This window comes from Hetaerina americana, unplaced genomic scaffold (genome assembly GCF_022747635.1).
Source record: "Hetaerina americana unplaced genomic scaffold, ioHetAmer1.1.p SCAF_3, whole genome shotgun sequence".
Lineage (NCBI taxonomy): Eukaryota > Metazoa > Arthropoda > Insecta > Odonata > Calopterygidae > Hetaerina > Hetaerina americana.
Genome location: NW_027286874.1, coordinates 26,704,499 through 26,992,856, shown reverse-complemented (window position 1 = coordinate 26,992,856; position 288,358 = coordinate 26,704,499). Strand labels below are relative to the sequence as shown.

General features: G+C 38.4%; 1 non-coding gene across 1 annotated transcript; it reads right to left on the bottom strand.

Annotated features, from left to right (window-relative positions):
- Positions 1–270,604: 270,604 nt before the first annotated feature.
- TRNAV-GAC (transfer RNA valine (anticodon GAC)) lies at positions 270,605–270,680 on the bottom strand. The gene has a single exon. It is a non-coding gene; the product is annotated as a tRNA-Val (tRNA).
- Between the last annotated feature and the right edge of the window lie 17,678 nt (positions 270,681–288,358).

The following is a 288,358-nucleotide window of genomic DNA, read 5'->3' as shown; positions in this document are numbered from 1 at the left end:
ACGTTTGTAGATATTACAGTTTTACCCGCAGTGTTTTCAAGAATATGAAAAATTCGAGAGGCATTTCAACATGCATTCAATTTTTTGACAAAAGAATATGACTTAGTAATTGAACCATATGTAAATAAGGAAAATATAATTTGAGTTAATAACATTTTTGCATCACTATCCGAAGTGCTACCATTAGTTCATCCATATCTAATGTAATTTTGGTTATTATTTCATTGTTTCACCTAGAGGAGATTAAAAAAATGGAAACCATATTAGGAATGTGATTTGAAATTGTTATATGTATTTAATTTTAGAGCTGGATTAAATGCTATTTTTAAATTTGTTACTATGCCGCATGAGGGAGCACATTGAGGTAAATAATTTTTCAGTTTTATGGAAGTTTTCGTTGATTTTAAATTTAATAATTTTGGAGTCTTAGCTTTGGTCAATGGAGTTAATGTATTATGGTACAAAACACGTTACAGGATATCTGTTGTTAAAGAAGATGCAAATAGAATGGAGAAATATCTAAAAGCAGTTCCTTGAAGGATAGAGTAAAGATATTAGTTGAAAATTATAATTAGAAGTAAAAAGTAAAATTTTTCTATGCCATTTGTCAGATTGTATGTTACTGATAACATTTTATAAATAGAAGTTGTCAGTGGTACAAGTATCATGTATAGTACTAAGAGAATCATTATCGAGTTTATTAAACAATCTTTAATCTTTAACTTTCCAAGTATCAGAAGCATGTCTGAAAATGATAAATAGCGAAAGTCTAAGAGCTACCTAATTTAGTGATATATTACCTTTTAGTAGACTTATATGATTCTTCTGGCCCATAAAATAGTGACTGGCAAGGCTTTTTCTTTTAATTTACTAGAAGAAGTTACAATTGACCGTTTAATTTTATCATGCAAAAAATGAAAAAATGCGCTTAAAACAATGAGCTATTTGACTTGTGGAATCCGAATTATCGAAGATGTTTTTTTGGAAAATAATTAAACCTACACAAGCTAACATTCTGAATTAAAACAAGGGGGTAAAACAAAAATATTAATTCCTTTCTGTATCAAATTCAAAATTTCCTCTTGGTTTAAATTCGGAAGTTAACCAGCAACGAGAGAAATGTTTCTGAAATGACACGAATTAAGTTATTGTCCACAAATAATGAGCTGGCAAAGGAATTTATCATGCAACCTTCCAGTAGGAGGCCACACTAATACTTACGATTGTGATATTTGATTTTCTGAGTTTAATTTTTACGTCATGATAGAGATATTGAGATATTTTTAAGATTTGAGATTTGAGATATTTTCTGCAATAAAATTATTTAAAATTTGACATGATTACGAAATAATGTTATGAAATAATTCATGGAGGATGAAAATTTTGAAGAATAATGGCAAGAGTGGAGCAGATCAACTCCTCTTCTATAGAAATATTTGTGAAGCATTCTTTGTTTTCGTATCACCATTTAATCATCTCAATATACTATTCAACTTTCGCAGTTTTCCTAAATTTAGCTAACCATATTCGCGGCTACGGTTTTGAATGTTAAAAACTAACATTTACCAGTAACATGCAGAATTCCTGCTCCTCTATTTAAGAGACACCAATTCTCAATAGGACTCTTCTCCCTGTGTTTAATTAACTTATGTGCCAATATCTGTTTTTGCAAATTTTAATATAAATGCTTTATACGCTGCACATGCGTTACAAATTACCATATTTGTACACAAAAAAGTACTGCGGAAGGAATTTCCGTGTCCATTTGAAATCCACTTCTAGCAATGAGACTCTTTTGGGTAGTGTATCAGCTGTGCAAAGTTAGGGATTTGTGTTACCTATGAATAAAACCTGTGAATTTCATCCCAGCAGCCTCCTTGTTTCTCTCCTGGCTGAGTAGCTTATCGTCAACTAGATCGGTTCCCCGTTTCGCCCATTGAAAATTCTGCCGCGCGGCGACGACGGGGAGTTCCGTTGGCGGGCGGACGGCCGGCTTCCTCCGCGGCCCCTCTTAACCCGCGCTCCCCTCCTCGATCAATCCTCACCCCATAACAAACAACTCGGAATTCCGATCAGTTTGGATTCTGCAGGCCCTTATTAGTAGACGGCCGAGGGCTTCCCCGATTCTTATCGGTGGAGAGCGCTTCTTCCCTGCTCCGCTGCAGATGGCAGAATTCCTCTAGTCCGGGCACATCTTTAGAGATGCTTGTGCATTCTCATTTCAAAACAAAACGGCCATCCCAGATACCTATCCCAATTGGTATATGGCGTAGAGAGAGAAGTCGGAAGTGCCAGTTCCCTTCGCTTTAGTACAAGCTGTTGGTTACTCTTCTACCGTTTTTTTCGCAGGAACAACGCACTCCAAGAGGAATCTCAAATTGCCCCTCCGGTATTTTTCCAATTTGTTATCTGTGCCCAGCTTCTTTTCCCACGCGTCGGACCTCCCGCGCTCATCTATAACAGCCTGGCCACCATTATGTAACTCTCACCCCATCGTGATGCATGGATTTACTACAGGAGGGGATAAGGAGGATCTTTTTCGGACGGTGTGCGGCGAGGTCCTTAAGTGGTGAGAACAAGCATTTTGCATTAGGGAAAAATTCGAAACATGCGTTAGATCACTTTCGGTAAGTATAGGTTGAATGTTTATCCTTCTGATTTTTTGGTCCTTTTTCGACGCTCTTTTTTTCTATTTTTTACCATCCGGAGTGGGAGAACGAGAGAGTGGGCGGGGGGGGGGGGGTGGCGAGGTGGAAGGAGGAGAGAGGATAGTTTACGATCAAGGTTTTACTTAAATGAAGTGAATCAGGACCTTAGAAAGTGGCTGCGTTGTTCACTGTCCTGTAGGTAGATATATTTTCCCTCTTGCTGCTCTCAAAATGCCCCAAATAATCGGTTGATCTCAAGTAACCGAGGACGAGGAGGTGTTTATCAAATTTTTCTTGCTCGTGTGACTAAGTAATAAATTTGTGAAATCTCGTTCTTGAAAGAAACTTGGCTGTTCAACGTTTGGTAGTGAAGAAGTATTGGAAACATGATTGGGATTGAGTAAGTTATTCTCGGGTGAGAGATCCGTGGTAAGTGAAACGCCCGGTTCTTAATTTAGTTTTGAAAACTTAGAATTTTATCAAGTGAACTGCTTGATCCCTAATTAAAAGGTTTCCAATTGATAAATCTTGCTAATGTTTTATTCAAGTTGAATAATATGACTGAACAAAGCTCTTCGTTGAATATGACAATGTTAAACTTCCACTGGATTATTCTACGTTGGCCTATTTAAGTTACATGATACCGTTTAAAATAATTGTAAGCACTCCAAAACTGTAAATGAATGACATCAAACATCTCTGTTCCCAATTAGTTGGGACTCATTCATGCTGGGCTCAGTTGATTCAGGTCGAATGGTCGCACGCTTACTCTTCAGGCGCATATAGTATGCCAAGGATCGTAAGGCAGCAGCACTCGTAGCAATTCATTTCAGTATCATTATTTCACTGCGTAAGTATCTCATATAAGATAGCCACGCGAAAAGACGGATCTCGTCTCTAAAATTTCCCTGCATTAACAATCGAATGCTGTTTTGGATAATTTACGAAATAATATCCATAACCAAGCGGCTTCATGAATTTTTTTCATGCGCAAAACTCTTCACTTTAAGTTCATGCTTTTAAGCATAGAGACGAGATTTAAATGATATCACAGCACTCATAGGATTTTCTTGAAGTTTGGCAGTTTCAAAAATAAAAGAGACCCCGTAAATCTCATGTATTCATCAACTATTAATTCAAATGTGGCCTATTCTACGATATTGAACAGTGAGGGGATGGATTAAACGAAATAATGAAATTGAATTATTTATTATGAAGGCAAGAGTAACGACCCACAGCTTAAAGTTAAACTTCAAGTAATATTGCTTGGGTGGAGTACTATAGTTATGGTGTGGTAAATTATGAAAAGCGACATTACATCAGTTAAAATGGACATTATTGAATTAAGTAATTTGGACAAAGCCACGTACTTTGTCGTCGGACGTACTCTCTGGGAACTCTCATAAGACATATACAATACAAGAACATGCAGACCTGTTTTAAAGGAATTTGGCTTGATGAGATGAGTTATAGAAAATTTGATGATTATCAAGTCAAGGAGAGGTGACTTATTATGTTGATAAATTTCAGAAAACTCCGCTAACATTTTGGAGTTATTGGAGATTTCATGGCGAGATTTTATAAAGTTTGAAAAAGAAAAACTCTATTTGCGGAAAGTAGTTATGAAAAGAATTTTCTGACTGCGTAATTGGAGAAATTAGGAACGACTGCCATTTCCCTTAAGACACAAAGACGTCACTAATATTTTAAAAAGGCACTGTCATTTACCTGCGACAATTTTTATCATCAAATAATGCAACCCGTATCAAGCCAGAAATAGACACTACCGTTGATATATCTAATAGGGACTCTTTTTATACGGCCTCACAATTTGCGATCACAACAAAACAAAGGATGTACCTGCAAAAGATTTTGTCGTTAAATCATATTTTCACCTGCCACGCTGTCCAAATACTATCTCTCACACTGCTTATTGAAAGCTCTACGGGTATAACGCGGATGTAAAGAGACTTGAAGTTAGTGGTTAATGCATCAGTCACTTATTCCTAAAGTCCTTATTCTACCTGTAAACGTAGCACTAATTCACCCACAATCGCAGTATCACGTATGTAGAAGGTGCCCTAAAAAGTGAAGAAAGGACACTTCGTGCTGGTGTTTGTTTTTTTTATGAAATTGTGATATGAAAATCGCGCATTCCATGCAGAAGACCTATAGGAGTATTAGGTGGGCGTCTGATCATTGGGCGAAGAAGACAAGTACAGGCATGCATAAATTATAATTTATATTTGTAATTGATTAAAAATTGTAACACAATGAAACTCAAATCTTATTTCTGCAATATTAGTTAGTGTTGTCAGGAAATTATGGCGCGCATTTTGCGTAAACATGTATTTGTATTTGTTCCAATGATTGAATTTTTAGCGAATGATTAAAGCTTTATGACTACCAGAACCGTAGTGGGTAAGTTGGATTGTAGAGCTAGTGGGCTGTAATATTATTATTAAACGAATTTGAAGGCACTGAATAAATTCATGATTAATATGAAACAGTTTCATCGAAAATATAAAATAATACCTTATTCTTTCTGCGGAGGTTAGGAAAAAAAGAATTAAAATATTTCTAACATTGCTTTGGTGCTCAGAGGAAATATGGTCCGAGGTGAATAGTTGGGATGAGGAATTCTATTAGAAATTAGACAGCAGAGCAATAAATAACTATCACCATTCAAGATACAATGTGATATCTGTAGTAATATACGAGATTGTAATAATATATAGTAAAATCATCCGAGTACTTCAGTGATTTATTTTGCTGATGATATGACCTTAAGTCAGAACATTATATGGACTAAACCATGTGTTTCATTACTGTTGAAGACATGACTGTATTTTTCGTTATAATTATATTGACTTTGAATATTTTTCTGGGAACCTTTGTGCCAGGATCATTTAAAATAAATGTAGCCATTTTCGGCTCAAGATCCTCTTCTGTGGCTCGAATATGTAATATTTTCTTAATAACCTTGGAATTTTCAAAGGGAGAAATGATTAAATCAACGAAAAAGCCCAAAGAATTTGGTGTACATTTGCAGAGCTTGGATATTTTGGTTCTATTTCGTTGTTCCAATGTTCAGAAGGTTGTTTCTTGTCCATTGCATCATGGATCATGGATTGCATCATCAGATCAATGACTAAATAATGTATCCTGCATAAAATGTAATAACAATAAAACATGGAACAACGCAGCAGAGCCCAAAAATCCAAAATCTGCTATTTAAATTATGGGAAAGACTTCTACAGAAACTTGTTGTAACGTTTTACTATTTGGGTAGACACATGCATGAATGGACAAAAACTTTGATTGGTCCAAAATAACGTACAGTAGACATGGCGCTGTATTTAAATTTTAAATATATTTACGATCGCAATTTAAAATAATATAAGTAGAAAACCTGCAAAATCCTTTCAACTGCCATCTTCTGTTACGGTGTGGTAAGAATTGCTTTTTCATTGGTCGTGCATTCAATACCAGCAATGTTATTTATTCTTCGTATAGGACAAGGGTGTTTTTTGTTCTCCCTTTTTGTATGCAATGAATTCACCATATTCTGCGATAGAACATAATTTGCACAACCAAGAAAACATTATTCGAAATCACTTAAAATGCTGCAAATAAAAAAAACACCTTTTTTGTATTTTACTGCGTGAGAATTCTCTGCTCATATGGAGATATGAACTAATTAATCCTTTGATTCGATTTTCGCGCATTTTATGATTTGAATTAATTTTACCTATGGTACATTCCACCACAAGAATTAATTTAGCAGGATAAATGAGGCTATCATTATTCTTTTTAAAATTTTCACCATATCATTCCGCATTTTTGTTTTAGTTTTACTTAATAGATTCATTGGTTTTATACCTACTAGTAAGTCTTGAAACTGGTCCAGTTTTTTATTTTAGCCTCCTAAGATATAAAGGCAGAGCAGAAAAATGTGTCATATGTTTTGAACATTCAAAACCCGGGTTATCTTCATTATTCAAGTACTTCTTAAGCATACATGAAATTCCGTTGCAAATCTAGTGATTCCTTTGTTTTTCCTCCTTTCCATTCCTATTCAGCCACCATAGGTAATAAAGATTTGAAATATATCCGAATTAACCAATGAAAATAAGTTTAGTTAATGTTTTAAGAACAACTATCAAGTCCTCATGCCGCGGCGGAACACTACCTTTATCATTCCTGCGATTTTATTTACACTCCTTCTCTCTCTCCCCAATCGTTCCATCCCTTACTATTCCTCTATGGACTTCGCTAAATCTATTTGGATAGAGACCCACTTGGTCATGTCTCTTCGGTCCATCTCCCCTTACTCCTCGATATTCCTCAAGTACGCATCTCACGTACTTATGCCTTGAATAGATGCATTCCGGACGGAAGCCTGAATACCCGAGGGGGGGTCGTGCTTGACTGTGTCCCGGAGTAAGGAAACAGAATGGGGAGGCTACTTTTACGATGGTATGGGTTTTGGATTTTCTGGAAAGTGTGAAGGGATTTTGGAACGATCGCCATTGAGCGGACGCCGTCTAAGTGTAAATTTGAGCGGTAGAAGGTGGCGAGTTCTCCCTGAATGAAATGGCGGTGGGAAGATGTGAGCTGAAGTATATTTCCCTATTGAGAATTCGTCGGTATAGGCTTGGCTGGCTGAACCTCGATTCTATTGGTGTGAAGTTGGTAGATCTTGTGCTCTCTGTGTGACCCAATCTCACTCACCTTATCAGTATGTGTAGTGGCTTAGTTTAAAGGTGGACTAGAATCATTTATGTTGGGAATTATACTACAAGATACCGAATACTAATAAGAAGACAGTTACACCAAGAAATTTTATTCCACACCACCGACTTATGTTTCGACAAATTTTTTTACCATCGGGTGAGACAGAAGTGACACTATTTTTTGACGCCTACGTTGTGGATGCGGAGTGAAAAATCTTGGTGGTCTTCATATCATTCCTCGGTAAGGAAAAGTTCCATCAAGTAAATCCTGACATAGTTATATCAAAGATGTTTTCATACCAAATCAAGACAATAAATTTGTTTTTCATGAAGTTAATAATTGACCTAGCGATTTACTGTTCAATCGTTATAATTTTTTTATGGATCCTAGCTAGACTTTGTTAAAAACTAGATGTTATTAAATTTCAACACTTTCGCCCATTATCTTCGGGTTAACGGCTTAAAATAATTGAATTTGAAGAGATAGAAAGTAGGAAATGATGCATTTATTGACTCACAACACAGACTGTAGAACACGCGTGACCTTTTTTTCGTCGCAGAGTTGTTGATTAAGCCATGCGTCATTGAAATTTCTCGCATTGTAACTAATTCGCTAAGGGAGCCATTCTGAATTTTTAATAAAGAGCGTGATTGACGACCTCTGAGCCAAAGTTCGCAACTTTTTTATTCTTAAAATGTTGCATTTATTACGCCAAATCTCGAGCGATGTTTCCTTTACCTACACGCGATCCCGACCATCTTGATTTTTTCCTTGCACGAACTCAAAAAGATAATGGGGTAATGGCCCTTCAAACCCACGGGGCTGCTCGGCAAAGAGTTTCCTAATGGTGGGAATTGGTGTTCTTCGACCCTGGATGGATGAAGTGAGCGTATCGCTAAACAATAACGTGTGCTGTCAGAATTGAGGGGAGGAGGGAGTGGTGGATATAGAGAATAGAATGAGTGAGGGAATGAGTGTAGGAGGGGTTAAGGATAGGGGAAAGGAATTCCAAGGGGACTGTGGTAGGGGTGTGAGGGTAAGGGGCGAGTTAGAGAGAGGGGAATGAAGGGTCGAGGAATGGGTACTATAATGCGGCGTGCGGTTACGCTGGGCGGGCAACGACAGAATGGGGTAGACTGTTAAGTGGGAACCCCAAGGGTAGCAAGGGCTCTTTTTGTAGGAAGGGGATGAAAGGACTTTGAAGCGGCCCGAGGGGGAGTGGTGGGGGGTATAGACGGGGTGCAGTAAGAAAGGGTAGGCGGTGATGTGAAGGTTTAGAGGAGGGAATGAGGAAGAAAGATCTTTGCGCAGCCCGTCCTTCAGAGTGGTTATTCGCAACTCCCGTGTTGCTTAGAAACCCCACGCAGGATTTTATAATGCGATTATCGATAACCCTTGTGAATAGCCAAACCATTATTTGACTAGCCTCATATTGTAATTGCTAATAGAATTTTATTTTCTCCATCGTCGAAATGATGATCAGCATTGCCATGCGCATTGTGAAATAAGTAAACGGCGCTGATATACAACGCTAATTTCAGTGTAGTTTCGGATCTCCGGCTGAACATTGTTTGACTTTGCATATCCAAGACGTTTCCGATTTATAATATTAATATTTACTCTGAAGTGCATATTAAATGTCCCCGTCATCTTGTATGCTACATGGACTACTACTACTCTAATACTCTTCAGAATCTGATTCTGAAGACGACAGCCGTGCTGTCGAAACGTAAAATAACAAATTGTGAGTGTCCTTTCTTTGTCTCTATATTCTAAAAATCTACATCTGTGTTTTTATATATTTGTATGTATATATATATATATATATATATATATATATATATATATATATGTCTGTGGGTCGCGGTAGTCCAGTGGGTAGAGCGTTGGACTGCTGACCGGAGGGTCCCAGGTTCGATTCCCGGGTAAGGAATACTCTGGGCACCTGCAGCTCCACCCAAGCTATGTAATTTTTCGGGTACCAGGTCTTCCTGGGAAACCATAACCGGCACAGGGAAAGGAACTGGCCCCCCTACCCTGATGTATGAATTTCACACGCCGTATAGGGCTTAGTACTGGGTGAACTCTACCATCACCTACTAAACCGACCTTCGGGTTGATTACTGTGTTTGGACTTGGATACTGGACTACCGCGACCCACACACACACACACACACACATAATATATATATATATATATATATACACACATATATATATATATATATATATATATATATATATATATATATATATATATATATATATAGGGGAAGGTGGCTTCTGCACCATGAGAACACTCCTGCTCACACATCGTTACTTGTGTGAATTTTTGGCCAAAAAAACACACAAATAAATAAATATATAAATAAATAAATATATATATATTTATATATACATATACATATATGTATATATATATATATATATATATATATATATATATATATATATATATATATACATATATGTATATGTATATATAAATATATATATATATTTATTTATATATTTATTTATTTATTAGTGTGTTTTTTTGGCCAAAAATTCACACAAGTAACGATGTGTGAGCAGGAGTGTTCTCATGGTGCAGAAGCCACCTTTTGTTCTTCCACAAATCCGGGCGTTTGTGGCGGATTGGTACGCGCGAATTGCACATAACTTGCAGGCTATATTCATCATTTACCGTTCCACCCTGTGGCTAGAACTCATGATGCACTATGCCCCTGTAATCGAAGAAAACTGCAAACAAAACTTTCACATTCGACCGAACATGGCGCACTTTTTTCGGTATTGGCTCGTGCTGCAGCTTCCATTGGGATGATTGAGCTTTAGTTTCCACGTCATAACCATAAACCCATGATTCATCACCAGTTATGACCCTCTGGAGCAAATTTGGGTCGTCGCGGTGAGAGTCCAACACCTCATTAGCAATGTTAATGCGGTGCTATTTTTGGTCGCAGTTTAGCAATTTTGGTACGAATTTCGCGGCGACCCGTGTCATACCCAAATCATTGGTAAAAATCGAATGGTACGAGCCAATCGATATGCTTAGGTCCTCAGCAATTTCTCTAACGGTGATTTGGCGATTAGCCAATACTATTATCTTCACTTCATCAATGTTTTCGTCTGTTGTTGACGTGCTCAGTCGTCCGGCACGCTCTTCGTCATTCACATCTTCTCGACCCTCTGAGATCATTTTGTACCACCAATAAGTGTTGCTTCGGTCCAAGGTAGCTTCTTCATATGCCACAGTCAGCATTCGGAATGCACTAGCGCATTTAATTTGGTTTTTTACGCAAAATTTGATACAGATTCATTGATCCATTTTTTGGAACAGGCAAAATTCGAAGACAAGCCAAAATACGTCCAAGCAAAACAGCTGTCAGTAATTAACTGAATATTCAAAATGGTCGAACTTTTCGGCATAAGTGAGAGATATAAGTACCAACATAATGCCACAAAAAATTGAAAATTAAATATACGAACAATTCGAAATTTGCGAAACTTTTTGAACAGACATCGTATATGAGCACCCACTGAAAAGTCTATTAAAAGCCTACGGTAGTAATGGAAAGATAAAATAGATAAATATGAAAAATAGATGGAGTAGTAACAAGGTAATATTATAGTGCACCCAAAGTGGTCATAGGTAAGGCTCCCTTAAAGTTAACGGCTATTTTGTAATTCAAAAGTCTAATAAAACTCCCGCGTCAGAAGGTAGTACTTTCGTAGTCTGGTGGTTAGAAAAACATTGAAAAATATTTTCTATGTATGACATAGCGTATGCATATCTTGTTGATACATTCCAAAATTACCAAATATTACTCAAGAAACTTTCTATGCTTATAATTCTCTAACAGCTGACCCTCTAGACATTAATACTCAGCCAGTTTATTTCCGTCAATCAATTTCGACCCTCTGTGTACGTCATGAGCGATGCTTGATTTATAGCTCAGTGGAAATTGAATCGGTGGGACTTGGAGGCGTCGTGTGGCGGACGGACGAAAAAGGACAGGGGGGATTAGAGTTCCATATGCCCCCGCATATCTTCCCCTATAATCTAAGACCAAGCTGAATGCGGGAGGAGGAGGGGAGAAATCCGTTGTTCGAATGTTATGGGAGACGCTGGGCGGAGGGCTGGTTGAAAGGGGGGAGGCCTTGGCCGATCAGGAATTTTGCAGGGTTGGAGTTTACGATGGGGACGAGGGCATAGGGTGCAAACGTTGAGTGGAGAAGAATGGGGTGAGGATGCGAGGAACGCCCGGCTAATCCTTTCAGGAGAATCACCTCTCTTTCACATTCGATGGTCGAAGGTAAGGAAACTAATTTTTAAAACTTACTATTCAGCTAATATACTACTGATGCAGCAAGACTTTTTTGCGCCCGAACGATTCAATTATTTTCACTCTTCATGCTTAAGGATTTTTTTTAAGCTTTAATGAATGCATCTACGTAGATGGATGACAATTATTAAAGATATTGACGATGGCAATTAGGTTACGATTGCTTACATGTGGAATTTTTCTATTCCTTGCGCCACGGCTACTTCTTTGATACTTCGTAATCAGAAACAGGGCACTCTATTGGGCTCTAAATGAACTCTTTGGAAATTTTCATTGGAGTCGAGGACGACGAGAGGAAATCTTCCCTCCATATCAAATGGGGAGCTACTGCCAATGAATTAGCGGTTACAATTTCTTTTCAAGTGAGGTTTCTTTAGTGCTGCACCTTATACGTACGTTACCAATAAAGTCATATATTTATGATGAAAGCTCCAAGACGTAATTTAGGAAGAAATGTCATGGTAGTATTTAGGGGAAGCGACCGACAGCTGAGTGGGAAGCCAGTACGATAGCCACCGTACCATTTCGATCATCCCATGGAAGACATTCTCCACCGATTCTAGTCTTCTGTATTTCATTGATTTGCTTATTCCTTGGTCCACAAATTGTATGCCTTGATAGCCTTATAGCGTGGTACTCACCAGATTGATTTGCTTGAGTGCAAATATTAATTATTTTTCATTTATAACGGGTGCCTTCATTTGAGATTTCACCATTCTGAAAAATAATCTTGGTTAGAAACGTTTCCAAAATATGGAAACGTTTGTTTGCAGTATGTATGGCATGGTATTATGCATGTGTACCATTTTATCTTCAATTGAACTCACTATTCTTGAAATTTGTTGTCTCCGGCGTAACTTAATGGAATTTGCATAATATATTGAAATTAAATGAAATTATTGGATTTGTAATTCCTAACTTTATTTAAAAACGCGACTCAGGTTTTGATGTTCAACGTCGAAACTTGGGTCGAAGACCTAATGATGTTTGATTTGACGTAAAATGTAATGTCAGATGTAATGATGTGAGATTTGACGTCAAATACTGGGTCGTGTTTTGCCTTACGTGTGTGGAATTACAAAGCCAATAATTTCATTTAATTTCAATCATTATTTTTTGTATAAATAAGATGTATAGTCTGACCCATTGAATAGGAAACATAGTTTCCGAGTTTCACTCCCCTTAAAACTATTCGCTGGAGAAGTGAGAAATCCGACTTTTATTGGTAAAGCTTTTGTTAAGACAAGATGGAGAAAAACGATCACTGCTTTAATTTTTCTTTACTTATACTATTTGGCAGATTCGTTTATTAAGAGAAGTAGTTTAATCATGTATTTGAGGAAGAATTATATTCGGAATCTTAATGTTTGTCATGGGCTTTGAAGAACTTGACGGTAACAGAACTTACAAAGATATTTTCTATGGGAATACAAACCAATGAAAACCACGGAAGAAAACAGTATCCACGCATTATAGGGAAGATTGGAAGTTTGCTCCCATAGCTCACATATGGTTGGTTGACAATGACACATCCTGGTAGACTAAAAGCTGGTAGAACATATGCTGGCAGCAGAGTGATATTAAAAATAAAGCTCTAACTATTCTGTTGCGATTAGGATAATATTTGGGATTAGCGAAACAAAGACAAGGTCAGCATTAAATCTAAAAAAATACGCAAAAGAGAACTTATTTAGAAAAACAAATGGGGGAGACGGAATTATATTTAAAGTCGGCGGGATCGAATTTAGTTAATTAATTATCTGATTATTTAATGTGCCACTTTTACCTCCATTCTACTATGGTTTTGGTTTCGCCCAAGACTTGACTTCATTAAGCGACTTAACTCTGAGAAAATGGTTTGGAAGAGAAGGGGAATAGTTAATATTGCGCATTTTTTGCTATGTTTGGACTGGTTATTAGGTATTTAGGATGCATCGAGAAGGGTGTAATATCATCTAGATTACCAAAGATCCTTTTGATTTGCAAAAAATGTTTGAGAGAAAAGTAAGCGTTTCAGAGTTCAAAAAAGGAGTGGAGAAAGTCTTTTAAAAATTTATTCTTTTTCAATTCGTAAAAATTCGGTTTTGTCCAATATTTGGCAAAGTAACGAACATTAATTTTTTAAATAATTTGTAATATTAAATGGTTTACTTTAACTCTGAAATGAAATCTGCTTCGTGTTTCAATTATAATTAGCTTAATCGATATCCGCGTCAGTCGTCTTTAGTTTCTCTGTATTACCCAAAAAGGGGTACTCTTTGGTTTCTAGGTCTAAACACTCATGGAAAATCTAAAGTTTTCTCTCTTTATCACATTTTTCAGAGGCTGAAGAATCTAAGGTCTAAAGAACACTCTTGCTGGAGAGATACTCAAAACTAGGACCTTTTTTATGTAGGTGCGTGTACTACAGGATGGACTTAAAACGATTCTTAGCACAAAGAGGCAATAAATTATGCATTTCTGTTGTTATTATTTATGAAAATATGAAATTTATACGAATTTTTAACCAAACAGTAATTTAATAGCATATAGTAACTTAGTAACTAAATAATACGAAAGTTGGGCGAATACTTAACTTACGATTGCTACGTATGACTTGAGAATTTTCATTTGTCCCACCACCGAGCGTCTTGGGAATCTTTAGTTGTTTTTTTCTAGATTTTATTTTGACTTTCACAAGTCCGATTGTTATCCTAGATTTTGTTTGTGATGGCAAGATTTACAGATTTTCATTTGTGGCATAATATAATATGATTCCGATCACGATATATGCCTAACATTTACTATGAAACCATGCTTTTCAGTCAACGGCCACCATCACATTTGAAACTCCTTCCGTCGCGTCGCTGGAAGTCAATGACCGATTACAAGTTTTCCAGGGTCAATTGTCCTTTCCTCTTTACCTTCCAAAAATAATCTATTCCGGTGTTTGGGAGCCACTTCACGTTCATTCCCAAATCGTTCCGTGGGCCTGCATCATAATCACAACCCTTCTAATTCGCCTTCATTATTTGGAGACGAAAAGGCTAAATGCGAACCCCTCATTGGCTCTTGGTTATACTACCACCACGGGACTAAGGGGGCTGTACGGTATAAAGGGTGCCGATACCTTCCCCGTTTGGTGTGAATTCTGAGCGAGTGGGGGTTACGGGAGAAACTAGGCACATGGGAGTAGGGAGTTATCGTCAATGGAGCGGGGCTGTGGGAGCACAGCGGTTGGTTTTTTTTTAATAATGGATCTGTTAGCATCACGTGGCGATCCGCAGTCTTCCTTGTCGGCACCCCTGACAAGTGCGTGTTAGCGTTCTATTGATGCAATGGTTGCGCATGATTGGTGATATGGGATTCTGTTAACTCGGACGGTCCTTTCGCTTATAGTGCGCTTGCTAGTCTACCGACTGCGGACGAAGTGCAATTCAAATATTTTTGAAGCGGGGCTATACACTGTTTTAAATCCGTTTGCACTTAACATTCTAGTCCTTGCGGTTCTATTGACAAATTTTGCCGGTGTTTTTTATAACTCAGAATAATAGATTAACATACATACGAGGGCGGTTCAATAAGTACCCGTGTTAGAAGTGAAGAAACCATTTTTTCAAAAGCATTTTTTTTTATAAATTTTCAACATAGTCCCCTTTTAGACAGATACACTTCTTCCAACGTTCCGACCATTTTTTAACCCCTCCAAAAAATAGGATTTATCGAGCTCTCCAAAATACGCCTCTGTCTCCGCGATAACTTCCTTGTTTGAGCTAAATTTTTTTCCCGCGAGTCATTTCTTCATGATAGGGAAAAGAAAAAGTCGCAGGGAGCCAGATCGGGTGAATACGGGGGGTGCGTCAGCAATTCATAACGTATTTCATGCAGTTTGGCGGCCAGTTCGAAGTTGACAGCCGAATCAGCTTGTTGTCCACCATGAGCAATCGCGGCACCCATTGGGCCGACGGTTTTTTCATCGCCAACTTATCGTGTAAAATATTAATTGCCGACACATCGACGGCCTCTGCTACTTCGCGCACTTTCGTCCGTCGATCAGCGAGAATCGTGGTGTGGACTTAATGAATGATTTCCTCGGTAACCACGTCTGCTGGTCGTCCTGGTCGCTCCTCATCAAAAACAGATGTTCACCCACATTTAAATTCGTTGAACCAATATCTAACTGTGGTCATAGATGGTGAAGTGTCCCCATAAACAGCATCCAACTTTGCTTTTATCTCCTCGCATTTCTTCCCATCCAAAAACAAAAAGCGAATTACCGAACGATACTGCTCTTTTTCCTTCTTAGCGAAAATCACGAAACACGTCTTACTCGAATGGCTGCCAAATCCAAACTAACATTTAAATCAGTCTGAAATTTGTTTCACCGTCGTTTAAAAGATGGCAGCACACGATGATAATATAAACTTCCCTCAGGAACGCCCTTTGTCGTCAAACTCGGGTACTTATTGAACCACCCGCGTACGTAGGGGGAATTACGATATGGGATATATCAAAAAGATGTGGGATGTTTTCGCTGTCCCACTACATCCAACACATGATTTACGGATTTTATATTATTTATTGTTACTCCATTTTATTATATTGACAATGCTATAATTTTTGGGGCACAATTTCTCGAGTAGGATGCATTCGTAATATGAAAAATTGCGTTGAATCCATTGAAAATATTTTTCTTTGGGTTATAAAATGTTGTGTTGGTCACATGGATAGGACTACTACAAAGTTTGGGAATGTACGTATACACTTAGTAGATGAAATTCATGAAAAATAACACTGTGAACACAAAATAAACACACTTCAAGAAATACTGAGCCAAACACTTTATTGAAAATAAATAGAAATAAGGATTAAACCATAGTAATAAATGAAGAAAAATGAACTATTAAGACAAATGTAAAAGTAAATAAAAAAGATGAGGAAAAAACCACAGCATTAAGCTATTATGGTAATTAATGAATTCATAAAACCCGTACCTTTCTGAAATAAAAAAGTAATAGTGGATTCAAAACAAGATTTTCAAAATAAGAAGAGGCTAATGTTAAATTGCTATCATTATAGAGGATATATATAAAAATATTTTGAAAACCTTTGGAGCGCTCTGACTTATGGATGCAAGACCTGGATATAGGGAAACAAGAAAAGAAGACCGGAAGCAGCAGAAATGTGGTTTTGGCGAAAGCTGACTCGAACATGTCGGATTGACAAGAGAAGGATTCAAGAAACTCGGAAAGAAATTAAGAAGGCAGAGAACTATTGAAGACAGCAGCAAAAAGAAGAATGAAACTCTTTTGATACATTTTAAGACACGACAGCTTTCTCAAGAAAATTTCTGAAGGCAAGTTCTTTGGAAAAAGATAAAGGGAGTAATCGAGAATGGCCTACATAAATAAATTGATCACTAAGATGAAGTACGCTTCGCATGCTGATGTGAAGAGGCTCGTGGAAGAGATTAAAGGAAAATATGGCAGCAGGGAATTAGGGGGATCTTTAGAAATAAAGCAAAGGACGACGTTATTCATAACGAGTAGTGATAAAAAATACTGTTTCAGCTCAGTTCGTTTAGCTCCAAACTTGCACGATCATCACGATTTCGAGCCATGTTTTACAGAAGATTTTTAATAATAATTCAGTGATTATAAACTTAGCTTTAGGATTATATTTTCAAAACTACATTAATTACTGATTAGAATGTAATATATCCAGTTTGCGAGCGATTTAGATGCCGCTTACGTACGATGCTGACTGCAGGTCGCCGGCATTTTGACAAAGTAATTCTGTAATTGAAATAAATGTAAAAAAAATATGATTAACATAGTACTTGAGTGTTTACAATGAATGTGTTAGATCTTTATCGTCATTTATTTTTAGAAAATGGTATTCATGTGTTATAACTAAGCAGTAGGTATTTTCTCTTTATTTATAATTTGTTTTCATAACGCCTCCAAGATTATGGACCCAAAGCACTAAAAGTAAACATTGCGTTTGTTGAGTTAACCAAAAAGGAAGAATTATTGATCAATTCGTTTTAAATTTTAAGCAACTAGAAAAGAGTGTCACATTATTATAGGATAGTCTGAGATGGGAGCTATTCGAAGTACGAAGATTACATGAAGGATAAAAGAGGGTGATATATTTTTTATACTGTGTAAATGTCTGAATTTGTGTTATGTCCAGAATTTATATTTGATCTATTATCCTGCCTAAAATCTGAAGATAATCTTGGTGCAAAGTTTTTGATTCGTAGGAATATAGCTAATCATTGCTCTTTTCGCTGTCTTGCTAGGTAAAGCGAAAGAGTCTGTCGCACAAAACATATCCAATATCTCACGCACAGCTAAAGATCACTACTGAAGAAAAAGTAAAAGAAAACAATCAAACGATTCAAAAATGAGATGATACTTACCTTCTCATACATTTGATCATCAAATCGTAAATTCATCAAAAATTATAATGACCCGGTGGTTTGAAGGGTAAATTGTGAATGCAGATACTGGAGTAACTGAAGAGTATTTGCCCATTTCATAATGTAGGAGAATATCTCGTTTGTCATTTAAATGGCTTGACTAATTGAAGGAACATATACCACAATAGACAGAGTTAATTCGCATTCGGCCACGTTTAAATCTTACAGACCCTAATATTCTCCAAAGTACTAAATAATGAAATACTTATGCACCACGCAACATCTCTTTGCGCAACCGACCTGATGATAAAACTCTTTCTCTTCCCATCCCAACCTGTGAATACTCATTTTCCCTGAAGCGGAGGCGACAGGGAGAAGGAGCGGCACTCCTGGGGTGTGTGCTCGTGTTTGTGTGTGGCGCTTTTTTTAGGGCAAAGATGTCCTGGATGTGGGATCATGCGGCACATTGAATAGGTTCAGGTTTTGGGAGACGGGGAAGAGGGGATGTGGGTGCGGTGCGTGCGTATGTTTGCTTTACTTTTCTGCTCCGTGCAGCACGTCGCATTATCGTCTGACACAGTGTATGTGCACTGGGGACTAGCATGCTTTGGGCGAGGGGTGGATGTACGGGAGGGGACGAGGAAAAGAGAGGGAAAAAGGGATAGTGAGGCAATCGGGTTTTGGGGAGTGGGCATTCTGTAGCTGTCGCTTTATTCCTGGATGAGGGGAAGCAGTTTTACAGGGCCAGGACGACGGAAGGTAGAGGCGATAAAAGAGGGATTGGCCATGGGGGTGAGAAGGGGAGGTTAGAAGGGTATGAGCAAGGGCTTGTGCAGTGTGCGTGTTTGTGTGAGTGCATGGATAGTGACGAAAGGGGAGAGGCGAACGTTGTTTTGATTGGTTTATGCCCGTAAGGAGAGATTTTCGTGGATAGAATTTGGCATCAAAAGGAGGGAAAAGGTTTTCGTAGTCTCAGACAACCAAGGGTGCTGTTTTTTTTCTTTCGCTAGGGGAGAATCATCGAAAGTTTTTTGGTGAGAGAAAGGGTGGGACGAGGATAGGGGTGGGAAAATGGTGGGGTAGTTGGACATAGAGAGGACTTATGGGATTAGGCAAGAGTCCGGAGGAGATAAGAATGGAGCACATAGGAGATAATCTCTTTACACTCGTTTGGAGCATCAAAGTGGAAGGTGGGAAAGGGCGAAGGAAAGAAAATTCAGTGACTGGAGATGCGATGTCGCCTGTGTAAAAGGATTTAAGAGTAGTGAGATATTACGAGTAAAGTTTTTGAGGGAATAAGTAAAAGTTTAAGCTTAGATTTTGAAAAACTATTCACGATAGCCATTTTGTTTGAAGTTTCCAGCCATTGTTATTTTCCTTTCCCTTGTAACTCGATAAGTAATTCAAGTTTTTAAATTTATCTTTACCTAATAATTTCTTAGCTTATGTTATGTTCATTTTCAAACATTGGTATACATTTTTTGAATAAGCTTTTTTTATTTGATTCCATGTATGATTTCTAGAAAAAGATAAAACTATTCTTCATGCTTCGAATTCGACATAGCTTATTTTCCATACATCTTTATACAACACAATTAATACACTGCTATAGGTACTTTTCAGTGGTTTATATTCACTTAATGTTTCACCGATAATGTGATTTAGGTCGCATACATAAATAATTCCCAGGCAATGCCTTTTATTTGACTTTGATGCTTTCATATTATCCGTTCAGGCATCCTGTTGAGAATAATATATTCTTTTAGAATTTTGAAGCTTAAAACTTGATTATTTTTCTCTTAAAGGAAACTTTTTTGGAAAATCCAGGGACGGATGTAAAGCGACAAACAAAGTCGAAATCCTCAATATAACACGCGCATGAATTTTTAGCCGTCAGCTGTGACTGCATGGAAAGGATTTAATACTTGGTGTCCGACGAGCTCAAGGGAATATCTGACAGGCAGGAGCAGCCGTCTTAGAAGGCAGAGGAGAGAAATGAGGCGTTCGGAAGGGAAAGGCGTCAGAAAAGTGAAATGCGAGGTGCGTGGCACGAAAGAGTGAACAAGGAATGAAGGGTGAAAAGGGACGAGAGATGGGGGAGGTGGTAGAAACAGTTTGATCATTAATATTTCTCATAATTGGGCCAAGAAGGAAATTAAGCATTCTAATTGCTTACTTAAGGACTGAGAAAATGACAAATTTCTAACCGAAAATGTTTTTTTTATAAATCCGATTTCCAGTCTAATTGAATATCTGAATCCAGCGTCGCTGTTTTTTTACTTCTATGCATAAATTGAGCTATTGGCTTAATGTAATCGTCTAATATATGACGATATTTAACACCATTAACAAAACATTGTTTACAGTCATAGCTACCTATTTGATATAATATCTTAATATTCAGATTTCAACCCTAATTTTCTTCTGTGACATTTTCCAAAAAGTTACTTTTCCTTGTGACAAGACTTCTTTTCTGTCATGAACGAGCCTCATTGTTTCACAGTTCATAATGGAAGGTGAATGAAATTTTATAAATAATTAATGAGCTCGAATGGATATACTATGTCCGAATTAAAGTTATGGAATATTATTTTTCAAATATTTTAAGCGCGAAGAAATAAATTAAGGAAATGAAAAATGCAGTGTGAAATAGAAGTTTGTGTTTTAGGAGAAAAAGCTAATAATGCATCATTTAAAGCAGAGATAAACACGGTAGCGTCTCAAAAAAGGGAGAGATGAGACGTTGCAGGAGTGAAGGGCTGGGATGTGGGAAGGGAGTTTGCAGGCGGTGGGCGCTCGAGGGATGGGGTGAGGATAGGCGGGCGGATGTTGGAGACATCAACTCTTTATTGGACAGGCGTTGACAGCTCCGAGCAATTGTCTGGACCCGTCTGTGATGGGCGTGTTTTTCTTATGCCTCATTTGCCTTTTGCTGCAGTGTTTTGTCGTATTTTCTTGAAGAGCGTCGCCCGACTGCTTTATTTTTGTTCTTCCATTTGTCCGTTATTTCTCTTGGGGCCATAGCATATTTTACTTCCTTGTGCGCCTGATGTAATGAATTACTGTATGGTTTCAACTTAACAAGTTTAGTGTTTATGTGGGCTGTATATTTGTGGTACTTCTGAGGAAAACGGGAGTAATTTCCGGAGAAAAATATATGACTAAATGAAATTAGATTTCTTGCATTTGTTATTGCTCTAGAATATAAATGATGAATGATTCGTTATCTGAATTAGCCATATCATATAATTTAAATTTTTATATTGATAAATCATTTTATTACTATAAGGCAATCATAAAAATGTTATAGGTTTTTGATTTCCAAAATTTAATACGTGAGTTGAAGCTTATAACTCCTATGATTCTTTTATACAAGCTTTCAATACAGATGCAACAAAACATTTTACTTTTGTTTTATCTATTGAAAGACTTTTCTTGTGAAGATTTAATATCATTTGGAGGAAATTTCCTTCCGGTATTTTTTACGATGTTGATTCTACGACGACTTCATGTGAATCGTGACATGAGCATATATTTAAACAAATAGTCAGGATTTCCTCTTTTAAATTGAAAGAAGCCGAGTATTTTATGCTGGTAATTATATTCTTATGTAGTCTAATTTGATTGATTATTAGCATTTATTATTTAAAATGAATTTGATATTAGCAAATAATTTCTGCGTAACCACCTATTGGTTTATGATTGCATTGTATGCTCTCCGAGCTTGTTGGCCAACGAAGGTTTGAAGTTTAAATTTTTAGAAACTAACGTATATGTGACGCGTAGTAGGTGGTTCAACTTAATTTTCTATGCTGTGAATGATACTCCTTTTGTATTAGAAAATTATGTCGTCTCCTGGCTTAAATCTCTCTACGTCTCTGGGGTTTCTTAGACAAAGGGGGAAATATAAATATTCTCCAAACTTCTCCATTGTGGTAGGCCGGGCGTATTTCCCCATTCAGTGAGATTGAAATTAATTCTGAATAAGCACCTCCATTCCGATATATTGTCTCCCGACGAAATTCACTCCACCCTCCCTTCTGCCATCTCCCTTTTTTGCCTTCCCCAACAGTTCTCACCCTCTCCTCACCCGTCTCTCAAACCCCCTTCCTAACGCCCTCACCATACCTCCTTCTCCCCAAAGGAAACGGACCTTTATCATGGAAAATGTTCATCCTGAGAAGTGAAAGGGATTTCTGATTAACACTTTTCCTCTGCTTTTCCGAACGAAAGGTTGGGGAAAGAGAGTGAGTGAGCCGGTGTTGTGAGAAGATAGGCTGAGTATAAGCCAGGACGATTCGATGGCACACTTGTATTTGAAAGACGAGCTCCGCTCTGCCTCAACGGAGTTACGACGTAAATTCATCCGGGTTTTTCCTAATTTTGGTAAACTCCCACTCTTCTGGCAGAGGGATAAACCAGGGCGAGGGGCGGGGAGAGGGCGAAAGGAATTGAGTTGAGAGAGGTTTTGGGGAGGAGTGAGTGAAATCCATTGAGGGTATAAAAATAATGAAACAAAGGGGAGGGAAGGAATGTCGGGTTGCCTGAAAAAGGGGAAGGAGAGGGTGGGGGAGGTTGCCGAAATGGACGGTGGGATGAAATTGAAACGGAAGAATAAGATTGAAAGCCAGAGGATGTAGAGGAAGAGAGGGCGAGGTAGATAATGCGATCAAAAGGAAGAAGGGAGAGAGAATGAGGAAATAGAAGTTGATGAGGACAGTATGAAAATGAAGGGATGAGTAACGGGGGTGGAGTAACTCGAGGACAGGGGGAAGAGGGTACCGATCTGATAAATAGGGCAGTGTTGAGGTTTATCATTAGGATGGTAGATGTGAAGACCAAAAGGGTTAAAGGCCAACTGTAAAGTTTACTTAAAAGTAAAATCTGATTGGAATGAAGAGGTTAGGTATTAAATGAAAACCACAAATAGGGAATGACGGCGAAAAAATGTGGTTTTGAGGAAGAAGGTATGGAGCATTCATATTCACCATTAGGAATGGAGCATACATATTCAACATTGAGTCTACAGTTCTCTCTTGTGAGATCGAGGAGTGAGATTCATCTCACAGACTTGTAAGCCCCTGACGGTGGCAAAAAATTATTTAATTGAAGTCCTTTTGCCTTACGAACGCCACTGCGGTGTGATAGACCAGGAGGGATTTTATTACTCTAGGGAAATGAAAAAAGGGGTTTTTCTCCCTCTCCTGTTTCATCGCATTTTTATATTTTTTAATTAATTTGGCTGAACAATGTTTTAAGTCGATGGAATGTCCCCTTCCTCGCATTGTCCCCTCAAAGCTGATATGTCTTTCTGCCTCTCTCCCTACTCCTTCGTCCTTCAAGTTGAGTGCTTATGAAGTTTTTCTCCTTCCCGGGGTCTGAAATTAATGATTTAAAAAGCATTAGAAGAACGCGGTCAGTTGATGGATACTGCGCGGATCGTGGGCGAAAAAAAATAATTCCTGAAAGTGTCGTGTTACAAAAAGAAAAAAATCTTTAAGAAAATTTTTCCTCTACAATCTTTGTTTTATAAGTTATCATATTACTTAAACGTTATCTTTTATGTGGAACTTACAGTCGCTTAGCTATGCTTCCCAAAGAATAATATTACTATAAACTGATTAAATATTTACCTAATTTAATAATTTTACCATCAAATTTCATGATATAGGGATGACCAAATTAGTTTATTAAAAATAATTATTTTTGGATCACTAATTCGTCTCATTTCTAGGAATATCCTTAAAATATGGTTTTTAATGTTTCCGTAAAAATTAATATGTTATACAAGCCTCTTCCAAAAAATTATTGTAAAATAATTAATAAGTTATTGTATGAAAAAATCTTTTCGATTGCACTCTGCAAGTCTTTGGATACTGATGACCAATTCTGTGTCATGTACATTTTTCAGGGCCGTTCATATTGGGAAATGAGTCGAATAATGCGGTGGTATATTGCCTATTTTTCACTAATGGCCTTCAATAAACAGAGAAATGGAGCTTAGTGACGGCATTGAGGTGGGATAAGCTCAACGTTGTTTACTCGCGGAGAGTCGTCAGGCGAAGGAAATGGAGATAAAGTAAGGAGCGAATTTCAATCTTCTCGCAAAAAAGAACTCCCATCCACTCCCTCTCTCGAGTGCCAAACACAGGTCATCCGCAAGAAAGGCAAATAATTGGACACAAAAAAACAGAGGAGACAATTTCGGGAAGGGAGTAGCGGGAGTGACGAGATAAGGGTAAACAGCGAAAGGAGGCAGTATTGGAGAGGGTGGGAGGCGACGACGTGAGGAGAAGGGATAGCAAAAGAGTGGGCTCGTTCCGAGGGGGGGGGGTGGCGGGGGATGGGAAGTGATGGGAGGGGATCGGCCAGCCAGGAGACTTCACCCTGGAAAAGGCCCCAAAGTTAATTAAATTCCGTCCGAATTAGAGCTTTTAGCGGCGAAATTGAGGAAGAAAGGAATTGGGTGGGCTTGAGAGGGAGAAAATAGGCGGTGTGGCGAGATGGGGGCAGGGATGGGTCTGCTGGCGGTGGGAGGGATTTGCTTTGCTAAAGTAGCAAGAGAGAAAAGGGTGTGTGAGAGAGAGAGAAGAGTTGGAGGTAGGAGTAAGCATGGTAATGGCGGTTGTATGACAAAGGAAGAAGGGTTGAAAAGAAAAGATAGCTTATAGAGAGGAAGTGAGGAATAAGAGTAGGTCAGGCTGCGGCGGAGATTGAGAAGTTCGACTACCTACAGTCTTAATTAGGGCTAGCTTTAGGACTCAAGTTAGAGTCGTCGATTGGAAGAGCATACGAAAACATTCCTCTGTTCAAAATGCACGGAAAACTGGAAACCTGGATTTGTGATTTGTAATGTTGTCAATCCACTTATTGAAATATATTGCATTTTAAAATGAAAAAAATACGTAATTATCCTCAAGAATTTAAATGAGTTTGGGGCTTGATCACATTTCTAATATAATTTTAATGCAAACGGAGAACAATTTATCGATTGATGTGAACTGTTTCAAATATCATTTGGAGACCTTTTCAGATTTAAATGATATGAGAAGTAAACCACTGATCGCGTAGAGAATATCGTTTTGAGACTTATTTACTCCTACTCTTAATATTAATAAAGGCTTGTTATTTTTGTACTTTTAATTTATTTTCCAATTCATTCATATTATAAACGTAGGCTGCTTATGAAACTTATGCATCCATCTCTCAAGCTAACTTCTTCATTCTCGAATCTTACTGCACTGCAATTCTTAATTTCTCCGTTTGTCTCTGTTGACTTCTCCAATTCCATTTTTCTTAAAATGGAAATAAATAGTTGATTATTGGACAGTTGGCGTCATCACCAAGGTAATGGTGATATGACAATTAATAAAAAGAAAGTACCCTAGTAGAAAAGTGTAAATGAGAACTAAGTCTAAATTATTTGTTTATATAATAAAATTAAAACTGATTCCCTCTATTTCGTTTTAGTCATCCAAATCGCCAAAACTTTGATTTTGAAGTGTACTCAAATTTTTATTTGTTGGTTTTAGTGTATTGAGCCATGTTCAGATTATCGTTTTAAAGTTGTTAAGTTTTTCTCGCTACTTAATCAAATTTATCTTTTCCCTTTTCTGTCTTCTCAGCACAATTTCTGGATGAAATTACATTTTGAGCAATTGGAAAAGGAGTTTCGTAAAATTTATTGGGCCTGCAAACCTAACTGAGCATGGTACTAAATATTTAATGAAACTGGGAAGGTATACGACCATCGAACAGTTAACGTGATTTATCACCGCACTTAATTAAAAATATCTGTCAAACAATGATATAATTTACATTCAGTTGATTTTATCATATTTATTTCTATTAGTCCGTGTGAATTAGTCTTTTTCTACTTTTCCTATATAAGCCATACAAAGCAATCGGGCATAAAATCCCTAGAAGGCTCATTTAAAAAATGGTTGTATTCTTCACAGGAGTTAGTTTCAGCTTTTAGACATTCGTTGCGGAGATTATTTCCTCATTCGTGCATCAATAATTGACGCCGAATTTCCTCGTAAAGGACGTTTATAGGGAATATTTTATTCCTTAAACACCTTATTGAAAGAAAATGTCTGGATTATTTCATAATATTTCAATACGCTTTTGTCGATTAAGAATAATCACTCATCCAGCGTCGGGGCCACTTATGAAAACCAAATTGTCTTTTTATTTCATCTTCCTATTATATTCTAATACATCTGTGTCACTAGTTCCTTCTATAATTTATATTATTCTCTTTTCTTTCATTTATAGATTTTATAGTTCTCCGATTCACATATTTATTATTACATTTTGCCTAACATAAATTAATTAAATGCACCGATATGGAATTGTATGACTTAGAATACGTAAATTTTTACGGAAGTTTTTTGGAGTGCTTTCTTGATTATGGATTTCATTTTAGTAGTCATAGTACCAGACGAATTATCTATTTATAATTTATTTCCTTCAATATTCGACTTTATTATACACGCAGAAAATATTAATGGTGGAAAAAAGAGATTTCATGGTGTTTTAGAGCAACTAATATGCTAAATAAATAAAGCAATAGCCATGATTGCTTGTACTTGTAGTTCTAATTAAGGAAAACAAATGTGCTTCTGTGGTGGCATCTAAATGGACAACTATATTAGGCAGCAATCTAATAATAGGGATGGGCAATCGGATTTCAAGCTATGATAATAAGGTATTTTCTGAAGTTTATCTTTATTACATTTAATTTTTTCCGACTCCTCAACAGTCTTCCCTCCCATACGGCGTGGTATCTAATTTAAATGACAGTTTCAGAAAACAGTAACATTACCCAAAAGATATTTATTATTGAAAAAGATGCCATAAATTATTCATCTAAGGAGAATAAACATTTATTAGTATCAACTTGTTTTGGGTGAGGTACGTTTTCCGAGTGGCAAAACTACTCGCTTTGATGGTTCACACTTCGTTAAATTATTAAAATTGCTGTAGTAACCAAACCCTATCACAAAGAAGACAAGTGTGATGGAGAAATAAATAAGAAAAAAGTGATAGCCATTAGCAAGCCGTAATGTAATGAATGATGGAGAGTTAAGGTTTAAAACGAGCATAAAGTCACCCTACAGCAATTGTGAAACAACTCCCTCAGACTAATTAATGCGCGCACGGTGCTTTGAGAAACCGGCACTCAGTCAATGAGGTTTGCACCTCTGGTCGTCTTAATATGATCTTAACACTTGTGGTTCAATGTGCTGCAAAGAAGGAGCGTCTAAGGGAAAGTCGGGAAAGATTTTTTTCCATTGCTAGAGTAGAAGAGAGTTACGAGGAGATAAGGTTTCTTTGGTGAAAATATAGGTTTGAAAGAGAGAGAGAGAGAGAGAACATGAAGTATATGGAGGAAGAGCGTGACGCGGGGAATTTCAACGTTTTCCGCGCATAATTAGAATCACGAGCCGAGGGAAAAGGAAAACCTGATTAATATGAAATTTATGATTGGATAGGAAGAGACCTCGGGCGATGCATGGCAGGTTGGGAGGGGGACTAGATGATGATGGGCGTGAGCGAAGATTATATGGAGCGGCAGGGGGTTTTTAGATATTGTGTTTCTCTTCCCCTCACACCCCTCGCTCGCTCCTTAGCCAAGCGGGAGGGAAGACGTAGTAGGATGTGGTGCGATGAAGAGGGTTGAGGAGGAGGGGGGAAGGAGAAGGAAGGGAGGGACGAGTTGAAGTGGGTGGGTGAGCTGTTGTTTGGAATGAGCTGATCCACATGCTGTGTGGAACTTTTCCTCGAGATGGATGCGAAACACGTAATCTTGCGGAGTGGGTGGGAGGAAGGTGGTGTAGAAGGCGATGATATGACGCAGGGGGAGAGGAGGGAGAGAAGAACGAAGAAGAAATAAGGAGAAATATAGCACGGGGTGAGAATATGAGTTTGAGAGGGTTGCGGGGCGAAGAGAGGGGGTTCAAAGGGGGGAAGGAAGGCAGTTAAGCGCGGAGGATTGTTGCGCTCAATAGGGTGAACTCACAAACTTCTTCCTCTTGAGTTCTTAACGACAGAGTTATTGGGTGGAGGAAAAGGGGTGGAGAATTAGCAATGGGGGAATGGCGGACACAGGGTGGGGGTAGTGCACGTGCTGCGGGTGGGGGAAGTGGTGGCGGGGGGGGGAGGCGAGTTAGGGGGCACTGGAGGATGGGCGACAGGTGCGCGGGCATGGCAAATTGGTAATGCGATAGCAGGTCGGGAAATATCTGCAGGAAGGGCCGCGATAACATTTTTCTGTTAATAGCGTTTCATGCGGTATGTGCACGACGCGATTCTCAACTTAACATTAAGACATTTCCTCATTTTCTGTGGTGACAGCGCTTTCCTGGTGGATGTTTTCAACAGGAAAATTGGCGATTTTTATCGAAGTTCATTTAAATAATCTTGCTTTTGTGAATTTTCGAACAAGAGAGAAGGTTCATCAGAATTTAACGCTTTCCATTCTGCGAGATTCTGATAGCCCTCATGGTAGGGGACCTTGAGTAATTTTGTGGGGCTAAGGAATATTTTCACTGAATGTTTAATGTAAAATTAACGATATTTTATTAGCAATGATTTAAGTTCCTTGAATGTTTACAGACTCCGCTATAATAACTATATTTTGAATGCTAATGACAACTACGTCTTGTCCAATGAAGACATTTAAAAGTACTGTCGCTGCATCAGTTTCGATAAGGTTCGAAACTGATGCAGTATTAATGGGATAATTGAAACATCACTGGGCCAGAATAGTGAATGGTGTGAATCAATAATTTTCTTATTGAAGATTCTCGCAAATGGCTGTGTATAAATATTGATTTGAGAATATGAGATCGTTATTATGCAATGGTTTAGTCTTCTAAAGTCATTGGTACTATTTACGATTGACAGAAAATATAGGAAAGTTACGAAGATAAAGGAAAACTCAGTACCGGTATCATCCTAGTTGCCGTAATGGGCTTAAATTATAGCAGCACATCCAACGGTCGGATTACTTAACTTTCACGGTTTCCCACGTGGTGGTTATCTTGACAACCGGTCCTACTGTTAAATTTATAATTTTAGGGAGTCGAGTAGGTGTCTATGTGATTCATATGACGATAATTTCAATGCACTAAATCACAATACATATTTTATTTGAGTTTTATTGTTTGAGTATTTACCCTATTGTAATACTCCTGCAGAAATTTGGGAGAATGAGCAATCGAGACGAGTATTGGAATATCTTTGCATAGGTGGATATTTTCGCGTCTTTTTCGAGGAAAAATTGGTTATTGTTTTAGTTGGAGCAAAGAATCTCAAGATGTTTTTGCTTCAACATTCAGTCTCCCAAGCGGTGTAGACTAGGTAGCGAAGGGGAGAGAGATGTGGGAGGTGGAGATGGAGAGTGGAGGTGGGAGGTTGTATGTGGAAACATTCTAAAAAGATCCTTTCGGCTGCGAAATGCGAATTCCAAAGTTTTGGGAATGAGGGACGATGACTGAGGAATAATTTGGTCTTTAGAAGGGACGTGGCAGAAGAAGTCTTTGAGGAGATGGAGGGAGAGGGGAGAGCAAAGAGGAAAGAAGGGAGGAACTGCCTCTACCGAGCAAGGCGCTGGGGGGGTGGGTGGGCGGAGAGGGAAAGGGTGCGAGGGGAAGAGCACAACTTGGTACTTATGGAAGGAACAAGTGCCCGGGGAAGTTCCCATAACATAAACGTCCTCCGTTCTTATTTCAATTATATAATCTCAGCAGCCAACCCCCTTGGTCCCCTACTCTCCTTCAAAATCTTCTCCCTTTCTCTCCACCCTTCCTTCAACCTTTCCAACCCCCCCACCCCAAAACCTTTCTCTCCATCGGATTCGAAGGAGTTGTCCTTCCCGTAGACTTTCCTCCCCCCAACCCCTTCTCTGGTTTTCTTCCCTTTTTACCCCTACCTCTTCATTCTGCTGGGTCCTCTCCCTCTCTCAACTCCCAATGTCCCCATTCCACACCTCCTGGAAACGAAAAAGCACTTTGTCTACTCTCCCCCATCCAGCTCACAGCACCCTGAGACGTGAGAATATTCGCGCTTCGCAATAACACGGGAGTGTGGGAGGCGGGGAGATGGCTATGGGGAGAGGGAGATAGAGGGATGGGTGTAGGGAGGGGCTAAAGCGAGTGAAACCCAGATGGGGGAGGTAAGGAGATAGGGTGTGAAGTCCTTTGGATTCGGGAGAAGGGGCACGAGGGAGGAGAATTGGAAGGGGCGGCGAGGGAAGAGTTTTACCCTTGAGGGATGAGAAAGAGAGAGAGAGATTTGCGTAAATCGAGGAATGGGTGTGATTTTCGGGAGGAGGGAGGCGGACTAACAGGAGACAAAAAGAAGCTTTGCTCCAAGTTTTTGGGTTGAATCATTTAAAACGTTTACTTTTTTCTTTCCGTCACTTCCATGCAACGGTTTTTATTATGACAAAAATTTCATAAATTCCATTATATTTGTATCGTATCCATTAATTAAGGCGGTGTGAATAGCAGCAAGAAATTTGGCATTTTATAACTTATAATTTATATGTAGTCGGTTATAGTAGTAAGCACTATTTTTACTTTTGATAATCCGTATTTGTGTATCTAAACCTAACTTCATATAGTTTATTTTCATGTGGAGAGATGGACGTCGTTTTCCTTAAAAAATAACGGCACACGTGTTTATTCATGTAACAAGTAGTAAAGTCACACAGATTTCTTACTTTTAGTATTTTTTACAATCGCCATAGTACATTTTGCAACCTTTTATAAAGCAGTATTAATACGAAGGCTATGATATGGAGAAATGTGGATTCTAAGTTTTTGAATCGAAACAGAGACTGCTAATTTCGTTTCTAGTTGAAAGTCAGTTTGCTCTATGTATTAGGCCAAAATTTATTTTAAATAACACTAGTCATTTTTGTTTTAAAATTGTAATACGTACACATCTGCTGAATGGTATCCAGAATAATGCCGAAGTATTTATAATAGTTATCGAGGCGTGAATAATATAACTGAAAATATTCTTGTGGATTCTTATGAACTCTTGTGGATCATATTGTTACAACTAAGTAAAAATTATTTACAGTGAGGAATAATTTGCTTATAAACATGATTTTAATCAGCAGGCATTTTCCCATGCGTATTTTTTTAGTGCCTTCACGTTATATTTCTAGATGTTAGCTGTAATACTCAAACAAAAGTCCTCTCTCAAAAGGTACAAAAGTCTAGGGTTGAACTAATCAACCCATTTACCAACTTTATTATGATGTGCTCATTGAATGAAACCTCTTCAGTTTTATCGGTAGTAATTCAATCGAAAGCAAAGGAAAATCCCGAAGCAATTTTATCCCTAACATGATTGAAAGATGACTATTGAAAGATGTTTCTTTTATCCACGCAATTTCCAGTAAAACTAATTCCCTCAGAGCTTTCGGTATTTTAAAATTTTTTGGCGTTAAATAATGGGTGCATTACAAGGGTGCGTTAAATAATGGATTGACCTTTGTATTTGGAAGCAGGCCCTTAAAAATCCAAGTTTTGTGAAAAAGCGAAGTCTTGCCACCATTACTCGGAGGAGCAACCGAGGGGGGGGGGCAGTTAGTGATAGAAGTTACGGGGAGAAGACGAGATTTCGCCTGGAAGAGGCGTTGGTGAGATGCAAGAAAGGTGAAAAGAAAGTGGGAAACAAAGAAATGATGGACGGAACCAAGGGGCACGCACGTGTGGAGCCATGAAAATTCCACTAGAAAAAAATCAAGTGGAAGGAAATGTAAAAAGAAATTGTGGAGGTGGCGAGAGGTTTGGAGAGGAGAATTGTCTGGAGAAAGATAGTGATGAGGGATCACTAAAGAAAAGTCTCTAGTTTGAGACATAATCCAATTCGAAGTGTTTGACGCGTGTGCCTTGGGAAAATGTTTAGTTTTTAGCTTTGATAATCATGTAGAAATGACAACCCTAGGCGCGCGTCAATTGGAGTTCATCCATAAATTTTTATTTGGCTACCTACTGATATCCCTTTTTCCTATCTTTATTTATGATTTGCCGATTTACATTTCCATTCGAAATTTATTTCTATCGTTTTCTTATAGGGGAGGAAGGGCAGGAGGAAAGAGAATCGGAAGGGTTGGCTGGTAAATCTTCCTCAATCAGAAATTCACTCGTCTATGAAAGTTTTAATCAATATGCAAGGGACAAGGTGGCGATCAATAGCATTATTAGATACTAGAAAGCAACAGAAAGTGGGTTGAGACGGAACACGAGACTTGTCAGGCAAAAGTAAAAGAAAACAGCCACAGCAAGGGAATTGTGTGAGACCGGCTTGATGAAGTTACTCTAGTTTCGGTTGCATGGACCTTTTTGAAATAAATTTTCCCTTTTGTTTGGCACGATTTTAGATGTTGGAATGGGGTGTTTGCAAAAAGGAACCACGCCCTCTTGCCAAGGAAAATAATCGACTAACCATTCATGGAAAGGTAAGGAATATTTTTTCCGATCGTAAGCAATGACCGAAGGGAGAGACCTTTTAATTTTGGTTAAGCGACTGGAAAATCGTCACTCCCATCTCTTCTTTTCTGTATTCCCCTCCAACAGTTTTACTCCTCGATTTTTCATACAAGAAATGTCGACTAGAGGTTGGATCTGATTTCTTTGAGCGATGCATTCGATTGGAATATATTTATGAGAAGGAAGGGCGCGTGTTAAGACTCTCTTCTTTTACTCTATTGACGAACATTCGCTTCTCTCCAGACTTTGCAGTGGAGGGGCAGGGTCTGAGGAAGCGGAGGTGGAGGCTCAGGGCGGCCGTCAAGAAAAAATATGGAAGAAGTAAGCATGGGAGTGAGATGACTTGAATTGTCGAAGATGCATGGGTGGGAGGAAGGGGGCAGCGATGGGATAGGATGGATATTTTTGTGAATAAAAATGCAGAGAGAATGGAAAAAAAGATAATGGGACTGATAAGGGAGAGGAGGGAAAGGGGAGGTTCAGGCAAAGGGGCGAACCTATAAGTCCCTGACGAGGAGAAGGAGAAGAAGACAGGAAAGGGGAGGGTGGGAGTTTGTTGGGGCGGTTCTTGGCGGCGAAGGGGAGGGTAGGATTGTGGAGGCGGATAACCGAAGAATGACGACGAAGAAGGAAATATTGCGGTGAGATGTCAGAGAAAGGAATGGTTTCGACGATGGTGGGATGGGAAATATGTGGGAGGAGCCTGGATGGAAAATAAGAGACAGGGGAAAAGGAGAGGGAGGGAAGTTTGAGAGGCGATAGGGAGCGGAGGAGAGTGTGGTGAGGGGGGTAGGAAGGACGAAAGGTTGGGGTATGTTTCACTGGTAGATCAATGAGGGCGAAAACAATGAAGGTGGTACGGAAACACTGGAACCACGGTAGACATGGATGAGACTGAAAGAACTGTGTGGAGGCGTTGTAAGGGTGATGCCAATGCGCTGCGAGGGAATGAATCTTATGAGGGGAGAAGATAGGCAGAGTTGGCGTTTTGGGAGGGGGGCTATCAGAAGGGAAGGGAGGAAAAGAGGGTGTGGGGAGGAACAATGATGAAAGGTCAGGGAAGAAGGCGAGGGGCCGAGAAACCGAAAAGGAGTGTTTTGGAGCCTCTTTTCTCTGGTCGCGTGATAAGACCGCGTTGAGACGGATGGGGAAAGACTGAGTAAGGGGGCGAAAAGGACATAAGGGGCAAAGGGAGGAGGAATAGGGTCGTGGAACATGGGAGGGTGCATGAACGTGAGGAGATGGCAGAAAGAGAGAGAATAGGAATTGATCGCGCGGCTCTTTTGGGAAGAAGGCGAAAGCTTTCGATGTTTCATTCTGGCAGCAAAAATCCCATTTATACACTCCCGCAACAGCATGTATAACTAAACTCCATTCCGAATGTCTGTAAACCAAATAGAAAGATTGTTTTCGCATGATCAAATTCCATGGACGATCTCACTGGCAGAAATCCAAGAAAATCCAAAGAAAACTTCGTAGAAGCCCTTCATTATGAGGAGTAAATAAACTTCATGTCAATCCACGATGGAAATTATATCCCGATCATTCATGATCAAAGACTCTGATAGTGTGTTTTAGGGCTTATAATTGAAAAAATAAAAATGCCTCAATGATGCATGGGAAATTGCGTAGAGAGCATATACTTATGCATATATGATGTGAATGATCAAAATAATGGATCAACGGAGATATCACTCATAGAAAGAAAAATATTTAAATACTGCTTTTTATTTTTTCTTTTCGAGTATAAAATTCCAAATTCTTCTCTAAAAGAAAAATTTGTTGCATTTTGGTCGGGCAACAAACCTTCATTTCTTAATTATTAACACCTTCATATTTTCGTGAAGGCTGAAGAATAAAATGAACTATTAAAAACCATGATTCTGTGTACCCAGGAGAGATAAAAACCATAAACATAGTAATCAACCCAAAGGTCGGTTTGGCACGTAATGGTATAGTTCACCCAGTACTAAGCCCGACGGCGTGTGAAATTCACACATGGAAGGGGGGCAGTTCCTTTCCCTGTGCTGGCTATGGTTTCCCAAGAATATTTGGTAGCCGAAAAACCACATAGCTTGGGTGGAGTTGCAGGTGCCCTGAGTGGCTTGCCCGGAAATCGAACCCGGGCCTTCCGGGCAGTAGTCTAACGCTCGATCCCTGGACTACCGTGACCCACTAATGGCCCAAAATAATGCAAAGAGATTTAAAGTTCTACTCAGTCTATTAATAGCATTAAGTGGTTGCAAAAACTAAGAGAGCTCAGTTTATCCATTTATTTCATGAATTTTTCTCTTGCTAAATCGTTCCTACTAGAAAGGTTTAGCTATTTTTCGGAATTTTCTAATACTTCAGTATTAACATTACGTATATATTTTTAATTAAAATATGAAATTGATGCATGCACAATTATCACGTACAGAAATACAGCTTAAAAAGTTGAAATGAGCAAGCTGAAGGTAGCATTACGGTCATTGTTGGTCTATGTATAAACGAAGAATACAAATGCAATGAATCTCCTGAAAACATATTTAAAATTTGTCCATAATTATATTTTATGTCGGGAACTAACGTAATATTTTCTCCAGTGCAATACAGGTAAGCACTACGACGTAGTAATAACCGAAATAGCGAACTGCTTCATTGAAGATTAGGTTCTATTTTCTAAGCGCAGTTTACTATTCCAATAAAAGAAAGTTAGGAGAAAAATCTTTCGTTTTGCCTTTGGTATTTCAAGATTTTTTCATGTTTTTGTGCCTGTTTCATTTAGCTTAGTATAATTATTTCTCTTTTGAATCCGAGTATTGAATTTATTTTGGTTCTATTGACGATCAGGTACTTAGAGTGTTCTAATGAAACCGGTTCTACTGGGTCATTTCTAAAAGGCATTTGTTTGACTACATAAGATAACTTTCATTTATTGCTTCTGTCTTTGAATTACTCAGAAATATCTAAGACTATTGAATTAATATATTTTAGTATGCTTAATGGATTCATATATAATTATTACTTCGATTTTACGACTTATGACGTCATGTGGGAATGTAGTCGAGTATATTGTTATTTAATTGAATGCTTCTAGATAACCATTAAGAAAGATTTACGGCTTCGTATTTCCGATATTTCTCATCTTTTTTCCATTAAATGGTATTCTATTTACGGGAGTCATTTATCCCGAGTCAAAGAAGTCCATGCATCAATGTCTAAATGAGAAAGGGATGATATTCAGGCAGAGGCCGCGATTGCTGCGGGTGTGTTTAGCCGTAGCCAGGAGGATACTTCGGGATCGGGTTGGAGATGGACGGCTGCCAAGTTGGACGAATGGCATTAAAAGTATAGGTCACAATCTCGACCGTACTGAGATCTCTGTGCTTAGGGAGGATTTGGTACAAGGTGTCTGTGATGGACAAGCCCTTATATCTCCCATATTACAGCTCCTGGTAGTCTGGTCACCCTTACTTTTACTTATCCGAATGTAATGAATGAAGATAGACAACTCTTAAAGTAACACCACTTTTTTGTACTATATATAGTTCGTCTTTTTAAAAACTGAGAAATAAAGGAACTTGGACCATCTATGTTGATAAAGACTAATGCCGTGTGTGCCTTAAGACACCAATAAAGGCAGTACAATAAAATATAGATGTATAGTTGCATTGTTTTTCCTTAGTTAATGCTTGCGTTGCAAAATAACCATGCTAGTAGGAGAATACAAAGCAAATAAATAACACTGAGGGATAATTTTGCTACTGCGAATAATCTCATTTTCAAACTTATAAAAATAAAAGAGGTCGGTGCAAACAAATGTGGTGCAATATTTCTTTTTTTGAGTGCGTTAGAAGACAAAATATTTCCTTCGAACAAATATGGATCAAAGGTGACTTGATAAGAGATACGTCCATACCATTCAAACTATCATTTACCCCAAGTGATTTAAATTTCTTCTGATGGAATTAAGTTGCTCCAGTTCAAGCCTAATAAAAATACGCACTCTTTTATTGTTTTGGCATCTTTTAAACGAATTTACTTCGTCATAAGCCACATAATGTGTGGATATCAAATAAAAGGGTGGAATGTCATTTCCCTTCCCCGATTCACCGGTGACCTCCCTGATAAAGGTGCCACCGGGAAAAATACACTGATTAGGTTTATATGAATGCTTTTCAAAGACGTCCAGATTTCATCCCGGGACCCTTCACTCAGTTTCCGAACCTACTGGACTACCACACCTACGATAAAGATGCATTTACTTTTATTTACATTATATTTCGGATCAAGGTAATTACCATCATATTCACAGACTTGAATTTAGTGAATTATAGTTATATAATGTTAAAATAGTACCTGCAGGGATTGTTTAAGTCAAAAATGTGCGAGGGTATTTTGAAAGGTCCTCAAAATCACCACTAGTTTCCTCAAAATCACCACCACCACTTGTCAGTGCTAGCGTAGCGAGTTTCCTGCGTAGTACTAGGCAAACCTATTTGGGTAAACACCTAACCCGTCTGTGCTCTAGGAAGAGATCTGTGGTGTGGACTATACGCAAACAATATTTAAATTTTTAATCAGTAATTACTACAGTTTTGAAAATATAATCCTAAAACTAAGTTTATAATCGCAGATATAACATTGAAAACCTTCCGTAAAAAACGTGGTTAAATATCGTGATGATTGTTCGCAGTTTAATCTACTGAGCTGAAACAGTGTTTTTGGTGGGTAATCGTTATTAAAAACAGCGTAATTTTAGTTATTTTCAATGATCCCCCTCATTCCGTGCTGCCACATCTCCCTTTAATCTCATCTATGAGCCTCTTCAAATCAGCATACAAATCGTCCTTCACCTTACTGACTATTTTTATGTTGACCATTCCGTGGTATTTAGCCCTCTTTGTGCCAAGACCTTTCCTTCAGGAATTTTCTTGAGCTAACTGTGGTGTCTTGAAATATGTCAAAGGAACTTCATTCTTCTTTTAACTGCTGCCTTTGTTTTCTGCCTTCTTACGCGAATGTTGAAATTTTCATGATTTTTTCAATGATGGGGCATTTTTCGTTTATATCTACACCATATAAGGCCTTATAACAAAATAAAACGAAGTGATTGCGCTATTTGCAGCTATCTCTTGTGAAGCTGCAAAGAGCCGATTGAAAAAAGAAAGTTTGGCAATTTTTGTTGTTAATATCTGATAAAACGCGTCAAGTAACGTTTGCATCCCAACCTTTTTTGAAATTCATTCTAAGCAAAATAATTCTCCTTTCAATAGCTGAAGAGAGAGAGAGTGCATATGCTTTGTGATGAAACTTCATTATTCAGCGACACATATTTCAAATAATCACCAAGAGTCGGTCTGAATATCTAAACAAAAAACTCACCGTACCAATTGAGTTGAAGGCTTGTATAGGAATGAAAGTTTAGAAGAAGATATATTTCAATCAGAAAGAAATAAAAAGCTTAAGTCCGCGGAATTTTAAGTGCCAAAGAAGGAATTAATCCTAGAATAGCACCTAGAATAATGTTTTGAATATTCTTATTAACTGATCTGGATATTAATATGCATAGTATTAACTTCAAATGAAAGTAAATTACTTATTTGACTTGTAAATTACTTTGATAGATATTGATTAAATTCTGCCAAAGATTTGTTTTCATAATCAACCATTTTTATCAATGAGATGCGGAACAGTTCTTGAACTTTTTAGATGTATCCAAAAATATTTATTTATCTTCCCTTTCAGTTTGTATATTAAGATACAGTAGATACTAGATAAATATGCCTCGAGGAAAACATTTATCACAATAGCCATCTGTGTAATTATATCAAGAAGGTTGATATCATTCCACAGATTGAAATTTGATTAACCTGTGTTATAACCTGATACATGGATATATCAAATTCGTTTTTATGAAGTCATACCAACTTTAAATCGTACTTACATATTTATTAAATGGTAATGTAATTTGTAGCATTTAATAATTTTCATTCATATTAATTTAGAAAATAGGAAGTCTGATTTCCAAATTATCCACGACAGAACTTCTGATTTACGTTATTTCGCAACTTTTTTGGCAAAAATGTTCCGAACAAGACTTTTTAGCGATGAGATAAAGTATCATCTGACTCAAATTCTTCATGAGCGCGGACACAATGAAATTATGTTTAGAAGAAGGCACAAAAGAAAAAAAGTTGTGTTTGAGTCATACCTGTGTATATAATTACGTCAACATTAGTATTCTGATGATTTTTTGGGCTTCTTTCAATTCCAAAGGGTGGAAGGATATACGTCTATTTGAAACCTTTACATAATTACGTAACTGCACTATAAGTATCTAATGTAATATTGGGATGAAATCGCTGGTCTGAAGAATATGAGGTCCATTATCGCTTATTTTTTAACCTACATTCCAAGAAAAAGCGTGAGAGCCATGAGGCTGGTTGTCGAAATGCAATTATGCGGGGTTCTGATTGAGGTAGTGAGATTTTCAGTTGATAAGCCTGCAGCCAGTCACACACCTAAATTACTGCAGTATTTGCTGAGAGATGGAAAGGTTTTCAGGCCTGAAGGCATCGTAAGAAATCGAGAGTAATGAAATTCTCTAATTATAGGAAGAAAAAACAAAATATTACACTTTTAGGTGAAACTATAAAACTCAAGTAAGGAGAAGCGCTAGAAAGCAACATTTATGGAAATAAATTAGCAAATATTCCATTAGAAGAATAATCTCATTAAAAACGGAAGCATTTGCTAAAACTTCGATTTTTAGAAACGGGAAATTAAACATCGTTTTAGAAAGAAATAGAAATTAAACACAGACTGAGACAATCTGAGCAGAGACGTAAAGAAAGATTTGATAACGATTTTCAATAGTATAAAGCGCTGCATTGTATGGTACCAATAAACTTCTCCTACCTCCGTAGATTAGCTTTCTCTTTGCATATTGTCTCCAAAGTGTTGTATAATGTTTACATATTTGAATCAAGTTCGTTTTAGAAGCAGTGACACTGTCGCGTGTTGCACTAAGCCGTTTTTGAGGGAAATACGAACACGTGTGCACAACCTCTGCTTACATTTTCCGAAAATTACCCTAACCCATCATCGTCCTCGGGAACGGTCACCAAGGCACGGAATTGGTTGTTTGGGCCAAGAGGCGTTAGGCAAGTATTGGGGGAGAGGAATTATCACAGCTGGGAGCCTCACCCGTGGGGCCTGTTGTGGTGCAGGCAAACACCACTGTCATGAGATCTGGCAGCTCACAATGGACTGTGAGCTTAGAGATGGCTATCGCGATAGTATGAGAGGTCCCCGATGACTTCTGGTTAATGGAATCTGCAGCGATGGTAAAAGTTGAGCCAACAAAGAGTTTCGCATCATGAGAAGCTAGGGGTTGGCCGGACCAAAGCAGGTTTCGAGCTACTTTCTAGAGATAAAGGAAATCGGATCATAAACGCAAATCCTTTCCGATTCAAAGATATGTACTGATGGGTGGCGTTTCTTGAAATGTGTTCCTGATCTTATCCCTGGATTTCGACTCCTGTGTAATCCAACTTTTGGGGGCTAAGCACTGGCGTAGAGATTATTTAGATACCCCCAAGTTAATATTGCTACAGTTAATTTGCATTCTGGATTATTTTGAGCGCATTTTTGAAAATTTCACTTAGTCTGAGCACCGTTACATAAGACGCAGTGATTAGGTGGAGTTCAAAATTTACGATTTGTGCGCGCAATTTTCTTTAAGCGCTTTATTTGAATATAATAAAGTAATAAACAAATTACACACCAGAAATAGCGATAGCCTGATTTCAGTGGTAAAATAAATCACCGTGCAGATAATTACATTTTAGTAATGCAATATTAGTTAAAAATCTGTAAATTTGGTGCAATATTGACATTTGATGTTAAAAATTAACATTATAACATTGAAAATCTTTCATGGCGAATATGGTTGAACAACCTTTTCTCAGGTGTAATAGTGATGGGGTAATTCAGTTTTTGAAATGCTCTTGAACCCGAGATTATCTTGATGTCATCAATTAATTGCTTTGTTTGCTGCTGCGGATTATCTCTTCAACCACCACCTTTTTTCTCTTTCGTATTGTCTAGTCTCTTTCGTGTCTTCTTTTCCTCTTTACTCGAAAAATATATTCTAAGGCCCAATTGATCGTAAATGACATGCAAGGAATGAAATTTAGGGCTGTAAAATATACGACCCGGAAGCTTTCTTCTTTATAATGAACTTTCGTTTTCAGTCTCATTGAAAGGCTATAAAATGCAACGCTTTTATCCCATAATCAAGTTTAAAGGCTGATTTTCTTTGATATAATAGTAAAAGTTGTAATAATGCTATTAGAGGTCATATATTGAATTAAAATTCTCATTCAGTTGGTGTAAACAATTACATCTCTTGAAAATTATCATTTTCAGAAGAATCACTACTGAGAACTTTACTAACAAATCTGGGTTTTCGATACGTAATACATTTTTTTGACGAAGTCACTTCGAGGAATGAATTATCAGGACCCTTTGCAATACTTCAAAACCATAGCAACATCAGCAGGGGCATTATATTCATGCGTGCGTGTGTGCGTGCCAGAGGGATAGGTTGCGGAAAGAGCCATAAGAACTATATACAACGAGGGCACATGATGATGATGATGAAGCCGCTGCTTTTGTCCGTGTATACATTCTCGTCATCGGATCTCCCGTTACCGAAACCCATGCTTCCTCACTCCCCTCTCGCTAACACTTATCTAGTCTCCCAGTCAGACCCTCGCCCTCCTCCTCAGCTGCATTCTCACCCTGCCCTCACTCGTAACATATCCTCCCCATCCATCTTTCGGGAAACCCCGCACCCCATATCTTATATAGAGACTCTCCCGCCCTTCTGCTCACGCTACCCGCCTCCCCCCTATCACGCCATTATTCTCTCCCGCCAATCCCTAGACGCCCCACTATCACCCAACGATCGCGGTGCCTTCCAATATGGTAGGCACATTGGGGGGATCATACTGACTCCCATGTTGCTTTCTTCTTTTGATTCCATTCACCCCCACGAACACCCTCGACCCATCCTGATCCCCTAGAGCTCTTTTGAGAGTATGGTAAAAGTCAAGTCTATTTGGTCTGATTCCGGTTGGGGTGAGTTTTGGTGGTCCGCTAGTGCTGTGTTTTCACGTCCTCTTACTCTTCTCTTATGCATTTGCCTCAAGATCTTTCTATTCCGGTTCTATCCCTTTTCCTCGTGGTGAGGTGCCCCCTGACCTCCTGGCCTTAGTGCCTGTACTGAGTTTTTGCGCGATCACGCCCGTATCCTTCCCTCTCATATACAGGTAAAAGCTTCCGATTCCATCAGGCTTACTTAGACCTCTCTTGTTTCTTTGCACCGATGTAACCTTTCAGCCATCAAACGGTCTCCTTCCCACTCACTCATTTAAAGATTTTCCGTTGCCGCGTATATCCCTGCTATCTTTCTCCCACATGGTCTCTCCCAGTCGTCCCTGCTCTCCAATCCCCTCACTCTTTCCCTACCCCGCCGTTTTCCCTTGGGATACTCCATGGGATTCAACCCTCTCGCCTCCTACGTCCCATCCCGTCCGTCATCCCCCGTCTGTGCCTGCCGAGTGGTGGCCAAGAGGGTTCCCGAGGGCTCCCGAGTGCGAGGACTGGCCGGGAATGGGGTATGATAGTTTTCATGATGCCACATGACGATAAGACCAAGAGGGCGTGTGCGCGCTTGTGTACATCTCACTCCCTCTCCTCACATCTGCATCCCTATCACTGGCGATGGGCCAGTCTGATAGCGGTTCTCTCCCTCCCCCATTCGGGTATGTTTATTGGGACGATATGAAGGCGGTTACACTAACCCCAAGGAACGAGATTTATTTCCAATTAACGGGAGTGTTTGCGGTGTTGGATGGTATTAAGAGCAGAAACGCATGAGCGAAGTGATTTTTTAGAGGATCTCAGATCATAAAGCAAATCAATTCCTTTCCACTGTCGAATCTTGCAATGATTTATGCCATCAGTTACTTTTGCTCTTTTTTCTTCTTAGTTAACATAAACCGACTCGAATATTATATTATAATAGCCTTACATTGAAATACGTTTATTATGTGGGATTCCAGTAGTAGTTTTAGGGGAGGCGACCGACAGCTAAGGTCATTTGCGTCATTAGGGATGGATGGGAAAGAAGGAAGGGTGTCCGGTGTCGGTATTAGCCTACTCATAACGAAAGGCGTCTAGGGGTCCGCAGTTTAACGTCCCATCCAATGGACGGCGTACTCACTGAAAATGCTCTCCACAAAGCTTCTCAAGTAGGGATCGGGATACCTCTGAAAATATCTGCCGTCTCCAGGATTCAAACCCGGGCCCTCTAGGTGGGAAGTCAGTATGTTATTCACCTCACCATCCTAATCCCGGAGGGATTCTGATTTTCGTACATCCCTAGATTCTCGAGATAAAATTTCTTGGGATACTTTTGAATGTGAATTTATATCTTAGGACCGAAAATACAGTGAGTAATTATGAAAACATCCCTCCGCAGTAGCTGTGCTATTGCCGGTAAATATTTAGGTTCTTTGTGCATACAAATTAAACTTCGTTTGACTTACGTTTAATTTGCATTCATAATTGCAATTGTGCACAAGGAAAACCTATATTAATATATTGTAAAATTATGTATTTGACATTTGAGGGAAACAAAGATGATTCCTGAAAGTTGGCGTTGCCAGTGTTAATGGATTTTGAAAGCGTCAATCCACGTTTTGATTATTTTTCGCCAATTTTCTTTGCCTAGTACTATGCTATTAAATACTCCATATTTACGCGGAATAAGTGAGTGGTATGGATAAAATAATGGTCTGTTGAGAATACATTCATCCCCAAAAATGGGAATAATTTCCTTTTTGGTCTCTTCTCCGCATAATGCCCTTGTTTTTGTGTAAATTTATTTATTTATTTAGCTTTAGTCCGAAAACAGCACTCTGGCCTTTACGTCGGACTATTAACAAAGAATAACAATGGAGACGATTACAAACACCCAAGCCCTAAGTGGAAGAAAACCACCCAGGCGGGAATCGAACCCGCGACCCATGGATTGGCAGACGAGGACGTTACCCCGCCGCCACCGAGACCTATCGTCTCTTGGCCTCGTGTAACTTTATTTGTTTTTCCCTATTCAGAATGTAGTCTTAAACAAACATGTACTTGATAGCTGTAGAGCTCTCGTGGGTTGGAATGTGGGATAAGAAAAAACCCTAAAATTATATATTTCAGTTTATTTCAATTTAATGATACTTTATGTAGGTTTTACTTTTTATTTTCCAATATTATCGCCGAAGCATGTGAATAAATCTTTTGATGGACTGGTATCTTTTTGCCACGAAAATCAGCATTTAAAAGGCAGCGTAGTGATGAGTTGATGTTTCCGAATTAAAATTTTGGCTATATTTATATTATGGTCTATTTTAAAACTAAGAAATATATCAATGACTTTAGGTACTTTTGAGCACTGGTTTTGTTTAGTTATCATTATATTATTTCAAAAATACGCACATGAAATATTCTTTATGAGCATGGTACACCTTTTTTATAGGGCTTTCACGTATTCATTTAGTTAAATCACGAAGATATTAAGTGGAAGCAATTACTATGTTTAGTATTAATATTGTCATTATGATTCAAGCTGCATTTCTTCTGCATATTTGAAAGAGAGGAAAAATTCTTACGCATTAATGGCCATACGATCGAGGAATTGCTGTCAAGCTGGAAGCCAATAAAATTGTGTCGGATTCATCTGCCAACTATTTGATGACGCACGTATTCATGTTCAAAACCATTGAAATTCTCACTGGAAATTAGCTTCTTCTCGACGAATGTGAAAACGTGCTTTCGAAGAGTGCTTTGTCGCACTTTTTAAAATAAACTCCATAATGCTTCAAAGAGTGCAAAATGTTTTTAAAAAAGTTAGCTAAAAAAGCTCCTTATGTGCATGAGATTTTTAAACGCCATAAATGTGTATGTATGTATACACACCACTGGCAGACAACACGTATTTAGCGCCGTGTACTTGATACTCTCTTCAGGGCGAATCTTACGTGACCGGCATTCAGTATTCGCGCGGCCGAAGTCTGTGAAAGTGCCTCAGGATGTCTGGGATAACATATATCATCCTCTCCCTCTCATAAAACACCCTCGTTTGACACCACCACGAGGATTTATCACTAAATATGAACGAATCGAAAAGGGATTTATGATGAGTTTTTCTCCAAGAAAGAATTGATTTAAGCTTTCGCATCACGCTCCGTAGCGTGACAAAGGCGGATGTCACCAGTAGCGCATATATGTCCGCGTGCGTATGTTTAAGTAACTTTAAGTGTGGGGTCATGTGGATGCTTATGGGAATATATCGAATGGCTACCACGGAGCGTGGGAAAATCAAACGGATCTTCGTTTACCCCCAGTGGTATGCATTATCCGTTAAATTATTGCAGGGGAAAGAAGGTGCACATCAGCTGGCAACTGCAAGCATATGGTCAACTTCTTGAACGCCTTTTAATTATACTCTGCAACTTTAATGGTGTTATTATTTATCGACTCTGGTATGACAAGTAACCGGCCGTTTGATCTTGCAGTGCTAGACTTGCTAAATTGGTAGTTATAAATCATAGCATTTGAAAATGTATGATAGAATTTAAAAATAGATGCATATTATGAATACTTTTATAATTAATAAGGATATTAAAATGAAATTAATTCTTTAGGTAGACATCTAATTAAGATATTTTGATTTAATTTTACCCAAAGTGATTTATCTAGTTGACATAATTTGATTTTATTAGCTCATAAGTTGTGAATATGGAGAGCGTTTAGAGTGAATTCGAGTGTAATATTTCTAATCTTGTCACAATTTTGATAGAGTACGGTTAAGATGTACTTTTCTCTAAATGCAATTGAAGAAACAATCTGGCGGCTATATTTAGTTGAAAATCGAGCAAATTGCAAACTCTAAGGGAGGTAAAGAGCACATGATGACTGGAATGACGAAGACTTCAATTTCATGGAATAGGGTGAGTGGTATTTGAGTCCCGTAATGGCCACTTTCCGTCCATAAGTGCTGCCATTCGAGTTTCTAAGGATCCGGATGGTCTTCAATGAATCCGCGGAGTGTAGGAATTCACTGGTGGTTTCTTTGGCGTGTTGGATATTTGACGTTATAGGATATAGAAAAACTATAACGGGTGAGAGGTTCAGTTATCATTTATGAAAAAAATAATTTTAATACCATTTCCCACGAAGAAACATATAATAATAATAATATCGTTTTATATTTGAAACTAATCCGACAAATTTAGAGGTATCCACTCACCTTACGATAGATAATTTTAATCTGCATATAATGCTGAGGTAAAAGGTATTAACAATTAGTGTCAGGGATACAAGTTTTATTAAATTTGATTTTTATTAAAATCAAAATGATTCCATACCCGGGTGGGGCTTGGACCCCGATTGCCCCCTGTTAGATCCGCAGCTTTTTGCGTGGTGTCATGGTTTTGTGCCTTTCAGCGCCTAAATACGTCTATCCCACAATTCGGGCAGTGGCCCTAGTGATCATTCGAAGCAGAGTCCCTTCCATCGGCCACCCGTCTCTTCCTCCACCGCAAGGGAATCGTGGAGACCCGTGTTCGGGCACATTTTCACTCCTAAAACGCGCGGGGAAAAATATGAAATTCGGCCGTGATGAGTCGAGGGGCCGCCTTGCTCGGAGGAGGAATATGTAACGGGAAGGGAAGGAGGGGAGAGAGGAGGAGCGGGAAGGGCGAAGATGATGGGGGAAGGTAGACGGGGGGAGAAGGGGCGTGGAGAAACAAACGATCTCGAGGCGGCGGCGCGGCCGCCCGCCGCTTAGTCGGCGCGTGGCGAGGGAGGGGAAGAGGGATGAGACCGCAAAGGAACGAAATGATGGACGGTAATGGCTACCGCAGATCGCTCACAATGGGCGAGAGAGTGGCCGCCGTGGATGGGGAGGGTAGTAAATCATCCGACTGACTCAAGGAGGAAGAGAGAGGAGGTCCATCCATCCCCTCTCACCCTCCATAGCCCTCAAAAAGGACTCGGGCCCCTCCCACCGCCCTTATTAGCTCTCACCCTCACATTTCTTCCCATAACTGCACCTCACCCTTCTCTTTACCCGTGCCGCTTCTGCTGCTGCTCTCTGCTGGACCCAGTAATTAACTGCCCCCGGGGCCGAGCCGCGTGGAAAAAAACGATCGCACAAGCTTTCGCATATTCAACTCTTTACTCTCCACTCTCCCCACCAACCCTCTTTTCTTTATCCCTCCTCATTTGCTGCTCCCTCACGACGTCTTCATCCTCCTCCTCCCACAGCCTCCCCCGAGAGCCTTCCTACCCCGGAAAGAAAGGACGTGAGGGCACTTTATTCCACCTCGCCCTTCCGCTGGATTCTCGCCGCACTACAGAGGGGAGTGGAGATAGGGGTAGATAGAGATAGATAGAGAGAGAGAGAGGAAAGGCCGAGGGTGGTTAAGAAGAGATATGGATGTATGCGGAGCTTTTAAACAGGAAGGAAGGAAGGAGGAGATTCATGGAGGAAACAAAGCAATGTGTGGCGTGGGTGGCCGGATGCGTGGGCATCCGTTTAGGGGATGGCTTCGACGAGGAATGAATTTGGTTTCGGGAGAAAGACGTCTACGAAAGAGGGAAGAAGGGAGGAGAGGGAAAGTACACGATTCAGTTCGAGCGATTAGCCGATGGGCCTCATATCCCCACGACTACCGTCCTTTTTCCCTTTCACAGATAATAAGGCATCCAGATAGCAAGGAGAGCGTTTTTCAGAGTATACGACTGCTTTTATCCGTTCCTTAATGCTGCTGATGGTTAATGGGTAGCTTTCCCTTTGTTTTTTGTCTCATGTATCACGCTTCGCTGTTTCTCTTCTCTGCCTTAATATAGGGCTGGCGTGATATGACGTCACTCGTAAAATGCGATACCGGAAGGCAGCCGTGAAAGCAATGTGCTAGCAGACGAACGAAAGGCAGCGAAATATCGGCTGTTTGAAAAGGGACGCTTTCATAATTTGGCGCCGGAATGCGGAGACAGTATGCTCGAGTTTATGCCCTTTTTGTCTGTCTGTAATTCAAAAGCACATATGAACTTGATAAAAATCCTAGAGAATTTTGTATGCTGGGAATCTTCTTCCTTTGTATAAATTATAAGAGAATCATATCATTAGTATATCATTAGATATCAGGCTCTTGAGCATTATACCTACCGAAGCAGAGGTCCGCTTCGAAGTATTAGACAATCATTGATTATCATGGTAGCCTGTTCTTTGGAAGATTATGAATACTGATGGAACAGTAATACAAACATTTTGCTGCATATTTTTTTAAGGAGACGACCGTTGTCCATTGCTGATGGTTAGCGTATTGGAGGATAATATATTTCTTACATCAATGAAGCTTTGCCGTCTCTTAGAAGTTGGATTAATGGAAACATTTTTAAATTATCCTTTGATGTACTAGTGCAAATGTGCGAGAAAAATAGCGTTTTCAGTCTTCGAGGACCATTGGATTATGTAGGTATATTAGAAAATAACTTATCATATCTCGTTGCCTTAAATGGAATGGTGCCGGTGTACCTTACCGAGTGCTGCTATTCTCTCATTTTATACCAGATTGACAGGTCATTTCAGCGGAATCCTACCTCCTCGGTGGATATAGAGTTTATATTCAGAATGCGTCCACAACGCTAACGGTATCGTGGCCGATTACACTATGAGAGTGAAAACCAAATATTGTGTAACAGATAATTAGTGAGTAACAGTTCTGCTAATGTATCTTTGCTAATTACTAATGTGAATTCAAGATTCAATTGGCAAATTACTGTATTTCCAATGAAAAAAAATACTTGCAAGATATTACAAAATCGCTTCCAAGTGAGCTTCAAATGATGGCAACTTCGTCTTTTTCAGATGATAACAGATTTTACTTGGTTTCTTACTCTTTAATCGAGATTAGATTGTAAGCAGTCTCAGAGAATCGCGACGGTGGCTCAGGGGAAGGGGACGGCATCGAGACTTTTTTCCTGAAACGGATAGGTGTTGAATATGAGGGAAGGAGAATGCGCAACTGTAGTTTTTCGGAGAGGGTTCATGTCGAAAAGGGGAGGGGGCGGCATCGGGGCGGACGCGAGGGAGCAGCAGCGCGTGTGTTACGTATGGGAGGGAGTGGTTGGGGGGTTGGACCGATGGGAGGAGCGGGAGGGGAGTGGAGAGGAGAGTGGAAGAGGAGGAGGATAGGAAGAAAAGGTGTAGCGAAACTGATGGAAACGTGTTGCATGCATTGTACCCTCGGAAACCCCTGGCGTTACAATTCCCAAGACGTCGCTGACGGCTGTGTGTTGGGGGTCGGGGAGAGTGCGGTTGCGAGGCTCGAGTGGGGAGGAGGAGATTTTCTTTTTGGAGGAAGGGGCGGTCGGAGTGAAGCGAGGGCGTGTGTGTGAGGAGGCTGAGAGTGGGACTCCGGTAGTGACACGGTTCTTCCACTTCGGCTCACTTCCTCGCGACTCTCGCCCCTTTCCCTTTCTGAAACACGCTCGCAGCATCCTTCTTTCATGCTCCTCCCCCTTACCCTCGCTCTCACTTGTCTTGCGACCCGTGTCTCGGGGCAATCGGTACTTCCCTTTCTCTCTTTGAGAGGTGTTCTAATTTTATATTTCCCCTTCTTCCTAAGATCCCTTCCGAAAAGGAGAAAGGAGGCGTACAGCGTTCGGTGGTGCAGTGTAGGGGGGAACTGGGAGAATAGGTTCGAGAATAATTTCATGTGCACATCAATGGTTAACATAGCTGTTGGAGGGCACACTATATTTTTTGAAACGGATATTGGATGTCTCTTATCGTTAGTAGAAGAATTAAGATCTGGTGTGTTTCAATCGAGCACCTTTCTGGCTAACTTTAATATAATGCATATTATTGTTCCCAAAAATCATATAAAATAAACCATTTCGTATACATGAATTACCTAGCTTTTGGTCAAATAGTATTATTTTATGAGACTATGGCCTGTTCTACGCGTCTGCCCAATCTTCATTTCTATTGGAGTGATAAACAAGAAACCTTATGCTAAGCAATGCGTCCTCAGCGCGTCTAGGAATGATGTTTTAAAGGAATACGTATCACTTTTCCCTTTATTTGTTAATTTGATTCATGTTGGTGGTTGAAAGCATTATTTTTACCCATCCAATCTCTTCCAACCCAAACCTAAAATGTTCACAAAGATTGAGCGAATCCTCAATATGCAAATTATACCGTTACTGGTTACGAAGTTAGTTGGTGAAATCATTATAAAGTTAGTGGAATTCAAATAAATAATTACACTTGATCTTAATTAAACTGAAAATTAATACTCAAACTACTCCTGTCGTACCTACCTTCGAGCACTTGGAAGATGAAAATATAAATTTTAATTTCACTTCCGTAAGTTTTCAAAGTGTCTGTTGCTTGTATTGATAAAATTAAATATTGATTGATTGCTTGTATTCATAAAAATGTGGTTTAGTGAAAAATATTTTCAGTGATGGACAATGAAATAATGAAACATGTCTTTTTATGCACACATAGGAAATAATGTGATTAAATATAATCTCATCCTCCAAAGGACGTCTTTGCTTCCTGGAAGAGGAAAGTTTATGGCGTGTAGTAGAACGTCGCGGGATGCTCGTTTACGTATTATTTAGTAATCACCCCGTCGAGAGGATAGTCTAGCGGAGGTAAAAGCCGGATCTTTTGAAATAATTTTATGAAATCATGAATTCTATTTATATTTAGATGAATTAAGTTTTGCGACTGAGGAAGATTTAGAAATTTAATTTATGATGCATACGTTCTCTTTTTGAGTGTTTTCCTGGAAATACGGCGGATAATATTACATGTATAGATAACGTTGAAGCCTGTCTCTTAATTATATGATTTTGGGCTAGATTCTTAAATATTCATGATGCGTTAATTTTAAAACATAAAAATAATGTTTCACGGGTTATTATAGTTTTTTGTATGTACCCATCAAAAATCAAACCAGCTATGATAACATCTATTAGTTTTATATTTTTAAAAATATTTTATAAATGTTGCGTAAGGGCTTTTATGGGAATTAAGCTGAATATTTGTTTTGATGGAAAAAATGGGTCTAGTGTCAATGGAATTCCTTGACTCGTGCGAGATTTTTTTCGGATGCGCTACTCTTTCAATGCTATATTTTTTCCAGGCTTCATTTCAGTAATTCTTTTTAGGATGAAATGGCATCCGATACTCATGTGGTTTAGAATGACAATTAATGCGTAAAAAATGATAAAAAAATATTATACTTCCTCATCCTGGTATTGCAAACCTATTTGGACACCCGCACGACGGTTTTATTTTGATATTTAAAATTTATCGTGTGCATTTTATTTCAAATACGTACCCACGCAAGATGCATAAAAAGCAGGCGTCTATAGTTGTTCTCTAGATACATTTTTAGCAAATCTCTTTTAGAAAAGACAGTTTCCTAGTTCTAGAAGCTGTCTCACTATAAGATATGAAATAAGAGATCAGAGGTAAGATGTAATGTCATGTGCGGAATACAATAATTAGCATTGCAATATAAAATATAAAAATTAATCATCAATAACTACTCTATATAAGTTCTGTATATTATACAATTATTGCAATACTAATTATTAGAATACACACATGACATTTCTTTCATAACATGGTTGATTTGAGTAACAATAGTAAAGCAATTCATAGGTTCGGGTAATATTTGCAACAGTAGAAGACTAGCGTTCATCATGGCTATCGAGTTCAGAACTGTACTTTATGACTACTACATTGGCCTGAGGGCATATGCAGAAGTTTGCTGCTTCTGAAATTTTGTTTTATGGAAACATTTGTTTTATTTAGTAGTGGGAACGAAGAGTTTAGCTAATAATAATAATAAATCGGATAATTGGAAGCGGAATATTTTGTTAAGCTAATGTAAAATTGTAAATTTTATTCGTTTCTTTCTCTTACTTTACAATCATACCTTGCTGACGTTTGAAGTTATTCAAGAGTGTAGGAGGACTCAGGTCTGTGATATACAAACTAGATATCAATAAAAACCAAAGGTGGTACTACAATACTTATTAACTAGTAGACTTGCTTATTAGATGATACGATACTCGTAGAATAGACCACCTCGTAATACAGGTGTATGTTCCTGTATGTTCAAAGGTGTGTGATATTGTACAATTAGATAAGTGGAGGATTTCCTTAAGTCATTTTCAAGGTGGAATCAGGCACAAACAAAATAATAAAATATTGGCTTTTGCAAATGGTGTCCACCACCACAAAGGAAATTTAAATTCGAGATCTTATGGTGGTGGCGGAAGCGCTTAGCTACATGAGCTCGAATTTCAGGTATTTTAGAATCAAATGAAAATATTTAGAGACATTCTGTTTTATCCTCCAGAAAATAATAATTATTCACTAAAATTGACCCCAATTACTATGCCTGCTCTCAATGCATTAGCTACGTTTGGACTTCATACCAAAGCATGTGATGAGTTCTCTCCGTAGATTTTAAAGGATATTTTATTATGCCCATATAGACTAGCTTATCAATATTTAATTATTGATTGATTAATGATCAAATTGGATTAGAGTTATGAAGAATTAATTAGCATTTGCAGAGAGTTAATTTATGGATGTAGGAAATACTGTCTACCAGCTTTTTACCGAACCTTTTTCATTAATGTTAAAAATGAACTCAATGACAATCTTAACACACCCGCTAAATTTGTTTGATACCGATACGTGAGAAAGCGGAAAACAGTGTGTTTGAATTCGAGATACTGGTTGAAGCAGTTCAATAGTGTCCAATTTATCATTTAAATAAACAGATATTTTGATGGCCGGATGAATTCCCTGGAGCTCCGAAAACGAATAAAAATGCGGTAACACGCTATATTGACATAGTAAGACAGCTTTTATGAGAGATATTCCGTCTGTCGTTCTCATTTATTCGTTCCGAGGAATGACAGGCGCATATCTTAACGAAAATTAAGTAACATCAACGGATTTCAAAACGAAGAATTGCCATCGGTCCTATTCAATGCGTCTGTTCGAGGGCAGCGATGGGGTTTTTTCCAACTCGTAAATAAAGAATCGGAAATGAAAATGAGGAAAAGAAAAATTAAATTGCTAAAAGACAAAAAAAAGATAAAATTGAGCTCGTTGGGTGGATTTCGATTTCGGCTGACGAGACGGAATGGGAATAAAAGGGAACATGGAATTTCACTCGTTTCATCCCCATCCACTCACCCTCCCCGCCCTCCCTCCTTCCTTCCACACCCTTCCTGCCCTTCCTCTGTTTCCCATGGGACCTCAGCCGCTCACGAGCTGTACAGTTTTCCGCGGCGAGAACGATGCTCTGCTGTTTTTAAAAAGTAACGCGGACAAGGGACGACATGGGTCCCAGGGAGATTGACGGATTCCATCTGAATATTCACTTCGTTAAAAGATTTGGAGGCAAAAAATCGATAAGAATGGTCGAAATGATGGCTTTAATAAAACTCCTGGTGAACTTAATCAGAAGATGTCATGGAAAAAAATCAGCGACACCTGGAAAAGCAGTTTTAATTTTTCTCAGCATTGTCTCCTAGGGACGCAAATCTCTCCGTCGAAATAATATTCGCTCGTCTGACCGCACTCGGGCGATTTTTTTTGTGGGCAATACACCTAAAAGGGAACATCAAACTGGCACTATCCTCGTGACTCCCCAGGCGGAAAAACTGTCGCGCTTAGTAGAAAGACAGGAACAAAAGGCAGGCCCGAGCATTGTTCCATTCGCAAGGGTGGCGGCGGTATTGGCGAGCCTGGTGGTAGGCGCGGGGACGGCGGGGAGAGGGTGGGAGGGTTGAATCGGGGGAGTGGAAGGGGATGGCTGGGTAGAGTAGACCGAGAAAGGTCGCAAAGAATGATGGGTTGGGAGGAAGGCTTGGAGTCAAGGGGAGTAAAAGGGGGCGGGGAAGGATGGCTTGTAGAGAGGAAAAAAAGCCGGGGGATGTCACACGGAGACTACGGGGCGGTTCGTCCAGTCTGGGTCCAGTGAAGCGTATGCGTGGGCGGGCGGGCGATTTTGTGAGGGTGTGCGTGCGTTACGCGGTTCTCCTCACAAACACACGCACACGGGGCTTCATCCGCATGGCGCTGCCGGCGTAGGAAAAAAAAGAAAAATCCTCCATCACGCATGATGCGGTCCTTCGGAGAGAGGATGGCGGTGAAGGGAGTATGGAGGGGGGTGGACAAGGTTGTGTACGCAGTGTAGGTGGGGCGGACGTTTAAAGTAGGAGAGTGCGGCGCTTTCTCTCACATTTGCCCAAACCCATTGCCCTCACGTCTCTACCCTCGCCGCCTCTCAGCGGAACGATCAAATGTGCGCCATCTCATTTTGTAGAACTCAGAAATATTTTCTTTAGCCGAGTATTCGATGATCAGTTGTAGGAGAGTTTGAGATGTCCATGCTTAAAAGTCATACCGTATTCTACTGGAATGAAAATAATCACGGCGCTGCTGAAGGTATGCGAGGTTGTAGGAGTCGGATAGGGTGTGAGCGACTTTTAATGTGCAGGTGACATCTGGGAAAAAGAAATTTATTGGTTGCAGTTATGTTTCCAAAGTACTAAAATATTGGAAATGAATGTTCTTAGTATATTCTTAGACTATGTGCTGCAAAGAGATGTCACAATTCGATCGCGTAGAACTTTTACACGCATTTTTGTGGCGACGCTGACGGTAAGTTGTCCGTGGAGCCCAAATCTGTAGAGTCAGCAATGCAGCCTTGTTTATTTTCTATTTTTAATGTGAGGCTTGTTTATTTAATAGATTTAGTAAATGTATTCACTCGGAGGTTAAACATTATGAGATTCTTTTGGTCATAAATGATTCTGAGAGTGACTAAAAGAATCCCATCCCAAGTGCCAAGTGATTCTGAAAGTTTTCCGATTGCGTATTAGAAGAAAACTAATTTGCAGTAAATATATATTGAATAAATATTTATTTTAAAATTTAATCCTGCAAACCTAATTTTTTTCAGGTAGAGGTGTGTATACATGTATATATATATAAATATATAAATTGAAAAGTTGCAGCTTACGAACTTAGTCAACATAGGTTAACAAGCAGTAGAAATATCTTATATTTACGTATTAATTGGAGAATAAATTAACAAAGTCAGCCATGGTAAAAAGTAAAGATGCGCTTTCCCCTATTTTTTATTTTCTCTCTGCTTCTAAAAATGAACGATAAGCTCGAGTTCTTATTTCCTCTCACTTTCCTATCCCTCCTCAATTTGGGGCAGTATGTCCGCACGCTTTTGACATACCTGAACCATTTAGCACAAATAAATATTTTAAATTAAATTTCTAATCTATAAATGATCACCTGCGCTTTTCTACCGCTTCAGTGTGATTATTATCGAATTATAATTTCGTTAAAATCGCAATGCTCAGCCATGTGCTCGTGTAACTGAGGAAACAAGTGCACCTTTGGCTGTCGTCGTTGTTGAATGTCATTTGATACCGATATAGGGTAATGCTGTAAGAAATGTATGCCTATGAACATACGAAACTGGTATACATGAGAACACGACACAGAAGATATAAGAATAACTATAATCTGACTGCATCCGTTCAGATTTTTATTAATAACGGGGAACAGGAAAACGGCTTCATATTTGGAACATCCCGATGAAACTGGATGAGAGGGAGGGTTTCAGTGTGTTTTTCTCCAGCAACACATTTTCCCCGATTCCATTTCTGTGGAAGCTCCTCACGTGGCGATGGTTTGGGTTAGACACGGCAGGCGGGCGGATGGAGAGGGAGAGCACCACTGTTAACTGCTCAGTTGTCCTGCTCGCTTGCAGCGGCCGTAAGGGCGGCATCACAAACAAAGTTGATTGACACGTTTTCATTGTCGTCCCCGATGTTCTGGTTCTCGCTTTTGCCCTCTCTCAGTTCACTGTTTTCTTTTTTTTTATTCCCCGTCACTTTTCCGTTAGACATCCCGCCTGTATTCCCCATAGTGCAGGGAGCAGTTGCAGGCTCGTGCTGCATCTGCGTATATTTTTTTCGCTTAGGTTTCTCGGAGTTTTAAGCATTGATAATGCATTTTATCTTTTGTTATTATATTAATTTTGTAGGGGAACTCGTGCTATAGAAACTAGGAGTTGATCATGGCACACAAATGTTATAAACGAAAATGAAAAATGTAAATACATTGCTATTGTAGTAATCAGAAAATTATTTGCAAGATGGGAAAGATATTCACTATAGTGTCATGGATATTTTATGTATTGTTATATTTTACTTAAAGTGCAGGTGCCAGGTTTATCAGGATCTTTTCCTATCAAGGGGTATTTGTATGTAATTACTGATCAATATCTTATAAATGTGCAATAATGTGGCCGGAGTCGGGAAGGAGTATATGCCATAGTATTTTTTCCTGGAGGGAAAGCTATATTATATATTTTGGATCGCAAATGTTAGGCTCCGTTCAAGTTTTGTAAAAAAAATTGTGGCCCTAACAAGTTGATTTCATTTAAGCTGGAGTTTTGGAAGAAATATTCCCTTTGAGTTGAGATAAAAAGTATTTTTATGTCTGCTGAATAAAAAAGACTTGGAAGATAGTTCGAAAGTTTTAATTTGGCCAGAGGAGATCTTGTGAGCAAATATAAATTTATAGATTGAGTCGCATTTTTACGCCTTTTGACTGAATAAGGAAATTCGAAAGAGTAATGACTCTTATTTCGCTCATTTCCTCCGCCGTTTCTTTCATGCTTAGTTTTTCACCCTCATTTGGTCTTCAATTCCCGATACCTTCTGATACCTTGAAATCGTCCATTGAGCAAACTTTCTATGTATTTTACCTTCCCGTCTTTCATGTAGAATTTCTATGGAAGGGAAAATTATATTTATTATTATTTTCGCGTATTCAAAGTGCTTAACTTCGATAGAACTTCTCACTTTCCTAGAATTTGATTTCATTCAGACTATTCCTTCGTCGACTATCTGCAATTTTTCCTTTGAAATTCATGTACACGCAATATAAATGCAAGCAAAAAAATGTACTTCTATTCAAGTTGATTCGACGATATTCTAGATTCAATGGGGTTCAAAGTTGAAATTTTTTTCTAGATTAAAGAAAATAATTAGGAAATGGATTATTGGTTTTGCAATTAGAAATGACGGTATGAAAGGCAAATGTATTCTTGGATTATCAAATTAAGCAATATTTCTTCCGATTAAGCGAGATATTAAGTGTTATAATTATCGTAAATTAGAGAATTAGACTACCGTAGCCATGGAAATTGGTTGAAAAAATTGACGATAATTTGTTAAAGCAATCATGGATAAAGCCCAAATTACGTGCCAAAATGCCTTATATGCAGGTAATTGCTGCTTGAAGCAGCAATTACCTGCATATTACGCTCTGAAGTTTTCTTTCTCGTGGACATAATAAAAAAACAACCGGGAGGTAACATATTGGCTCTTATTAGATATTTAGCTCATAATTTTTTGTCCTTAGTTCTTAATGTTGATTATTGGCTAAATATGCAGGATAAATAAGGTAATTCTCTTTTTCTAAATGATCACAGCCTGTTTTTTCCCCAAGAATAAAATTGAAGCCAAATTGCAGCTCGAGCGAGGGTAACGTAAACCCCTTTACCAATTAGTCATTTGCGTTATATTCTGAGAACGGCCTTTAATAATGGTAAGGATTTAACTACCTCTGGAGTCTTCCATTGATTATTCATATTATTTCCGCGTTGTTTTGATTGAATGAGATTGTATTAGATATTTGTCTTTTATATTCTCACCCGAAATGACTTGGATTTCTCTTCAATTAATGGAAGCGTATGTGTCTTTCAAACTTTGCTCACCAAAGTTCATTGATTTCATTTCCACTCTTTTCAATATTTTCCGAATAAAATCGACTTTATGGAGATGGGTAGGAAATTGCATTGTTTTACGCGTGACCCTTTTCTAAAATCATATTAGACTTTTTATATTTACATCTGGAGTTAAGGTTTGAGCCATTAGTACTTACTTAGTAGGTGCCTTATAGGTATTACGTACTCGATACCGGCTGGAGACCAGATTTAATGTCATCTACCGTCGACTTACTTGCCTCCACTCACCTCGATCTCCACCCACTCACTTCTGGCATGTTCCTTCTGTGGAATGGTCCACTGCGCTGGACTACGAGGGACTGATGGTGACCCCTTAGTATGCGGACACTTAATCATCGATTCTCTAATATGCTCCGCGCCACATGCTCTTAAAAGTCCACCGCGGAATGGAGATTAATATCACCTTCAGAATTAATGGCAACGCATCGCCCTGGCTTTGGAAATTTGGAAGAAGGTGAACAGAGTATGGGAATGCTGACCGAGACAGGGAATTATTAGATTTATTCAAGAGAATAGGTTATTCTCTTCAAAGGATAGATTAACATTTTTAGAGTTATGGTCTTCAACGAACTGCGTTTCATTTCTCACACGATTTCATACTTAGAATTTGCTATTATTAACTTTGATTTAGCTTTATGCATCCACATGTAATCACCATCAATATTCATCAATGCTAGGATTGATGTGATACGTCTGCGTCTCTACATTTGATTTCTGTTTCCTAACTTCCTCATGCGACTTTTGTTCACGAATATTCAATAAAATTGCATTTTAGCATGCCATTATTAGTTAGTACATAGAAAGTAGCTATTTTTAAGGTTGAATAAATGTTCGTCCTAAGAACAAATAATTTTGGAATAATGCAAACGCTATTATTTATAGGAATAATTTTTTGTTACAATAAGTATCAATTTGACTTTATTTTGAATGTGGGTTTATAAATGGGATACTCATTGTGAAGTACGAAAGCCAGAAGGTATCCATTTGCCTTCGAGGTATGCTCGATTGGTAGATCAAATAGAAAGTGACATCCTGCGCTTCATTCAATGCGAAGAGGTGGTACAACAACTTGTACTGATGATTCATGGCCATTATTCTAAGCAAATGTGATTATAATTATAACTTTAGTCTTAAACAAGTTAAAGTTTTAAATTACCGAAAAAATAATTACAGAAAATGTGCTAAAATATAAATCCTAAGACAACAAAACAATTAAAATATTTTTTTATTTTGTTTTCAGCTGGCTGAGCACCCATCCATTTACTCTTTCTTTTTCACTTTTCACTTAAATACGAGTATGATGAGGTTGTGTTATCACGTTAAAAATTAGTAAAAAATTACAAGTAATCGATTTTAGTATTAATGCTCAAGTGTTACGCACAATATGTCTCTTGTCGCCAGTGTTTCTAGCGTAAATTGGAAAAGATAATAAAATGTAAAAATAAAAATTCCGCATTAATGGGTCTCCATTTATGCTATGAAATTGTATACAAAACGTGTAATGCTCTGTTCCAACGTAGTATGCTGTAGAGCATAGTTGAATTATGTGAACCATTTTCATTTAAAAAGAAATGCCTTACTCATCAATGCCTTTGCAGTTCGTACGACATTCTAGTCACAGAAATTCGTGCGGTAATCAAGTCTTGAAGTTAGAGGTGCCATAACGGTTTTTTTTCTTCGAAGTAAGGCTTTTCAGAACTTCACAAGTCCCTCGCTTTCCGGCTAGGGTGGTAGAGCGTGGGAAGAGTACATGCAGAACTTGAACCTGGGACCCCTGAACTGGGAAGCGAATGAGAACACGGAACAGGACCCATTAAGTACAGCAGATACGGTCACGGATAATAGCGATGGAAATGAAAGGAGGAAGAATTGGGGTAATCGGGCGCGGAGACTAGGCGCTTCCTTGTACCTTTCAGACTTCAGAAAAAAGGAGGCAAAATGAATGAGGTTTCGGTGAATGTGAGAGATGACGAGGAAGGGGAGGAGTGCAATTCGCCCTTCCCGCCAGTGGGTCTCTCTTTGGCCGAGAGGTGGGAGGGCAAGGGGAAGGGAGGAATGGACGGAGGGAGGATGGCCACTGAGAGGGTCGCCAGAGCAGGAAAGAGAGAGAGAGAGAGGAAAGTGGGAGGAATTGCATATTAAGCAGGGGTGTGTGAGTGTGTGTGTGTGCGTGAAGAGGTAGAAAAAGGGTTAAGAGTCCGGGATACGTCTTTTCATGCCATGCCAATTCGGTGGCGACTTCATATATTGCCAACAATTCTGTTTGGTCTTGATGGGGATGGCAAAAAATTAAAGAAGGGTCGGGGTTTGTAGAGGGGAGTTAACTTTGCAGCAGAGCGAGGAAGGCACGGAGCCAAGTATCCGCTACTCCTAATGCGGTCGAGGGGGGGGGCGGCGGGGGGAAGGGAGAGAGGATGCCATTCTTTTCTGGCCGAGATGGCTAGAGAAGGAGAAGCGGTCACTCCCACTTATCCAAACTACTTCCATGTCTCATCCTCTCCCACTCCCCACAACCACTCTCCCCTCTTTGTTCCACACCTTTGCATACCGCACCCCCTCCATCCACGCTTCCTACAGTCGCTGTGCGGAGAGTGAGAAAAAGTAAAAAATATTCTCGTTATATTTTTCCGCTCCTTCACAATTCGGTAGGAATACTTTCGGCTCTGACCTTAAATCAACGGACCCTACTGATTTTCGCCGAACTCCTCTTAATTTTTCCTCGAGCCCCTTTGATGCCCCATTTTACTTTGATAATGCCTCTCTCTCTCTTCTATTATTAATAAAAGAGCCCCCATCGTCCGAAAATTTCTTCTGTTTGGCTTTCAAAAGTGTTCGTGGCGGGCGATATGGCGAGGAAAGTGGGTGGTTGGGGAGGAGAGAGGGGACGGGGGGGCGATGATTTTCTAGAGTGAGAATGTGCGGGGCGCTCCTCCTGTTCCTCGGAAGGGCATGGAAAAAGAGAGGGCGTGTCCGCCAAGCACTTTTTTCCTCCGATTTCATATTCTTCCTATCTTTTATTCTGAGATAGAGGGTTGGGGAGTAGCGTGGGTCCGAGGATGAAGGAGGTGACGTTCTGCGGGTTTGCCATGGGAGAAAAGGGTATTAAAGAAGTGCTCCATCTTCTAATTCTTCCTCTCTGCATGCTCTAACCTCCCACACATATCTGGGAGTCCTCCCATTTCATATTAATCGCCTCGCGGTACCTCCTCCTCCCCCACTTCTCTCTGCTCTCAGAGTGCCTTCAAGGGACATAACTACTAACATTTTATATATATACGGCCACTTTTTGATGTTGACGAGGCGCCCAATCCCTGCGGGTCGAGTTTCCCTCGCGAAAAAAAGAAAAATGGGCGGGCTATAGTCATCAATAAACTTCTTTTAACTCCGGGGAGGAAGTTCCTCGACCAAAATATCATGCGAGACGGTGGAAGAGAGGGGAGTGGTAAATAAATAAGGATAAATAAAATAAAGAAGTCTAGGGCCGAACAATCCGAGCGGAGAGACCCGCCATTGAATCATAAAATTAGCAGTAATTCTTGCATCACTCGCACGCGCTCCTACCCTTATGCCGATGACTTCAGCAGCCGCATCCCCTCCCCTCAACCTCCTCCCCCTTCTCCTCCGAGGTGGTTGGAATCCCTCTCCTTCCTCCTCCCTTATTCCTTTTCCTTTTCCCTGATTGCCACACCTCTTCTCTCCCCTAAACGCCCACGTCACCGCCTCCATTCCACCATCCCCGTGCAAAACTTTAACGCCACCTCCTACCATTAGACCATCTTTCCCCTCCCCCCCTCCCGTCTACCAGGCCGCTGCCGCTCCTTTTTCCCTCCGACCCTGCCTCCCACTCCCTGTACAGCGAACACCCTTCCTTTTTCCTCCCCCTTTGTTCGTGCCGTCTCTTTCTTCGCCTGCTCCTCCCCCATCCCCCGATGATATCTCTCTCTCTCACCCTTTCGGTGGCCTCCCCTTCTTCTCTCCCTCCCCTCCCCTGGGGCCTCCTTACCCTTTCTCCTAGACATTACGCCCTATATTTTAAAATCGCCACGAAAGGGTGCCTGCTTTGGACGTGCCAACAATGAATTTCTGCTCGATTAGTCCCTAAGTCGTCGTTGTCTTCCAGTCCCCGGACTCTTCTCGTTCTTTCATCACGCCTCTCCTGTCTCTCTCTTTCTCTCTGCAAGCATACTTTGCATTTCCCTCTTCATGTGTTCTATTCTTTTCAGTTGTTTCGATATCTTACTCTTATATTGGCAGCTTTCTCTTCGCTGAATTTACTAATAATGTTATGCATTTCATCACCGAGTTTTACGGGGTAATACATTTTGAGTCTCACAGGTTTGCTGTAAGAATTTAACGCAGTGATTCAAACGCTTATGTTACAGTGTGAAATTACCATTCACGTTTACGATAATCCTTAAAAAGTTCCATCGAGACACTATGCTGAAGTTTATGATGCAGCTGAAATCTTTTGGGATTCACCGCGTTGTTAAAAGTTTCAAATCTCCTTTCTCTTAGACTTTACCTCCAGGATACTGGAGACTATCCCCGTTTCGCAGTGTATCTGTCCCATGCGCTCGATGATATGATTATATCTTCGTTGATGCATGGATGAGATATATTAGGAATGGAATTACAATGGTAGTTGGAATGTGTAGGGAGGAGTGGTAAGGCTGGTGCAACATCTAGAGGGTAGCATTTCTTCTGTCTTGGAAAGCAACGAATTATATAGAAACCTATCATTTGCTTGATACACGTAAAAAAAGAAAAAGACGGAGAAATTAACTTTCTACAAGTATTTCCTTTGAACATAGCTATTCACAGGTATGCTTAAAAATATTATATTTACAGTCTACAACATTTCTGTGAAAATTTTTACAAGAGAATGTTTAACAGCTCCCTTAAGCCTACGCGATGAAGTCTCCCGAGTGCAAGTCTCTTGAGTAGCTCTCGACTTCATACAGGGGTTGATTTAGGCTATTAAAGTACTGTTTTAATCTCATACCTTAAGTGATGCTCTACCAAACTTACTTTTCGGCTATTCCGATTATTTAAATTTGGAATCAATAGATTAACTTAATTTTAACGTAAAAGAGTAAAATTGTCCACCAAAAATTCCTTCTCCGACATGCCACATTTCGAATTATTTTATTGGACATTTAAAAAACAACTTTTAACCAAAAAAATATCTCAAATAATTAGAATAAATATCCATAATTCTGGATAATGTAGAAGCAATACTTGCACTATATTTACATCTATTTAAGACGAAGAGAATTTAATAAAATAATAGTTTTTAATTAGAAAAGGAAATATAAGCGCTAACAGCCAAATAAAAAAATTAGGGAAAAAAAGATTTTCTCACGATGAGTGCCTCGAAATATGCTTGAAATTACTACATATCTAGTATCTTACATGCCTACGTGGAAGATAGATGGAAAATAAGATTTAAGAGTAAACTCGCATAAGTTGACGCTAAAAAATTGGCTTTGAGAGTGAGTGGAGAGTGAGGAAAGATGGAGGCTGTTGCGCCGAGAGTCGGGAAGGAAGAGCGTGTTGGGAGAAGAAAAGGAAATGTTAGGATTGGAGATGGCGGGGGAGGGAAACGTGGTGATGAAGAGGGTGTCGTTGGTGAGCGCGGGGAAAAGGGTGTTTGGGTTAAGGGAACGAGAGGAGGGAGGAAAGGAATCTGGGCTTAATGTCACATGACTCTGGAAGTGAAGTCGACATTACGGCAGGAGTGAGTTTGAGTGTCGTTTGGTTTTAAAAAGGAGGAGGGATATGACTCCTGCGGGAGAAAAATGGGGGCTAGGATCCCAAAAGGGTTGTGACGTCCTATTCAGAAACACAACGGTCCACCATTTACCAGGGTTTATCATCTCCACACCACCCTCTTATTTTTCTCTCACTCCTCCCATCCCAAGTATGCGAATTGCCTATTTTCACCAAAAAGAAGATAAGTATGCAAACGATTGGGAGTTCCCAGAATAATCAACTCTCGTTTTGAGAATTGGCTTAATCGAGCGCACTGAAGTATTAATAAGTGGCTGGCGTAACTAGGCGCTGTTTGTCGTGGGCCTGCAAATGGAGTCATTGTATAATGTTCCTTTCCTTATTCTTTCACAATCCCTGTACAGAGAAAGCACATGAAACATATGTCATTAATTAAGTGTACATCCCAATATTTTCGTATTGTAGTAGCATTTCAGATTCTCGAGGTATTTCTTACAAAATGAATAACTACAGTCAATAGTATTTATTCACTGAGCTTTTGTTTTTGAAAGCGATTAAATATTGCAAACTATTTAGTTAACACAATGGTTTAAGCTAAGAATTCAATAAAAGAAATTGCTTAGAACATAGCTTTTAATAAACAACAAATTCTGACTTTTTATCCACCGTTCAGACCTCTACTTATCATTCATAGTATATGGGTCGTTTGTTGTATAAATAAGTCACTAACTTCAAATTTCAGGAATGGAGATGTCTCACAATTTTTCTATAAATATTTATCATTCAATTAAAAATATAACATACCTTGTGATAACTTGAGTAATTAGTGCCACAGTAATTTGTAGATTAGATTACGGGAGTGTAGCCGCTTTTGAAATTTTCGAAGTCTTTTTTTAATATATGCAGTGATGTGCAACATTGAAGTGCAGATTAACTGGAGAAATGTGTTAGTGGATGCTTAAAAAGAGCGCTGTATGATTAAGTCTCAATTAATATATAAGGAATAGGTTGACTTGTCATGTATAACGCGACATATTTACGTGCATTGTCACTCAAATCCATGGTTAATTTTTTAATCTTTTAGACATATGGTAGGAATAAATGTTCGCTATGGGATACAATGAAAACAAAAATTAATCTTGAAGCCAGAATTTTCAAATTATCTATTTAAATTACTCGTAAAATGCCATTTCCGAGATGAATATTTAGGATGAAAGGTTAATAGGTGGACGTCAAATGTTTGGAATATACATAGATATGAGTGTAGCGTGAGAATTAGTAGATGGAGTCGAATGGTCGCTGTATTGACGCGCACTGTAGATGAGTACGCCTCGATCTGCAGTGGTTGGAAGGTCGCGCAGCTTGTCGTTTGTTTACAATAGAGAGCCAAAATGAATACTACAATTGAAATTCTCGACATACTCGTAAGATTCAGCTTTTACGGATAAAAAACTTCAAAGCTGCTGAAATTCATTGGGAACTTTGTGCTCCGTACGGACCAAATGTGATGAGTGACAAGAGTTGTGCGTCAGTGTTGTCGTTTGTTTAAGAGTGAACATATATGCACATGATAATGAAAGAAGTGGCCGTCCGTCTGTGGTGAACAATGAACTGCACCAGGAAATTGACGACAAGTTCGTGAAAACTGGCTTTTTACGATATCTGGAATTTTCAGAAAGTTTTCCTCATATTTATACGACTCGGTGGCATGGAAACACTACTAAAAAGTTAGGCTACCACGTGTTTTGTGATCGCCTCGAGGAGGAACTTTAAGATGCCGTAGTTGGGTGTCTGCGATCTCAGGCGGTAGAATTTTATGCTGAAGGAATTTGAAAACTATTTCAGAGATATGAAAAATTGGTAAATCTGTTTGGCAAATACGTATAAAATAGTAGAGATATGTAGTTTTGAGATGAAAGTAATAAATTGTCTGTATGCATTCCATTGTATTTTTTATAGCGTAGTGGAGGTTACTTTCTGGAAACCCCTCGTGTATGTATGAGATACGAATAGAAAAGATTATATTTTCCGTGATTTACGCATGTGATTTAATGGAGTACAAATATGTTTTAACATTAGGGGTGCATCAGTGTTTACTCAATGAGTTAAAAGCTTATTGCTGTTGTGATTTAGTTTATAGAAAAATTCAAATTACACTGAAGTTTGTTGCATGCATGGTGGATGGATGAAACGGGTAAAATATTGAGAAGGCAAGGTATTATGATTCAGACAAGCGTGAGATGGGGGTTGTAATGATCTCTTAGACGCGATTGATAATGACAGAAAAGGGCTATCGTCGAGGCGCAATTATTTCTTTAGGACGTGAAAATAAGCTAAAATTTCCGGCGGCGCATAATTTACCTTCCTCACCCCCCCTCGGATATATTTTCCGCTTCGATCGTATTCTCGTGGAAAGGCCTGTGCGTGCGTGCTTGCAGAACATGGATTCCCGTCCGTGACACGATTCCGTGACCTCTCACCCTTGTCTTTAGACCTTACTTTCCCATGAACAAAAAGGCGATTGTTTTAAGAAAAGATTGGCCGTAGTCGTTATGTATTTTTATTTATCCATTTTGATTTTGTGTAGTGAATCGAAAATTCTCTCGTCCACCTCTGAACTGGACGGTATTAAATTATACTTGGACTTCTTTCCCCTGATTACAGTTTTTGAACTTTTACCTTCGCTTGTGTGATTTTCAAATCGTAAACTCACGCGATCTTGGTGTCCGTAGATCGGAATTTTAGAATGCAGTAAGTTGTGTTAGTTACCATTCCTTGTTAATTTGAATTTTTATTACTCTATATCAGGAAAAATATAGTGTGGTATTCTTGGGTATTACATTCAAGAATAAGACATAACGTTAAAATCAGTCGCAAAAAAGGCAGTGATAAATTTTAGGCATTCGTGTGTTTCCTATTTATACTTGAAGGTCAGATCAATCTATTTCAGATTTATTATTTTGATGACATTATATACTGATGTACGTTGTACCGATTTGTTGTGTGCTCTCTGTAAATATCTTAGCAATGAGAGAAAAATGCAGTAAAACATTAAAGTTACCCTTTAATGTACTCTGAGTGTTATTAAAGTTCAATAATAACTTTGTAAAAATTCAAATCTCAATATATAATACAATTCAGTCTAAAATGAGCTTGCAATTCTCGGGTGTTTCATATGTATAAGTATATACATAAATACGCATACGTACACATGTGTATCGCATATGCATGGGTGGTCTGAAAAGTTTCTTTGTTATGTCGGAAACTTTTCAGAAAACCTCGTGTGTGTGTGTATATATAACTTTAGATCTATATATATATATATATATATATATATATATATATATATATATATATATATTTATTTAGAAATTTTTCAATGAAACCGATCTAAAGTTGTAATAACCGAAGTACGAGCCATTGAAATGGAATCACTGGAAAATATTACATTTGTAGAATAACGACCGTATTTACGAATGGAAATAGCTGAAGAATAGACCTGCTATATTTGAGAAATAAAAATTCCTTCCAATCATCTGTATGCCATCGCAAAATTATAGCACTACTACCAACATTTATATTTTGGTTTCAGTGCAGTGGTGCAACTATGATGAATGTACAGAACCTATTAGTTACCATTTCCAACTTTTGAAGTGAGTGGACTTTGAGGTTATGCGTAAAGCTATACCTAATATTGCATGGCTGATCCTTTTTTTTCAATCCAGTATGTTTGATTTGTACATTTGAAATTCAAATAAATTAAAAAAATAATTGATTGTTATGTTTTTGCTGAGCTTCATAGTATTCCTATCGTTAGAAATTGTTATTGATGTTGGAGGGAAATGATAATTCGCAATTATGATTTCCACTTTATTATTTTTATTCACACGAACCGGATTTCAACACTTCTTAACTACTTCTGATGACACGAATGAAACCCGGGCCATGAGAATAAAAATAGTGTAGTGGAAATCACAATTGTTAATTGTCATTTCTCGCCAATATGGAAAGTGTCCACAAAGTTTAGAAACTATACGGTTTGTTATTGGCGTGTCGTAACTAAGTCGAGCAAGACAGTAATTCATTTTGGTTATCCTGGATGATTGTAAATGTGTAAATGAAATACAGACCGATAAATTGAGACTTCTGAGCCTCGTCGGTTTTTGATGAGGCAGCTCAATTGCGCATGAGGGACTTAACCCAAGAAGCAAGTTTCTGGAGATGAAGCGAAGGAAGACGCGTTGACGCTTTAAATAGAGGCTAATGGTCTGCTTCCGGCAACACCTCTGTCTGAAAAAAGAGGAGTTTTTCAAAGGAAGAAGTTTTCCAATTTAGACATCCACCTGACGATCAGTCCCTCCCATTAAAAAAAGAACTTGACTCTCCCTCGCCCAGATGAAAACTTTTTCAACTTGATTTCAATGCTGATGAAGGAAAAATGCTATATTCGCATAAAATTGGGTTTTTGAAAAACCTTTTTCTCGGAGTTCAGGTCGTTTAAAAAATAGTCGTTATTCGCTCAAGACTTAATTCGATCATATTAGAGAACGTGATCTAGTTCTTATTATCACCATGAATACAGCTTTTACCTGTTAACTAGAAACTAGGACAGTTCTCAGCGATCCTCGTTTTGTGACCTCATTTCGTTCCCTCACACCTACAGGCTTTAGCTATTGGGGCATCACGCGTGCATTTAGCACTGCTCACGTGACTTCCCTAGGTGCCCTTTTGACTTCGTGACAGATAGTTATTCTCTCGCCCTCTGGCCAGCGTGTTCCTCCACCGAGTTCCTTCCCCATCATCCGCCTTCAGGCCAATATCCACGGGTTTGTTCAACATGACCGGGGGTTTGTATCAAAGGTATCAGGTTGCGGTGAGCGACATTGACGTCTCTTATAGAACAGATTGAAAGACGGGCGTGATCCGGCTTTACACCCTTTTCCTTTTCAGAAAAGTGATGGGGAGTCCTTACGTCTCTATGTATATCCGAAAAGTGGATGGATTCGTAATTAAGCCGTTTTGCTGCCTTCCGCGGGTGCCAGATGGTAGGATCACCCCGTGAGGAAAAAAAACTGAGGTTAGGTGGTGAAAAAAGTGAAAACTGGTTCAATTGAAGCAGTCTGTCGAGGCATGGATGATAATACTAAAATTGGTTTCATAATAATAGGTTCCGATGTTTTATCGCCTGTTCTAAAACAAAATTCATCCCATTTTGCTTATCCTTGAAAATTGATGATTGGCTGGAGATGGTAAATGTGATATTACCGGAGGATGATATCATGTTTCTAATTTGAACTGGATTCAGTTCAGTTATTATGATTTTAATTACGTTGCCTATTCAAACAGCTCAAAGGCTTGTAAGTGTCCCAATATTTAAGCACTTGGGTCAAAATACAGAAATTACGTAAAGAAGCCTTAATTAGGAAGGAAAGGTAAAACCATATATAATGACTCCACTCGCAGATAAATATGAGTATTCTGAATTGTAGTGCTAGTGATATTTTTCCACAAATAATATGTATAGATATTTTCCGGCGCACGGATAATTTCTTCTTGTACGCAGTGTTTTCATGACGGAAGAGAGGTTTTTTCGTGAACATTTTTTTACAGTACCTTTATATTTTCAAAAGACTTGAAATGTATTGAAATTTCGTTTGGGGCGAAATTAACTTGTTTGAAGAATGTAATGGAATTAATATTGCGAAGTTTATACCACAGTTGGTAGTACACCTGTCAAGATATAAAATGTTTTTTGTAGAAACGGTCACTGTTTGAAGCGGTGCCAGATGAGTTATGTTGACTTTAATTCGGGGAAAGTATATTTTTTCGAATTTTCCGAATGATTTAGATATGTGAATCCCGCTCAATATATTTCGGATGGGGACTCAGATTTTAGCATTGATTGTGCTTTCAATCCCAATTAACACAAGACATTTTTATCGAGAATTTTTTGGTACTAATACTTAACAGCTCTATGTTGGAAAAATGCTCTGCAACATTGAACAATAAGACAAAGGGATGATTATTGTGAAATGGAAGCTCAATTGTCTCAAAATAATTGGATTTGGTGGTACTAGTAGATGACATTGAATTACTCTAAAATTATTACAGAGTGTGAAGAAGCAATTATGATGAAGGAGTTTAAATATTCGGAAAACGAATATGATAGGAATAAATGACATTGAAGATGTGAACGCCAAATGAAGGAAGATTAATGCTAGATGAAAGGTGGAGAGAGCTGGGGAGTCGTTTATAGAGAATCTGAAAAGTGAAGTAGAGATTACACAATAAGAGGCATGGCAAAAGAAGCATTTAACGAGAAAAAAACTTATCTAGCAGCAACTTTTAACTAAAACTGCGGAAGGGATTGATCAAATGCTTTACGTGCCGCATTCTGATTTAACACAATTGCGAACCATGAATCTTGTTGAAAAGAGGGGACGAGAATGAAACTTTTGAGAGTTCGGCATGAAAAAGGATGAAAAGAATGAAACGGATGCGAAGAGTAAGAAATGATTAGATGATTAAGAGAACTGGAGTGGTTATGACACTATTTAACACCTTCTAGATTGGTAGAGGAAACAAGATTGGCCATGTGTTAAGAGGGACAGAGATTTTCATCTATTGCTTTTGAGACCAAATTAGAGGAGTTAAAGAGAAGAGGGCGAAGAAACCCAAAATGAGAAATGTCATGAAAGATAAGGATACAAGGAGACCAAAAGCCAAACCTGGCATTGGTATGGATGTAGATAACTGTGGTGCACGGAACCTACTACTCAAACGAGCACCTTCTGATGATGATTAAATAACTCCAAATGCTTACACTTTCAGGCCTGCCACTTTATTTCTAGTGCTGAAAACCTAAGCACACCATAATTCATCACGTATAACCGCGAAATTCAAGTCAGTTGTACAAGTTTCTCATTTATTACTTGGAGAATATTTGTTTAAATTTTAGTGGCTTTCAAAAAGTAGCTCTTCTGGAAAATGTTACTGCATTGTTTAATTCTACTGGACACCTTTTCTACCATCGCATACAGCTTCTTAATCTCTTCAAAATTCTTCTCATCTCAGACTTGAATATGCCGTCTACTTCTACTTTTACATAATACCCCGCAAGCCTCCGCAAGGGCGTGTGGCGGGGGGTGTTAGGACACCACACGTAATTAAGAAAGAAAAAAAAACCTTATGCAAAAGACACAAACAAAACATGGTATACAATCGTGCAAGAACACTTTCACCCCACACACATGCAAACACTCAAACTACTAACTAACATACACATGCACCTACAAATATACCTAATATCTTTACAATATTTAATTTTCCGACTTGCTAATTCAATGTTTTTTATATTTCTAGAAGGCCGACTATGTTTAACGGGATTGACCTGGAATATATCAATCAACTTTTGTTTAATAAAATGCCTATTACTGTCAACCTAAAACAAAAAAAATAAACAACTAGTGGTATTTGTTCATAAATTCAAATGTGATTGAAATAGGTGTCAAATTCTTACGTGAATTAAATGTCATGCTATGCATTTGAAACTTAATGCACATGTTGAAATTAAATTTAAAATACTTCGCCTTTCCTTATAAACTTGTTTATGTGGAAAGGCGAAGTATTTTAAATTTAATTTCAATATGAAGAATTTCCACGAAGTGATGCCAGAAACTGTTTCATTTATTGCAAATGTATTGAAAGTTCCTACTACATAATATGACGAATTATTAAATATGTTCTTGATATAAAATATAACAGGAGATTTAGTGCTAATTGTTCATTTGGAATCTAACTTTTGCAAATTTTTCAACCGTTACTTAGTTTATTTTTTATTCCTGTTCGGTAACAAATAGATTTTAGAAATATCATGTCCAATCCTAGCGGAACTTTACTCTTATCTCAATAAATAAGTATTATCTTAGTATTAAGCTTACGGAAGTAACTGTGCTTAAACTAACTGCGAATGTTGATTCTTGTAATGATAATGCTAAATTTTTTTCTTATTAAATAAAAGTTGTTTATTTGTAATAAAAAAGCGCATTGAGCAGTAATTAGTCAGACATATGGAGTGGTCGCTAAGAAATTACATGCACAATTAGGAATTAATTTACCACAAATATAATATATGAAGTATCCAATACAATCCATGCATTCAAATTAATTTTACTTGAGCTTCCATTGCAATGATTTTTATTCTTCAATGCTCGTGGGGATTCTTGTCACTTTATGTTCACTCTTCATGGTATAAATGTTTAAGGAGGAATTGAATACTGATTTTGGTCTATTTTAAATGCTCAAGAGTTATAATAAAGTAATATCAAAAAAATATTTTATGCAATGTGTCTATTATATATTCGAGGGGTGAAACTAGGGCAAGTGGAATCCTTTATCTACCTGGGCAGCAACATAACAAGGAATGGAAGAAGTTCTACTGACATCGAGCGAAGAGTAGCCCAAGCAAAGAACACATTCATTAAGAAAAGGCAATTACTATGTTCAAAGAACCTAAGGCTGGAAACAAGGAAGCGATTTGTTAAGACTTTCGTATGGAGCATGGCGCTCTATGGTTCCGAGACTTGGAACATTGGAAAAGTGGGCCAGCGAAGAAAAGTACCCTTTGAAACATGGTGCTGGAGGTGAATGCGGAAGATTAAATGGACAGATAAAGTGAGGAACGAGGAAGTAATAGAAGAGCAGAAGAGGATAGGACCATATGGAGAATTCTACGGCAAAGAATAAATAGATGGATTAGACATATATTGAGGCACAATGGATTGATTGGGAATATAATAGAAGGGAAGATTCCACGAGGAAGACCAAGAGACGTGTTTAGGACAAATTAAGAAGGAAGTCAAACAGAGAGGAAACCCGTCAATCAGGGATTGAGGAATTTGACATTAAATAGAGTAGAATGGAGGGCTGCAGTAAACCAATCTTAGGATTGAAATACTGATGACGATGATTTATATTATTCAGCTAAAAGTAAATCGTCAACTTTAATCATGCCTTTCTTTCCCTAGTTCTATGTTACCGAAACAATTTAATCGTTATTTAAATGAAAATTACTGTTTTTTAGGTCTGATATTTATTTTGGCTTTTTAGTGCTACTGAATTACATGCGCAAATGTACAAATCTGCCTTTTTTTGACCTGACAATATTTATCCATGAATCCGAATATTTCTCTTCGTTACGTGCGGTTGTGCTCCAAGATGCGAGTACCACAATCGTAAATGCTTTAACAGTGAATTTCATTGCATGATCGATTGTTTGAGGTATATATCCATTTAACAACCTCCTAATCTTGTTTCACATGGTGTTCCTTACTTTTTGTTTTCATCTTCTGGTGTGTGTGGGAGGGGGGTGTGTGTGGAAGGGGATAGCAGAATGCGGCAGGAGAATATTTTGTCTTTAAGGAGGAGAAGGGCGGGAGGGGGGGGTTAGAAGGATTCGAAGGGAATGAAGTAGAAGTTTGGGTGGAAAAAAAGGAAGTGATTAAGGGCAAGGGGGAGGTGAAGAAAGACGAAGGCATTGATGCGGGTGGGACAGGGAAACGGGAGAAGGAAGTAAGGTGGGTGTAAGTGGGCGAAAATCCGAATCGCTGACCGGAGAGGATGGGGGGGAGATGGAATTTGAAGAAGAGGGTGAAATGGGGGGATATGGTGGGCGAAGGAAAGGAGAGGGTAAGGGGAGAGATTGGAAATAAAGAACTTCATCGACTGCATGCAACGGGCAGGACTCGGCTCACGTCCGACAGCTCGCGTGCCAACATCAAACCAAGGATAACCTCGGAGAGCACGCTCTTTCTCTCACTCTCTCCTCCCCGCCCTCTATCACCCTCTTTCTTTTTCCGAGAAAAATTAAAAAAATAGTCTTGTACTCTTTTACCCCCTGTATACCCCCTGAGATCCTCCGTGAAAGACTCTAATGACTTCCTCCCTTCCCCTCGTATCATGAAAAATTCGCGGAGCCTTTCAAGTATTTATCTTTCCTTCAATAAATCTGTTTTGTATGGGGGAGGGCAGAAACGTGTACCCAACGGATGTTTATGGGAGCTAATTATCCTTACGAATTATTTCAACTTTTTTCCATTGAAGTATTTTATTAAGCGATTTGACGTGTTCGGATATCGTAACTTTGTAAATTCAGAATGCATATTTCCTCGAAAAGAAAACAATTTATAGCTTCGCTCAAGACTTATTTTTAATCCGTTTCCCGTATATTTCACGGGAGTAATGCACGAGAACGTTCTTTTTGGCTCTCTTTTCCGAATGCAGTATTTTCGGAGCGCAGACAACGATAAAGCAATTAACATGTTCGAGGCGCGTTTCTATGACATATAAATTCCGCCCGTAAATTTTGTGGAAACAAACCGTTATCTGATACCTCCGTGACCATATTTAACCGGTGATATTTCAAAGATTTGATGCATATTTTCTCTCTTTTGGAGTTAGCATTTGCTGTAATTTTACAACCAACTGCATTTTTCTTGCCTCATTAAATACAGCATTATCGCAAAATAATTGTTGAAAAAGTATAATTTTAACGATAGAAATATAAAGAAAGATATAAAATATCAATCGTCTCATTACCCTTAGTGGAAATTATAATTTTGAGTAAGTAATGACTATTTGATATTCAGTAAGTTTCGATTTTTGACTATTCAAACAAAAAGCAGTAGATACAATTAATTTTCGGAGTACAATAGAAATATTATCTTGATTTATTGCTATTCCCTGGGTCTTATTAATTTATATTTTAATTAATGTAGGGATACAGTAAATTTTGCATAGCCCAAGCGTACAATGTTTATGATAAATTTATAATGAGATATTATATTTCAAGCCTACATTAATATTTAGAGCTCTGCTAAAAAGAATTTCGTAATATAATGTCATGTTGAAAACTGTTACTGAAAGATCAAAAATTAAAATGTATGTATTGCATTTTTGAGTGGTTTTGGCGATTCTACACTCTCACATTCATTTTTGCAACCGGTAAACTGTGCAAGTTTCGAAGAACACATTCATATTCAGTAAGGAATTATGCTAGGTGTATGGTCACGCTTTTACAGTAAAATGGCTGCTTTCGACAATGAGAGAATGTGTGTTACAAATAATATATATTATTTATAATTGGTATTAACTATTAATTTATTTATAGTAATTAATTTAAAATTAATAATGAATAATTAATTTATACATAGGGTATATTTTAATATATATATATATATATATATATATATATATACACATATACAGTGTTAAGTCAGGTTTGCTAATTTCAAAATCATTATCCTCGGAAAAGTGGTTGCGAAAAAAGCTCAACACGAGTCGTACTTTACCTAACGATTAATTTCAAAACATGAGTCTACTTGTTTAGGCCATTTACGTTAATGTAATAGGAATAAATTAACTTTGGGGCGCTTTTTCTTCCATATGGTAATGTTGGCATAAAACCTGTTTGCTGAAGGTATAAAAAAACCTGGTAAACCAAACATAGAAACCAGTTAAACTCTAAGTAGGTGAGCGTTGGCGTATATACTAGGAAAAGAGAATTTCCATACAAGGTTAGGTAGTTTCGTTTTCAGACTCAGGGGTGACGATTAGAAAACTGTTTAGTCACATGTAGTGAAGTTGCTGTAACACAGTAAACTGATTATTCTTCCTTGATTATTTGGCTTGATAACTAGCCTGACCTTCCAAGGTGGTTTAGCTCTCACTTTGCGGGGTAATGAATTCTGTAGAGTGCCCTCTATGTCCCGATTTTCTTGATACTTCTCACGTTAATCTTAAATTTGAACAATCAAATAATTAATTAAATAAAACAGCGCAACTATGACATGGCGGTGAGCCGTTCATCATGTGTGTGGATGTAGATATTGTACTTAATTTGCATGAAGGGGCATTTTCTTCAGTTGTGTGACGTAGATTTCCTTTCTCTCTCACATTATTTATTTTACGTGGAAATAATCATAATCAAAAGCTTACAGCCGTATTGGTTTGCAGAGGCCCTGAAGTTATCCCGTTTCTTTGCCATCATGTTTTTCCTTAATTCTTCTTTTTGATCGCATCTTCCTTCACTTAGCTCTCATAATTCATCCTTGACCTACGCAAGGTCTCCCGTGTAATGGCTCACATTAATTAGAGCATTCAGAAAACTGGTTTATTACAAGTTTTCAATTAGTTTTTCTTCTCTTCATATTCATATTTATGAATGATTGTTTGAAAACCTAATTGAGTAGTAAATGTTCAAAAGTAATACTTAGAATCGTAGCAGAAATTATATGTTATTGAAAAATATAGATAATTTTTCAGCATATGTGGACGTGTGGAATCGATTCATGACAATTTGTTGATAAAGGGATTATTTGATTCTTTCACGTTATCAGCATTTTTGGGAATTGCGATATCAGTGAAAGTTTGAAGAGAAAAATTGGACTACGTTTAGGTGTAAAACTCAAAGGGCTGAGCAATAAACTGATATTATTATTTTAAAATATTGATCAATTTTTTTAGAAATGAAATTTAAGTTTGAAAACAGGTACTACTTAAGCATTTTTGTACACATGTTATATAGGAGTAAAAATCAAACTGAAACAGCATTTCTAGAATTTTTGTTTTGCTTAGGATTAACCCTTTCTGAAGAAATCTCGGGAGGGACGAATTGGTAGCAATCAATACATTAGTGGAATTATGAGCACATAAAGAATAGCGATCTAGTCATAGCGCAATGTTACTTATGAAATGTGGAGTCATATTTTATTCACTTAACGTGAATCTCATGTCATTTGTGATTCTTTTCTTTATTAAGTTTTAATTGAATGAGCTCTATTTGATAGAAGACGTTTGATGAACAGAGTTCTTGCTTCGTAACGTTTCATCATGGCACAAGGTTGAGTTCAAGATTGTCCTCAATGACTTGCATATAGAAAGTCACTAAGATAAACAATATGCCTTCCCTTCTCAAATTTTGAAAATGATATTCTTGAAAATCATGAAATGCTTTTTATGAAGGCAATAATCCTGCATATTTTCCTTAGGAATACCTCTGTGTCAAACCGTCAAGGGTCAAAATTATTCCTAGCGTTTGACTAGTTGATCGTTGAATTGCTCGTACGGTACACGCTAGAGATATCGTTAGGTACCTACTTCACTCACGCCGTTCTTGATGGTATATTCAAAGTTCTTCTCCGGGAACCTTTTCCCAGTCCATCTTTCTTCCTTCTCCTTATCGACAACTTCAGATATACCTTCTGGTGGGGGCGAGAGTGGCAGTTGTTTTCCCCCGATGGGGCCCATGGTCTCGAAGTATTTTGCATATCTCCACGAATCGTCGGGACATGAATCAACGCGAGGCAGCGACGCTAAATCTCAAGGCTCACACCCGAGGCGGATGGCGCACGACACTTCACCCTTCATGCTGCCTCCTCTCATATCTCGCGGCTCCCTCGGTCGCCCGCATGACTCCCTCCACCTTCCGTGACACTCTACACCTACGGGGGCTCACTTCTGTTATCTATCACTTCCTCCACGTGTCCTTACTTCCGTCGCCATTTTGGGCTTATCCTACCTTCTACGTATTAGAATCGCAATCGTCCTTAGCCTTAGGCATTGGGTCCAACATTGGATGATCTTTTCGATTTTGGGTTTGTGTTTACTCATCTTAGGATCTCAACCTTAGGAACATTGAAACGTAATTCTCATTTACGATATTCCTTCCCATATCCTCTTTCTGCTATTAACCGTGAATTGATGGCCTTTTTGTACCGGACGAATTTTTCTAATCTTGTGCAATGATAATTTCAACCCATTTCCTTTGAAAGTTATTGCACATATTTAGTAGCTCGGAAATACCGATTAATTTTTTTATTTTGGGCTCCTTGGTAATCAATTAAGGATGGCATGGCACAATACTGGTAATGGTGGCACAAAATTGGCAAATATGGCGTAATATAGGCATAAAGATACGATTTTGTATTTCCCCCAAATGTTTCGTGCAGTGGCATCCTTGTGTCCCCACCACAGTTTTTGGAACGCCATATATCTTTCATATGCTTTTTACTTCACTAATATTATTTAGAAACTAGTTGGATCCCAACTTCTACCAAACCAACTATAATTATAAGATCTATATATCCAAGCATTATGGGATAATTATTGAAAATAAACATTAACATATTGAATAATAGAAGATTTTGGCATCCATATTAGTCAAGCAGTCAGTGAGATCAGAAGTTACCTTGAGAATGGGCAAAGAATATGCTCAGAATTTATTTTATTCTGGTAGTTCAAATTCATATAATTTAATTTTTGTGTGTCTATCCAAAATTATAAACCGAGTGTTTTTGGGAGGTTAGTGTTTTTTATTATCAATGGTAATTTTCTTCATTTACAGGCCATTTCTCTAAAAGATCTTAAATATTTGAATTTATAGCTATTTTAAAAATAAAATTATGAAATTGAATGAAAAGTATGCTGAAAATAAATTCGTGAAATGCTAAATAAAAGCTGCTATAACGCATTATATGTTAAGACAAATTCTTAGGATTTTATGAGCTTTTCATTGCATAGTGAACTCCCGATCAAGTGCGACCTTAAGGTTCCCGGTCAACATACATTTTCCAAGGTACCTATTGTTTTGTGTCCCTCCTAAGAAAGTTTTACCCACGATTGTGTAAATTATTCTTCCCTTAGTTGCTGCCCGGATTCTCCCTATCACTTATTCACTTCCCGCTCTCTTGATTACTGCACAATGATGGATGCACAATACTGACAACGCATCACTCAGTGACAGACTTGGAAATCATCAATCAATTTCCGGAGTCTGGATACACTTTCGCTCTCCTCGAAGCGAAAGCTCCGAAAAGCCACTTTAGACGGTTAAAAGAAGAACGGATGAAAAATTGAAATTTACGAAAAAAGGCGATATTTGAAAGGGGAGAAATTTTTCGGGCGAAAAGGAATGAGTGAGGGATGAGAGGGAATCGAGTAGACGAGAACACGGCGTAAACTGATGGGATATCTCTCGTTTCCTTTCCGTAGGACTCCGGTAAGTTTTTTACGAGATATTTGCTATGTCAATTTTTTCCTGAAAAATGTTCTCGGAGTTAGTTTGGTATTATGTTATTTATAGTAATTTTATGGGTCTGCTGTACCTATTATTACTATGGGTATTTACCGGATAAGGTGGATTTGGATGTACACAGCCTATACAATCGTACAACAATGCTTTTACTTGCTTCTTCTAATCGAAAACTGAACCTGACAGTACGGCGTATCTAAAAATACCCATAAAGTTGTACATTTCATCAGTTTCAATCATAATCTAGCTCGTGTTGCAAGTAGTTGAAATATTGTTTTTATATGATTATGAAAATTCAGGGTAGAAATGAATTCTTATGATAGAATGTTTTTAAGCCATTTTAAAGAATATTTTTTGATACCTAATTTCACTGTCATATTTTTGCTAACAGAAAATTTTCAATTTTATATATCTAGAAGGAATTAAACGGGGAACTTCACGTTACTTCCGTATAAAAAGTGAGTCTTCATTGACAGTTCCGATCCTTCATCCCTTTCAGTTATAGCAACGTGGCTAGAATGACTACCATAATCAAACTAAATTCAGTAGAAATGACTACATTTTTACTTTGAGAGGCATATGGTTATTCAGAACAGGCGCACATCCTCCTTTCCAAATTAAAGCCAGTTTATATAATATACGACTTTAAAACATTTTTGAAAAACATTTAAGGCTGCAAATAATAAATTCATTCATTTTCCATACGAAATACCTCCGGCATTATTCAGTGGATAAAAATTCAGTGACGGTTTATGTCAATCAGAAACTTTTGCCCTCAAACCACGCATTTTTTAAGAACTAAAACTACCCCATTGTCCATCGCGAACATTGATTTTTACTTAATTAATTGTGTGATATCAAGGAAAGTTGTAGTTTTTCTGACCATCCTATTCAACATTATTGCCCCAAGTTTGGTAAACTGAGATAACTGAATATAATTAAACCAAAATATAAATATGTAGTTGAATAGACAACCATACCTCTGGTATAAAGTTGCAACCAGCTTGCCTCGTTGAAATTAAGTATATTATTTCTTGAGCTCAAATCGGTTATATTAAGAATTAAAGCATATTTACTAGTTCTATTAAGTTGGAACACGCAAAAGTAATGTATGCTAAATGTAATTCAGAATTTAATGGATTCCTGTCATTTGCTTCTCACTTGCTAATATAATCCCTTTTCTTTAGCACGAGGGTGGCTATTTATATTTTCAGCCTAATAATGAAAAGAAAGTAATTTATTGTTGAAAATAGCTTCATTGTTTTTCAAAGTGTTCATAATCAACAGACTTTAACATGCGCTATTACCAATTTTCGTGTAACTTTTTCCACTCCAATTGAGATACCTCCAACACATGGTTTTTGAATGCATCAACGGCTTCTTCAGGCGCCAAAAAACGTTGGCCACACAATTTTTTCTTGATAAACGGTGATAAAAAGAAGCCACTGGTGCGAAATAAGGGCTGTACGACTGTACGGAGGATGACCGATCAATTCGACGTTTTGGCCAGCCAAATAGGTAGTTGTTTTAGCCGATCTGTGAGAGCTTGCATTATCATGATGAAGAATGATCCTTCGTTGCCGCTTCTTTTTCCGTATTTCACCAAGCACTTGTGGCAAGCAAATTCTCGTGTAAAATTCGGAATTCACGGTTCGACGTTGCTCTAACGGTACGGTTTTCACATGTTCAGTGATTCCGAAGAAACAGGCGATCATTTACTTCGATGCGCTTCGCGCACGGATTGTGTTTTGTCGGATTTGGCTCGTCTTGGAAGACCCATACAGTGAATGGCTGTATTGTTTCGGGCTCATACACATAAATTCAAGATTCATCAGCTGTGTAGATGTTATATGCAACTTTTGTTTCTAAAGCATTTATTTGCACCAATTGACACGAGCATCTTTTTGAGCTTTTGTCTAATTATGCGGGATCCGACGCGAACAATTTTTTTTCATAAATAAATGTTCATGCAATTTCTTATTGATGCTCGTCATTCTAATCCCCAAGGATGCCTCAATATCACGACAAGTTACATGACAATCTTTCTTTACTAGTTTTTGCGCAGCATCTTTTTCTGGTACAACAACTGATTTTGGACGACCTTCACGACTTTCGTCGCTGACCGAACGGCGGCCATGATGAAATTCGTTATACCAGCGTTTTACTGTGGCATGGCATAGGGCTTAATCTCCAGAAGTGGGAGCAAGTTGAATGATGCACTCCTGTTCTGATAATCCACGTCGAAAGTCATAAAAAATCATCGCACAAAAATGTTAACGACTTGACTCCATTTTTTCGCTGAGACAAAATTTTCGAATCACTGTTAACAACACAAGTTATGATCAAACGACAACAAAGTTCTGAAGAAAGTTAGCGTTAAATAGGTCAAACCATCAGATGGAAACTTCAGATTCTTCAGAAACTGAAACTTCAGACTTCAGAAACTTCAGGCGTCTAAAGAACTTAGTGTTGTCAAGGCTCAAGATAAAAAATACCAACCTTCGTATTATACTATTCTTTCGTAAACCCTAATTTTTCTTTATCAAAGAAATGATGCACATTTTGTCTTAATTTACCGTTTTCTTGATTCTATGTTTTTATGAGCGTCAGATTATTTTCAGGTGTTAGAAATTTCCAATATTTCCAACAGAGACAAATATTCCGCCTACCCCAGGAACACTTTTTACATTAAAACGTGGTGTACAATAATTAGTAATGTATTATTTGTGGCAATAGCATGAATGCTTCCGGTTCATTCTAGTATATGGTGGGATATTTGTGTTTTTTTATTAACTATTGCAGCAACTCGTTTTTTACGCATTGTTTTTTATTTGTACGCATCCCTGCACGGTTGTGTTCAAATTGTTCAATTGTCCCCATTAAGACGTCAAACAATGCAAAGGTGTGCAGTAATTAAGCACCTTCAATTAATCTCCCCTTAGTCATGAATAAGAAGAGATACATTAAGAAAACTCTGACTGGCAATCGGCTCTCAACAATTGAATTTCGATACCTATTTTGTTCATAGTCAAAGGTAATGTTTACCGCCATTCTATAGCTGAAAGAAGGATCAATATTTATCATCATCAAATGTCATGAAAGGCTGGAAGGGGTGTAACACAGCTCTTTACTTGGATCTCCCATCTGATTATCTCTTCAGATGCTTATATTTCGTTTCTTTGTCCCCCCCCTCCCCCCCCCCCCCCCAATACCCTCTCACGGATTGCATATGGGGCCTTACTCAGCAAGCTTTTTTACGGTTAGTTCGACGAATCCTTAACTCTTTCGTCAAAATATTTCCCTTCACAAAGTTTTGTCAGAGGACGGAATTCAATAATGTGGCGCAATTTTCTTCTATTACTCTCCTCGCATGAAAGTTTTCCCAGAAATCTAAACTGCCGTCGGCCTTAAGTACCGTGTGTATTGGTGGATAAGGTTGCTCTCTCCCACGAATTGAAAGTTTGAACGCCGTCAGTCGTTCTCCACTTTCCAATCATGTTTCGACGCTAGTAATCCTGATCCATTCGTTCATTCATCCGCGGAGTTCACTATTTTACTCCTTGTCATTGTGGGTCATTAACAGGCGATGTAGCTCTCGTTGATTTTGAAACATCAAGCCTTGCCACGGAGCTCGTAAACGAGATGCTGTATGAAATGCACGGAAACGACTCGATCCGCTATGGAGTGGGTTGACAAATGGGTTAACGGTATGAGGTGAATGCTTTTGCGTTTGACATTACCTTCGAACGCAGTTAAATTCTCTTCGATCTCTATTAAAAATCATTGCCTCTCTTATCCGTCATACCTCTAACCAGTTTTCAGCAGTTGGATGGATTCTTTAACTCTGTCTCTCACTCTCTCGATGCTGTTGTTTATGTGCAACTTAAAAATGTTTGTTATTGATGAGTTTAATCATCTCACTTAATTAACGGCACCGTGTTGAGCTCGCTGGCCATTGAGTACGCGGGTTGCGGACCAATGGCATGATGCATGATTGCGCTCATACTTTTCCCACAACAAATCCTATGGTAATGAGTCATATAATCAACTGTCGAGAATCAACATCGGAAGCGCTTAAATAATAGTGAGATGCGAATGAGCAAAGTCATTTGGGCAAGTGAAAATCAGGTTGTTCCCGAGGGGACAAGGTGATTTAGTGTTTGCAATCCCTTTACTTGAGAATGTGAGACCGATGGAAAACGGAAATATCATTTTCAAATTAAATCATTTCTCAATAATTTTTGTGATTTGCACTGTAAAAAAGGGATTAATTTATTTTTTTGTTAGTCCCATCTTTTTATGTTGTTGTGAAATATCCCGGACAAAGATACTGGGCAACTTTTGAAACATTTCCTGCGGAAACATATTTAGCGTACATAGTTACTTTTTGCAGATATAATTTTTACTTATCTTAGATTCTCGTGTCTTCCAAAATGGTGTTTCCGGGATACGTCTCACCCAAATTCTCTGACACCAAATCATATCAATCGCGTTCTTTAAAGTCTCAGTCTCAGTGCATATTATTTTTTGAATTTTCTCCATTAGTCTGCCGTTCCAATTAACAGTAGAATTTTCTGTACGTCTCCAACAAAATTCCAAATTGCCCCTAATCTATTCATCTTTCAGGAAAAATAAGTTTTGGTATCACACAATGCAGGGCTCTGTACTTTTGAAAATCTTGATCAAATCTTTCTTCATGTTTCTATTCAGAGTGTCTCTGTTTATGTGTTTAATTTCTATTTCATTATAAAACTATAGTTAATTTTCCGTTATTGAAGATCAAAATTTTTGCACATACTTCCTTTGTTAACTAGATTATTCTTCTTTTGGAATATTTGCTATCTTATTTCCAGAAATACCGCCGCTTGCGCTTTTTCTCACTTGAATTTTATTTTTTCACTTATAAGTGTAATATTTAGTTAAGTCTTTCTATATTTGGAGAATGTCATTACTCTCGATTCATTATCATGTCTTCAGGCCAGACCATTCCATCTACAAGCAAATACTGCTGTCATTTAGATGTGTGACTGGCTCTAGGCTTATCAACTTCAAATCTCCCTACCTCAACCAGAACCTTGCATATGTGCATTTCAACAACCAGCCTCATGGCTCTCACGCTAATTCTTGGAATGCAGGTTAAAAAGTGAGCGATAATGTGCAATCTCACATTCTTCTGACCAGCGATGTTATCCCTATTTTATATTCGCTACATATAGTGTAGTTACATAATTATGTAAAGGTTTCAAGTAGACTTCTATCCGTCTACCCTTTGAAAATGAAAGAAGTACATGTATGACTAAAAATACACCTTTTTTCTTTTGTGCCTTCTTCTAAACAAATTTGCCATTATGTGTCTGCGTTCATGGAGAATTTGAGTCAGATGATACTTTATCTCGTTGCTAAAAAGCCCTTTACAAAATATTTCTGCAGAATGTGATGCAAAATAGCATAAATCAGTAGTTCTGTACAGAATAATTTGAAAATGAGACTTCCTCTTTTCTGAACTAATTTGAATGAAAATTACGAAATGCTACTAATTACGTTACCATTACCAATCTGCTTGATATCATTCCACCGATGGTTATTGTGATACAAGTATCTAGTGCTTCCCTCGGTGCATATTTATCGAGCTTAGAATGTATCTTAATATGTAAACTGAAAGGGGAGAAAAATAAATATTTTTCGTGACCTCTACGAAGTCAAGAACTGTTTCGCTCCTCATTTAGAAAAAATGTTGGTAGTAAAAATAAATCATAGGCAGAATTTAATCGCAGCCAATCATTCGTCAAATAATTCGTTTACTTTCATCAAAATCGGCATATTTAAGTATATTAATATCCATATCAATTCATAAATGTATTCAAAACATTATATTAGGTTTTATTTAGATTAATCCCTCCTTTGGCACATCAAAGTCTGCGGACTAAAGCTGTATCTATACTCGTATTTCTCTCTGATTGAAATATATCTCCTTCCAATCTTTCATACCTATACTAATCTTCATCTGAAACGGCATGACGATTTTAGCGTTTAGATATTCAGACCGACTCCAAGTGATTATTTGAAATAAGTATCGCCGAAAAATGAAATTTCGTCAGAAAGCATATAAGTTTTCTCATCAGTTACTGGAAGGAGTATTTTTTGCTTAGAATGCATTACAAAGAAAACTTCGGAAGCACATGGTACTTGTCGTATTTTACGAGGTATTAATGATAAAAAAATCCAAGCTAGCTCTTTGCAGCTGGGCAAGAGATAGCTGCAAAGAGCGCGATTACTTCGTTCTTTGGTGATAACGTCATATATGGTGTTGATGTAAACGAAAAATTTCTCATCAGTTGAAAAAAATCATGTGAAAATGATTACATAGTTTCAAGTAACATTCCATAAACGTACTCATAAGTCAAGGGCACCTATGCCCCACCTGAATCATGATAAAATATCCATATTAATGTTTGTATCACCCAAGGAGGAAGTCTCCACTTGCGAGACGTACCTGTAAATCCTCTCGTAAGTGATCGTTGCGAGATTTAGGTCTGGTAAAGTTTTAATTATATCTGAACGAATTTATGATGTTCTAAAATGTGAATGTTTCGTTTCGTGGCCTCTAGTTTCTGAATTTATATCCTTTGTTTTCGTGTTTCTGCTAAGAGTTAAAAAGATATTCCTTTGTGCATCGGTGTTCGTTGGAGCTGTGTGATGAAATTATCGGTTTCTTTGTGCAGATAAATCTTTGTAAATATATGATACCATATAAAGTAAGCCCTTTCAGCTTTATAATTCCATAGAATCTCGTTCCTCGGATTTTATTTGTTCGTATTTATTCTACGCGCGTTTTTACCAACTGCGATTGAGTTTTAGGGCACACCGAGACCAGCGGCCAAAAAGACACGAGTACTACTCTATTTCTTTTGAATGAGTAAATATGCTTTTGCTTCACATGAAATCTTTGGTTAACATAGGCCAAAGGAAGAGTGTTACCATCCCCCTAGTTTGTTTGATTTTGTAAGAGTAGATAATGAGATAGCATTAAAAGGATCCTCCTCCTCAGCATACAAGCAAAGTATAGGGCAACTCTACCGGCTTGAGCCCTGTATTTCAAGGGTCATCTAGTACGTTTCACGGTCACTGGAGACGAGAGGGGTTTAACGTTTTGGGTTGTCTTTGGTCAGTGGCCAGCGTCGAGCTTTCGCTAGGGCGTGGTGTTATTAAAAACGGCTTCCGCTTTCCTCGTCCAGGCTTCGCCCGGGAGGAAAGTGGTAAGCACCTGGGATAGTGGGTAGATCCTCCCCGAGAGAGCGAAAGTTTTTCCCTTTTGGTATAATGGATGGAATTACAGTGTGCGTCTGTTTGTCGGTCTCCGATGGTCACACACAGACGTGATGGGGATATGGCAATGTCAACTCCTGCGGTCAATAAGGGTTTTCCCTAGTCCTACTCCTCTTTCTTCGCCGTCATTCCCACCGACTCGTCGCCGTCCCTTTCATCCTTTCCCAGCAGCACTCTCTCCCATACCATCCCTCTCTCCCCACCACTCCCTCTTCCCATGTTTATACAACCCCTTAGGTTTATGTGTGTTTCCAAACCGCGGGCGCTGCCTGTCCCTCCTTTGTTCCCGGAGACTTCTTTTGGTCCGAAATCTTCCCCACCACAATTTTCCGCCGTGTAAACACGGGTAAAGTTTGGATGTTTGCCGGTTGATCGATTGCTGTACCTACTGGGCCACATGGCCGTTTGTGTAAGCGGCCATTAATCTGGGAGGGGGAGAAGTCGTCCAGGTGCCGAATATGCCAGTTCATATGAGGTAGAGACCAAGTGTATTCGAACAATGAAATAAATCTGAGATAGCTCCAAACATACGCTTTGTATGGGCAAAACAATCTAACCACGATTTTTATCGTGAACATGCAAGAGATAAATACCGATTATTTCTTCGCCTAATCCATTCTGTTGCAAAAATAAGTGATAAATATTGTATAAATAAAATCAATTCTTTCCCCATAGGTCTATGGTGCGGAGAAGTAAGTACAAACGGTTCCTTCATAATTTTGTTCATTAGTACCGCTAAAATTTTTGTAATTCATATTTCTTATATTTGAATGCTTTCACATCTTAACATTTATCCGTGTTTATATTCACCAGTATATTGATGAAATCATCGTTTAAATAAAATAAAAGTGAGATCGTTTAGGCTTTGTAGAAGTATTTAGGGAAACAGGCTTTCATAAATGATTGAGGAGGAGCAAGTCCAATCGCTACCTTCTGTACAGGGCTGACGAGTAACCCCGATGATAGCGGGCTCATCCGCCTTGATCATGGATTCTTTGTTTAGATGTCAATGAATATACATTTTCTGGTATTTTCACTCATCCATATTTGCCCAGTTGATTAATGAATCAATAATAAAACAATTAAATAAATTCATTAAGTTATTATCCTCATTGTTGAATGATATTATAACAAGGAAATGTTCTAATTATTCATTTTGTTCTGTTCTTATTTCAGCTCTCCCATGCTTAGTCATTTATCGAAATAAAAATGAATAACTATTGAAAGTAACTATTGTAATGGTAAGGGAAAGGCATTTAAGTATGATCATATTTTTGACAAAGAAAACCCCGTCAGCAATTTTACCGTATTGTTCTGTCTCCAAGAGAATATTTCGCGTGAAATTTATTCACAGGAATCATGTGAACATGGGAACAGCGCGGGAAGCGGAGGGGAGATCCTTTCCCCAATACCCGTTTTTGCCGTTCGCGTTGATTCTGCGTCCCATTTCGACAGCTTTAGGCCTCCCTCGTTACTTTTCCATGCCTCTCAATGACAAACATCAATGGTGCGGGAAAGACTATCTTTTTAGTCCTCGTCTCTTGAAATCTTTGCTTCCACTACCGACATCTCTTCTTCACTTATTCCGCGCAGCGTAAATATTTGGCTCGTAAATCACGCGGCAAGGTACCGAAAAAAGATAGGCTTTGGAACACGCATGAGTAATGAATTTGGTTGTATCTGGCCGCGGATTTGAAATCCGTGAAGGAGGCTTATGGCACACAATGGGCCGGCCCCCGGTTCTATTATGTACGGAATCCTCTGATGCCATAAGAAAAGATCGGAATATTCCGGTAATCCCTTGGGCAACGTTCTCAATAGGGGGGATGGAGTGATTTACGTTCTTTGTCAAGAAATTTTGTTTGTTCTAGGTTTCGTTACATTCATTTTGCGACTGAATTCAATTGATGTTGCAATATGGAAGATTATAGGGTGCAAATAGCGAATGGAACTCGTTCTTTCCGTATTTGGCCGTATGCTTTAAATTACTTTGGTACTTACGGATGTAATCATTGGTTTAAACACTCATTATAAAGTATGAATTGCTAATGCGACAACGCTTTTTGCTGAGCACAATGGTTGTTTATTTGATACGGTAAAGTTACTCATTATCGTAGGAGTTAACTGAATTTTTCATCATGTTTTTGAATAATTATTCGATTATTCTAAAACAAAAAAATGTCTATACATGCTGAAAAATTAAGGAAAACGAGAGATAGTCATAAAATTATTTTTTGTAAATTTTTTTAGGCACTATAGCAGGGTTAATACATTATCATCTAATTCAGGAATCTTTCTCAATGTTGCCCTTTCGCAAGATAACAGACTCCCCCAGCTCCTATGTTCATTTATCTGCATGTTCCTATCACAGTGTGGAAAGATTTACTTTTTTATTATATTGTGGTAGAATGAAGACTTGATTTCAAAAATTCTTATATTAAAGACAAGTTGAACAATGTCATCTATCCTCCGAAAATATTAAGCTGATACGCGAGGTTGCAGATAATGAACCATCTGTTCAAACAAATCGGAACCTAGTATAACACATTGAAAGCCACGACGTATCATTGCAATGAAAGCAATAGTTTTTATTTCTTTCTTAATACGTTATCGCAGATGAAAATCTAAAATGGGCATGTTTCGTATACAATATGCGGTTTGGAGAAAAACTCGCAATGTACACTGGGTCGAATTTTAATACTGAGTGAATAACTGATCGTAGCTGTTTACCATTTAATATCAAGTGGAAAAGTGCTACGATCAGTTATTCATTATGTTTGACTTACACCATATCACGCCTGAAGCTACTCAATTTGCGTTTAATACTGAGTTTGATATAAAATAATGATCTCATGTAGTCCACCCGGTAATTGCTATGACAGCCTCTTAGGTTTAGGCGATATAAATAATAAAAAATATGATAACCCTATTACAATGCAAATTATTATGCAAGTTATTTACCTCACATGCCAAAGACATGTGAGGTTAATAACAGTCCAGTAACATAATTATCTATTCTGTGCTCTGATATGATTTTACTACTCGCAGAAGATGCCATTTATTTGGTAATGTAATTCGTAGGATAATTGAATTGAAAAACGTGCGTAGGAAATTGACTTTTCATGAGAAATATTTCTTGCTACTTAAATCCTTTCGCGATCTTTCAAGGTAATTGAAGGTAATTACTTATTGTTACCATCTTGATAAGAAAGTGATACTGTTACCGGAATAGTCTCAAAAGGAATATGAACACATAATGAACGACAAATGATTCTCACTTGGGAGTGTGTTGGTTCTTTGAAATTTCATTTGAATGGAAATCACGGGGACCATTAGCCCATAAGTATTTAATTGACCCTCAAATTCTCAGATTCCATCAACATCTTTTAGCTTCTCCCACTCGGAACAATCATTAATTCAAAGGGAGTATTCTTTTCCAACATTTCATGGTGTTTGTTCACACATTTTATATATTTTATGGGAACTATTCTAATTGTGTACTGCGCCAACAAAACCGAACGAGTGGTCGCTGCGAGAATGGAACCATGATAGACGACGAAGGTCTTTCTTGAAGGGAGACCAGAATTGGGATTCATTGTTTTAGAGGACGTTTGCATAAAATAAGCACTAATGTTTACGGTAACTGGCAATTAGAGGTGAATTTTCCTATGCGATATCACTTGCCTCCATTTATCCTTCAGCGAAGATGGAGTGGAGGTTTTCGTGAATTAGGAGCGTTTGTAAGAAGGATGTGAATCTCATCAAGTTGTTGACCCCCCGACGATTTTCATCATTCTATCTAGTCCATCCATCCTCACCCCTCTTCCGGCAATGTCCTCACAAGAAAACTAGGGGAATAAGAGAATGGGTGATTTCGAGTGTGTGAAAGAGTGGGAAAAACGATTCTTATCGAAGTTTTCCCGCGAGAAGGTAAGCGTGTGCCGCTTGTCATCCACTCCGGGAGGTGGATCGATGACTTTCCCCGAGTCGGGAGTCCTAATGCACGGCGATTCGCTTCATCGGACTCGAGAGTATTCTTTCGTCACGCTACTCTAATCGCCGGTGAGGCCATGTTATTTTGTCGTGTTTTACGTTTGAGAACTTGACGTATAAGAGTTTTAAATTAGGTATTTCTAGAGTGTCTCTTTCATGAGCGGAAGCAACAGCACGAAAGCTTAATACGCCCACAGGGCTCCTAACGTTTCCTGCCTTTCAACTTGGTATGCCATGTACCTATATTGAGAAAAATTGAGGAAATACCCTTATGTTGCGTAAATGAAGCGTGGATATTTCTTACCGAATACGTTCAGGCTAAGGAAAATAGGATTATGATATGTAAATACTCTTTTATGACCCAAATGTATTAAAATAATTGTTTTTATTAAATATATTCACCTTATTATAACTCGTAAATTAGTGTTATAAAACAAACCCACCCATCAATTAAATTAAACCAGCTTTGCCCCACATCGGTTGAAATCAGATGGAATAGTTTATTAAAAATCATTCGTAACTAATATTTACTAATATTTATTGAACAATAATTATGACATATTAAATTGAACAGCAATTTAATTTATCAAATCGTGGGCCGATTTATTTGGTTTTAATCCAATAAATATTATATTTATTCCTATAAAGTGAGCTTTAGATAAAACAGAACTTCATCCAATGTGTCTACCTATCTAATTACTCTCAAAATTTAAATTTTCTCCTAACGAAATGTAATTCCGTGTTCCTGAGCAGTGGTACCCGCTCTATTTGGGGATTGGGGAGCCATGTTTTTCCACAGTCGGCACTCAAAACCAATAAATCTTTTAAACTCATTAGAAATTGAGGTCAAAGTTTAATTGGAATTGGTTGGGTTTTATTCAAGGCGAGTGGTTCGCACGCCAATGAGAGGCGGGTGATTAAATGGCATGTAAGGATTTAATTCTGTTGCGTTCGTGATTAACATTTCAGTTAACACGATAAAGCAAATTTTATCTCCCGTTTTAGTTACATGCGGGATATCTCGAAAATAAATACCTACTTCGTATTTGATGTTTATAGCTTCAATATATTATGGTTCACCGCACCTATAATACGGTCGCTATAATCGGATTGTAGGTGAGTTTTGGAGCATCCTCCTCCCTAAAATTGGCCAAAAATTAATATTCCTTCAATTAAAAATAATTTTACAATAATAGGTCTATATTTCAATGCACAAAATACATATAATTGTAAAAATATAATTACAGAGGTATTCCAGTATTGTATTGTTTGTGTATTAGAGGTAGGACTGATGAATAACTCAAGCAATCCATTTGGAGTCGGCATCAATATTGCCACTCTTGAATTTCTTTTCTAATCATAATCGGTGAAAATACTGAGTATAAAATTACTCCACAGCATCTATTAAGAAAGATGCTTGTTATTACTTGACGAAAATCTACTCATGCATTAAAGCATTAAATTTACGAAAATATCACGTGCCAACCAAAATTTGGAGAGATTTCCATTCAAATCGCATCCGTAGGTGTTAGGTAATATTCATCGCATCAATTTGGAAAAAAATCTTCCCATTAATTTTCTGTGCACTAAAACGGACATATAGAAGGTTTGAACCAACCTCCGCTACTTTCTTGAATTTTTCCTGAAATGAGGGTGGCCACGAGAGTGCATAGTCAAGGCAACATTTTGAGTATTCTCTTCATTTATTAAATACTGGCCTTTTTGTGTAACTTTTAATGTTAAAATCATACACCTTAAGACTAGAAATAGCCAAACTATATATACATTGATTGCCTCAAGAGTCCATTGTAAAACTAATTTTCTACTCGCACGGGATAAGGAGTACAATCGGCTCGTAAAAAATTAAATTGAACACTATTATTTAGAAAATGTCGATCGATTCGGATGGAAACCACTTATCTTTATTGTAATCTAACTGTGGAAAACCCGAGCGTTTCCTGAATTGGTTGTCACCCGACGTGACGCCAGGATTCGTAATAATGGGTCAATTTATGCGCTGCGAGTAGTCCACCTTCACCTCTACTGATTCGTCGTCTGCTTACTCCCTCTCCCTCCCTCTCTCTCTCCTTATCCCTCCTTCTCCTCCCTAGTCCTCTCACGAAGGAGTTAAAGTGGGCGGAGAGAGAAAGAGAGGAAAAAAGTTTTGAGACTCCTCCGAGACCGTCCATCCGTCCGTCGGAACAGCTTTGGTGAAAAAACCTCGACTATAAATTTTCCTTTGGCTTGGCCATCTTGTTGTTTGTCGGAAGGAAATGGGAGGGAAGGTGGCCGATCTCCAGCGACGACTAAGCCGAAGTCGATATTCCGTCTTCGAAAAGGGTTCCACTTGAATGAAACTTACCTCACCTTCCCTGCCATTTAGGGAGGAAGTAAGGATGGAGAATGGGAATGGGGAGACGGCGGAAGGAGTGGGGAGGCGTCGGCGGCGATCTCCCACGGCGAATCCCCGATTTCCCTCCATCGCCATCCACCTCGTTATCTCCTCGTCCTCCCTCCTTCTTTACTGCCCTTCTCCTTCCTCCTAGGGCGGCATTAACTGAGCCAATAAGGCTTGGTCGTCGGCTTCTTAGGAAACGACAAAGGGCGATCTAGGCCGCCTTGCTTTTCAACACATCCCCCCCCCCTTTCCCCCAAAATCCCACACTCTCACTCCAGCACTCAAAAACGCGGCAGCCCATCACAAGGAAAGCGAAGGTAGCCCTCATATTGTGGAAGGGGGAAGAAGAGTGGGTATCAGAGGCTCTGTCTGTCCTCCACGCACACGCATGCAGGCACAACACGCTTATACGCGAACGTCCCTGCGCGACGAGGAAGGATGTCCCTACCCTCCACGGGTCATTCTTTCAACAAGAAAACTAGCCTAAAACGAGGAGGATTGTTTTTCTCTCACAGATTCCCCTGCCACTCACATTTCGTCTTCTTCTCTGTCCACTCGAAATCCGAGGATTCTCTGGAAAAGTGATAAGTTTTATTTTCTTCTCTTGTCTGTACTTGTCACTCATAGCTTACGATAGGTTTATGGAATTACACATTTCTATAATTGCAACGGTAAAATGTATGTAATTGAGAACAAAATTGCTTGATATTTGTTTTTTTCTTTGCAAGCAACAATTGAAATCCACACTTGTTCATTTCCCTGAATTCATCGATGTACATTTTTATGGCCGATTTAACACCCCGAAAGGGAAGACTTTTTCGGGACTCCTTTAGTTCGAAGTGGGAATGAAAGAAAATCTGATGGAAATAAGGGAGGGATTGGGGCTGTGATTCAGGGAAAGAGGAAAAAAGAGTGGACTAGGGTTGGGGGGACGGGGGGGGGGGAGGGACGGTTCGGAAAAAAGTCCCTATTCCCTCCCTCTTCCTTCTTCTCCGAGATTTTTCCTTCTTGTCACCTGTGTTTGCAGCGGCATCGGAATACAGAGGAAGATAACAGAAAGCTGTGTTGACAAGGCGGGAAGTAAAGGACAGAGTTGTCGTTTGGGGAGAGGCGGGGAGAAGATTGGTGCGGTTGGGCGGGTGGGGTTTAACTTGGGATGCGGGTGGGTGTTTTTTTTTCGGAGGAGGTCGAGGAGGAAGTTCTTAGGGAGGTCACCTCCTCATTCCACGCGCACACGCACACAAACGCGCATATATAGATACACACTCTTTCTCTCCCTCCCTGGCGTCCTCTCTCTTCTCTTTTATCTCCCTCTCTCCCATAGAGAGGTCCCTGTTTTCTCATTCTCTCTCGTTTGTCGGGGGGCTTTCATCAGTGCCTCTTTCCTGTGCGCCAGACGTCCTCCTTCCCCGTGGGATTTCTTTAGAGGTTGAAAACTTTTGCTCTTATTTTTTTAAGAGAAGATTCGGCGCTGTCCACTCCACATAAAAGGGCTTAACTTATTTGCCTAAACCACTTATTGTGATAGGAGATAGACGCATGGCTGAAAGATCCAGGAATTGAGTTAATGAGGGAAGAGTATTATAAAAGAAGAGAGAAGAGAAACTGTGGAAACAAGTGAAGTCCCTGTACGGCCACTGTGTTGAAATGCTTTACTTTATTTTCTATGATTATCCTGAATTTTGACTGTTTTACGCCTACGTTGACATAATACCCAGCATTTTCTCCAAATTTTACATGTGTGTGTCCATTTTTGTCGGTTATAACTTAGTTAAATGAATACTCACTCTTTAGATGATACGGTTGATTGACTAATTCAAAATTATAAGCCTAATTTAATGAGGGACCTAAAATTCTTTTCTAATTCATCTGGTTAGGAGCAAGCCTCATAAGCTGCTATGTGTAAGCTAACCAAATTTATAGCGACAATTTGGCCTGTATAGTTGATGTTTTTCTGATTTTAGTCATGCTTGAATCTACTGTAGCATATAGAGTCCAAACTCACGAGTTTTTTTTCACAGGTTTTACCCATGGAGTACAAATATGTACGTCTTCGACTTCTGCATATCCAAGCAGACTCACAAAGAGTACATCAGACAACCACATGCTGCCTTACTGAAGAGTTCTCGTGTTGCCAAGCTTTTGTGCATTCGTGAGTATTTTGTACAAACTAACCAAATTGTTGGCTGGAAATTAAGTAGTAATGACTAATATTCCATCTAAAACTTATGAAGATAATGGCAATGAACAAAAATGATGAAAATAAAATTTGCTTTGATGTGTCCTAATATCTTTCTCGTCGTAGGATCTGAACCTTGAGATTGGCATGCTTTTTCCGTGATGAAAGTAAATCTGATAAGTAATCCGAATAAATAATGTAATGGCTTTGAAATGACTTTGTAGATAGCGCCTCCAACATTTACGAGCGTGATAAAAAACCATGAGATATAGTGAGAAACTTTATGTAAAAGCTATTTAGTAAAAATGTGTTGAAACCAAATAATCACCAAATGATAACGCCGCTATTCAGGAGTAAAAGGGTTTAATATTTGTACCAAAGCTCATAAAAGTAATAATATACATTTCTGATTATACATGAGAACCTGTGAGTAAGATAATGTTTCATGTTTATGTAAACGGATTCCGAGCAAGGATTATAAAAATTCGACCTAATGGATCAAAGCAACTTCTTCATCCACCCCCTGATGAAATAATAAGATTACCTGTGAATATACTTGCTATTCGTCTGATTAGTGGAGTTCATATTCTATGACTTCATGTGTTGGGTGGATTAGGCTATTCACTTAAATGTACATGCAATAGTCTGATTTATTGCCGCAAGATTTTCGAAGAATTGAAATGTGCCATATACTCTTTTTGGAGAAGAAATTTTCCAACGCATCATGAAAACGGAATTGTAAATGCCTAGGAATTTATTTCCTAATTTTAAAAGATCAGGGCACACTTCAATGGTTCCAAATAATCTCCGTGTTGAGTTTCACTTACATTAAAATCGCATGAAATGAGCTTTTAGTTATTAATTCTACTATTGTTTTTTTCCGCAACCGCAGTGGTTAACTTCATTGAAGCTAATAAGTGTCAACTCAAACCTGTTGTGGAAAATATCAAGAATTTACCATATAATATTCCACCACCTGGATATTTTTATATTCTCTTATGTGTGTGTGTGTATATATATATGTATATATATATATATATATATATATATATATATATATATATATATATATATGAACACATAAAAAGAACACTCACACGTTATTTCTTGATAATTTCGACGGAATTTAGCCACGTCTTCATCGGAAGAAACAGAAGCACTCAGTAGTTGTTTCTTCCGATGAGGACGTAGTAAATTTTCGTCTAAATTATCAAGAAATAACGTGTGAGTGTTCTTATATTGTTTGCTGCTGTACAAGTTTTTTATTCAACACTTCCGTGTTACTTCGACGAAATCAGATATATATATATATATATCTGATTTTTTATATATATATATATATATATATATATATATAAAGAAACCCACATAGTTGCATATATTTGTAATTATATGCGTAAGTATATACTATAACTACATAGTATACATACTTATAGATACACACACACGAAGTCTGTCCAGATAGTTTCCAGCCATGAAGTATTTTGAGAAAAATAACCTACCGAGAACAAATAGGCCTTAGTCGTCTTCAAAGTACTCCCCTTGGGACCTTACATACTTATCCTAGCGTCTCTTCCAGTTTTCGAAACAATCGTCAAAGTCCTTTTTCGGAATGATCATCAGCCGCCTCGTTGGATTCTCCTTAATCTCGCCCACCGACTGTTAGGAAGCCTGGGCTTTTTCTTCAGAGTCATAGCCGTAGACCCATGACTCATTCCCAATTATAACCTTTTTTAGAAAACCGGAGTCCTTTTTTAGAAAACCGGAGTCATCGCTTGCGGCTTGGATTAAGTCCCCTGAAAATGCAGCACGGAATTCTGGGTGTCGAGTACTTTAAAGAGGACCAAGGACTTATTGTTTTAGGTAGGCATTTTTCTCAAGATATTGCATTGGTGTATACCTTCTTGAAAGAACCTGTGTCTGTTTTATAAATAAATAAGGGTATATAAATAAAGATAATGAAATATAAATAAATAAATAAATTATATATATATATATATATATATATATATATATATATATATATATATATATATATATATATATATATATAGTGTGAGCCGAAGTGGAGCAAGCAAAAAACGTATTCTCGTCGAAATTCTCTTTTTCCCGTCACTGTGACACACGAATTTTGAATGACGACGAACCCATCAGCGTCGCAAGTGGTACGAACCAGTACACAACTCGGAGGGGAGACACGGTCGAAGGGGCTTAGAAGCAGGAGGAATCAGGAAGGAGGTGAGATGGGGGTGGCGGGAGAGAGGGGGGGGGCTGTGGGAAATGGAGACCATGGGAAGGGTTCAGGGTGTAGTGGGGAAGGGGTTAGAGCAGAAAACAGCGCGGTGGGGGAAGAGGATGAAAAAGCGAGTAACAGCATGCAAAGTTGAGAAGCGTTTGTCGGCGGAGCGGGCAGAGGGAGGAGTCATCTTCACGCGGAGACTCGAATGCGTGGGTGCGCGTGTTCACGAGTATTCCGCGTCGTCAGCTGTTGCGATTGGCACGGACGTGTCATCCCTCGCTCCTGCTCACCCTCCTCCACCCCCACCAGTGCGTCCCCCACCCGATTCTTCTCCCTTTTCGTTCCCAACCAGAATTCCACCCCCCTATATCTCTTCTTGCCCCCCCTCTCTAGTCTTTTCCTTCCCTCCCGCATTCCTGCCCGTCCCATACTTTCCTTCCATCCCCAATAAATAGAAACTCCTGCCCCCCGACACCCTGCTCCACCCGCCTACCCCCTCTTTCCCTCACGGTGCCACTGTGAGTGAGAGAAGCAGGGTGCGTGGTGGGCTAGCTGGCAGGCTGGGGTGGGGGAGGGTTGGCGGCGGCGGGCGAGGGACCCTGCTGGGGCCGCCGCGGATGCTCACGAGGGACACGGAGGGAGAGAGGAGGATGCTTCTTTTTCCGGAGGCGAAAGCAAAAAGGCCAACGGGGGGATGTAGCGACGAGATTGACGTGTGAGAGGGAGGTGTGAATGGGAAATACGGCCGAGGTGGGGATGCAGAAAATGGAAAGAAATAGTAACGGCTGAGTCGGGGCATTTCACCGTTGGCAACACTCCCTCGGCATGCAGATTGCATAAACGAGGGTTAAAATATACCACGTCCGAAAAAAGGGACGTTTTCTCAAGGTTTTCTCAAGGGAATAGAGTCTGCTTAATTCGTTTTCCTAGGCCTCTCTCTCCGGCTCTCATTCTAACTGGGGGGAATGCCATCAAGTGATGTAGGTGAGACGCACTGGATTGACACTATGCTACCACCATCCAAAGTGAGAAAGGAAGAGGGGTGGGAAGTCGGGTATAAGCGTAATGGAACTACTTGGATAGAAGGAGGATGAGTATTGAGGGGTGTGCGGGGGAGCTATTAATGCTTAGGAAGCCAAATGGGGGCGGGGGAGGGTAGAAGAAATGCTTTGCGAGGATATAGGGGGAGGTTAAAAATGTGTGGGTTAGTGGGAGTCAGTTATACGAGGGGCGGGAGAGAAGGTGGAAAGAGAGAGCCACTAGGGGGTGGGGAGCGGGAATGGGGTGGCAAAGAGGGCGAAGTAAAGAGTCCAAATGAGAGAAGGCGTCACGTGGGAATTAAAGTGAGAGTTTTCGGGGGTGGAGGGCTGCTGTCAAGGGAAAAAGAAGGGGGTGAGGGAGGGGAAAAGGGGTGGTTGACAAAGAGATGTGAAATAGGGAGGATTTGGCGGGGGTAGATTGGAGTCCGATGGGAATTGGATAGGGGAGGAGATCCGTGTGTGTGTGTTTGAGAGGGTGGGGGTTTATCGGGGCCACGGGGGGGAGGGCTAGGGACTGCAGGGGATTGGGGCTCTCCGCGCTGGCGAGAGGTGAGCAGTATGGGTGTTTGGGGTGCATGGATGGGGTTCAAGACGGGGGAGTGGTGGGGGGTTAGGGTGAGGGAGATGAGTGGCGGCTAGTGTGTGCGGGGAAAAGGGGGAAGGGGGAAGAGCGCCGGCAAGTATTGGGAAGGAAAGGGGAGGATCGGAAGCACTATGGTAGAGTGAAGGGGTGGTGTAGCCAGCGAGGGAGGACAGAAATGGACAGGGATTGTTTAATTATCGATTCCAGTACTTCCACTCTCTCTCTCTCGCTCACTCTCCCCCATACCAATTCGCACCCTCCCCCACCCTGCCCATGTTTCCATGCCCTCTTTCCGTCTCTCCGCCCCCCCCCCCCCCCCCACATCCCCTTCGGAAGGTGTCCCACCCCTCGCCCGGCAGCCCCCACCGCCGCCTCCTCTTCCAAACCACTTTGCATGGCAACATCTGCATTCCCTCGCGACGCCACTCACTCGCTCGCTCGCTCATTCCATCCTTCTTCCTACTCGCCCGACACTCCTCTCCCCTACTCCCTCCCCGCGCCAAAACCTTCCCGTCCTCTTTCCTCCTGCGTTTCAATTTCTTTTTCTATTCTCTCTCTCTGTGTGTATGTATGTGTGTATATATATATATATATATATATATATATATTTATTTATATATATATATATATATATATATATATATATATATATAACTTTCTCCTCTTCTCCGTCATATACTTTTGTCCCTCTCCCTCTCTGTCCCAGGTGTCAGCCCATCCCGTTGGCGTCACTGACTCAAACAAAATGAACTATTTGGATGTGATCATCTTGATACAGATAATTTCAGGCGTGGGTAAATTTTGCGCTTGAATTTCCTCACCTAATAAAAATCCCTTGGATGTATACCGGAGAAATACGCTTTGTAGACGTATTGGTAGAATTTAGGGTGTAGTTGTTCGTCGTCTTGCTCGGGATAACGTTTTCTTTCATTAAAGTCGTTTAAGAGAGGGTCACTAGATGGTAGAAATCAACTGGTGAAATCTCGTGATAATCGAATGTTTTGGCAGGAAGGGAACACCCAATGAAAAAACTCGATCAGAATATGTTTAGGTTTCTCAATAATAGTGCATCATCCAGTCTGTTTGATTATTAGTGAGCTGAGATGAGGAGGCAAATTATCAAGTAAGCGAGGTTTATACAGACCTGTAATATAATTGAACAGGTTATGGCACTTACTTATAGTGTCGTCGTCATGTCGTCAATTGATTTCTAGATTTGATTACATAGTGGCCTAATTCTTAAAGATTTTTAAAGAAAGATCTTAGCATCAGTGTAACTTCTATTCAGGACTTCATAATAATTTTCTCACGTTTTTCTGAGAAGCAATTCACCTAACTAACTTTAATGAGTATGTCGGCGAAAACATGGGTAGTATAACGCTTGTTATTTGTTATTCCAACCATCTCGGATCCATTCTTCTTCTCGACCACGATTTCCTCAATCGAAGCCGCCCATTTTTTATTCTATGGCCCCACTTTTCTTTTTCTTTGTTGCATCGCCGCCTCCATAAAACTTTTAACGCCACATTTCACACTAACTCTCTCACTCTCTCTTTTTCTTTCGCTTCTCTACTTTACACCTCTCGCTTTTCCATTTTATTATCTAATTCAATATTTTTCTCAAACATCCATTAATGATGCTCTCTACTGACATTGTTTTCTCCTATCTCCTCTTTTTTTTGGTCTATCTTGTCCAGAGTAGGCGCGACGCTCGAGTTAGGTACTTCAAATAGGTCTCAAACAAATATTCGATCAAAATTGATCTTCATTTTCAGAGAAAACAAATACTTTCCCTTCCGTTTAAGTAATTGCCAAACAATGCGACTTTCTGGTCCTACGGGGCATGTGATCTTCTTCTTCTAATCACTGTGTTCTCCTTTTTGATGCTTCAGAGTCGTACTCGAATCTCACCGGAAAAGATTCGAAAAGCAGCAAATTTGACAAATAATCATGGCTAGAGTGCCAGAAAATTCAAGATGATTCAAAGTCTAAATTGATCTTGGGTGAAAAATCGTTCCCCGAGTCCCCCCGCTTCCACGCATGCACCGTCATGGGGTGGGGGGGGGGTGACAGTCGCGTCCCCTTCCACTCTGCTATCATCTTGCCCCATCCTCCCCTTCCTCTTCTCTTCCCCCACCCTACACTCTCCCCCTCCCTCTCCAGCCCTTTCTGTTTACGAGAATCGTCTTCGGCTGAGAGTCTCTTTTCCTGGCGGCACTCATTCCCTCTCATTACCTCCCACCCTCAACCTCTCGCTTTAGAAGTTATCATCGTACTCAATATTTCTAAATCCCTGCTCGTTCCACATTCTCGCTTCACCTCCACCCACCCCCCTTCGACTCCCTCCCTCAGCCTCGTTAGCGTGAAATATTTTCACCCTGACATCCCCCCCCCTTTCCCCTACCTTTTGACTCGCATTAGCGGGCAATTTTCCCCCGCTTCCGTGGCCTCAGTAATTACAGATTTTTACGCTCGAATCGGTAAACGACATGCATTCGCAGAGCAGGGATTCGACGGCATTGTCACTTTTTCCTTTGTTTCAGTGATTTCCTTAATTAAAGCAGGGAAAAACTCAAGTTGATATTTTTTTGAAGTAGTTTGTCTTGTGAATTAGGGTCAAATTAGTCATTGAGTGGGAGGCAGATGGTTTATCTGATGGTCTCGAGGAATGATTTTTGTTGCAGAACAGAGTAGAAAATTGAAAAGAAACGTACATAATTTCGTCAGGAACAATCGTGCCTTTTGAATTTTAATTTGAGGTGTACAACGCATTTAATTGAGTTACACGTCTAAATTTAATTCCTTATTGAGGAGAAATTAAAGCCAATAACGACAGTTAGATGCACATGAATGGGATTGGTGTTGCATTATACCTATATCTAGTGATTCAAGTTGACGAAACAGCCTTAGGAATGTTGTCAATTTATCCCACCCGACTCGGCCTATGTCTCGTCGAGACGGTGTGGTAACCATATGATTCACTAGATAACAGGGTCCCGGGTTCAAATATCACCTGTAGTATTTGAAAAATCCTAGAAAATATACAAGCGATATGATATCCTTATCTAGCTAGAGCTTCCGACAATTGGCATTGGACCCCCGCCTTAAATATATGAATTTACCTTTCCTTTGGGCTTAGTTAATAGATAATCTCTGTCCTCCCCAAATGAATCAACATTATAGGTGAGAACTGATGCTGCCGACCTGTCGACTATATCGTGAACTAACCCATTTTGTCATTTTATATTTTAGAATTCAGCGACAAGGTTTTTAATATCCACAAAACATTGATGACAGACAAAAAATAAAAGTCAGTGTTATTAGTAGGTTATACCTTCAACCCACCACGTTTCATGCACACATTTCGTGTTTGCGTAAAAATAGTAAGCGGCTCTTACTACTGAACCCGATTCGTGTGTCTTGGCTTCGATGGCTGTACCCTTGAACACCATGATTTAACAGTTACCAATTCTTCTAAGTTCTTCCCCTCATTCCTCGGGCAATGTCGAGTTACGTGCCGTAAATATATATGTACTCCCCGCTATATTTTTTTGGCTTACTTGGGCATTCACTATTGGATATAACCTTAAGATAAGTTGCAGAACATGCCTTAAGAGTCAACACATTTACTTACCGAATTGGGTTATCCAGATAAATAGGGAGTACAAATTGCGTTGTTTGATGATTTTAATTACATTTTAATCGACTGATCGTTTTATTACTTGCCTATTACATACATGATGGGTCTTGTGCTGTTGATGTGAATATTTTCATACTAACTATGAATTGAGAACAACCTTAAAAAGAGAATTGTCAACCAAATCAGTAAAATTAATGATTTTAAAATTAAATTTCAATAAAGAGAAGAATTACGAATATTTCATGGAAGGGAGCCATACGGAATAATTTTAACAATATTGTTAACGCATTAATTAGGTACCTATGCATATCATTGTGATATAAATGTTATAGCTTTCTAAAACTCGCAGCCGTCCTGGAATTCCTCCCACCGTTCCATTAACTTCATTATTTATGAGAACGCATTTCCAAATTTGAAATTTTCCTTGGAACGTTACAATCAATACCTTTTGATCCCAATTTTATTCAAATGCCTTGAGGTTTAGGTGACATGAACCCAAGAAATGCAAAGAATAAATTTATTTTTATCTATCATTTCTTGTGGTGAGAGTGGCTAAATTATATTTTAAGGAAAAAAAACTATAGTATTCCCAATTCGTAGTACACCAGTCGAATACAAATGCTTAATAATATAAACTGATATTTAATAATAATAAAACTCACTTAAATAGAATGTGACGCCATCTATTATTACAATCAACGGTCTTTAATGAGTCATTAATTCCATCAGTTTAACATCAATTCCGTCAATTTTGGTGCAGTAGACAGCGTTTGTACCCTTAAGTCGCCACCCGACTCCCAACCGTAAGTTCTCCAGAATCTCTTAATTTAAGTACCTTTGGGGTCTATATATAATGACGATTTAATACTGAAAACATTGACCAATTTTCCTCAGTCTTATGTATGCGATGAAGGTAAGGTAACCCATATTTTCGAATGACAAATGTTGCTAATTCAAATACATAAGTCCAAAAGCATTTTAATGCTACCGATAACCAAGAATAATTGCTTCAACTGGTTTGATTGTTGTGAAAATCTTTCTTACAGTCGACTACCACAATAGCCAATAATGTCATTACTACTTTTTTGAATCCTCGTCAATTTCTGAATGCAGTTCAAGATTCAGAATTGGGTGCTCCCCACGCTTTTCTCTTATATTTTTAAATCTCATTATTTTCCTGTTTTCTCTTACATCGGTTTTGCATTAGAAATGGTCTGGGACATTTTAAGAAGAAAATATATGTTAATGCTTATATTTTCCATTTATATCATTCTGCCCTGTAGTGTTGTTGAATTCAGTCTTCCTAATTTATTTAGGAACACAAAATAATATTGAAATGAAAGAAGCAAGGTTGTAATTCCACGCGAACTTTATTAATACACGACCTAGGTTTCGACGTAATCATAAGGTGTTGATGACATCCAACGTCGAAACGTAGGTTGTGTGTTTGTTAAGTTCCTGTGGAATTACAAAGTTATACATTTCATTTCAATATGTCGTGTTAATTCCATAAAGTTAATCTTTAGACAACAAAATTAAAAAAGCTGTACTACCAACTACATTTTACGTTTCATCCCATTCTCATTATAACGTAAACCCCTCTAATGAATAATACTTGACATATTTCTTGATATTATTGGTAAAGTAATGCTTATTTTTCATTGAATGAGACATATATCTTATGATATGAGACATATATCTTATGATGATATGATCTTATAATACGTTTATTTTTAATTCGCATTGTTCACTGTGAGCGAGGTTCATAATTACATTCTGTGTATAGTGCCATTTCTCTTGGTGATTTGGTCGAAGAAACTGTTTGTCGAGTAATTCACTCGGTTCAAATTTAGAAAATGTATTTTCGAAATGTTATATTTATTATTATTACTGATGCCACGGTCTTGTTTAATATCATACCCCACTCTCTAATTATATTTTCCATTTCTCTTTGTAATTCCCAACAACTTGCATCAAAATATCTTGCAAATGATTCGCCACGTCAATGCTTACAATGTGTCGGAAGTTAACCATGATAGTTAGGTTGGATAAATGGTCAAGGGATGTGAATTCTGTGGTGTCGGATTAAAGGTTAGTCATTAAAGTGAAAACTAGGGTCAAGAATTGAGTGCGATGTTTTGTTGCATTCTGTAACTTTATGTTAAGCGGCTAGTTTTTATACCACCTAAAAAGCTTAATGTATCACTGTCAGAAATATATGAAAGAATTTCGCTTTACGAGTTTTCTTCGTCCATTTCATGGTTTGATAACCTTCGAATGTACCATGTAAGTTTAATTATATTTTAGTTATCAAATTAAATATCGATTCATACAGCTGAAATGCAAGCCACAGAAGGAAGAAAACAGACTTGCTGCTATAAAAAAGGTGCACAAAATTGCGCATTTTTGCCACATTTTTTAAAGTGTGTTAGTGAGGTTTTTAAAATAATTTGAATAGCCTATATCCTTCAACGCCTTAACGACCTGTCATCATAACTAGGACTTTGCAAGTTAAATAGTTTGATTTTATACCTGAAAAATAGTTATGTAAATCAGACTTATTTTTCCGGCAAACAAAATCTCTGTGCCTCTAAACTATTTTAATAAGTATTGTGGTTGATTAATCAGGACGGTGAAATTTTTAGATTATCGGTATCTACTCTCTACTTTACAGCTGCTTAAAATTTGTTAAAACTGTTCGGTCTCTACTGGCATTTTTCTACCAATCTTCTCTTTATTGCTTTATTTGTTCCATTAATTTCATTAAGTGTTATCATAAATAAAATCTCTCTTTTTACAGCCATTAATTATAAATGAAGAAATTCTAAGATATTCGCATTCAATTGTTAATAATATTGGAGATTTAGCAACTACTCTAGACGCTTACGGCTCATGCTGTTGCCTATTTTCTTGCTCGAGTACTTTTCAGCCATTGTCCAGAAACGTCTTGACAAATGGTTGATATCACCATTTACACTCTGTATATATATAATATGGTTACATTTTTTTGTTATCGTCATTTTCAAAGAAATCGTTCTTTATTAAGTAAAGAATGCTAAAGAATTTTTTTCTAATGAATTTTCATGAGAATAATTCGAATATGCCTTTGTTTAAGCGTAAAGGTATTTTAGGCATATGCATTCAAGTGGTGATTTCCAATATATCTTATGTCCTCTGTCCAACTCTTCCGAGTTCCCAGCCTCCGAGCAAGAGTTCTTCCGGGCAGTCGACGGAGCAATCGCCGGGATGAAGATATCCGTCGTCTCGCTACTCAGCCGGCACCGAAACTGCGATAGCCGCAAGTGGATCGCTTTTCTGTCGTGTTGAGGCGAAATGATAGTTAGGTTTCCTTTTTTGTAAGTTCGCATAATCTTTATTTAACTGAATTTCGAAAAAAATGTTTTAAAAATTCCATCACTTCTAATTAAATTCCTTAATATTGATAATAATCGAAAAAAGTCTGCCCAGAAGACACATTCGGTCGACATTAATTTCGCCTTTGAGAATTAGCGAGGTAATTTTCTGCCGACGCAAGGAAATATTTGGAGAACGGACGTTAAAACATTTTATAACTAGTTATATCCGAATGATTTATAGAATGAAGAAAAGTGGGAGATACGGGAAAGCGAAGTTAAACTAACATCATTTGTTACGTTTAAACGCAGGTGCGCTGCCATTTTTCACATCACGAGGTTTTTGTTGGCAAATTGGCGGTCATTCATTTGCGACAAATGTGACGAGGCCCCGCAGTCGTTTTCCTTCCCAGACTATTCATCCCTGCGTGGTGCTTCTCCATGTCCCTCCTAGGCGGCGTTGGGGTGGCCGTTTTGCGCTTCGCTCGCTCGGACCGCTCTCCCTTCCCACTACCGCCCCTCTTCTCTCTTCCTCTCTCCCCCTCTCGCACCGCCCTCTCCCACCATCAACTCGCCGCCGCCGTCGCCTGCCTGCTCCCCCCTTCCGCCCCCACCCATCCCCCAGGGGCCTCCTCCTCCTCCTCAGAGAGCGGTCCCTCCCCATTTTAACGCCATGGCCATGACTTCCCCTTCCATCGCCCCGCACCGCCGGGGATGGGGGTGGGAGGAGCCCCGAGAAACAGCTCGTATCGGCCAGGTTCACCCCTCAAACCACCCTCCTCGCACCCTCACTCCTTCCTTCGTTTCTAAGGCTGCCTGAACCCCCTCCCGCTGCCAAAAGGACGGCGAAGACGAAGAGTCGCGATCCCATTGGTCGGGACAGGGTCGCCTGCTCTCTTTCTCTTTCTCTCTCATCTCTCTCTCTCCCCCCGCCAACTCTCCCCTTCTACCCTTCCCCTCCCGCCCCTAAAGTACCCTCTGGGCCCCGCCCACAATCTTTGTGTGCCTTGGCCGACGCGAGGCGGTGACGCCCGATGCCAACAAACAGATCTGGAGCTTCTCTTTCCGCTGCTCTACGGCCGGCTATCCTCTCTCGCTCCACTCGCCAACGCCCACAACATCTTGAATGAAGGGACGTGTTTCGCCTTTGCATTGGCACACAAGTCGTGCATTTTGAGGACGCTTATTCCTGCTGGTCGTCGTCTATTTACGTTAAAAAAATATACACCAAAAGGATACGACGTTCAAGGCCCTGCACATGGGACTAAACGGAGCGGAAGAGCGTTGTTTTAACCTTCGTGGTTTAAAACTATTTTGAAAAGATTGTCAACTTACCCTTACGCCATCGGGGGAACTGAGGACGGTTTTTTCTTTTTTAGCGGGTACTTTTTGAGCGTGTTCTTACTTTCTCAAGTGTTTTCTCGAAGGACGAATATGTGTTTATTTAATCTTTATAAACTCTATAGTAATTATTTCTCAGGAGTCATAAATTTTTACTTTGGACGCCTAGTTTTTTAGAACCAACACACCATGCTAGTTATTTCTCAGTCTGTAACCTTTTTGGCTTGATAAAATTCTAGCATTTCGGCATGACGATGGCGAATATAAGTTTCCATTTGGATCTGATCTAGGATCTGTTATATTTTCTCAGCTCCTCTGGTGATATGAACTACTTTTGCAACGAAGAATTATCGTATTGGCGATACTAGTAATGTTTGCGTAAAATATTTAGTGAAGGGAAATGGGATTGATCAATTGAGCAGAAAATACGAGCGATTCCTTGAAGTTTTCACATGTAAAACATAATATGGTAAAAAATGAGCTGTAGTGATTCTTAATTAGGAGAATATACGCCCGCGGATAATCAAGTCATGCAAAGCCTCGTAGCCTTCCCAAATATGGTTCACTGTCCACTGCGCAAGACGAAAGTTCTTTGCATGATTTTTTAGCTAACCAGTTTCCGTGCAATAATCTAGTTGTAAGGTGGAGTTAATTCAGCCCAAATACGAACTATTATTGCTCCATGATGACCGGGCTGCACGGTTAATGGAGTGTTTTGGCGCAACGTCCTAGTAAACATCCTCTTGTACACATCGGTAAATCCGTATCTCGGATGTCTCACACGCCACAAACCTACATGTTTCTTACTTAAAACTCAATTTGTAAGTAGTTACTCATGGATAAGCACAGCTAAATATACTTACATAGGTGTGTTTAACACATTTAAGTTGCTACTAAATCATTTGTTGTATAAAGGTCAAAGGCTTGGCACAACGTAATAATTGGGCTTGTGCCTGAAACTTACACTTTTACTACTCAAAACATGATTGACGCATGGTCATGAGTTAAAGAAAGTAGTCGGGAAGTAGTCATAAAACCAAGGAAATCATTAGTGAGTTTTAAAAAAATAAGGAAGGGTTTTTAACATTGTCTGAATGCTTTCCACTAGTTGTAATGGTTGACTTCTTACTGAAAACAACTTTTTAAATTTTGTCTTTCTAATTAAAATCTGTGTTTACCGAAAAATCTCGATGCAAATATTTAGAGGTGGATGATTTCTGAGAAAAAATCTGTCATATTTAGTGCTACAAATTGCTTTAAAAGATTTACTGGGAAAACAACCAAGTGGACATGCTAAAAATCGGTTTTTATTTATATTTTCTTCAATTATACAATGCATTATAGTATATTACTATACAAAATTTTTTCGAAGAAGACTTAAGAGTTATGTGATAGTTTCCATTTTAGTTACATTCATAATATTTAGGAATGTAATTGTGCATGGCTGAATTCTTGAATGAATAAGTAAATATTTTGCGCCCGGAATGTTTATTAGTGTCCATCTGACTATACGATGCCTACTCCGTCCTAAGTGCCGAGCCACCTCAGTCCACAACACTAAAACCTAAGGCTAGGACCAAGCGACCAATTGGTTTGCAAGCGAGCACATTGCCCAGGGGAAAAGGGATAGGAACTCATATACCTGTAAAAAAAACACAGGAATAGTTGGGTAGGTGGAATCGTGCGGATCTCAAGCATAAAAGGTGTCATTGGCTGGGACTTGAACGACGGATCTTTCGATTTGCCAGGTCCGATGCTCTAAATAAATAAATAAAAATACATATATTTATACACACACACACACACACACACATATATATATATATATATATATATATATATACACATATAGGAGTATATATATCAAGTTAGCACTAGTGAACAACAAACTAAAACACAGAGACGCAAAAAAGGAAATGAACTCGCATGTTTTCGTATTCTCGGTGGTTAGGGTACAGGGACCAGTGCTGTTCCTTGTACCGGTTATGGTTTCCCAGTAAGATCTGATACCCGAAAAATCATCTAGACATGCAGGTAGTTTGAGTGGACCTGCAGGTGCCCAGAAAGGCTTGACAGGAATCCAACCCTGGCCCTCCGGTAGATAGTTCAACGCTCTACCGCGACCCAAACACGCACAACCATATGTATATATAGATACATATGAATATGTGTCTATAAAATTAAATATATATGTATATATATATGTAATTAAAACGAAGTAACACGGAACTATTGAATAAAAAAACATGGACGGCGACAAATAATATAAGAACACCTAAAAAGAACACTCACACGATATTTCTTAATAATTTCAACGGAATTTAGCTCCGTATTCTTCAAATGAAATAGTAGTACTGCCAGTACTATTGTTTCTGAAGAAGGCTGAGCTAAGTTCATTGGAAATTTTTAAGAAATATCGTGTGGGTGTTCTTTTTATGTGCTCTTATATTGTTTGTTGCTGTCCAAGTTTGAATGCATACATGTATATAAATAAATAAATAAATAAATAAATATATATATATATTTATATATATATATATATGGTAGTTTAAGTTGAAAAATACAATAGTATAATTTCCAATCAATCTACAACGTTCCTAAAAGGAATATAACTGCTAGCTTTAATATCTGGAAAATAATTGGTTTCCCTATTTTCAGTTATATTTCTTATAATTACCTACTCATTCCAGTGTGGAAATATAGTACGGAGTTCAGTCTATGACATTACTGTGAACATAAATGGTGAGCCTATTCGTTTGAAGCATTGATGAGAAAACACCATTCAGCCAGATGGTATTTTAAGCTTGACAAACATTTATAATAACTACTATCTTATTATTTATATTATTGGTCTTAGAAAATGCCAATGCACCTAGTATATCTACTAAAAAGTAAGAAATATTTCTTTTATGAATTTTTCCATCGAGGTATATTCTATTACATTAACGGTCATATGGATCGGTAAAATTTTGTGCCCTCTTCATCCATGGGAGACATTTTATATGTATCGAAAGATGGTAGGGTAAGTGAATACAGTTTTTTGAACATTTATTGGTGGGACAATGAGACTTAAAATATCACAATTATATCCCAAACGCCATAGTATTCGTTTGTTAATTGCGTTGATTTCCTGATTGAAATACAATTTTTAGCCTTCACGTGGTTTCGCGGTTGTTGTGAAGACTTCCGAATTGAAGGAGAAACATTTTATTTTTCTAAATATAAACTCCACAGTGAATTATTTTCAAATGAAATTAGCATCGGAGGCTGCTGAAGGGATCATTTCAATTGGAATACTTTTACCTCAGTGCGCTCATAGGCTTATTCTGACTCTTGACGAAATAAAAACTCGAACAAGATCTGTGATGACTTGATGATGACTTTGTAAGTCAAAACCCGGGTCGTGTTTAATAAAATATATGTGGAACAACAAAGTATTTCTTTTCTAAAATGAATCGCTTCCACAAAATGATGGCTGAAACCATTCTATTCATTGAACAAGATCTAGGCTGAATGAAAATAATGCCAAAGGGCCCGGTTATTTCATTTTATAAAATAAATTTTCAATTTATATTTTTAGGATTATTTCTTTATCTTGAAGCTATCAAATTGCCGTTTGCAGGTGAGCTACAGTGCATGTAATGACCTACCCGTATGTAATGACTCTTCTTCCAGGGTTGTATTTGAGTGTAATGTTTTCCATTTTAAAATTTGCTAAAGTAGATATTATAATTTCACAATTGAGACAACATTAATATTATAGCTTTATTTATACTTTAAAAATTTTCGTTTCATTTATACGAGGAAAATAAAGTAAAATGAAAAATTAATATCCTGGTGGGTGTGTTCATTTCTTGTTGTATTATATGCTTTGAAAAATGTCAAAAGGTCTATAGGTAAATGACGTCAGGAGTAATGCATCACTTCTATACTGAATATTATGAATGTTATAAGACAAACTTGTAATAAAATGTTTATATAATATAGCTCAAGAGTTTTCTATAACGGTTGCGTTTGTGAACTGTTAGGTTTACCTTTAATGGTTTTCATCTAAATAAGTATAGATATAAATTATGAGATAATAGGTGAAAGTTGTTTACAACCGACTTGCGTATTTCAAAAACCAGTTAAGTTTTTAACCCGTAAACATTTTAAGTGCTATTAGGTCTGTAAAAAAGGTTCTTACTAAGCGTACACATTTATCACGCTTGAATGACTACCAGTGAAAGAAATTTTTTTTATCATGTGAAAAGTAATGTAATACGTCTGGTATCACGAAAATTCAAGTAATTTTCTATTTTTCTTCCTAAGTTACCAATCGCAAATATATGAAAATATATCAGGTTTCTTATCTGGTTGATCCTTTTCATTTGTACATATCAGTACTCTCCCTCTTTGTTACGGACATCAATTGGCACGATTCCATAGTGAAATTTAATGTGGTGTCTGCTGTCAACACTACACAGTCACGTAAGAAAGACTATGTATTCCTATTTAACAGCAATCAACCAATAGGCACGCCTGATGCAATACTCCAAGACTTGGTAATTGAATGATTTAGTAGGGGTTCATTGCTTTATCTATCCGTTTGATTTTTTTGCCGTAGCATATTCCAACGATCCCCGTCGGACGCGGTATGTGGGCTAAAACATGCCCGGCCCTGCACTACATCAAAATAAATCGATAATCACCCAACACCCTCATTAGCATAAAGCATCATCGCCGCTCCAGTTCTTGCGAGATCCCTATCGCCAAGCTCACATCTATACACGCGAAGACATACGTACATGGAGTACAAGACGGAGGAGCGGTGAATCGAGATTTCGTATCCTGTTTCCATTAGCGAGAATGTATTAGTCATTAATCTTGTCTCCGAGAAGACACATGAGAGATACAGATAGAGAGAGAGAGGAATGGGTGGATGAATTCGAAGGGGGTGGGAGTGTACTTAAAGAGGGTTGGGAGGGAGGAGTGCACGAGGGGGGGAGGGGAGTGTGTCGGCGTCGCACACCCTCCTTCTCTCCTGCAGCTAGGATCTTCATTGCCTCCCCAATGTTCCCATTCGCACATCTCCCGCGGGAGTCGTTACACACAGGGCCCGCGTAATGAAGTGCGACTGTTCCATCTCTCCCTCCCCCCTCCGCCCCCATCTGAGCCTTACTCTCGTTGGTGGTGGGCGTATGATGTGATGGTGTGCGTGTGTAGGTATGTGTGTTCCACGGGGCGACCCCTTCCCCGTTTCAAAACCGTCCTCGCCAACACCCCCACTTGCCTCGGTCCCTCTCTTCGTCCTCGCTCATTTCAGAACCATCTTCCGACGCCCTCCTTTCTTCCCGCACGCAAAAACATGCACGCGCACACACGGGGTGCCCACGAGGTCACTTGCGTTTGCGTATCTGAAGCGGGAACTCCGTACGTAAATTCTCAGCTTTGTACGGGAGGGGTGATTGCCGGCCAACACCCAATCGCTTGACTTGTGTTCGTTCAAAACCCTCCTTCGTCCCTTCCGACGCAAACGTCGTTCTCACCTCATGTGTCTCGACTCTACCTATTTCTCCCTCTCTCGCCATCCTTCATCACTGATCTCAACTGTGAATCGAATCTTGCTGTTCGCGGGATTGGGTGAACTGAAACCAGCTCGAAGGAGCGAAGGAATCCGTCCGGGCTTGAATTAATCACTAGGTGCTCTGTCTCGGAGTGGTTCTCCGGTGCTCGAAGTGCCCAAGGTTGGGAGAAATAACCCTTGTGTTTAAAATACCAATCCATCCAGGTGTTAATAACGACAGTGAAAATTATAGCAGCTCCAGTATGGGAAATGTATCACTTTCTACATGCGTTGTTCCCGGCAGAGCGAGTGCCTTTTTTGAAGTGCTGTTAATGATTGCGCCATCGATGTCAATTGATGAAACCGCTAGATAAATAAAAAGTTCTCCACTTACAGATGTAAGGAATTTGATAGTCTATTTCCGTGTTCCCGTTTAATAGCACCGCATGTTCTATAAAATAAGGCTGTAGTCTGGATTACTTTCAAGGATTGAGATCTGTGAAATTCTTTTAAAATATTTTAGCTCCAATATAAATTCCGGTAATTAACGACTTGAAACCAGAATTTAATGAAAGAAATATCATCACTATCGCAAAATGAGCTCACCTCTATTTCATTCTTAGATAATCTCTTTATTTCTCAAAATATTAAAATTTTAAAATACTTATTACATTTACGTGTATTTTTAAAGTATTAAATGTATGGCTTTATTCCATCATCTACCTTTTAGAAAAAACTTTAACTTTCGTTCCTAGTCGCTTCAACTAGATTTTTATGCAATACAGGTATGTTGTTAAAACTGGACAACACAAAAACGAAGTATATTATCAGTTATTGAAGTTGTTTGCACATTCGAACGTGGAAAGTGGCAATACTAAGGAAACTAAGTGAAGAATTCATATTAAAAAAATAGGTGAGCCCTTAAAAGAAATAACTAATCGACTATGCTATCTATATTGAAATATGTTCAGTTCAGACTAATTTGGAGCCTAATAATCTTTTTATGATCAGAAATTTAGTCTCTGAGGAAAGAAGGTTAGCGAAACCTGGAAAACCTTTCAGATGGCACTATGAATATGGATGGTAAAAGTATTCGGAACAGAAAGAGAATAAGAACTTTTATGCAATAGGTACAAAGAGAGGATTGGAGTGGAGAAAATATTAAGAGATAGAAAAACGAGGATTTCATAGGTAGGTGTTCATCGTCTCCATGTCATGCACGCACTTTTAGAACCAACAGGGTATTGCGGACGTGCCTGGGCTTGAGGACAACAGCTTTCTTAAGTTATATCTCTAAACATGAAGTATTTCTAAAGAAATAGTAAATGATAAGAAGGTACGTCAAAGTATTTATAATTGTTCCGATGACCTTAGTCATGTTGTCATAGTGAAATTTGGAGGGGAGGAGTTGGTGCTGCCGATTTCGTTTGGGGTCCTAATAATATCAGCGGTGTCAGAAGCGGGTTATGGAGCCTAGTGTCTTCTTAAAAGTGCTTGTTTCCCATCCTATCTTCAGACTCGGAAGGACTGATATCCTATTTTCTTCATTAGCTCCTAATGGTTGCTCCCTTTTCATTGCAAATTGAAAGAATCTAGTGCATTTTCTTCAAACGTAAAACTATTCCTTAATGATTACTGATGATGTCGATAAATTTTTGAATAACAATGTCGCTTACAATTAATTTTGGAGGTCGCGAACAGAAAAATATTATAGAAGGTACTTTATGTGAGCCAAGTGGAGGTAGGAGAGATGAATTTGGCACGGTCTTGAGGAAGATAAAAATAATGAGGAGCTATAGACGGTTATAATGTCCAATAAATTATTAGGAATTATTTTTCGGGGTATAGGCTATGATATTTATTAGCTTGCAAAGGTAAATAAAAATCTGAAACATGATGGTCTCCTATTCAGTTTTTGTCGATAAGGAAATAATTTCTACAGCTGTTCCCTGTTTAATTTCATCAAGGTCCTTCATTTCTTCAAGACTCCCTCTATCTGTACTGTTTTTTTCTTTGATTTACCATCCGGTGCTCTTCCTGCATATGTATCACCATCAATATTCCTTTGCATGGTTTTGTTCAGTAAAATGATATCTTATGTTGTATTCATGTGACTAGTTTCTTCTTCTACGAAGCGTTTCAACGAAGTTATATTTTCCCTTTCTTAGCTGCCTACTGTCCACATTTGAATTGCTTCCACTCATCTGTTTTCTGTTGCTATTAATAGCCATGACTCTTCATGGGGGAAAAGAGCGTTTGATGATGCGTTTGTGGGCGTGTATATATATATATATATATATATATATATATATATATATATACACACGCACACAAACGCCGTTACTTCAACGAAATCATCTATTTATACATATATATATAAATATATATATATATATATGGATATATATATATATATGGATATATATATATATAGATATGTATATGGATATATATATATATATATATGGATATATGGATATATATATATATATATATATATATATATATATATATATATATATATAGATATATAGATATATATGGATGTATATGGATGTATAAATAGATGATTTCGTTGAAGTAACACGGAAGTGTTGAATAAAAAACTTGGACGGCGACAAATAATATAAGAACACCTAAAGAGAACACTCACACGTTATTTCTAAACAATTTCGACGGAATTTAGCTCCGTCTTCCTCAGAAGAAACAGTAGAACTGAGTACTACTGTTTCTTATGTGTGAGTGTCCTTTTTATGTGTTCTTACATTGTATATAAATATAAATTTATGTATACATATCTATATATAGTTTGTTTGCTTTGTTTTTCCATACCTATGTGTGATATTGTCTCACTTCTCTCTTCAAGACATTTTGTGTGTGTCTAAAAATAAATATTTATTTTTTAATTTAGTGAATGCAATATACAGTCGTTATAACTAAGCGTTCTTCATGAACTCACACGTCTTTATTCAATAAATTCTGTTGTCTACGAATAGTCAGCCCACCGTTACTGTCACAATCACGTAATGATTTGCCTCATATCCAGGATGAAAATCTAACAAAAGAGTGAGATCTGTTGTTATAATATTCTTCCATTATCAGATTACAGGTTTTCGCTTAATGTGTAATGGTTATTTATTATTAAATATATATTATGACACATTTCATGGCTACCTTATGAAACGTTTGGAACCTGTTTAGGTCGTATTAATGGTTCATTAATTTCGTAATAACTTCAAACAAGTTTGCGTGTCATTTTGGCACTATGCCCTACCACTCTGCCTTGTTCAATACATAATTACGTCCTGAGTAGTGAATTTTGTTCATGCATCAAATGATGATGTTTTAATTAATGGTAATCGGTGGATAAGAATATCTATGTTAAATTCAGTACTTTTTCATTTTTCCATTAATGTGTTTAGCTCTCCAGTGTTATTTATTTCTCTTTAGTTTGGGAACTCGCGGCGTTGATATGACTTCAGTTTTCAGGTTACCCTATTGTTAAATCGTCTATTCTTCTGTCAGTAGTTCTTGAAATAAATTTCATTGGTTTCACATTAGGCTAAATATACAAGAGATTTGCATTTCTCTCAGCTAATGTTGCACAGGAGCAGTAACGTCTATGGACAGAATTTCGTCATTTTTCTGTTGCTAAATTAGAAACTAATTTTGAAGAGATACCTTTTACCTTTGGTTTCCTCTTGAATTCTTGTATTCCTTCCCCGGGGCGCGGAAATGAAACGGCGACCCTCGGATCCATAAGGCGGCACTATAATCCCGCGACGGTGCCCCCACTACCGTCGCGGGCGTACGGTGTTTTTTTAGGGGAATTTTTGCCGGGCAAGAAGTGAGAGGAAAACGGAGAGGAAAGGTGATGCCGGGGCGTGGAATCTAAACAGTGGCCATCGTTATTTCTAATTTACCATATTTACAGCACTAATTCCGGTATTTTGCACGAGTTTCTACTGTTTATTCTACTTCTTTCCCCTGTAATATTATATATGCATAAAATTGTCAACACACGTTTTATAATTGCCATGATGCATGTACGATTAGCAATACAATAATGCTTAATGCAAAAAATATAGTAAAGATTTCGTAGAATTTCATTATGAAGTTCATTTACATTCCGGAATTAGCACTATGTTATAGACCTAATTTTTTGTAATACTTATCTAAATATAGTATACTTTATCTATATCAATGAATTTGGTTTCAAAATATTAACTAAGCTATCATACTTTCTTAGTTTTCATTTAAATTCGACATTAGGTAGGAATGAAAAAGTATTAAAATTTCACTTCCTTGCATGTAGGCTCATTGAATAAATATTTTGAAAGATTTACTCGTACACCAAGCAAGTTTATTTGTGTCCGCAAAAGGAATTCCCATAAAAGTTTTGATATTCGCGCTGTTGTGCATATGCTCAAGAAATACAAACGTGCCGCGGTGATATTAGTGGAATGAGAAATTTATCCATATTATATTTCGAAGAGTTGAAGCTATTTCTGACTCTTATCCTTTTCATTTTTTCAATGGTATTTTCGCAGGTATTTATAGAGTTACGAATATTCGATCATTTACAGTAACGTTTCGTCTTGTTAGCTAATAATTTATTGCAGTCATTACCAAAGTTACATAATTAATGGCGTCCATTATCGTAAGGAGAGAAAATGGGGCAGAAATCATTACGGGAGGCCATTATGTCGACCAGCATCTGCCAGCTTAGAACGAGAGGGGGAGAGGGGCAGCCAAAGATATGGGAAGTAAAAAAAAAGTTTCCACCTCCGGCGCACACAAAAGCCACACACATGCAACCTTAATGGAAAAAACCATAGAAATGGTTTGGGTTGTCTTTTTGTTTTATGATGACATCACTGCTTGCTCATCTTTAGTTGTCTCTAGCTAGATGGTGATTCCGTGTTAGATAGAAGGACAGGAATTTGGCATGGCGCCTTCAAACAGTCAAACCACGATCTAATTTAGCTTACGGGAAATTAGTGCAGCCTAGAGTATGTTTTAAAAAAAATAAACTAACATAGCCTTCGAATCATAGTTTGAGAGAGCCGACTTTTAACTTGGAGTTTAACTCATGTAGATAAATCGAGAGCGTACAATATGGAATACGGAGAAGACGACCCAAATATGGCACCCATGAAAGTAATTTGCTTCCTCTAAAAACAGGTTTTAAAATATAAACTTTCTAAACTTACTCTATATGCAACGAACAAACAATAAAGCATCGTAGTAAATCCATGAATGAGGTTTCGCTACATACTATATATCATAGTCAACTAGTTTTCTGAATGTTAGTCATAATGTTTTTTTGGCAGACCAGCGGTGATACGATAGAAAATTGATTAAAGAACCATCCTTTTTAATTACATCTAAGGAATTCGATGGGTCAAAATTTGGTGAATTGAGTATTTCTCCGGAAACATGGCTCGTTAAAGCGAGCACACACGAGTCGTTGTGTTGCCCGTTATGGGAAGTGAAGAAGGCTTGAGTGACCAGACCCTCTCCCACCCGAGGAGGGTTCTTGGGGCAAGGTTAAGAGAGACGGAGGAATTTTTCGGAGCGGAAGGTGCACGGCGACAAGTGAGGAAGGGCTGGCGATTTGAAACTCTCCGTAATTGGACCGTTTTGGATTCGTCCTCACCGCCTTAATTATCATTGAAACTTCTCCATCCTCATCCCATTCTTAAGAGATAGCCACCCACCTTTCCCCACACACATGCGGCGGCGGGTATCACCGAGTTGGTAATAGGGTTAATGGTGGGGTGGAGGGTGTGATCAAGGAAAGCTGGGATGGTAGTGCCTCGGCGGGTAGGAGGGGTGGAAGGAAGGAAAGTGTGTTGGCGGGCTTGATTAGGCGAGGAGAGAAGCCCAAAGACAACGTGAAACCTCGATTTCTCAACCTCAATCCCATTTTGTTTTAAGTTTCCTACCGGAGTGGGGCATCGATCTCAAACCATAGGGAACATAAAAAGTCATGGTAAAACTCTTATTGCCTTTGAAGGAAAAAATATGTACGAAATGTTTGACTACTCCTCATTAATATCATCGCCGATTGTCTTCATAAATTCCTAGCTTTAGTTTAACTCTTATTTTGTAGTACTGTACGGTCTATCTCTAAGAATAAACGGTGTTTAGTCATAAAATTGAATAAAATTACTATCAGAATAAATGTTTGTGTCATCACAAGTTTTAAGTTAGGATAATGACACACATCATCAGTGAGACAACAAAAGAAGAAGGTTTTGAAGGAAGATTAATTTAAATATACGTGTATAAAATATACGTGTAAAACAAAAGTTATAGATACATATGTCTGCAAGTTACCCTGCATTTTGCCATAGGAGCATGTGGCATGGATGATTCAAGAGCATCACGCTCTACCAATATCAAGTGTTATTAAAAGATTAGGAACTAGTAGAGAAGCTGGTTTAATTTTAACAATGATGGTAATTTTCCTGCATTAATGTGTGTTGCATTCTTTTAGCAACAAGGTTTAACCACTACTAAAAGCAATACAATAGTAGCGCCTAGTAATAATTAGACTGCGATAAGAATTATATGCATTAATGCTCGCAACTAGGCTACCTAGTCTAACGAAATATGTATCGTATACCTTGGGCGACTTCGATGAAAATTACTCTTGCATCGTTCGAGGAAAAAACAACATCGATTTGTCTGTTCTAAAAATTTAGTCTTACTTCACCATCCTTCATACCATATTTAAGAGTCATAACATGTGGAAAGTATAAGTGAAGGCATAAGGCCTCAGTTCGGTTCTATGGTAAAAGCTAGTTGTAATTTCGTGTCCCATCCTCACCATTTTAATTCAATATCCAGTGATTTTGGTATTTTCCTTAAATAATACTTTGCCACCATGTTGCGTTGCTGTGCAACGCTTCTAAAATACTGTAATTATTAATTGATACAAGTCAGAGTTATGCAAAATTATTCTTGCGAATTAAATTGTTGGCTTCATGAATTTTCAAATGAAACAGAGTTTTGTGTAGGCGAGGGATATCTTTTCTCATCATTTCATTCGCTTTCATTAAGCTTTAAGACTCCGATGCTTTAACTCTAGAACATTAGTAGCGCTTTCATAAGAACGGAGGAAAGAGTTTGTCCTTGTATGTGTGAGCGAGAAAGAATAAGCAGAAGCAATCGTGTGTTTGTAGCCATCAAATGAAATGGGCGAGGATGGAAGGAGCCAGTTAGTATGGCAATGTAGTTGCCATAGCGCTTATGACTGGAGGGGATATCTCGCAGACATAAAAGGCCTGGGCTTTAACAATGTCTGCGGGCAGTGCTAAAGGGCAGTTGCGGCGCATTGGCTCTCTTTCTCCCTCACTCCCAGCGGAGTGATGGGAGGAAGATGAAGAAGGGACCTTAAAAAGGGTGGGAATGCGGAACGGCATGAAAAGTCCTCGGACATCGCTGGGAATTGGAGGAAACTGTTTCTTCTGCCTCCCACAGCGGATGAAATTGACCGTTCCCCCATCAGCGATAATTCTCTTTTTCCCGAGTATAGCGTTTCGGTTGCATCAAGCTTCCTGTGTAGGTCGAGATGAAGAGTGTTAAAAGGATACTGCGTCGTGAGTGGGAGTTATTGGGAGTAAGGGGGAAGCGTCTCCGGAGGTCGTTTTTCTTTCAGCTGACCCTATCCCCTTTTACTCGACTGAAGTGAATGAGAGAGGGAGGCCGGGACGGACAGAGTCAGAGACAGAAGGAGAGGGAGGGAGAGAGTGGGAGAGGCGGAGGAAAGGTTTTAACGGACGTCTGTCACACCACCTGGCTCGGAACGAGAGCAAGTGGCCTTTATGCTTCATTGGTTGTGATTAGAAATGAAGGTTTGAGGACGAAGGCGCTCGGTTAAGCCACCCAACGGGCGGGAAATAAACCAACAGAGCGGTGAGTAAAGTAGGCGATGCATAAAAACTGAGGCCTATGTTTGTAGCGCATTATATGCTACAGTTATGCTCAAAATGAAATCGTCGTATCGTTTCATAAACGGTCGCATGAGTGTTTTTTAGTAAATTCAAAAACGTCCGCGGGTGATGAAATAAATGAAATAGACACATGTCGGGCTAGAATTTGGGATCTATTTTACATTTATGAATGTAAAAATATTTCCGTTATTTATATTATTTAATAGGTGTATTACAAATTAGTTAATTTGTTCCACGCAGAGAGCTTAATAAGAAAAAATTCATTAATAGATATCAGTAATTTGGTATCATCGGTAACAACTTGGGCGTATTTAATGGTTCCTTAATTACTTTGGTTTTATCCTTATAATTATCTACGAGGATGAAACTAAATCTCTCTTAAAATTTGGCTCACATTTTATTTTGCATCAGTAATAGTTTCAACAGGATGTCACGCCATTGCGTTTTGCACGGCAGAGACATGCCTGAGTCGATAGGGGTCTTATCTCAAACGCCTACATAAAAAATCGACGGGTACGCCTTCCCCAGAGCGAAGCTGACAACCTTTTAGTAGCCATCACTTCGTTTGGTTTACGACTCGAATAAAAGTTTTAGGAATGTCAAAGATACGGGAATGTAAATTAGGGATAACCATGCGTATATATTCGAGATGAATTCTTAATGCTTATGTCCACATTTGGATCTCATGTTCTCTCGTCCACTGTCCGTGACCTCATGAGTTTTCGCAGCCAAGCAGCTAGCTTTTCTTCCAAGAGTCCAATAATTTACTTTTTTATTTTCTCGTTTTGCCACTTTAGTGAGAAAGAACTGGAACGGGTACAGTGAGATAAGAAACATGGATTCGAAAGTGGAGTGAACTGTTCCGTAATGAAGTAACAGTGTTCAGCATGTCGGACACGGCTAACCGTATCGCGACTTCTTTTAGAGCAGCAGAGAGAATTTTCCTCGTTGCTAATAAAACTTTTATTTGCATGTATAACTTCATTCAATCGTGATATTGATTAACCACTGATTAGTGGTTTATTTGAATTTCATTCATGGTGTCCCTTCTCGTTTCCCAAATCAAAATTGTTCTAAAAAATTATCATCTACGGCTTCAAATAATCTTTCACCCCTCCGGAAAGGTTTTCTTTTCTATTCCTGTCTTGTGCCACTTGCTTATTTGGACAAAAGTAAATGATCTGGTTTCAACGATTTCTTTTCAACTCAATACCTATTGTTAGTTGTAAATACCGGCAAGGTGGCGTGGGTAAGAATGCCTGCAACGTAGGCAAAACGCATATTTGCTCCCGCAAGGAGTAGTGGGTAACCGTAACCTGCAGGATAAGGGTGGCATGATTGTCGCCCACAGGTGTTCTATTCGCTTTCTTTTAACATGTGACGTTATGCAATGGCAATTGATGTATTATTCAGTGAAATTTGCCCCTAAAATATCTACCTAATCGGTTACGTGGATTTTATGACTCAGATGATTTGAAAATTTTAAGTTGAAAATATATTTGAAAATATTTTTCCCGAAAGAAGTGATACTGAGCCCTCCTATAAAAGGTACGAGTTTTATCGACAATTATATAGCCGTGACAAAAAATATTTGTATTTAGCGAATAAGATAATTAGTTTAATCTTGTCGTGGCTTTTTTGGGGAACTTTGCTCTCGGCCTATCAGTGGTTCTAGGCTAGACGGTGGAATATAGTTCAGTGAAAAATTGCTGAACTAAAAATTTTAAGCATATAGAATTGGATTCAAGGTTAAATAAACTATTCAAAACATAAAAAAAATATATTTTCAAGCGCCAAACGTGTTTTGAAGTTAAAAGGTCATTATCAGCATTGATCACATGCAACTTAATAATAGCGTTGAAATATCGAAACACGTGTCGTGCCTATAAATAAACCATGGAATTGTGTATTTTTGGTTTATTTTCCGGCATTATGAAGAGATTTCACAAAGTCACGAGTTTTAGGGTCAAGAGAAATTCGATTATCCGTTCCATGAATGTAATTTCGATTGATGTAATTGGTTATAAGGTTGTTTTCCCAAGTAAAATAATATTCTTCTTTGGAGATATTTTCTATTATTCCGAGCAAACATGTTCTCAAATTGGAAAAACGTGGCAATGACGCGGAGAATGCCGTTAGCGTATAACCTGGGAATTATTTGAAATACATGATTATTATGCTAAATTAGTCTGGAAAATGAATTGGGATGGTCCTTTTTTTTGGTACTCATTACGAATACTTTTTAAAAATAAAAATCAGACGGGAATACAGTATAAACATAAAACTACAATCTTGTTACATTTATTATAAAAACCAATCATCTAAAGTGAAAGGTGTGCATCCTCTTTCTCTTATTTCTTATTTTATATCATTACTATAATTTAGCGTGAATATGCATCCCTAGATTTCTTGGGTACCAGATCTTCCTGGAAATATAACTGGCACAGGGAAAGGAGCTCTGCCCCATCAGGCCCTCTGCCCTATCGTGTAAATTTCACACGCAGTATAGGGCTTAGTACAGGGTGAGCTCTACCATCATCTACCGAACCAAACTTAGAGCTGATTATATATATATATATATATATATATATATATGTAGACAGGAGAAGTGGGGAAGGCGGAATATATATATAGATATATATATATATATATATATATATATATATATATATATATATATATATATATATATATATATATAGCATCCATTTTCAAATATCAAATTCAGAGAGCGGCAGGGACTTTACGCAGTTGAATTCATAGTTTCATTTACTATACGCAGTGAGGATACATTGTATTTAAATCCATCTATCGGTGCATTTTAAAATGAAGTTCATTCATATTGTACAAAGATATTTAAAAGTTAATTTTTTCTTTCATTCCATATTATTGAATGTTGAACTGACTTTGTAAAAAATTGAAAACAAATCTCACGTAAATAATGAATTTAATGTTGATATTGTATTTTTCTTGATTCTTGGGCTCATTTCAAATAATACCGCTTTGATTTCTGTTTTTTTAAAGCGTAGTATACATTTATTCTGAGGAATTTTGTGATAGCGTGAAAATATTAACTTTACATCTTTGTATAAGCATGAACGCGATATCTAACCAATCCATTTTTTTGAGAATTCATGATATAACATGGCTGTGGTGATAAAACGCATATAAAAATATGTCATGCGTGACACGTTAAAAAGGAGTACGTATAATTTGGCAGCTTGAGCAAAGCATAACACTCCCCTTTAAGTTCGTGTGATCATCAGTGGGAAGGTTCACACAGTCGGCGGAAACCGGTGGGGAGAAGCGGGAATGCGGGAAAAAATATTTAGAGTTAAAAATACTCGCGTTTAACATCTTCCAACGAGGTCTCGCACTTGGTATAAAAATGTAGCAGAACAGGTTTTTATGGTGTACGGAAACTGTTTTTCCTGTTCCTTTTATTCGAATTATTATCCTCGGATTATGCCTACACTAGAATTCATATCCCTCCCCTATCCCTTAATCTTTTCCCTCCCCTATCTCCCCCCTCCTCCCCCGTCTATCCTCCTCCCACCCCGCCTTCCTGAGGGCCCCCTCCCCTCCATCCCTCTCCCTCCCGACCGCTTCCGCTGATGGAACTGCCAGGAAGCTGTATTTGGAGCCGGTGTGTGTTTATAAGCCGTATCTCTGGCGTGTACAACAGCATCTGGCCAACCCCAGTCTTGTTAGGAGACCCGCCCCTCACGTTGGATATTTCTCTCATTCACTCTCCTCTTCTTCTGCCTCGACGATGGGGAGTTTGCGGAGGATAATTCCATTCCACTCACATACCAGTTTCAACTTCCTTTTCTTTCTGCGGTACTACTTGAGAACCCGATATCTTTCTAGCCTTCACCCATCAACACGATTCCCGCAATCGGTTTCTCGCCCAACCCCCATGCCAAACCTTACTTTTTTTTATTTTCCCCAACATTTTTCCCCGTGATACCAGTTTTCACCCTCATATTCCCTCCTGGTATATTTTTTTTTCGAGGGACGCGAGTGGGAAGTACCTACTCTTGATGGTGTCATTCCTTCCACCATCTTGGGCTGTTGATTTGTCAACCTCAACCGTTTGTTCTCGTCCATGCTCTTTTCACCTATGCCATGATCGTGGTTCGTCCTTCACCACCAAAATTTTCTGAAGCCTTCTTGTTTTGTCTCGGGTTAGTTGGACCTTCATGTCGCCACTCCAACACTCCTTATCTCCTCTTTTCTCACCTTTTATTTTCTACTCTACCCACATTCCCAGTCGCCTAAACCTCCCTCACTCCCTCCTTCCAAAAGGGCTCGCAATTCTTGATCTTCACTCACGACACACTACTTAACTTGCCTACTCTACTCCCAGAAAATCTCTTTCCATCTCCCTTTCTCAAGAATTTACTCCAGCATCCTAAAAAAAGCCGTTTATCCTCTCCTCACCTGTGTATAAATAAATGTAGGTATGCATTTCTTCCTACTGCTTATCCCCGTGCCGTATCTGCGACGTCCCTGTCTCTCCACCCCTCTCTCTTCCTTTCTCACAATACCGCCTTACCTCCTGTTCCACAGCCTTCCTTCCCCCTTTCATTCTTTCCTCGCCCATTCCTTCCTTCTGCTGCCCACTCGCGCTTCATAGTGGTTTAGTGGTCAGCTGTCAGTAGCCCGGTTCGCTGCCTATCACTCATCCCCCTCCCGGTCAATCCCCGGCCCACTCTCCCACCAGCGACCCCCGCTCCCTTTTTAGATCTCTTCCCGGCCATCCCACCGTCCACACCCTCCCACAACCCCTCAATCCCACCCCTCCCACCATCTACCCCCATGCCACGGTCCGAGCCCACCTTCTTCATCGCCTCCAACCCTCATCGCCTTTCCCCGACTCCTCCCCCGCCATCCCCCTAGACCGCCCGCCCTTCGTCACCCGCCCGGCCACCCTCTCGTCTCCCCTCCTTCCTTCCTCGGTCGCCGTCGTCACCCCCTTCCACATCTCTCTCCTTCCCATCCCCTCCCATTCCTCCTCCCGTGACCCTTAAGGCCGGCTTCGCTCATCCCCCTCCCCTTCCCCTCTCGTCCGGCATGGTGAGCCTACGCCAGATACACGGTTTTCCACTTAACGCCGTCCCTGGCTCAGAGGCTTCGAGGAATTGGGAGGGGGTAGAGGGGAGGAGGCGGGGGAGGTGCGGGTTTGTGGGGCGGGGAGGGCGGTGCAGAAGTGGACAGAGGGGCCGAGGAGTTGAGGGGGAAAGGGAAGGAGCGCCGGGGACATTCGGCAAGGCAAGGATAGGGTGAGGTAGGGAGGTGGTGTAGCGAGAGAGAGAGAGAACCTTCCATCCCTAATTGCGCTGGAAGCCGCAACAGTCGCGGCGGCATTGTCCGTCTGTTCTGTAGTCCGTGCGTTCATCTGTCCGGGTTTCGGTGTTGGGGTGTGAGGACGAAGGGGGAGGCGGTAGAAGGCTTTAGAGGCATTTGTTGAGGGAAGAAGTGGAGATGGAAAAGAGTAGGCACGGTAGAAGTGGTAACGGAGACTGATGTGTCCGAGCGCTCACATCGCCGCCACAGCTCCCCCTCACGCCCGTCCCTCTTCCTTCTCCCCTCATCTCCCCTCTCTCTTCCTGTCCACACCCCATTCCTCTCCCCAATCACTCCCCCCTCCCTCTTCATCCCTCTGCGACTCCGGATCCTCATCCTTTCGCTCTTCGTCTCCTGGCTCGCCCCTCCTTTGGCCACCTCCACTAAATGAAAAAAAGCTCCCCTTTTTATTTTTTGCTTTCTATCCTTCCCATTCTCCTGACGAATGGCATGCCCTCTGGATGTACCAAAGTTTGTCCCCTTAAATAAACCGAGGTGTGTTTCGGCTATATTTTCATTCCCTTGCTTTTTTTCTCTTTCCTCTCACGTGCTTTCGGCCAGAATATCCTTCGTCTCTCTTCTTAGGTGGCCGTGGTAGAGAAGAGGTCGAAGAACGGAGAAGGAGAAGCGGTAAGAATGGAATTGGGATGGAACGCAGGGTTACTTTAACGGCTGCGAAGAAAATATTTGGCTTCTTTAGGTTAATTCGATATCTATTTGTGAGTGGTGCTTGTACTTAATCACTAATCCACAAATGTGTACAGTTCTGGCGAATGATCAGGCTCAGTTGATTTTGAAACTCATAAAAATTATCGTTAGTTCCAGCTCTTTTTCCAGGATATTTAATTCTGTTTTTAAGTCCGCTATGCCGGAATGGGTTATTTATTATATTTTTATCTTTGAGCGCTACTAGTGATCCGTGTTCTCCTAGAGGCTCGATTAGCCTAATTGATTCGTCATCAGATTTTCCAGATGCCGAACTACTGAGCTTATTATAGAGCATCAACGCTGGAGACTGGACTTCATTGGTATTACCGTCCTTATCTCTGTATGCATAATAATATCTCAAATATCTGCATTTACGTCTACATCCAGTCACATGAGAGTTGTACTAGGTGTTAGGACACCTGCTCTGAAAGACCACTTAAATATGCAGAAGCATGACTATAAATAAAGCAAAAGTGGCTGAATGCTTTAAGTGAAAGTTGAGCAACAACGCCGCACTTCATCAAAAGTAAGGTTGAGGTTGCTAGATTCAACAGCAACTCACCCGAAATCTGTCTAAGTACCTGGGAGGGTCTACTGTATGTTATTTTTATTTTCCCTCTTTTCTTAGCGCAATAACGGCATTCTGTGCTTCACTTACTTTGGAATTCGAGTTCCTAAAAAAAGCACTTTAGACCGCCTAGTACTAAAATTTAAATGATCGATATAAAAAAAATATTGGACTCCATTTGAGGTATTTTTACTGTACATGGGTACACCTTCATTCTGATGGTGCGATAAGAAAATTTAGAACCCATTTTTATTTTACCTCACGTGAGAATAATGCCCTTTTTGGGGTTAGGTGGTAGAAGAGACTCTCAAACTCCCCCCAAAATAAAGACGACTACCTATCTATCTCTTTAGGCTTACGCCTGCTCTTCTCTGTCTTTCCGATTACATCATGCACATAGTGACGGAGATGATCACATCAACAGCTTGTTGTAGCTTGCATCAACAGCTTGAGTAGTTTGTATGATTCATCTACTAGGGTGATTTCTAAGGACAAGTCAGTCACAGAAAATACTGAATAATATATCCAACGTTGCATTTCAACAAGAGTGGCTCCAATTAGTTCAATTATGATACCATGATAACATTGGAATTTCTTGTTATCTCTCTTGAGCAATATTTAAAAACAAAGAATAAATATTCCAGGATGGGTCAAAGAAAATCATCATAACTTCAGGAGCCTTATATCTTTATTATTACTTCAATAATAAATAATACTTCCTGAAATAACTCGAGGTTTCTAAGAAAGAGCTAGAATATGTATTCAATAATAAATGCTTTCTCGTTTTGTTAACGGGATTGAGTTTTTTTCTTCTTCCACGACTCATGTCACACCAGGTTATTCACGTGATTATTGTCTGCTACTCTGAGGTTTTCCCTCCTCTTACTGTTCTGCTAGTCTCTAGCTGGTTAACATTACCTTTATCCATGCTGCGAATTTATCATTTGTTAGAGGACTCTGTAAGTATATTAATTCAATTAATTTCCTTACTGTTTCGTCATATACCTGATCCCTTAATTTTTCCTTTACAACAAGTTTTGTTTAGTACGGACTCTGCTTCTTATTTAATTTCATATTCATCGATATCTGCGATCTATAATTTTGTAGTCTTTTTTATTGATCCCGTTTTTTTGTTTTATTCAATTTTATCAGTTGTTGTTTCACCGCTGCTATCTTCTTTATCAGTATCTTATATCATTATTTCAAAATTTGTGATACTCGCGAGTGTTGTCGCTATCGATATTTCTTTGGGGCAACACTGGCAAATGCAGAACCGAATGATGGAAACGGTCCGTTTTTAGTCACGTTAATTAATAGCGTTTGAAGACACCGCAAACTTGATCCTTAGGTATTGGCATTTTTTGTGGACAGAAAAACATTTTCGAGTAATGTAGTTAGAAATGGGTGATCATGTACCATTCTCACTAATATCACGTTTGCAATTGACTAGTCATAGGGAGAATTGTTTTTCTTCTTGTAGTCAACTGCTACTCAATTATTTTTCCCTTGATATTTTTTGTTTGATTTAATGGATAGCGATTAGATATTTTTGGTAAAATTGATAATGCTGTGAAATGACGAGCTAACGTTATCTCTATCTGAGTATAGCTATCTGAAATTTAAGAAATTAATTCTTTGAAGTTTCATTGCTCGGATTCCAAGCTGACTGTTCAATCACGATAAAAAGTATTGTTAGCAGATTAAGAAATATTGGTGAGAACAATCGTTAAGGCACTCAAACGAAAATTATGGTAAAATATTTATTGTTCTCATTAAGGAATAAATTTCTTTCAACCTGGACCTCGTTCTTATCAATCTAACCGAGGGTTGACAAGTGTTGATTGGAATAGTCGTAATTTAGGCAAATATTAATCATCTGAATAAAAAGTTTTGAATAATTTAACTTATTTAAATACTTTCAGTCGGAAGATCTCGAAGGTTCGAGAATAGGATTACTGCGTAGAAAAATAATCTGTATTTATAATTTTATTTTACATGTTGATATATTAGATATCCTTGGATGTGGCCAATGAAGTTTAATATTTTGATTTCATCGGCATGTGGAAAATAATGTGTTTTATTCCGGTTAATGTTGTTCCAGCTGCTGCGAAACTGATTTCTCATTTGAGTCCTCGGGGAGTATGATGCACCACCTGTACCTTTTGTCACCATGCTCGCTCTACTTAGGGTAATAGGCTAGTATATTTTTCTAAAAGTGTATGTATTTGGCGAAAATGATAAATTGAAAACATATTTTACTTTAGTGCTCCTTCTTTTATAACCGTGTCCGGAGGACGGCGAGATTCTTACTTGTATATCGCTGAGTGAGGCGTGAAGTGTAAGGTGTGTTGTTCAACCGTGAAATTCTCCGTGCTGAAAACGACAGCCAAATACATTTCTTCTTGATAATTTTTTTATTAAGATAAGACATATATAACTTTATTGCTTGAATCTGCCATTCAAATCTGGTTCCCTATCTCCCGCCCTGACTTGCCTTAGGTCTGCTACACAATCACAACCAGTTGTTTATCCAAAAATGGATCCATAGTTGCTTTCCGCCTCGATTTTACATTCCCCACCCCCATTTTCCTCACTCCATCTCTCTGCTATGAATCCGCCCTCCAAATTTTCTTTTTTGTTTCGGACGCGCCCCACCCCTAGTTGGCTTGCTCTGCGTTCACTTCCCCAGCCCCACCCCCTCCACCCCCGGTCTATCATTTCTTGCCCTCTCATTGCTTATCCTATCACCCCTCTATCATTCCCCATCCATCCTTTCTTCATTCCATTTCCTCCCAGAAGAAGAAATGTCCCCATTGGGTCCCTGATGTATCATTTCCGTTCTCCCCGGTTCCCCTCCTCTCCCCACGACCCAATCCCGCAAATGTCGCCGCGACACGCGAATGGCAGAACGGACACGACAACACCCGCGCTCACAGCTCATGTAGTCGCATGCCAGGTCGGTCACTTCGGGAAAGGCGCCACCAGTCTTCCGCCATGCTTGTGGTGATTTCGAAAATCCCCGAGCCTCCCCCCCTTCTCTTCGCCCCCTATCGAGGAATCTGTCTTCCGTTACCGAATCCACCAATCGCTACCCGCGTCAGACGCCTCTGTTTACATCCTGGATATCCCTCCCGGGTTTTGCGCCGCATGCAGGATGTTTAGGACATAATCTCTCTCCTACGGTCACCGGGCAGAACTCCTCGGAATGGCTTTTCCCCGTGCGCGCATTCCGTGAGAGACCGGGGAGTCTAGCGATGGAAATGAAACACAAAGTCGGGTGTGGATATGGAGTTGGAATATTTTTCCTGTCACGAGAGAACGGGGAGCGATCCCTTGGTCTTCCCAGGTATTACGTCCTGTGATATAAAAACGGGCATCTCTCCATGGGGAGACGGCATAGGAAGGCTCCTAAAAGGCGCCATAAAAGAGAGGCATTATTTCCGTTGACATCGTCCTCACATTTTGATGCTCAGATTTTTATTTCTTAGCAAAGTTAACCAGCATATCGAGCTCTGAGGGCAAATGTCAGGGGTTGCGTGAGTTGGATGTTTCAAGAAGCGAGGGATATTATTTGCATGCTTTCATTTATTTTACCCTTGGGAAAAGATTAGAGAGGGAGCTATGATAAGTGTGAATGAGTATCTGCCGAAACACAGAATAACTTTTAAAATTAACGTGTGTGGATAGTGACGTATTATTATCATTATTTTATTAGGCCTTGTAATCTTTTGGAAAGAGTTCAATATTTAAATTGCTTCACATATTCAACCAAGGATATGCTCTGTCCTTTTAGTGTTCCTACGTATTTTAAGTGCCACCACTATGAAACCAGGGAATAAAATTAAAATTCAGAACATTCAAGGAACATTAGATTAATCGGCTGGTAAAAAAGCAGAAAATGATGAACAAAGTAAGAAGAGACATCAATACTTTATAATGAAATGCCTTTTTTAAGCAAACCACTTTATAAATATTTGGAAGAATAAAAAGTTAAACAATAGTAAAAGAAAAATAAAGGAATTGAAACAGTTAAAAAATAACAGAAATTCAATAATGAGCATTGCTGAAAGGTAATAAAAGAATTGGAGGAATTAGGGAAGTAATGTACTTAAAATGTTCCTTTAAATGAATATATGTATTTATAATGCACTAGTTTAAACACTTTTTTACCCTTCTTTTAATTTCCGATTGAGACCTGTAGAAATAAATGGGTATGTTGAAGAATGAGTTGCATTGAGTTACTGTAATTTTAAGTCATCTTAAACAATAGACGTCAAAAAATATTTTGCAGTAAAATAATGGTGCCTAAAGTACCAGGAATAAAAGTCTTAAAATTTTTGTGGCAATAAGTTCTCTCTCTCTCTACCAAAAGTAGAGTTCTAATAACAAAATAATGAGTAAATATATAAATAGGTATAGAAACTCTTGGAATTGATTACATTGAACATGAAGCTCATGATTTTTATCGAGTTTTTGAGATTGATTTCCTTGAAATGGAGTAAGAATTCGTATCGGATCATAATTTTATTAATACATTTCGTACCTATATTAAATAAAAATATTTAGACATCAACAAATGACAAACATGGTCGTAAGGAGTAGCATTTATGTTGAAAACTCTAAAATAGTGCATGCTAATCCCCCAGGTTTACATTGAATTTGTAAATTAGCCTTTTAAGAAAAGGAAAAGACTATCCATAAAAGAGAAAAGTGTAGACAAAATCTGAGGCTACCGAGCGGAACAATTTCTTTTGAATTGGTATAGGCACACCTTGCAAAGACTGGTTTGGTAATAATTTGAAATAACATTTACTTTGATGAATTTATTCAATGGTCACTTAATATGTAACATAAAAGAAGCATTTTTATTGTTGCCTACTCACCTTACTCATTTGATATTTCCTCCTTCCATATGAATTTATATTTAAGTCATTTTTGTCATTTCTATTATTCCATAATTTTGATTTAGAATTTATAACACTTTTATCCTAACTGGGTGTGCATATCAGCCGAGAAAGTATAATTCCGCTTTTCATTTTTATTTAATTTGACAATTATCATTTAAATGAATTAGGATTTCATTCCTTAAATTATTTCATTATATCACTTGAATGGATGTATTTGTTGTATTTTACTCTAACAAGAGACAATTGGCCATTTCACATCTTGCACAATGAAAAACGCTTTATATGTTTACTCATATAATATGTAATATTCCTATTTTCATAGGATGGCCGTTTCCAATGCTCATGATCTACGGCGTTATAATAAAGATCCGACACTATTTTGTCCTTTTACAGTTCAAAGCTACACTTTCAATTTAAAATTGGATCTCATTCAAATGCACGACGATTAATATATACTCAGATGGGCATTATTCGTATTTAGGCCTGATATTGGAAATAATAATATTTTCCAGTATTACTTTACGAGGTGAACTGTGCCATTTGCTCGAATGAATTAATTGGTTATACGCGGAGGATTTATTCAGTGAAGTTGAGAAAAATATGACTTTTTAATTACATTAGAAGAATTGAAACCCTTTCCTATTACGTATTTATGTATTAAGTCATTAATTATACTGCAAGTAGATATTTTACTTTGGGAATCTTAAAGATTTTTATCACTCCTCCTATATTGGAACCTCGGGTGGACCCAATGTAGAGGCCATGCCCTCCCCCCGTTATCGGAAATATTTTTGGTTTAAATAGAATTGAATATAACTATTATTTCTGCACTCAAAATTATTTTTTAATATCTATTGTACTCTGCCAAAAAAGTATCTAATGCAGTGCACATTTCGGTCCCTAACTGAGCGAAATATTTTCATATTTAACTTGAATTTAAAATTAAGTTTCTGGAAAAAGTTTATAAAACCTTTTTTGCTCAAACACAAATATTCCTCCCGTCTTATACAAGTTATCTCGGTCTGTTACTGAATGGAACAAGTAATTTGAGGGTCGCCGCCTTCCTTAGTCTAAAATGTGGTATGAGGGCTTCCACTGAAATGCGTAGCCATTTCTGTGCAAATTTGGCAACTGTATAATTATTCAAAATAAAAACACTTTATCATATGAGCAAGCATGTTACAAAGCTCTGCTTGCATTTGAGCTATGGTGTAACTTATAAGGTAATTGTTACCACTTCACACCGACAATAGCCAAAATATCGGCTTTCTAACTATAATATAGTAGTTTATTACAAATGCAGAGCCATGATTTGCAAGAAAGGGGATTGAGGTCAATGGATCGCAATTTGATTTGCTAAGAACACTCAGCACATCATAGTTAATTTAGTATGGAAGACTGTTTTTGCGCAATTATTACCTTTTGCCAATATGAAATGATGCGTTGATTGAAAGCGTATTTATAAGTGTAATAAAATAAAGGAAAAATAGGGCAAAGATGTATCCTTCAGGTTAAACTGTTTCGCAGTAAGCGGTGGCGACGGTCGTAACCTTAAGAAGCAGACACAGCTAATGCAAAGTGCACGCACAACACCCATGTCGTTAGTCCCACAACTCCTGCCGTTTCTCGTTTCCCTTGCCACCCGAACAAGTTCGGAGTAATTTACTGCTCAGCCTTCTCTTTATTGCATGTCCACATTGGGACATGAGTGTGAGATGCAGTCGATTTGTCCGATCGGGATTACGGCCGAATGAATGATGCTTTTGCTGAACGAATGCACTATACGTACGTGCCAAGGCCTTGAATAGTTAACTTTTCGCGAGCCCCCTTTCATGACTGCGTAAATTCTTCTTTGGTAGTTCGTGAGCTTAATCCGCACATAAAATTAAAAATTTCATCGCAAAATTATTCACTATTTATTTTTCAATAATTCTATTTTTGCATGGTTATTTCACTACAGAACGTGCTGGATTCGGAATTTAGTCGCATATTTAACGATTGCGTTAACAGGATGAACATAACAGCTTTGCTGGCAGGGCTGGAACCATATTTCTTCGGCTGTAATGCCACACTTGTGCTCTTAAAACTGTTTTTGGTGTAACTTTTGCTTTTGTATTCATATAAATTTTCTTTCCATGGCGATATGAGATGCTTTTAAATTCATAGGTAAAACTAAAAAGCATGTGTCTCAGATAATACACCCCTTAAAATATATTTTAAATGGCAATATTTACCATTTTGCACGCCCATTGCTCACCTATGACGGGGCAGGTTGCAAGGAGCTGCAAGAAGTGGCTTCTGCGTCTATCAACCTATCGCTCTGTTCCATCTTTTCTCTAATCCCCGCCGTCATATGCCTTGATTATCTTGCTCAGCCGGTTTGCAATCAAAGGAAGCATATTTATTTAAAGCACGCTTGGATTGCGAGGAGAAAATTGGCTTTAGGGAGCAATGAGCGAAAAGGATTACCGGGGGATTTTTACGTAGTAGGAACCTGAGATTACGACGCCGAAGGATAGGTGCACGAACGATGGAAGATCTGAGGGAAATGGTGTGAATATGCAGAGCGAATGGGAAAAAACACAATGCTACGTAAAGTCGTGATTCCGCGGATGTGAAGCTTCATACTGACGATATCCACAGCTGTATCACATGCGTACGTGATCTGGATGTTCAGACATTGGTCCGGATCATTTGATGATAATAAATATTATTAGTTAATAATTAATATAACTATTCACACCTCTAGTTCTCTTTAGAGTAACTTACTTTATTTCGTTAATCTTGTAAAAAATACTAGCGTAAGATCTGGACGTGAGATAAAGTAGAGATACGAAATATTTTTCAGATGCCGCTAGATAAGGATTTTCAGGAAAGTGCTAGTCAATAATAGAATGACCGTTATGAATTAATTGGAAAATAAATTATCTATTGATTAGTATTTGATGAATTGAAATCATAGTCTTTGGAAGGAATTTTATTATTTTTATACACACCAGAATTTATCATGAGTATCTCAAATTAGAATTTTTGAGCAATTGATAGATTATTATTTTACCAGTCATCATTATTTAATCTGAACACCTTTTGGTTTATTGAGTTCCATCGGCCTCAATTTTTCATTATAAATTTTGCATAGCTGCTAATAATAAAATAGGCATATCTATGATGAATCGACTTCAACAATTCATTATTTTTTCTTAGACATTTTAATGCACGTAGCGAGAGAAATAATGACAATGCATAAACCATCGTGCTGGTTGCTCTGGGAACACATTGCTCACGCAGACTCGCGTGTGACTTCATGAAATTCCCTAAGGAGTTAGGGTTCTTGAGATTATACAAGAATTTTTCCGCTGACATTTTGATCTTTAAGACTTACTGGGATGGAGGATATTCATGAGTATTTATTCTTCGTTTGATATGGATATATAAAATAGCCATAATACGATTTATAATAGACATATAATGGGATATCTAAAGACCAATATAGATGAAAGCGATATAAATGGAAGAAGTAGTAAATTTTTGATGTTGTTTCCCAAAACATATGCAACATAGGGCTAATTCTATTTGTTTGGTCAACCATGTAATGAAATCTGGTCATATACTTTTGTTAATTTGAAATTACTTAACGCAATATCAATAGGAAATGCAGAATGTCCTTTATAATTTTTTTCTCAGTTAGTCTGCTTATGTTCATTTGTACTGAATATTTTCATGATCGAATGGTGAATTGCTCGGGTTCAACTATTTAGTCATACATGGCCTAAGCTAAATCGCATTTTCGATTTCTTGAACAGCCTCTCTAGAATTCTTAAAATGCACCTATGTACATCTTGAATGCGATGTTCTTCACAGTCGAATTCTTTCACCAATTTCAGTTGTACTTCATGAAATTTGGAAATCTAAAGTTTATATTGTGAATCATGGTTTTTATTTGGTAGTTTTTGAATTCTATTCTTCGTCTTTAACCCTTTCTTGTCTTTGAGAGCGTTTGTTATTATGGTACTTTTATGCTCGTATTCAACTTTTCTGCTTATTTCATTCGCATCAGCCATCTGCAGCAGCTGTTTATTTCTTTCGCACCTATTCTCTCCAGATCCATTCCTTGCTCCGTTTACTTATTTTTTTAGAATTTTTAATTCGTTATATCTTTTTCAATTTTTATCACGATTTTCATTGAAAAATTAAAATTTTCTGTAGTATTTTCTCTAGCCCTGCTCTCTGCCAATCAAGATAACGTGATTGATTTTTCCAGAACACGGCTTCAAATTAGCCGTAGGAGCACTGATGCATTGCTCCTAGCGTGTTAATTACCTATTGCGAAATGTGTTTTAGGGAACAAGAAATTGTAATCTAGTGCTTATGCTGGCTGTAAACAATAATGAACCGTTATACTATGAATAATTTTGCGAAAGAATCACGTACCTATTTGCAATTTTTTCATCGGCAGATAGAAGTGATTTTTTAGCAAACGCAATCATAACTGGACATGTTTGAAACCTGGTTATTGCTGTGGGACTTCGTGATCACAGAGTAGCGGGCGATAAATTTTGAGTAGAGACAATAATTTTGAATAAAATAAATTTGTGATTCTTGGAGGTGTAAAACTAAATTGCAGTTCTCATTCTTTGATTTTGAAGAGGTAGGCACCAATAGTTGAGATGTTAAAGATACTTGGAATACTCACGATTACATAACTTGAAGTTAAAATTCTCATGTTTAGTAATAATTAAAAAGAAAGAAAATTAAAACTATGTGGCCAAAGGTTCGGCAATCTTGTAAATACCCAAAAATTGCAATCACATCAAAATGAATTAAACAAATAATTATTTTCATAAACCAATTCAAAATTGAAAAATATTGTAACCATAGTTAGTTAAGACTTTTGGGTGGCTTTAGTGGGTGACAAAGGCAATTAAAGGTGATTATTTGAGCAAAAATAAAAAGTGTGTTATGCTCTGTCAGGTAATTTCAAGACAATATTCTATCAATATATTCACCTTATTCAAACAAAATGAGCAATCAAACAGCGGATAAAATATCCGTTGCAATACGTGTATTCCTCTTACCTCTTCCGTCACAAATGATTCTGACTCCTAAATAACAAAACTCCCATTTGTTCCAGTGTGTCGTTCTCCGGTCTTGGAGATTATCTTCCCTGATTCGACCACAAGCCATCACCTAGTTTCCATCAGACTACCTCCTCCCTTACCTTGAGGTTGTACTTTCCATACGCAATAGTGGTCCCTGTTCTGGTCGGAAATACTTTCTTCTCGGTGAGTATCGCGACGCCGTCCTAAAATCGTTGCATACTTCTGCATGAATTCGCACATCATCTTTTTCTTGATCTCATTCACTGCCTTCTCAACGTGCTCGCACTGAAAAAGTCACCACTTCATACTCACCCTGGCGGTTGGTTACCCAATGGTCATGAGTGACCTACCTTGTAGCATTGTCATTATTTACTTTATTAGACTTGTTAACTATATGGTCTGCTTAACGAAAGTTTATACTATTACAATTTATAGTTCACTATTTGTTTGATTGAAGTGTTTTTTTCTTTCCCTCTTTGTTGATGCATGATTTGAAAACTGACATTTTTGTCAGGAAGAAAGAAGTTATTCTAGGTGTAGCCTTTAAATCATATTTGATGGTTTAACTCACCTAATCTATTCTAGCCAATTCATAAGTTATAAAAAAGAATGATTTGAAAGGAAATTCCTTCAAACAGTCAAGTAAATTGTTAATATCAATTAAGTGATTTAAGAAATGAAATAGTGAGACAAAAGAACAATCGTAAAAAAATATGGATGCAAATTATTCTAAAGTATTTAGGTACATGCGTCGTATTTAAATAATAAAATTCTTCCAAACTTTCTTTTCTTTGCAAACTGAACATAGAATGGGTGCAAGGGGTTGCTTTGGATTCTGGATACTGTATCAAGATTTTTTATATTGACTTGTACGTAGTAATTGGATTAATTAACTTACTTTATTGTTAATAATTTATTTCCAGCTAAAATATGCCTTAAATAAAAATTAAATAGCCTCATATATGTTTATCAACTCCTAGCAAAAATGCGTAACTTCTTTTTAAATCTTGAGTTTTTTTGGTATTGTATTACAACTATTGTGAAACAGAAGGCCGCGACAGAGACAAGAATGTGGTCAGGCAAGGTAGGAGGTAGGTAATATGCCTCTTGGACGGGATGAAGAGAGACGGGTTGTATGCAGATTTGAAGCGTTGATTGTAATTTGTAATGTCACGTCGAATCTTTCTAGGTGAGGCTTATAAATGTAGCGAAGGTTAATCTGTTTGGCCAACCAAACCCAAAATTAATCGATTAATGCCATAAACGATGTTAATATTACGGGTCCAATACTTCCGAATCTTAATACTATTTTATTGCACTCGCGGTTTATATTAGAAAAAGTTGGAAATTTTTAGTTGCAATTGTATAAATACAAATCGGCTACTTACAAGAAATAATTAGTGTTCCTTAATTATTTTCTAAATTAATTTTCCTCGTCGCAACCGCTGTGAAAGAATTTCAGGAGCAAAAAAGTCCCAAGCTTTTCTCTGTTTATTAAGATACAAGTTCTGCTTTCGAACGAAAACCTTACAAGACGTCTCGGTACAAAAATGCCCGCTCGGCTCACATGGTATTTGCTCCGTCCTGATATTTCAATCACTCTCTCGCTTACCCATACTCGTTCCGCACCCCAAAAGCCTTCTCTCAATCCTTATCCTCTCCCATCCTCCCTATTTATCCCTCGCTGCTGCAAGAGATCACTGGTCCACGCACGCTCGCTTGCACCCGCAAGTGCACCTCTTTCGGTACTCGGCTCGTTTCATTATCTCGCTCCGACCAGACATATTCCATCCCTTCTCCGCCACGTACCCCTCGTCACCCCATCCCCACCTCATCCGCTCTCCCCCATCACGCACACAGCTTTCGCAAACCCCTTCCATCCCACTCACACGACCCCTCCTCCCCTTTCTCGCTCTCCCCCACATCACTGCAGGCCTCACACATCCTTCCGACCCCTTCTACCCAGTCGCCCCAACCGACGACCGCCGAGGCTTCTCTCCCGCATATATACAATGCTCGCCCAGGGTATTTATTCACAAGTTCGTCAACGCCATTTGCCCACGCTTGCTACTCGCGGCCAGATAGCACAATCGGACACGGAGGGCAAACTCCGGCCTCACACACACATACACGCACACAGATGCACACATTGTAATTGTAACATCGCTCCTGATGTCTTCCATGAATGGAAATTGAGGAGAAGTGCAGCGTGTATTCCCGGACTGCATGGCCTTTTGTGCATGGATCGCTTCATTACATACTCTCTTCTTTTCGCAAATGTTTTTTTTCAGCACATATCATAACTTGTAAATTCCGCTCAACTTACTGAAGTTCAGATAGAGGAATATTCGAGGCTTAGGTAAATGCGAGAATGGTTTCATTTTATCATATTTTTTCCAATATTACATTCGGGAATGTATCGATTCTAGATTTTTATTTTTAATTGTTACGGATTTTTAGCATTATCCTCTTACATTAAGTTATGCTAGGCAGTTTCTTCCTTTGCACATTACGTCAACAACAGCGAATAAATATAATGTTTACCTTTAGATGACGCCAGTACGATTCAAGTGGAAAATATTGTATGTGAACAACAAAACGTTTTTGTCAATACATCGTGATCGTAATCAGACTCGATCTTTTTTGTAGTCTTATGTATTTATTCATAGCCCTTTTCACATATCTTCATTAATTTGTTCTCGTAATTTCCTTTCCCTTCCGTAGTTTCGCCAATCTATGTTATGCTTGCTTCCAACTCGCCCTTAGTCTCTTGTACCATAGACAAATATGTGTGAATACACACACACACACACACACACACACACACACGAGGATTGTCCGGAATGTATCCAGCCAGGCAGTATTTTAAGAAACATAGCATACGCAGAACAATGAAACCTTAGTCCCCTTTGAAGCACCCCTCTTGGGACCTCACACACTTATCCCAGCGTTTCTTTTACTCTTTAAAACACTCGGAAAAGTCCTTTTTCGGAAGGTCATTAGCTGTTTCGTCGCATTATCTTTTATCTTGTCAATCAACTGAAAACTGTGCCATTTCCGCGGCGTTTTAGCTTCGGGAAAAGCCAGAAGTCACAGGGAGCCACATCAGGACTGTAGCATGGCTGAGTGACCTGTGTGATACTATGTTTCGCCAGGAAATTCTGTATCACCCATAATGACTGGGCGAATGCATTGTCATGGTGAAGGTGCCATTCACCACTGAAATTTTCAGTCACACGTTTCATTCCGATATCTTCGGTTAAAATCTCAGAGACATTACATACTCGTAGTGTTTGGAATCCCTAAATCTTCTTCTAACTCTGCCATTGTCAATCGTCGATTTTCCTTGATTGTATCTCGGACGCGATTGAGATTTTTAGGGGTGGATAATTTCCCGAAAGACCTCGTTTATGTATGGATAAAAAATTGTTTTTAGAAAAGATTTATAAACCTGAAAATAAATCTATTTGATACTTGCCGTTCAAATATTATATATATATATATGTTTATAGATATGTATGCATGTATATATATATTTATATGTATATATATAATATACACACACAATATATACCCACAAGTTAGCAAATTACACGAACAAATATAGACATCAGAAAAACTTAATATTGCAGTGATCGCAGTCACCTTCATCGATGCATGAGGGACAAATGCTCCACATTTTCTAATTAAGGTAGCTTGGATCACTGAAGTAAGAAGTAATAAAGTAAGTTTGTTTCTTAGGGTCATATATTTGCGTAACTTTTCATGCAAAAGTTATGAAACACCACAATGGTGGAGTTTCTTCAGACAACCATAAATATATATGTATACAATCCCGATGGTCGTATTTAGTAATTCAGTCCAGGAATATCTCAGCCCCTTCCACGGGTAGTTAGAGCAGTAAGTTTAATAAGCCCTTTTGTAATGGAAACTATTCATACATCTGGCTCCTGTGCTATGAATAACCAAATCATTATCCTTTCGCCCTTAATCCTCTTCGTTTCATCCGTAGCAGCTGCAGAGTGGTCTCGAAATTCGTTCCTGAACCTGGAAATTTCTCACAGCGGCGTCGGACACGTAGAAATTTGTGCACTTAGCCATTATTGCTTTTGCAGCCGGGGAAGGTAGTCATCCCATTTTAGTTGCCGTGGAAGGAGAGCGTTCGGAGGAACAAAGGACCTCTGCTGGGGGTAACGATTGCGGAGGGAAGAGTGGGAGGCGAGCGAGGGGGAAGAAGAAGGAGCGGAAGGAAGGGGGGGTTTGGGAAGGAGAGGTTGGGGTGAGGGAAAAACTCATAATCTCGAGACATAACACGGAGACAGAGAGTGAGCGAGTGTCCGCGGGCGCCGTATAAATCCCCCTTGAGATTGGATGTGGGCAATGTAAGAGGAGAATGCTAGACAAGGGATAAGTGGGAAGGTGGATGTGACGAGGAAGGAGGCCGGTCGGGTGTGGAGGAGGTGGAGGTGGGCACGAGGGGTGAGGAGAGGGAGGAAAAAGGTGTGGACAGGGATGGAGTGGGTGGGGGAAGGTTTGAGGTTTCCAGAGGAGACAATTCTGGGGATGGAATGGAGGATGGGCGAATGGAAGGAAGAGGAGGTTGTGTTCTCACTGTGTGTGTGTGTGTGTGCGCAGAGCATAAGGAGAGAAGAACGCGATGTGTGCGGGGAGGATCAGGATGGGAGGGGGCCGGAGAGAATCTCTCGTGGGAATCGGTATAGAGGATACTGTGGGACAAGCCAAAACAAACGGGACTAGGCTTTTCCTCGTTGTATTATGGCCTCTCGCGGAAGTTTCAATGGCCGTATATTAATTTGGGGAAGCAGGGTCATCCCCTGGTTTTATATGAATAATAATTGGAAACCCTCCCAGAAAACAAGGATATACTACACTGCCGAGCCTGGGGCTGAACACATTTCCTTCCGCTGGATCCCTGTGTGCTTGTGTCTGTGTTCGCGAAATGTGCGGTGGATTATTTTTTGTATATGTGCGGTAGTGTTGGAAATGGCCAGGGTGGGGGAGATGAGGGGGGGAGTGCTTTTTTTCGGGAGGCAAGTCGGTAGGAGTGAAGAATGGGGAGTGGGGGGCGTGTTACGGTGAAACCAAAAAGAGAAGGGGGAGTTGGGGGGAGGAGTCGAGAAGGCGGAGGGAGGGTGGGGGGGAATATGCCTTATAGGAACTGAGGGTGGGAAGATATAAGCCCCTCAGGACTGTTTTCATTACGTTCAGAAAAGTGGGAGCATGAGAGGAGGGAGTGCGGCTGGGGGATGGGGGACGCAGGTATAAAGAGTAAATCCACAAGACAGTTCGCGGTAAGGAGTTATCCGGATTGTACCGCCACCCACCGGAAGAGCGCTTGAACATGATGGTGACCAGGGGAAAAAATGGTGGCGGGCTAAGCATGGAAAATGTTATTTCATGGATTTATTTTTAGCACCCGAGGATCATTTCACATCCTCCCGGAGATTAGAATACCGAACCAAATTTCAATAAAGTGTTTGAAGTTATTTGTCATTGCATGTCTTCCATGATATTCTAGTTCTTCCTATATTCATGTTCTAGTTTGGGGAATGACCCTGGAAAAATGGCTTATTTTAACTTTTTCCTTCCTAGGGGTATTTCTGATGAAGAATCCTCCTCGCAAGTCTTGAGAGGTTTAGCGATAGAATTCGCATTTCTATTTTGGAGCGAATTCAAAGAATTTTGATTGTCCCTTACGACATTACTTATTTTAAGGCCTGAGAATTTTGGATTTTTGAAGTAGACTTAACGAAGCAGTTCAGGTTGTAATCATTCCATTAGTCTGGTTAGTAATCCTAGTATTTTCTCTCGATTATTATTCAAAATGCAGTCAGGTTCGTATATTTTGATGGAAACTGTGCTCTTTGACAATATTTGGTCATTGTTGGTGGTAAATGGAACAACTCTTAGGACATTGATAGTTTAGTGCCTTTCAGTTGGTTTTCCTTGTTATATTTACTCGGCCGTCGAAGAACGTTGGCAACAATAACTAGTGCTACTCACAGGCAAGGGTAAATGGACTAAAATTTTCTTGTCCTTTTATGTGAAGAAAAGGGTGGGTACACATAATAGTACCTCGTATTTATACATTAGTAGGGGTTTCACAAAATATAGGAATAATATCACAGTCATTAAACCACCAGGGGATATCAAGTCCTATGGATCATACTTACCATGAGTTAATTCCAGACCTTCAAATTATGGCGAAGATTGACTGAAAATAACATCTTGGCCTTCTTCATAATTGGTTTTCCATCTCAGGATCTTCTCAGGCAGGTATGACATCGGTTTTTTGCACCAGAGCGTCCTTTTTGAGATTTGCACTTTTGCCTTCGTTTCTTTTACACGTCTATTTGGCCCCAGTACATGTTGCTCTTGATGGAAGTGATAAGGAAAGAGGTCTGCAGAATACGTTCTCGGTGTGTGCTGCTTGGATTACCTTGGTTTTGTATATGATTAGTTAGTTCGCCAGCGTGCTCTCAATGCAAATTTTGTCTGGTCGGGAAATTGGGAGGAAAGAGAGGGGGGCAGGGCCAAAGAGAAAAAGTGGCGAGCCTTGTTTTTCCATTCCTTATTCCCCGCGAGAAACAAATCCACCAGGAATACGAAAGAAGAATTTTATTTTTATTTTATTACCATCAACGGTCTAGCATACCAGTCAAGCCTTTGTATAAAGGGCCGAATAAGTCATTTCGCTTTCATCTTGAATTTCCTTGGTGATTTTAGTTGGATATGTACCTCCCTTGGGTGAGAGTTGAGAACTTTATCTATTATTTTTTTGTTCTTGTCTTCTCTTTGGTGAATACTGGAAATGTCTACGGATGCAGAATAAATTAGGAAGGGAACCCCTAGTACGTACACTTCACTTATGTTCTCTCAAGGTATTTCGTAGTTAAAAAAGTGTGTGTGTGTATATATATATGTGAATATTCAAACGATGGATATCGAAAGAAATGAGGTCAATATTCTCCTACCTTAACGGACACATATTTGTAAAACTGATCACTTCCTTCCATATTACAGGATATTAGTAATGAAGCTATACATTTAATAATTTTGTTTAAGACACATATACGCTTAAATCTAATAATCTTAACTAATAGACTCAACATGCAAACAAATTCTTATAAATAGGTAACCAAAACTAATATAGCGTAACAACAAAAAACATATCTGTTGTATGGAAATAAATTTTTATTTTCCCTAAAACAAATATTTAAAAAATTTGATCTCTATCGCATTCTTCTGATAAATGATTAACCTACTTTTTCTCTAGTATTATAATTTTGATGGCTAATGCTTTGAAAAATGAATAATTGAATGACAAAACCATATTTCAATTTAGAACGTCTGACTTCAATGGATACTTGGGCCTACATTCTACATTATGTCCTGCAATCTAAAGAGATGAATTGGAGAGACATTATACGAGTACTCGTATTGGGAGAAAGAGAGGGCACTTGAAATCAAATCGGATTATATCATGTTCCTTGTGGTAAGTTTGAACGTAGTCTTTTTATATGACGTGGTAGTAGTTTATTGATATAAATAACATTTATTTTATTATGGATTTAATGGGACATCTTACTTTATTTTACGAGTCAATGAGCTGAAAATAAACTTAGTTTTCCGACATACCTTTATTTTTTCGCAGTTTGCCAAAGATTAAAAACTAGATATTTATTGATTATTTGAATTCTCTTTTATAAAACTTGGTACCAAATAATATTTGATATTGTAAGATCTTGAATCTGCATTTGGTAAGAGAGTGTTACTGGTGAATTACAGGTCATTAGAGTTTTTTGCAATGAAAGCAATTGCAGTTAATTTGTACGCTCACTCATAGAAACCTGTGGAGAAGTGATATCATTAATTAAGAGAATCCATTTTGGAAAATTATATTCATTTGGCGATTCGATTTCTTGCCCTCACTGGCTTCTTATTCAACCTGATCTATCCACTTGGCCACAATTTGATAATTTCGGGTTCATCATCAACTGTTATTGAAAAACGTAATACCACTCGGGTGTCACAGTTAAAATATCTCTGACACCGCTTGTAGAGAAGGTTGAAACTTATCGTTAGGACAGGGCAGCTACAGTTTTGTGTCTCCAAATTATGCGCCCTCCCTGATCCACCCGCGGATTTTCCTTGGCACCATGTCGAGCGTCTCATTGCCTGCCATCATTCTGTGCGTCGGTAGGCACGCTCCTCTTTCCCTACCTAACCATTCGGCACGTATTGGACTCTCTCTCTCTGCCATCCACCCAGCGACCACCGCCTCCATTCCTTGTTAATCCCACTCGAGAATAACACTCAGCGTGGACACGGTAATCCTCCATCGTCGCGGGAGACTCGCCCTCGGTTCACCCCGAGAATGAGGGATAGCCCCCGGCGGCACTTCCCTTGGGGCCTAATCCCAGCTCCGCGAAGTCCCGTCATTCCCAACGACGTAGCCCCCTGGGGCCGCCTCCCCTCGTCCTTGTCCCGCGAAGCCCAGAAACCACTCCCTTCCCCCTCACTGACACTCGCCCACCTTCTGTCTCTCTTTCCCTCTGTCTGTCGCCTCTGAACGGCGACGTGCATGTCCGCATTATATTTGAACCTTCGGGCGTGAAGCCACCGGGAAGCCTACTAGAGTGAACTGCATCTTCTAAACACGTGACATCAGTCCTCAATTTGTTATGTGTTTCACCGTCCATTTTCGAACGTTGTGTATCGCCTTCTTCCTCACGAAACTGCTCATTGGAAAGAAACGTTTCCATTCGTTACTTTCTGTTATCAACACAAACATTTGCTTGGAACCCTTCGTGGAGGATGTGCTGTGCGAAACTTTCGCACCAGTTACTTGTTAACTCTGTGACGATGCATTATGAAACTCAACTTTAACCAACTGAAATTTTGATTTTTTGCTTTAAGGTTTATTTTTTGGGATTTTTGGTGATGAGCCCTTGGGGGTAGTGAAAAAAATGAAATAATGTGACTGATTCATAGAAATTTGACTTTTAAGGGCTTAAAATCTCAGCAGCTAACTTTGAAGTATGAGAGAATTTATGATGATCACGTTACTCGTTATCTTAGGAGATATCCAATGACACGCAATCAATGAAAATTAACTCACGTTCAAATTGAAATTTTGCGAGTCAAGTTCGGGATATTAACTTTACTTTGCTTTAAACTAGTGACTATATGCACGCACTAATGATTCTCCTGGAGTTACTAAATTTCTACAATTAATTAAGTGTACTGATACCATGTCAAAAATGAGGTGCCTTCTCATAGAATATTTCCTAGGAAAAATATTTAATTCTTTGATTTTACTCCAAAAGGAGCTTGGGTGATCTTGAGTTGGTTTAATAGTCCTTCTAAAGAGAAAGTTTTATTCGTGATTCGATCTCTTCTGTATCTGTGCATTAATAAATTGCTGAAGAAGCATTTTAATACCTTTTTCCTTCCTTTTACTACATCTAGCCTTTCACGAAGAGTACACATTCGATGAACTATGCGAGCTATTAAAATTGCTCAGTAAGGAAGTTGTGACGGAATGATTGGAGAAACTATAGTTGAAGTCCATACTTATACTCACAAGGGAAGCAAGCAAGACTTTTCGCCGATAATATTTTTTCAGAGATACAAAAATTTTAAACAGAAGTCTGGAATCGATAAAATCAGTAGTTGCAACAGCTTTCCAGCTAACCAGCAAGCTAAAATAAGAAAAAATGGGCTCTTATATCGAAGGGTTTTAGTATACTTTTTCCGCAGCACGAGTCGTATTCATGGTTATCAACTCAGCAACTTAGAGAGAACAACTATGCTGTCGTATTTCATTTCTCTTAGGCACCCGCTTCTTTTATATTTGGTTTGATGTTCCAGAAATCTCTTTATCCCGTTGCTGCAGCTTGCATGAAAATGTCTTCATTTACATCTACAGCTTATTTATTTCATAAAACCCTTAGTTAGGTAATGCCTATTATGAAGTGAAACAGAAAATCTTCATTGTCAGGAAGGGGAATAAAGGAACCATAATGAATGCTGTCGTGAAGGATATGGTTTCCTTCTATTAGTTGTAATATTCTTAGATTAGAAATCATATCTTCGTTTGAGTACTCACTTTTTTAAACTAAAAATGTGTTGGAAATCTTGAAAAATTACATATTTTTAGGTATAATTAAACATTTTATACTGGTAATTTGTATTCGGTAAGAAATATATGTATACATTGATATACGAGCTTCAGCTAATTTGTTGAAAATTAGTTTGGATAAATGATCTACTTTATAAGTACTTTAGAATCTGTTTGTTGTTTTACAAAATGATCTTGTGAAAAAAATTCTTTTATATCCCTCATAGTTCCATTCTTTTTATGCGTAGCTGTATGTGAACTGAAAACGTTCAAATAAGAAAGTTGCCTATCTAGACTGAGCTGAGTACGATAAAAAGACTTTCTCTGCAAATAAATTGATAAACTTAAGTGGAACTTTAAATTTATCATAAAATGGGATAATATTGCTTTCTATAATGCTTGAAGAAATATCTGGAGAGTAATCAAGCATAATTAAACATTGGAAATGTATGTTTAAGTGTTTTTCAGTGTCACAGTGTCTTAGAACACTGCCTAAAGTAATGCATGACTGACTGTAGCCTTTCATCTAAACTGATATTTGCAATTTCACGAGGTATTACACCCTGTTTGCAAAGAAAACTTGATGGATGAATAAGCAACATGAGCATTAACAATTTTCATGGCCTTCCAAGACTGTTTTGCGAGAATATAGGAATCTAAGAAACTCGTATCGCGTTCTACGGTTTTCATCTCCATTCCGAGTGTGAGGATACCTAGCTTAACGAGACCGTCGGGCCTTAACTTTGCTCTCGGAGCGTCTTTGTTTACGTGTCTCTGCTGCTTATACTTATATAAGGTGAATCTGTCTTTGATGAGTGTTGTTTTCAAATGCGCATATGACTGTAATAGGCTTCACTACGAACGTTGCGTTTGCGTACTCCTAACGATCATGTGACCATGAAAACACCATAGCTATAAGTTAAGTACATTATGTGAGTTTAACAAAAACATTTTTTTCCCGGTGTGCTTCGCATTTTATTCCGAGTATAATTGGCGTTAAACTAAACTTTCTTATGTCGCATGATGAGATACTGCCGCTCATACCTGAGGGAATACGAAAGAACAGGTTTTCGGTGTTATGAGGTCATGCTGGTTGACTTCTTTTAAGAGCTTTTCGGTGTCCTGTCATTGGGGATCATTATTCCAGCCATTCCATGACTACTTGATAGCTCTAAGGAAAGGAATTCTGATGTGCAGCGCTGCCTCTACAAAACAGGAAGCCGATGGGGAAAACTTTACACGGAGTAAAATCTTTATGTCAAGTTTTCTTTAAGGTTCAATTTGTTTATTCAACCGGTTTTTAGCGTTTTGGAGTGCTGTCAGATAAGTATAATCTGAATGAATGTACCATCAGCAGTCGTACTGAAAAATGTATACCTAAGTGCATTCCGTTTAAAGCTAATCTTAAGGTTTCCTTTGCTGTAGGATTAGGTGTTAGATGTATGTGCTGTTATGCATGATTTTTTTCACTTTAAAATATTAAGAAGATGGAAGAGTTCTTTTTTTAAAACCTTTACACTTATTTTCATTACATTTACCATGAAATTGAAAATATTTTTAATTTGATTTCTCTTCTTATAATTCTTTGCAGACATATTATACAATGGCGGACGAGCGCATTCATGGGATACCAGTGTGGCAAAGGCATAATGCAGGACAGGCGACAAAAATGGCAAATGAAAATTATGATGAAAATGTATAGCTAGTAGGAGATTTGGAGGTAAGCTGATTCTTTTTTGAAAAATGAATAAAGGTTCGAGTTGATAATATAATGTGAACTGCAATAATATACAATTTTTGACATGTATTAGTTAGCCTGTTAGTTAGCTGTCACGAAGAGTTTCCTTAAACATACTGGATGGCCAATTTTATTCTATCATTAATGAACATTTTCCTTATTTCCTGCACATTCACCTACTTCTTTAGTAAAAAACTGAAGAGATTTCATACTGAATAGTATGTAAGCATTATTACGTTCATTTTGTTCGTTCGTTCATTATTTTCCTGAAATCGAGGAATATTTTTTCAAGCATTGGGCGGTGGAAATCGTAGTAGTGCTTCCTACTAAAATTTTATACCAGCTACTAAAAAATTGTATGTTTGATCTTTAAAAAGGAGTTTAAAACTTCTCAGATCAGTACTTAAGTGTATGGAAAGGCGCATCATGTATTTGTTTAGGCTTATGTGCCAATAATTATCAATTTCAAAAGAGCCATACTTAGCACCAGAAATATGATTACTGAAATTCGGTCTCTTATGGAGAAAGAGGTGAACATCGCAGATAATGCTTTCACGCAGTATTATGATTATTTTCTTGAGCATGAATTTGAAACTGCTTTAGTATTACCTTCGCGGAATCAATTTGCCAGATCTCTGTACTGCCGTGCCACGACTGGACCCCGCTTTGGCTTCATAATGGTTTGGAATCATGGTGTGAGGGAGACGCGGGGTTTGTTGATATCGAGAGCCGAACATGCTTGACTCCGGGGCTGTTCCACGCGCACACAACACGGCAGCGTCCGCCTTTCGGAGCCGTACACGCGTGAACTCGGTGCGGGAGGGAAAGAGAATAGGCATGGGTGGGTTTCAGCGAAACGGGGAGAGATGAGCATACTGGATCGGCGGCGTGGGAGTTCCTTATCCGCCTACCCCATTCCCATCTCCCATACTCATGCGAACATTATACCATGGTTTCGGAGCTCACGATCTGCACGATGACACGTTCGGTGTACATCAGATCGGCACGAGGGGGATGAAAAACGGAAAAAACACCACAAAAGATCTGATGCTTTCCCAAATGTCATTTCTGCTAGTAACTCATTCTCCACCATTCTCTCTCTCTCTCCGTCTCCCCCTTCCCCATACTATATCGAGTTCAGTCATAACCTTGCCCGTCCCAGTCATTCTTTAGCTCCCTCATCACCCTCCCCCAAACTTCATTTCCCTCCCTCCCCGCTCCTCTCTCTTCCTTCACTCCATCGTTCCCAGGATCGTCACTCCGGAGAACATGGCCGTGTTTCCCACCGATTCCACTCCTTGTTCGAACTCCTCCCCAAAGTATTCCCTTCCCTCCATTTTTTTCTCTCTCTCTCTTTCCCTTATGAAATGAATTGTTGTTTTCTTTTCCCCTCTCCCGAGCGATCGATTACGCAGGTTGCCCCTGCTGCGTTGTTGTTCCCTCGTATTTTTTTTTAGGACTGGCGAATGATATCGCTTTGCTCCGAAAGGCAACTCAGGAGGCTGCTGGGGATGAAGAGGAGGGGTTGGTTATGAGTGGGGAGAACGTCGAGTCAAGGTTTCCTCCCGAATTGTTTTTCGCTCTCTTGTATCCTCCATGTTCACTCCCCAACTGCACAAAAGAGGTTCTTCAGGTATCGAGGGATGGCTTTGTTTGTATATCGGGGAATCCGAGCATTCGCGTTTGTGTTGAGAACGGCATAAGCGCGTTTTGCTTTTGCGAGTTTCTCGGCGAGATACCATGTTCGAAGGGTTTCGAAACAATAAAATACGATGAAAGGCATTTTCACAAATTCTGAAGTCTATTGAAAGGCCAACCGATATTTATCATTCTCTTTGGCTAACGAGGGTGTAGTTCAAGAATGGATGTGCCTCACTGTGTCCGCTTTTTTTTTAACTCTCACCATCTTTATTTTGTGATGAATAGAGGAAAAAAATGTTTCTCTTTTTTAATTTAACATAGCTCTTTACCGGCAACCTCCGTGTATGGCTTCAATGTTTACTTGATATTTGAGGAGTTAGATGGGTTCTGGGCGAATTTCTTGAGCAGTAAATTTTCTGACAGAACGCATTCTCTAAAGCCTTCTGATTTATACCACCTTTAAAAAGAATATTTTAATCGTCATTCTTTAGAAAATGTGAATGAATTAAAATATTATGGTGGCTACTTCCACATGCTCTTTGAACTTTTCGAGAATTTCGTCGACATTTCCTTTATTATTTCGATGTTTTATTATTGATTCTGGGACAACCGTGTGCAGATATTTAAAAATTTTACAATTTAACAAAGTTATCTCATTGAAAATAAGTGTTCGTCGCTTGAGGAAATATCTACTATTTAGTAATTCAATTCGCTCTTCAGGAAAAACAAATTACTATTTGTAGACATTTTAAATACTCATAATTTTTATCAATGAAATATAAAATTATTATGAATAACTTATTGTTGCAAGCAATTTGATTTAAACTAATGTTAACTGATCACTCTATCATCATCATGAGTTATGAACCTAAGGATTGATAATTTATTAGTCTCTTAGCTCTTATGTTTTTTAGTAATCTCTTTATTTATAATACAACCTAAAAGTATTGCAAAGAGACAGATTGACAAATGAATTAGGTATTTCGAAGAGTGTTTGAAGAGATAAACCTATGGATAAAACTAAGGAGATTGATTGGACACACCCTGAGACACGTCAGTTTACTGGAAACTGTATTTGAAGGAAGCATGGAGGAGAAATATATCAAATAAAGGCCTAGTATTAACTACGAGAAGAAGGAAATCCAAAATATATTGGCTCAAGGATCTATGAAGGAATATAGGGATTGGCAGGGAAAAGGACAGCTAAGATAGCTGCTACCAACCAATCTCGAATTTATTAACCGTGATGATGATGCTGCCAAGTTCAGTGAAGGGTTAAAATTAGAATTTTTACCTACGATCTAGTGCAAAATTAATACATGCTTGCCCTAAATTATAACGTAAGGAAATATTTGAATGTCTTTCGCTGATTGTAAATCGGCAGCTACGAAAATGTTAGTGACATTTTTGCTTGACATTATTAGAGCTCAAACCCTTTATTTTATGCCTGTTAGAACAGTTTTGAAGTATCAGAAGTTGTTCGATTCTCACCATTGTGATATTTTTGTTTTCTCAGTGTGATCATTTTCTGAGAGACTAATACTAAATTATCTGACTTGGTCATATTTCAATAAAATTTCAATCTGAGTTACCTTGAAAGTGGATGAAAATGTAAATACAAAATTGGTGTTTTGACCATAGTAGTGATTTTAGCGTCATAGGTATTCATTGTTCATTTCAAACAACTGTTGAACTGAAATGTTATTTCCTGCCTGCACCATATTTGTACATGACTATTGCATCATTGAGTTAAGTTTCTAATGAGAAGGTCATGGATATATAGATACCATGCGTTATTTCCGTAGAAACTATTGTTCATGTTTTGGGCTTACAGTACAATGCACCCATGTTAGTTCTCTTATTAGCAATATCTAACTGAAATGGTCTCAGAGTATGAGGTGCTTAAATGATGAAGTAAGTACTCGTGAATTACAAGATTATTTATCGTTATTATCATGCATCCATTTCTGCTCGTAAGGCATTATCAGGTAGTACAGGATGAGGAAATAATCGGCAAACACAAGAATTCAAGTAGGAGTACACATGATAACCCGCGAGAGTCTAAATACAAATTGTGAGAAAATGTAAGGATGCACATACATACAAATTGTGAGAAAATGTAATGTTCTCATTATGATGCATAGATGGTAGAGAAAAAAAAATTAATTAGAAAACAGTTTGGTGGAATAGGAAGTCACAAAATACAAAAACCTATTTTAAAAGACAAAAAAAATCATACGAGCGTTATCTTTATTGCTATTATGTTTTTACTCAAAGGTTTAAATATTATGAGGAATAAAACCTTTAATTCACGCGGGATTATTTAATTTAATTCGACAAATTTTAACGACATTTAGTTTGGCCATATCTTTTTTTTTGTAATTCTTTTTGGTTTCTGTTTAAATAAACACGCGCTACATTTAAAGATTTTTAATATTCGAAGAAAAATTACGCATACGTCTAGAGTTAGTAGATTCTTTTGATTTTTTTAATAATAGCTGATAGACCTCTTGTCTACTATTTGTAGATTCTAGTAATTAGTGAATAAATTGTGAACACTGGTAGTTTATGAAAACAATGAAGTTAAAGAACGGAGTCATGTGAAGGAACTGATGTATCTTTTTCTGTCTTGTTTCGAAATTTTATTGTTTATTGGGGGTTGTTCACCGTACTGGTTTTCAAGTTCTAGTTACCAAGATTGCATTCCCTCACATTCGGCTTCGCTCATAAAACGATCTACGCCGTCGTCGCAGCTGCTCATAATACAACCACCCTCACCTCCTCACCTGCTTCTCCGTCTCGCGCCACAACTGCTTTCCAGTTAAGCTTAACTCTTTCACTTCGTGCTTGTATCTTCTGCAGTAATTTCCCTCACTGTTTAAAAGACACTTTTTTACACGCAATTATTTTCTACTGTGGACTAATGGGGGTCATTTGAAACCCTATTTGAGGCCCTATTAATCTTACTGAAAGGAATATACACTTAGTGGTAGTCGTAAAATTATTATCTGAAATAAATGTCTCCAATCATCGAAAGAATTAACTGGAACAATGTTTTTTTTACATTGAGTAAAATAATAAGGGTGGTGATTCATAAATGTTCCTTTCGAATACAATGATAAAAATTTTACCTTACTTTGAGACCCATTGAGGAAAACTGGGCAATTTGTAAATACTGAAATATTTTACATTGAAAATTGATTCAGTCTATTTAATTTTGAAATGATAATTTTTATGTAGCTCAAAAGAAAAAGTTCACGAAAGGCCCTAGTTCGGAAAAATGGCACTCGGTGTAGTTCACGATGTTTTTTCACTACATAATGATGATTTGGCACTGCAATAATGTTATTCCCTACCCATGCCCATGGATTAAGCTCTGTAATAGCCGTGATTTAGATTAGTGGTAATTTGCTGTGAAGTTTACAAATATGCCAGTATATGATTATCTAATATATTATAAATGACCCTATTATGATTGATAAACGCTAATTGTTTGGAACTTGTCATCCAGTAGAAGATTCCTTTATGCTAATCTCCTTTGAGTTTTTCGTCTATCTATGCTCTTCAAGGTGGTATGACTAAATTTGAAGACCTTGTTCATTTGTGGGATAGGGCCCTTCAGTAAAGTTTTAGCGTGGCTGCCCGGGATTCAGCGAGTCAACTGGTTGCGTTGAAAATTGATTCACTAGTCCTCTAGAAGCTTCCGCTTCTGTTTCCTCTCCTAAATAGAACTGGATTTCATGGGATTGCATGGATTTCATTGAGGGACATAATAGCCCTTTTCGGATTTAGCACCCTCGGTATACCGAAGATTTTATGCCCCTTTCTCTTTCGTACACCCAGGAATATTTTAATGGCTCTTTAATCAGACCACTTTCTGGCTGAGAGTCATAGCCCGTTGAGCCGTGGAGGCAGCGACGGGTGAATATAGACGGGAAGTGTCGAGAGCATAACATCCACCATTTCTGTCTCGGCGAGGATTTAAACCTCATTTAAGGCCCTTCAGCCGCCTTCCACGCCATTCAACCGTCTTCTGTCGTTTTAATGGCGAGGATAGTATAAGATAGGCAAAAGGAGGAAGGAAATGAGGAATTAAACTGCGGGTAGAAGTTTAAAAAATTGTAACCCTTTCGAATTGGCCTTGGGGGTATTAAGACTGGTGTTTGTGATGCAAGAGGTTGTATTGAAGGAAGCGTTCGTGAGGATAGAGCCAAGGAAAAAGTCTTGAGGTGATGGAGACGGAAAGCGGTGGATGAGATGGGGGAGATGCGAGGAACGAGGGTCGACGGGGGAGAAGTCTGTTGGAGTTAATTAGTGGAGGGAAGTAGACGTGCGGTGGATATAGGAAGTGGTGTGGATGGGAGTGGAGGAGGAGGAAAAAGGGTAGTGGAAATTAGAGGGGTTAGCTCGAAGGAAGAGAGAGAGAGAGAGGCTATGAGACGGTGAGTAGAGGAGGGCTAATTGACTATGGGAGATTGGGGAACTACAGTGACAGTGAGCGAAGTCAAGCTCAGCTACACCTGGCTGAAAAGGGGAAGATATGCACTCTTGAGGTTTTAAGGCAGGCGACAGCAATTGGGATTTTCAGGAAATGAATAACCACTCATTTTGCAGTTTCAGAGACATTTTGTTGGAGTCAATTTGTGATCAGCGCACTTTGCAACGGTAGCAGCCTCGGACCTTGTAATTTTAATTATTATCAACAATGAATAAGACCCAAGAGATTTTAAGTTCACCGTGTGAACTTATCCCTTTCAAATTATCCACATTTCTCATTATACCACCTTTTGCTTTTTTCATACTCATTTCACCTCGGTGACTTAGCAAAGAAGAAAGAAAAAATTCGCTAATCTGTAAAAAGAACCATGAAGGTAGCAATAAGAAAGGAATTATTGAGATAACGAGAGATTATGGGATGCTAGCGAGCGAGAAATGGGTGTGGGTTGGTGTGTCGAGGGAAACTGAACGTTCAGAAAGTAGTAATTGGTGAAGTAGCTACCATGGAGTCAGCGTAGAAACTATAAAGCTCATACCAACTTGGATCTTGTGGTAAAATATGCTCGCCCTTTGAGAGTCCGAAGAATAGAAACGAGGTGGTATGTGCTAGGCACGGAAAGTGACAAAGCGGACTTATCTGTGAGAGGAATGAAATGAGCTTAAGAGAGGATCGGGAGAAAAGGACTGGGAGAGGAGGGTAGACGGGGGGGGGTTGAGGGAAAGCCGAGTGGGAGGCCGGGCCTTGTAATGGGCGCCAGCGAGGTAAGTCCCTTCGCTTTTGCAGTAGTCGAGAGGCGAGAAGGCATTGTGTGATCATTAACTAAAGACTGTGTTATTTACTCTTGTGAGTAATACTTCACGCGGTGCTTCTCTCATCGTGTTTCTGTTGTTCATTTACCATCGCGCTGACCCCAGCCTCGCGCACTCCCCCCATTTCTCCCTCCCAAAGGAGGCGCCAAAGGAGTGTCGTAAAAAAAACGCAGGCCGCTGTGTCGAACTATTCGTTTCCTTTAACACTGCGCATGCGGCATTCATTTGCTGTTCTCCCCGAGGAGAGTAGAACCTGAAATCACGCGGCAATTTCCACGGGGCGTAGCGAAATGACAAGCAATGCAAATTTCCCAACCGAGACAACAAAGAGGATCTCTCTAACCCGGTGGACGAGGAAGGTGGGATACTTATGGATGGGAATACTCGGCCGCCTTCTCTCGAGGCACAGGATTTATTTATTATTTTTTGGAAAAAGTCGGAAGGGTCAGAGGGCGAGTGGGGGATTATTCGGGACAAGAGGCCGAGCTGCGTAAAGGTTAGAGAATAGGGGTGGAATGGATGGACACCGTGACAGGGTGGGGATGTTGGAGAGGAGGGTTGGGGAAGGGGGAGGGGGTAGGGTTTATAAGGGATACGTGCAGTGGGGGTCGAAAAAGAGTGGACGAGAGAGGTTTTTCCTCTCGAGGTGGGCGAAATTCATGGGGGAGGTGGACTTGAGAGGGTCGGTCTGGCGAAAAGAGGAAGAGTCGGGAAGAGAGTGGACAGTGGAACACGCTTTTTGTTTCTACCTGCCGGTGTCGGTCAGGCGGGTCGTCTGTGGTGGTGACAGGCGGCATGCCTTACAGTTGAGGACACGAAGAGCCCGCTCGCGTACGCTGCCTTGCGGCGGCGTCAGTCCCACGCTCTTGCCATCAGCCGTCCGTCGGCAGTTTTTTCTTTCTCCTCTTGCCATATCTTATTTCTTTTTCCTCTGCTCAAAATACGATCGTCGTCCTTTGCATAATATTTTTTCTCAAAAATCGGTATTATTTTGTTTCGCTGTCCTTATTCCTATGCCTGAGCATTTTATATTCCTAGTATTATTCCAAGAGTGTATTCAGAGAAGTCATCGAATCCATTCGGAAAAATTATGCGTTTTTCATGTTTCTCACGAAACCAGAGTTTCGTGGGACAGGAAATCTTTGTGTTTATATCATAAACGTCAAAACATTCGAGGACACTCCTGGTATCGTTCAGGACTATTAATGCTCGGGTCTTTGTAATCGGGGTGAAATAAATGTTATATGCAAAGTGATGCGTTATTTCCCGAACAATAGCATATCATGGATTACCATAGTATTTTGGTAAGTAATCTTCAGGTATTAATATTTGATTGAATGATACGATATTTATGTCCTTGCTTTGTGTCCATGGAATTTTGCTTCAAAATTTGCTTCAACTGCATTGAAGTAACTGTGCTTTTGTCTATATCCATCGATTGTGCTTCAATCTCTCCCGAAAGGTTAATTTCACAGATATTGCAACTATTGACTTCATTTTTGTAATAATTTTGTTAAAGAGCCCGAGTGCTATGTCCCCTGAGAGAAAATTAGAATCAGCAGCCTCCGAATAAACTCTTATCACGTGGTAACATCTTCGGTGAACTAAACGGCGGTTTTTTTGGGATAGCCATAAATTAATCACATATTGTACTTTGCGCCATTATATTTGAGAAATTAAGTTCAACTGTAGAAATTTCTTCTTTTTCAAAGATATATCATCAATTAAAATTTAGAGAATGTTACGCACTCAGTTCCTTCCGGTGGACAGCCCGCGGATTTTCTCTGAGAGGAACTACGAGATATAGATCATAACAGACTTTATAATGGATGTAGAGATTTTAGAGGTAAGACTATGCATCATAAAGGGAATTGGATAATTGGCATAAACAAAGCAGCCAGTCTCTGAAGACTAAAACATAAATTTTGTATGCTCAGCATGCCTAAATAGCGCTTTCATATTTCCTCGCTATGGGACCCAGATAATGTAATAAGCATTCTTCTACTCAGAAATACATAATTTGAAAATATATTTTTATCCTAACACTTGGTAAATGTCACTTATGTGTTGCAGTATAATTTGTAATGTTGCAAGAATATACCAGTAATGTGAGTTTTGGATGAAGACTCATAACTTTCCAATGGGTATGCCATTCGTGACTGTCATATACCTTATATCATTTTTTAAATTTAATTCTTTCGAACAATGCTCACGGTATGTATTATTCCTCATATCAGCACGTGAAAGGCTGCGCAATATCATCTGTGTATGTCGCTCAATTGCTTAATAGGAATGGATATATTATGGTGTTTGACGTCAGAGATGGTACTGGCCCGCTGTGGCGGGATATTGGATATTTATATATTTTTCCGATGTTTAAATCATTATATATATTTGGGATAATATATGCCTGTTTGGATTCAGAGTTTAAAAATACTTTCACGACTATATCAGCTACAAAAACTTCATATGGGGATTGTTTCAGTGGCACGCTTATCATCAGTTTCCTTCTCTAGCACGAGAATAAAAAAAATTGCTTGTGAGGGGTAGCCAGTGCTGTAAATTATTTATAATTCTCTTAAAAATATCTGTATACGGTCTATACGTTGTGTGTCACGGTACATTGTTCTTTGGAAGACTTCATCTACGACCAGTGATTATTTTAGAAAAGATATATTGAAGTGATAACAAAGAACTTCAGTCTTTTTCAAAGCTTATTTTAATATTCCTAAATATCTGACTAACTTAGGAATGACTCACCAAATTCTAGACTGTGGTATATTTACGAGTCATTTATTAACCAGAGATTCACTTCTTCTGCCTCGCTCTGTTGTCACGCCATTGAATTATAGAGGGAAATGTAGAAAGGACTCTAGGAACGCAGGATTGAAAGGAAGGCAGGGTAAATGTGAAAGCAAAATTACAAATAAAATGAAGATCGAAATGCTAGTGGGAAAGCTGGCTTAAAACGGAAAGCAGTACCTACTTTGATGCCACTACGCTTTGAGAGAGTGAAGAGAAATTCATGAAAGTATCAATTAAAAAAATTATAAAATGTAATGTTACGAAATCGTTTGGTTGAAAAATTTGCAACTTTATATTTTGAACTGCGCACTTATTACTCGTTTACAAATTTTAATACAATCCTCCTCCTAGAATTTTTAGTAAAAGTTTTATCAAAGAAAATATTAATTGGACACCTGTGAATCTCGGAGCTTCCCAAGGATGGGGCTATGCATGACCGTATCTTTATATACGTGAGGGACATTTTATTTGAAATTATTTTTTGAAGAATGACTTGTGGTTTTCTATTAGTTAACCGCGAACATTCATTGACATATATACATCAGAATGATGAAGTTTAGTTCGCCTCAGGAGCTCATTTAATTCACTCGATAATATTCTAAGGTGATGGCGGACATTAATATAAGTTTCCTATTCTTACAATATTTTTGAGATTTTCTGTACTCATAATGAATTAATTTTTTTTCGATACCTGAACAAAAAGTGACTAATTTTACGGCTGTCAACATTTTTATGCATTTTTAAAATAAAAATAATTATTAAAATTAATGCTAAATCAGACATAATGTGTAATTTTTAGTTAACAACTTCTCAAAATTACTAAAGGCGTATTTTCAGTTATACCCAACATATCTATGGGAAGTGATCTATTCATTTCCTTATGCCTAATTATACAAGTAATTAATCATTCCAGATATTGACTATTCATTGCAAGTTTTGACTAAGTTTTGATTGGTGTACAAAATGTTGATAAATATAAATTAAATTTTAGAACTTGTTTTGTAGAAGTTTATTAAAGCAATGCTTGTTTTGTTTTTATTTATCTATATTAAGATTACAACATTGCTCCACGTGAGATAAAAGAGGAGCGATTTAGTGAGGAATGAGTGTGTTATGCTTGTAAAAGAATGCGGTTTGGATGCACCAGTAATAGACAAATATGAATGAAGGGTTTGCTCCTTTGGCCATTGTGATGGGTAATTGGGTGTGAGAAATGGGTAGACCGAGTGAATCATCGTATAATTTGGAAAGGAGAAGACTATTTGAAGTACAAGGAGCAGAGGAGCATTAACGAAAATACGTGGCAAGAATTAGTCATGAAAGAACAGGGCAGTGGTAAGAAATTTGTAGGTTTTTAATGTGCGTAAATGTGTACTTTTTGTTTGGTTTTTACTTTCAAGCAGGAGATTAATTTTGTAAGTAAGAACGTTTCATAATGTCCACTGGAAAAGGGAACGCCGCGAAGGGTTTCTATACATGTTTGTGTGTGTCAGGAATTAAAAATGGGTACACGAAATACGCATTGCAATTTTCTGACGAATAATATTATTTAAAAATATATGTAATATTTTAACCAGCGTTGTATTTAGAGAATTAGATGAACCCTAGTAATATTAATTTTATTCATCCCTTTATGTTTATCTATTATATGCGTAATGTGCTTAATTTTTTTATATCCAAAGTTAATCGTTAGCCGTAATAATCTAGCTTTAAATAAAATTAGCATAAAGATTTCATTGCTGATGTAATTCATCATTAATGTTCTCTGTAGAGGATATATGTGACTATTTTTGTAGAAATCGTTATCATTGCTGTTCTCCATTTAGTTTTTCCCACTATAAAAGGACGGAATAGCTTTGTGGAATCTAAATAAGATAAATATGCATTTATCGTGCCTAGAGGTGGCCCATAGATGTACTTATCATCGCAAAATACTCTTTAGGCAGTTGAAATTCAAGGAAAAGCTTATCTCAAGTACTATAATATCATCTCGACATTAGTTATTAGCTAGAGTCCACTCCTCACGTCCTAAAGGTTCATCTTACCATTTGCTATCACTGTTAACATGTGTTTATATAATTGATTTAAAAACATATTTATGATGAGGAAAAATAAATTAGTTTTGTGTTGACGCTATATTCACAACATTAATCGCATTTTTTGTTTTGAAACAGGTCATTTGATACTGTTGACATATTTTGATATACATGTGATTTAGAATGACCTCATAACCTTCGGGTCACCGTATTTTGACGCTTCATATCGGTTGCTGGAGTGGCAACTTTAATTAGGCATCAAAAATAAAACATAATAAATCGTTTTTTTTAATTTACTCATTAGCACACTCATACGCAGATGGCAACTAGATGTTTCTGTTAAAAATTTTGGGATGTTTAAACTCGATTGTGTTGCTATCGAGAATCTTTAATCTTTCTCTTATTATATCTGGTTGATCAAATCTACCGTTATGAATAGTATTAATGTTTTGTTCAGAATTAGGCGTATACATTAATTATCCTAACTTTCTTAACTACTTTGTTTTACTTGATTCTTTTACCGATCAAATGTCGATTTTAGTTTTCTAAAAACTTAATAAATCGACTTTAACAAGGTATGCAATAACTCAAAAGATTTGTGGTTAGTTAAAATTTACAACACTGCTCCCTAATTGTTCCCCATCTGTATTCCGTCGGAGTATCACTGTTGAGTTCATTCACTCAAAAGAAAAAAGGTATTAGGAGAGTCATTTTCTTTCCCGGCAGACGGCTAAATCGCCGCTTAAATCATTGGATTATTCTATCTCTGTTTTCTCCCCTCCTCTAACTTATCCAATCCTTTCCGGCTCTCTTTCTTCTGTAGTTCTCTTTGCGATGCGGTGATCTTTTGAGGTGAGCCGCCGCACTGGTCATTTATGGCCAGGGATCGTGGGGGAACAAAGAAGCTAGCCGGGTGTGCCGAATAAAGCACGCTGAAATGCCTCGGCCCCATGTTTCGTTTGGGGTCCTGCATCTCTCCACTTCTTTATCACTTCCATTGTTTCAAACTTCCGCACACTTATTATTCTTTCTCTCATAAACATGCATGTATTTCATCGAGTTATACGGCTGTTGTCGTTGTACCTTTTTTGCACTCTCCCGGCCAATTATCCGGACTCCTCCTCTCTCCCACCATCCCCTCTCCCATCACTCATCCTTTCCTTATTTGGTCATTCTCATCCCCCGAAAATTTCTCCTTCCCTTGGTCCTCGCGAGAATTCCGTGTGCGGAATTATCGATCACATTTTTTCCACCTTGGCTTTGTCATCTCGCCGCGACTAATGACCACCAATGGTGATGGAATTCGGTTTTTTACCGTCTTCCTCCTCGAGTTCTCTACGTAAATAAACGAAAGGCCCTCGAACGTGATCACTTGGCAAGTCCATCATTCCGTTTCATCTCTAATTGATTTAAGTTTTTTTGCTTTGCGTCTCATCAAAAGAAAAGTGCGCGTCGAAAAATGTGTTTTCATGCACTAATGAGATGTTGGACATGTCAAAATAAATGAAATAAAAGAAGAGCAAAAAATGACTGATAGGTATATCGCTCTTGTATACTGAGTTTCCAGTGTTTACCCATTGCAGTTACATGGTTTTTTCCTCGTTTTGAGTGTACTTGTGGTGCAGGAATTTTTTGTTCTCTGATCTATATTCTTTCCGGTTAATATCTTTTGCGGTTCATGGTTATGGCGTGCGAATTATAGGGTTCTCCGCCATGTTTATCTTATTTATTGTCCAATAAATTATTGTGCACTTCTATCATTTGGCTGAATTTTGGTACAATGTATCGGGAATAAATGATTATTTCGTGAAATTTCCGAAAAATGATAAAAGAGAGATAGTTATACAAAAAATGGTAGTTTGTCACAAGAATGATGTACAGTATTTCTTCTGATGCTTGCATTGTGAATGCACTCACGTCATATTTTGCACTGGAGATAATGCATATGTGTATATAGAACCTCAGTAATAAGTTGAGAAATAAAGCTAAAAAATATAACTCCATTATAAATTTAAACTTTATATCAGTCGTATTATTGCCACACAAAACAGGATATCAATTCGTATAACTTTCAAAAGTTTCAATCTGTTACAGTTACAGGAACTGTAGTGCGTAACAGGCTAACCTTTTACGAAAATATGTAATAATATCAACATAAATTTATTATTATAATAAATAAAATATTAAAAGAGGTCTAGAGTTTGCAATAACAGGTCAATTTTGTGGAATAATTTAAAACAAGGAATTAGAGCCTAGATCTAATTTTGGACAAATCTATCTTTGACTGTCTGGAGAGGTTTGCAACGTCGGGGTAACATGTGAAGAAGAGGGCCGTGCTAAATTTTGCACTGAGAGACCTTGGTGAAGGACACAAAACAGCGCAGCGAGAGATGATAGGCTAGAGATATGTTATTTCTCAATTCCCAGTATTTCTGATTGAAATTGAAATTTAAGCTGGGCACAACTTTAAAAATCATAACTGAAATCTAATTCAATTCCAGCCGTTTTTATTTAACATATCTTAAAACTAAGCATTAATATAATCAATTAATTTTGTTGCTATTTCAATAATGTTTTTCTTAATTTTTGTGACTCGTGATTTCGTCTCCTTCGCTGGCAATCTCGATTGCCAGATATTTTTCTTTCTTTTACTGGTGCATCGCTCGCCTTTGTGCCCCTAACCAATCAGCTTATCCCCATCGCCCCCCTCCCCATCCTTCCAGCATTCAATCCTCTTCCTCCCTCTCCCTCTCCGGACGACCACTCCACCTTGTTTCTTTCTGTTCCACCTGGACCGCTGCCACACGGGTGGGAAGGAGAGAGAGGAAGGAATCCTTCGCGTGCATGCCGCCGGTGGGTGCGCGGGGGAGACGGGGAGCGAATAAAAACGGTCGGCGGCGGCGGCAGGGCTGCTTGGCGGGTCGACGTATATGGCGGAGAGGCCGGGAGGACGGACGTCTTCGGCGCGGCCAGGACAAGACCTCCCCGTCGGCCCTTGTAAACTCTCGCTCGCGCCGTCAACCTTCTTGTCTCTGTGATGGAGGGCCGCCAATGCTCTGCCGACGACGCCACGGCGACCCTCCGCGACGCTCTCACTCATCCCGCCTCCCACACCCCCAGCCATCATTCGCTCCGCCTTATTCTCCCTCCCTCTCCTCCCCTTCAACGTTATCCCAGGGTGATCCCTTCGCCTAAACGGGCGAATACTATTTTTCCGAATTTGGTCATCTATCCTTTTTCCAAGTATACTACTTTTTTGCTCTGAAGTAGATTTTTTAACTGGGATTTGATTCTCTCTCTGGAATTTGAGATCTCTCCTTATGCAACCATGCTCAAAATTGGACCATTCTCTGTAAAGTTGAACGGATAGTCCTCAAATAAACATTGATAGGACATAAAAGGCAATATATGAGATGTTTCATGGAATTTAATGATACTCCATTGTTCCTAGCAACATCTTTTTGCGTACCGGGTAGCCTGTAATTGCTGACATGAGAATTACCCAGAGCTGATATCAAGCCAGTAGACCCAGCTTTAGGTACTCTCGTGAGACAATAAGAACTATGTTTGCACGTAAAATAGAAAATAGTTTTACCTTTTAATAGATATATTAAACCAGTGGATCAAATTTTAGTTTGACACTTAAAAGGAAGTTATTTAACATATAGACAAGTTATATTTTCCATTCTATAGTTGATTCTTAGGGGGACTACAAAAAATGCAAGGGAAAATAGAAACATTTAAAAAAGTAGAATGGAAGAAATAGATTTTGGTTTGGTCTCCATTTCTGGATGGCATAATATAGTTTTCCTTGAAGGGATTTGCTGGGCAAAAAACAGCCAGTATAGAACTCAGGAAAGAGTAGGTGCTCCGATGGCGAAACTATATTTTCGGCTCTCTGTTAGAAAATATTAAACCAGCATTTTAACATACCCAGTAACCGGCATATTTTTGACGCTGTGGATTACTATTATAAATCATGGTTAATATTGCCTGAGTTTGCTATTTATGGTACACATCTAGAGATGATCACAAAACGAATTCATAAGTCCTGAGAGTTTCTTAACTTATTTTGCTATCAGTATATTGATCTTTCTCACAAAGGGAACGAGTATAAATGAATTGAGGGAAACTTTTCTTATAATGAGATGCTTTAAAGGATTCCCATGATTTTTAATTGCTTTATCAGAGAAAATGGTTGAATTTCGGGTTTAAATAATAGTTTTTCGGCAACTTTACGCTATATTAGAATGAATTCATCATAACCTCCTCATTCGTAAGATATGAAAAGAATTTCGCGCGGGGAGATTTATACCATTTGCTATCGCTAATTTGAGAGCCAATCGCCCTTCGTCGCCCGGTCAAACCCCTCTCTCCCGTCAAGTCTCTCCACCTCCGTTGTACCTACCAGTGTCTCTCCGGCCTTAGAGGCTGGGAAAGAATTCCTTTCCTTTGAGAAGCAATCTCAGTGTCTCAGACGTGACCTCCTTCCGGAGCATTGTTCTTTCCCCTTCCTCTCCCTCCTAACCCGTCCGTTCCAGTCATCGGGCTCTACATCCCGATTTCTTTTGTTTTTGTCTTTTGCCGTGATCGCATTCCCACGAATCGCATCCAATTTATATTCTCATCCCTCTTCCTCGTGGGGAACAAACAAATAAACATACCGTTTCGTGATTTGAAATATATCTGAAATGTTCAAAAATATGCATCCTCATTAAATATTTGGAAGCAATGCATGAAAGAAAGCAATCATTCTTTCATTGTGTCTGCCCAGAAAATGAGCTGCGGTTTTCAAGGTGAAATTTTATTTTTGCAAAGATTTTCTTTAAATGAACAGTTTTTTGTTGTAAAATATACTGACTAGTATATTTTTAATGATTTTTCATTGGCAGGTGTTGGGTAAAGAGAATTCGGGGTCATTATATTTTTTGCCATTTATTGCTAATTTATCATACCGACTCGTAAATTTTGGTCATTGCCCATGAGGATTAAAAAAATAACCTTTACCACGGTCTTGGAATTTCATTCAGCCAAATTATAAAAAAATTCTCCGCCCAAACATTCGTGTGTTCGCCCTACATGTATTACTCGTATTAACCATTTAGATTCTCATATGGAATATCGGGACGCCCCCAAAACAATTTCCGGATCGACGACACATATTTCCTTTCATTTATACCAGTGACACCTATTAGGTATATTATAATTCCCCCATATTTTTTCGCCACCTTTTTATAAAAAAATATTCCCTTCGGATAGATTGAAAAATCACTCAACAATTTTATATATTTTTACTTGAATCTCTGTAGTTGTAGCATTTCTTTAAACTTCAACAAATTATCCTAATTTTCATATGACATTTGCATAGTGCCCATAGCTACGAGTGTCTATACTACTACACAATTCCCATAACTACATAGTGTCCATGCTCGTACTATATATACTCTATTGCATGATTTAATAAATGTTCTCAATTCATGCACACATATGGCTAGATTTAATAAATACTATTAAAGTACATTTTTTTATTAAACCTCTTATTCTATTTTATTTCTACTTTGACGAAACGCTGCTTATATTTTCTTTTTTCTACCTAATTCTCAAATCGTAATGATTCTTTGTCTATCATGCGGTTCCTCTCCTGGTTGTAGCTCGTGAAAAAATATTTTGGTGACTTCTCTTATCTACTTACGCTACTGTAGGTCACTATCAACGGAAGATTTGCAGAGGAGTTTTTCTTTATTCAATATGCAGTTTTGCTTCGTTCTATTTCACACTGTTTAACCTGCTACTAGATTTTCTGTTCTAACTGTACTCATCCCATATTCAAGATGAACATTAAATATTAAAAGAAGATTACATGTACCGCACTCTTTTCTCTAGGTCGTTTGATATTGTTCTATTATTTTTAACACGGGTGCGGTTGGTCATTTTTTTCCTACATTCAAGAAAAAATAAAATTCAACGTCTTCACTTCAACACAGTGTTTCATGTTTCGCCATGTTTTTACTTTATCTTCCACTTACTGATGAGTAGAATTTGTCGATTGTTTGCTTTTATCTTCATCTGCTTCTGCTCTCTCATAAATTACCTACTGTAGAAATTTCACATTTTTAATGCAGCAATTTCATAATTAAGAAAAAGCTGATTGTTCGCGAAGTAGACATGGTTAGGCATACATTTTTCATCGACATAGTGAATTTAATATTTTCTCGCGGCCGCAAGCAATAGTTTTCCTTCTTGAATACTATACTACATGCTCGAAGTACTACTTGATAAAGCAATGTTTCGAGAGGGGGGGGAACATGGTCTCTTCTCTTCTTCCAGTCTCTTCTATTTCCTCCAAAAAACGACTTTAATTTGCATGAGTTTCAGGCTCCTCTAGATTAAGGTAGAAGGTAGTAAAAGAGGGCCGTACGGCATATAAGTATGAAGGCAAGGGAGGAATGAAGTGAAGCAATTTAGAGGATCTTCATAAGAAGTGCTATAAAAAGTAAAGGTAGAAAGTTGAGTTAGTGGATGAATAAAAATGTGATATGTTTTATAAAGTTTAAATTAAAGTTCGTAATTTGTTATAAATAAATATTGTTGTGGAACCACATTATTAATAACTATATTAATGCAAGTAGAACCTAAACTTTCATGTTGCTATATACTAGTTGGTAATTTTTTTAGGGATTATTTTTTTCGTTTTAGATTATAGAATGATGGATTCAGTGCATATTCTTAGAAAATGAGAGTACCACCGTTGCTACTTCTAATTAATGAGTTACAGCTATATAAAGGGTGGTTGGAAGACTTCGTATTTGGTTGCCACACCCACATAACCTTCATGCATATATTTCTGTCTAAATGTGTATCAATAGGATATGAGAGGATAAAAAATTAAAATCATAATTATTTGAACCTAGTTTAGTTTGGAAAGTAGAATCTTTTCTCTTCTAAAGGGAAAATCAAAGTTTCTGTAAGAAAAATATCAGAGTGATTGTCATATAAATAAATAATGGATTACTATTGACTGTAATTTTGATTTCGAGCATGTATTTGAATTACATAGGTTAGGTGAGATTATGACGCCATTCATAAAACCTGCGAGAGTAGTAGACCCGTCCATTCCATTTATAGTAAAAAGTAGAAGGAAGCAGAAAGTCTGAATGAAACAATGGGATCTTTTCATTTTCTGCCAACGAATTAATTTTATGCATTTTCTGGTTCAGGCGGTTTCCTCTACATCACCGCCTGCTATATACGGCGATGCCTCTGAAAGCTACAGCAAATTCGCTCTGTTGAGAAGTTGTCTACGGTGCACTGTAGCCCCGTCGTACGGTGTGCGCTTGAGCACCCAGTACTTATGTAGCCACGTTTCTTTTGCGTATTTTTTCATGTGGAATAGAAATGGCTTAATGAGACCCTGAAATGACTTTTCTTGGCCGTTATCGCAGGAACGCTTCCCAGAAAAACATAAGAAATGCGCTCTATGGAATCGCCCTAAGGTCGGGAGTGCGGGCTCGAGTGAGGAGGAAGAAAGGCCGAGGAAGAAGAAGGAAACGATTCAAGGCACTTGTGCCTTGCCTGAAATAATATGGCGGTTTTTCAATGCATTGGAGTGTACTGATGGGTTGTTCGCCCTAAATAGAATAATCATATGTATATTCTATACGTATGATTTTTTTCCCTAGTAACATGCGACGAGCAATATCTTATTTAGGAAAAATATATTTAAACGTTTACAATGATAAGTTCAACAAGCTTGTGATCCATGCAAAAAAAGAGGTGCTCCTAACGTTTCAGCCAAATATATGCATTTATTTCTTTGAAAAAGTGAAAAATAAAACATTTAAGGGAAATTCAACGACTTAATGTTTGGGAGCATCATGAGGATTTTACATTTGTAGTTTAATAAGCATTTCATTGTTTTTACGAGTCCAATCTATTTAATCTTGTAAATTAGGTAAGAGATTTATACGAACTGCCCTGTTGCGTATTAATAAAATGCTATGAGCAATTTAGAAAATAAGCACGTTTTGTTTCCCTCAAGAGGGCTCGCAACTTACTATTAACTTATGCCGCATACAATTTTGATTGATGATGATATTTTTGAAAAACCCAATGATAAGTCTCAAAAAAAAATGTATTTATTGCAGTATCCAATGCGATACAACGAAAGGTTAAAAGTTGTTAAATATTGGGCGCAAATGGAAAAACAAAAGGTAAAACTTTTTCAAGATTAAAATATGTCGTGGATTGTTCTGAATTCAATTAGTATTCCAATTAGGGTTACGTAATTTCACACGATTGAAGAAAAATAAAAAATGAGACATGTACAAATCAGTACTAAGAGCTACCAACATTTTTTATTCATATCCTGTATGACAACTGGAATTCACGAACAGGTGACCTGAATTACGAATAAGATAATCAGTTATATTTTCTCGTCCACACTCTATATGGTTTGCTGGGGTGGTATTTAATCATAATATTTCATTAATTGAAAAATGTTATGGACGTGAATTTGTGTTTTTTTAAAGATAAAATATTCTTTAAATGTATGAATCACCTATGTCATTTTTTTAAAGTGGTTGGAAGTTTTACTAGAAGGTAAATGTTTTCAACCATATAAATACCATTGAGATACTGATTGAGATCACAAAGATACTGATTTTGTCTCCCCGTGAAAATAACAGCATTAATTTCAATTATTTTCTCTTTCATACTCAGATCGTTGCATATCCAAAATTGCAAATATAAAAAAACCCAAAATTTGCTATTATGCGCCTGCTTGTCGTGCCTCGGTGAAAACGCCGCTTCTGACGAGGAGTGAGTTAATACGGTCCTGTTACAATAAACCACGCGGTGCGAATATGTCGGCGGCGGAGAGCTATGAAAGGGGCAGTGGAGGAAAGGGAAGAGTGTTTGCACTTCTCCAAGATTAAGGGTTAAAGAAAAAAAAATTAAAACAAGACATTTTATTTTTTTTACCCTGTGCCGAGAGATTACCGCAAAACTTCAAAACATTGTAGTGTATACCGACTTAATGAAATTGTGGTGGGGGACTTGGGCGGAGTTTTTATGAGTGGATGTGGGCGAAGAGAGAGAGAGTGAGATAGGGCTAGGAGTGGGGTGAGAGGAGGATGAGGTGGGAGAGGAGGAAGTTTGGGAGGCACAAGGGAGGGGAAAGGACTGTCCTATGGGGGATTTTCCCTCGGTTGTGGGTGAGTGGGCATTCAGAGGAGGTTTAAAATGGGTAAGGGAGGTTGAAAGGGAGGGAAGGGAAAGGAGTTAACGAAGTGGGGGGGAGTTTTCCGAGGAGTACTAGAGGTAGACAAGGGGGATGAAAAAAAGAGAGATGATTGGGGGAGAGGGAATGGGTTGGAGTAGAAGAGGAAATCGTTTGAGAGTTTTCGGAGGAACAGCTTTTAATTTTTTACAGCCTCTATACTGAACTCACCTTAATCTCTGGAGCCACATAACGGCAAACCTCCTCCCTAAAACGTCATTTACCGTCCTAGAATACATTTCCACTTCCCCAGTCTCCTCTTGCATCTCCTTCCTCCCTTTTCCCTCTTTTTAAGCCTCTCGCCTGACTTTATTTCCACTTCTCCCTCTTTACGCGTCACACGCTTCGGACGGATTCCACGGGAGAGTCCATGCAAAGAGTAAAGACAAAGATATAAAGCGTTAAAGTTGCGCGTTTTGTGATAAGCAGAATTATTTATATCTCGCTGTGACAGAACGAGGAAATGTCGTTATCCTTATTCCTGTTAAAAAATGTTGATCGGTCAGTTAATCATAGTTGATACGAGGTATTTTATGTAGTCAGCGAAAAAGTGTCGAGTGATGTAACTCCTGTAGATTATTAGGCAGTGGTAAGAGCGGATATATTTTATAGCTGACCAGTGGATTACAACCCAAATGTCTTTAATTTTAATGAAAAAATTAGAAAATTAGCAACTTAAGTATTTAATGCTGGGCACGATAATTTTCATGTTGTTGACACTGTGGCAGCGGTTACTTGAGATGATCAAATGTGAAGGAGCATAAAGTATTTGTAATTTAATAATGTAAAGTATTTGTAATGCAATGTATACAGTTGAAGAGAAAAATCAATTGTGAATTCAAAATCTAGAAATTTTGATAAATATTATCCCTTTCCATGAACTTACACAATAATAATACCAACTCGTATTGGCTATGAGGGAATAATTTACTTGATATACTCGTACTTTTGGGAAGAATCAAGCATACGGTTGTGTTGTGATTGTCTCACTCACGTTAAATTTGTTGCAATCGCGTTTGTGTTTAGATAAAATATTTTTTTGAACTTTTAAAATGTTGGAGAAATTTAATTAGAGGGAGAGGTAACAGAAGGATAAGCCTGACGAGGTAGCAGAAACGCGATAAATAACTATTTTGGGTGAAGGGTGGAAGGTGAGACTGGAGTGAGGTATGTACACACATACATAATTCGTTCCGCAGCTGCCTCATAGGCAGGAAAGGATTTTCGGTGGAAAAAGAGTGGCGTGAAGGGCGGGGGCGGAGACATTGTGGAGTAGGGTGAGGGAGGAGGAGAAGGAAACCGTGAGATGGATGGGCGATGAAGGTGACGCGGGTGTGTGAGGGGCGAGGGAGCTGGGGGGCATGGGGTGCGGCTGGAGGGGGGTGGTGGGTGGGAGAGAAGTGGGCTCTCGAGTGTTACGATGTGGAAAGGATAAAGGGGAGAAAAGGAGAAATGAACCGGAGCAGAGGGGCAGGAGCATAAAACCGAAGCATCGCGATAATAATTTTCACCCGAATTCTTGTTTGTATGCTAATGTGGAATACGCGCCATTTCGGAGCCCGATGTCTGGCTACACAACAGGAACATTTGTTAGGGAAGCTGGGAACATCTTCTCCTGGCTTGTCAGATCCTTCTTCCTCTCCTTCCTTTCTCATTCTCTTTATTTGGCTCTTTCTTCTGCCCTTGCCCAAACTCTTCTATTCGGAGCACTCGTGTCTCGTTTATAATGTACTTTCTCGGCCTCAAAACGTCTTTTGTGATTCGTCAACTATGAGTGATGGGAAATAATAACGGGAAACTTAAATGTGGCTCAATCTTTTGATTCGAGAAGAGGCTTGGTTATTTTACGCGTTCTTAAGTCTTGGCTTTTTGCTGGACTAAAAAAAGGCCGACTGGTAAGTATGCTTTCAAAGTAAAAGAATCGGGCTATAGTTTTTGGTATTGATGAAAATCAATCAATGCTCAAACACCGAATTGTAGGTTAGGACTTACTGAAGGATAGGGAATAGTAAAATGAAATTAAATCATGTACTCTAATTAATGTAATTTAGGCAAAATTTTCATCATCTCCTGTTAGCTGTACTCTTACAATATTTCACAGAAAGTGATACTGATGCAGATATTTCAATCGCTAATGTATCCCTAATAAAATGTACCACGTATTGTCTTCGCAGATATTTTCTAAATAGCTGATCATATTTCATCGCGCAAAATGAGCAATGCCAAATGCAGACTGAAATGTTATTCGTTTATAATTATTGTTATCTTACCAGAGCAGCATTAGCCAAGAGTCTCATGTTTGTAGTCTCTTTGAGAGGTTTTCAAAAATATGTTAGTTGATCAGTATTCAGTCTTTTGCGATTGCGTTATTGAAAAGTCTGAGTTCTAAAACACTGACAAATGAATTCATTGCGAGTACTCCTATTTTCACCATTGCACTCAATATTACTTTGACTGAAGTTACCGGGCCACCCTGAGTATTGTAAATGTTGATGTTAGAGAATAAACTTGATTTAAGGTGAATCGATAGCTGGGGTTATGCTGTTCAATGCGTGTTTCATCATGCCAAACAATAGTTCTTGGATATGAAAACTAAATCGGTTCTGTAGGTACACTGCCTTAATGCCCACATTACCTTAACCATATGCTTGATATGAATGGGATGATTTCAATGGTGGCTGCGGGGTTAACATCCTTCTATTCTAATTACATCCACACCATACACCGCAAACAATTGCATAGAAGTTTAGTGGGGGGTGCCAGCCATACACGCATAGATATTAGTTCATATATGCATTTGAATATACCTATTAGCTAAAATACAAAACACAAATTTCTACATACATAATGCAATTTATAGTGGCTTTTACCTAATCATTAAATTTTGGTCTTAAAATAATTATACTCGGGGGCTGAGATTCGATTTCGGCGTGGTTAATATCGTGCGAGAGAAGGACGAGTACTTGAATCTGTCTGCGACTGTATCGAGCTCTCTTATTTTATATTGCTGGTCGAATTATCATTGTAACTTGACATCATAATAATTACCTTGGAATCGCAAGAACACGCAGGAATCCTACACCTTTCTAAAAGCCTAAGCCTTAAATTCTCTCTTTGAGAATGAAGAGGCTTCCAAACTAATTCCTAAATTATACTTACGCTCTTCTCGTAGCAATTTTCAACAATTCTTGAGGAAATTCCCTTTAACTTATTCAATTCCTTTTTTAACGTATCCTTTTACGTCTATGTTGGCGATGCCCTCCTTACGATGTAAATGTAAAGGGATATTTTAGGTGTATGAGACGATTAAAATTACACACTTTCTCATTCACATTTCTTTTCCATAATAGTTTAAAATACTACGCACAATTATTTTATACAATTTACCCATAATATGAAATGTATAAACCTGATTTGCATACATATACTGTACCCACAAATAAAATATTACACTATCTGCTGGTAAATTTCACGATCAAACAGCAAAGTTACTATACCAAAAGGCCCCTCGTATTCATCTCCATAGAGGATTTCAGGACGTTATGTACACATCGATGAGGTTCAATACTTCGATTCAAACGCCTTCTCTCTGGTGCACAGTCTTTCTCTTTTTACCCGATGCTTTGCCGCGCCTCCGCTGTCTCCACCTCCCCATCAGCCCGTCGTTCCTTCGGCGTGGCCAGCCTCTTTTCTCCCTTCCTCTCCATGTATCCCTCGGCGAATCCCACTCCATCATGCGGAAGAGTGGGAAAGAAATGCCTCCAGGGAAGGAAAGGCGACGACCGCCGCCCTTCTCTGACAGACGGAGGCAACTGCAATTGCTGCCTCCACCCAACTCTGTATGCGCTTCCTCCTAAACTTCGCTTCCCTTACGCCCAACATTTCACCATCCCTCTCCCTCCGCTCGTCCCCCCTTTCCCGCGACATATCGGGGGAGAGGTGGGGAGGGAAATGCTGACATACACCCAACCCCTCACTCCCTTAATGTCAGGAACCCTTCCCTACCCCCTAGTATCCAAGGCTTCCCCTTCCATCCATGTCTCCTCCCCTTCCCTTTTGTTTTTCTCATGCTCCGTCTTTCTGTCTCCAGCTAGTCCACTTTTCCAGGGACGGGTGGGCTTTGGTGGAGGGGCGTCTGTAACGAGGGGAGGCAAGCCCTCTTGTCACCACTTCCTAACGTTGTCCCGCGGGATACATACACGCTGGGCTATCACAAGAGGGGGAGGAGTGACTCTTTCTTCATTTTTCTGCCGGATGAACCGAAAAAATGACTGCTCTTCAAGCAGAGCTCTCAAGGAGTGTTCGAAGCGAGCATGCTCGGAGGTAAACGCCTGGAACCGTTCAAGTCTAGCATTTGGATAATATTATATTAGAAGCTACAGCTTAAGTTGAATAAGAGCTATTGATGATAGCCAAATATTTGTTATTATTCACTGCAAGCCATATTAGTGTTTTAATAGTTTTATGCTCATTATCATAGTACTTAATCATCCCAGATGTTTGTGATTTAGGTAAATGAGAGTTGAGATCACTAAATATTTTCGCACACTCCTCGTATAAGGGAAAGTTCTTCTCTCCGTGTCACCGTTAAGTTTCCCATGCAGGATTAGAAACCATTTAATAATACCGCTCAAATTTTAGATGGTTGTCATTTTGCCATACCATGGATTCTTCGGTAAGTAGGTAAGTAGGTAAACCTTTGGTCAGTGGTCCATCTGTTAAGCTTACACGTCAATTACAATCCTCATTAATCAATCCGATGGTTGGTTTCATAGGAAATGGTAGACCTCAACTCTTCGTACAATTTACGGGCTATGGAATACATGCAGCTAAGTCATGGAGTCAAGAAGTTTACCATTGGGGGAGGCTGTTGATTTACCTGTTTTACTTGCGATTGCCCAGGAATATATGCTGCCCGAAAAATTGCATAGTTTGGCTGAAGCTAGGAGACTCCAATTTTATCTGTAACTCGAGACCACAGGTCGGTAGTCAGGCGATCTATCTGCTAAGCTATCCTGTTATTAATTTGTTCTAAGAAATGGATTAAACTTGATAGCATTTTTTAATATTTAAATAAAAAGTTAAATTAACTTGTAAATACAAACTTAACATTGAAAATTATAACGGAGGATATTACCCTATTTGATAATATTTTAATTTGACATCAATACCGTAGTATAGTTATGCTGTCTTTTAGACGTCAATTGCAAAAGTTATCACCAGTCTGTCGATCAGTATGTGGAGATACTGATCAACGGTTTAATTTATTTTTTGTATTTTCCTTTTTCTGCTTGAGCTACAATTTTCTTAAACTCAAATTTAACTTAGCTTGAACATTTTTGGTGATTAAGGATTTTTTCAAAAGCCATCCCATTTCACGTTTCTTCTGAACCACAATTTCTAAAGAAAAACATGCTTAATGCTCTGCATAATAATCAAAAATCTCCATTTACGATAATGCCTCTCCGTAATCAAGACGCTCAGAATGAAACTTAATTTGTCCCATACCGCTTCAACTAATGTTTTTCTAAATCTAAAATGAAAAGCTTTATGTTATTTGTCAGTTTTTTGTTTGTAAAACGTGTAATGGCTTGATTTTCGGCCTTAAATTTTTAATACTCATTTATATCATTGCATTGGTACCATTTAGGTAGTAAATAGTACCTCTCCACTAAATTTTAATCTTGGATATGGGCCGCTTTGTAAAATTAACACTCGTAGGACATACTTCAGATGGGGACGAGCGGATGTGTACACAGTTCCTACAAATGGTGTAGGTATTTTTTCTGTTAAGAAATATCCTCCTCCAGTTTGCGCAGTGATTTATTTGCCCTATTTCTTCTATTTACTTCCATTTATTCCCATTTGTATGCGTTGGATTTGTTAAAATCGGTTTACTCGATTCACGTACTCTTTGATCATGATCCTAATGTTATTTTAAACGTACCATAAAGTTCATATGAACACATAAAAATTGAAAGTAATATTTAACTGGCAATATTTTAGCGCTGATGATAGTCTATTAGTAAAAAAGCTGTAAAGTGTTATTTTTTGATAAAAATTTTCTTCTGGAACGTTCTAAATTAGAGACTGAGTTGTTGCGCAGTTGTATATAGCTGCTGAGTATGCGGGAAACGTACCCCAATCTGATAGACTTCTGCGGTTATATAAAACATTTTTCTTAATTTTAAGAATAATTTACAAATAAGCGTTACCTTCGTGTTACTATTGCAGAAATGAGTTATAAATCCACAGGACTGAGAGCTAGTTGAACATTAATTGCACGGAAACATTTTTCAAAAATTGGATCCCGGCAAAAACCTTAACGAGACAACAACGGTGGGGACAAGAAATGTATCAACACAGCCGTATTAAATTCCTCGCCTTTATAGTCGGTGTGAACATATCGACAACACGAAAGTCTTGTATTACTGGGTGTTGTAGCACCGCGGAGAAGAAAGGGTGTGCGGGAGTGAGGCTTTGGGAAGGTCTTTTCTTTTCCCTTCACTCTTCCTCCTCGCCTCTACTTCCTTTGGGATAATCCCTCCGTGTAACCCGTTGAGAACACGTGATATGAGCTAGGGAAGGGAGGTTAAAGGGGTTGGGGGAACGTGACGGGAGGGGGGTGGGTGTGGGAGGAGGGTGTGGTGAGGGCGGTGTGTGGAAGGCAGGGCTAGGAAACTCCGGCAGAAGGTTGGGCGGAGGAACAGAGGAGGAGTAGGAGGAGAACGTGTCGGAGAGGGAGAGAGAGAGTGTGTGTGTATCTGGAAGAAGGATATGTCGCCGAGGGGTTGCGGGGAGGGAGTTGCCACCCCAGACCCCTTACGATCCCAACACGAGATGACACACGCTAGTCGACTATGAGAGGGAGGAGAAGGAAAGGGTGAGGATCCAGTAAATACAGAGGAGGAGGAGTCGAGTTGGGCTTTGAGAAGGAAGGAATGTGTACATAGTGTGTGTTTATATATATATATATATATATATATATATATATATATATATGTATATATATATATATATATGTATATGCGTGTGTATTTGTGAGGAGGTGAGGAGAGGGGTTACTGCTTGTGTATTCCCGCTTGGGGGCAGTAAACAAATGCCTTATAACAGTGGGAGAAAAGAGTGTATTTTTTGAAATTTGAGGGTGTAGAGCAGGACGCGGGAGCTTAGATGAAGAGAAAAAGAGCGGCATGCGATATGAAGTCCGTGAACGCGATACCTCTGCACTTTCCCGCCAACGTCACTGAACTATTCATTTAAGTCATTTCTCACGCGATCGGCCATTTATTTTGACGTGACAGCCGGGATGATTTATTATTATGTTTTTCTTGTGATGCTGTATTTTTGTGCTTGTTTAAAAAAATACTAATGTACTCTTCATTCTTTACGGAATCCCTATATTACATTTTGGACCAGGTCATATCATTTGTAAGAATATGTGATGATGATAATACAACTATTTGATGTTTATTGCCTATGCTTTGAGCATACGACCAATAAGGCATAGATTAGAAGTCAGACTATTTTTTCGGAGCCTTCTGAAGTTTATAAACTCATATCTGAAGTCTTTTTAGTTGAAACTGGATTACTCTAATTCACGAGGTGTCCTTTGATATTCGATTAGTTCAGTATGAAAATGATTTTTGATTCTCGAGAGAAGTGAATTTTGATTGGTAAAGTTCTTTTTTAATGTTTTGAACCCTATGGTACTTTTGGCATTTTTTCCTTTTTCTACATACCTGTATATGATGAATAACTTAGAATATTTTGTTCAGAACAGTGAAATGCTCGCGGAAAATTTTCAGATTTATTAACTCTTCCAGTCACCAAATTCTGTTCATCAAAGTAATGCTTGAAGAGAACCGATTTTTTATGCCTAGGAGACGGTAAAATGCAAAATATTAAATTACATTGCGATAAATACCAATCCTCGTAATTATCAAGTATGCCATTCGACTGAACGAATTTATATTCTCATTTAGGTTACCCACATTTCTGGGCTGGGGGCGTCCCGTTGACTCTTAAGCAAAATGATACATTTAAATTTCGGAAAATCAACAGCTGCTGCTATTTATGTACTCTACTCCATATATAAATAATGCAGTCTCTCTGCAGAATCTATTTCACGCGTCTGTAGTTTATTTTTAACAACTTTCTCCCCTCGATTTTACTTCTGAAAATCTTTTCCTCTGTAGCGCACATCTGCATCATCGCCTGGATTTTTTCCCCCAACAAATTGCTTCCTCTCGTCGTGTCTCTGAAACCTCCACCATCTTCCCTCCGTCCCCCCCCCACTCCCGTCGGCTCAGCCGAATACATTCCCTTTCTTCTCATCTCCCGTTTCAGTCGAGGCTGTAACAACTGCTATAGACACCTACTCTTGGCATCTCGTAAAAGGGATTCACGATTAATTCCACCTCACTTCTCCCTTCCTCTCATTCCTTATCGCTCTCCCAACCCCCACCGCCCCCTTTTGGGCCCTCCTTGTTGACACTGGTCCTCAATGGGCATCACAAGCCGCTCCCGCTATTTAAGCGACGCCCTAGAGTTTTGATCCACTCCCCTCTTTCCCCTCCACGTACATATCCTTACTTTCCTATCTCATTACGTTGACTTATCAGCCTCACCTTTCTTGTTTCGTCCCACCCGGCCCACCGCCCGTTCTTCTATTTATACCGACCGGAGAACAAGACGCCGTTTCCACACCACTAACTTCTATTCACAGAACCACCTCTGTTTCGGCGGCAATATGCACATTCGCTCCCTCTTTCTCTCCTTGCCCGATCATATACCCATGTCGTCCTCCCCTTTGTGCTGCATCCAAAGAGGATGAAAGTAATGGGGATGGAGTTCAGTTAAAGGAAAGGGATGGGCCCGCAGTGGGATCGAAAGGATCGGAAGGAAAGAGGGTTAAAGAGAGTGAGGGTCGGAGAAAGAGGAAAAGAGAGAGAGGGAGGGAAAAAGAGGAAGGAAGAGTGAGGGAGGGGAAGAAAGAGAAGAAAGAAACGGGCAGAGGCGGGGGAGGCAATATATATGAAGGAGTGCATGTGGATTAGTAGTTTCCCCTTGAAGTTCCTTCTCAGTTTTCTCAAGTTTCTTCATTAATATCTTTTTGGTGTTTATTTTTTCCATCCCCTCCCCACATTCCTGGACTCCTTTCGAGGGATGGAGAGAGATACTGATAGATAGAGAGAGTGAGAAAGGGAGTGAGTGATAGAGGTTGAGAATGGAGGGAGAGGGATAGGAAGAGGAAGACAGACTGCCTGTTTTGTTGCGCCGTTGTGTTTTTGGACGGACGCCACGAGTGCCCCAGATCGGTATGCGAGGTGGGGGAAGAGGGTTTGACTCCCGTGTCGCTGGGAATCCCCACGGAATTAAAACAGGAGGAGTGTTCGCGAGTATGTCCTTTACATCTCCTCCCACCTCTTTTCCCCCCTCGAGCTCCTCCCCCCTCATCCGGCGTCTCCTTCTTCCACCCCGTCGGATCCTCTTCGTCTTCCGCTCGTGACCTCGAGTTTAACATTCCTCGGGCGATATGCCGTGGCTATTAGTTGACTCATTCCTTTGTCTCTGTCACGCCTGATCCAAACTCGTACTTAATTGCCAACTTGTCCTCAAGTGTCGGGAGTGAGAAAGGCATAGCATAGTGCGATGTATAGCTGGAAGGGGAAGGGAGAATTTCGTTGGCCAGACGGAAGTCAAAAGATGGCCGCGAAAATAGTGGACTTTTATTTTTTAACATTTTCTTCCATGGTGTTTTATGATTATGGTTTAGTTAAAATTTTAACCATATTTTTTACCATTGAACAATTCTTAGCTGTCTTTTTGGAAGATATTTGAGGTTCTTCTTACCTCACATTTTTTCAATTTGTTTGTACTTTTCACGAATGCATGACCAGAGAATGTGCTACTTTCAGCATCTGCGCCCACCTAATATTATTAAACATAAATGTTTTCTGAATTTTTTTAAGGACTAGTTGGTATATTTTTGTTAATGTTGTGTGTGCTTGTATATTTATTATAAGAATTTTATGTGATCAATGCCCAAAAACAGCCAATTGGAATGACATTTTGTCCTTTCCATCTCTTTTACGTGTGAAACCGCATTAATTTGAGTAAGAAAAGTAACTACCGGGAGTCATGATTAATTTGAAATTTTCTTGGAATAACTTTTAATTACTTTATAAAGTCATTTCGGTCCAATCATTTCATTAAATCACGTCTTCTTTTAGATCTTTGCGACGTAATAAAACAGTTAATTTTGTAAAGAAAATTATTGAGAACAACACATCACAAGTAATCGATGATGATGATGCACTAGAATGGACACATTTTGGCCCAAGAAATCGCTGGGGGAAATAAAAATGCTTATTATTTCAGAATATATTCAATTTCTAAAAGTTAGAACCTGACCCTAATAATTAAATTCAAATTGAGGTGATTGGAATTATTTAATTGGAATATAATCTAAATTATTTGGTATCCATGCATGCTATTCAGGCTTTCCTTTTTGGGGTAGGTAATGTCAAAGAAAGCCTGGTATTATCAAGTTCCAAATAGTAACCTTCTCACTCTTCCTAATTTATTCCATACTACCCTCAAACAATTCTTTTCCTCCTTTCTCATCGTACACTGTTTCATGCATGCTCTTCTTTTCCTTAAACTTAAAATATTTCTCCCTTTGGAGGTCTCTTCATCCACTGTAACCCATGACTTGCTCGGTCTACCCCTTCCTTTCTACATTTTTCATATATCTCTCTGGTGATTTAACCGGTCCATTCCCTTGACACGACTTAATCATCGAGGGGGGGTTCTTTCGTACCTGTAAATGACCGATTCGTCCAATTCAGAGCACTTCTTGATCATCTTAATTCTTCGTCATATCTCCCTTATGTCTTTTATTTCTGCTACAAACACTCCTAAATCCCCGTGTCAATCGTATTCAGTTGACATTTATAATTATCCTATTGCACTAAAATAGAAAAATCATCCATTTTTGCAATTATATCGCCGTTTACATTCACAATTAAGTCATTTTTTTCTGTCAGATTGATGAAAAATTACTACAAAAAGAGGGAACCATCATCACGGGTATGTTAGAGGAATTATTTTAGGTGGCTCTAAAATGCACGGATGCACGAAGCTAACTGGCAAGATTTTTTTATATAGGTACAGAATACCTGAACTTTCTTGCAACTCCGAGAGAATTATTATAGCGCCAAATGAAATTGATACATTCGACCACCGGGATAAAATAAGAATCATAGGAAACGTCGCGGACAGATTCGAGAATTTCTTCTTCCCTTGAACAATACACAATCATAGCAAAATCGAACACAAGCACCCGAATAGATTTACTGAGAGGCAAACATTTAATGACTGATTCAAATACTTCATGGTTACATATTGGCATGTGTTTATGTGTGTATGTGTGCATTTATGTGTGCATGTGTTCGAGTGTCTTTGTATACGAGCTAATTAAGATTCTAATGCATGCTTGATATAATAGTTGCGCATGTATGGCTGGTAAATCCCCCACCATACACCCTTGCGGGATATTGCGTATACTTGGATGATATTTACTACCCATCTAATTTTATGAAGTTCGCGTGAATCTAAACACCTACTATTGAGGTAGAATTGGTTGTTAGTTGATGGTATATGTATTTGCATGCGTGTAAGTTGAAATGATTTTCGTATGACTGCGTACGCCACTGTGGGTACAGGTTTTTCACGGATGTGTTGATTTTGCATGTGGTTTTGTTTCCTTTTACGGGTGGTGCCTAACACTCCCCACCACACACCCTTGCGGTGGCTTGCGGGGTATTATGTAGATGTAGATGAAGTTTAAAAAGCTACTTCAGCGAAGAAGGAAACAGAATACAAGTGTATTGTGCTATGAATTATTTGTATATGCTAGGAATTATTTGAATGCTTCTTCCGCTCATTATATTTCCCTATGATCTATTCAATGAAGAGAAGGGCCACCTATAGAAATTCGTGTTTCTCTACTATTAGGCTATGGTTTCAGCTAGCGCTTGCTTGATAATTTCATTTCGTCCCATGTACGACATTAAATTTTTTTCATGGCAAATCCAAAGAGGCGATGCATTCAAACATGAGTTTTATATGTTTCAAAGTTTTCATTCTAGATGATTTCTTTTTTACCTGATGATGTCCTACTTTTACCACCCTCATTTCAAATATTGAGCCCTTTCTTCATGATAATACAAGTGGTGATACGCACATTCATGATGATGGTGCTTGCGTTGAGCTGGAAAGTATATTATGTTAACCAATCTTGAACTTCGAGAGAGTGCCTGGCGCTAAATCCATCCCTCCATCATTGACTCATGCGTTGAATATTTTACTGTGTTCATCAAAAGTCTGATATAGAGCCACAGTAAAATTTTGGCTCATGTATGCTGTAATAGCGCATAAGTTTTAATATCCGTATACAACGTTTTTAGTCACGAGATATTTGTGGACTTAATCTCTGCTACGCTGAAGAGGATGCGTCACCGCTTACGTAAGTTCAATTTTTGGTTAATATTAGTTTTTAAATTTCTTCGCAAGAAGGGAATAAGTCCTCTCATTAACTGGACAAGTCCGAGAAAATACTTCAAAATCGTGCTATTGTGAGCAAAATGAGCTTGAGATTACATTATATATATTGTGATAGCATTTCAAAAATTTAATGAGCATATGGAGAAGAAATTAAAAATTAATTGGCATAAGAAGCTCCTCTTGGAGCCATTCTGTTTTTTAAACGTTCTCAGTATGAAGAATGAAGCTCATTTACAAATGAAAGGAGTTTATTCCATGTAGCATGATCAATATGCAACAGGGAGTTCTGACCTCAATTTTTAGCAAAAGCGCTGACCGTTGCGCCAAACTTCATTCAGAGGAAAGACGGAAGATTTATTTCAACTTCCAGACAGGATGCTACTGGCAAGCCTTCCTTGTCGAACTCGATTTATTCTGTTTCATCTTTTTTCTACCCAATGTAATGCGTTTTTGAGTGTGAGGAAAAAGGAAATGAATTTTAACGTGTTGTGAAGTCTTAGCATCTTGAAAAACAAAAAACTTTTCTCCCTCCTCACATTTACACACATTCACAAAGACTGCTTTATCTATTGATATACAGGAGGGCACTAACTTCTCATCGGCGGGTTTTATAGACCATCTTTTAATGCTCAGACGGTGAACATAAGATTAGGGATACGTGAAATCAAGAAATTACTCATGTAACTACGTTGTCCATTTATCATGAGGGGTTGTCAATCCTCGGATTTGTTTGTAGTAGCTCCCCAAAGTGTTCTGTTACCCGCTCACCCCAACGTCCCCTTAAAGCTTCTTGCACTGGCATCTCCCATCATCAATTTCTTGTTGTTAGTCCGTCTTTTTCCTTTATGTATGATATTGGGTAGGTAATCGTACCTCAGGATGTCCAATTAGTTTCTCTTTTCTTCTTGTAATTGAAATCCAAAGGAATCTTAATAAATCCCTCGCAAATTCACGTTCTGGTTCTATTTGCCGTTAGTAGTTTCTTCTGATAGAAAGACGTCTTTTCCATTCTTATTCCGCTAATTTTATCCTTGTGGCTTCTTCCTTCATATCTAGCATATTAAAACCCTTGCTATTGTTCTAGCGTCTTCCGTTGTCTTGGTTATAGATCATCTTACCTACTTAAACTGCAGCCCATCGCCTTAATTTTACTCTTGTCCAACCTGAGGCTGAGCATTTCCAATTCCTTCTCCGAACAGGATCTTTGTCATATCATATTAAATCTATTTTAGCATAGCTGAACCGTTCGAAAATCACGACATTCTTAAAATCTACACACATTGGTTCACCGCTTCTTATCTTTTAATTGATCCTTTTAATTGGCTTCTCAATGCACTTACAAAATATCAAGGGAGCTCTTCAGCTACCCTACTTGACACCTTTCCTTATTTTAGTTTCTTCCCTGCTTGCACCGCATCTAGCCAATGCCGCCTGCTAATCATATAGAGGGTAAATGAATCTTGTAATTGTAGTTCATTCCATTTTTTATATTTGCACTATACGAGTATATCATTACTCCTCAGGCGGGTTATGGTTTTTTCAAGTTCAAAAATGCAATTGAACTCGGTTTTTCTCTATAACCTGGATTTTTTGATAAATTTGAGATCAGGAATAGCCTCTCTTTTACAACTTATTATTATGGATCCAAAGTGGTCCTCACTTATTATTCGTCTTTCATTTTCATCTCTATTCTCCGTTTGAGTATTCTTGCTATAATCTGCAAATCATAGGTTTTTCAGACTAATTTTCACAATTATTTTACCGAAAATGGAGAAATAATTGTTACGAAATGTTCATAATTAAATTTCTATTATAATACGCACTATTAGTAGATGTTTGAATGGGAATGGTATCTATTGCAACTTTTATGGCAGAGCTATAGTATTTTTCTACTAATAAGAGTTGCAACAGAATGAGGTGGTAGTGGACTTGATAGGGATACAAGAAGACTCGACTTTCAAAGCCTCAATTACACCGTTATGACTCAAATTGGCGTGTTAGTGTCATCTTTAACGACCACTGTAGGCAGTACCCCTCTTTATCCGTGAATGCTTCCTTCTATTATGTTTGATTATCCGCTCTTTTCATGGAAATAAGATTCTACCATGAGCCAGTTAAAAGCAAATTTCTTCCATGGCGCTAGAGACCCATTTAATCGGTGTTGAATTACCGCAACTTATCTTTACTTCAAGTGCGGTTAACACAGCATACCTATCGACATGCTTTCCGTAAGGAGAGATGAAACCGCTGAGGCAGAGGATTTTATGATTGAAGTGGAGGAAAAACTGTTAACTGGGTAAAATATATTTATCCGTTTTGGAGAACGCCGTTATGAATAGTTGTATTTAGTAAGAGAATACTTATAAGAAATTACATCTATTGACCGTACTTATAGCGGGAAGTGGAAATCACATCACTGGAGGAATGCATGCTGTTGATTACTCGTAAAGATGCAGATCCATATTTACATCTCTCATCGAAGTACATAGAAATTGTTCTGTTTATTAAGCCACTTCTCCCTTACTGATGTGAGGGATGCGGGCTCAATGGAGATTTATACTGTAGCCTAAAATTTCGTATGGTACCATTCAAATGTGATCTGCTAGGATTTTAAGACAAATCAGTCAAAAATTTAAATGTTTGCAATTGCTTTTATATAAAAAAATCATCCCTAATTATTTGAATATAATAATTGAGTTTTAATCTCATAACTACCTCATTGGTTAGAAATACCTCATTACCAGTACAAAATAATTTCAAAAGCTATTCTGCGTCGTCCATTAAGGATTTATAGTATTCTCTATTCATAAAATATATTCCATATATTTTTAAGGATAGACACTGTCGGAATCCGAAGGTCAGCAATGCGTAAAGTTCATTGTTTTCTCGTTAACCTTGAGTAAAGAGAAAAACAGTAACCACAAGATCGGTTTTTCGTGAATTAGATGTAATCGGTTGCTAAGACAGCCATTTGTCCTTAAAGGAAAGATTGTGGATACATGAAACTTCACAGACACAATTGTATCGCGGTTTGCGAGGGCTGATTCCATAGTAGAATACGCAAGGAGTATCTAAGATTACTACTTTTCATATTTAGTTATTAGCAATTTTATATATATATATATATATATATATATATATATATATACACACATAAATATATATTTTTTATTTACTAGATATCCACAAAGATGAAAACTAGATTTTGGGAAATGGACAAAATTAATTTTTGGGAGTAAGGATAGGCTTTTTATTTTTAGACTGAGTTTTAGTCTGTTGTCAGTGAATTACAAGGTCCCAAGTTCGTCTAGTATAGTACTGCCAGGAAACTTTAATTTCCTGGAGGAATTCACTTATCATTCGTAATATGGCAGATCAGTTTACGTATTTCCATCTCCAGTCTCTTCTCAGAAGATTTGAGCGTCTTAAGCTTGAAAGCTCAGTGGCATTTTCCAGAAATGAAGCCTAAGTTGATGATTCTCAAGAAGCACGATTTTAAGTGGACAGTGACCACGAGGGAAGAAGACAAGGAGCTGTAGTGTTATTCGACGCGCCTCCCATTTAAAAAATCCCAGGTAGAGAGGAGTAGAAATAGGCGAGATATTTGTTCGAGTTAACGTGAGAGGATGGGATTAGAGGAGATCAAGGGGCACCTAAATATATTCACTTAAAGAACCAGAGGAATGCCTCCAGGAGGTAGACAGAAGGATTGGAAGAGGAAGGGGGGGACGCGGGGGAAAGGAAGGAGGAAAGCGTGGAAGGGAGGAGGAGATCGCATTGGATATGTTGAGACTGTGGAGAACTTGCTCGCTGAAACACTTGGCCGGCGGCGGAAATGGGTTGTTCTAGTCTCGTGTATCTTTGCTTTAGTACCTTTCCCTCTCTTTTTGCTGTTTTTATCTCCTCTGTTTCTCTCTCTCTCTTTAGACCTCCATCCGCTTCCAAAGGAGGAACACCCCTCGGTGAATCTCGGGGTTACGAGACCTCGCCCATGACATTGAGTGATATGGTGTAACCGTGCGAGTTTTATTTTTTGATTCGTTCGTAAAGGGTTCCTTTTTGCATGTGTTCCCATGTATAACGTCTTCCTGTCCGCCTCGAGATAAATTTTGCTTGCAATCAGATTGGATGGGATTTTAGTGTAATCCATACGCATGATGGGGAGGAGATATTTTTGATCCAGGTATATCTAAAAATATGTTGACCCAGTTCCAAGGATGGAATTTTCTTACGATGCTATCGCGAGAGACCTATTTCACTGATTCTTGAGCTTATAAAATGTATTAGTGGATATCCTTTTACATAGAGTGGTGCATTGTATGTCCCACAGTATTCCTACAGCAAAAGGATTTTTCTTCGGTCAAATTCAATCATTTAAAAAAAACTGATTTTTCTGAGAATTAATAATTTAGCTATTTCTTTTCCTCCATTAAATGAAACAAAATACAGTGCTAAAATACAATTCCGGAGAAGGGTATTTTAAAATAGTGGTGACAAGAAAGGAAGGAGCTTAAGACCCTTCAATAATAGAAAAAAATTTCATTGACTATCAACGAATGATTTGATTATTCAAATGTGTTCAAATTTTGTTTGATCCTTAGACCCTGGTAAAACACATGATTATAAAACTCATTCTATTGAAATGATTAATATTGGCTTAATACTTACTAAATTTTCATGTTTTGGGAAATATATGTAATTTTATTTGAATGCATCTCTCTATAGTGTAAAAATCCCTAGTACTCCATTAGAAAAATTCATGGCATACATAAATATTTCAAATTGAAAAAATGATGACACTTGACCTAAAATGTTTGCAAATTATATGATTTCACGGACTATGTTTAATGATGAAATAATTATGCATTTTCTTCTAAGTGTAAGTTTAATTTGTTAAAACTTGATCCAGTTCATTTCTTTAATTTGTTTAAAACTTCTTTCTGTCACAGAAAACTAGGGAAGTTTAGTTTTAGCTCCGGGAAACACCATCGGTCGTACATTTGGGTTTCACAAGATCATAATCACTACTCAGCCATTTTCTTATGTGTGAATGCGTGTATTGTTTTAATTGGCTTAGTATATTCAATTAGCACATTAAATAAAGATCTTTATGAGCCATTTTACTATATAGTATCACCAGTAAAACATTATTTTTTTCATTTTTTAGAACACTCTACTATTTGAAGCACATTATGTGCTTCAAATAGTAGAGTTTTCCTATGTAAGAATTCAAATTTCTCCTCGCTGCAGTAAATAAACCAGGGAAGAATAACATTCCCCCGCTAAGATTCCCATCTTCAGCTGTGTGCTCAGCTCCCTGAGAACGTATTTCCTTTATCCCTGTTTCCTTGTCATTCTTCTCATTCTTAATCCAATCCCATTCCACTCCCCTCCTCCTTTTTTCCTCACCTCAGTCTTAACAAAGACTCGGCAGACTTTTCGCTTATCCCGTCTCACTCGGACTTCTAGAGGAGACTTAAGCTGCTCTCTCCAGAAAGTAGAATAGACAATTAATATCAATTATCGTTGGGTCGTGCAAATTAATTCCTTAGGGAAATCTTCTGGAGGATGGGGCTCTGCGGATGAATGAGAAAAGAAATCGAGATAGTGGCAGAAGAGGAAGGCGGTCTCGATGTTGAGCAGAAGGAACATCCAAGCGATGCTCAGTAGGGGATAAGATGTCGGAGATAAGGTGCAGTAATCAGAATAGTTGATGCTTTTCTCCATTTGGGCCCTGAAAGTCTTCATGAGCAACATACGTGTATTGGTTTTTTGTTAATGACCATTATATTACAACATTATCATATTTTTAGGTTAGAATCGTTTCCTTTGGTTCCTCATTTTCATGAATCATCATTAGTTCTGATAGTAAAAAGGCAATTTATAATTTTCTCGTTTGCTGTTAAATGGAATAAAGATATTTCAAAAAATAGTCATTGGGAGGCTCAAGAAGCACGAAATAACTTAGGATAATATGGTCGCTGTCTGATTTATTTCTGGTTTTTTGATTTATGTGGAAGTTCTGCCTGTAGAAAATATTTATTTAAGACTTGGCTCATAAGAAGCTGACAGTATCCATTTCAAATAATAGTTTTTGTTCCGTGTTACAACAAAAATTACAACATTTTATTCTGAAAAGTCTGTTTTTGCTTGACTTAAGAATAGCAATTAGGCATGAATTGCAGGAAGTGAGGAAGAATTTGTGAAACACTCCATCGTGGCCTAAAGTGTAAGGAAATTTTTCTTCCGTGAAATATAACCGCCTTTAATTATTTATTTTAAGGATAAGCGCAAGTTTACGGTAGAGAAAATAAGAAAATCGTGGTGCCTTAATAAGAAGATGAATCTTTTGAAACGAAGGATTTATACTCTTGCCGTCGCGTAGGAGAAGAGGGGAGATAATTGTGTAAGAACGGTTTGAGGATAAGGAGTGAGGATATTGAGGATAATTCGTATACAAGGTCGTGGAAATTAAAATCAGCTAAGAGATAAATGTTAATCCTTATTTTCTTAGCGAACTACTGATATATTCCGACGTCCATCCGGCGAAAGGTATAACGAGAGGGGACTAGAGAGGGAGCTCTGCTTTTGCCGTTTTCATCTTATGCCCTTGATAGGAAAGGAAAATCCATTATTTTCCAAGCATCCTATATATTCAGCTGACTTATATCTTCCCGCTCCTAATTCTGCTATACAGGTTTCTTAACTCTTTCCAGTCCGGTTTATTCTCAAAACAATCCCTCCTCGAAACTTCTCCGGAATTAAGCACAGCGGAGAGGGATTTGGAAGAGGAGAGCAATATAGTGAGAATTACCATGAGATTAATTTTAAATCGAAAAGGAATATTGAGTGTGTTCTCTACTGTTTCACAATGTCCAACTTTAATTGAATCCGGTGAGCGAATGTCTAATTCTTTTCGAGATATTCTCTGGTGATATTTGTTAATCTTTCACTGAAAAATGGATAATTACGTTGGTTAATATCTTGCAAATTTCCGAGACTCTGTTTTACTTAGACCAAATGAATTGCTTATCTTTAAAACTAATCCCATGTTCCCATGAGTGTTTTTTCTAAGTGAAACTAGAATCAATGATTTATACCGAACGTATTTAGCTCTTGAAAATATGTCGGTAACTAGTAATGTATTTTAGTATTGAATCTTAAAATGGAATTAATTTAAAATCAGTATTTTTTCCATAGGAGTATTTAAATAATATGGTAAAGATTTTTTTGAATGCAGTTATAAGTATATTTTCTGGGATTTAGTTTGGTAAAACCGTCGTAATTGAGTTTGTAAACATTTTAGTTTTACTAGCGATAAGCGTAGGATTTTTACAGAATGATTTAGCTCCCCAAAAAACATTGATTGAAAAATGGATATTTTCTGTAGTATTAATGAAGTTTGTAGAAAAACATGATATAAGTCAGGCTTAATTGAAATAATCGGTAGGAGCGAATTTAACCTGTAATATCACCTCAACAGTTGCGTCTAAAATGGCCTTGATGCACGTCAAAGTTAGTTGCTAGTGTCTTCAAGAATCTATGTAAGAGTTAAATACAATTTTATTGATAATTAAGTGATTACCGTATAATTATAGCTCTGATAAAATGAAAGATTCATTTAGTAAACGTGCTTTGTTTCGTTCAAATAATAAATTCTTTCCTGGCGAAAGTTTGTCTTTCGGGCTAGTCGACTGGTGGAGAGTCTTTGGAGCGATATATTTTGCATTAAACTTGGTTAACGATAGGGAGAAGTGCAGAAAGTCAAGCCGTAAGAATGGGGGGGGGGATTACGCGTTGAAGAAATATATATTTGGTTGAGGAGGCCCAGGAAGGATCGAGCAGGCGTTTGTGGTGGAGAGGAGGGAGCGGAAGAGCCATGCGTATGGTTGTGGGGGATGTTTTTTTATTCTCGAGGGTGGGAGCGTGCCAGGATGATACGTGAGAAGACGGATACGTGCTGCGTTATACTCCCCCGTTGTGACGCATTTGAGCCAGAACCTTGTCCCAAAGACGGATGGCCGCGCTCTGGCAATTGGATGAGTCTCGGAGACGGGGACGAATGCATAGCAGCAAGGTGTGGAGGAATTAAGCTAAGCCTACCGTGGCGCTCTTATTCTCAACCATCTTACTCCTCTCTCTTCCTTTTCCCTCTCTCTTCCTTTTCCCTCTCTCTTCCTTTTCCCTCTCTCTTCCTTTTCCCTCTCTTTCTTTCATTTCCTGTTTTTACTTTCCTATTCATCTGCGTTTCTCCGTCCTATGTACTTCGTCTTCTCCCTCTGGTGTGCCCTACCCACCGAGAGATTTTACACCACTGCAAGTCTGAGTGAAAGACAGATCCTTTTTTGAGAGAGATACGTTTATAAATGCGGTAAATTTAGTTGACTTTCTTCGAACTCGGACCATTTAGACGCTCGGGGGGACTTAGGATAAGCACGTGGTTCGTGATAATTGTCACAGAAGGTAATGGGAGTGAACACAAAAGTTTGGGGCTGTTATTGAAACGAAAGCCTACACTACTATTTTTAAAATTATGCTATTCATGTAGATGTAGGATGGAAATTTCCGGAGTTTTAATAACTTAAGCCTTGGTTATGATGAGCTAGACATGGATTCTACATATATCCCAACAGAGGGAATTTTGCAGTCACATGTCTGTTTCTATATCTTGTAGTGTTGACAATCTGTAGAGCGTGTATCAGGGTATGTCCTCTTATCTCGCATAACCTTAAAACCAATTGGTGAGCAAAGTTACGGCAAACATGCCTGGGCATATTTTCAGTGCGTAAATTTGCTGGTCAGGAAGCTTCTGTAATGATAGCAAATTTAGTAAAGGAATTATAAATTGTTTGAACAAAATGGCTACGGACTTTGGAATCAGATGCAATTATGGACGTCCTCATTTCCACTAATTCTGGGTCGGCTTTTGATTTTAAGGTTGGAATAATATCTTTAAAAGATATAATAATAGGCTATACAATTATTTTGATGTATTTTCAGTTATTAATCCCTATAGGGGTGAAGATTGAAATTAATATAAGATCCCAAATACCTACTTTCGTAATCATTACATTTGGATTAACTGGTAGGAATTAAGAACTCTCTTTTACCCCATTTTCTTTGCTTACTCTTAGTTTTATACTATGGTAAAAACCATACAGTTTTTTAATTCCTTCTGTCTAACTAACAGGTACTTTCCACTTAGGTACTTTCTACTTAGTATATATATATATATATATATTTATATATATATATATATATATATATATATATATATATATATATCTGTTGTGCTTTAAATAGGAGCAAAGAGGAGATAGATATAAAAGACAAATAATTTATGCTTTGCAAAAAAATAAGAGGCCGTCAAATTATTGGTAACATCGAAACTGAAGGGGAGCTCGCGGATGAGGTAGAGTGTTTTGCAAGCATATACCGCTAAACTTTTGAGAATCCTGTAAAGAAATCAATGCGAAATGGGTATATGCTCTTTGTATAACACTGTGCACCTTCATGGTCCATTAAAAAATATTCTTGTTTTTAAGTTAAATATATATTGAATACTCATGTTTGAATAGGTATTCTTTCATGCAACATAATGCTGAAAGGTTTTGTCAAATACAATTTAATCAATTGCCAAACAATGACTCCTGTATTAACAGTAATTTGTTATTGCTCGATATTATTCTAATACCTTTCGATGAAATGTTTTAGATTGAGAATTTGCAAGTATGCTCCGTTGTATACTACTTAAAAGCTCCTCTCTGGCACCTATTCTTTAGGCTTGAATTAAATGAAAGCTTAAAATAATTATTTGAATATAATTCATTCTGAGGAAGAAGTTTTTGGAGCGTCCAAAAGATGATATGCACACAACAACACAATTTGATGGAATATTAAGGTAATAATTAAATATTTTCAATATAATTTAATTTCACACATTTAGAGATTATGTGTAGTAATGAGCCCCCCTAGACCATAATTATGGACTTAATATTAAATTATTAAGCAATTGACGCTACGGACGCTTTCATAGGAGATCATATTTAACATATGCCAGCCGAAGAACATGCACGTGGTAGAAAACGCTATGGTAGTTATCTTCAAACGACAAGCTACTGTAACCGGTAATAAATTTCCCCAGCAGATGACAAACACGTGATTGTGCTCAAGGAGTTTGATGGACAACGGATGTAAAATCATTCACAGTATTCACCTACATATCTCATTATTAATGACATGCATAAATGAATAATATCGCATTAATAAAAATCATAGTAAAATTACTTAACTTTGGATTTTATTGGTGTAGTTGAAAACATGTTTTTGGTTGTTGAAGTTTTCTCGGGTCTTGCACCGGGTCAGGGGATCCATGTTGGCCAACGTTTCGATGCTCGACTCGTGCATCGTCCTTAGCACAAATGGGTGTTTTTTGGTGTTGTTTTTTTAATAGCTATTCAAATCAAATCAGCTATTATGTATCTTCATTTTAATACCATAGGAACTAACATCAAGGTTTTTGTTATAGATATCTATTTATATTTGTTATCTTGAATACCATACTTAACTATCGACATAATAAGATAATTTTGGTGATGATTGAGAAATTTGACTTTATACTCAAAATTCTTGAATATGCCTAATCATTTTCAGAAATATTGCCTTATTGGCAATATTTCTGAAAAGTGAACTAAAATATTAGTCCTAACTGTCGCCCATGTTCGTTTATGGTCCACATGGCAATAAGTCAATTGGTTTGATGAAATCTTATTTTTGGAATCAGTTTAAACGTATAATGAGCGTGTATTTGATATTGATAACAAAATCTTGAAAAGCACCCATCTTAATAGTGTAGATCCCCTCGGTTCTCACAAAGCTTGTAAACGTCTGCTTACCTCCATACAATTAACTATAAATTGAGGTACTTCAGTTGAGTTTGAGTTAATCGTGTAATCATCGTGCAGCTGCGCACCTTTGTGTTTCGTTAAGTATTCCGGTTAAGTATGACTTGTCATCCTATCAACCTACTTGCTGCGCAGTCGATATCGTTCATTAACTGCGAAGTAAAAGAGAATTCGACCACAAAAATCAATTGGGGTACATTTCGGATTAGGTAGGTTTCGGATTAGGAGAGACGGGTGAAATGCCCTGGGTGCAAGAATGCTGAGGTAACGCGGCGGTGCCCAAAATATGTTTACACGTTATCGTGTGGTAGATAAAATGTCAATACATTACTAATTGAATTCTCGGCTTTATTTAGCTAGTGTAACATATTTTAAATTTATTCTTTACCTGCTTCCTTGCGTATAGAAAGGGAACGCCTGCGGCGACTGCGGTTGCTCTTTTCCTACCCTAGTACTCCTTCTCAGGTGTTCCTGATCACCAAGCTTTGCATAATAGGCCTTATAAGACACAATTGAACCTAGTTGCCTCAGTTGGCCATCAATATTTCTATGAATGGTGAGGCAAAAGCAAGGGATGAAAGTTGCTCGAGGCTTAGTTGGGCTGGAACCGTAGGAAGGCGCCAAGAAAGTCCCGAAATTTCGTGCTTTCCCCCTCCTCCCCGACTATTTCGTGTTTTGTTCCATAAACAGTCACAGGCATGGGGAATAAAAGATTCCGTATCAATATAAGTGGGCGAAGCGTGGCGACAAAATTTCTTGGTAGTTCGGGACTGGTGATGAGTGAAGCAGGAGAGTGGTGGGAGTGGCGTCGGCCGGTCATAAGAAGTGTCCGAGAAAAAAAGGTGAGGAAGCAGGAGGGGAAAGGATCCATTAGAAAGGTGGATGGGAAAGCGAACGCAGAAATCTGAAAGTAAAACCGTTGGTGAGGAGTGGAGGGAGGTGCGTCCCGGGGACAAATGGTCTCCTTCCTCTCCTTCCAACCTCCGCGCCTTATGTTCAGGCTCGCCTTATCTCTTTGTTTCTCCCATTTGCCCACCTTCTTCTTTCCTCCTTTAACTCTCCCGCTTCTTCTTCGGGTTCAATTTTCTCCTCTTTTCCTCTCCTTTGCGCCCAGCTGCTTACCTATCTCTCTCTCTCTCTCTCGTCTTGGAATTCTACTCCTCATCCGGTCGGCAAAAGGGTCCTAACAGACGTGAGATAAGAGCTTATTCTCGGGCATGTAACGTCTTCGGGCTTTTCATGAGTGCTCCAGTCCATAAATATGTTACCGGTTGATTGGGTCTGCTTTATCTCCCCGCCCCTCCCCCACACTCACCTCCTCTCCTATCCTTTCATTTCTCTTTGAGGGGTTCACGCCTGTTTAGCTTCCCCTTCCTTCCATGTATTCTCTTCTCAATACTATCCTTTTTCTCACTGCTTTCTTCAGGTGTCCGCTTCTAGCCTGAGCTCGCTCATTTTCCGTTTCTGCCCTTCGCATAATCTTTTATTTTCTCTTTTCGACGAACTTAAGCCTCGCCTTAATTAACCGCCTTTTTTTCGGCCTTGTTTCTCGCTATCGGCTTCGCTCACTACCTGCCATTCGTTATTTGACCGCTTATTTTCAATTAATTTGCAATAACCGTTTCTAGATTAGCATTTTGTCGGAAGCTTATTCAGAGGCATTATTCCGATGGCCCGTCTCTTTTGCTCTTATTTTTTATCCCTCCCTCATTTCGTGGAAATACTTTGGACAGCTGTTTTTGGCCTGATCATACTTAATTACTACGGTTAAAGGCCTATCCTAGGTATCAATTTACTTACAATTATTTCAATCTATGTGCACAACTAGTTGTATTTTTGGGGATATTAATTGAATTAGGTTTCTTTGATTCCTGGAAAATGACACCGTCCTCCTCATTCCAGCCGTCTTACGAACTGCTCTTCTAGCTGTGCTGTTCGAGCCTTGACTACTGAGAACATTGAGTTAAGGTAGACCTGTTGGTAGATCTCAAAGGCTTTTAGTCAGACAAGATAGTTCTTGAGGCTTCTTCCTCGTTGGGAAACGATGGACTTAATGGTGGGGGAACGGGTTTTGTAAACTCGAAACAGCTGGAAAATTATTGACGACATGGTAGCTCCTCTCCCAGCTCTCTGCTTCACTTAGCTCTTATCAGTTAAGCACGCGTGTGTATGCGTTTTTTCGCTTCCTCATGACCCACTTCGCGCACTAGATCGATTATTCCCGAGTACCCGATTGGCCCACCAGGTTCATTTTACACTCCTACCCTTTTACTGATAGCCTTTCAAACGATGCTTTAAAGATATGAAAATGCATGCTTGGAGATCGTTCCCAAGCTAGAGAAACATCAAGGATCCATCGGGACCTCTAATGGACAAGGCAAAAAACAACTTAGCAAATGTTTAAGGTGCTGTATACGAAGGGTCGGAGACATTTGCATGAAAATAAACTTCATGTTTTGCCGTACCCACTCTATTCGCTTTGATAGTGGGAAAGTTGGAATTGCACGAAGCAAGAAAACTGTCGGATAATGAAAGATTTTACTTACCGAGTAAGGGAGCGTCTTTTAAATAGTCGGGTGTGTCTTCAGCGCAGAATATTTTATGGGATTATCATATTAGCTCTTTGGTTAAAGGAACATGTTTTACTAAGTTAACGTGTTAAACCCTATTTCTACTCCGTCGAGAGATAAGGGCACAACTATGTTATTCAAGCGATTTTGACGATGATAAAAACAAAATGAACACATGCCTCTCTAAAATTTACACCTACCTACCTTACTTTTCTGAAGCGCATTTCCCTACCGGGTTGTAACTTATGATGCATAAATTTCAAAAACACATTAATACTGTTGTTGGAGTTTATCATAAACACAAGAAAAAGGAACTGCCCGTTATGGTGAACGAAGTTGTATTTGTATCGCGTAAAAATATTTTTACGTCATGTATCGTACTCGTACATTTTCATAATAATTACTCCGGAAACAGTATACGATCAATAGGTGATCACGTATGCCAATTCCTATCTTACTATTATATTGCTTTCTCCACTGAATTTTCAGTAAGTAAATGAGCTCTAGTGACAATAACAATATTTCTATCAGGGTTTATTCATTTAAAAATTACTCGAAGGAATGAATTGCAATGATGCATTGAGAACCTTTAGTTTTGGAACAGAAAACTCATTTAAGTTTTATTAAAAATATTTGAAAATCGTTTGGTTCATCTACCGGGATTATTTGGCATCATAGAAATGTTTCTCTTTACTTGAAAGTCAAAAATCTTTTGCAATTTTTGATTGACGGAATATTCCCAGGGCATTTATCTATCTAAAAATCTTAAATACCGTCCTTTTATACCTGATTCCTCTACGATTACGATATGAAATTGCAATGAAGGATGCAACGAGTTTTAAGCAATGGACTTTATGGACCAATCCTAACAGTGATACGGGTCAAATATCCGTATCAATATTTACCCCTCAACTCTGTGAGTCTCCATCTAATGAGTCTTTCTCGTCAACATTTCCTTCGCAATAGTTGTCATTAGAGGTTATTTGGGGACTTCTAAAACTATGCAATCATAAATATGAGCCCTCGAATGTGTGAATTCCGTGAAGCATACGCATGTTTTATTTTTATGAGACAATGTACAGGTTTTCTTGAAACTACTTAACTCAGACTGAACGCCACGCTCTGTCAGCTTTCCTGCTTAGTTAAGCGCATCCTTAATCAAAACCAGTTCAAATTTTATTCTATCTTTGATGGGAAAAAAAATTCCCAGTATTTAAACTTTGCAGAAATTCTTCATTTATGTGAAAGAGATCAGTTTATTTTACGGACATTTATCGCATTGTTATTGTTGAATTAGTATATCTTTTCTGCAGACAACAGTCATTAGAAAAACAAGAATGCCATGAGTTGTAAGGGGGATTGGACTGGTAGGAATCTTTGTTATATGGAATAGTATTGCCGTAAAAGGCAATTAAAAAACACAATCACAAATTAAATCATGTTTACACATTTCATTCAGTCGATGGAAGCTTATGCCACGACAAGGGTTTATAGTAATAAAGCCACGAAACTTCGATATTTTAAATGTGTATTTATCAGCTAAATTTGTAAGTATTGTCAGTACCTGAAACTCAAGTTCACCATAAGTTTATGTAGGATCATTAACACGTTTCAAAATGTCGGAAAAAAATGTATTCCACATTTCCATCTTTTATATTTACAGGAATATACCGTTCACAGACAGGCTGATAAACCAAAACGTTTGCACATTTTACTAAAAACTGTCTTCAAATTTCCATGTAGCGAATCTGCAAAAGTTGAGTATCCTGCGAGCGCTAGTTTAAGAGATTGCAAAGATCCTATAACTCGGCCTCTGGTGTTCGAGAAAGTGTTACAGGTTTTGGTGGACTGCCTGATACTGACTGAAAGACTGATACTGTTCTTAATGGTATGACTTCCATGCTGTTATGGAGGCAAAGTTAGATTAATATGTGTAGTATTAAATTAACGCCATTCTCTGAAAATGGCAGATCATTGAAATTCGATTTCGATAATTCATTGAAGTCGTCAACAAGACCGATTAGCATTTTTTTACAAAATGTTTCTTGGCAGCTAAAATTCGGAGTTCTAAATGAGAAAGTGAACAGGAAGGACTATATTCTAGTTACTGGCAACAATTCTTTTTGGGGTTAAAAATGTCCCTGTTTGCCCAAGGAAAAGTTACACGTTTATGCAAACAAGGAATTTTAGTTGTTTATACTTATTCAACTATTACATTTATGAAAAAATTCACAGCAAAAGCGATTTTTAAAGGTTAAAATATAGTTTTTCCGCATAATAAGGAATTAGCTGAAGCCCTGACTGTACAATTAACCCTTTTTCCATTCCACACTATTTCTACCTCCATTTCACTGTTACATTATTTAAATTCATTGGTCCCCATCGGTCTTTTCTTGCACACAGATTCCAAGAATCTGCAAGATCTTATCTCAGGGAACGCGAGGATGAAATCACAACCGTTGAAATGTAGCCGAGATGAATATTAGTGGAATTATTCTCACGAGAAAGCTCTAACAAAATCAACTTGTAGGTTTTGAGAAATTTAAAGAACCTTGATCATCCTTGATTGCATGTATTATCATAAATTTTAACTTGCATTCAATGAAAATGATTATAGTTTAAACTCTATAAAACTTTCGTAAAAAATTGATCGGTTTACGTACCAATTCCAAATAGCCATAATTTTTGACAGCATGAAATAATGCCCTTTACCATGAATTGAAGTGCTGCAGATTTGAGACTTACAGGGTACGTTCGAACGAAAGTAATGCAATAGTATTCCCGCGCCGCTTCTATTGGTTGGAGTGGGATCGAGCTACTTGGAATAGGTGGGTTGGATGCTTAGCTTTGTTGCGAAACCGGTCTCAGTGCTCTCCAAGCAGTGGAAACGGCAGAATGTCAGTTATTGTAAACCTATGCGCGCCGGTAGTGTCACGAAAAAATGGAAGCTACGATCGAGCAACGTTACGCAATTGCTAAGTTTTGCGCTAAACTGGAAAAAAATCTTTTAAAAAGAGACTGAAAAAATGGTTCCTGAGGCTTACGGGGACTTAGCTCTATCTTACATACAAGTTTCGAGGTACTTGAAAGAGGGCCAGGAAGAGGTTCACGACGAACAACACTCTGGGCGGCCGTCAACCAACCAGCAAAACCGACAATAATTTGACTCATATTCGACAATTGTCGGACTCTGACCGTCGATTGAATATCAAGATGGTTGTCAATGAACTGAACTTGTGGTCTACTGTTGTGTTTCGCATTGTTACTGAAGATTTAGTGATGAGGGAAGTGTGCGCCAAACTCGTGTACAAGGTGTTTGCTACAACGGGGTACGAGCCTGCGATTTACTGGCCAAACAACAGACGCCAACCCTGCCCCACCATCCCCTATAGTTCTGACGTCGCTCCAGCAGACGTCTTCTTGTTCCCTTGGATTAAGGGAGACCTGAAAGGAACCCGTTTTTCGTCCTCAGAAGAGATCCAATCAGCCGTGATGAGGAACTTGCGATAGGTCCCTGAAGACGCCTTCTAGGGCGCGTACCGGTCATGGCAGAGTCGCTGGAAAAAAATGTGTATAGGCCCAAGGACAGTACTTTGAAGTATTATAAGTATTTGTGCAAATCTGATCAACAAATTAAAAAAAATAATTGCATTACTTTCGGAACGTAGCCCGTACTTTTTCAATTGTCCGCTTCATTGCAAGTACTCATTACTAGGTAGATGTTCACAGCAGTGATGTATAGAACTATAATCCACCGTATGCGTAGCTCGAAAGATAATGGTATATATATATATATATATATATACATATATAATATATATATATATAATATATGTATTATATATATATGTATGTATATATATATTTCTATATATATACATTCAAACACGAAATCCCGCCAAACGGCAAACAAATACTCATTTATATAGAAACACATATAAGGAAAAGGGATAGGAACACACATAAAGGACGAACACGACTAAAGGACGATCCCGGTCTAGCCTGAAGGCCTGAAGGTATTGAATTAGCTCCTTTCTAGCAATACATTTTAAAACACATCTTAGTTCGAGTTTGTGTCATTTGTGTTCCAACCAATCAATGTTATTTCACGATACCTTTTAAATCATACCCATTTACCATAGAAAACTCGAGAACGTAATATGGTGTATTGGTTATAGCAATACATTCCATAAGATTTCCCTTCAGTTTATAATAAAATTTTATTTCACAGCTATGCCCATACTCTAAAACATTGTGCATCTTATTACTTTACTTATTTACTTCCTTCTTTCTTTATTTACTGGGTCACATTTGTCTGAAAGAGAGTGAAAAGAAGACAAACTGAAGTTTTAGCGTAGTTGGAAGTTATGGATTCCAATCCCTAAATTCCATTCATATCTTCGAATATTCAATGTATATCAATACATCTCATTTTAAGTAATAGCTGTTTAGCTGGAGAAGGATGGCTAACGTAATAAAAAAGAGGTTGAAAATTGAGCATACGAAGGTGCATGTTGCATAAATATTATTTTCATTATCAATTTAATTTGGAAGTTGTTGTTGGAAAAAGTAATTCCTTCTTTAAATTAAAAATGAATATGTTTATTTTTGGTGCTCTGCGTTACCGGAGTTAGTACACGCTCTGAGCTGAGATTAGTATCTGCAATTGCGATTGCATACGCAACTGTAAATAGCTATATTCTAATGTATCGCAGAATCTGATCTACGATCTCGTACATATGAACATGAAGGAGATTTCTAGAGCAATGAGAAAATGCAGCTGCGGATAATTGGCTCATCTAACCGCGAATGTTTAGTTTGAAGTGTCATGTCCCTGGCCGTAGAGTGCTTGAAAATTAGCGGATGAAAATAGGGGAAACTAATGGTATTTTAGGTATAGATATTTTTATTTTATCAAAAAATAAGTTTATAATTATGTAGATTATATTTCTACAGCCGCACTGAAAGTGATTCAATCACTAACTTAGTGAAATATTTGAACCGTTCTGGGTAATTAATGAGATTGGAATATGATTAGTATACCGGTGTTGTGGTACAGACTAGAAAAGATGGAATATCACAGAAAAACGGCCAGGGTTGTTTAAACAGAAGAAAGCGTTTTGGTATCATTTTTTTGTCTAATTGAACTTGATAAATCCATACTTAAAGTTACGAGTTGCTTTTCTCTAAATCGAATGTTGTCGCGGTTAGCTAATGTATAGAATAAAATATACTGGGATTGATTGGGTGAAATTTGGTCCGGTAAATGTTCATTAAGGTGATTTATTAAATACTCTATTTTCTGGATCCCAATTTTGTGCACACCTAACCGTGGTTTTGACCTGTAATAACGACGGATCGAGTAGTGGAGAGAATTGGTCTGAGAACATGCTTATTTGACTTAGCCGTTCTTCCACCGACACCAAATACTTCTGTAGGAACAGTTTCTTCTTGCAGTTACGACAATATTTTATTCGAAAAAAAGACTTAAAGGCCAATGGTGATGGATTGGAATTAACAATGTTTTCATCTCAAAGTAGATTAGAACAAGTAGTTGAAAGTTTCGAGTTATTTAAAATCAGGTTTTGGTCTGAGGTACTTTAATTTAAGCTATCTCTTCCCACATCTTTTTCTCTATATATATTCATGTGTTATCATGCAGTGCCATTGATTATTCATTATGTGTCGATGAACCATTGAACAAAAATATTTTGGATATCTCTCCCTTTCTAACTATGCCTTTGATGAAATATGAAATAATTCCCTATGCTTCTGTAGATGCCTAGACCACTGTAGTTATTAGGGGTGACTCCAGTGGCCTATTTAGCTTCAAAAACTACAACACATGGTAATAATTTGAGCAAAAACGAGCCAACATTTTCTGTCGACGTGGAAAAATTTAATTTAGGATCTCGGTCCTCAGGGATTAGAAAGGGGTGAAAATTAATTTTATAGGCGATTTTAGGTAAATAAAGACTAGTTTCAATTAATATTTGTACACAATATGTACGAGTTATTATTTCAAGGTAAACTGTTTGGAAGTTGAATAAAGCCATAACATACGCGTTTGAGCGTTAAATGGCGCCATCTAGTACGAAGGGAGAATGCATAGAATCTTTAGTTTTACCTGACTCTGCCTTATCACAGTAATATATCTATGCATACTCCACCAAATAATAACATTCAGTGAAAAAGTACGCTGTTCCTTCTAATTTAATGGCAAAAGTGGATACTTACATAATGAGGTACTTAGAGGACAACTAATTTTTAATAGGAATCTCTTACTTCAGAATTCCGTTGATATCTTTTCATAATTATTTATTAATGTTAAGTGCGCTTGCATGTAAGCTAAAATCAAAGAACAGGTAGTTCAGAGAAAGGTCAAATGTATTTATACGTGTAACTATGTCAGTTCATTTCAATGTTTTGGTAAGGACTCTCCCTTTACGTCCTCTTAATCATACGATATGTATTTTAAATGTATTTCGTATATCATATGGTCTATTTAGCTATGATTGTTTTAGCCAAAATGGATAATTTTATTTTGCTTTTTAACTCTGGAAATAATTTTTTAAAGGGAGGAAGTAAGCATATACATATATGTATGTATATGTTTCTACGTATGCGTATCACGTATTTTAGCTAGTTTTTCAAGTGTAACGTCCTGGCTTAGCTATATTTACAAAGTTAGGGAATTATGCTAGGAAAATTTGTGTAGTTTTTTACCTCGAGTCTGATGAAGTAAATGTCTAAATGCCCTTAAAAAATAATACTCGAAGGAGGACAAAATAGAGCAGTTCTTAAATTTTAAATTTGGACAGTTGTTGTAGGACAAAAGAAAAGATCCCACACTCCTAATTTTTAATACTCAGGTAGCGCCGTACGACCCAAAAATTGTCATTGCATGAATTCATTAACAAGAGAAAAGCATTTGACAGTGGGAATCTTTAAATATAGAATATATATATCAGATGTAAATTAATCATATTCTACTATGAAGTCTTTTGGACTATCAAATAACGACGGAAAAATGATTCGCGACTTACTTAAGTCCACAAGTCTGTAATTAACCACGAAGCGATCGATGAAAAAGCCAGAATGGCAAAAGAAAGAAGCCAAGGTCTGCATGTTCACTGTTTTTTTTTGAGCATTTAAACCTAGAGAGAAGCATGTCCTCCCAGGAAGGGAAAAATCAGCATCTTGTGTTTGTCCAATGAAATTGCTATTGGGGCCTCGACGGAAGTGAATTTAGAGAGGTTGATAGTTAATATGTTAAAATGGACAATAGTTATATAATAGGTACCTAAACTAATCATGCAACTTGAAGGTGAAGAGTATCAAAATCGAGGTATCGAGAAATCGAGAAGGAATACTAAAGGCTTTATGCGCGCATATAAAATTTGCGATCAGGAGCTAAAAAACGAGAATGTATTGTAAATGCAAAGTAAATGAAAGTATTTATCTTTTTTAATCAGAATCGTTTGAAAAAAATAGCAAAAACCAAAGTGTTTTCTAAGAAAAAGAGTCTCGTAGCAGAACAGGAAACAAACAATTAATTGAAAAATATTTCATAAAGACCTAAATATGGCGTTTACGAGTAATTATGTAAAAATGTTGGCCATGGTCACAGGCGTGGAGGAAAAAGGCAAATAGAATGATGAACTGAATGATAAATGAAGTGAATCGGGTGGATTACGTACCCAATCAGGTTTATAAAAGATGAGCCAAGAACGAAATCTCCGGAATACTGAAAAAAAGAAGTTCAGTATCATCGTAGGGGACATCGTAGTGGTGCGGCAGAGATATCACTATCAAATTAAACAGTACTGTGTAATTGCACGTAAAATGAACATCGTATGGAATTAAAGTAGTATTTAATTTGATAGTGGACAATGTTAATCTGCGATTTTCATTCAGAGAAAAACATTTGAATGGAAAATCAGGAGCAGATCAGCAGAGGGAGGAACATAGCGTTGAATGAATTATTACTGTATGTATTTTAAGAATGAAGAAGATTTATTGTTCAAAGATAACCCTCTTAGAACAAATATACATTTATTCAATGTGATAATAACGAAAATAGCCAGTCAGCTTGGGGGGAAATATGAATAAGAATAATAAATAATTAAAATGTATTCAAGTACACAACTTAAACAGCATTTTATAGCATTACATCTAGAGAAATGATCAAGTCTTCCGTTTTCACGAAAAAATTACATATTTAATATGATTTTTCTATCTTCATATATTGCTTTCGTCTTTTTGAATAGGTTTTCAGGTGTCATGAATTTGATATTATTGGTTAGCTCATTCTACAGGTGACGAGACAATACACAGACCGATCAGCCATGAGCCAATATACGATACCTAAGGACTAACGTTCATTTGTACTATACTTCGAGTCGCACGTGCTTATATGATTCTACAATAGCGAATATATTCTCATAAGAGATGTAATAACAGCCGCCCATAACTTAAATATAAATAAACCCAAATGACATATTCTACGTTTAGTTATATTTGACACTTTCAGTTGTACAAAGCAAGGACTTACATGTTCCTTAAATATTGCTCAAAAGATATATCTAAATTATGCATTCTCAAATCTTTGTAATTTATGTTTTTGGCTGTTAATAATTTGCCTACTTATAAGGGACGTAATAGTCCAGTGGGAAGAGCGCTGCAATACTGACCATAGGGCCCAGGTTCAATTTACGGGGAGGTATCTTGGCATCCTCAACTTCACCTAATCTGTGTGATTTTGCGAGTACCAGATCTTCGTGCGCAACCATAGGCAGCACAGAGAAAGGAACTGGTCCCCATATTCTGATGTTTAAACTTCACACGTCGTACAGGGCTTAGTATTAGTCACATTCACTGGTACTTAGGGTGAGTTCTACCCTCAACTCTCTCAAATTAACATTTTGGTTGACATCTGTGATTTACTTACATTTCTATACTCTAAACTACGTATGATAAAACAAGAGATTTAACGAATCTTATTCGTAGTTTAACAGGAATAAAAAATATTTTAGCTGTCGCAATGATCTACATTAATATTTTGCCAGGTACTTACTGAACATGATTATCTTATGTTAGGGTTTGATTTCTTATAACCGTAATTATACGTTTTTTGAGAATATCGGAATATTCAACATTAACACCACCGAAATAAACTATGGGAAGTGTATTGAAATCAATATTTATGATGTACTGAGTACTTGCTAATATGGTTAATTTAGGTTTTCTTGAATTAAGGCTCATTTTATGAGATAGAGTCTGATTACAAATTGATAAAATATCATCATTTACCGGTGTCTTAAATGTGTCATGGAAATGGGGATCTCTTTGTCATTAGCATGAAGTGATACCTACAATTACGTATTGAAGTTGAATGGTCACGAATATAATATAGAAAATAGTTGGGGTTCTATCGTAGGAACTTCAGCTAAGAAATATGCGTGTAGGTGCATGAAGAAGTAGCAAAGTGAATGATATTGGCAGAGACGTCAAGTAAATCCTCGTACTCAGATAAGTAGCATTTCGGACTATAAACGAATTTGGGAAGATACCGCCTCATTAAAACTTAGTACTCTAATGCACTGCTGTACTGTTTAGCCACATAGGATTATATTGAGTTATAATTTCTCCAGAATGTGTCATTACAGTGTGGGGAATTTTATTAATTTTATACTTCGAATTATTTCAATACGAAAATGTACATGAACTTAGTGGCTAAACACAGCCATTATGTTAATAAGGAATAATGAATGTTCTCCTGGAAGTAATAAATTTGACGATAAATTGAGCCTGCTTTGTAACAGGAGATTATTATCGAATGATCAACTGTTCCGCGTCCACAATGACAAATTATGCTTTTATTTCATATCTGGGAGAAAACATTTCCAAGATGGCTTGCGCTAATGTTATACGCGACCGCAATCAAACCGTGGCCCCTTTGGCATTTTTTCCGCAAAACATTTCCTCAAAATCCCGAGCACAGAAATCTCAACAACGCTCCCCCTCCCCTTTATACCGACGCATTTCTGCTTTGCTCCCTCCCACCTCCCTCATCCCTCCTTTCCTTCCTTCCCTTGCCCTTTCTCTTCCTTTTTTTCTCGCCACCTTTTTTGCTCTCCTTCCCCCCGAGGTTCAGCAGAAGGAAGGAGTCGGGAGGAAGGGGAGAGGGAGGGACCGAGTTCGTGGCTGTGGGCGTGGCTCCGACCAGTATGCGTAATGAAGTTGGCCGAGGCGAGGGCCCGCGAGTGGTCAGCCGTCGTGGCTTTTTGCACTGGGCCCGCGGCGGGGAGCGGGCTGAACAAGAGTATCGTGAGGCGGGCGGATGAAGGGTTATCGTCGGGGAGGGGAGGGTTGTAGGATAGTCGGCGTGGAGGCGCCCTCTACCAGGACGTTGGCGAAGGGAACTAAGGGGGTGGAGGGAAGGGTTTGAGAAGGAGGGAGGGTGGGTGAGTGGTGGAGTCTATGGCTGCGAGGGTGGGTAATAGCATGGCCTTATGTCGGGAACGAAGGGTGGGCGAGCGGCTTAGCGCACGTGTGTGATACACGAAGGCTCGTATCTCTTTTGGTTTTATTGTGGCTGCCCAGTAATTTCTCCTCTCACGCCCCCCTCCTCCCTCCCTCCCCCATCCCGGCCACCACACCGCTTCCTTTACCCCCCTTCCCCCTGACCTCCCTTTGTCTCCCTTCTACTCTATACGACCACCCTCAACCCCCTCTTATCCCACCGACTCACTTCCACTCGATGGCGGCGGGCGCGAGGGATCCCGGGGGGGGGGGGGCGAGAGAGGTGGGAAAGGCAGGTGGGTGGGAATGAGTGTGAGTGTGTGGGAGAGAGAGGGGGGTTTCGTCGGGAAGGGGCTGGCAACCGGTGGGCGGGGCGTGCAGCGAGGCGTTACATGGGCGTTCCTTCTGCAACCCTCTCCACCTTCCCTATCCCACCTCCCCTTCTTCCTTCCGACCCCCACCCCCCGCGGGCACGCCACCCACTTATCCTCCTTCTATCCTCTCTCGCTCTCTCAAAGTTTTCCTTCTCTACCACTCGCGACGTGTTTATTTTTTTCTTCTGATTTTTACACATCGCGCCGTGCCTTCCGAACACGGTTTATAAAATCTGAGTTCTTCTCATTTCCGTGCAAAATCTTTCTCTGCGTGAAATGGCATCACGCGGTCGGTTGGCTCCCATTGTTTCATTTTGGCCCTAGTGAAGACGGAATTTTGTTCTCAGCTAAGGAGCTGTCGTTTGTGATCGTAATTTTGAAACGCGAGTCAATATTATTGATAGAATACCATGGTAAGGTAGTACCTAAATGTAATTTATCCTTCTTGCTATGCATATATAAATGTGTAATCTTGTATTATATTTTTTTGGAAAAACTATAATTGGCTATTTTAATTTATTGAGGGTAAACTATTAAATTCCGAATCGTGTACTTCGTAATTCATTTTTAAGCCACCAATGTGATGCAATAATAGAGTGTTTTAATTGTATTAAGAACAAAATTACATAGTTTGCCAACATTTTACTCAATGGAAATGTGATGGCGCTCATTATTAATAGCTTTAATCTTATTAGGTCACTTTTTTGATCGGAAATGTCGCTAATGTGTTTTTCTGGAAGAATATCAGTTGTGTTCGGTATGCACAACCGTAGCCTTAAAGGATTACAATATAATTTTTAGCTGATTATCCATATACAATCCATATTGTGGAAGTTTTACTTAGGAGTCTACCGTTTAACGCAGACTATGAATACTACCACAGAAAACCCCTAAATTTCATAATCTCGCCTAACATAACACGAGCTGATACACCTTACTAGAATAAACTGTTCTTCAATTCTATATTAATGCTATATCCCATCAAGCCTTCCATCATGGATATCCTTTTCCTCTCTCTACCTCACTCTCCTAGAGACATCTCACCTCTAATTTCTTCAACAGTCCATTACCAATCAAAATGCTTTAGATCCAACTTTCCTGCCTCATTTGGATTTCTCCTAACAATCCTCTTTTCTCCACCCCGTTCCTATTACTTAATTGATTTCCTTTGCTTTTTACGAGGGTCATCCGGAAAGTAGTACCCGTTCGTGCCGCATGAAGTGCTGACGACGCGAGTAGCCGCTGGACGAGGTCAGATAGCTTCAGTGGCTTGTCTGCCTTCTCTGAGCCAAGTTGCGTGACGCTAGCATTGCCTGTGTTGTTTCTGTGATTGTTTACAATGTTTAAAAAAATTGAGAACGCCGCCAGTTGTGAAGTGAGGGCAGTGATTAAATTCCTCAATGCAAGAAACGTTCGCCCATGTGATATTCATCGCCAATTAAAGGAGGTGTATGGAGACAATGTAATGGACGAGTCGTCTGTTCGGCGGTGGTGTCGCAACTTCAACATGGGGAGGGGGAACACACACGACGATGAGCGTTCGGGGAGACCGTCTGTCATTACAGACCAACTGGTGAGCTCAGTTGACGAATTCGTGAGGAACGATCGGCGCGTCACAATTGATGACATCTGTGAGCATTTTCCCAATGTTTCTCGAACAATTGTTCATGAAATTGTTAAACACCATCTGCATTATGCAAAAATTTGTGCAAGATGGGTCCCTCGCGTATCTCAATGAGCTGGCGGCGAAGGACTATGCAGCAGGAATACAGAAACTTGTCACACGTTATGACAAATGCCTTAATTTGCTTGGAGATTATGTTGAGAAGTAGTTTAAAGTATCCTCTTTCAAATAAATTTTTTTATGTTTGTTAATATTTACTTTTGTGTCTTTATTTCACGAACGGGTACTACTTTCCGGATGACCCTCGTATTTAACCTTTCCCATTGTTCTCCACTCAGACATTTCTAAAGCCTTTGATCTACGGGTATCACATCTTGCCTCAACGACCAAGTTTCTGCACCGTACAAAAACTGCAATTTATCATGAAATAAAATTAATATTCATTGAATTATATGTTATGAAATTGATAGAAAATCATGTTTGATCTGCTAAAATGCAATGGTTAGCGGTAATATTTTTATGGAGGCCAATATCAATGTAATATAATTTTCTATACTCATGACCAATTCAATTAGGATTACCGATTATATATTTGATAAATCGTATAGCGGGCGTTATTTTTATTATTAGTGATGTAGATCTAGGCAACTTTGCTGTCTGGATTCGTCATATGAATGGAAAGCGGGAGTTAAAAAGGGATACAATCATTTTTATGTCAACTTAACGTCAGCGGAATACATAGCCACCTTTAAAACCCAGGTAAAAAATAAATTATTTTCATTCTATGCATAATTTTCTGTTTTAAAGGTCAATGTGGGTACAAAATAATATTTGTAATTAGTTAAATATCTTCAATTAAAAGGGGACTTAAGAGCTACGTATTTATCTGATGAAATGAATATCTGTCCCGTAACAGTTGATGGAATAAACAGTTGTTACGAATTCAGGCATCGTCACTATGCAATCATAATTTTTCTGAAGAAATATTAGTGTAAATAGATATCACTGCTTTTGCATCATTTCTTTTTTTGCTTATTTAGTCGTAAGTAGATGTAACTATTACAAATGGCCTTGAATTTCCGAAGCACTAAGGTACTCAGCAATTGAGAGCATATGAACAGGAAGTGACGTTGTATCAAAACATTCTGCGGTAAATCATGCTCATACAGGATGACGCAGAAATGTGAAAGCAGCATGATAAAGACCTCAAATGAATTCGAATGGTTAAGAGAGAACGAGAGATATTATTTAATTCGTAGCCATTCCTAATTTTTAATGAAAACAAATTATGCTATTTATTATCATATATTTTGAAATATGTTCCTTATGATTTTCCTTAATATTTTTAATAACATCCGACAAATTTGCCTCAATCTTTCTTTGTATACTTTTGAAATAAATTAGCAACAGGTTAGTTGAAATCCTAGCCAAAGTCTATAATAATGTGTGAAATCATGTGTCTGCAAAAGAAAAAACCGAAATATACCCATTCAAGAAGGAGTATTCCGCCCTAAAAGTACTACATTTCACAATTTTAATTGGGAAATATGTTAATTCCATTTATATCATGCAATACCGCAAGAGCTCATCTTCACTCCCTGATTCCTGTATTTTTGTGATTGTTTGGTTTTTTTTAGAAATAATATAATGGAATATCTACCTCTAACGATAGTTATAAAAGCTATTATGGATATTAAAAGCATAAATTAGCCCTTCCAATCGTGCGTGTGGAGCAATTTCGACCCCTAATAAAGATTATTTATTATTTTTCATGGTTGCTCTATCCATCACATCGAATTTACCTAACCACTCAACACTCGAAAACCTCTAAATCTTTCTACCTCAAAAATCAGACTTTTCCGACAGTGCGATACCGTAAAACAATACGAAAAACATCAGGCAAAGAGTAAAATGCAAGCAACAAAAGAACATCATTCTACCTCTAGAATCATGAAATACCATTTAGCCTCATCACTCTTATGAAAATATATTGGACATATATGAATAGTGGATATGGATATATGGATAGATTGTATTTCGATACCAACTGTTAAAAATTGATTTCCTTGTTTGATATGCTGGTTTAAAAAATTTACATGTATTCCGCTTGTCGAAGTCTGAATAGGCTTTAACCAGAATACAGGCCAAAAATATGTAACGCCCATAGTACACTGCATGCGACTTCAGAACCCCTGAACAAGCTTCATTCCTATGACAATAATGCTGAGGCATGGCAGAATGTAACTTGCTTGAAAAACAAGGCGGCGGTCACCATTAAAATATAGTAATCTCTTGAATGTTCCATGCTGCTTCTGGGAATAACCCGGGAAGAATAAAAGACGTCATAGATGATTTGGTATCATTGCAAGGATCTAAGTTTTTTAATGTAGAAATACCGAGTTATAATTGATTATAATTAAGTACACTGGTGGCCTTAATTGTTGGGAGGTAAAACTCTAAAGCGTATTTAACGCAGTAAGTTGACGATAACGAGCCGATGCTTTCAATTGTCACTTCGTTAGAGAGCGGAGATCAGTAAAAGTGGTTTCTCTTCATATTTTTCTCATCAGTGATGACTAGGGCGACCAAACTAAATCGTTCAGTCTCCTGATTTCATGGCAATGCGAAACAGAGCGATACATAAAATTTTTAATTAATATTCTAAATCGTCCAGCGACTCCCATTACATCCTTCCCTTTCGCTTCTCCTTTGTTAGGGAAATGCTAAATCCAAGCCGTCATTATAATCTTAACATCTGCAAAAGCGAAATCGAGGAATAATAAATAAATTAAAAAAAGGCATTATTAAAAAAGGAGGTTTGACTTAAGGGAAATTCAATATCTATATTACAAAATAAATTCTGCAATTAAAATTTTTTAGTTAATATTTTATAAAATTGGCGTTTATCGAGACAATAACATAGAGCCAATCAAAAATGATTCTATAAATAACAGATTATGAAGATCACGACCTGCCCGTCGAAACAGCGAACATATTCGTGTTCTTTCTTTGTGTTCATATGCTTAGTTTAGTTTTGAACCAGAGTTTATTAATAGATAGTCCAGGCGGTAGATCGTTGTAATACTGATCTTAGGGCCCAGGGTAGAATCTCGGGAGGTCTCTGGGAACCCTCAGCTACTCCTAAGCTGAGTCATTTGTCGAGTACTAAAGCTTCCTTGGATTCCATGGGCGCCACAAAGAAAGGACCCGACCGCCACCTTACGCCAGGTCCATCCTCAACTATTCAACCGATCTTCAGGTTAATAACTGTTATGTATGTGTATAAAAAATATACACATGTATATATGTACATATACCCGGATGACGACCTTGGTGAGCGATGCACATGTAGAGCTGTTCAAAAACGTTTTCGGAAGCTCTTCTCAGTATATCTTGCGTTATTGCAACGCTGACATCTGTAATTGCCTCCTTAAGAGCTTTGCGATATCCCCAAAGAAAAAAATCACATGGGCTCAAATCCAGGGAGCGAAGAGGCCGTGAAACATCCCCTCTTAAGGAGATCAGGCGGCCGGGAAATTATTCTTGCAGGATTTGGCATGAACGACGGGCGGTATGAACCATCCTGTTGTATCCAAAAGGTTTCTGTGTCATATTCCTCACCATACTCTTCCATTTTGGGGAGTAAAATGTTCTCCAGTCTCTCATAATAGCACACAGAGTTCACAGTAACAGTTGTACCGTTTAAGTAAGGCCCAACAATGCCTATGGAGGACAGGGCGCAGCAAACTGTCACTTTGGGGCTTTGAAGAGGTCCTGGGTGAAGTTTGTGAGGGTTGTCAGTCGCCCAGTAACGAAAATTTTGCTTATTCACTGAGCCGGAGAGTTGAAAATGCGCTTCATCGCTAGATCACAGAATAGTGTCAGGTTGCACAATGGCTCAAATGCATTGCGAGCATCTGTACGTTTCACCCAGTCTTCTGAACTCAATCCTTGAACAACTATCGTCTTGTAGGGGTTTAAGTGAAGGTCAGAGTGTAAAATTCGCCCTACCGTTCTGGGCAATATTCCAAGACCAGCAGCATGTTTCCGCGCAGAGCGCGATGGAGACTGTTCCATGGACTGCTACGATGTTTTCAGGGGTCCGCACACTTTAAGGTCACCCAGCTGGTTTTCTAGGAAGTGCAGATCCCGTCGCCCGTACACTAGTAATCCATTTCCTAATGGTTTTAGCATCAGGAATCCTGTCATGATAAGTCAAACCCAACCGCCTACGAAAAGCTCTCTGCGTCACCACCACACATATTGTTTTTAAAGAACGTTTCTGCGACAAAGCTTCGATGCTTACCAGACCAAAATATGATAATTAATAAAATTGACGTTGTTTCTCCCAGCTAATGCCAATAGTCCTAATCCGCTAATTTACCTGCGCGCTCTTAAATGATTTTCTAAAACTAAGGAATTCATTCTGCTTCAATGTCTTAAACCAATGCTTTTATATCGTATTTGTGCGTTGCCGAAGAGCGTTCTGTTTTGAGGATATACATATGTACAGGGTCGCACCCAAAAGTGGTAGGACTAGTTTTTTTACAAGAATTTTATTGACGATATACTTACATCGACTTAATAATCTTCAAAGTATCCTCCATGAGCTGCTACACACTTAGTATAACATTGCTCCCATTCCCCGTACGCCCGCTGGAAATGTTCCTTGGGGATGCCGTTGATGACCCTCGTCGAAGCCTCTTGAACGGCCTTTATCGAGTCAAAACGTCGTCCCTTGAGCTGTCTTTTCATCGGGGGGAGAAGAAGTCCGGTGGTGCCAGATCGGGAGAATAGGGCGGGTGCGGCAACGTGGCAACGCCGTATTTGGCCAGGAGCTGTCTGATGACGAGCGCGCCGTGGCACGGCGCGTTGTCATGATGAAGCACCCAGGAGTTTGCGATGGCCGGTCAGACTCTTTTCACGCGTTCTCGGAGGCGGGTGAGCACCTGCATGTTAAGCGTCGGTCTGTGTTCAGCAGTGTCCTCGCTCTGTCCACATTCGTGTCGGTTCTTGCCGTCGACGGCCGTTCGGAGCGATGGTCGTCTTCAACGAGCTCCCTACCCTCTTTAAACAACTTGTGCCACTCAATTGCTGTGGAACGGCTTAAGGCAGTGTCCCGATAAGCCTGCTTGATCATATCGAGGGTCTCAGTTGCCGTCTTCCCGAGTTTCGCACAAAACTTCACGGAATAGTGTTGCTCTAAATTCAGATTCATTTTGTTTTTCGACGCGGACAAAAAACTTGCTTCACTAAAAACGGTGTCCTCACTCAACGACAGCCCGCAGGTGACTGAGGTTGGTGTCGGTCTATTGCTAAGAGCCTCCTCCACCTTACCCTGTCCGGCAGACCCCCCTCCACCGCTCCGTTCGCGCCAGAGAAAATCAGTCCTACCAATTTTGGGTGCGACCCTGTATGTTTGTATATGTACGTGCATGTATCCGAAGAAAGCATGCTGAATTGAATAGGATCTCAAGATAGTGCAGAAGGTTAGGATGTGTTTTTGTGAAAGGGGTAAGGGGATTATCATTGTACCGTTGTGGAGACTGTGAGGAACTTCATTAAATATGTCCAGAGGGTGCACCAAGTGAAAGTGACCAAGCAACGTGGGCTTTTAAATGAAATATTTCAAGCAATAATTCAATTTATATAATTCAGATAATCAAAGCAGCTTATCGTTGTTGTAAAATTTAATAATATGGTATCTTTAACTTTTATTCAGTCACTATCTTTCATGTTTCTCGCTGCATAATTCAAAACTGTCATTAGTTTTATTTGTTAAGATATTCTTGTAACAAGTTTAAGAATAACAAATGAACCAAGATCAATGACTTGAATATTTATGCGCAGCGTTATCTAACTTGGGCCCATATATATATCAGTTTTTTATTTTTTAAAAATTTTTATCCATGTAATAGAAAATTTATTATGATTTCTCAAGCAAGGTTTTTTCTCGTTGAAGCATATATACTCTATCTTGATCTTTTACCTTTTCCAACCTTACTCTCTGGTGATAGGCAGAAGATTGAGATAGTGCTGCGCGTTATCGCATTACTTTTTAACATATGGTAAACTGGAAGGAAAAGCAAGATAAGGGCTGAAGAAGAAACAAACTTAGGCCAGGAGCTTATACAGGTATATCTGTAAAGATAATTTTAAAATTAGACTTTCAAATAGCCAGCCAGTACTCATGGGACTGCAGGCATCGTGGAGTGAATCACTGAATCGGTGGAAAATAACAGAGGGTGGAAGATTGCTATAAGAAAATGTAAAAAAATAAGATTCTTAAGAAATAATAAAGTTTTGATAAAAATTAAATGGGGATGGTATAACTTAGAGCACATATAAATCCGCTTATTTGTGTAGTATTACGGACAATAGTCTGCACCGGAAGATCATAAAGAAAACAATAGTGTCTGTGATAAAATCAATCTATCAGAAGTGGAAATTATTGACAAGGTACTTGAGAGAAACATCAAGGAAATATTATTGAAAACTTTTGTGCGCAGCTTATTATTTCATGGCTTGTACAAGGTTTGTTTTAAAGTATGGGTAACAATTTTTTCCTTACTTGACTGTACGTCGCACCTCGCAGGCTCGGTGTTTGGAGGTCTGACCTTCGACCCGCGCCAAGCACCAATCACCTGTAAGCGTTTGTTTAGGCTAGATTGCGTTTTTCGTGAACCCCTATCGAGTGACTCGGTGCAAGCAAAAAACGCAGTGAACGATTAGACAGGGGAACGCCATCTAAATTTTCTGTTGGACTTTGGAACTCGGGTACGGGGCGTTGGGCATGATTCACCAAGTGTTCAAGAATGAAAGGATGTCACAAACAGCAATTTTTAATGACACAAGCTCTTCAGAGATGGCCGAGAGAGGGTATAGGACGAGCCCCGCGCAGGACGGCCGTCGACGTCAAAAACCAACGACAGCGTGAAACGCGTGCGTGAACTGCTGTATTCAAACCGTCGGTTTACTGTGCATGATTGCAGATCCTATTGTAATTGAAAAGACGGCAGTGAACACCATTGCTACTGGAAATTTTGCGATGCGAAAGATCTGAGCTATACTCGTCCCGAAGGTCTTGACGGACGATCAAGAGCAGAGTCGAGTTTACTTGCGAAGACCTGCAACGCGTTGAAGAAACCCCCGAGTTTTTGGGCATTCCCGACTTGGCAACAGCAGACTATTGCCTATTCCCACAAGCAAAATCCTCCCCCAAGGGCACAACCATGGGACCCTAAATGCCGTCAAAGAAGCTTGCACGCGTACCTTTAATGACCTTCCTGAATTTACCTACGAGTCGTGGAAAAACCGCTGCAAAATTGTGCCGACGCTCAAGGGATGTACTTTGAAGGATTTCGAAGTATTGTTGCAATATCTGAAATAAATCTACATTTATTTTTTCTAAGATTTTCCAGATACTTGTTACGCAAACCTTGTTAATGTTGAAATTGAGCAGAGGATAATAGAGTTCGGAGTCTTGAAAAAGTGAGAGTGGAGGTAAGTCGAATCTGAATCCGTTGGTTATCACATTTTAAACATTTTATTAGCAAGATAAATTCAATAGATGTTTCATGGCCAAATTCTCTGCTAATATAGTCATAACATGAAACAATATGACCAGCATCATTTATTATTTCATCCAATTACAGAATTTTTACAATTTATAATGAAAAATAATCAAGGTAGCATCCAATTCCAGGCAATACTAATTGAGTTTTATTCCGTTGGTCAAGCGACAAATAGGAGAGATGGTTATGCGTTTAAGCCATTACTTAGCGTGTTTTTGTATTAAGACCGCTTTATCAACATGCAAGTCAACCGGGTCTTGCAATTTTTTCAATTCTCGGTGCCCAGAAACGATCTTAAGAGATTCAAGATTAATCTTTAGAATAAATAAAGAGAACTTACTTTGACAAAAAGTCTTGTAACATTTGCCTAAAAATAAAATAAATCGACAGAATTAATTTAAAATGTATTTTGAAAATATTTCAAACCACAAAAAATATTAATTCAACGATCCAAATATGATAGAGACCAATCAGTGGAGAAATTTCGGCAAGAGTTCAAATTCTGTTTAACCGCTAAACACCGTCCGTTATGTTAATCTGAAATCGCGTCCGTGTATTTATTTAACACATGCAGTTTTGCTCCTTAATGACCCAGCTAATGCATAAATGACTCCCGAGTTTGACCCACTTATATATGACTTTTTGTGAGTTTTTTGAATATTCATCAAAGATTAGATTTAAAAGGGTATTCATTAGATTAAGAAAATTTATAGAGTGTGAAATTACTTTGATCATTAAATGCCATCAAAACTACCTGTAAAAACATATCACGGTTATAATAATAAATACCAAAATCAGCTGATGTATGAAGTAATTTTATCAACAGATAGTAATAATAACTATTGTCAGTTGTCCCCTCCAAATCTGATCTGATAAATAAAATTGTAAATTGAATTTTTAAGTAGTTCAAGGTTTTATGGCATCTTTTTCATAGTCAACCCAAATTAAACTCTATAAACCTAAATTTGGACTTAATATTTAACTAAGAGATGTAGAGTATGCAGCTGAAATATGGGAATTTGAAAAGAATGATCGTATCATTTGAATTGTAGTTTTACTAGAGAATGCTGAAAACAGGGTGGTTTTTTAAGTAAGGGGCTCTTGATAAAATTGGAAAAGAAACACAATCGGAAATACAGATGTGTTATAAAACAAAGAGGTTGACTTAATATTCACATTATGCGTCATGAGAGAATTAATTTTAAATATTAAAATAGAAGGTCAAATTGAGGAGAAAAATAATACGGGAAGATTAGTATTGCAATATATGAAACGAATATTAATGACGCACAGAGTGCAGCAGCATAACTTGCCCTTTTGAAGGGGATTTGAATAAAAACTGGCAAATTATGCTGTCACACCCTGTATATTGTAATTACTATGAATATATAAATTTGAAAGTACGACAGCGTTCTCTATGGAGAATAACTGCAAACTAATCTGTGAATTGAAGGCTGAAGCGAGAGCAATTACAGAATAAATCAAAAACATTCAAAGAGGAAGGATTATAAGATATGTTATTTTTCCACAATATAATTCAAATCAGCCATTGTTATTTGTGTCTGAAAAATTATTGCTTTATTTAATCAATCTACTATTATTATTTACAAGCTTGTATATAGCTAACTTGATGTTGGTCAAATGTGAGCTTTAATATGACAGGTGTTAAGCTTGAGAGCTTTTAAATTTCATAAGAAATGAATAGTAAATAAATTTTAAGCTGTAACAGCGATGCTTAGCTCTTAAGGAAACCGTTGTTTTTCTCTTTAATTGAGGATGCATTGGTAAATATCAAGTAAGATAAACATTTACCTACTACGAAGTGCACTTTGTACATTATGTTGCAGAAGTGCGAATGAGTAAAAGGTATTTCGAAGGAATTAGCTGTGATGCATAAAACCTGCCCAGCGACACCTTCATTAAACCGAATTGAGAGAGCGTCAGAAGTCATGGTTCTTTAATAAGGAGTCATCATTTTATCATCATGACTATCGAACTTTTCCCGCCAAGAGTATCTCAATCCTCACAATTGTCCTAAGTGCCAGTTCTCTTTAGGGATCTATCATCCAGACCTTCTTTCCTCGGGCCCTGAAGGCGACCATCCAGCCTATCTCTCATCTCCATCAAGCTAACCTCTCTATTCCCTCTAACCCTGTCTCACAAGTGTCTCTCTTTCTTCTCTGTGTCTCATTTCCCATTTTACCCATTTCCCCGTTTTAGGCGTTCAGACCTTTTTTTTCACGTTCAGCTCCTCTCCTGCAATGCTGTCTCGACCCCTCCGTCTAGTGAACGACTCCGTTGGACCGCATCTTGCCACCTTAAAAAAGACCATCAGGTGGTCTTAGTAAAAAAAGGACCAGCCAATCAGACGTTGGACATCGTTTTCTTTCCCACTCGCCGATGCCATCCCCAACTTAGCTTTTAGCTAATGAGGCGTGGGGCGAAAGACAACGGCGGAAAGTCAAGATTCCCGTATTCGAATTTATGAAGAAAAGAAATATATAAGGTTTTCTATTATAGGGAAACACGGTCAAAGCCACTTAATTGAGCTATCTTGGTTTTTTATCCCGACGTAAAGTCACCCATTGCGCATTTCTTCAGAAGTTAGAAATAATTCCAGAGAAATATAATTTTATTTACATCACCAGCCATAAAATTGCTATTTAGAGTTATCATTGACTTTATCACGTACCGTAAGGAGAACAATGAAAGCTCTCATTTGGGTTTAAATTATTCTAACCGTTCTTAAATGCATAGCCCGAGCGAACTTCGTGTCATAATTAAGGGCTTTCATTTAATATATTTAGATACCTATAGTTTTACCCTTAAAAGTTTACAAAGTAATAATTGAAGTTATACTGAGGTGTTATATATGTTAAATGTCCCTTAATAAAATTTGTTGTCTCAGGCGTAACGCTATGGAATTTGCATAACATATTGAAATGAAATGAAATAATTTACTTTGTTATTCCACACACACTAAAGTGTGTGGAAGTACAAAGATCTTTTGAGCCTACTTTAGGACTATGAGGGTAAATTTGATTTATTTATTCGTTTTAGTACCCTGAAGCCACCACTATGGTGTTTGGCAGGGGGTAGATACTAACCAGACTAATTTTTACCCAAACGTAACCCAACCGCGATCGGACGTTTTTCTGTTCACTTATCGTTCGTGGAAAAAATAACATCTTAAACTTATCTGTTCTACTCTTTAATTCTCTAATTTTATTGACATGATCCCTCCTACCATAGTACGATGGGGGTAATTATACAGTTTCAACAGCATTGCTAAAGAGACGCCCTTCCAATTAATGCAAGAGCTTCAATCTGTAATTTAATCTTTCTCTCCGTGAGTGATTCCAAGCTTAGCTGCTCTAATATTTTGGATACGCTACTAACTTTATAATTGCAAATCTAGCTCCTCTACGCTGCACGCAATCCAATTCGACAATTAATACAACTTCGTGAGGATCCCATATAGATGCAGCATATTCTAAAAGAGGCCTAACCAGCGACAGATAACATTTCTCATTGACCTTTTCATCACATTTACCCAGCACTCTTCTAATAAAACCTAATTTTTTGTTAGCTTGTCCACATATCGTATTCCCCGTAATTGTTACACCTAGAAGATATCGTGAGTGAGGGTAAAGCCTAGGTATTTAATTGAGTCTACACATTCCATTTATTTATTGCGCATTAAATTTATTCGTTCATTCGTTCATAAAGCCAAACTGATATTTAAATTAAAATCAAATTTCATTAAAAGTTTGAAAACATTTTTCTCAGTGTTTATATTAAGCTGAGAAAAACCGATAAAAGGCTTCCCACGGCTTCCTATTCACAAACGAATAGCATCGTTATGCCGCGTTAAAAGATGGTTAAACAACCTCTTCACAATAACATCAAAAGACAATATTCCATGAATCGGAAATTGATATAGTCAAACCGATATTTAAAATGTTCTAGATATGAAAAAATAACGTAAAAAGATACGTACCATGCTCGCGAAACATCGTTTTGAATTAGTAAGCTATGGCATTGGGGTATCTACTAGCAGGAAGACTCGGGGCTGGATTGAAGTTATTGAGTGGGGTACACTCTTGTGATATTAATTCTGCATCTTCATCTACGCCGCACTCCGTAAGCCTCCCAGGAGGTTTATGAGAGGTTGAGTTAGGTCACCAGCGGACAGTAACTTAATAAATGTTGGAGGTTGTTCATTCGAAACTACGTTCATCGTACTTAGTTTTTTCTGTATTTAATTTCATTTTCATTGTAACTGCGAGTTTTGCGAGGAAGGAGAAGATTCCATGAAAGTATTGCCGCTAATCCCCCTTAACTTATCCTAATTGTGAAATCTGACTGTATAATGAAGGTAATTAATGATTTATTCCGTGTCAAAAGTCATATTGAATGCCCTGCACCTTTCTAGTTGTGCCTTAGTTTCCCCTTCTCCCTTCCAGCTTGGAGGGATTCCCATCGTAATTATGGTCTTAACCTCGTTTCGATCGCTATTTATTGTACGTGTATTTCGTAGCATTTCATTACAAACCTAGCTTTTTATTTCAGCATTTCTTTCCAGCTCTTCTATCTCCGTAATTAACTACTTATCTGGTGGTTCCCAAATACTTGCCACATAATCCAAGTGTGGCCTCACCAGTGAAAAGTAATACCTGTCACTTACTTCCTCATTACATTTTCCATTGAATCGTCGCATTTATTCATACCTTCAAGTTTTCTTAACTTGCGGCATCCAAGATAAATCTCTCGCTGAATCGGCATATCAGATACAGAAACTTGAACGAAGGCGGAAAAACAGTACATTCAAGATCCATTTTATCACCTTTAATCGAAGAAGACCAGGCTCGATAAGCCGGAGTCACAAACATATTAAAATATGCTCCCGATCTCCATCTTTGCGGGCCTCGTTGTCTTTATCGCGGATCTGACTAACACCCCCTGCCACCACCCGATCGTACAGTTTTTTTCTTTGGCGTGATTTTAAATGAATTTTGGTACATATAATATGAAGAAATGTGTTTTTGTTTTATTTAGATACTATAATTAAATGCTAATATCGCAGCAAGTTTTAAACGACATGAGCATTTTATGTTCTGAAATCTTACGGAATGACATAGTATCCAACAAAAAATTTCGATTCTCTCATAAGAGTACCATTTTATCCAAAGATCGGAAGAATTGAGAATTAGAAGGAATTTTTTTTTCTCGATACCCCTCAAGCCGTCGTGAGGGTGTGTGGCGGAGGTTGGTTGGGGACCATCAATACCTGTGCTACTATTACTTTATGCATTTGAAAACATGTTAGCTCATATACAAAAGCACGTTTACATTTGCACGCATGCTTTCCCATGTGCAAGCATCATACAATTAGTTGACTGAATCATTACATGTTTGTCTTTAAGTAAACATAACGCGCTTATGTTCGATTATGTTATACATGCGTGTAGTGATAGGTATGAGCGGATACCTGAATTTGTCGGTGACGGTGTCTATTTTTTAATTGTATCTAGGTGATCGAAATAACAATATAATTTGGTGCCGAAATCATTTCCTCGGCGTGCCAAGAAGGTGTGCTAACCTCTCTTAAAGCCAGTCAAGCCTACTCTCTTCCTAAATGAAGGGGCTCCTTATTCGTCCAACGTTCTTTACGTTTACCTTCTTCTATTAGTAAATTTCATAAGTCTGATGAATTTTCTTTGAACCTTTTCCAATTTTTAATTTCATACTTTTTGCAAGTGACATTGACAACCAATGCTCCAACGATAGTCATGATCGTATGAAACATTTCTTTCAGGGCTTTTTAGTAATACTTTCTGTTTGTTTAACTGATAATGAAAATATTACATCGTTGTTTACGTAGACGTCTCCAGAAGTGTTGCATTATGGTTTAAAATTTATTAACGAACAATTCAGTGAAAGATGGAAGAATTAAACTTAGATGGTGGTAAAACTGTTTGATTTTACTCTCGAGGTTTATATGAAAAGAGATATTCAGGTCTGAATTTTAGTAATGTAATATAACAGTTTTACGTTAACATAGAGACGCTGAAGGCATCATTTGAAATAGATTTACTTTTAGCTCTGCAAAATTAATATTAATAATTTCCCAATTAAGCATAAATTTGGTTGTTTGAGTATCTCAATTAAAAATACTGCTTAATGCAAAACAACTGTTTACGCGTGGTTTTAATAGAAAGGAGTTGATTTACACTTGTTTCCTAAAATTTTGCAAAGACCACATAAACATCACTTATGCACTTCAGAATATTTCATTCGATAATCTGTAGGTAATAAGTAAATAGGTGATGATTTACTATAGATATGAGGCACACTTTAAGAACACGTGAAGCTTCATGTCAAGCAGAAATAATGCGTGACCCTCGTATTCCGTACATACCTGTATGTATGTCGTATTTTATTACTACCGGATGGGAAATCTGCAAGTAATGTAGGCATAAATTGAGTTGCAGAGTGGTAGGGTAACCACTCATGAGCATTTACTAGACACATGAAAATATTCACAAGCAGTAATTATCTGACTTCCGTAAAACGTTTCATGATGACTTTGACGTCTTCCAGGATGAAGAAACATGATTTGGAATGCAGTAATTTCATTCCGAGTGCGTTTTAGAGACTGGTTTCATTTTATGGTATTTTACCTTTCACAAGAATACGCTATAAGGAGACAAACTGAGAAAGTAATATGTCGTGTATACTAGCTGACGAGCCTAATAATATCTATCAGAGGGCTTTTATCTATATTCACTGGCCTTATTGACTCATCTCTGAATAGAATACACGGAAGCAAAGTAAATTATTATCAATAAATCATTTTGTTCCAAGTTACCTTCTTATAAAGTGCAGCTAAAAATAATATTCCCGTCGAGAGAAATAAAATCGGTCAATCGGGACCATTCGTGTTGTTCATTGACGGAGCTAAGTGGTCGCTTTCACTATTAAGCAAAAGACAACGCATAATCATTCAGTTGAGATGAAAGAAGGACTAACTGTTTGAAAATCAAGGGGTTTTAGATTTTAAGTCATACCTATGCTATTATTTTCGACTTAATGAATTCTCTTCAAAGTCTCAAATTGTGGGGAAAATGTCCTCAATGTGACAGGCGCTCTACCATTCACAGTAGGGGTGTAAATAGGACAGTATCCTACACGCAGGACTCTGCTGGCGCCTAACGATTCTCAGCACCAGTTCTCTATGTTTTAATTATGAGTTGATTACTGAAAACCAAGTATGGCGACATATTAATATCTAGATCACAGCAATTTATCCAATTAATTGTATTATTTTGAAACACGTACCTTCTGTTAGAAAAAATAAAACTTTGAAAAATATGTTCAATGGTAACTGGATTTTAATAGCGTTTTAAGGACCAACTTTTGCATTTTCATTTTAGCAAATTTGAGTAAAAAAAATCAGTTATGGAAAAATGGTTTGCTTAGTAGGCAAGTATACCCTACATTTACACTAAAAATTATCGATTGTTAAATCATAGAGAGTACTTTCAATGTGAACAAGGTCTATTATCACTTAGTCCTTCATTTAATCAGTTTAATCAAGTAATTATACCGTTGTTCAATTGTGCCTTGCATTACAAAAAAAAAGATAGTCATTTGATAATTTTCCATAATTAAATATTTATTCTAGCTCATATTCCACTAGTCATTCTTTTGTGTACGGTTTATGGGTACGTATGCAAGTATCATAAAGATTTCTATTATTCATGATGATGTGTACTTAATAGAATTATATTCTTAAGTTCTGTTCCTTGCAATGCCAGTTAAATGGGACATTGAAAAAAATGGGATTCAAGAAAAAAATGACAGTGTTTGTGCATTTTACAGTGGATGAGTTTAGGGTTATTAAGTCGTCTTAGTAATTGCTTTTGTTGTCTGTGTAAATTTTGTTTTTAATTGTAACTAGGTGAAAGGAATTTCCTGCGATGTGACTCTGAGCATATTATGTAATGTGCATTTCAGCCGAATGCAAAAAAGAGATTTCAGCTATTTTGAAAATGATACCGTTGCTGTACATATTCATTTCATATTCGTTCATACCCACCGATTTAAATTAATTTGAAGCCATTGTTTAACAGAAGAGGAAACTTCTTCAGGTGCTCGCAACATTAACAAGCACAGTAGCAGGACTAACATTTATGAATAATCTTCTCGATAAATTTTGTGTCACACACTTGTCCTATGAAAAAAAATAGATACATAAATTATGTGCATCGTATATATTTTATAAAAATTCGAAACAAAACTATCGAAGATGGCCTTGCTACCAAAAGAAATGAAAAATTCCCCTTCGTCCAAGAACGATGCTGACTTGAACCATGAAGGTCAGATGCATAAGAGAGATAAAGAAAGAGAAAAACTTAAAAAAACTTGAAAAAGCTTTTTTTCCGACTGCTTGGATGGTGCTGCCCTCCAACGAAGGAGAAGGTGAAATCCACTGACTTGATCGCGAAGGGACTGACTGTAAGACTGGCATACACGGACTGGACTCCACTCGGCAGCCACCGACGCCGTACAGGCAAAGAGTTGAGGAAGATAGCAGCGTGACCCGAAAGTCACCATTATATTTTGCTTCCGTTCGCACCATATTTCATTTACTTACTCAGCTCCCCAATGTAAAACTTTTATAAGCCTTTCACCTGTTCTTCATTATTTTCCGCAGTAGTGACTGCGTGAACACCCTCGTTTTACGCTTCGTGGCTAATTGTTATCGTGGATCCCCAATGAATTTTAATTGTATTAAGTAATGATCGTGTTTATAATTTAATCCTTTAGGTCATGCCCATAATGGTATTAATTTTATACAGTACTTATTTAAGCTTCGTCAAGATTTTTGGGTGGGTTTTTTAGTCGGTTAAATTAATTGTAAGTGGAAAAATTTTGGAAAAAAAGACTGCTACCAGGTGGGTAGCTGAAGCTCCAGATATATGAAAAGGCTACTCATAGCATGGTAACGGATATGATCTGATAAGTGTCATCCCATATTTAAATTATGAAAACGCGAAATTATTTCATAAGCTTTTCCAATTTTGCTGGACTGCTAGGACTTAAGGCTTGTCTTTGGAGGAGATAAGAAATGATTTTCCCTATCTTTGTATTAAAGGTTTATATCTTAGAATCACGCTGATAAATATTTTTCATTAAGAGAAAAACGAGTAATAGCTACGCCAATAGTTATTCTTCTACACGATACAAAATTATCAAAGAGTATTGACGAGAGTATAGATCTGACAAAACATGGGTTCAACTTTAATATCAAATGGAAGATACACGTATAATCCAACCAGGTGTCTGTTCAAAATTACCGGAACAACTTCCGTAGAGGAAGCAGTATCGTTAGAAGAGGTCTCAATTATTTTCCTTTGTAATTTTTAGCCACTGTGATAGCTATGTAAATATTCATCTATAGCTTAGTATTGAAAATTTTTTTATTAGTAATTTTTAAAAGCGAAAAATGACTTACAACTATCAAAAAGCGAGAATAAATTATGAAAATTCTTACGTTACTTTTCATGAAAACTGTTTTGTCTTCCCAAAAAGGACATTGCAATGAAATTAGTGACGTGTGTACACGCGATGGTTACATACAAGTTATATACACTTATTCCATGATGGCCTTGGCATGGATACTTTATGTATAGTTTGCACACTGTCACGCTTTAAGCAGCCAAACTGTAAATTGCCAATAGGATTTAACAGAGAAATGAATCTTCGTTTATATAATTACAAATTGTTCACTAAAATCAGCGATCATTTTTGTGAACGTGTGAAAAAGAGAATCTCGATAGATGAACACATATGCAACTGCCTTAATTTTTGAGGTACTATTAGGACATCATTGCAGAGGGGTCTTTTCTGTAATCTACCTCTCCTTAGAACAGGAACTATTCCTATTATCAGCTTCTTTTCATAGAGATGCTGGAATTAATTTCTACGTAAGTAGTAATGCTTGCAAAATAAGCAGCATAGGAGGTGAGAAATCATCCAACATAAATTATGGAACTGATGCCACATGACATTACTTCTACATCTTCATAAAATGGATGTTTACGTGAAAATTTACATTTATGGATCATTGGCACCGACCTTTATCTTATCCTCTAGTCCTTGTAATTCTTATTCATATATGCACTCCAGGACTCGAATGTATATGAATTTAGATAAACGGTTTTTTATCCAGGATTATAACGACTAAACATCTTTCGTGGTGTATTTCCGACATAAATCATATATAGTTGTGCGTATTTGCATAGTGCTTTCTTACGATTAGTTTCCCTCACTATCGTTGTGCGTTATACAATGCAAAAAAGGTGTAACGGAGAAGAAGAGGATGAGGTAGTTTGAAACATTTTACCGTCAAAAAATTATGTAGGGGTATAAGATATGATGAAGCTGTATTTATTATCCAGGTGCTCTGTAATCGTGCTCATTTACCCTCATGACTTCTTCCGAGACATTGATGGTATTCCCAGAATTTAGACGGCTAAGATCGTCTTTGGCGTTTCAATATTGGAGCTAACAATCGGAAAGCAATCATTGTGACCACACGTACAATAAAATTCACGAGTCGATATAAATTATGAGCTACTCCAGTATTCACCGCTACTTGGGTGCATCTAGGTAAAGTGGATAGATGCATAAAAGAATGACTACTTACCCGGCACGAAATTTGTATTAAAGTCTATATAAGTATCTCAGGGAGACCTTCCTCGCCGGGTGCGAGTGAGGAATGTTGAGAGTAATGAATTTTAGGGGAATATGGGAAGTTGAAGCGGTGTTCTTGGTGATGATCCGACACCAGAATGGGAGCCACGTGGGAAGAATATTACAGCCGGTGAGGCCGTGTTTCACTCCTTCACCACTCATAAGGAAGGAGATGAGGGAAAACACCCTGAATCCAAGAAGAGAGTTGGAAGGGAAAGACGAAATTCTGAGGCACTTGCTTTCCATTTGAGGTTTAAAGATAATAATAGAATAAGCGCTGAGAAGCTAAGGGGAAGTAGAAAATTATAGTTCTTCCAGTGAATGATCAATTCATTGAGGAACAAATGTAATATCAAAGCTATTCTTGACCGCATAACACTTGTCATTGACGTAAAGTGCCAACAAGAATGATTGTACGTACTATAATAGTTAACCTTTATTTATAGCAATACTATTGATTTACTTTTATATTAATATTTTGAAACAACATGTATTTTCCGGAAAAAACATTATTAGATCGCTAGTGATAACTAACGCGCGACTGTGAAACAATCTGTCCATCAATGATTGGAATGAATTTCAATTTCCCCCTAAAATGTAACGATTTGATTGAAATGAGCATTGTTCTTGTCCGCCATTCATGGCGATAAAATTATACTAAATTTGGTCTTTCCAGTTAAATATTGGTGGCAAAGATTTGTTCTCCAACTAATTGTTTTATTTTGATAGACGTATTCCTAATGAGATTTCATATTTACAAGCACAATATTTTGCGATATAAGGGAATCTAAATTCTTGAATGATAGAATACAACATGCAAGAATTCCTGATCCGTTTCTACCATTCACTGCTTATGCAGAGAATCGTGTTTTGCAATGCGCTTTTCATGTCTGTGTCGTATGATGAACTATAGCATGTCATTTCGCGCTCTAGTATACGGCCAAGTAAACAACAAATACCTCTTGCACACTCCATGTTATTTAGCTCAGCTTTCCTCGTCATTCCTCGAAAATTAATTTCTGAGCGTCAATGGCGACGAGGAATTCCTAACGAAATATTTCCCATATTCAGAAAGCCATTACGGCGAGGTTCCGTTTCCGTGGCGCCCTACAATTCATTAAGGCGGAACAGAGGGAGGAGCGAAGGAAGTAGAGTTCCATATGTTTGGAACAAGGAATGACAGATGAATGCCATAATTTAAAGAGACCATCGGTTTCATAAAAAATCCACAATTTACAGTGTGGATATGGTACATGTGTAGAGGAAATTGTGGTAATGTTCAAAGTTTTTTCACATCTGTGTTTTTGAAATTTAAGTTCACATAGTGGAGACCCACTTGGAACGTTTTATTTATAAATATCCCGTTGACTGATAATGGGGTATAATATATTCGGCAATGAAGTAGTCCAATCTGTTTAAATACTCGATCTATATTGGCATAGTGGCTTTATATAGTCATCAAGGTTTTCCGTCTCCATTCCTTATAATCAACTTAGAAGGAAAATTCCGTTAGTTTATTCTTGTTTAATCTCTAACAGGTGGTTTCGTTGTCCTTTGTAATCTATTATCTACCATTTTAAATAGGTTTTCAATATTTCGTTGGCAGTTAAATATCTCCACATGTTTTAATTACTCGTCAACGGAATTTAAATTGCCCAGTCGGTTTCTCGCCGAAGTATATTGCTTGATTCTTAAATAATTCTCATCCAAAACTCTTTTCCCTCTAGTGACGCATCTCATCTTCAATCCTTGAATTCGATATCTCTAGATATATATGTAATCCTCTATACTCTAGATATACAAACATATCTTGTATTCGTCTTTACCCATATCCTCCTATTTTTTATCAATATTTTTGCTCATTGAGTTACGTTTTGTCAATTTTTATATTCCTTTTCATTCTATGCTTCTCCTTCTCCCTTACTCTCATTTTCCCCTTCTCCTATGAGTCTTTGAATATCATGCCAAAATTAGATGCAAGCTCCATGGTTACCCTAGTAAAAATATTTTTATTTTTTCGCCAGCATTCACAGACATATGCTGCATGCATAGAAGCATATTATAACGTTTGCCAATGTCTATCAAAGAGAAAAAAGTTTTAGTCTAAAGATTTGACAATGTAACAATATCGAATTATGTTAAATAGATGTCATAATACGCCTAGGAAAGTTTTGTCGTACTTTTTTCATGGTGAATATTTTTGGAAAAAATTGTTAATTCCTGTTAAGTAATTCCTTGGTTATTCTAATAATGGCAACCGAGTGCTTAGTTAAATATGGGTTTCCCATATGTTAAATTTGGGTTTCCAGAGCCTTTAAGAGGGTGGTATTTACGGTAGATTTGAGCGACGGGAACTCTTGCAGCAGTATTTTCCCTAAAAGAATGTCTAACAGCATTAAATCCAAATATAGTCAGAATTCGTTAAAGGGTGCAGAACTATTTACCTAATTAACATACATATTTTGGACTAGTTTTTTCTAAATAATGGTATTCAAGTACTCGGCAAACATATAACAAAAGTATATTGTAAATATGGGTTTCCTCTATCTAGGTCATCGGTTATGGGAATAGTCGCGGGCGTGGGGTCCAATTATTTTACATTTTATGGCATTGAAGTTTTTCGTCAAAAAATTTAATGTAAAGAAATAATATAACTTATAAAAGTTACCCAATGAAAATCGATTTCAAAATTCTTGAGCTGAAAACATTTAAGTTAATTTTGAAATCGGAGCCCTGATCCTGCAAGGAGAGAAATATTGAGCTCCAACTGTAACAGCATTTTAAGAGTTTTGATGAAGGATATGTCCCGATATTGATCTGCATCTATCGCGGCCGAAATCTCTCTTTTTTCTGTCATTATTATGTCTATATATATATATATATATATATATATATATATATATATATATATATATATATATTTTAATTCATGCAGTGCAAAAGTATTTTTAACTACCTGTCGACAATTTACAATAACGTTAATTATTAAGCCTAATTACGTACTTAAGTCGTGGTTCAGTGACTTAGTTATAATATCAGTGGTAATCTGATAAATGTATTGATTTTGTAAATAATGATTCAGTTTTTAGGTGGCCTAGTTTCATACCTGACCTCCAATTAATTCTTAAAATAATGAATTAAAAAAATAGGCATAGAGGCATCCCCAAACAATATATATGGTTTATGTGCTTTTACTCTACGAAAATGAAAACAGAAGTATCAATCTTTCCCTCAGATTTCAAAAAGCAGCCGAAGTATTTAGTCTGGCTCCTGTCCAAGTGTAAAAAACAAATAGTGAAAAAGCTCCAGTTGAATGTTTGGGGTTTCCATCGGAAATGCTCAGCCATGCAACTCATCTGCTCGTGTTTTCAACTTAAAAAAAGGTTCCATCATAACAGTTGGGCAACGAAACAGATAGTTTATGTAGTTAATGGGTAGAGAGAGTAAGGGTTGGACTGTTCTGCGCTTCGTCTTCCAAGGGCTGCTCTAATTGACGCCGTTCATTAAGAGCGACTTCTTCAGTCGGCTGTCGTTGCCATAAATCGTGTGTGACCGTATTGTCACTTCCCTTACGCCAGGGGCATTGAAGCGAGATTTTTTTAAATTTATGGCTGCCACCGGTACCTATGCTGTTGATAGATATTCTAGTCATTGTAGTGAAATAGTAAACAAGTTTGAAAAATGCAATCATTTTAAAACCGTTGAATAAAAACCAATTGGGAAGAGATAAAAATAATTCTCACCAATGCTATTTTTTTCTTTGAACTCAATTTCCAAACTGCAAATGGGTACAGTAAACTGCCTATGTGAGAAATGAGTGAATAAGCTATCAGTGTGAGGTAACTTAATATACTGCTCTAGCCAATCATTTAAATCTTAGTTTCATGGTATTTCTAGATTAGTAATTCTAAAAAGTTTGAAAATACAATTTGTGAAGAATGAGAACTTCCAATTACATAGTAATGCGATAGTTCGTTTTTCTTTTTTATTTTAACTAGGAAATTTCCTCCCATTTACCTACTTTAGGGGCGTGGTAGTTAAGTAGGTAGAGCAATAATGTTCTGGCCGGAAGTTCCGGGTTCGATTACGGGTGGGGTTAGTGCACATATGCCTGTTGACACTTTCACTCAGGCTGAGTGATTTTTCTGGTTCCTCATCTTCACGGAAAACCACAGGAGGGGCACGATGAAACACCACCTTCTGTGAATGAGACAATGATGACGTAATTATGGCGCAATCATCCCTAATGTGTCATTTTCAAACGCCGTATGGCTTAGCGCGAGGTGATCTCTTCCCCCAACCGATCAAATCAAAATTTTAATTGACCACATTGTTTTAATCCATTAACTCATTAATAATTGTTAGCACTTACTTTCCGATATAATCCATTCATTTTGTGCATTCGTGGTGTGAGTCAATGGTTTGATACTTAACAAATGAAAATGTCATATGGGAGCAAGTTACCTCGCTGTAGACATAAATTTTGATACAAGGTTAACTCGGTTATTAGTCATTATGAGCCAAAAGAGCGTATGATGCTACGGATTGCTTTGTTACCAGGAAGTAGCATTAGGGGAAGAAAATTCCAATAGAGGCTACGGAACGAAATGCAATTTTGAGACCCGAAGTAATGTGGCGCTTGTCATACGTTTTTCTCAGACCACCTTAATTAAACCTGGCTTCCATTCACCTTCAGTAACTTTTATCGCTCTTGGAGAGCGGGAGTCTAGAACCACATACGAGTTTGTTGACTCCCTCGAGAAGCATTTGTTTTTATCGTTCATTGGAATTTATGCGCCAAGGAGGAAGATGTTGAGAAGAATCCTTTGATCGCGGTTGGCCAAACGTTGCTACGACCTCGTTGTATTCCTCCCATAACCTCGGAAAACGAGTATACCTCCAGGTTCTCAGTCTCCGAGACATTTTTTTTTCTCTGGAAGGCAATAACTACCCGGAACGGTGGGCGTGAGATGAAAGTAAAATCCCCACGCATCCGAGGGAGGCCTTGCATTATTTTTTCTAATATAGAGCGCCTTTCTCCCTTTCATTTTTTCACACTCGCGAGTTACGCCCTCATTCCGTCACCTGAAATATGTCCGTGGGTTCCTTGGAAACGAGGACGAGGGAAGAAAGGGAGGATTCATCCGCGAGAAGCGTTTAGGGTCATAAGGTTGTAATGCATTGGGAGGAGGGGTTATTAAAGAGGGTAGGGCGCTCCGGAGGTGTAGGAGAAGGGCTGGGATGGGACGTGGCAGGAAAGGGCTGTCTTTCGGGCACATCCCATGGCATTTCCGAGAGGAAGGGCGTGTTATAATCTTCCGTGTGCCCTCTTCATTGCGATTCTATTCAGCTGAATTTCCCATTTCACCTCAATTCTTACTCCTCCGTGTCCTTCATTCCACAGCCAAGCAGGTAATACTCGGACAGAGCTTACATTTGAATTCTCTATTTGCAAATTGTTCATCACCAGATTAAGAGGATTTGCAATTATTTTAATTTTTGTAATTTATCATTGTATAAATATACATTTCATTAAAAAGTAGCGATCAGTTTTCAAAACGTCTAAATATGTTTTCCTAAATCTCCTTTGATCCTTTGCTTTTTAAATAAGATTTCCCAAGTACGTACATAAAAATGACAATCATAGCTTTATAATGGAATCCATTTAGTTCTATCTAGGATCGAAATATCCTTTTCATATTATAGCCTTAAGCTTGAATCGAGCAATTAATCATTTTCCATCAATTAGACAAACACTGCATCTCTATATTCTCTGCATAATTCTGATGAGAAAAAAGTTTATGAGTAGAATTAGACATTTCATTCACATACCGTAGAAAGATTATCTTAAACATAACTTTTCTCCATAAATGTAAATAAGTGAAGGAAAAGGGGTTGAAGGGAATGTTCACGTTTCTGACTATGTAGCCCTGTCTATAAGAATGAATAAACTTTTCATATTTATGAGACACAAAGACCGTTAATCTACATATACTTGGTATTTCGCTGACCTAAAATTGAAGGTTTGGCAATCGGTGCTCGTAAAATAGGGATCAGAAAAATTGGTAAGCGGTGAACTAAAATGAAGCATTAATTGCAAACGAATGAAAACAGAGATACAAATGTGAAGAATGAAAATGAGATATTAGGAAAATACGTGGCAAGTTGGCTTGAATACAAATTTTACAGGACCATATAGAATGTGCTACACATTTGTTAGCTCTTGCACTTGCGGAAGGAATTTTGTCCGGAAAAGGCATTCTCCTGTACAACTATTGATGAGCCTATTCTTCTAAAGTTAGAGTTTCAGAGTTTTCTCATTGCCGGAAATGAAATTGAGAACGTTATTCCATTAATATGTGGAGTTCTGTGCAGTATTAAACAATGAAGGTCTGGTTCTTGTGTTTAATTTATGATGATCATGTTAGATTAAGTTAAATAAAAACTTTCCGTTGTCTTTCGTTTTATCATTATGCGTTATATCCTACTAAGCTTTGAAGAATCAGGTATACTATATTTCTCTTTAATTCTTTCATTCGAGAATTAATTATATCTGTGGCGGGAGGAGAATACATTTTGTGACCTTGTCATTATTTAATATCATTCCTATCTACCTTTCCATTAAAACTTCCCAACTAGTCTGATTTGTATAAAATGACATAACACGTATCAAACATTCATACCTCAAGTTAGGTCTGGTGTTCATATCTTACAGCAGAGAAAACGTAGTTGTGAAGATAGCATTGTGTCGAGGAGAGATACAACAAAAATGACTGTGGTATTCCATGTTTGAATGAAGGGGAGTCAAAATCGTTAAAGTTGCGGGAAAAAGATCCATTGAATCTCTTCACAGATATTGTCCACCACCAATTATCGTTTCATCATAAGAACTTGGTTCTTTATGTAAAAATCAGAGAAAATATTTCGGATAAAGTTCAGGGTTTTTTATTTTTTTTGGGTATTTTAGGTCCTTTTTTCTGAAGGTAATTACATCTACGTTGACGCAAATAGGTTTTCCACGCACCAGCTTCATTTATCCTTGTTGTCAGATAGTCAGGCATTCTAAAGTTGATTATCAAATAAACTTTAGAATTTAACTGTAACTTTATGAGTAATGAGCGTAATTCATGATTAAAGTCGACGGTAATTTAAAAGCATAATGTTTTTGCCTTTTGATTCTATTTAATACACCACAAATTTCCGAAAGTGCTTCCTTCAGGTAAAGTGCATGACATGATCAAGCCCTTGTAATTGCGCTTCATCTATATCAGTATAATATCCCGCAATTAGCACAAGGGTCTGTGGAGGGTTTTACAAGTTCTCCGGCCATGCAGGCAAAAATATGAGTTGATATGAGCGTATTTAGATATAGGAGGGGGGACCCAAAAGTAACGGGGATTGGGGTACGGTGGGAAGCGAGAGTGGGGGAAGCCTTTGCTCGGCTGGTCGTACGTCAGGTTCACGCCACTTGCGTCAGTATGCGCAGCGTCGGTGGTGAGACTGGATCAGTCCATCCGTGAGAGCTGTTTCAGTGAAACAACTTTTTTCATTTCGGCGAAAGACGAGATGGCGGATTATCAAGAGCAACTTGCTGCAGTGATATTTTGTTTCCTGTTTGAGAAATCGGCCGCGGAAACTATTGTAATGCTTAAGACTGCTTATGGGGAAGCTGCCCTAAGCAAAACCAGAGTCTACGAGTGGTTTACACGTTTTAAAAATGGTGAATTGTCAATTGAAGGCCAACCCTGTTCAGGCCGCCCTTCAACATCAAGAACTGACGAAAACGTCGACAAAATCAATGCCCTCATTCGTGAAGGCCGTCACAGAACCATTGATCAACTATGTGAGATGTCTGGAGTGTTTTCAGAATTTTTAAAATTCAGAAAGTTTAAAATTCAGAGGATTTTAGAGCAGATATTTGGCACACAGACGACTGGTTCTTCCATCATGACAACGCCCCGGCTCATACCGCCCTCTCCGTGATGCAGTTTTTGACAAAAAAACGGCATGACATCAATTGTTCACCCCCCCTACTCACCGGATTTAGCTCCCTGTGACTTCATTTTGTTCCTCAGACTCAAAAGGGACATGAAAGGAAAGCGTTTTGACACTGGAGGAGGTAAAATAAAAATAGCTAGAAGGCCTAAAGGACATCCCGATAAATGAATTTCAGAAATGTTTCGAACAATGGAAGCATCGTTTGGAGAAGTGCATTGTGGTCAATGGGGAATACTTTGAAGGTGAAAAAAATGTAATGTAAATATATTGGGAGCTAAAGAATCTATAACAACATGCCTGTTATTCTTGGGTTCTCCCTCGTATATACTTACTATATATTCACAAATACGCACATACATACCTAAAAATCATGCAATAATTGGTTTATTTGACTTAATCGTTAAATTTTGTTCGGTGTTAATTGTGAGGCCCATCAAATGAGACCAAACGAGGAAGCAACTACAAAATTAGCACTCAGGGAGACGTCCCCTAGTGCACCCGATCCTAAGGACCCGGAGGTGGTCGAAAACGTACAAGTGCCTGTTTATCCCACAGCCTTCCCTTTCCCATACCAGAACGCATCCGTAAGGTCCACCTACACCGTAGGAGCCAACCTTGCTAAGTCTCCTGGGGCTCCGTACATTTTTAAACCAACTCGGGCAACACCCGGATTTTACAATGGATCGATGTATTAGTACAAAAGCAAGTATTGGCGATGGCCATGCCTTCCTGTGCTTTTCCCCTGGCCGCAATTCCCAAGGCATCAGGGGGCGTAAGGATAATTCAAGATCTGTCAGATTGGACCAAATTCTATAATAAACCAAAATTGACACTCAAGGACGCCGCCAAGACACTTGAAACAATTCCAACCTAATTTCCTCTAAATAACCGTTATGCTTACTCTGTTCTTGTAGCCGTTGTAAACATATCTGGCGGATTACCTATGAATGTTTTCAAATTCTACAATTGACGTATGCGCATTGTTTCCTCATGGTAATTGTGCACGCGTGCATTAGTTTTGTGCACGCTTTATCGTAAACTTAATTAAATAAAAAATGTGATATTTCCATGAAATCGTAATTAATATTATTACTAATGGCTCAATTTTGGGAAAACTCGATTAAAAGAAGGGACAATTTACTGAAGACCATTTCATCCACATATAATGAAAACTTGGAGATTATTTTTTTGGTCCAAACAGTAGGTGCAATGAATAATTTATTTTACTTATGGATTTAATATTTACTCATCATCCGTTTAGGAAAATATTTTGTGTGTTTTTATTATATATCTATCACATTTAAAAGATGCTAATCATTACAATATAAACCTCAAGTGTTGAGAAATTTTGTTTTGAATGAATATTTCCTTTAGCCGCAAGCTTGTATAATTTTGTAGCTATCATTTTCCCTAAAAATAATTCTCTATAGCACTTATTTAAGAGTAATTTTTTCGAAAGCTTTAATTTTATTTATCAAAATAAAAATTATTATTAAAATTATTGATTACTCCATTTGGCGAGAAAAAGTAGTGTGTTTTGGAATAAATGGCAGAAAAGTCCTTACGCAATTGAAGTAGGAAGTACCATTACTACCGTTACAGAAAATATTTTATTTTTTAACTAAAGCTAGGAATGATAAAAATTTTTAGGAGAAAACTTCGCAGACAATATTACAGGTTTTGGCGAAATTATTAATTCTTATTTTCATTAATATTATACGGAGGCCATTTGAAAACGGCACAGCTGACCAGCTTCGCCGTATATATATTAGATGATACCTGGCACGATTTTCTTTTACAGTAAAAATATTTTACTTGCTTAACAATCTTTGGGTCCATTGTAATCCAATCAGTAGAGTGCCTACTGGCACGAGGGTCAGAGCCCAATTCAGGTTGACTTATAGGTAGCCTCAACCTCGCCCAAGCTATGTGCCTTTTCGTGTATCATAGGGAATTAATGGTGAGACAGCCTGAGAGATGGTTCTGGTTTGGTTAGGGAAAAAACTGTAATCCGAGCTCCTTTTTCGTACATTTCTAGGTTCGAGCCAGGGTTCATGTCAACTTCCAACGCTGTGCTATCTTGGTATTGGTGCAAGGTCTTGTTGTTATGCATGTAAATATGTAGGAATCTTACATGAATGGCCGAGCTGTTATTCGAGCTTGACAAAATGGCTGCTCTTCATTTCTCCCAGCTCTTGTTTGCAGGTTACAATACGCTTGCAGTACTTGCTGTTCTTCATGGTAATCTGCCCTTGAAATAGGTCTTCTTTCCGCTGAAGCCTAGAAAGTGGAGGTAGGGAGAGTCGCCCTTTGGAAAATCCAATCAATGGGATCGCGCGATGAGATTTGTGTAAAGGGATTCATAAACAAATGTTCGAAATATAAGACTTCCCTGGTTATTATGGCATTTCAACGAGTAAATCTTCACTCCCGAGGATGTCAAAACATACCATCTTAATTAATTTGATCTTTATGTCCAAACTTTTTATGATTTGTGTGAATAAAAGTACTTATTTTGGGTGTTTTATTATGTTCATTTTAAAGGAAACTTTTTCAATGAGATGTCTGGTCTTGTCAGTCGTCATTCCTCCTTTAAAGTATCATTTTAACTATATAGTATATACTGGAGAAAATATCTGAAGTTATGAAAATTTTTCTAAAAGGATATTTATTCTCTATCCTTGAAGGTGGGATTTTTTTGACTTTTCTTGTTTTCTCCCATTAAACTTACATTTTGATCCACTTCTCATAAAATTTTCTCTATGGACAAATATCGAAATGTTGTTATTTATGAATATCGAAATATACAATGCATAGACACTTGTCTAGATTGAAAAACAACTCATAATGATTACAATATTGGGGATTCCATGGGTCAGTGCTATGAATCTATCTATTCTAATTGGATCAAGGGGGCTGTGATTCTCTCATCATGTTATAACAATCATTTGTATACTTGGTTTACTTATTTGCGGAAAATAGGGAAAAAGATTTTGAAATTGGACATTTTACCTTGAAAATAACCAGCATAAAAGTATGGAACTACTTTTTACTGAGCATTCCTTGGATGACATAATATGATACTAACATTATTACTACAGAGATTAACCCAGCCTTAATTAGACTGACTATTTAATGTGGAAACCTTATTAGGCTAAAGATATTTTAGAAGGAGAGAAATTAAATGCCAATAAAAATTGAAACATTATAAATCTGGCATAATCAAACGGAATTAGTCGAGTAGCAGCTAACACTTTTTTGCTGGCATACTTATCTTGACTTTAAAAACATGCCTTCTTAGCTATCCTTCACCGATATAAACTGACGCTCCTTAGACATTTTCCTTAATTGTCCGGAAGAAAACGCCCAAATAATTCCCGCCCATCCTGAGTAATTCATTTTACAATTACCTAACACCGGCGAGTTTTCATTAGCTGTCGCGGTCGTTTGTCAAATTTAACCGACCTCCATCCTTGTTAAACTACCCTCTCTGTACTCTCACATCTTGTATCCCTTTGTTAACCCCGTCTCGTCTCCTTCTCTCTCCTTCCCACCGCTGCCGCCTCTCCTCCCTCCCTCTATCACTCTCTCTCACTCTCCAGGGTCTGCCTCTCTCCTCTCACCCTTTCCGAGCCTTCCTTTTCTCCCCCCTTATTCTCCTCCACCACGCCCCCTTCCGGGAGTCAGTGTATAATTTGTAACCCTGAGAGCACTGTAATACCCTGCTTAAGGCTTTTGCTATCTCGGAAACTCTTGCAGAGGGCCTTGGCTAATGAATAGAGCAATATATTTGGGAGCAGATTTATGTAGAGTGGCGGTGGTGGTGGAGGTGGGGGCGTGAGGTGGGGGAGAGATCTGTTGGAGGGAGCAGAGAGGAAGAAGGCGCACTACTCCACGTTACGCCTTGTATTCCTCGTGTCCTCACTCGTCCCCCTGGAGGCCTCTCCATCCACATTGCGAATGTGTCCCCGAAGAGGTCTCCTCTGTTTTTTTCCCTATCCCCTCTACTGCTTCCTCCGATACCCCGTCCCTCCTCCAAGAGCAACTTTGCCCTCTCCTCACTCTCGTCGTCCTATTTGAGTCACTAGGGTTTCGAGGAAGACTCCTCGGAGTGGGGAAGGAGGATTGGAAGGGGAGGAAGGGTCAATTAGAGCGTATATATCTGGGAAGCATGGCGTGGAAAGGCCTTTTATGTGAGGTCGCAACTTTACGTTCGTGGCGGAAAATTTCATTAGGTACCTCCTAATGGCAGTATTCTTCTGTTTTCCTGGATACAGTGAAATTTCATTTGGCTCAATAATGCCACATACATACAAAATGTTCTAAAATTTTATGAATCCCTATGCGAGTCAGGATAAAACCAATGTCCCTTACCCCTGCTTAGTAAAAATAACATATGGATGAGCCACTAAGCAAACAAAGAAGAAAGTTTCATTTAAATAGAATCGATAAAATGCTTTTATACCGAGGTTTTATTAGACCATATTACAATGTAAATAGTTTATTGCATCAAAAAGTTTTTTCATCAATTTAAGTCAATTTTTTCATAAAAATTGACAAAGGTAGGGTAGTTTATCGTCCCAACGTATGATAAACGTTTAACTCTCTTTTATTCGTTCTTATGTACGACTTCGTGCAAATATGTGAATAGTTGATTTGATTCTAAGTGAAAAATTATCTTTAATACTTTTCCCATGGTTAAGTCCCTCAAATGATTTTCAATTATATATATTTTAAATTTTTAATATTTCAAAGTGTTGACTGAAATTTTAATTTAAAATAACGGCAGGATGGTTTAACTTCTTCATACTTGTGCTAGAACCGGTGCTCACACATACATCCAAGAAAGAAGATTTGTCACCACCTCCAATGATTACCCCCTTTCTTCACCGGTTTCAGTCAACTTGGCCTGGTCACAGGATCCCATGAAATTTTCTCTTGGTACTTTACCCATATTATATATTGGTACCAAGAGTAAGTAAGATGACCAGATAGTGATAACTATTAAGGTAATTGTGTAACTAGAAGCCGTTATAACCGTAATTTATTGTCCACCGAACTGCCTTAATTCTTCAATTTCTAAAATGGTTTCGTCTTCTGAAAACCAAATCCAATTAGGAAATTCGTAATCCTATCTGTCGGAGCTTGATATGCGTCGCTAATTACACATTCAATGAAGTTAAAAAAGTATTAATTTAAGAAGAAGTATTAATTGAAGACAAAAAAGTATTCATTTAAGCGGATTAACATCTTTTCGTCAATTGTCTACTGTAATTCCAACTGTATCGCTTTGTCCACGCATAGCGTCTTATCACGTCGCAATTGCTGATTCATGCGGCTCCCTACACACATCTGAAGGGGAGACGAGCGAGAAAGCGGCCGTCGATGGAGGAGAGGAAAATTTGCTGGAGGATTTGCGAGAAATAGAAATGGAGTAAGGAAAGGTAATTGGAAATATGTAACGTTGGATGGGGTACGTAGAACAATTAATCTATGGCGTAGATGTAGAGTGGAAAATTTCACCGTGAGACCTATGTTACCGAGCTTTGGGATGCAAGTTATCAAAATTCATTTTCCTCTTTCGTTTTCATATTATTTATCATTTTTCGCATTTAATATCGATGTTGATCCTTCACTACTTTTTTGAAGGATGGGGATGAACTGCTGGCTGTTCTTCCGCGGTTCTCTTTCCTTCCCGTCTTCGTCGACCGTTGGAATTTCTTGCTCTCTCTTCCATGTCTTTTCTACTACTCTCTCCCTCGCCGTTCTCGTTTCTCCTCGTCCTCATTTCCTACATATTCCTTTCTCCGCCTCCGTCTTCCCCGCCATTAAGCAGGATTGCTCCTTCTCCATTTCTCTACCTTCCTCCCCGGGCAAACCGCACCCTTTTACCTTCCTTGCGCCCTTCCTCTCGTTCCTTCCCACATTCCTTCCTCCATCTCCTCCCCTTAATGAGTCTTATATCTGCCGACCGGAGAGAACTCACTCCCTGTAAGGGTCCTTGTAGTGCCACCGCCCTACCTCTTATTCACTCTCCACCCTCCAATCTTAACTCCGTAACCCCCTCTTCCTCCCTCCGAGACCCTCCACCCTATTTCCCGCTCCCTGCGCGCCCCCGCACTTCATTCCCACAGCCCCTCTCACCTCTCCCTTCCCTCCCTCCTTCTCTTCCCGTGCTACCCCTTCGAAATCGCCCACGCTCCCTTCAACTCCCCTTTTCCGTCTCATCTCCAACCCCAGCTCCATCCTTTTGCGATATCAGCGAACTCGACTACTTACAAGGTTAACCTTGAAGGAAAATAAAAACACGAGAACTGCTAAGGGTGATGGGGGGGAAGTAGGGTAGAAGGAGATGGAGGGGGTGGGAGGTGGCGAGAGTGAGGAGGCGGTTATAAGGAGAAACAGTGGTAATTAAATTCCGCTCGTGAATGCTGAATTATTGCCTCGGGATTAAAGCAGACTATGCATGTTACGTTTTGAGATATAAACTCTGGGAGCACATTTTCCTGGGGAGAGGGCTTCATTTCACTCCCCTCTCCCCCCTTCGTCTTATTTTCCGCCCTCCCGTTCTGATTTCTCCCCATTCCACTACGTTTGATTTTTATGTTTCTCATTCCTCGTTATCCACCTCCCCCAACATCCGTTCTCCTCTGTTTCACTTTGAATCCTTAGCGTCTCTCCCCGAACCTCGCGGGGTCTGGAGCTTCGTCCTCCGCATCTTCACTTACTATATTTATTCTTGCTCCATCTCTCCCTTTCCTTTCCATCTCGTCTTGATTCTGAATAATTTTCACCCTGATTTCCGCTGCTTTCCCAGGGCTCCGGCAAATCTTTCCTGATTCATCGATTTGGCAATTTGATTTGTAGCGCCCGGGGATAACATTTCATTCCCCGTCTAAAATTCTGGAGGGAATGCAAAAACTATGTGCGCCGGAGGGAGAGAGCGGTGGAAAAATTTGGTGGATGGTATTCGGAGGAAAAATTAGACAAGGAAGATAAACAGCATCGGCGCTGCTTCACTTAGTGGGTACTTGCTCCTTCTCCAGAAAAAGCGTGGAAATGCAGGTTAACACGGTTTTTGTCGAGGTTAGAATTGTGGCTTCTGCTTCAAATACAATTATTTTTTCACGATGAAAATGTATCTTTAAATTCGTGGGGAAAAGTAGCATTTTTTATGTTGGGTTTTCCAGAGTAAATAGTTTGTCGTATTATTTGTGCGATGAAACAGAAAAATATCGGTGCAAAAAAATTTTAAATATCAAGAACTAACAATGTTTGAGCCATTCAGCCAAATACAATTGTTCGAAATCAATTTTAATTTGTCCTGATAATAATAATATATTTTTTTAGCCTAAAGCCAACTCCAATTACAAACATGCTGCTCTAGTAAAAATATTCTAAAGGTATTTTGTAAATTGTTTTGTTTACCTGTATAAAAAATTGGCATCCACCCGCATATTTGTACATTTATGAATGAGGTGCTTGTGTTTTAATTGTACAAAGAAAATGGAATGATATTACTTCTAATCTATGGGAGAATCAAAATGGAGTGAAAAGGACAGGAAAATTCCCATTTCCGAATTTGGGATAACGATACGAGACTTCCCTCCACTTCTGAAGGGTGCAGACCACTTGTGTTATTCGCTTAGACTTATTAATTCACTTGCCATTACTTGAAAATTTACTTTACCGTGCGTGGGTTAATTCGTGCATCTTTCGCTGGCGTTGAATAATTTTAAATGATTGAAATTACCTCATGGTTCGTTGAACAATTCCTTAGAAAAAAGAAATCGCACTCGTAGTACCTGAAGGGTTTTGTGTTTAGTTAGTCTCATTTCTCATTCCTCAACTGAATTCATCGCATGGTTTATTTTTTTAGTCGCTTGGAGCAACCTTTTTTCTTTAGAAAAATGTAAAAAAAATGAGTTCCATGCGGTTATTAAGCACTTCTAATTGCATCTTTCGGGATGTCCCGTGAAACTGACTTCTTCCAAGTTTATTGATAAAATCCACTATGTGGTTTAGAATTTATGTTGTAAAAATGAAAACACTGTAACTTGTGATATGCGAAAGGCATATCAAAAGGTACATTGTTCTCAATATTGCATGAAAGCTTTTAAATGAAATCCTGGCAAGATATGTGCCGCATTCACTCTCAGTGGAGAATAAACGGAATTATGTGGTCGATTTGGTGGCTGGTTTGATCCTTTGATATGCCTGTTCTTCGTTTTAATTTGTACCATGAGTCATGAAATAGTTGCAGCTGGAAAGTGGCAAGTAAAGGGCAGCGTTCAGATGCATGGAATGTTAATGTTCTTTTAGTTTCTAAGGACTTGTCGAAATTAGTTATGATGTCAATGTCGATAATTTTGGATTTTTAGTGATACGAGTTGGCTCATACTGGTAATTTTGGTATTGCATGGCTCTAAAATTATTATAAAATCTGCTTTTGCCGTTGAAATTATCGAAAACTTGTTTAAAATCACAAACTACGATAAACTGTTATTTTAATCCAATGACATTAGTAATTTTGTATGCTTCATGATGCACAAGAAGACATCAGATGAGGAATATTTTCCTTCATATTTTTTGGGTATACCCAAGCGTTCTGCTATATTTCTACGGTATATATTCAGTTTTGGACGCATTCTTAGATTTTTTCGATCGGACAGAAGACATTAGGACCGATAACTATAGACAAGTATGAATTAGCCCATATCCGGTGAACACAGCAGCTAATTTAAAATTGTGCTACAGATTATTTAGATTATTATTATTAATGAAAGACTCTCCATTCTCGGGATGTCGCCTTGTAGGTTGTTTTTCTGACAACAGTTTCGCCCGTGTTTCACCGAGCGTCTTCACGTCCCGGCACTTCGACCTGAAGACGCTCGTTGAAACACGGGCGAAACTGTTGTCAGAAAAACAACCTACGCGGTGACATCCCGAGAATGGAGAGTCTTTCATCTGAACGCCGCGAAAATCTACGATCCCATATTATTATTAATGTTAATTTTCATATTCCATGGGAAAATAAATGCAGGAAATGATTAAATCTTCGAAGAATATCTTTTAATTTCATCCTCTAAGTTTAGTTAAATATCGACAAAAATGATAATAGCTCTTTAAGTATATATTCTTAGGTTTACTTTGGTAAACAATAATCAAATATTTAGATACTTTGATGCATGACTATTCTTAATAAATAGCCAGAAATATAAGGAAACGATAAATTAGAAAAATTTACATATAAATAAGTCGTTTAATTTTGAAGCACATGCTACATAAGTATCCTGAAATGATATTAGCTATGTATTGAATTATTCAAATGATTTCTAAGGCTTGCATCGCCAGAATTAAAAATCCAAATTGGAAACCCCCCTTAAGTAAAACTTAGAGAAAGAAAATTATCTGGAAATTTTAATGATACTCATAATAAAATTGCTTTGCGAATTCCGAAAATTAGGTTGTTTGTAGCTGTATGAAGATAGCTATATTGAATATTCTTGCCTCATTATTTTATTTGAAGAAGTAAATTATTGCAGGTCGCTACATTTGCTTTTATAAAGCAATCTCTATTCCCCGGATCTTAAAATTAAACGTTGGATTGTTGAATTTTCCCTTAAGATGTGAATTCAAGAATGCACTTTCAGTTCTTATTGACCTTTAAGTATCCGGGATTAGCCATTCCACCGCAAAATAATACCAAATAATTGGAAAAGTCTCGCGCCTTTCTCTAGATTTTTGACATTATACCAACTCCTCAATAGCAGGGTATTCAATTGTTCAGAATGTATGAAGTAGACGACGATGTCATGCTCAACAGTTTATAATTCGGTCTAATAATATTTTTACTAGAAGTTCCCCCTTAATTCAATTTTCCCTTTTAGACCATGTTGTATGTATATCGTCTTTTCAAAGCTTTCAGCAGCCCTTTTTTCTTCGTTCTTTGCTTTTCACGTCGTCGCTGTCAATTACGACAGCCGCAGTTTTCCGAGCATGTTGAACGAGGTTGGTCCAAAGAGAAACCAGGGAGAACCAGGAGAAATACATAGGGAAAAAGAAAAGTAAAAGAGGAGGAGGAAAGAGGAAAAAGATATGATAAATGGTGGGAGGGAAATGTAGACGAGGACGAAGAACAGCGGGGTTCCATGCGAGAGTCTCCCAGGGACCTCCCTTCCGGCTCCTCCGTCTGCCTCCTACACCATTCCTCCTCCCAGTCTTGTCTTCTGGCCGGACGAAGGGTATGGGGTGAGGGTGGGGGGTTGGTAAGAAACGAGGGATGGATGGAGGTTGGTTGGAACAATAAATAAACTAGACTGTGAGGTCACTTTGGGTCACCCAAAGACTGGCGACCCTCGAAGCCCATCCTCAACCATTCTACAGTCAACCATATTTGAAAACCAATGCATAGCCGGATTCTATCTCCCTCACTTGTGCTCCTTTATAATTTTTGACTCCGTTCCTTTACAATGGTCATGGGCTCTCTTCTATATCGTTATATACCCCAGTTTTACCTTTCCCGTGCTACACACATTTTTTATGAGCATCCTCTGCATTTTATGCACGTTGTTGATAGGTATCTAAACGCATTCTCACCACATGTGAAATATTCAATTTTCAATTCAAAAGTGATCACAGGCCTCTCAGTAAAAGTTACCATGTTTTCATCCCGAACTTTCCGTACGATGATTTTTTAACGGTTTCATAACTTAGGGGTGTAGTACAGGAGATATTGCTGTTCCCTTGACATTTATAGCATGGCATTATGCTAGTAAAGTGTGCGTAGAGGTAGTACTATGCTCCTTAAAACCATGTTCATTTCTTGAAACAGGTACGCATGGTTATTTAATAAAATATACTATTTTAAATAATAAATTATTTCAAAATTATATTTATGCTCTAAAGGTTTTATACAAATGTAATAAATTTATTTGATATCATAGCAAAATAAAACAAACTGGTCAAACTTCATTTATGTATCCTTTTATTAATCAGGACCACATTAATTTCCCCATGAATATTACAATATTCAAATTTTTAATTACTATTGATTCTGAATTTGCGAAAGTTGATACTGGTACCACACAAAATGCGATTTGACTTCTTTCAAAACCTTCAAGTTCCATTATTCTCCTGTCGAAATCAGCGTCATACATAACCAAAAGGGAAAAAAATCAAGGTGAACTTGGAAACTACCCAGGAGATAGTGGAATGTTTAGCAACTAGCTCTTCGCAACTTCGCCCGATTAACCAAGAATCTTTGGTGCGTGAAATAAATGCATTCCATATTTAATTATAATGCCAAAAACGGAAATAAAAACCCTAGTTACCTGATAAATATAAAATTTATAAGAACATATTAATGCAGTTATCTTTTTAAAAAATTATTTTTTCCGTAAACGAAGTATTGAATGTTACACTGGAAAGGAATGTTAGAGATTTTAACGCTTGAATATCGTATCTTCTTTTGCCTCACTGGCCGGGGATGATCACTTGATATGCAGCGCAAGAAAGAGTAGAGAGGTTAAGTGATTTCTTCCCTTCCTTTTATCTCCTTTGCGTCCACTCTCCTATGCCATCTTCCAAGTTTTGCCTCCCAGTCTAACTCGATGGGTGATGGAGTGGGGCGACGATTGGTGGCAACAGACGAGCGTTCCTGCCTTCCATGTCCTTTGTCACAGTTTTATGTATGCGTAAACCCCTGTCAGTTGAACAGGATACTTTAGGCGCCACGGGAGTCATAAGGAGGGAGAGTTTTGGGGTGAGGGGCGAAATCCTAGCTGCGAAACAGGGCTCGTGTGTTTCGGTGTGTGCGCGGCGGAGGGGCGTGTGCAGCGGTCTGGGGGTGGGTGTGGCGTGGGAGACAGCGGTGGCGGCGGCACTCGGGCAGATGTCGGAGCGAGAACCTTAACGAGTGAGCCCTTCGGCTCATGTGGTTCTCGGCGGCTAATTGGGGATGATATATGAACGTTGCAATTTAATAACTTCTTAGTTTCCGGGATTGGCCTGCGTTGTTTCCCCGTGTGTATTCAATTGCCGCTTCTCTCTTCGTTTTGATTTGATTGTGTACAGCTATACTCAAGTTTCTGATAAGCAATACGCAAGCAAAAATATTGAACTTAAAATACCTATTTTACATGACATTTATAATATTTGATCGAAGCACCCCCTTAGTTAGTTAGAGCAAAACTGACGTATGAATAAAAAATTGCAAGGAGACATTCGGGCTGATATCTCTGAGTTTGTATTATTAAATACATTTTATGTCCTCACTCACTTTGTTTTTCTGGGAGAAATTTGTCATTGGCTAAGTGTTTCAAATAATCAATCCCCGACAGAATGGATAAAATCATGACTTTTTCAACATTTCAAATATACTATGGGTGGGGTGAAATATTTTTATGGGAAATAACATGTACTAATAATTATAAAAATCAAAATTATATGTATTTTTTACGCATAAAATAATGTTTTAATGTTTAAGGCGTTTATACCCTGCATCTGACTTTAATCTTGTCATCAATTCTTAGGCAAGATATTCAGTTACCTTGTTCCTAATTTACCTAATCCTTATTAATATTTGTGGTAAGGTCTTAGCATATTAGAAGCCACTTATCCTGGGAGAACACCTTGCCATTCTGTTATAAATAATTTATGTATACATAATATTTAACCACAAACTTTGAGCTATTCTGAATGGAATTGTCATGGGATAATTCTTGCAGTGATCAACTTTCAAAAGATGGAGAAAATTAAATTTTTAGCCGTTTCATTTTTTTGTAAATGTAAATATCATCCGGATAATATTTACTATATATCGTTAAAATATTTTAAAAACGTGCTGCAACAATGACTTTTCTATAATGAATGAGACCAATTTCCTTAATTCTTAAATTATTTATTCTATTGATGCCATTTTGTTGGGATCAGTGCGGTCTTTGATGAAGACAAGTACCTTAGGTTGTGATATCGAGTCACAAGAAAGCTACACAGAGGGCAAATAAATTATGGGTACAATTTATAAAATAAGATTTATAAGCACAACCGAAATGTTGGCATCACATTCCTGTCTTGCGTGAACTTTTTTAGTTATTTATCGATGGGCATTTATACACACTGGGACGAGTAACCTTAGATATCGCGATATACTGAGAGGCGGGCAAAATATTTACACGAATTCATACGGGATCATAATTCACTTCCATCCCTCTTTCCCGAACCCATCTGGGACAGGAATCGATTTCGGCCCTGCCACTCGAGTTGTGTATCGTTCTCGAGGAAAAGGCCCCTTGACCAAATGTTTCTAAGATGGTTTTAAATGATAATGACTTTAGGCAGAAAATAAGGAGTTCAAAAAGCATTGGTGCGAGGTAAAGAAGGTGAGACTCGTGTTTCATTTGTCTAAGGTACAGCAAATCCTTATAAATGGTATAAATATCTGATGCCTGGTTAAAACTGTGGTCCTGAGTCACTTTTTTGCTTTCACGACATTTTGAAAGTAAAGAACTGTGCGGTTAAAGTATGAATAGAATTATATGGTCAAATGAACATGAACGAGGACCTTCGAGAATTTAGAGAGAAAGAAGACTTTTAGCTGGCTCTTGATCCTATCCACTCCTCGTGCCCATCAGGCCCAGAAGTTCTTATCAGTAATAACTTACCGGGGCGAGACCGAATGATAACCTCTACCCGATAGATATACGATTCCTCTTTCTTACTTCGGTCGTATTTTCTCAAGCCTGCGCTCCGTCCTCCGTCTTGCTTTTTTTAATTCTACACTCCTTGCTTTATTTTTTTAAAAGACGACTTCCTTTAAGCTTCTCCAGCTCAACATATTTACATTCAGGTTCACACATGTCCTTCTCCTTGTGTTTCCTTATACCTAAAATAATTTTAAATTTGATACAAGTTCGTGGAGTGCAACGGTTTTTGCAAATATTTAATTCTGGCAATATTGGAAATTCTTTGAAAATAGATGTAAGATGATTTAGTTATCTTGCCCATATGATGACCCCCTACGTATATGGATTATATCCGTTACAGAGCAGCAAAGCCATGTCGCTTCTGTTGAATTATTACGAGATTATCATGTTACATGAAAAACTTTCTTGGGTGTCTTTTCATCGATAACATTTAATTGATATTGCACAATGTTTTTAACAAATATCTTGTCCAATTGATGATCATGAGGACGCATTGTGTAAAGTTTTACCCAGCAGCTTATGGACGCTTTTGTATTTAGGATATTCTTCAAAATAAATACGAGTTCATTTAAGTGCCAAATAACTTTTGTTTTCTTTTTAAACTTATCTAAATGGCAGAGTATACCAGTTAGCGGATTTAGAACGGCCTAATATTAAATTGTAGTGTCATAAATGAGGTTTTCTTTACATTTTGCAAGGCTCATCTCTGCACAAATTTCATCCGCCTATCTTCCTCATGAATCCCCTGTAGGCATTGAACCGCGGATTTTAAAACCCAGCTATTTACATAATTAATCTCTAGTATTCCCTTATTTTCAATATATTTAGTCACTTTTGTCCCTCATTTTCTCGTTGGACGTATGTTCTAAAATGATTTCCAGATCTACATCATGACAACCAACGCTAAAATGTCTGACGGATAACATACTTGTATCTCATTAGACAGTTTTTTTGTGAAGAAGATGAACAGAAGTTAAATCGTATAAATACATGCTGATTTAATACAGCCAGTACTATTTTAGATGGCTTAAAATTTAGTAACGTTAAATGACTGGGATCCAACATTTCCAGGTCTTGTTGCTTCTATTTTACCACTCTGAATAGAGCGCAAATAAATGCAGGAATTGCTTCGTATTCTTGAAAACAGTTAACTGTCTCTTATTGATGGAGGTCTTTAATAATAAACATTTTCTAATACATTCTCTAATAAGTAGTTCACGGTGGTCCAGGGGGTAGATCGTTGGATGTTTCTGACAGGAGGACCCGGGTTCAATTCCCGGGCAAGCCACTCTGGACACCTGCAGCTCTACCCAAGCTATGTGATATTTCGGGTACCAGATCTTCCTGGGGAACCATAACCGGCATAGGGAAAGGCACTGCCCCCCCTACCCTGATGTGTGAATTTCACACGCCGTTGGGCTTAGTACTGGGTGAACTCTACCATCACCTACCAAGCCGACCTTCGGGCTGATTTATGGTATATTTTCTAATACTAGTTCATTTCGGTGAAATCTATCATTTTATAGGATCTTTCGTTGTTATTCCTGCATTAAGTCTTTCAAAAAATATAAATTTTTCTTAGGTTAAAACGTTTCCGTTGTCAAAAGGCGTGGTAAACATTGCCAGCCCATAGGAAGGATTTAAATCATGATCATATGCGTTGATTATTTTATTTTTCAATTGCCTCATCCTGAAATGAAATTCTTCTAATTGTAAGATCGGTTAAGATACAAACATTCTGTGCATTTAACATGTTTTTCTGTGGATTATATAATAAGTATCCGTCCCAACTTACTCTTGTTTGCGAAGGTAGGACGACATTGTCCTTTTGCTTTTCTCCCGGATATTAAATGTTCCTATTTCCGAGGAAGCCAGAGAAAGAAGTAGGGAATTATGATACCAAAACCAGGAGATATTCATCCCTTCCACTTCTCCGGTGAAAAATGACGTTGAGACAGGAGGCCGAAAAGTATGCCAGAGAACGGGGCGGCGGAGTTGTGTTTTAGCTCTAGTCTTGGGGGAGCGGGAGAGAAGAGGGTGAGAGATGGTTCGGGAGGAAGGCGGACGGCGAGGAGGGAGGTCGGAAAAGAGGGGTAGAGGTCTTTGAAGATGACTTGGTGAGTCGGGGGAGGGAGACTCCGAGGACAGAGGAGAGGTGGCTTCGGGAGCGAAAGGAGGGCAAGGGAAGGAGAGAAATCCCGGGGTCAAGAGAAGGATGTGGTCAAGGGTTGACGTGCTGGTTGATCGCGTGGGGCGGCGCGCACGGCCGTATACATGTCACTGCGCTGACAGGGGAACATTGCGATGACAACAATGAAGGCGGGCACTGGAATGGGGAAGCTAAAACCTAAAATTCCGCGCTGTTCTCTCCATCCTCTCTCATTTTTGGTGCGTCGGATAAAGGCTGTGGGAAGACCATGAGGCGGTCCAAGAATACCTCTAACACATTAAAATTAACCCTCTTGAAAGCGTCAATGAGCCAATTGGAGGAACAATTTTTAAATTTTGAGCTTCCTAGTATCATAAAGTGATGAATATAAAAGCATGACAAAATTTCATTAGAAGTTACGTGCACGATAATTTCTATCGTCGAAAGCCAGTTCATATTTCAATAGTTAATGGGCAGGCTGTTCACCCGGCGGCGCAGACAGCCAAGATAACCTAGGAATTATTAACAATTATCAGTGGATATGAAAAAATATTATTTTAATGACATAATTATCTCTGTGTTTTCAACGTATCCGATTCATTATAAGGTAATTATCAGAATTCAGATGTCTCATGGGAAATTTCGGATGCGCTAAGGGGCTAGTGCGAAGAAGGGTGGTGAAAGTACCAGAAAACCCTAGCCTTTGGTCTATGAACGACTGCTCATCGCTTCCTCATGCCATGAGAGCAAAGTTTCTTAAATGCCTCAAATAATCTAAAAAAGATACTATTCATATCCTTTTTATTCACCTTTATATTTTTTTTACATTTTCGTGATAGTAAATTGAGGAGATATGTTTTTTTTAATTTTACATTCTACGAGTATAATGCCAAATAATCTAGTATTTTATCAAATGGTAAGATTAAAATTACTGGGGCAAAGAAAATTCGGCGAAGGAATTGTTTTCGGTCTCTATGTTCAGTCTATGATTGTACTGCCACTATATACATGGTGAGCATCTCTCTGTTTCATTTCGTCCCATTTAAAAAAACATCAACACTATAACCTTAATTTTCGCATGGTAAAAAATTGCCAGATACCGGAATAAGTATTTTATTTCAAGGTTGTATTACGAGAAAGTAAGATGTATTTAATTTTTGAGGGAAAATAATAATATAGTTCAATACGGTTGTTAGACATTGTTTTAAAACACTTGTGCATACGGGAGGACCTCTTTTAGATGCTACGATTAACACCCGAACAAATAAATTTTCGATCAAATTCGTACAGCAATGTGTTTGGTGGACTCCTCCTTCGGTGAACCCACTCCATTTAGCCGGGAATACGAATTATTCTTGGAGGTTTCCCATGAGAGCCAACATACAGGTATTACAAATAATAACATAAAAGTTCCTGGTCATGAGAATTTAAACATCCTAAATCTTCTACAGCTGAGTGTATATTTTGTTAGACAATATCCATTATCCAATATCCATTGACGTCCTTACTCTAGCTGTGGACAAGACGAATAAAAAGTAGGAGAAAACTGATTGCCTTTAATTAAAAGTGAAGACGAATGGGAGAAAAAATCTGTGGTATAATCATTTTTAATTTCATTTTCAAAAACGAAATTGTTAATATGAGAGATTTTATAAAGATTATAACCTTTTGGAATTAAATAAATTTTCTTACTTTACATAATAATGCAAAGATTAGATTGCATGCTTCAGAAAATATGATTTTGCGTGACTCCAGCATAAATTGAAATTTCTATAGAAATTCTATGGACATTTCTGGAATTTAATTAAAACAAAAAACACAGTAATCAACCCGAAGGTCGGTTTAGTAGGTGATGGTACTAATAAGCCCTATGCGGCGTGTGAAATTCACACACCAGGGTAGGGGGGCCAGTTCCTTTCCCTGTGCCGGGTATGGTTTTCCAGGAAGACCTGGTACCCGAAAAATCGGAATTTTATTATGTTTATTACTTCTGCCTCCCCTGTTCCACTAAATTATTCATAAAAAATTCTCACCTTTTATGAATTGGATATTTCGATTATCTCATGCGTGATCGTAAAGTGCAAAATAATATATATTATACAAAGAAACATAATCCAAGCATATGCACCTAATTCTTCGATGAAAATATGTAAATGGTAGCTTATTCGTGAGTTTCCTTTGGCATCGTTCAAAGGAATTTTACATTTGCATTCATTCTCACGCAATGGATAGCGTTCTGTTCAATAGTTGCAGTCTAACTAAGCGAAATTTCTTCCGGAAAACGAGTGATACGATCTTAATGTAGTGGTAAAGTCAGGCTCGAGTGAATGTTTTCTAGTAAATCTAAGGAGGCGGTGGGGCGTGGGAATAGGCTGATATGGTATTCAAGATAGGCGGGCACTAGGGTGTAGTTCCTATCTAGTGGGATGGTAAAGGAGAAAGACGAGAAGGAAAGACGATGTCACAGTGGGGGGAAAGGCTTGCGGTCGAAAGAAGTTCATACGAGGGACATTTGTATAAATGTCGTGTAAGAACCCCATTCCCTGGCCCAGCTCAGGGCCCACTTTATTCCCAAGAGATCATTCGAAGTTAAATAATTATGGTATTGTGTCAGTTCTTCCTATCACGATACTCGTGCTGTCCATTCGAAAAAAAGCTGTGGTATGCGGTCGACGAATGAAACTACGACGCAGACAGAACCCCCGTGGGGAGAGATGAAGATGGGCAAGGAGATGTGGAGCCCACGTTAGGTTTAGAGGAAGGGAGGGCATGCAGAGGGAGCGGCGAAGTGGACAGAGGTGGGAGAGACGTAGGGAGAGAGGAGGAGGCAAAATGCCATTCAAAAAGGCAACTAGCGGTCATCGTGATGAATAGGAAAGCGACAGACCGCACTTTTGGTGGCGGGTGAGGAAAGAATGGCCATAAAAGTTTCGAATTAGTTGTTAGGGAGAGGTTCTTTCCTCAAGATGACATGGACGATAGCAACGAAAAGTAGAGTTGGAATATGTGTCGGGTGTGATTAGAGGAGAAGAACACATGAATTTGAAAGATATTTTTTATTATTGGCACTGAAAATAAGAGGAGATACGTTTCAAAGCTGGAGGACCAGGAATTTCACGTTATTAATGTATTAGGCGTGATATATTTTACTTACCATTACAGGGAAATTTACTTGTCAACTACACATCGGTTGGAAGACGAAGAGATGTTGATAACTTGTTACTTGAACGTTTTCATTGCAGTGATATTTTCACTTTTTTAACGTATCACCATTTAAAAAAATTAAAACTCGATGCGAAATTTTATTATTTGATTGAAATACGTGAAGATTGTTTGCTGGAGCTAATTAAAATTGGTATCTCCGGACTTAAACATCTTTTCGTTCCTCTTATTGGCTGTTAATATCGACATATTGGCTGAAATGCCTGATTAGTTATTTATCGATGGCTTTATTAGCCCATAAACGTTCATTACGGCAGTCATTTGAAATTACCCGTTGGGATTCGGTTCGTGTTCTCTTGGAGGAAGTTGATTCTTCGCCTGTCTTCATTGAATATTCATCGGGCATCGCATGTATTGGCATTCCATTACTCCGCTTAACCAGTAGGTGTACCTGCGTCTTTACCATTGCACCTTCAATGCTATCATTATCTATGCACGCTGGTCTGGTAGTGATGGCGAAAATCCGTACCACTTCTCAAATAGGAAGCAGACTCTGCTTGTGGACATGAGCACTTGCTCTTTGGACATTGTTACGTCGCCGTGCTCGCAATTCCATTTCATGTATTTTTGAGGAGGATTTAATTCCTATTTTTGGCCACGCCCTCTCGTAATCGGAGTCTCAAGCTCTTCTTAGCTATTTTTTGAGCTAAATTATCCTCCATCACTAGGCGGGAACAACGGAATTATGTTTTTATTTAATGAAATGCCTGCCTGCCAAGCGATCATTATCTGAGGCATATTTTCTCCTTGCATGAAAAACCTCTCCCGTTTCGTTTTTACTTCCTCAAGTGTCTTCACCCTCTAGCATGAGCTGGCCGCCGCATAGCCTTAATATCTCTCCCTCGCTTCCTTCCCCCCGCCCGTTCCCTCCCATTCCCCTCAGCATCCGCTACATCCTTCGCCAACAATACCTTAGCTACCTGTCGTCTGACCCACGCTGTGTCTCAGTTGGGTGTCTGCCATTGTCCCTTCTTGAGTCGACATCCCCCATCGCAGAGTTTCCGTTGAAGAGACTTCCTACTGTTCCCCACTTCCTACGTGCCACCATAAGAAGATTTTTCTCTCTTCCCTCTCACACCCATGGACAATCTTATCGCAAAGGCTCTCAGCTACATACCGCTCTCAGTGTGGTTTCTGCGGTTGTTGGCCTTAATTCAGATAGTCTTCACTGATAGGGGAAATTATTGATTAAAATCGCCAGTTGGACTTTTATAATGTGGCCCATCGATAACTTCTGACTTGATGCATGAGAACATTTCTTGTTTGGGGTTTGTAGAGGCAGTTCATGCAGTTAAAAATTCGAGTTGGTGCTTGGACCTTATAAGGAGCTCTTTTCACTATCAAGCACGTAGTTTCCTAATTTTTGTCCATGCAAAACTACACTAGGTTTCTATTCATACTCTACAAGGCTTCTATACCCGCAATTTCGTATTCTCAGGCTTATTACACAAATGAGTTTGCTGGAGAAAAATAATAATGATTGTTACTTTACTGCGATTAATTTATCTCGCATAAAATATCCTAAAACTGAATATTACATACCGTATGTAATTTTAGGCTGCATTTGTGGAAATACCCAAGCGAATAAAACCAATTTTGTGTGTAACCCCAATTTGTATTTCGAACTGCACCTTACAATTCATCATCTCTTAAATTGCTATCGTAAAGTACATTTGATGGTTGGTCATTACTCACAATTGCATGACATCCGATGAAATTTCGTCAATATAGTTTATACGAAAATATCCATACGGAAAAATAAAATATGAATTTATTTATTCCAGATCCGCAATTGCCTTTTGAGCGTGAACTTCCTGGAATTGATTTCCATGAGAAAATCGATACATTAAAAGGAAATGTCCTCATACTTCTTAGTTATGAATACTATAATGGTACTTTACTTAAGAATTTTGTGAGAAAATTATGTATTAAATACTTCAACCGTTAATTATTAATGCCAAATGTTTGCTTTGGATATAATACGAAGTGTTATCGCAGCATACGAATAATCTCTTAGTAATAAGAGATACAAAAAAAATTCAATGAAAAAGCAAACTGTTTAAAATATTTAATTAAGAACGCACACACACTGTCCATGTCTGTTGTCAAAGCCATATTTTTAACCTAACCTCATTACCTGAAGGATGATGAAAACTCCAACTTATGTAATATACAGGTATTTCACCTGTATTTCACTTTTCTTGTGCAGCTTCATGAGGAAGAGAATGTACGAGGGTCATCCGGAAAGTAGTACCCGTTCGTGCCGCATGAAGTGCTGACGACGCGAGTAGCCGCTGGACGAGGTCAGATAGCTTCAGTGGTGGCTTGTCTGCCTTCTCTGAGCCAAGTTGCGTGACGCTAGCATTGCCTGTGTTGTTTCTGTGATTGTTTACAATGTTTAAAAAAATTGAGAACGCCGCCAGTTGTGAAGTGAGGGCAGTGATTAAATTCCTCAATGCAAGAAACGTTCGCCCATGTGATATTCATCGCCAATTAAAGGAGGTGTATGGAGACAATGTAATGGACGAGTCGTCTGTTCGGCGGTGGTGTCGCAACTTCAACATGGGGAGGGGGAACACACACGACGATGAGCGTTCGGAGAGACCGTCTGTCATTACAGACCAACTGGTGAGCTCAGTTGACGAATTCGTGAGGAACGATCGGCGCGTCACAATTGATGACATCTGTGAGCATTTTCCCAATGTTTCTCGAACAATTGTTCATGAAATTGTTAAACACCATCTGCATTATGCAAAAATTTGTGCAAGATGGGTCCCTCGCGTATCTCAATGAGCTGGCGGCGAAGGACTATGCAGCAGGAATACAGAAACTTGTCACACGTTATGACAAATGCCTTAATTTGCTTGGAGATTATGTTGAGAAGTAGTTTAAAGTATCCTCTTTCAAATAAAATTTTTTATGTTTGTTAATATTTACTTTTGTGTCTTTATTTCACGAACGGGTACTACTTTCCGGATGACCCTCGTAAAAAAACAGTAAAATTGGGAGAAACCACGCATTGGATTTTTTTAAACTTCTGACTTAGATTTGGGACGGATTATGCTTAATATATGATACGTGAATTTGCCTTTGAAAATTATTTCTGAATATAATCTTTTATTGGCCATATGGTTATTAATTTACATAATGAAGACGGAGGAAAAACATTGTCCAATGATTGCCTTTACTGAAGTCCTCCATTCCTCATCGAGAATTTATTTTTTATTCACGCTGCCCATCTATTTATTTAAGATGGTGTTATCGCCAGCCCTCGCATCCTGTATTTTACTCTCAAACACGATATCTCTTGACCTCTTTTAAAAACGTATGGGGGAAGTTGAGGGATTTACGATCGTGTATATCAAGGAGTTGAATTTGAGATGATGCTTCCCTCTTCCTCTTATTCAACTAAGATAATGTTTTCGATCAAGCCTTTCTGCGAGATACTGTAATGAATGTTTTACCCATAGGATTTCCAAGAAAAAGGTTTTTTCTTTATCATGAAAAGGGCAAGTCGGTCACAGACATAAGAAGCTGATAAGTGTGTGGACGTTTTGGCTCTGGAGGCGAAAATGGAAATGACGGGCGCAAACACAATGTGTGGTCTGCCATCAATGTTTGACATCTTACATTGAAATACCAGATGCATGATGTCGATTGCACAGGTCGTAGCAAGGAATTATAGCATTCAGGAACGTCATAGGACATCGTATCTCAATGAATAGCTGCTCCACAATCATTTATCTCTAACTCAGACTTTAAGCAGCGATACCTCTTTTAATAATTAATCTCACTGGATAACTCCATTTTTTACCTTACGTGGGTTACACCTTGAGTTACCTCTCTGAAGAGGCAGTCAAAATGTGAAATCAATATTAAATAAATTTTCATTATTAGAATGGGATGATATTAACTGAATGTTTTTATGTTGACTTCAATATTGCCATAAATTCACAAAAATTAAAATGAATCCCGACGAGGAAATAATTAACCTCGATACGTAAAATTAAAATCAATTATTTTGTACTTAATTGGAATCCTTTTTTAAGGGGCTTTCTTCAGAAACAATTCGTAAGATTAGTAGTTGAAGTAACACTGTTGAAGAAGCTCTGCTTGTAGACCTATTTCAGTGATGAATCTATTTCAGTGATGAATCTATTTCAGTAATGACATGTGATGAATCTATTAAAAGACAAAATTTTGTCATTTCACCAGGTGTCAAAAATTTGTATTAATCTAATCAATGTACCCTAATTCTTCCTTTCCCAATATTCCACATATCGCATTTAAAATAATAATGCCATTAAAAATTTGGAAAATGTTTTCTAATGGAAGATTTCTCGAAAATTCAACAAAAGAGACTGGTATTGTTTTTTCTACAGTTAATAATTTTTCATTCGCATTTGCTTAACTCTTCTCTGCCATAAAATAAGGTCCAGGTTTTCGGATGGGTATGGGTGTGCTTAGAAAAATCGTGGGTAACTTTTGATTGTTCTGTCATATAGAGGACTATAAGTGGTGTTAGGTAAACCACAGTCAAACCCTAAATCTTCCCTGCCAGGTTTTAATAAGTGATCTTAAAAAGATGTGTTCTTTAGATCGGTGGTCCGAAGGGAATGTGAAACCATGGTGACACCACGATGATTTTAAAATTGTTTTCGGTTCCTAATCATTATTCTTTCACACAGAATATATAATTTAGCTTCGTTTGGAATATCTCATAGGCCATTTATGTAAAACGTTGCTGTCGGAGATAACCCCGATATTTAGAGCATTTAAAATTTAGCAAAATTCAACTTTAGTTTATTCTGTGGATATTATTTGAGAACTAAATTTTAGGTTTATGTCTAACCGAAGAGTGATTTGATACGAGCACGGGTGAACAGCCGTCTTAGAAAAGACGTATGGAACTAAGGTTTTTAAATGGCATTAGACACGTGGGTATGTTATAAATGATTGAATCAAATAGAAGGAGAGGCGACAAAATTGAAAAGAGTTTTGTGAATTTATTTCATCCAGACTTCGGAATCGAACCTATAATTTTATGGATCAAGGCCGAGTTCAAAAGAACATCGCAGGCAATTACGATATCTCCAAGTGGACGCAGTTAGTGACGCAAATCGTATCCGGATATATTTGAGTCCTTATCATTGATTTACGGTAGTAGTATTTACTCGGATAATTTGTGACATGTGGTAAGATTGTCATCAGCAGCATATTAATTGTGTTCGTTGAGCACAATGTGTATGTTATTAAAAATTGAAGCTATGGCTTTCTCTCAACATATTTTTATGCCAACCCTCACTGGTTTCAGTTGTTATTATGGAAGGCGACCGACAGCTAAGGTCATTTTCTTCATTAGGCATAAGTATGTAGTTCGGTAGAGAGTATATATTGGAGGAAGGGTGGATAGAAACCCGGAATCGGTATTAGCCTACTCTTAATGATAGGCGCCAAGGGGTCCAAAGTTTAACGGCCCATTAAATGGATGGCGAACCTTACTTGCAGTCCCTACGTAGCATCGCAAGTAGGAATAGGGATAGCACCGATAAAAACCTATCTCCTCTGGAATTCGAAACTGGGACCTTGAAAGCAAGTAAATTATCCAATGATCTATCCCAAACCCCCTATTCCCTATAATCTCTGTCCTTACTTCAGCCAAAATTTCAGGATAGAACTTCAATTTATTTGGGAATTGCACAAACCGTTTTGTGTCAACTCTGGTGGGTTGGGCCCCTAAAAACTTGTTATCAAGCCATAATAGGCATCTCGGGATCCCAAAGGGAAAGCAAAACACCAAAGCCCTCCAGTTATAAAATTGAAGCTCATTTTTTATTCCCGGGAAGTCAAAAATTTAATTGTAGCTGCTCGCTTCACTCAAATTAAAGTCAGTAAAAAATCAGTATCTTACTATTAATCTTCTTTAAATTCCTAGGCAATGTACATTTTTATTCATTTCTTAAACATATTTAGGCATGAGCTTTTTTTCCTGCCACCGATTATCTTTATAACTTTTTTAACGCAAATAAAATTGAGAAAAAATGAAAAACTTATTGCTGTTGTAGTATTTAGGCAACCGGAATACTGTAGAAAGTACCAACATTTCTTAAAGTGCGGTAATTAATTAAGTATTCATAGTAAGTTATGAATAGTTGTCATGAAAAAGGTTGCTTGGGTGTAATTGTATGTAATTGGAAATTAAACATGTAATCGTACGCATATTTTGGAGAAAAAAGAACTATTATAAAAATTCCCTGGAAAGTCTATTTGAGATTTCCCTCCTTGCTGATGACGCGAGTACGGATTCCCAGAATATAAACGGAGCGTTTTCGCTGCCTTATTGACGCCTTTAATGATCTTTGCTACTAAGTGACGAGTTAGTAGTATGGCACCGGGTTAGTATCTTTCTCAAGTGGAGCTGGATGATAACATTGTATTTACTTTTTTCTGTTGTTGTGGCGAGGTATGTTCAATAAAGTGTGTAATCATTCAATATTTTTGCATTATTGTTTGTGCGAAATGCGATTTAAAGTTATAATATGGACATAATTTTTGGCATGTATCTGCAGGTACACGTGGTACATGTTTTACACATTTGAATCGACCATTTTGTAAGGGATATTGCGTTTGACAATAATCAAATCAATGAAAATTTCCACACATAGGCTAGCGGTATAACAGGACGTTAAATTGTGCCAATTAGTAATGGGAATAAAAATTATGACCACTATTTATTGACCATCCCTCATACATAAACTTTCTTCATTTTTCTGAAATGGAAAAATAGTGCCAACTTATGTTATTTTCCTCATTAATTTCACAGGTAAGTAAGGAGAAAATAGGCCATTGACTGACGCCAGATAGATTATTTAGATAAATTAGAAAAACCTAATACAAGAAGTATATAAAGCATGTACAGATATGTATATGCTTGATCCTGTATTCTAATATTATATTTGTTTTTATCATAGGAATGTGTTATTTTTCTTGGCATTATTATCGTCTTTCTTATTATTAAAAAAATTATCATTTTGATGAATGAAATTTTCATAATCCCCCTAAACTTTAAATATAACGACATATGATGAATGCAACAGGAAGTGCTGCAACGTCTTTGTTGCAACAGCAAGGGAAAGACATAGTAAATAGTGTCGGATATATTTTCTACCAAAGCTTCAATTAAGTCATTGAGCAAATTAAAAAGAATTGATAGCTAAAAATTCCAGGATAGCGTGAATCGACTATCTTTATATTCTGAGTGATGATATGGGTACCCCTTTGCTGTAGAAAACTTTGTGGTCTGCTCGTGTATGAGAGAAAAAAAAGACCGCTTCGACAACTTGCCATAAATAATAGGAGATATCGTTTCATGAATACGAGACAATTTAGTACGTTTATTATTTAATGTACGTATTTTCTTACTACTTATCTCCTCCCTTCTCACTATCTCCTTGCTCAAAATGACGACAATATTATGTGGTTCTATATGTCTTTATTTAAGTACGTGTTTTTTTCTGTTATGACAGATTTATGGGTTCAGAAGATCACACAGCAGTTATCGCCACAAATGAAAAGGACAAGCCATTACATCAAAGGCAGCCTAAATTGTGAGTATATGTTTTCATCTTCAGATTTTCTTCACCCTAGAGTCTTTATCTATTGAGCTCTGCTGTACAGACAAGGACGGCGAAAAACTAATTGGTTCACAAGCATGTGAAAATGGTTAATCAAATAATATCAATTCATTACTCTCCAAGTTGTTAGAATGGATGACGGTCTGTCGTAAGGACAAATTGCGGATGAAAATATTTCTTCAAACCATTATTTACAAAACATTTGTGGCATTTTTTGTGTTACTGCTGAAAGGGATTAATAAACAGCTGTGGCTATGGGCCTGCCCACTTTAGCGTATTTTTATTGATTTATTTCAAGTTCGCCCCGCAGAAAAGTTAAGGGCAGACATTTACGATATATATATATATATATATATATATATATTTATATTTATAATTATAAAATCGTACAATGACTCGTATTATCACAAGCGCCAACTCTTAGAAAGAGAACTCACCTAGGTGATAATCGAACCTACGAAATCTGAAACGGTAGGCGAGGACTAAGCACCATCGCCACTGAGGCAGGCATTCAAAAGGATATTTTTGCCCATTTGTATCACTACACCTAATTAAAATAATTTAAGATCCATATTACTTCAGTTGAGATATCAGAATAAACTTCAGTGAGTTAATTTGCATTTTCAAATGCCCGTAGATCTTAAAGCTCATAAAATATATTAAATGTGAAAAATGTTTTGAACAGAATTTTTATGCCATTTTACTGAAAATTGATATAAATTGCAATAAATATGGATTAATTTTATTGATGAGCCAACATTAATTGCATGAGGGAATGACACCTACGCACAAGTTTGGACTTCGACAAGCCGATAGTGAATTACTAGATTTTTCCCTTCGATGTTCGGCTCCGTTAGTCTCATCAACTCTCCGCTGGAGAGAAGAGACCTCGGCGAGATCACTGTCCTGGGACTCGCCGAACGGGGATGGGGTACTCCTATGCGACAATGCTCTTCTCGTTCGACCGATGCTCTTAGGTTTTCGCTCCGCGAGTCCTCCTTCAGTGCTTACACACTCTCAGTGAACGGGTCCGTGCATGCATTGGACGCGGAACTGCAAGCACGAGTGTGTCGGAAGAGTGGGGAGAGGAGCGCTGGATAAATGACGCATGTCGACCCGCAAACCACACCCTTTCTTGCTAACCCCCGTGATATCGCTCTCCCTCACCCCTGTTCCGTTTGCCATCCCGTAGATTCGACTGGTCCCCAGTGCGTCATACCGAAGCGGCGGCGGTGGTGTCGCTCTGTCCGAGTGCGTTATCGTGTTACCCGAGCGATTCCCGGTTGTCCCCGCGAGAGAGAGAATGAGAGGCAGGAGAGAGAGAGAGAGAAAGCTGGGGTTGTGAAAAGGGGTGGTGGGCGTGGGTGGAGGCGATGCGAACAGGTGGCAGTGACCCCTGCCCCGTGACCTGGCTACCCCTTCCCTCCGTCCCACCTATACCCCGCTTCTCTCCGTCTCTCCCTTCCCCTATCCTTCTCATCCTCCTCCCCCCAAACCCCTCACTCCTCATCTCGTTTTTCAAACCCTTCCCCGCAGCCCGTCCCCTCCGTACACAAAGCTCACTGCATTTGCACACCCACACTCGCGCAAACGCACATGCAAACACACGCGTGTGCAAGAGACGCACACCACGCTCGGAAGCACGCGATCTGCGGTTTCGTTTTTGTCGTCTCTTGTGATTTTCCTACCGGATCATCTCTCTCGATGTCACGATGCGCTCCAAGTGCTCTAGCACGCTTTTCGAATCGGGGTGGAAATTTCAATTGCGAAAATCGAGGTTGGCAGCGGCCGGTTGGATTCCGCTGAAAAAAAAGTAGCGCGATAAACGAGAGATGCAAATGGAAACGAGTGTGATCACTAAACGATTTACGACCGAAGCACTCGGATCGTCAGAAATATTATTGCTGGCTACGAACGATCAACTGAGCGGAGCTAATTATCTACGCTACTAAAATGACGTGAGCCATCTGTTTTTAATAAAGAGTTTCTACTATTACGATAGTGAGCCGCTAAACAATTACGCGGTCACTCACGCCCCCTGTATTTCAGTCAACCAACAATGTAGAAGAGGAAGTAGAATTTAAAATTGGACCACAATGGGTCTACACGACTATCATAAAGCTATCATAATTAATTCTGTTTCTGTCAAAACTAATTTTGTCCTATCAGTCACATTGTTATAACGCTGTTCTGTCATTGAGAATTAAGTATATTTTTTCTTTCGGTTTACCGTAAAATTTTAATTTTTATCAAACTTTCAAACCACCTACATGCTTGATTTCGAAATTTAATCTATTTCATATCTATTCTATCGAATCTATTTTATATATTATATTTCATAGATCTTCCCTCGGTGAACTTCTTCATAGAATTCTATTGTATTCGGCTCCACTTTATGACACTTCATGATGACTTGTGAAATTTAAAATCATTATAAGTTCCACTAAATTTTATTTAAAACGACCGGTTACGTTGAACCAGGTGTCAACCTGATGATGTCGGCTTTCCGACGAAACCTGTCGTTTTAAATCAAATTTAATGTAACTTGCTAAGATTTTATTTTGCACAATTCATCTTCATAGTAGTCTGCTGCATGGATTAATACATTAATGAACTTTATTTAAGGGTTCAATAAGTATGGAAACAACTGCAAACATTAGTTTTTCTAATTTAAATAATTTTTGAAATAGATTTTACTTGACAATTTTAATTTTTATGTTGCATACATATAGTTTTTAAGTGTCAAGTAGTATTTATTATTTTTATTATGCAGTATGAGAATAATTGCTTTGTCCACTGTTACTAGCGTACCATTTGCAATAGAACTCACTCGTGTCGAAGGGGAGAGATTCGTGGAGTCGGTAGCGATTGCCAAAATTGCAGTCGAATGGAGAGCACATGACCTCCGCCATCGCTTTGGGGTCGTTAATTAGCAAGGTGTCGGAATGAGAATTTGGGAGCGGTCCCTGGATCCGCCCGCTTGTACACCTGCCAGGACCCTGAAATATGCCGCTCCAATCAGAGGAGGCAATTACGAGCGCGCAGATATGTTGGCCAAGGGGTCGAAATAGTCGTGCCTGGTTGTTGAAGCGGAGAGATTGTAAATTAATAGAAGACCGTTGCGAGCTTGCGACGAAAAGGCCTATGTTAATGTTGCAATGTCAATGCTTTGACTCCTCTGAGAGTAAAATTTGTTATCACACTCCAAGACGTTGTTATGCTAAGTTATTTAATTAATATCAATTTAGCCAATCATTATTAATTAAGTTCCGATTATAAAATGTTCGCAATAAGCCGCCGATTTTTTTCGTTTCTTAAATTATATTTAACCAGTCTATTTAATACGAAATTTTAATGTAACATGGAATGTGGACCTATATATATCAAAATTATATAATATAATCGCTCGGTGTTTTGTGTACATATTTCACAGATAATTATCACAGATGTGAGGCATATCTATTTATCGAGTACTTTACTTGAGCGTTGATATTGCAGAGCCATCGTATTTTAGTCAGGACCACGGGTTTTGTGGGCATCTTCGTATGCAACCCAGCCTTTTCATATCAAATTCAACTATTTATTCATAAGATGGATTTCAAACGAATACAAAATTTCATATGAGTGGTTTGATTATTTCATTTTAATGGTTGAAATTCATACGTAAGTGTGCGTATATCTAGAATGCGTACAAAGTTGCACTGTGTTCTTTTTGCATTTCGATAAATTAGATAAGAGCGGGGGGACAGTTTCTTTCGAAGCGTGAGGTCTTGACTTTATGTGATATCATAGTGAATTAGTTATATTTAATTACCAAGGGCGCATCAATGAGTCAATAATTCACTTGTTGATGTTGTGTAAGTCCTAGTTTTCATTGTAAGCCACGCTCTTGCAAATTCAAACATGTTTATCCCTGTAAGTCTTTTCGTCTCCGTTCCTTTTTTTAAGTTTTACATATGTTACTGAATAACTTCAATCTAATGTCATCTATCTCTTCCCTGCTGGCTTCTCCTTGCTTACTTCTTTCGCCTCCGTTATATTCAATTCATACGACACATTCACACATTGTTTCATATATGCTGTTCTGTTTCCAAGACATAGCATGTCAAATTTTGGAAGTCTCTTCAACTACATTCTTGTATACCTGCTCAGTCATCCAAATACTCTCTAAACCTAAAATTTATCCATGTATACCATTTCGTATGCCTTTTTAAATACAACATGCACTATATATTTTATTTCGCTCACTCTTGTCTTTTGCAAATACATTCTGCTGTACAAAGAGATGAGAGAGATTTATCAGATGATCTTAATGCTATATATAACGCTGCTGCGACACTTTGAAATTAGAATGGAACTAAAAAAAGTGCGTAGTAACATATTTTTGAAAAAAGAGCAATTCAATTCCGAACGCCTACTGCATTGGGAACACCGAAATGGAATACAGGTATCTAGACTCAATTAAATACCTAGGTATTACCTTCACTCACGACCTCTCCTGGATGAAACTTATACGGGGAATATGTGGACAAGCTAACAAAAAATTAGGAGTTATTAGAAGATTAATACGTAAGTGTGATGAAAAGGTCAAAGAGAAATGGTATCTGTCGCTGGTTAGGCCTCAGGTAGAATATGGTGCTAATATATGGAATACCACGAATTTGGATTATTTACCGAATTGGATCACGTGCAGCGTAGAGGAGCTAGATTTGTAAAACGTTGTAATGATAAACTTGGTTGCGTATCCAAAATATTAGAGCAGCTAGGCTGGGAATCACTTGCGGAGCGAAGGTTAAATTACAGATTAAAGCTCTTGAATAAATTGGGAGGACGTCTCAGTGGCAGTGATGTGGAAATGTATTATTACCCCCATAGTACTACGGTAGGAGAGATGATGTCAATAAAATTAGAGAGGTTAAGTGTAGGACAGATAGATTTAGGATGTCATTTATTCAACGAAAGATAAGGGATCAAAATAACATTGTCTGACCGCAGTAGGGTCATATTTGGGTTAAAATTAGACGAAGTGTGTATTCACCCTGCCACTCACCCAGTGGTGGCTTGCAGGGTAATAAAATTAATAAAATAATTAAAAAATTACATGATCCGATTACCACTCGATTGCTTGACTATCCATGACCCACTTGTATGCATGGTTTGTTCTATTTATTTCTCTCAAGAGAATTGCCTTCTGGTCCTAGAACATGATCCATATTATGTAATTAATTTTTTTAGGATATTCTATGGTGAAGGTATCAATGATGGCAACACGCTTTGGTTTCAACACATTTTTATGTAACTCAGAATCAGTTTTAAAATGGATGAAAGTTTGAGTAAGGGGAAATAATAATTTAGAGATGGCAATATATTTTGATATCATTGTCGTACGAGATTTGAAAATCACTCAAATGAATTGCATTTTTTTGTAACTAGGAACATTAATTTCTAAACTTGTAACGCATATACGGATATGATTTAACGCGGGTAATTTATTTGTTATAATTATTAATAGAAACATATGATATTCGATCCTATAGCTGGTTGTGGCATATAAATCGCATAACAATTAGGTAATTTGCTATTAAATTAAACCAGAAATAGTTTTTTAAAATATAAATTCAAATAAAATATGCACTAAGCACCTTGTTCTTGATTAAGATTGATATTATTAAATAAATTGGAAAACATTCATTTCAATTTAATCTCTATACAGTTTCCCATGTACGTAACATATTAAAATAATAGAGTGAATTAATTTGGAGACAGGAATCCCAGGGATCTGCGGTCAAAAGAAATTTGATTGAATAAAATGCCATAGAATAGAATAGTAAGATAGATTTACGAGATAGATAGATTTTCTCGTAATAATAAAATAATTTAGAGTAAATTTCTCAGCCTTCTATAAATATTTTTGGTGGAATCGCTAGAATAGTTAGCAATATTTGAACTCTGTCTTAGGGGCTCAATTTTTTATTCATGACCTTTCCTGGCTATGGAATTATTGTTTTAATTCTTTCAGCTATATTTAGCTACGCAATTTCTCTTACACAAGGTTTGTATATTCCCATCATGCGAGCTTTTGCCCTCTTGCGCGCTTTTGCCCTTCTCATCCCTATCGGCTCCCACACTAACTTAGGAGATGTAGCATTTGCTTTTCTTTAGAGATTCTCCGTAGCAAATATAGCTGATAGTTGAAGATTTCCTTTTTATTTCATATTCCATACAGTATAAGAATCGCAAATTGAATTCCCATGCACAAAGATTAACCTGACAAATGTTTTGTATGCGTATTCTTACGTTTCGAGCCCACTTTTATTCAATGATCTCACGAAAAAGTGCAATGCTTTCAATGAGCTAGTTGAGCCACATTATACGTGCAAATACCCACTGTAAATCCTTAGTTAAAGTTAAACTCGATTACTTAAATTTTTTTCTTCTTCAAAAATCTTTTTTCTTATGATAACAATAATTTACAGCTCTACGTTGATAAAATTTGATCAGTTTGGTTTAATTCAAATTGTTTAAAGATTATTCCTTCAGAATTTGTTTATCGTCCAGTTTTCCAAAATCTTCCAATCATTTTTAAAGCATGCTCATCCGAGTTAATTTCTTTTATTCACAGATGATTAAGTTAGCTGCAAACATTGTAACACAGGTCTTTAAGTATCTCCGGAAGTAATTAACATAAGTTAGAAATCAAAGCGGCCCCAGAAAACTTCCTTGAGGTACGAGGGTGGTTAGAAAGAGTCTCTGAATCACCATCAGATGTCTGCGCTAGCGCAACGAGGTTCCTGCGCATTAATGTGCAATTCTTTATAAGTAAACGTCTAGGGTGACAATGTTTTGGGAAGAGATCTGTAGTGCGGACACCTCTCTGCTGTTGTTCCCGTATAGTCATTTGTGAAGATGTAAAAAATTGAGATCCGGGCCCTGATTAAATACTTCGTAAAGATAGGTGTGGAAGAAAAGGAAATTCATACAGTAGTACAGAACACTCTGGGGGACTCTGCTCCCTTATTATCTAACTGTTGCCAGGTTGAAAAAGGAGTTTGTTTGGTCGTGACAGCTAAAATGATGATCCGCGTAGTGTTCGGCCAAATTGTGCCACTACCCCAGAAATTATTGCAAAAGTACATTAAACGGTCATGGAAGATCGCCGAATGAAAGTGTGAAAAATCGCTGATGCTGTAAGGACGCCGTCTGAACGGGCATATCATATTTTTACAGTGGAGTTGGATATGAGAAAATTATCTGCTACATGGGGGCCTCGACTTTCAATGCAGGTTCACAAACGCATCCAAATGAAACATTTTTTTCCGAACAGTATTTGACCCATTTTAAGAGCGACCAACAAGATTTTCTGTGCCGGTTTGTGACCACAGATAAAACTTGGGTCCACTGCTATACCACAGGGAGGAAAACGGTAGTCAAAGCAGTGGAAACATCTTGATTCGCCACCACTAAAGAAAGCAAAAGCAATATGGTCGATCGGATAGGTTATGACTTCGGTTTTCCGGGATGCGGAAGGAATGTTGCTGACATATAATCTTCTGTCTTTTAATATTCGAGATGGGATTTTAAGAAATTGGAGCATCGCTGCACGAAGTGTATAAATGTACCGGGAGACTAGATTGAAAAATATTAAAAAGTTTCACTGAGTTAAGTCATTTATTTATATTTCATTTCGAGAACTTTCCTAATTACCCTCGTGTATTGGCCTCGCATTAATTTCTTCTGGCAGTACTCCGGCTCTAACTTGTTAGGTTCGACTTAACAGGATATAGTTTATCCAATTTAATACCCGTCTGTCATTACCAATATCTGGTATCTTTTCAGTGAGAGCGTTGAAATTGATTGACTCGATAATTGCATTTGAAAATTCAATTAGCATTATGTAAATTTATTTACCTTTTTAAAACCTATCCGATAAATCATGAGAAAGAGACAGTTTTTTGGCGATTTTTGCTGAAACTCTCTATCTTTTCCATTCCGCATTCTTATTTTTTTTAAACGCTTAATATTAACTCGAGTTTAATTTTCGATGAGTTCGCTCATAAACCAGGTCATACTTACTAGTCGGTAACAGTCAATTCTTATACCCTTTTTATAAATAGGCACTTAAACCTTACACACGGTAATTAATGCGAAGGTGGGTTTGATAGGTGATGGTTCGCCTAACACTAAGCCCGACGATTTGTGAGATCCACACTTCAGGGTACCTGGCCAGTTCCTCTCCCTGTGTCGGCTATGGCTTCCCAGGAAGATCTGGTACCGGAAAAATCACACAGCTTGTGTGAACCTGAGGGTACCCTGATTTTGTCCAGTAACCAGGAATTTTTTGCATCTCGAATTAAAAATAACAGTGAAAAGTGGCTTTAAAATGGAACTTAAACACTTCCCAACCTTTAAATTAGGTCCCCAGCTTAGACCATCCGTACCACGGAATGCATGTTTTTAAATTTTATTTAGTCTTTTCCCCATGTTTCTGTTTCTAATTTCCAAAGGAAATGAAAAATTTTCTCCACCTGAAATTATTGATTCTTGCTTCAGTGTGCTATATACTCAAGAAAATAAATCATTTACAATAGGTTTAATATAAATTGGGCTCCAATTAAGCAATGCCACCACAATGTGTTTCGTTTGTGTCCTCCCAATGTAAGAATACTGTTCACAAATCTGGTCTCCCTCCTGCCCAACTACTTTAGAGTTACTCAACAGATCTCTTAATTTATTAACTGCCATTTCCCATTATCGCATTCTTTCCCTCAAAAATACAACCCGTGACTTTACTCTCTCATCCCTTGGTATTTCCCATCTATCCCGCCGTCGATTGCTATCTGATATGAAATTCTTACATAGTATTTTCAACGGACCCTCCGTAACAATGACCTTCTTCATCTCTTCTCAATGCGTGTTCCCACTCGACCAAGACGTAACATGAGTTCGATGCAGATTGCAAATTCCGTCTTTCGATCTCCAAACGACTCCCCGCAACATTTAATTCCCTAACCATTCAGAGTCCCTCCCTGGAACGCACTTCCTCACTCATCGCTTTCACCTCCTTTCTTTAACTCCAGATAGTCATTTCAGCCTCTGTCCTTGCATATGTGCCTTGATGCTATCTTACAGTTGTTCTTGGCATTTATTTTTGTTAATTTTTCATTCATATTGATTAATATTACCCTTTATATATATATATATATATATATATATATATATATATATATATATATATATATATATACTCATATATACAGAAACATATATAAGGAAAAGGGATAGGAACACGTATAAAGGACGAACACAATAGAGGTGGGGAAGGCGGAATCGAACGGATCACAAGAGTAAAAATATTTCCTCAACCGGGACTCGAACACCGGATCTTTCCACTTGTCGGGCGGATGCTCTTAACCACTTGAGCTATCGAGGATATGTAATTTACCCTGAGATCCGTGGGTCTTAAATGTCGCCAAGCGCCCCGATTCTTTAGCCAAGAGATGGCGTCAGGGGGCTGTTTCACCCACCAAAGGAGAAATAGACAATACACAAGAGGAAAGGACAGTGGTTAGAATTCATACAACATCATACAGGAAAAGAACAGTGCGTTTCGTGGCACGCATAGCCAGAAGATATATATATATATACTCATGTAATATATATATATATATCTTCATTTATATACAGGGAGGCACCCAAAAGTGGTAGGACTGATTTTCTCTGGCGCGAACGGAGCGGCGGAGGGGGGTCTGCTTGGCAGGGTAAGGTGGAGGGGGCTCTTAGCAACAGACCGACACCAACCTCAGTCGCCTGCGGGCTGTCGTTGAGTGAGGACACCGTTTTTAGTGAAGCAAGTTTTTTGTCCGCGTCGAAAAACAAAATGAATCTGAATTTAGAGCAACATTATTCCGTGAAGTTTTATATACATGTAATATATATCTTTATATATATATTAATACATGTAATATATATCTTTATATATATATAAATATATATATATATATATGTACATATAAAGATATATATATTACATGTATTGTCTCTCAGCCAATGTAAAAAGCCTTTGTGCCGTTTTTGGCTGCTTTGTTAAATCAATGAAATTAGCTGCATATTTTTATTTCAGCAATTGATGGCTTTCTAGCAGCCAAGTACTTTGTTGGAAAATTCAGGTTATCTATTTACTTTAAATTTTGATTATACGAATTTCATTGACGAAAGGCTTTTAATTAATAATGAAATTTGAGTTTTGGTGATTTTAGTTGTTTTTTAATTGATTATTTTATTCCCATATTACTCGTACCTTAACCCGCATTTCATCAATATACTGTGAACATCTATACCGAAATAAATCCATTGTCTGATAACGCGTATCATACATAATGTCAACTATTTGAAATTAAAAAGCCGTAGGCATAAAATATAGTGTTTTCCAAAATTATTTACAGATTTGTTCTTGAATCAGTGGAATGCATGTAAAATATGCCGCGTCTAATGCATATTAGAATAAAGGGTTATTACCTGTTGTTGGCGAGAATATAAATAAAATAAAAAATGTAATTGGCCGCGAATGAGAGCAATATGGTGCTAATCGCGTGTATTCATTTGCATGTTACATCATGCGAATTTTGGATGTTCAAATGTTTTACTCGCGGAGTTATTTCTTAAAATCCACGATGTTTAGCACATTGGAAATTGATTCGTTCGCCATGAGACGAGTTTTTCTTTTTGACGTAGATATTTTAAATTACTTGCATTAACCATTGAACTCTGTGACGCGGTCCAAAGAACATGTTTAATAAAATGATAATTTCGTAACAGCCGGTCATAACATGTTTTCATGAATTCAGGGACAACTTTTCAGTAACTTATTAATCCATAAATAATATTTAATTTTGAGGTGATATAATTTCAGAAACAGCTACTTGCTCATTTGAGCTAATTGAACCAAGAGATTGTGTTTTTTTCCTCGTTACGGGGAATGTGCCATAAGTAGTCTCCCTCTTTTGAAGACAGGAGTTTTGGTGGATTTTCTCTTCTACAATGATCACACGTTACGACCACTGGGGAGATATTTGTGTCGTAATGGGTACAAGATGTGCATAGCTTGTTAACACATCGGACGTCATTGCGTTTAACGGTCTTACATGTAATTTAACACGAACTTCATTTTTGCTTATTCTATGTTACATGCCTATCGCAATATAAAACTCTGCCCTTTAATTTTCTTCAGGAGTCAGGTTGTTAAAGTTGATGCCAAAATATTAAAACTTTATGTATGTAAAATGAGGATACCAAATCCTGTAGGCTTCATCATTTTCAGTTAAACTGTAGAAGCAGCACGGAAAATCTAATATAAATGTTTGGACTTTATGAATTCAAGTGCTAATGAAACAAGTAGTGATTCTTAATGACCTTTGCCACAGATTTCGCCAAGCTGAATCACTTCACACAGTACCTATCGATTAATTTTTATTTGAGCTGACATCAACGTATGCCTTATACTATAAGACTCTTTAATATGTTTCATATTGAGTGAGTGGAGAATTAAAAAAATAATAGTATGCTCGGAGATGGCCTTCGGATTGTTCTGTGGTTGATCAACCATACTAAGAATGTTTTCATTTAAATCATTTTCCAAGTTATGTGCAATTTGGATCAACTCTCTCTTTGAAATATTTCGCAGTAGTTTGCAGTTGGTCAAAGAGTACACTCAATTCTAAACATGAATATAAAAGTATAAAGCAGGCGAGATTACCTAGTACAAATATTCTCTGCTTTTGTTTCTCTTTTGTTAAAAAAAATAAAAATTGGCCCATTCCTAGCTTTATGACAAACAGAAGACTCATTGCAGTTACATATTTGACTAAGTGTGACAAAAATGAAAGACTTGTGTGGGAGGTGTGATTGAAGTTTTTGCTCCAGCTAACGAGGAAGCTTGGGAAGCAATAGAGATTTGGAGTTATGCTTTATAAAGCGGAGCTGACGTTATACACCCAAAAATAAATAGTTAATTCATTATTGGTAAAATTTTTGTTGTTGCCAGCAGCATAAAAGGAAATAATTCATAGTAAGGCAATAAAATTAAATTTTATATAAAACAATTAGTTTTTGCTATATAAGTAGTATTTTATTATTATTTTATTGCATTTATTTTATCATTTATTAAATATTTATTTTTTTTTAATTTCTAAGTCTTTTATAGAGTTATGATAAAATGGATCGAGGAAACAAATTATTTATATTTCTCAACTAATTAAAATTTTGTCTTTCTTAGAAACAGCATGTTGAGTCGTCATTTCCAATTTTTATCTTTTTTCCAAATTGTATCATATACTATCCACCTTTTCAATTGTTTCATATCCAAAATAAACGTATTACCGACTATTTAGGCTAAATAATTGTTTTACTCGTACGTAAAAATTTAGAGTTAAATATGGTCAAATTATTTGCGATGAATGAATCTCTGAAAATGAAACAATCCATTTGTGTGTTGCCTACATTTAAGTGATAAATTACTAAAAGATGATTTAGTTCAATTTTTTTAAATGATTTATTATTAATAATTTGATAAAGTAACAGTTCAAAATAACATGGTATTTGAAATATTGCTGCCCTTCTATACTGCATTGATCTGGCTTTGAAGTGAAAAAAATATCAGATCACTGTTTATAAAAATTGAACTGAAAATCCCGCTCGTGCTTGAACTACAAAAAGGAAAATAAAGCATCGATAAATATTTATATAGTGTAAGGAGTTGACGTTGAATGTTTCTTTATTCATCGTTTCATTCTCTCAGTCTTGCAGTTTGCGTACAATAAAACCATATCAATTCCTGAACATGGACCCCACCATTTGCATTCAGAAGCATTTCCATACATCCAACATCTGCCAAAAAACTCAACTCCGATGCAACCGTACGACTCGCATCGGGAAAATAAACTGCTATAGGCCGGCGATCGCGTCTGAAATCCGTTGATGGTGGCGTTCCTTTTGAAGGGCATTAATCGTCGTTTGATCTTTTTCTTTTTACTGCTGTGGATACAAAAGCGACTGCTTTTTATGTACCGATGTCATGAAAATTTCTATGTACCCTCATCCGATGTCTGAATCTGGAAAAATTTTCTGAGTGGTTGAAACATTCACGAATCATTTGCGAAACATTAATTCCGCTCATCCGTACGGGTTTGGCGGAAGAATATTCCTTTCCGATCATAACCGATGAATCGGGAATCAATAATCGTGCAGGGCTCATTCAAGTTTCTCCTCTGTTCCTGTGAATAGCCTTTATCAAACGAATCCGAAACATTCTTTTCTTTCGCGGAGGTATGGCTGCATATATTATCTAAGCCGGTGCTTGTGTTGAACACACGTATCCTAGGGTGCACGTGCTGGGAATGAATAACACTGGGAAAACTACCGGTGATCCTTGTTTGAAATCAGAACTTCAATTCTTTTAATTTTACCGGCATTAGCGGTGATTGCTTTTGTAGATGAAATGATTGTGACAGCCCAGGGTTTGTACTAAGTTAGAGGATTTTAGAGGAAGCAAAGCGTTTTGTCAGTCAGAGGAAGTTTGGGTAGGGGGAGCCACCAGGCAAAGCCGTGGGGCATTTTTGAAAGAGGAATATAAATCGGCAGGAAAGAGAGAGTTTCCTTTTTTATCGGATCAGATGGCGAGACGAAGATGAAAAGAATAGTTGGCAGAAATATAACGAATTCATAACATGGGAGCTGAACCACGACTTTTTGTTTTTTTTTAGTATCAAATTTGTATTGCTAATTTAGAAGGTGGAAATGTTAAAATAAGAAACCGTGAGATGTTTCAAATGAAAACATATATCAGTCGCCTTTGGCGGTTGATTTTTTTATGAAAAAGAAAAGGTTTTCCTCCAAATTCTGAAGTTTACTTCAATTGGTATGCATATAAGCGAGCCGTACATTTTCCAGTGGCTTGGAAATGTTAACCCATATGATCAAATTGAAGATCTATTTCCCATATTCTCCGTTTGGTGCTTTCAAAGTAATATTAAAAACATCTTTCGTGTATCTTAAACGTAATTAGTCACATATTTAAAATGAAAAGCTTTAATTACGCTTTTAAACGCATTTTAATGAATGTAATTAACGCTAACAAATAGAATACGCGGTCTTTATTTGAATTTTTTTATGTTGCAGAGGGTATTTTACATTATTCTCTTAACTCATTTTGAGCCATTTGACTTTTCTAAAATTCCTTACCTGTTTTATGAAATTTATTCTCTATTTAGTTCAAGTTATTGTAATATTTGAATATCAATGAAAAATGCTACTACCAAAATTAAATGTTGTTAAATAGTGTTTTGATCGAAAAACTTTTAATTTACTTATTGCTTAGCACCTGATTTAATTCTGGAGCCATACATTTTGCAAAAAAAACTTTTAAAACACTTATGCATTATCATCATTATTTGAGCTGATACTGGCGTAGAAATATTTCTGTTAGCCATTGGTAATAGATTACGAAAAATTCTGTCAAGGTTCAAAATTTGAGGTTAAATACAAAAGAATGCTCACAAATGTAAATTCTGTCAACTTTTATTCACCATATCCTAAATTATTAACTACGCTTACATTCACCGAACCATTGAGATATTTTCTCGCCCTCATTGTTCAGTCATCAAGGAAATTAAGTCTCAAGCACTCATAATGGCTTTAATTTAAATAGCTTAAGTGACCATTGAAGGAATGAGCAGAACAATAACTTACTAATTTCTCACTATTTTCAATTTGTATGGCATCAAATGCAATTACGAACTAGTGATACTCAGTTTCATTATTTTAAAAATATTTATCACTTTTGCTTTCCCAGTAAACTCAGACTCAAATTGCATAAGTACAAATCTGCTACAATATATTGATAGGCAAGCAGTAGTTAATCTCTGTTGATGATATATTCGATGCATCCAGACATACCTCCATATTTTGAAATGAAGTGCCTACAGGTACAAGTACAAGCACCTACCAGGTACCTAAAAATACTTGTGTGTCACAAAACTTCTTCGTACACCTGATGGTTGCAGCGAAACGGTTGCATAATCCTAGTGTTGGAGATAAAATGTTTAAGGTTAATTATGGTACAATATCCCGAGATATTAAGAAAAAATTATTCCAAAGCCCTTACTTACCTGTTTCAAAATCAGCCTAGATATACTTATCAGACAGCTATGTACATGTTTATGGTTCGCGATAATTTTTTATGAGAATTTTTCAATGGGACCGCCAATTAAAATGAAATACCGTGAAAAATGTCTTTAATATGGGCTAAAACGAGTCTGTACGATGAAATGGAGGGAAGAAGAGGATATTAGTGATTGTTAACAGAGAGCTGACTGAATATCGCTTAGAAATGAGTCGCTAAACCGAATTGCCGGTTTTCAAATCATAGAATATATCAATTTGAAATATTACTAGGCAGACCATCGAGGTTGTTCGTTTAATTCCGGTTTGGTACAGGAGGGAAGGGATGGCCGTCAGAGGTCAAGCCATGTAAGGGAAAGGCCTGAGGGCAAACGGAACGTGGTGGTCCCAGCAAATCGGCGGAGGAGGTGTAAAATTGGATTCGGCTTTCAGAATTCAGGACTGGCTGACAAAAATTAGTGCTCTAAAGTTCGAATGTAAAAGTTGTTGTCACTGACTGCTGAAATTTAGGATCTCTGAACCTTATAATCCATGTTAAATTCTTTAAAGTAAGCTGAATACAGATCACGTTAACATAAATGATGCCATGGTTCGATGACGAGCATTCATTCGTTCGATCATCTGTTCATCTAGTTCTAGCAGTTATTTTCCTAAAATCATTTATAAAATTTTGGCAACATAAGGTAAAATATTGCAGTGATATTAAATGAAAAAGAAAGTTTGATATACACGAAAGTAAGAATGACAGCTGCCTATGGAAATCCATGTCGGTTAGTCGAAGTCGATTTTTCACTTCGAATGCTTCGAATTATATACCAACTTAGTAACGAATCAAAAATGTATATAATGGGGCAAATATTTAGTGTTGGCTCTTTTATATGGTATTTTCCCAAATATTTTTCCTGGCTGGGATGTAAAAAATACCCTAAACGAGTATGTAACATAGCAGTTTGAAATTTCATACGTCATTTATACTTGACCAGGATTCTTGGATTTGCGTACTATCAGTGTAAGTCTAATCAGTTTCTGACAATTCTATCACGGATAAGATTTGTGAAATATATATTCCATACAATAACAAAAATTTTTTCGTTTCTACATTTCATCGGTCTCATGCATTTTTAGTTTAAAAGAAGTAATATAGATTGGATTAATACAAGTTGTTTATTATTCATCATATTGCTAGATGCGATCCATTGATAAATTTACAAAAAGACGTACATCTGGGGAAGGGAAGTGCGAAAATGTCTTTTCCAATGGTTATTTGGAATATTAAGTATGATATGTCCAATTACGTTCTTAAAACAAACATTTTTTAAGTAAAATCTGAACCTGCATCAACTAATTGAATTTATATGGATGTATTTTCACACGTAATTAGATTTTGGAGTATATGATGTGTACGCCTAACCTTTAAGGCACGGAGCACCAAAATTATTCCTCCTCCCCCACGTCAAGTCCCTCTGCCTACGGTCATGATTCTGCTTATACATTTTTATTATAGATATTAAGGATGAGAATATTTTTATTTACGTTATACGCCTGAAATATAAGCTAACTAAATACTCCTTTCGTTTCATTGTTAGAGACGTCAACGCTGGTAGCATTTCGAGCGTCAACTCCTTCAGGGTAAATTCTTCCCTGTCTCGCCATTCGCTAATACGCAACACCATTCCGCGACCATACCGACATCGCATGGGCCAAACGACTTCGCACAGGCGTCGTGGACCAGTGATGATTGATGGCCTTAGTTGGACGTGCGACGATACGATACTTATGACGGGGGTCGAGTTCGGGGATGCGAGGGGCTGGATGGAGAGGCGGGGGGGGGGGATAGAGCGGGAAGCATGGGTCCACCACCCCCAGGTTGAACCGTGAAAGTGAAGAGAGAGAAGTCAGTCCGAGGGAGAATGCCTTTTGACTCCGCTGGCCCCTGGCACGCCATCCGGCTTCTGTCTCCCCCCTTCCCCATTTTCCCTTCACGCACGATCCCAAGCGATGACGAGAAGGGGCCAAATGGCTAAATCATGACCCTCTTGCTCCGCCACCCTCTCTCCTCCGGACCGCTCTTTCCCCACCGCACCTTTCATTTGTTAAAAGAGAAGGGAATGAAAAACAAACGAGATCTTGCCGTCTCGCCTGCCGAGGGCCGGAGAGACTGTGTGTAGGATGTCGCCATTCCGTGTGGCGTGGTAGAACGCATTCCGAAAGCGCTTAGATAAATTCATTGCGTGGATTTATTACGTTTTAATGATGGCTCGGATCGCGCGAACGTGGCAGGGGAGTTAAGAGTGAGTGAGTGAGTGATATTTTTCCTCATTCTCTCTCTTCGGAAGGATTTTTTGACGGCGTCAAGAGTTAATGTGATTTATGTTCCCAGTGGGTACGTTTTTCGTAACACGAAGTTTTTAATATGTCACAGTCTACGGCGACATTTGTCAAATGACGAGTTTTTTGACGTGGTTATCTGAAGGATTTCTTACTTTTGGAAGCACGTTACAGAGTTAGACGATGTAGGGGTACACATAAGGTATGAAAGGATTTAGGTTGATGGCTGAGTTGTGAATTAGCTTTGAATAAGGCTTACTATAAAAGCGACACAGTTGTTGAATGTGGGCAATAATGTATCAGGCGATTTAGTATTAAATTGCGCATGTATGTCAAAAAGATGTAAGTACCTGAAAAACTGTAATATATAAAACATCATGACCTGTTGAAACAATTACTTATTAGATTATCATGAAAATTTAACTACTCTCAGATTGATAAGCAGCTATGCACCATAAATATGTGCTCATAATAGAATTGCCGCGATCCTTAGCTAGGCCTAATTATTGTTTATTTCATTTTAAAATTCACAAAGTTAATTTGATTAACATGTTAATTTTACAGGAAGATATTCATATTTGGCGCTGTGAGAGAATTTCCGTATCAAACTTTCTTACTGGACGCAGAGAAAACAGCCCAATGTCTCCAAATGCTTTGATCCCGAGCATCCCGAATTTCGTTGCTGGCAAGTGGGTGTGTAACTCAATATATGTCGTACAGAGGAGCAATCAAATCGAAGTTCCTTTATTTTCGGAAGCACGAAGTTCAAGGAGGATGACAAAATAACATATACTATATATCACCCAGGAGATTCAAGCCCCTCTCTTGGTGGGAAAGAGCAAAAACTCAGCCACGGACGTCGCCCGGCCTAAGTGCACAGAGCGTGTGTCTTTTGAAATCTCTTCCATACTCCTCACAATGCCCCTCCCTCCTCTTGGCTCTGACGGCACTGGAGAGGTGTCCCGCCCCCTCTTCATGACACCCTGGGTGCACGGCGCGTGTCCTGCATCATTCCTCACCCCGTCCTTTAGACGCACTCCTTCCACCACCCCCCAGGGCTCATTCCCTCCGCCCTCCGTATCCTCCGACCCCCCCTTGATCTACTGCTCCCTGCGATTCTATTCTCTCCTACCCCCCTCCCCTTTCTCCACCGCCCCCTCCCCTGTGCTTCACTATCAGTCCAACAACCAACGCGCACATGCACACCCAACCACCCTTCATAACCTCCTACGGCGCACTGGCTCAGACAATAGGAGGACGCGGTTACACTCTTTTGCGGACAGAGGGATGTGTTATATTTATTGCTACTGGCGTTTTTCGAGGGCGCTCAAGCAAGGCGGCGTCAGTAAGCGGTGGGCGTACACCGACGGAGATAAATTTTTTAAGTGCGTCATGGAAGGAGAGTGCGTTTGAAGCGGAAGCGCGAACACTCTGTAGAATTGACCGAATCCGGGTGGCTCGGTGGTGTGCTTTGTTGCGGGGTGTAAAGTGAGGTTATGAGGGGAAGAACGGGGGACGCTTGTGGCATCTTTTACTCAGCCAGACACGGCCAGCCTATTGTTAGCGATTGACTTTAGGTGTCAGGAAGGGACACGTATGCCATTGGCTGAAAAAAGTTGTAATTTTGGAATGTTATGTAACCTATTTATTGAGAAAAATTTTTTACGTATTTTTCACCCAACCCTTTTTTACATTTTTTTCCTGTTCGGACTTAGTATATTTGCAGTAGTTTGTCATTTTAATAAATATTATTGTAATCAGTATTGCATTTGTGTCCCACCGTTCTTAGTTGCCCTTTGGTCTTTAGGTTGTTTTTAATTTTGAATATTTCCAGTTTACCTTAGTGTAATTTATGATTCACCAATCTCCCCAATCACTTAAGATTTCAGGAGCATCACCCCATTCCATGATAGCACTTTTTAAAATAAGAGGTATTGCAGGGGAATAAGTTTTACGGCTTGATACGCTGGCCAAATAAAATCATTTAAATTCTCTTCATAATGAAGTTATGTTGGCTATACTCTCTCTTTATCGTCAAATACAATCCAATTTTCAGGCTCGTCAAATAAAATGTAATTGTCAGGTTCATGTACCATTAATTACAAAATATATTATACTAACACTATGAAATATTTATGATATATGCATCCCGCTTCAAGATTTCATTGGTTCACCGTGTTGTATTTGAGTAATTCAAAAAGATAATTTTCCACAGCAAAATTTAGCTCAATGTGGTGATATACTGCGCCTTAATGCAGCGTAGTTGTGCTTGGTAGACTGTGGAAATTTGGGACTTATGACTTCCTCGTGTCTCAAAAGCAACAGTTATATTCAGGGACACATTTACTTCTGAAGACCGGCGCAAAAAAGGGCAAACACGACACGAGTTCAGATAAGAATAATACGGTTGCGGCGTGAGCGTCAGAGGAAGCTAGAGGAGCGAAAAAGAGGGATTGAACCGAAAAGGTAGGGTTCAAGAAAGTCTGGGAGACCTTGGGGAAAGATGGAGGGAGGTGAGGTGGGAGTGGAGGCGTGAAAGAGATGGGTTTAGTTAGGGAAGATATCAGAGCAGGAAAGATAGGGGCAGAGGGGTGGGGATTCAGGAAGGGTAAGAGAGAAAGATAGAGAGAGAGTAGAAGACAGGGCGAGAGATAAAAGAAGGAAGAGGGCTGAGGATAGAGAAGAAACTCCTGCATCGTTACAGGCAGCAGCATGGAAGAGGAGTGGCAGAGAAAACGGTTGGTGTCGCAGGGAGGGAGGAGGTGGTAGCGGTTGAATGTGGTGATGGTGCCGCTCACTTTGGGGGGGGGGGGAAACCGTGGATGGATAGCATTTGAGAGAGCGAGCAGAGGGAAAGGGCGGAGGAAGAGTAAGGACAGGATGGCCATCCGTAAGGGTGGGGCGAGATAAGGAATTCCGAGGCAGGGAGGAAATCAGGAGGGAGGATTTTTTTCGGTTGCGGTCTCCGGGTGGAGTGCGTTGGGGATGTAGATGGGGGTGGGGCGAGTGCGAAAGGTTAGGAGGAAATGGTGAGACGACGGTTGATGGGTGGGATGGTTTTGGATAACGGTAGCAAGATGAGAAAAGGAGGAGAAGGGAAGGTCACGGGAGGGAAAGGGGGGGTAGGCGGGCGAAGGGAGGGAAAGGAAGGAGGATTTTTCGGTAGAAAAAAGAGGGCTGCGGAAGCAATTCGCTTGATTGAGCAGAAAGACTCGCGGGGAAGTGAGGGAGGGGGGTGTGAGAGGAGGCGGAGAGAAAGAGGGAGGGAGGGGTGATGAGGGCGACGGCAGGGAAGAAGATGGTAGTACAGCGAAGAAGAGGGTAAGTAAGATGGAGTGGGGGACTTGCGAGAATATTGGCGGTCTTGAGCGTGGGAGAATGGCTGGTTGGAGGGGAGGGGCGGCGACGGGAGGGGGCGGAGGGGTTTTGGGAAGGGAAGCAGGGGTCGGCAGAGCAGTTGGAAGTGTGGGTTCGAGGGTGGAGGAGAGAGTGGTAGGGAGGAATGGGTCCGGAGGGGGGAGGGGGAATGGGGGTTGGTCGGGGCAGGGGGAATGGGACTGAGAGAGATGAGTGTGTGGTCGTGGTGGCGGTGCGGTGGGAGGGTCGGTTTGCGGAGAGGAGGTGGGGAGGACGAAAGAAGGGAAGCTTCGCGATTCGTCGGATTAAAAAAAAGAAGGGTAAGAGCGTTAGAGACGAGGGAAAAAATGAAGATAGGAGCTCTCTTTCCCCCAATCCATCCCCCCTTAACCCACCCCCACCTACACCCCCTCTCTTTTTTCTTCTTTTTTTCCTCTCTCCCAACTCGTCCACCACCCGCACCAGCTCAACCTCTTGCTCTCCCTCCCGTCCCCTAATCTCCCTTCCCCCCCATTTCTATCTCCCTCCCTTCTCCTCCATCGTGCGTGCCAGGGATTCAAATCGCCTCCTGCGCTCCTGTCTCTCTCTCTCTCTCCCTCCTCATCACCCATCCCACCCTCCCACACTACTACCCTCGCCCGCCACATAGTTCACGATTCCGCACCCTTCTCCACTCTCTTTCTATGCCCTCCCTCGCGGCCATACACTCTTCCTATCTCTTGCGTCTTCCTCCTCCCTCGCTCCCCGGCTCCTCTCCTCGACCATCCCTGCTCTTCCGCTTCACTCCCAAAAAACCTCGTATGGTCGTTCTTTCTTTTTTTCTTCTCCTTTTCCCCCACATGATCATACAATCCTCCCGCCACTCATTTCTTACCGGCCTCCCTCTTTTTCCCTTACAACCTCAGCCCGTCCCTCCCTCTCTCTCGCTCCTTGCAATATTCACGTGGTGTGCACTCCGTATTTTTTATATGCTCAACCCTATATTACTTTTTCCTTCTCTGTTGGTTTATCTTTCGTACCCATCTTGCACGTAGCGGTCGTGTATTACGTTCCTCCCTCTCCTGTTCTTCTACTCTCTCACTATGTACAGTGCGCGAAAGCATAAAGTTGAGTCTTGTCTTCCTTTTGGTGTAATTTTGTCCTACACTACTGTCTACGTGTCTCTTCCGCACGGGAGAGCCATCTATGGGCATAAAGCATACCTATATTTGGCTGGGAATCTTTCAATTAGAAACATTGATAAATTCATTTAAGGGAAAATGTGTTTGTTTACCTTGACTATACATCGCGGTGTTCATCCTCAAACACTTGCTTATTATATTTATTTCATTCTTTTAATTTGATAGTAAAACTAACTATGTTGTTATGCATAGTAGAATATCACTTTCCAACGTATTTTATACAGAATCATTTGCATAATGTTCTATGCGTATTTGTTACTTGAGCAGTATTGTAGAAAATTATATTTGTCTCTTTGCCAATGTGACTTCTGAAAATAAACACTAAGATAAGTGAAAATCGCGTTAACATCTCGTCTACTTATCTCAATTAGCCGTACGTCAGCTACTACTTGTCAAAATTGACCAATTTCGCAATATTACGAGCCTAATATTCGGTAGACCATTTTGTTTTCATAAAAGGAAAACCAAAATGTGAAGCCGATATATCCTTCGTGGAAAACAAATCGCTAATTACGACCTCACCCTTCATTTCCATTCATGTAGCGCGCCCCTGGGTCTAGTCTCAACGATTCCATCGCATTATCGATATTTTGTGCAGCAGCTGTAATATCCCCGTTCCCTTCTTCCGACCTCACCCTTTCTCATTCCTTCGGCGACCTCACTTCCTCTCATCACCCGTCCGATTTCCCTGACGACTAAACCCTCCACCTCCTCCACTCCCTTTCACTCCCAAAATCCCTCCCCCCTCATCCCTACCAATCCCTCCCCCACGGTGCCTCCCTCCTCCTCATGCCGCATCCCCTTATAGCTTTTTTCCTTCCTCGACTACGGAGGAGCTCTTCAGAGAACACCCATCGGTAGGTAGGGTAAGAGCCGGGGGAAATCTCAGGGCATCCGAAATTACGACCCAGGGTCCTCCCCTCTCCACTCTCCATTCCCTTCCACTGCTGGTCTCCCTTGCTGCTGCTATATCTTCTCCTCCCCCTTCTCGGTTCTCCTCCCATGACGCGCGCGCGCGCACACACACTCACACACACCTACAGCACCGAAACCCCTTCGAACTCCTTCCCAAAACCAATGATTTTATCCCTCTCTACACCTCTCCCTCCCTGCCTCCTTATCTCTGACTCACTCTCTTCCCCCACGCTCCATCTAGTGAGGGAATCTTCTCTCTCCCTCCCTCTCTCCTTCCCTCCCCAACTCTTAAACCCTCCTCACCACTTTTTTCAGATTCACATCTCCCATCCTCTCGGGGACTTTGAATCGCTTCTCACCCCTTCCTTCTTATTTTTTTCCCGAGACTACTACCCCGTGCGCTCTGCGATCGTACCCATTCGTTTTTCTCCTCCCTGCCGGTTTCTTTCATTACTTGTGCGATGCAATGCCCTTCTCCTCACCCTCCGTCCACGTGATCCCCCCTTTAGATCGCAGTACCACTGTCTTTCATCTGCTGTGTACTGACTGTTTGGTCCTTTTCCATCTTATTCCCGTGGTACTAAGGTGAGAGTCGGGCAATTTCACTTTTTGAGATTTGGAGCCTTTGTAGTTCAATGATATTCATTATCCATTTGTGGCAAAATCCGAATATGTCTAAACCTGCGATATCTAGACGACATAAAATGCATTATCTTATTATTTAACTCCGGGAATAATTCGTATTTGCTTAAACCTAGCAATTTGGTTTTGATATTTCTTTACGTCCTAAGGGGCGATTCGTGGATTCATCCATTCATTCGTTAGTTCGTTTTTTCCCTGCCTATATCCAGCTCCTTAGCCCCGTGAACCCTCTGGAGCATTTTATCCTCCGCTCTCTCGCAACCTCTTCTTCTTCCTCCATCATCCTTGCGTGCCTCTCGTCGTTCTTCTCCTTGCCTCTCATTTCCACTTCAGCTCATTCCCTCTTCCTTTCTAAAAAGGAGGGTGTGAGAGAGAGGGCCCTTCTCGCGTCCGTCAAGTCTGGGGCCTCAGAAATCTCCACCCCTCGAGCCGTACTTTGCACAATCTCCTCTTTAATTCCACTTTATACGGTTGGAAAATCGCCGTGTTCTTGGTTCGAATGCCTACTATGCTCTCTTTTTCAACTTAAAAATTCTTTTATTCTCTTCCTCCAACCTGCATCCTATCCTGATTTCTCCCCCCTTCTCTCCCTCTTTCTCTCTCTCACCAGCCCACTTGAGTCCTACACCAACCCGGCAGAAACCCCAGCCATCGTATTCACCAGCTTTTTGCATAACTTCTCTTAATGTCTTTGCACTCCATATATCTCGCCCCTTTTATCCTCCTGGAGCCCGAGTCTTACTTCCTATCACATTTTTCTACCATCGATCGATTAGCACATCTCTTCTCTGCTTTCCATTTTATTAGAATTATTCCAGTCTAATTTTTGTAAACTCTGTATTAAATTATTTTATGAAGAAGCGAGTTTCTCTTGTCTCGTAACAGGGTGAGATATGTATGATTTTTCTTTTTATATCGTATTTAATTATGCTTAATTATTTAAATTCTTGGTTACAATTACACCAACTAAATTTAGATACTTTATCATTTTATATTAACATCAGTCAAGGGAATATTTTTAAATGGCATGAATTATATTTAATTGTTGTTGAGCAGCATCGAACACATAAAAACATCCTATACTTATATAAATATTCTTTCTAGTCTGTATGAAATATTATGTCTAGAACAGCATATTATCATTTGAATTTAGACAATCTTTGAATATTGTTTAAACATTAATAGAAATGTTTAATGAAGTTCTTCTGATGCATCGTTCAACTCATGGTATTTATCTGTCAAACGACCTTTTTCTTGTTTTTTTTCCCTGTTCATAAGGCTTAGTGACCCCGCCCACTTTTTCCGGTTCCTTCATTTCTTTCCTTTCTCTCCTCCCTCCTTGCAGTCATTTCTCGGCTTAATTTTCTTCCCTCCAGTCTCCCTCGGAAGATGTCGTCTCCACCTCCCTTCCTCCCCCTTTTCATTCCTCACCCCTGCTCTGTCTCTTAGGTTGTCCCTCTAAAAGCGGCATGATCTCACGGCCCTTCCCCCTCCTCCCTTCCGCCCCATCCCAACGTGCTCCTCATCCGACACTGGTGTGAGGCAAGCTTCTCCGCTTGTCCGCAAGGCAGCAGTACCGCAGCGGCGATGTCGGCTGTGTAGAAAAGGTTGCATAACCTCCGCCCAATCGTCGATTCTTCTCCGGCATATCGGTCGACCCAAGGGAGAAGGGGGTGGGGGCGAAGTGAAAAGAGTGGCTCGTTCAAGCGTCTGTGGGGAGGTCGAAGGGATGAGGAGGGAGAAGAAAGGAGGGGCGAGGAGGTGGAACGTGAGGGATGGGGACCCATATCCTCTACATCATATTTTTAACGATTTCTCCTTCCAACTTGACATCTCTCCTATTCTTTCACCTTTCCTTTCTTCCCTTCTTCTCTGCTCTCCCTCTTTCTTTCCGTCTTTTTCGACAAGTATTTACTTCTTATGCGTAGTCTTTTTGGCGCAGAGTACCGCAACTCTCTTATTATTTATGTATCAGAAAATATGGGCTCCCTAATGTGAGACTTTAAAGAAATTCACTGTAACATATAAAGGCTATCCTAATTTTATTTATTGATTGATTCGACTTTGCTTTGTATGAAATAGAGAGCTGTAAAATATGTAAGAAAATAAATTCAGTATAATCATTACATCAGCGGATTTTATTTACTCAAGAAGTAATGATCATTCTAAGCATAAGAACGTTTTGCCAAGTCCGTAAATTAGTTGATAAGGTTGAAAAGCTAAAAAGATCTAATGAGGTATTTTTGCTGCCAAATACTCATTTTCATGCAATAGTTCATTAACAAAACTTCTTTTCAAAAAGTGTTATGTTTTATCAGTTTATTCTTCTATGTTTCCCGACTTATTCATTCCTTCTAGCTGTATTCTTATAACTGAAATTTTGCTCCATTTCTTTACTTCTCTTTCGCTTCCACTACTTTATTTTCCTGTACAATTCTCCCCCATCTCTTCTCGTGTTCTCTTCCTCTCTCCTACCATTCTCTTCCCTTCCAAGCATTTATCTTTCCCTTCTTTTTTTGGGCATTCGTTATTACTCTTCTCTCCGGAATATCCATCTTCGCGGAGCCGTGGGGACAGGAAAAGATAGAAAGGATGAGAGAGTAACGAACCTTGCGGCAGTAGTGGGGAGGAGAAATGAGGATAGGCTGCAGATGGGCTCCCGAGCACTTCAATCACACTGAGTCACGAAGATTGCTCCGCCTATAAAGCGTAGAGTGGATGGAGGTTGCAACCGCTGGAACGGGGTTTGGAAATAAAAAAAAATAAGCCCGTTTGGGAGCCACTCACGCGAATACGTCAGCCTCTTATTTTTTTCCTTTCCCCGGGGAGAGAGCAAAAATACGTTTGAAGGATCGGGTCGTCTTTAATTTAACAGCAATCGGGACATTCGTGCGGCCTTAATTTGCTTTCCACCACCTAGCTGCTGTTGTTTGCATAGTTTATGCATCTATATGCTGTCGAAGGAAGAATATTTATGCTGATTTCACAGCGTTGCACCGAACAGCAAATATTTTTATGTTCTTCTGAGAAAATAAATGTAATGATATTATTTGGTGGGTTTTTTTTCAAACCCTTGAGGCTAAAATAAAATGTAATTTTTCATTATATCCTGAATTTCCTTTATTAAGTTTCTACGCTCAAGCCGTATCATACTTTTTGAAGTCATTTATCATAAAAATAATGATTGAACAGATGGTTTTTGAAGCAAAAAAGAATCATTCATCAACTTAATGATTTACTTGAGTTTATCTCTAAATCGAATTTTAGATTATAAAAGAGCTTCTTTTACACTTTTCAGAGTTTAAAAGTGCATAATTTGTTTTTGATTGATGCCCTACTCTCTCAATGTGCAGCTCTGAATATAGATTCGCAGGATCGATTGGGGATTTCCAGTCACACAGTCTAAAGCAACTATACTTCGTCATCATTAGATTTAAAACCTAAAGCAATCAAAATTGGTTGGTAGCACAGTTAAACTTTGTTGAAAATGGGGTATCACTAGATATCTTGA